The sequence below is a fragment of the Pristis pectinata genome, chromosome 1, assembly GCF_009764475.1.
Source record: "Pristis pectinata isolate sPriPec2 chromosome 1, sPriPec2.1.pri, whole genome shotgun sequence".
In the NCBI taxonomy this organism is placed as follows: domain Eukaryota; kingdom Metazoa; phylum Chordata; class Chondrichthyes; order Rhinopristiformes; family Pristidae; genus Pristis; species Pristis pectinata.
Window position 1 is genome coordinate 84,370,751 of NC_067405.1, and position 219,476 is coordinate 84,590,226.

Genomic DNA, 219,476 nt, shown 5'->3' on the forward strand with positions numbered 1-219,476 from the left:
TGCCTACACTTCTCGCTGCCTCGGGAAAGCAGCCAACATAATCAAAGACCCCACCCACCCAGGTCATTCTCTCTTCTTGTGCGTCTGATACCATGTGCCTGTGGTGCTGCTGCAAGTAAATTTATTACTACATCTGTACATATTTGTGCATATGACATTTGTGCATATACACTTGTGCATATGACAATAAACTTGATTTTGCCTTTGACTTTTCTCCTCTCCTCCATTGGGCAGAAGATACAAAAGCCTGAAAGCACGCACCACCAGGCTCAAGGACAGCTTCTATCCCGCTGTTATAAGACCCTTGAATGATAAACTGCTGATCTCACAATCAACCTCATCATGGCCCTTGCACCTTATTGTCTGCCTGCACTGCACTTTCTCTGTAACTGCAACACTTTTATTCTGCATTGTTATTGCTTTTTTCTCGTACTGCCTCAATGTACTTATATTTTGGAATGATCTGCATGGATGGCATGCAAAACAAAGTTTTTCACTGTATCTCGGTACATGTGACATATAAGTGTGCTGGGAGATCTAACAGCTCCTCCTTTTCAATGCTAATTTGTTCTAGAATTCCATCACTCCCCCCTCCCTGAATTCTCCCGCTACAATGCACTTCTCCTCAGTGATTGCAGATGAGAAGTATCCATCTCAGACCTCACCTGCATTCCCTGGCCCCACTCACGGATTGCTCCTTCAGTCCCTAATAGCCCCCCCTCTTTCCCTGGTTACACTCTTGCCTTTAATAAGAAAATGGATTTCCCTTGATCTTGTTCACCAGTGGTATTTTGTGCCCCCTCCTCACCCTCCCAAATACTTTGTTAAGTACACATTCCTTGCCCCCCCCCCCATGCAGTCCATACACCCATACGGCTTTCTCCCTTCAGTTCTCTAAACCTGCCATGACCCTTTTTTCTGTGTCCAATCCTCAGTATCCCTTGACCAACAGGGTTGCTTGGACTCACCCCTCACCATTACAGGAACACCGCTGGCCCTAAGCTCTCACTCTTTGAATAACTCCCAAAAGACTTGCTGCAAGTAGCTGCCCCCAGTTCACTTTTGCCAGGTCCTGCCTCAAACGTGAAGTCACCCTTCCCCCAAGTCAGGACCTTCATTTCCGGCTGATTCTTGTCCCTCTCCATAGTAACAAACCATATGGAGATTCACAATCCCATCCTGCACGGTCACGGGCCAGGGGTTCCCAGGAGTCCGTGGGGATGATGCATTTCTTCAAGGAGGCTCTGAGCATGTCTTTGAATCTTTTCCTCTGGTAATCTCTTTCCAGAATATTACTCAGAATTGGAGCTCTCTTTCACGATCTGTGTGTAACTGGGGTACACACACACACACACACACACACACACACAGGCTCACACGCACGCGCGCACACGCACACACACACACACACACACACACACACACACACACAGGCTCACATGCGCAACACACACACAGACAGGCTCACATGCCCACACAGGCTCACATGCACACACACACAGACTCGCACGCACACACACACACACACACAAATCTCTGTCTGGATTCATTGGAGAGGGTGTGTTCAGTCACTTGATCCCTTGTGGTGCTACTGGGGGAGTTCAAAGGTTTGTGTTTACTGAGCTTGTTCCCATTTAACTTGGATGAGATCAGACTTCCTAACTATATCAGCCAAGGACTGAATAATGTTTAACAGATTTATGTTCCCAGACTGACTGATGTGGAACAGAAAGGCTTCACGTTGCTCTTCTTCAGTCAGTATTCTTGGAGCTGCTTCCAGTAGCTGTCAGGAAATTGTCTGTTCCCCAGCGAGCATTTGGCAGACTGTGTTTGGGAGCTTGATGTAATTACAGTGGCTGCAGGAAGAGCTGTTCCTCCATGTCGCTGTGTGGATGCTGCCAAAACCCCAGCACCAACAGATCTCCGTCCACAGACAGAGGCAGGACGTCCGGTCCCTGGTTCACCTGTGAAGACCCCGTCCCTGAGTGCGGAGTCCAATAATTGACTCAACACAGGCATGTACTTACACTGACATTCCTTCATCCCTTTTCAAACAACTGCATAATGGCAGCCGTCCTCCAATCCTCTGGCACCACGGCTGCAGTCAGTGAGGACTGAAGCTGTAGTCAGAGCCTCTACAGTTTCAGCCCTTGCTTTGTTTAACACCCTGGGATGTATTTTAGCCTGACAGGTGGAGGCAGGTACAATAGAGGCATTTAAGAGGCTGTTAGATAGGCGCACGAATGTGCAGAGAATAGAGGGATATGGACATTGTGTAGGTAGAAGGGATTAGTCTAATTAGGCGTTTAATTACTAGTTTAATTAGTTTGGCACATCATCGGCCAAAGAGCCTTTTCAGAATCAGAATCAGGTTTATTATCACTGACTTATATGACATGAAATTTGTTGTTTTGCGGCAGCAGCACAGTGCAAAGACATAAAATTACCATAAATTATTAAAATAAATAAATAGTGCAAAAAAGGAATAACAAGGTAGTATTCATGGCTTCATGGGCCATTCAGAAATCTGATAGCGGAGGGGAAGAAGCTGTTCCTAAATCATTGAGTGTGGGTCTTCAGGCTCCTGTACCTCCTCCCCGATGGTAGTAATGAGATGAGGACATGTCCCGGGTGGTGAGGGTCCCTAGTGATGGATGCCACCTTCTTGAGGCGCCACCTCTTGAAGATGTCCTTGATGGTGGCGAGGGCTGTGCCCGTGATGGAGCTGGCTGAGTCTACAACCCTCTGCAGCATCTTGCCATCCTGTGCTTTGGAGCATCCATACAAGGCTGTGATGCAACCAGTCAGAATGCTCTCCACCGTACATCTATAGAAACTTGTAATAGTCTTTGGTGACATATTGAATCTCTTCAAACTCCTAACATGCCTTCTTTGTGATTGCATAAATCTATTGGGCCCAGGTTAGATTCTCCAAGACACAAGAAGGACTGTAGATGTTGGAAATCTGGAGCAACACAAGATGTTGATGCCCAGGAACTTGAAGCTGCTCACCCTTTCCACAGCTGGCCCCTCAATGAGGACTGGTGTGTGTCCTCCCGACTTCCCCTTCCTGAAGTCCACAATTAATTCCTTGATCTTGAATCAATTCCTGTGCTGTACTGTTCTATGTTCTATTTCCTATGTTCTAATTAATCCACTTTCAAATATGCCAGACCTCTAACTCAAGAACATGAGAATTCGGAGCAGGGGTCAACCCCTTGAGCCTACTCCAACATTCATCAAGGTCACGGTCGATCTTCTACCTCAGCCCCATCTCCCTGCTTTACCCTCGGATCCCTCAGTTCCCTTCAGATCCAGAAATCTTGATCTCTACTCCAAATGAACTCAGTGACAGAGCCTCCACGTTCCTCCGGGGCAGAGAATTCCAAGGATCCACTCCCTCCTGGGTGAACAAATTTCTTCCCATCTCAGCCCTAAGCAGCCTTTCCCTATCCTGATTCTGTGACCCTGGTCCTTGGCTCCTCAGCCAAGGAAAGCACCCTCCCTGCATCCACCCTGCTGCGCTTATCTGTAAGAGTTTCGTAAGTTTCAATGAGATCATCTCCCACTTCCTCTTTCATTAGGTTTATCTCATCCAATGCTCCACACTCATTCGCCTTCCCTACCATGTTTCACCATGCCTCTCTTTTGTGAAGACATTGAGAAAATATTCATTAAAACCTCCCCCCGCATCCTCCACCTCCACACACAGATTAATTCAAGTCCCTAACAGACCCTCCTTATTTATGGATTCCGAAAAATATTTGGATCTTCCCAGCTGGTATTTTCTGCAGCCTCCCTTGCTGACTTAATTTCCCCCTCTAATTTCCCCTCTTCACCCTCTGAAGTCTCCCAGGATTTCTGCTGTATTAAGCTCTCAGTGTCTGACGTACACTTTGCCCTATTTGCTTCTACCCTCCGTGCACCTGGTCATCCAGGGGTTCCAGATGTGACAGTCCTGCCCTTTTTTGTGAGAGTGTGTTTACCCTGAACACCTTGAATTTCCTTCTTAAATACCTCCAGTTGTTCTGATGTCCCTTCCAGTGTCTGTTCACCCTCCACCTTTGCTAAATCACTTTTATAGAGTCATACAGCTCAGAAACAGGCCCTTTGGCCCAACGAGTCCATGCCGACTAAGATTCCCCATCCAAGCTAGTCCCATTTGCCAGCGTTTGGCACATAACCTTCTAAACCTTTCCTATCCATGTATCTGTTCGACTGTCTTTTAAAAGCTGGTATAGTACCTGTCTCAACCACTTCCTCTGACAGCTCATTCCACACACATACCACCCTTTGTATAAAAAAAGTTGTCCCTCAAGTTCTTATTAACTCTCTCCTCTCTCACCTTAAACCTATGTCCTCTAGTTCTTGATTCCCCAACCCTGGGAAAAAGACTGAGTGCATTCACCTTATCTATGCCCCTCATGGTTTTATACACCTCTGTAAGGTCAGATCTCAATCTTCTACGCTTCAAGGAATAAAGTTCTAGCCTGTCCAACCTCTCCCTATAACTCAGTCCCTCAAGTCCTAGCAACATCTTTGTGAATCTTTTCTGCACTCTTTCCAGTTTAATAACATCTTTCCTAGCAGGGCGACCAAAACTGAACACAATACTCCAAGTGCAGCCTCACCAGCGTCCTGTACAACTGCACTATGATCTCCCAACTTTTATACTCAATGCCCTGACTGATGAAAGCCAGTGCGCCAAAAGCCGCCTTCACCACCCTGTCTACCTGTGACTCCACTTTCAGGGAACCGTGTGCTTGAACTCCAAGGTTTCTCTGTTCTACACCACTCCGTACTGTTCACTGTGAAAGTCCTACCTGGATTTGACCTTCCAAAATACAGCACCTCACACTTATCCAAATTAACCTCCATTTGCCATTCCTCGGCCAACTTCCTCAGTGATCAAGATCCCCCTGTAATTTTTTAAGTGTAGTGAAGTCTCCTTCTCCTAACTAAACACCTTTCCTCCTACTTTTCCATTCTCCTTTTCCATCTCTGTGCCAGATCTAACTGCATCACTGTCACGGTGCTCTCCCACTGATACCCCTTCCTCTTGCCCAGCTTCATTACCCAGAACTGAATCTGTAACCGTCCCTTGTTCTTCCTGCAAACTGGAGGGGAACGTTCTCCTGACTGTAGTTCAGGAGTTCTGTATGCTACATATTAATAGGGATTGGGTGTATCCCTGTTAATGTTTGGGTAAATGAAATCCCCACTATTCCTGCCCTGGTGCTTCTATATCAGAGATACAGCAGAGGCCCTTCGGCCCACCGAGTCTGCACTGACCATCAACCACCCATTTACACTAATGCCACACTGATCCCAGTTTTAATTCTCCACACATTCTCAACAACTCCCCCCACTGTCCCCCCCCCAAGATTTTTGGCACCTGCCCATACACTAGGGTCAATTTAAAGTGGACAATTAACCCACCAACCCGCATGTCTTTGGGATGTGGGAGGAAACCGGAGCACTCAGGGGGAAACCCACACAGTCACAGGGAGAATGTGCAAACTCCATGCGTGTGCGCGCGCACGCACACACGTGCACACACACACACACACACACACACAGAGTGTCCCGAGGTCAGGATCGAACCTGGATATCTGGAGCTGTGAGGCAGCAGATCTACTAGCTGCGCCACTGGTCAGACGTTAGTTCACAAGTTGGTTTTTCTGAGGAATCATAAGGAATCTAGGATTCCTTAAAGGGATCCTAGTAAGGTCAATATTCCCTAGGCCCTGGTGTATGTCCTAGCCTCATCAGTACTCTCAAGAGTCCTCCTTATTTTCTGTAAAATCAGTGGTGGGAGAGACAGGGTCTATGAGCATTTGGAAAGACAAAGACTGATTAACAGCAGCCAGCATGGTGTTGTACATGGGAAACCATATCTCATAAGTTTGAATGATTTTTTTTGAAGAGGCAACCAAGAGGATTGACAAGAGCAGGTTGGTAGATGTCATCTACAGGGACTTTGGCTAAGCCTTTGACAAGGTCCCACTTGGTAGGCTGGTCCAGAAGGTTAGATTACATGGGATCCAGGGTGAACTAGCCAATTGGATACAAAATTGTCTTGGTGGTAGGGGTCAGAGGGTGGTAGTGGAGGGTTGTTTTTCACATTGGAGGCCTGTGACCAGTGGTGCACCACAGGGATTGGTGCTGGGTCCACTGTTGTTTGTCATCTATATTATTGAATTGAATTAGAATGCACTTGGCACAGTTAGTAAGTTTGTGGATGACACCAAAATTGGTGGTGTGGTGGACAGTGAAGAAGGTTGTCTAAGAGAACAACAGGGTCTAGGTCAACTGGGGAAGGGGGCCAAGGAATGGCAGATGGAATATAACTCTGACAAGTGCAAAGTGCTGCATTTTGGGAAGTTCAAGCAGGGCAGGACATACACAGTAAACGGCAGGGCTCTGGAGAGTGTTGTAGAACAGAGAGACCTCGGGGTACAAGTACATAGTTCCTTGAAAGTGGCAACACAGATAGATAGGATGGTGAAGGTGTACGGCATTCTTGCCTTCATCGATTGGGACACTGAGCACAAGAGTTGGAGCATCATGTTGCAACTGTACAAGACATTGGTGAGACCATATTTGGAGTATTGTTTGCAGTTCTGGACACTCAGCTATCGGAAGGATGAGACTAAGCTGGAGAGGCTGCAGAAAAGATTCACAAGGATTCACTGGGACTGGAGGGCTTGAGTTATAAGGAACTATATATATATATATATATATATATATATATATATATATATATATATATATATATATATATATGTATGTATGTATGTATGTATGTATGTATATATAAAATACATACATACATACATACATACACACATATTTATTTATTTATATGTTTATATATATAGTTCCTTATAGCTAACTATAAGCTATAAGGGACTGGATAGGCTGGGACTATTTTCCCTGGAGTGAAGGAAGCTGAAGAGTAACATTATAGAGATTTATAAAAAAATCATGGGGGTCATAGATAAGGTCACAGTCCTTTTCCCAGGGAAGGGGAGTCTAAAACTAGAGGGCACAAGTTTAAGGTGAGAGGGGAAAGATTTAAAGGGGACCTTGTGATCTTTTGACCTGAGGGGCAACTTTTTCACACAAAGTGTGGTGGGTGTGTGGAACGAGCTGTCAGAGGAAGTGGTAGAGCTGGGTGCAGTTACAACAATTAAAATACACTCGGACAGGTACATGGATAGGAAAGGTTTAGAGGGATATGGGCCAAATGCAAGCAAATGGGAACTGGCTCAGGTTGGCACCTTGATCAGCATGGACAAGTTGGGCTGAAGGGCCCATTTCGGTGCCTTATAACTCTGTGACTCATTACCATAGTATAACCTTGATGAAGTAATGTTTAATCTCTGACCTCAACAGTTACACTGCCCAGTGGTAATGAAGCAGGAAGATCTGTCTCCTCAAGGCCTGTGTTAAGAGTTCTCCCCTCTCATTGCCATGTCAGTTCTGGCCTTAGCATTGTTTTCCCCTTTTCCAGATAGTTTTTCCATTACATTGTGGTGGCGCTGCACACTCTGTCTGCTCTGACATTGCTTCAATAAACAGTTAAATACTCTGTAGTAAACAGACACTTAGGGCAATAAAAGGCAATACATGTTCCGGAGCTCTCACACTATATCAGGGTTAATATCGCAACCTGCTTTGTCAATCACTTTGTTTTTCAGAGAAGAGAAAACTTCTTCTGACCTTTGTGATGTACAGGACAAGAAGGTTTGTACCTACATGGCGCCTTTCTCATTTCAGAAAAAAAGAGGAAGAGGGTGGTCTTTTTCAAACGGTGCAACATGGTATTTTAGACCTAGGGACCTGGGGTATTTTAGAGTATGAACTAGCCTTTGTCTCTCTTTCAAAAGGTGGGGCCTCAGGACTGCCTCCAAGCAGCAGTGAAGGGTAACGCTGGAAGCCTCAGCCATTGGACTCGGAGCACAGCGTGTGCGAGACACTGGACAGACGGGGTCGCACTGACCTTACCTCTTGCCCTATGTGATCACTACACTTTTATTGAGTCTCAGCTGGAGCCACTCCAGCTGACCCCAAGTCAAACCTGGCCACACACTGCCACACCTGCACCCCTGTTGTTGTGCTGTAGACTTGTGACAGCCTTGCTATTGTCCAACCGTCACTTCGACTGACTCCATCTACACTTCCCGCTGCTTCGGGAAAGCAGCCAACATAATCGGGACCCCTCCCACCCCGGTATTCTCTCTTCTCTCCCCTCCTGACAGGCAAAATTGTGCCACCAGGCTCAAGGACAGCTTCTATCCCACTGTTATAAGACTCTTGAACAGACTTCTAATACGCTAAAAGATCTCCCAATCTACTTCATCATGGTTCTTGCACCTTATTGTCTACTTGTACTGCACTTTCTCTGTACCTGCAACACTATGTTCTGCACTCTGTTTTGTTTTTACTACCTTGATGTACTTAGGTATAAGATATTTATTTATTTATTAGTCACATGTACATCGAAACACACAGTGAAATGCGTCTTTTTGCGTTACTGAGAATGTGCTGGGGGCAGCCCGCAAGTGTCGCCACTCTTCCGGTGCCAACATAGCATGCCTGCAGCTCCTAACCTGTATGTCTTTTGGAATGTGGGAGGAAACTGGAGCACCCGGAGGAAACCCACGCAGACACAGGGAGAATATAAAAACTCCTTACAGACAGTGGCGGGAATTGAACCTGGTTCGCTGGCGCTGTAATAGCGTTATGATAACCGCTACACTACCGTGCCGCATCGTACAGCACGATGTGTCTGGATGGCAAGCAAACAAAAGCTTTTCACTGTATCTTGGTACATGCGACGGTAATAAATCATTCCAATAAAGCAATCCAACCCATGACTGCACCCACCATCCCACAGCCAGGACAATGGTTGTGTTTGGCAACTATCGGGAAGTTGGGGGTGCGAGTGAGGTCACAGAGAAGAGGTACCATCACAATACCAAGGGTAACCGAGGTTCCCCCATGCACTGCTGCTTACCTCTGGTATCTACAGACCGACTCTACAGAGGTCTCTGCACCACTTACATCATAGTAATTACTTATCAGAACCAGGCAGCATTTATTGCCCATCTCTAACTACCCTTGAGAAGCTGGGGGTGAGCCGCCTTCTCTAACCACTGCAGTCCTGGTTAAGGTACTCCCAACAGTTCCAGGATTCAGATCGAGTGGTAATGTCTCAGGAAGGTGACATCCATCATCAGGGACCCCCACCACCCGGGCCATGCCCTCTTCTTGATGTTCCCATCAGGCAGAAGGTACAGGAGCCTGAAGACCCTCACCTCAAGGTTCAACAACAGCTTCTTCCCCACTGCCATGAGGTTCTTGGGAGCGTAAATTGGGAACAGTTGTTCTTGGGGAAGTGCACAATGGAAATGTGGAGATTGTTTGGGGAGTACTCGATAGGTTTGTCCCACTGAGGCAGAGTAAGGATGGCAGGGTGAAGGAACCATGGTTGACAAGAGATGTGGAATATCTAGTGAAGAGGAAGAAAGAAGCTTACTAAGGTTTAGGAAGCAAGAATCAGACAGGTCTCTAGAGAGTTACAAGGTAGCCAGGAAGGAGCTTAAGAATGGACTTAGGAGAGCTAGAAGGGGGCATGAGAAGGCCTTGGTGAGTAGGAATAAGGAAAACCCCAAGACATTTTACACGTATGTGATGAACAGGAGGATGACTAGAGTGAGGGTAGGACTGATTAGGGATAGAGGAGGAAACATATGCCTGGAGTGGGAGGAGGTAGGGGAGGTCCTTAATGAATACTTTGCTTCAGTGTTCACCCGTGGGAGAAAACTTGACATTTGTGAGGACAGTGTAAAATAGACTGATAAGCTAGAACTTGTCGATGTTAAGAAGGAGGATGTGCTGGAAATTTTGAAAAACATTAGGATAGGTAAGTCACCGGGGCCAGACGGGATATATTCCAGGATACTACGGGAAGCGAGGGAAGAGATTTCTGAGCCTTTGGCAATGATCTTTGTGTCCTCGCTGGCCACAGTAGTAGTATCAGATGATTGGAGGGTGGAAAATGTTATTCCTTTGATCAAGAAAGGGAGTAGGGATAACCCTGGGAATTATAAACCAGTGAGTCTTACTTCAGTGGTGGGAAAATTACTGGAAAAGATTCTTAGGGACAGGATGTATGAGCATTTGGAGAATCATAGTTGTTTTAAGGATAGGTAGCATGGCTTTGTGAGGGGCAGGTCATCTATGTTCTATATTTAAAACAAGACATTAGTGCAAAAAAAGCACATCCCTGATAGTACAAGAGGTTATTCCTTAGCGTTCCATTGCTGAGGTAGGGTTAGGGTTGTGCAGGTCGGTTCAAGAACCTGATGGTTGTAGGAAAGTAGCTGTTCCTGAACCTGGTGGTGTGGGACTTTAGGCTTCTGTACCTCCTGCCCAACAGTGGCAGCGAGAAGAGGACATGACCCTTAGGTGTGGCCTGGAGGTTATTCCCAATATAAAACTCTTCCCATCTCATAGAAGCCTTTCCATTGTTTTTCTATTTCCCACTCTATTGTGGACTCATCCAATTTCTTCTCCAAAGCATCCAGACCGTGGGTCTAAACCACTTCCCATGGTGGAATAGCCCCCCTCCTACCACTCTCTGGGTAAAGAACTTCCCCCTGAATTCCCTACTGGATTCATTGGTGACTGGCTTTTGTTGAAGGCACCAAGCTTGTCAGGAGCATTGTCTCATGTCACCTTATATTACCAAAAGGGAGTGCCAGTTTATCAGTCCATGCTCCCGGATGGTGCCCTCATCCCACAACCTTCCACTGAGCCACCAGTGATCTTGGGGGATCTGAAGGGGACACTAGGAACAAAGCAGAGGAGTGGCTGGAATCTCTAGGCCCTAGTGACTGTCACAGTCATGGAGTCATAGAGCGATACAGCATGCAATCAAAGCTGGATCCGTGCCAACCATCAAACACCCACTCACACTAATCCCACACCAATCCCATTTTATTCTCCCCACATCCCCCTCAACTCCTCCCAGGTTCTATCACTCATCCACACACTAGGGGCAATTTACAGCGACTAATTAACCCACTAACCCACACATTTTTGGGATGTGGGAGGAAACTGGAGCACACGGGAGAAACCCAGCAGTCACAGGGAGAACTCTGGTCTCCGGAGCTGTGAGGCAGCAGCTCTACCAGCTGCACCGCTGTGGTCAGACATAATCTCAAAACGCCACACCCCAGCCAAGAAATTTAAACTCAAACAATTAAACAAATCTGGAATAAACAGTTAGCATGTGTGAAGTAGTGGATGGTGCTAGAGTACATGTGGGTCTGAGCAAAGGTGAACTGCCATCAATAGCAGGTTAACTAAACTGACCACTGCAGTGGCCCAGCCAATGGCTCCATCCAAAACTATCAGCGTTGGGCAGTAAATGCAGCTCACCACACCCCCCCTAACAATGAACAGCGCGCTCCACTGTTGAAGGGGTATGGTGCAGGTCAGACTGCTGCAGCTAGCATACTTGCCAGGCATCTGTCTCCAATTAGGTGAATCAAAACTCATGCTCTTTACATCTCTGAGCTGATCCTTCCCAAACTGTTTGAAATGCACGCACACTTCTCTCAGGATGCCCGGTGTTTTGTTGCCATGGTAACCAAACAAGGCACAAACAACTTACTTCAGATGTTTATTTTGGGTGGGAGTCTTGGGAAAGCAGCCACTGGGGCACCAGGCCATAAACAAACTGCTGCTTTAACCCTGCAAGGAACCTTAAGCAGCAGACGACCTCGGAGAAAATATTGGAATGGCTGAAATGCTGTATTTTCTCCCCAAAAAATGCCAGGGATTTAAATTCTGCAAGTGGCATGATGGGATTTGAACTCCCACCTGTTCCAGGCACTGAGCCAGAATTTGAGCTCGGGACCCGAGGTCAAGATCCCTGAGGAGGAGGGCCATGTGACAGGGCCAGCCCAGTGTGGGGATCAGAGCCCAGAGGCCTGGGGGGGTGGGGTGGGCATCCTGACAGATGGAGGGCCCTCTGAACCCCAGCATCTCCCAGCCCAATCCATCACACTCCTACAGCTGCTTTGTCGCCCCGGGTTTATCCAGCTCCTTCCCCAAAGTGTCACTGAATCCATGCCCAGCACCTTCTTGGACAGTGCCCTCCTAAGTAGCACAAGGTCTTGTGCTCCGCCTGTCGCATCTAACCTTTCCGCCACAGATCTTCAGCCATCTGTGGTAGAAAGTCCCAAGGACTAGAACTGGGAGAGACTGGAGAGGCTGGGTCTGTTCTCCATGGAGTGGAGGAGGCGAAGAGGGGACATGACTAAGGTGTATAAAATTATAAGGGGTATAGACAGGGTAGACTGCATGACACCTTTCCCCATATCAGAGGTAGATAAAACTGGAGGACATGGATTTAGGTAAGGGGTAAGAGACAGAGAGGATCTGAGGGGGACCTTTTTCACCAAGAGAGTGGTGAATACCTGGAACACACTGCCTGGGAGGTGAAGTGGTGGAAGCAGAGAACCTGACCGCACTTAAGAAGCGTCTCGATGAGCCCTTGAATCACCTGGGCATAGAAGGCTATGGGCCAACTGTTGGATTAATACGGATGGGTGTCCACGAGTCAATATGGAGGTGGTGGGCTGAAGGGCCTGTTTCCATGCTGTGTGGCTCTATGACACAATGACTCATAATCCTAGGAGGAAAGAAACAGTCGGCATCTCAGTTGCCAATCCCGTATGCTGACCGTGTACCCCTAGTGCAGACTCTGTATCCAGGGGAAACCATAAAGAGATCCATGACCCCACCCACCCAACTATGCAGCAATGGGCAGCAAGGTCTCCAGGGCTGGCTTGTTGACTTAAATTTTTCAGAAGGTCCTGGGGTGTGTCTCTATGAAAGCAGCAAGCAAGGAGGTCAGTAAGATGCTGTCTTTCTAGTATTATGTCATTACTTAAAATAAAATTGATTCCTTTTTGTAACAAATCTCAGTACACTTATTATGAAAGAGGAACTCAGAAACCACTGCTCAACATCTGCTCTGCCTTTTCCTCTCTGAAACCTATCCTTCAATGAGGTCACATTTAATTCTTCTCAATCCCACCCCATCTTAATCGCTCCTTCCTGATCGGGCAATCCTCATGCCCTCGGAGTCAGCTGGGTGAATCTAACTAGTGCTGTAAATGTCTGATTCTGCACCATGTCCATGGGGACCCTACACTGTCTTAGGTACAGACAGGTACAGGTCCTCTGGATGTGACCTCACACAAGTCTTGTCCGGCTGTAGCAAGATGTTACAACAGTAAATCCATCTCCCTCACAATGAAGATTAATGATCTGTTGACCTTCTTAAGCACTTGGCAGCCCTACAATAGCAACAGGAAATGCCAGAAACACTTGGCGGGTCAGGCAGCATCTGTGGAGAAAGGAACAGTCAATGTTTCAGGTCAGCAACCTTTCATCGGAACTGGGAAATTGGGAAAACTAGTTGCAGGGAAGGTGGAGAGATGGATAGGACAAAGGGAATATCTCTAATAGGGTGAGGCCAGGGTTGCCATGGGGATAAATTGAAGTTATCCAGTCAATGGATGAATGGGACAGTTAGGGATTGGGAATACAGCCAAAGGAACATAAAATGGTGTAACATGTAGGGTTGTGGGGCATTTTTTCCAGGGTAGAAATGTCAAATACCAGAGGGTGTAGCTTTAAGGTGAGAGGAGGAAAGTTTAAAGGAGATGTACAGGGTAAATTTTATTACACAGAGAGTAACAAGCTGCCAGGGGTGGTGATGGAGGCAGATATGATAGAAATATGTTTAAGAGGCATTTAGACAGGCACAAGAACAGGCAGGGAATGGAGGGATATAGACTGCATACAGATGAATGGGATTATTTAAGTGGTCATCATGGTCGGCACGGACATGGTGGGTTGAAGAGTCTATCCTTGTGTTGCTCTATGTTCTATGTTCATTCCAGTGAATCTCTCGCCCCTCTGACATCATTCCAACCCAGTACCCAGCTGAGGTGTGACCAGTGCTCCATAGCCTGAAATCCTCGTTCTCATTCCACCTCTGCGTAAATCCATCCACAAACAAGCTCAACAGAAAACAACGCCGCTCTCACAACAGTTCCGTTAATCATAGTCCCCATTTCGGAATAATCCATTCTCTCTCACATTCCCATCAACTCCCCCCTCCCCCCAGATTCTACTCCTCACCCACACACTGCGGGTAATTCACAGCGCCCGATTAACTCACCAACGCACACGTCTTTGGGATGTGGGAGGAAACCAGAGCAAGCAGGGGAAACCGGAGCACCTGGTGGAAACCCACACCATCACAGGGAGAATAAGCAAACCTCACAGCACCTGAGGTCAGGACTGAATGTCTAATAATTAGAAGATAGGGGCTCAGATAAGCAAATTACAAGAAAATTCAAAAACAGAACGGAAGTAAGAACTTTTTGCAAATGAGTTCAGGGTGGCAATGGTCTCCCGAAGTTTGTTTCTGTATTTAAGATTCCTCTCAGTCATCGCAACCACAGCCTGGCGTGACTGGAAATGTGCCAGAGAAGCTTTGATCACACAAACCTGTGCGAGTTCACTGATTCAAGAGCAGAAAGTGTTGTGGAGCTCAGAGCTCTCTCCCGGGGAAGCAGGGGCAGTTGGAATTTATCACCAGATTGATGAAGCATTGTTAGACAATGTTATAAGCACAGGTTTATAACATTGAATGGTGAACAATATCGAGGGGCTGCAAGGCCTCTACCTCACCATCTGTAATACCCAGTCTGGATCAAACCTGACTGATCAACGTGAATATGGCTGAGGTTTTGTTCAGCACCCAGCTTTCTGTAACTCTTCTGTTAATTAGCGGGAGTGAAGAAGGGCAGCACTGTGGCACAGTGGGGTCCAGTTGCTATTTCATGACGCCAGAGATCTAGGTTCGATCCTAACCTCGGGTGCTGTCAGTGTGGAGTTTGCTTGTTCTCCCTGTGAATGCGTGGGTTTCCCCGGGTGCTCCAGTTTCCTCCCACATCCCACAGAGGTGAAGGTCAGTGGGTTAATTGGTTGCTGTAAATTGCCCCCAGTGTGTGGGTGAGGGGTAGGATCTGGGGGGAGTTGATAGGGGGAATAGGTCATGGGGGAATGGGATTAGTCTAAGGGTCAGTGTAGACTGAACGGCCCCCTGTGAAGTACAACTATGGGCTCCAATGTTAAGGCAGTGTTCCTGGTGTTATCAGGGAGTTGGGGTGATTTCCTTTGGGATTCTGGCCCAAGTCACCACATTGTCCTGGACAGCACCAACCAGAAGGAGTAACAAACAATCTGCTGGAATCGAGTAGCATCTGTGGGAGGAAAGGAATTGTCAAGGCTTAACTATCTCCCCTTGCCCACTAGGTCTCTGTGTGAGTGCTTACACGTGGTCACCCAGGGATGGACTTGCCTGGGCTGGGCTCCAGTATGAGCAGGTTTCATTCACACGTAACCAGTGACAGGGGCAGTCAGAAGGACAGGGTAGGACAGAACAGGACAGGGTAGGACAGGGCAGGGTAGGACAGGGTAGGATAGGACAGGGCAGGATGGGACGGGACAGGGTGGGGTAGGGTAAGACGGGATGGGACAGGACTGGATGGGATGGGGTAGGGTAGGGCAGGGTAGGACGGGATGGGACAGGGTGGGACAGGACAGATCAGCCATGATCATGTGGAATGGTGGGATAGATTTGAAGGGCCGAGTGGCCGCCTCCTGCTCCTGTTTTCTGGTCTCCTTGTGTTGCCATGAGTTTAAGTCCCACTAATGGTTTCAGCACGTAATCTGACCTTACCTTTTATATTTGGCTGTGGATTTCTATTTCCATTTCCTTTGCATTTTACTTTCCATTCAAATTGACTTCCCCGTGCACCAAAGCATTGTGCTACATGTTCAGACAAAGGGAGCAGTGTGAACGGAGTTTACTGTCGCAGTCTGCTGGAATCTAACCTGCTGCTCACCCTGTGTGTGGGTCATTGGCTGTCGTTCTCTCCGCCAAACTGGCTGCTGCAGTTCCCGATCTCACTTCACACACAGGAGCTGAGACTGCGGTGGAGCGCTGAGCAAGTGCTGCACTGTCGGAGGGGCAGTCTTTTGGGCAACGGCAGATGTAAGGATCAAACGGGAGGAGGTCAAAGAGGGGAAGATGTTCCCTGCGTTCCGTCCAATACTTATCTTCCAACCAACAGCTTTACTGGCTCCTGTCCGTGCCCTTTGTGGGGTTTATCTACCAAAACATAATAAGAGCAGGAACAACCTTGTCTGTCCTCTGCCATACACCTCAACACTACCTTCATGCACTAACTTTTGATTCCCTGCATACAAGTCCTCTGCGGGTTACGAACACCCAATTTATGGACACCCCGAGCATCCGGGAGACTGACGGGATGGATGGGGATGGATTTGCCGGCTGCTGCGGGGCTGCAGGCATCTTCTGCCGGGTGGGAACGGGGCATTTCCGTGTGCCTTCTCTCCCCTACCCCAAGCCGCAGCAATCGGGGGCTGAGTGCAACCGAGCAGAGCTGGGAGCGCTGAGCAGAATCACTTGCTCACTCACTGAGTCAGTGAGGCCGGCTGGCAGCAGCTCTTCCTGTGCCTGCTCGCTCTCCCGTCACAGCTGTTTCTGTGATCCTCTCCCACACACCGTTTCTGCTCATTTCCGACTTAACGAACAGTTCTCAGGAACGGAACCCTGTTGTAACCTGGGGACTATCCGTACTCAAATATTTATCAGCCTCTGTCTTGAATGTACTCTGTGCCTCCACAGCCTTCTGGGGTAGAAAATCCACCACCTAATTTCTTATCAGTCCCTTATTGTGAGATAGTGACGTCTGGCTCTAAACAGCCCACTTAGCAAGAAACATCATCTTTCTATCTGCGGTTTAATCATTTTATCTGTAAGATCACCTGTTTTCTAGCGAGTACAGGCCCAGCCTGCTTAATGTCTCCTACAACCAACAGCCATTCCAGCAACCAATCATTACACCATCCTCTGGGTTAAAATATTTACTCATATCCCCTCTAATCCTTCTAGCAGTTACTTTAACTCCCTGCCACCTGCTTTCTGCCAAGGGAAAAAGAACCTTCCTTCCAGTGAAGTCTCCCCTCAGTCTCCTCTGCTCCACGGAAGAAATTTCTAAATGATAATCCTTTCTCACACCTACAGTTTGCAACACCCTCGTAAATCTCTTCTGTACAGGTGACCCCTGTGTTATGGCCCTTTGGGTAACGGCAATTAGCCCTTGCATAATGCACAAATCACTACTCAAAAAAATCTAAGATATGGAATAAAAAAATCACTCTCACAACATTTACGTGAACAATAAAGCAAATAAATAAACACAAAGTTTTTTTTATCAATTTGCGTTTCATGACGCAAGTGCAGATGATGTGGCTTCATAATACCGAAAATCGCCACCGCTCCCCTCCCATAACACGGGGGTTGCCTGCACCCTCTCCAGTGCGATCCCATCTTCTCTTCATGTGGTGACTGGAACAGTTCACAGTACTCAGGATGCAGTCTAACTAGTGTTATGTACAGTTCCAGTATAATCTCCTCTATCTCTCCACACCACTCAATATCCTGCACTTTTTTTGGACATTCTCTTGCCTGGTTGAAACAGCTCCCCTCATGAACACTGTCTACACCTCTCGCTGCCTTGGTAAAGCAGCCAACATTATCAAAGACCCCACCCACCCCAGACATTCTCTCCTCTCCCCTCCCATCAGGCAGAAGATACAAAAGCCTGAAAGCACTTACCACCAGACTCAAGGACAGCTTCTATCCCACTGTTATAAGACTATTGAACAGTTCCCTAGTACGATAAAATGGACTCTTAACCTCACAATCTACCTCGTTATGGCCCTTGCACCTTATTGTCTGCCTGCACTGCACTTTCTCTGTAACTGTAACACTTTATTCTGCACTCTGTTATTGTTTTCCCTTGTACTGCCTCAATGCACTGACGTGATGAAATGATCTGTATTGATGTCATGCAAAACAAAGTTTTTCGCTGTACCTTGGTACATCTGACAATAAAAAAACAATTTACCTCCTCAGATGCATTACCTCACACTTTACATTCCATTTGCTACTATTTACCCAACTAATCAGACTACCAATAATCAGTATCTTCCTGCAGTCCAAAACTTCACTCCTCTCAATCACCTGGACTTACTCTCCATTATTTCTCGCAGTCCTCTGCATCTTCTTTTGTGAAGTATTTGTTTAAATTTCTGCCATTTCTTTGTACTCCAATATAATTTCTCCTGCTTCACTCTGTCAAGGATCCACATTTAGAGTCATACAGCATGGAAGCAGGTCCTTCAGCCCAACTCGTGGATGCCTACCTGAGCTAGTCCCATTTACCTGTGTTAGGCCCATTTTCCTCTAAACCTTTCCTATCCATTTACCTGTCCAAGTGTCTTTTAAATGTTGTTATTGTACCTGCCTCAACTAGTTCCTCTGGCAGCTTGTTCCATGTACACACCAATTTCTGTGTAAAGTTATTCCTCAGGTCCCCTTTAAGTCTTTCCCCTCTCCTCTTAAACCTATGCCCTCTAGTTGTGCATTCCCTTCCCTGGGAAAAAGACTGTGCATTCACCATATCTATGCCCCTTATGATTTTATACTCTTCTATAAGGTTGCCCCTCATATCTCCTGTGCTCCAAGGAATAAAGTCCTAGCCTGCCCAACCTCTCCCTATAACTCAAGCCCTCGAGTCCTGGCAACATTCTCATAAATCTTCTTTGCACTTTTTCCAGCTTCATCAAGTTTGGCTAATCCTTTTCCTTTTACCTATCTTCAGAAGCATTTACAATCTATCTTTATGCCCCTCACTAGACCACTCTCATGTACTCCTTTCTTGGTCCTTTTTCAGCTGGATTCTGAAACTTCCTAAATCTTCAGGGTTACCGCTCCTTCTGGCAACATCTCCTTTGATCCTACATGACTCTTCTTAGCCTCATTCGGACCTTTTCCCTGTTGGGATTGGTGCGTTAAAAGGATGTCTATTTGCTGCAATCTACAGTATGTATTAATTCCACAAATGTTAGCCATTGCTTGTGTGTCACCCATTAATGAGGTTTCCCAACATACCCTCACCAACATGGCTCATACCTTTGTAGTTTGCTTTGTTTAGATTTAGGATTGAAACAAAGTTATTATCAATCTTTACACAGGGGTCCATCTTATAAGCTAGGAGGAGGCCAATTCCACTCGCCATCACTGCCGACTCTCAGAGCAACCCATCAGTTCCCTTCCCCCACTTGTTTCCCTGTATTTGCTTTCACATGCTCCTCGACTCTCTCCTCCCACCACCCACCTACATTGGGGGTAATCTACAGAAGTCACTAAACCTAGCAGCAGGTCTCTGGGTTGAGAGAGGAAACTGGAGCACCCGGGGGAAACCCACGCACTCACAGGGAGAACGTGCAAACTCCACACCGACAGTACCCAAGGTCAGGATTGAACTTCGGTTGCTGTAGCTGTGAGACAGCAGCACAGTCGCACAACAATATTATGATCACTCCTCCCTGAAGGCCTCTAAATACCAGATTATTAATTAACCCATTCTCATTACACAGTATTAGATTAAAATAATGCTTCACTGGTTGCTTACTCAAGTTTCAGGTTTAAAGTTTATTGTCATGGGCATACATACCCAGGGTATAAATGCCATGAAAATTAGCTTTTCGTACCAGCAACACAATTCATTACAAACTTAAATTGACATAAATTATACATAATTTACGCGACACGATAAACAAAAATAAACATAACTACATTCATGCAAGTTGAGCGAAACATAGCCCGAGGTAGAATTAGGGTTTTTCAGGTTGGTTGAAGAACCTGATGGCAGTGGGGAAGAAGCTGTTGTTGAACCTTGAAGTGTGGGTCGTCAGGCTGCTGTACCTCTTGCCCAATGGCAGCATCGAGAAGAGGGCATGGCCTGGGTGTTGGGGGTCCCTGATGATGGATGTTGCCTTCCTGAGACATCACCTCTTGTAGATGTCCTCGATGGTGGGGAGAGCTGTACCCACGATGGAACTGGCTGAGTTCACCACTCTCTGTAGCCTCTTGTGTTTCTGTGAATTGGAGTTCCCATGCTCCTCATGATTTTACACACCTCTATAAGGTCACCACTCAGCCTCGGATGCTCCAAGGCCTACCCAGCCTCCCCTTATAACACAAGCCCTCCAGTCCCAGTAACATCCTCATGAAGCTTTTCTGCACCCACTCCGGCTTAATCACATCCTTCCTGTAGCCGGGTGACTAGAACTACACACAATACTCCAAGTGTGGTCTCACTAACCACTTGTACACTTGGAGCATGATGTCCCAACCCCTGTACTCATGTGTGCCAGATGCTTTCTTCACCCCCGTCTACCTGTTCTGCCACCTTCAGGGATCTATGTACCTGTATATCTTGGTGCCATACTCCATGAGACGTTACCATGCCAACGGCAGTCACTCTCACCTCACCAATGGAACCGAGCTCTGCTCCATGATTAGCCCAAGGCTATGATGAGGTCTGACATAATGGTCCTGGTGTGTCAGTGAGACGTGATTGGTCAGGACAGTCTGACAGCACTTACAACACACCCCGCATCACTGATGATAGAGGATCACTGGGTGGGTCAGTGATTGGCCAGACTGGATTTCTCCTGCTCTTTGAGGACAAGACATTCCTGGTAATTTTCCATATTGGTAAATTGGTTTATTATTGCCACATGTACTGAGGTACAGTGAAAAACTTTGTTTTGCATGCCACCCATACAGATAATTTCATCACATCGGTGCATTGAGGTAGTTCAAGGGAAAACGATAACAGAATGCAGAATAAAGTGTTACAGTTACAGAGAAAGTGCAGTGCAGGCAGACAATAATGTGCAAGGCCATAACAAGGTAGATTGTCAGGTCAAGAGTCCATCTTATTGTACTAGCTGACCTTTCAATACTCATAACAGCAGGATAGAAGCTGTCCTTGAGCCTGGTGGTACATAATTTCGGGCTTTTGTATCTTCTGCTCAATGGGAGGGGGAAGAAGAGAGAATGTCTGGGATAGGTGGGGTCTTTGATTATACTGGCTGCTTTACCGAGGCAGTGAGAAGTGCAGACAGAGTCCATGGAGGGGAGGTTGGTTTTGGTGATGTGCTGAGCTGTGTCCACAACTCTCTGCAGTTTCTTGCAGTCACAGGCGGTGCAGTTGCCATACCAAACCGTGATGCATCCGGATAGGATGCTTTCTGTGGTGCATCGATAAAAGTTGGTGAGGGTCAACAGGACAGCTGGATTTTTAGTCTCATGAGGAGGTAGAGGTGCTGGTGCACTTTTTTGACCACGGTGTCTTCGTGGTTGGGCCAGGACAGGTTATTATTCACTCCTAGGAAGCTTTCAACCCTCTCAACCTCACCACCATTGAAGTAAACAGGAGTGTTTGCACCACTCCTTTCCTGAAGTCAATGACCAGCTCTTTTCTTTGCTGACATTGTCGAGCAGAGTTGTCGCAGAATGGAACGGGTTGGCCAGAGGTGCAGATGGATCTGAAGCACAAGATTTCAGATTACAGAGCTGAGTCAGCTTCCTCTTTTTTCAGTACATCTGAGATGTCCTCTTTTTTCAGTAACCGGAGTTTCCCTTCCACCACCGTCAAGCAGCCCTCACCTGCATCTCCTCCATTTCCCACATGTCTGCCCTCACCGCCCTGCCCCTCTTCCCAGCATAACAGGTATAGGGTTCCCCTTATCCTCACCTAGCACCCCACGAGCCTCCACATCCAACACATCACTCTCTGTGACTTCTGCCACTTCCAACAGGATCCCATCACCAGGCACATCTTCCCCTCCACCCCCTTTCAGCAGGGATCACTCTCTCTGTGACTCCCTTGTCCCTCCCCACTGATGACCCTCCCAGCACTTATTCCTGCAACCGTGCAAAGTGTTACACCTGCCCCTACACCTCCTCCCTCACCACCACTCAGGGCCCTAGACAGTCCTTCCACGTGAATGCTTCACCTGTGAATCTGAGGGTGTCATTTATTGCATCTGGTGCTCCCTGTGTGGCCTCCTCTAAATCGGTGAGACCCGACGAAGATTGGGGGAAATCGCTTTGTTGAGCACCTTAGGTCCGTCTGCCGCAACAGCCAGGATCTCCCGGTGGCCACCCACTTCAATTCCACTTCCCATTCCCATACTGACATGTCTATCCACGGCCTCCTCTACTGCCACATTGAGGCCAGACACAGGTTGGAGGAACAACACCTCATATTCCGCCTTGGTAGTCTCCAACCTGACGGCATCAACATCAATTTCTCTAACTTCTGGTAACCCCGTCCCCTCTTCCCCCCCCCCCCCCCACTTTGTCTTCCCTCATTCTTGTGGCCCCCCCGTCCCTTCTCTTTCCCCCGCCCTCAGGACCTGCCCATCTATTCCCCACCTCCTTCCCTTTATTCCATGGTCTACTGTCCTCTCCTATTGGATTCCTTCTTCTTCAGCCCTTTGCCTCTTCCACCAATCACCTCCCAGCTTCTCACATCACTCCCTTTCATCCCCCCTCCCCCACCCACCTACCTTCCCCCCCCCCTCACCTGGACTCACCTATTACCTGCCAGCTTGTGCTCCTCCCCCTCCCCTTTTAATCTGGCTGCTGCCCTCATCCTTTCCAGTCCTGATGAAGGGTCTTGGCCCAAAATGTCGCCTGTTTATTTCCCTCCATGGATGCTGCCTGACCTGCTGAGTTTTTCCAGCGTTTTGTGTGTGTGTTGCTCCAGATTCCAGTATCTGCAGAATCTGTGTCAGCTTCTTTTGCCGCCCTTGATGTCATGAGGGGTTCATCAACATGTTGTGTGAGCTAATTGTTCTCTTCCTGTTCCCAGGCAACAGAAGCAAAGCATTATGTAGTATATACAGTGAAAGAACAGGCCACTCTGCCCAACCAGTCTATGCTATGCTCCAGTCTTTCCTCCTCCACCTCTGTGAAACCCTCCAATGCCTTCTCTCACTTCTGTCTCCCCGTAAACCCATCTGTACTTTTCACCTCACACACTCCCTCTGAAAAACAAAGTGATTGACAAAGCAGGTTCCAAAGTTAACCCTTGTACAGTGTGAGAGCTCCAAAAATGTTATCGCCTTTTATTGCCCTAAGTGTCTGTTTACTACAGAGCATTTAACTGTTTATTGAAGCAAAAATCAGAACAGAGTGTGCAGCCCCACCACAACGTAACAGAAAACCTACCCAGAATAGAGGAAAACACAATGTTAAGGCCAGAATTGACCTGGCAATAAGAGGGGAGAACTTGAGAAGACAGATCTTCCTGAAAAAAATCAGAGATTAGACATTACTTCAAAGTTATTCTGTGTCATCAGGTCATAGAGTTATATAGCACAGAAACAGGCCCTTCAGCCCAACTCATCCATGCTGACCAAGGTACCTACCTGAGCTAGTTCACATTTGTTTGCATTTGACCCATATCCCTCTAAACCTTTTCTATCAGTGTACCTGTCCAAATATCTTCCAAACATTGTTATTGTTCCTGCCTCAACCACTTCCTCTGGCAGCTCATTCCATGTACCCACCACCTTCTGTGGGAATAAGTTGCCCCACAGATCCCTTTAAATCTTTCCCCCCTTCAACTTAAATCTACACCCTCTACCCTGGGGAAAAGACTGACCACCTTACTTCTGCCTCTCATGATGTTATGGATCTAAGGTCACCCCTCAGCCTCCTACCCTCTGGGTAAAGTCCCAGGCCATCCAACCTCTCCTTACAACCCAAGCCCTCCGGTCCCAGTGACATTCTTGTGAATCTTTTCTGCAGCACTTCCAGCTTAATGACACCCTTCCTATCGGTGGGCGACCTGAACTGCGCCCAATACGCCAAGTGTGGTCTCGGCAACGTCTTGTACAGTTGTAACATTTTGTATCGGCCAAGGATTCAGCAGGTGGGACGGGCACCATTCACCTTTGCGTAAAGGAGTTTCCCCTTGCCTCAGTCCCCTCCTTGTTCTGAGACCCTCAGCCTTCCTCTCCCTGTAGGACTTGTGGGTGGAGGAAACCACCTCTCACTCTGCTAAACTCGGAAAGAGAGAGACTCGCCGCTCTCTTTCTCTCTCTCTTGTTTGCAAAAGAAGTCAACAATCATCTGGTAAACAGCTTCCAACGCTCCAATGCATGCCGAAGCACTACAAACCACTTCCCCCCGACAACGCCCCAAGGCGTGGGCCGGGCTGCGAAGCCCCGGCGGCTGCTCCGTGCGCACTTCGGACTAGCCCCGTTCACCGTGTGCAGAGCTCCTATATAAACTGGGAGCCCAGCCCGCAGGTGCCTTGGTGAGCGAGGGTTCCTGCTATTGGACAGAGCGGTTCCTGAACCAAACATGCCTAAGTGTCCCAAGTGTAACAAAGAGGTGTATTTCGGTAAGCAAGCCCACATTCCCTGTAACATTGCAGCACAGGTAGCAGGAGGGCGCCGTACGTAGGAGTCAAACTCGTTACTTAAAGTAAAGTTTTCAGAGCTTCTGACATTCTCCGCCTATCTCAGATGTTATCGCATCTCTTCCGCGGTATCGGTTTATTGCCTGTTAAATGTTTTTGTTTAAAATTACCCCTCTTTGCCTTAAGTACCCAGCCTAGTTTTCTGATCTTTGATGCCAGGATCTTGCATTTTTATTTAGTGCAGTTTGGGGAAGCAGTTGTTTCTCTATAAGTTCAAATGGTGGGGCGTGTTCTTGAATTGCTTGAATTGCTACTTGCTGATTAAGATTTAGTCACAACGGTCTCGTATTGAATGTGAGAGCTGGTGCTTTTTTTCAGTTAGTGCTGTAGATTCTTATTCTGATAATAAAAGTGCAAAAATGAGTGACAGAAAGTTAGACAGAAAAAGAGTGACTGAAAGTGCAACAAGAAAGATCAGCCAGATATGTAGAGACAAGAGTTTTTATGGATATCTTTTTTTAAAAAGTAAGTTAATAAAGTCAATGTAGAGAAATGAGTCTGGGGAATTAATAATGGAAAACAAGTCTGTGGATGAATTAACAGGCAACATACAAGCAAAGAATTAGTTTGAAATAAGTTTGTAAGGGAGGGCAAATTTGGAGAAATTGTGATCACTGGGGCAATGGTACTGAACAATCTAATGGAGGCACAGGTGGACAAATCACCAGGTCCTGAAGGAATTCACCCGAGGATCTTAAAAGTGGCGGCGAGCGAGATAGACGATGCGTTTTAATTTCCCAAAATTCGCTGGATTCAGGGAAGCTTCCATTGTGCTGGAAAATAGCTAATGTAACTCTTTTATTCAAAATGGGAGGGAGGCAGAAAGCAGGAAACCACAGGCCAGTTAGCTTCACATCTGTCATAGGGGAAATGTTAGAAGCTGCCATTGAAGACATTGTAGCAGTGCAGTTTGCAAAAAAAAATCAAAGTAACCAGGTAAAGACAATATGGTTTTGTGAAAATGAAATCAAGTTTAACCAATGTATTGGTTCTTTGGAGGACTAAGATTTCCAGAAAGCGTTTGATAAGGTGTCACATCAAAGGGATGAGAAAAGCCCAGGGTGTAGGAGATAACACACTGTCATGCACTGGCTATCAGGAAGTCCAGGCATAAATGAGTCTTTTTCTGTTTGGTAACATGTAATGATTTGTGCTGAGGCCTTAAGTCTTTGACAACTTATGTAAATGACTTGGTTGAAGGCACCAAGTGTTTCGTCTTGTTGGAGAATCTAGAACGAGGGGCTCATCGTTTAAAAATACAGGGTTGGAGCAGAGATGAGGTGAATTATTTTTCTGAGGGTGTGGTTGCTTATGTTTGCTGTTGCCACAATAAGATTGGAAGTTGTGTAGAGAAAAGGAGGCTACAAAGGAGTGGGCAAAGAACAGGCAAATGGAGTGTAAGGTGGGAAAATGTGAAATTGTGTGTTTAGGCAGGAAACATTTAAAATAAAAAGCATACTATCTGAATGTTGAGAGATTGCAGAGTTCTGAGATGTGGGTGGCTTACTGTGCAATTTGCGAAGAGCTGGCTGTGGACACAGCAAGTAATTAGGAAAGCTGGTGGAATGTTGTAGTTTATTGCTGGGGAAACTGAATACAGTAGGACGGAGGTTCTGCATCACTACAGACCACTGGCGAGACCCCAGCTGGAGTATGCTGTACAGTACTGGTCTCCTTAATTAGGGAAGGATATTAATGTGTTGGAAGGAGTACAGAGGCACTTGGAACGAACAGGCTGTTTTATAAGAAAAGGGTGGACAGGATAGACTTGTGTCATTGGTATTTAGAAGAATGTCAAGTTGACTTTACTGAGATGTGCACAAGTACGGAGAAGTATGGGTACAATGAAAAACTTGCTTGCAGCAGCATCACAGTCATGTAGGTGAAAATTGGTTTACTATTGTCACCTGTACCAAGGTACAGTGAAAAACTTTGTTTTGCATGCCATCTGTACAGATCATTTCATCACATCAGTACAAGGGAAAATCAATTTTTAAAAAATGCAGAATAAAGTGTTACAGTTACAGAGAAAGTGCGGTGCAGGCAGACAATAGGGTCCAAGGCCATAATGAGGTAGATTTTGAGGTCAAGAGTCTATCTTTTCGTACTAGGGAACTATTCAGTAGTGTTGTAACAGTGGGATAGAAGCTGTCCTTGAGCCTGGTGGTACGTGCTTTTGGGCTTTTGTATCTTCTGCCCGATGGGATGGAAGAGAAGACAGAATGTCTGGGGTGGGTGGGGCCTTTGATTATGTTGGCTGCTTTACCGAGGCAGCGACAAGTGTAGACAGAGTCAGTGGAGGGGAGGCTGGTTTCTGTGATTTGCTAAGCATCAGAAGAATGAAAGGAGATTTAAATGAAACCTAAAATCCTGAGGAGACTCGACAGGTGGATGTGGAGAGAATGTTTCGTCTTGTTGGAGAATCTAGAACTAGGGGCTCACTGTTTAAAAAATACGGGGTTGTCCAGTTCAGGCAGAGATGGGGTGAAATTTTTTCTGAGGCTGGTAGAGTCTTTGGAACTCTCTCGAAGGGGAGTAGAAGCAGGGTCTCTGAATATTCTGAAGGCGGAGGTCAATGGAATCTTGATTAGCGAGGGGGAGACAGGCTGATGCAGGCAAGTTGTAGCAAAGGTTTGAGGTTGCAATCAGATCAGCTGTGGAGTTATTAAACAGCAGAGTGGAATAGAGGGACTGCGGCCTTCTCCTGCTCCCGATCCACGTGTCTACATTACAAACTACAGCAGGGGCCTCGGGGAAGGTGTACTGCCGGAAGAATGTCCTGTGCTCAGACAGCTCTTGTACCTGGCAGGAGTAGGCAGTAACAGTGTGCTGTTAGACTAGTCTTGCAACCCACAACTCGCGAATCTTTTGTCCTGGAACTTGTTGCGCCTGTCAGACCTTAACGGCCTGCAGCCCATCCCCTCAAGGACTGAGGAAGAACCTGGCGGTGGGGAAAGAGGGAAAATTCAGTTTAATGGGGAGGGGGGAGAAAATCCTGCAGATGCTGGAAATCTGAAATAAATGCAGAAAATGCCAGAAGACAAAATTTATGAAGACACAAGAAATTCTGCAGATGCTGGAATCTGGAGCAATACACAAAAAGTGCTGGAGGAACTCAGCAGGTCAGGCAGCATCCATGGAGGGAAATAAACAGCCGATGTTTCAGGCCAAGACCCTTCATCAGGACTGGAAAGGAAGAGGGCAGAAGCCAGAATAAGGTGGTGGAGGAGGAGGAGGGGGAGGGGCACACGCAGGCAGGTGATAGATGAGTTCAGGTGAGACAAAATTTATCTATTGTTAAGTTCAAGTCAGGTTGAGAAAGAGGAAACAGATGGAAGGAGGACTGGATTCAGAGTGGGATTTTTAAAATGTTAAATTTTGTGCCTAAATAACCTGGACAGCTGGGCACCTCGCACACAGTTGTTACTCAGATGTACAAACTGTGAGAATGCACACTTGTGCCCACACATGTGTTTACTATGGCTGCCCTGCTACTATTCAACAGCTGTTGGAATCTTGGTGGGACCACCGACATCAGCCAGGAAATCTGTCCCACTCATGACCTGCAGATTCCTCACCCTCCCATTTCTCTCTAATCTTCTCTAGCCCTGCAATCATTGACTCCTCCTTATCTACAAGGGATAGGGCAGGGACTTCCTGCAAGAAACAAAAGGACAGATACCACTAAGGCCCTCTCCTTACTCAAGACAACCTCAACAAAACCTCAAATATATCCTATAGTGTTCTAAAAGCATTAATACAGATATTGATTTGTATCTGGGCAGGCACGGTAGTGTAGCTGTTAGCATAACGCTATTACAGCGCCAGTGACTCGGGTTCAATTCCTGCCACTGTCTGTAAGGAGTTTGTACGTTCTCCCTGTGTCTGCATTGGTTTCCTCCAGGTGCATCGATTTCGTCCCATATTCCAAAGACGTATGGGTTAGGAAGTTACGAGCATGTTATGTTGGCGCTGGAAGAGTGGCGACACTTGTGGGCTGCCCCCAGAACACTCTACACAAAAGATGCATTTCACTGTGTGTTTCGATGTACATGTGACTAATAAAGAAATCTTCTTATCTTCTATTAAAATATTTAAATACCAAATGATCTGACTTAACAAACTACTTCCGGTGAAACTTGCAAGCAGTGATGGGTCTTGAAATCACAAGATGTGGCTGTGTGTAGGAGACCACTCTCCACTGGAACATCCCAGTGTAGGGAGCCACTTGACACAAGTGGTCTGGAAACTGTTCTCTATTTATATGGGCAATGATTGGTTCCTCAGTGTGTAGGTATATTCCAAAAAAAATCAATAGGGCCTGGGGCTAATCTTGTGAGATCACGGATCAGTGGATAATAAGGGCAGGCGTATTCCTGATCCATTCTCCCGGGTTATCCCAGTTTTTGTTTGCTGACCTGTTGCTGAACACGCTGTCGGCAGTTAAGGTCCTGAGCTCTGCGACTGCCTCTCCACCTTTAAGACGCACCTTCTACCCTCCCTCTTTGACCATGCTTCTGGGCATTTGTCCTGGTGTCTCAGCAGGTCAGGCAGCATCTGTGGACACACAGTTGTGGCATCAGCCCAGAGACCCTTCGCTAGAATTGAACTTTGATCAACCTGAAAAATTAACTCTGTTTGTCTCTCCGCAGATGCTGCCTGACTTGCCGAGAGCTTCCAGCATTTCCTGTTTTTGTTTTTATTTCAGTATTCCTGCTGTTTTTGTTTTTCTGCCCCAATATCTCTCTCTCTGGCTCAGCATTAAATTGTTTTCGTCCAATAATGTTCTGTGAAGCACAATGATCTATGTTAAAGATGTTATGTAAATGGTGTTTTTGAGAGCGAGACAGACAGATGGGGGAGAGGGGGAAGAGAGAGAGAGACGGGGAGTAGGATGGGAAAAGAGAGAGATGGCGGGAGGCAGAGAGACAGATGGGGAGAGGCAGATATGGACAGAGAGAGACAGATAGACAGTGAGAGGGGGAGAGAGACAGACAGAAGTACAGACAGAAGTGCAGAGAGGGGATCTAATCCAATCCCTGACACAAGAAGCATCACCTGCATTTCCCACACATCTGCCCTCACCCCATCCCCCTGTCATAACAGGGACAGGGTTCCCCTTGTCCTCACCACCACCCCATGAGCCTCCGCATCCAACACATCATTCTCCGCAACCTCCACCATCTCCAATGGGATCCCACCACCAGGCAGATCTTCCCCTTACCCGCTTCGCCCCCCCCCCCCCCCCCCCCCGTCCCTCGCTTCCCACAGGGATTGCTATCTCTGCAACTCCCTTGTCCACTTGTCCCTCCCCACTGATCAACCTCCCGGCACTTATCCCTGCAACTGTGCAAAGTGCTACACCTGTCCCTACACCTCCTCCCTCACCACCATTCAGGGCCCTAGACAGTCCTTCCAGGTGAGGCAGTGCTTCACCTGTGAATCTGAGGGTGTCATTTATTGCATCTGGTGCTCCCAGTGCGGCCGCCTCTACATCGGTGAGACCCGACACAGATTGGGTGATCACTTCATCGAGCACCTTCACTCCATCCACCACAACAGCCAGGATGTCCCAGTGGCCACCCACTTCAATTCCACTTCCCATTCCCATACTGACATGTCTATCCACAGCCTCCTCTGCTGCCACTTTGAGGCCAGATGCAGGTTGGTGGAGTAACACCTCATATTCCATCTTGGTAGTCTCCAACCTGACGGCATCAACATCTATTTCTCTAACTTCCGGTAACACCTCCCCTCTGTTTTCCCCTTCTTCCTGCCCCCCCCCCCCGTTTTCCCTCATTCCCGTGTCCCCCTCACCTTCTCTTTCGCCTCTCCCAACCTCACGACCTGCCCATCACCTCCCTCTGGTTCCCCACCTCCTTCCCTTTATTCCATGGTCTACTGCCCTCTCCTATTGGATTCCTCCTTCTTCAGCCATTTGCCTCTTCCACCAATCACCTCCCAGCTTCTCACATCACCCCCTTTCATCCCTCCTCTCCCACCCACCTACCTTCCCACCTCCCTAACTTCCCCCCCCCCCCCGCCCTCACCTGGACTCGCTTCTCACCTGCCAGCTTGTGCTCCTCCCCCCACTTTTTTATTCTGGCTTCTGCCCTCTTCCATTCCAGTCCTGATGAAGGGTCTCGACTGGAAACGTCGACTGTTTATTTCCCTCCATGGATGCTGCCTGACCCGCTGAGTTCCTCCAGTGTGTGTTGCTCTAATCTAATCCCTGATTCTCAATTTTTGGGCAATGCCCAGAACTTGCTGGGAACCAGTCTGGGTCAGTGTGATCCCGTCCACAGTTGAATAGCCTGACTGTCCTTGCACTTGAAAGCCCAGAAACAAGGTGGGGGTGTTTGTGACCACCAAAGATCAGGAGAGGAGGAAACACGTTAAACAAACCACTCAGCTGGTCAGGCAAGTTGGCAATGGGGCACAAGGTTTTGTTTCCCGGCAGCAGGTTAGGTGAGAGTGACACCAACCCCCCAGCTTCCCGTCGGACCCCTGAAGCATCTCCCTCGGACACAGGTGCTGGGGGAGGTATCAGAAGCTCCCGATGCTCTCCGAGAGGCGCTGACCGTGGTCGATAACTCCGATCTTGTTGTGCCGGGCTGGCGGGTCCTGTTCTGAAGGGCGACCATAGTCTTGTGCAGAGTGTTTCATTGCAGTCATCTTTTGCAGCTGAGAGGGTAACAGCCCTGGGCAAGGATTGGCACAAACCCTGCCTGAAGTGTACAAAATGCAGCAAAACACTGGATGCCGGTGCCATCTCGGAGGTGAGCTGGTTTTACTCATCGCCCATATTTTACATCTTCTTTCTTTCTGTACTTGCGACATTCAAAGAGACCATCCAGCCCATTGAGTCTATGCTGGCTCTCAAAGCAATCCCATCAATTACATTCCCATTGACTCCCCCCAAGATTCTACCCCTCATCCACACACCAGGAGCAAGTCACAGCGGCCAATTAACCAACCAACCCATGAGATAGACCATAAGATATAAGAGCAGAATTAGGCCATTCGGCCCATCGAGTCTGCTCCGTCATTCAATCATGGCCGATTTTTTTTTTCAACCCTATTCTCCCCCCTTCTCCATGTAACCATTAACCCCCCCCCCCCCCCCCCCCCCACCAGTCAAGAACCTATCAATCTCTGCCTTAAATACACTCAATGACTTGGCATCCACAGCCCTCTGTGGCAACAAATTCCACAGATTCACCACCTTCTGGCTGAAGAAATTCCTCCTCATCTCAGTTTTAAAGGGGTCTCTTTATTCTGAGGCTGTGCCCTCTGATCCGAGACTCTCCTACTAATGGAAGCATCCTCTTCACGTCCACTCTATCCAGGCCTTGCAGTATCTGGTAGGTTTCAGTGAGTTCCTTCCCCATTCTCCCCCTCATCTTTCTCCATTGAGTACAGGCCCAGAGCCATCAAACACTCCCAAAGACCTGCACATTTGGGATGTGGGAGGAAAGTGGGACACCCAGGGGAAACCCATGTGGTCACAGGGAGAACATGCAAACTCCGCACACAGACAGCACCCAAGGTCAGGATCAAACCCAAGTCACCGGGACTGTGAGGCAGCAGCTCTACCAGCTGCGCCACTATGCCGGCATCATGTTTTCTGCACCTCCGTCAGAGGTGATGGGCTGGCAGCTCAGTCGCACTGTGCAGTCTGTCTACACCCAGGGACCAACCCTGCCCATGGGAGCTGCAGCCCTCGCAGCTCGCGAGCTTCAGGGAGTTACAGCGGGAGTGCGGGCTTCGAGCTGTTACTGTTCCTGCCTCCACCACCTCCTCTGGCAGCTAATTCCAGATACCAACTGCGCTCTGTGTGGGGAGAAATTTACCCCTCAGACCCCCACCTTTAAACCTCCTCCCTCTCACATTAAACCTGTGCCCTCTGATGTTAGACATCCACTACCATGGGGAACAGACACTGGCCGTCTACCCTGTCTATGCCTCTCATAATTTTATACACCACTATTGCGTCACCTCTCGGCCTCCTTCGCTGCAGAGGAAACAGAGCCAGCCTGCCCGATCCCTCCTGGGAGTGTGGCAGAATGCCGTGGGATTGATGTAAACAAGTGGGATTGGCTCAGTGGGCCGAAGGGCCTGTTTCCGTGCTGCCTGAGTCCATCCGCCTCTTGGGGAGAGGGTGGAGGAACCTTTCTGTGAAGCCCCTGTGGTAAGACTGGCGGGGAAAGCCCCCAGGAGAGCACATGGGGAATCGCCCCTTCCCACCCGGGTTTGGCTCGGACTGATTACCCACAAGTCCTGTGCAGCGTGCACGGCGTGCAGGTTAGACCATCGCCCCTGCCCCTGGGCCTCAGCGGCGGCAGTTGTGGGAGCCCTGTGTCCCACCGCAGGCTTTCTCACATGGGGAGATGCTTGCAGCTGACTTCTCCTGTTCTTCTCGCAGCATGACGGGTTGCCGTACTGTACCAGACCCTGCCACGCATCCCTCTTTGGACCCAAAGGTAAGCCCTCTGCTCAAAGTCCCAACCTGGGGCTAACTGTGGGTTAGGCTGCAGGGGCAGGTGGGGCAAGCTTTAACCACCCTGACATGCTGCAGCTGGGACACCCCACGTGCACCAGCACAGAGAGGGTTAAATCTCCTGGACACTCTTCCTTGTGCCACTCGGATGTAGGAAGTGGGGGCAGGGGAGGGGCGCGGGGTGAAGGGAAAAGTCTTCCTGCTCTCCGGTGATCCGGAGAGGAAGGGTGCAGTAGGGTCACAGACGGTGGGGTTACGGAGCTGGGATCCTCGGAGAGCTGGGCCGCAGTCGGGCCTGTGTAGGCCGTGGTCAAGGAATTGAGTGCCTTTCGCTACCAGCACCCCTTGTCTTGCTCCAGGAATGGATGGGTGCCCAGCAATTCTCCCTCCCCATCCCAAGCGAGGGTCAAGGAAGAACACAGAACAGTGTTTATACGGCTTTCTTTTTCCCCCAAAGTGCTTCACAGCCGGTGGTGGACTGTTGTAGTGGAGGAAGCACGGCAGCCAGTCTCTGCACAGCAAGATCCCTCAAGCAGCAGGGGTGGTGGGCGAGAGGGGGCAAATATTCTCTGGGGTACCGGGGAGGGATCCCATCCAGTGGGTGCAGCGAGACGCCTGTGCTGTGTCTCAGGCCCCGGTCTTGGCACAGGGAACCCCCCACCCCCAAAGTCCCCACAGATCCTGGTCATTGGATGCCTGGCTCTGCCTGTGGGTGAAGTGTTTGGGGGGGGAAAGGGGGGGAGGGGGGGTGGGGGAATACCCCAGGGTAGATCAACCCCAGACTCCCTGACTCCTGAATGACTCATCCTCTGTCGTTGCAGGATTCGGACGCGGTGGGGTTGAGAGCCACACCTACAAATAAAGCCAGGTATGTGGAGCCAAACCTGCCTTGCACCACTCCTTGTCCGCGATCCTTGCGATTTTCAAACCGTCCCTCGGACCAAGGTGCAGGGAGCTGTGGGCTCAGGAAGTGGCCCATTGTCTCACCAATCAGAGGCCTGGGAGAGGAGGCCGCGGCTGGGAGCTGTACTCCAGTGAGATCAGGGAAGGAGGATTTGAGTTATGGAGGGGCTGGGGTGGCCTTCCTCCGGACTACACTGGGCTGTGTGACTCCTGAGGGTTTCAACAAGGAGGCAGGAATGGATGAGTCCCATTGGCCGCTGGGTCGGTAGCAGGAGGTCTCAAACTTCACTGTTGGCAGAAGAGGGGTGGGGGAGGAGGACAAGAGGGGGGAGGAGGAGGAGGGGGGAAAGGAAGTGAGTTTAGGGGAAGGATGGAGAGGAAGGGCAGGAGGTATGGGAGAAGGAAAGAGAGGGGTAGAGAGGAGAGGGAGTGGAAAGGAGCAATAGGGAAAGGAATGGAGAGGGAGGGGGAGAGGGAGACGGAGCGGGAGTTGAAAAGTTTCCAACATTCAGGGGAACTCTAATGCACAATAATGGTGCCTCCAGAATGTAGGGTGGCAGAGGCTGAGGTCTGTGCGTCTTCGGGTCAACTTCCACCTGATAGCATGACGTGGCTGGTTCATACTCCCTGGGGTTGTGGGGTACCAGGCGGGGGATGGCATTTACCAGGACTTGGTACCCCTTTTGTGTACAGTTCTGGTCACCCTGTTATAGGAAAAACATCATTAAACTGGAAAGAGTGCAGAGGTTTACGAGAATGTTGCCAGGACTCGAGGACATAGGGAGAGGTTGGATTGTATTCCTTAGCGCATAGGAGCTTAGAGGTGATCTTATAGAGATGTAAAAATCATGAGGGTCATAGATAGGGTGAACGCACTCTGTCTTTTCTCCAGGGTTGGAGAATCAAGAACGAGAGAGTATGGGTTTAAGGTGAGAGGGGAAAGATTTGACAGGGACCTGAGGGGCAACTTTTTCATCCAGAGGGTGGTGCATGCATGGAATGAGCTGCCAGAGGAAGTGGTTGGGGCAGGTACATTGACAACATTTAAAAGACATTTGGACAGGTCACGTGGATTGGAAAGGTTTAGAGGGATATGGGCCAAAATGGGACTAGCTTGGGGGAATCTTGGTCGACATGGACCACTTGGGTCTGTTTCTGTGCTGTATAGCTCCCTCCAGGGGTGTCATTACTGCCATCAACAGATTCTGATACAGAGCACAGAACAAAACCACATACAGTCCAGTGTGATGATGGAGCAGGAGGCTCCATCCAGTGATCCCCAGTTGCTGGATAATGCCCCTAATCTCCCCCAGCACTGTGGCAGTACCTTCACTGCGTGGGCTGCAGTGTTAGGAATAGCAACCCTGGGGTAGTTAGAGACAGACAGCAAATGCCAGCCCTGTCGGCAGTGCCTCAGCCTGTGAATGAAAAGCCACTCTGTGTAAGATCCTACTGTAGCATTAGCGTAGATGGAGAGTACACTAGCTTGAAGAGTACCAGCCTGCACTGAACTGCAGATGTACAGATGGAAATTGGACCAGGCCATGCAGAGCAATCTCCTTCACACAGATGCTGCAGAAACCAGGAGTTCCTTCCCTCCATTCCTCCTCCTCCCTTTGTGGGTTTCGGAATTGGTAGGAAGGTGGCAGAGGGTCAGTGGAACATTTCTAAATCAGGACTGTTAGATATTTAATGAAAACAGAAAATACAGGAAACACTTAGCAGGTCAGGCAGCATCTGTAGGGAGAAGAACAGTTGATGTTTAAGGTCATCAAGGTTTTCTGTTTTTATCTAGGATTTCTAACAGCTGTGGGATTTTGATTTTGGAGGGTTAGATGTTTGCAAGATGGAAATATGAATGCAGTGGGGAGATATGAGACAGGGCGGGGCAGATCTAAGGAGCAGGATGGGCTTTGGATCTTGTGTTCTACAATATTCATTTCTGAGGACACATTAATGAGGGCCCCCACTGCATTTCCAAAACTCCCCAGGCACTTTTGCTAACTCAGTGCTGGCTCAGGAGATCATTGCTGTCTTTGCATTGTCTTCATTGTTCTCACAGCAGAAGGTTAACCAAACCCCTCTCCTCCCCAGGTTTACGCTGAGGTCGGGGATGCGGAGGGAAGCGCATTTACAAACGATGAACTGGATTTGAGTGTCTCCCAGACCCTGGCGCGGTGATGAGTGAACAACCTGTCCCAATGATCCCAAGCCCCACTGAGTACCAGTTAGTGTCGAAGACTCAGCAGTTTGACTTCCTGTGGGAGGTCTGAGAGGAGGGCTAATTTTGCCTGTTCAGTAAGCCATGGTTGTAGTGGACCTGGTAGAAGTTGGCCCTCTTCTCCCACCCTCCCCCCTTCCCCTCTGGAGTTAACTGGGCAGCCTGGAGCTACTGAAAGCACTTGTTTTGATCTTAATGTCTTCAAACTAACTTGTAAGATAAACTTCCTGTAATTTGCTTGTTTCCAAATTAAAAAATAAACTCCTGGTTAAATCTGGTGGATGTCCTGCTTGTGATCCCTCTGATCAATAGATCCTGCTGGTATTAACTTGTTTGCAGCTTTGAGAGGCGCAATTTATCCATCGATGTTATCTAACACTCCTTCCACTAATGGGTTTGACTGCTGAGCATTTTCTAATGATCTCGAAAGTTTCAGGCAGAATATAAAAAGAAAATAATTTCTATTCCTATGGTGCCTTACACAACCTCGATGTATTTGGAAGTGGTTCCCTAACAGGGAACTGGTTTTGAGGTGCATTGGGAGCTGTATCAGCCAGTTCATGCACAAATGTAATGTGGCAAAGGGTCAGATGGTCTCCATTTGTATTCAAAACAGTCCACTTGGCTCTCTTCCATCTACCTGAGAAGGCAGACAACATCGCAGTTTAATATCTCAACCAGAGAACGCTATCCCCAAAGGGTATACACCCTGAGTATGGTGTGCGGCGTTGGCAGGGATTTTAGAACCTAGAGCAGTACAGCACAGGAACAGGCCCTTTGGCCCACCATGTCTGTGTCAGGCATGATGGCAAATTAAACGAAATCCCTTCTGCTTACACATGATCCACATCCTCCATTCTCTGCATATTCATAAAAGAATATTTTATGCGGAAGACTCCAGAAGGAGGCACACGAGACTGCAGATGCTGAAAACCGGAGTAACACAGGAAGCGCTGGAGGAACTCGTCAGGTCAAGCGGCATCTATGGAGGGAAATGGACAGTCGACATTTCACGTTGAAGGAGGGGGGGATGGCCAGTACAAAGAGGTGAGGGGAAGGGGTGGAGCAAGAGCTGGCAGGTGATGGGTGGATCCGGGTGAGGAGGGGTGATGGGCAGATTGAGGAGGGGGGAGTGGGAATAGCGACAGAGGCTGGGAGGTGGAGGTGACAAAGGGCTGCAGGTAATGGAATCTGATTGGAGAGGAAGGCTGTATGTGGTCAGCTCTGATACAGTGGTTTAACTTCCAGCTACAGCAAACACTGTACATTTATAAGCAGCTTACATCTCAGATTTGCCTACAAGGGGGCCATTCAGCCTACCAAGTCTATGCTGGCTCAAGGAGAAATCCCATCATGTCCCCTTGATTCTCCACCCTCACAGAGTGGGCCCAGGGATTCCTCCTGGTCATGCAACCCCACAACACAGACACCATCCACACTGCCTAGAGCATGAGACCTACCGGGGGGGTGAAATCTGTGCATTTGATCCCTAGTTCCCCTGTGATATCAAAGGCAGCCTCAGAGATTATTACTGGAGAAAATCCCAAAGGATATGATTTGTGTACATTTGGAAAGGCGGGGACTGATCAGGAAGAATCAGCATGGCTTTGTGTGGGGAAATCCTGCCTCATTAATTTGATTGAGATGTTTGAGGAGGCAGCTCAGGAGATGATGAAGGCAGGGCAACAGATGTTGTCCATATTGGAGATACGGGAAACTGCAGATGCTGGAATCCAGCACAAAAACCGAGCTGCTGGAGGAACTCAGTAGGTCAGGCAGCAGGACAGTCGACATTTTGGGTTGAGACCCTTCATCCATATCGATTGCCTACATGGACTTCAGCAGGGCTTTTGACGAGGTCCCACATAGCAGTTGGGCTAATTGGATTCAAAATTATCTTGATGATAGGAAGCAGGGGGTAGTGGTGGAAGGGTGATCTTCTGATTGGCAATCTGTGACCAGTGGTGTACCGCAGGGATCAGTGCTGGGACTTTTGGTGTTCATGACATTTATTAAGGTCTTTATTAGTCACACTTACATGGAAACAGTGAAATAATGTGCTGGGGGCAGCCAGCAAGTGTAGCCACGCTTCTGGCGCCAACATAGCATGCCCACAACTTCCTAACCCATACGTCTTTGGAATGTGGGAGGAAACCAGAGCACCCAAAGGAAACCCACACTGTCACGGGGAAAACGTACAAAGTCCTTACAGACAGCAACCAGAATTGAACCTGGGTCACTGACGCTGTAATAGTGTTACGCTAATCACTACACTATGCCTAATGACTTGGATGTGAATGTAGGAGGGGTGATTAAGTGTGTGGATGACACAGAAGTTGGTGGTCTTGTGGATAGTGAGGAAGGTTGTCTAAGGATACAGCAGGATACAGATCAGCTGGAAAGTCAGGCAGGGCATTGGCAGATGGTATTTAACCCCGATCAGCGCGAGGTGATGCATTTTGGGAAGTCAAATTGTGATAGGAGATGCTGTCTCATCCTTGCACCACCTGAACCTTGAGGAGTTCTGGTTCTTCCTGCCTATCAGGGGAACAGAGATTCTCTTACTGGTTGAGCCCCTGTATCACCCAACATGTGGAGGTCAAAACCCTCACCGTATCAGATCATACAATCATAAGAAATAGCTTCAAGAGAAAGCCATTTGGCCCTTCCACCCCACTCTGCATCATGGTACGCAGCTGCTCTGCCCAGGACCACAAGAAACTGCAGAGAGTTGTGGACACAGCTCAGCACATCATGGAAACTAGCTTCCCTTCCATGGATTCTGTCTATACCTCTCACCGCCTCAGTAAACAGTCAACATAATCAAAGACCCCAGCCACCCCAGACATTCTCTCTTCTCTCCTCTCCCATCAAGCAGGAGATACAAAAGCCTGAAAGCACGTACCACCAGGCTCAAGGACAGCTTCTATCCCGCTGTTGTAAGGCTATTGAACAGTCCCCTAGTACGATAACGTGGACTCTTGACATCACAATCTACCTCATTATGGCCTTGCACCTTATTGTCTGCCTGCACTGCACTTTCTCTGTAAATGTGACACTTTATTCTGTATTCTGTTATTGTTTTTCCTTGTACTACCTCAATGCACTGATGTGATTAAATGATCTGCATGCATGGCACACAAAACAAAGTTTTTCACTGTATCTTGGTACATGTGACAACGATAAACCAATTTACGGATTTAACAAGATCATGGCCTGTCTTCCACCTAAGAAGCATCTAGACGAGCACTTGAATCGCCCAGGCACTGAAGACCAAGAGCCAAGTGCTGGACAATGGGATTGATATGGATGGGTGCCCACTGGTTGGCGTGCAAGCGCTGGGCTGAATGCTCTGGTTCTATGACTCGATGACTCTAACCCCTTTTCTGCCGTCTCCCCATATCCCTCGATTCCCTTTAATTTCCTGAAACCTATCGACCTCTGTTCAGAATGAGAGCCTCCACAGCCCTCCAGAGTAGAGAATTCCAAAGATTCACCACCCTCTGAGTGAAGAAGTTCCTCTCCATCTCAGTCCTGAATGGCCGATCCCGTATTCTGAGACTGACCCAGGTCCTAGACTCCCCAGCCAGGGGAAACACCCTCCGTGTCCATCCACCTTGTCGAGCTCCATTAGAATTTTGTAAGTTTCGATGAAATCTGCTCTCCTTTTAACCTCTAGAGATCACAGTCCCTGTCTACTCACACACTCCTCATACAGCAAACCTACCATCCCTGGAACCAGGCTGGTGAATCTTTGCTGCACTCCCTCTATGTCGTTTCAACAAGGCCATATATAACTGCAGTAAGGCATCATTACTTCTGCACTTAAACCTTCTTGTTATAAAGGCCAACACACCATTTACCTTCCTGTCTGCTTGCTGCTTCAGTCTTAGTATCTCTTTGAACCTCAACACAACTGAATCTTTTCTGTTAATAACACCATAGTAGATAACTTCACATTATATTCCATCTGCCATGTTCTTGCCCACTCACTCAGTTTGTCTACAAGCCTGTGAAACTTTTTATGCCCTCCTCCCTACTCACAGTTTTGTATCATCAAGGAACTTGGTAATGTGACAATTGGTTCCCCATAGCCAGATCAGACCAAGCCCGACAATCTGTGAAAGATACATTTATTGTCATATGCAGCAGCGTCACAGGCACATAGCATTAGAGACACAACATTAAAAAGATAATCTGAAATTATACAAAATTATACAAGAATGTACACAATTAGAACAAAAAAAAATCAAAGTCAATTTTAGTGCAAAGTGATCAAAGTGGTGTTATGAGACAAGTTCGAGGTCTTGAAAGTAATGGACTCTGAACACAGTCTGGCAAGGAAGGATTTTATTTACAAAGACAAATGCGGGAAACGGTAATGAGGGCAACACACGCACACACACACCAGTGATAGCATGCGTGAGAAAAGCGCAACAGGGGTAAAATGCACACACACACACACACACACACACACACACACACACACACACACACACAACGAACTGGGTACAAGCAATCAAAGAAAAGCACTACGCTACCCGCCACCCCTTGACTCAGTGCAAGCATGGCTCCACGCCCCCGGGAAGCCTAACTTAAGATGCTTCTAAACCTGTCGAGGTGCACAACTTACCGATGTCTCTCCAGCGTTGTTGCACGATTCCTCCAGGGCAACAAAGAGACAGAACCAACACATGGAGCACTCTTTATAGTGCTGGAGGGCTGGGGATGGCCCAGCCCAGGTATTTCGAACAGGCCAATGACCTGGGCCCAGGCACAAAGGTGTTTGCCGAAGCTAATCATCAGGTGTGCCCTGATGGGTGGGGGTGGAACCAGGCCTTGATTGACAGCGGTGTGGCTTTCGAACAGGTGCCAGGCCATTCCATCACGTGACAGCCTTGGCCCTCCACATAGTGTTGCTAAACTGTAGTGATTAGGGTTGTGCTGGTCGGTTCAAGAACTGAATGGTTGAAGGGAAGAAGCTGTTCTTGAACCTGGTGGTGTGGGACTTCAGGTTTCTGTACCCTCTGCCCGATGGTAGCTGTGAGAAGATGGCATGGCTCGGATGGTGGGGATCCTTGCTTTTTATCAGATAAAAATTTTCAATCCATGTCCGTATTGTGTCCACAGTTCCATGTGCTCTAACCTTGTTCACAGTCTGTGGGACCTTATCAAAAGCCTTCTGAAAATGTAAATGCACCACATTGACTGGTTCCACTGTATCTACTCCACCTAGTAATATCCTCAAAGAACTCCAGTAATCGAACCGATCATTATTCCAATCAGACTCTGCTCAATCCTATTATCCTTTTCAAGGTGTTCTGTGATTATATCCTTCATTTTAAGTTCCAGCATTTTGCCTACTACTGATATTCTAACCAAGGTAAGTTTTGGCAGGGGATAATTGTGATTGCATTGCAAGCCCCTCTTCACATTAATAATAACAATATAGAATGTTGGAGATATTCAGCAGATCAGGCAGCATCCGTGGAGGGAGAAACCCGTTCACTGTTAGGAAAATGTAAGACTGTCAGCAAAAAAAAATCAAACGTGGGTTTAGGAGTAACCTCTTTAACTAGAGTGTGGTGTGAGTGTGGGACTGGTCACAACAGGGAGAGGTTGGAGGAATAGAAAAGATGTATTTCAGAGGAAGTGCTTCAAAGGATGTATTGATTGGGTGGGTGGGAGAGGAGTGATCCCACCTTAGAGGGGTGGGCCTGTTGGTGTACTGAACATTTTAGTCATAGAGTAATACAGCTCCAAAACCCGCCCATGCCAACCAAGGTGCCAATCTAAGCTGGTCCCATTTGCCTTTATTTGGCCCATATCCCTCCAAACCTTTCCTATCCATGTACCTGTCCAAATGTCTTTTAAATGTTGTTATTATACCTGCCTCAACCCCTTCCTCTGGCAGCTTGCTCCATATACACACCACCCTCTGCATGAAGAAGTTGCCCCTCAGGTCCCTTTTAAATCTTTCCCCTCTCACCTTAAACCTATGCACTCTATATTTTGGATCCTTTTCCCTGGGAAAAAGACTGTGCGTATTTCCCTCTCTACGACCCTCATGACTTTATACACCTCTAGCAGGTCACCCCTCAGCCTCCTATGCTCCAAGGAATAAAGTCCCAGCCTGCCCAACCTCTCCCTATAACTCAGGCCCTTGAGTCCTGGCAACATTCTCATAAATCTTTTCTGCACTCCTTCTAGCTTATGTGGTGTCACACGGGAGTTGTGGGCTAATGATACAGGAGACATGTTGTCCACCCATCTCACCAGAAAGTGCAGCAGGAGACACATTGAGAAGGTTAAAGTTGTGGGATTCTGTATTGGGTGATGTCTCAGAGGCAAGTCTACAAGGAATTCATTATAATCCCTCTGCGGGTTAGATTCAGGGGACTTACTTTTATCATTAGTCATTTTTCAGGGTGTCACTGATGGTGTCAGCATTTACTGCCCATCCCTAGTGGGCCTTCAGAAGGTGGTGGTGAGCTGCCTTCTTGAACCACTGCAGTCCTGGTGAAGGTGCTCCCACAGTGCTGTTGGGGAGGGAGTTGCAGGATTTTGACCCAGTGACGACGAAGGACCAACAATATATCTCCAAGTCAGGGTGGTAGGAAAGCTGCAGGTGGTGGTGGTTACCACTTGCTTCTTCTTGTTGGGGAGGTCAGAGGTTTGGGAGGTGCTGTCGGAGTAGCCTGGGTGAGTAACTGCAGTGCACTGTGTGGATGGTTCACACTGCAGCCACTGTGCACTGGCGGTGGAGGGAATGAATGTCTAGGGAGGGAGGGAGGCAGAGAGAGAGAGAGGGAGAGAGGGGGGGGAGAGAGATAGAGAGATAAGATATCTTTAGTAGTCACATGTACATTGAAACACACAATGAAATGCATATTTTGCGCAGAATGTCCTGGGGCAGCCCACAAGTGCTGCCACACTTCGGGCGCCAACACAGCATGCCCACAACTTCCTAAGTTGTACGTCTTTGGAATGTGGGAGGAAACCGGAGCACCCGGAGGAAACCCATGCATTCATGGGGAGAATGTACAAACTCCTTACAGACAGTGGCCGGAATTGAACTCCAGTTGCTGGTGCTGTAATAGCATCACGCTAACAGCTACAGTACCGTGCCTGAGGTCTCATTGATGGAGAGTGTAGAGGAACCAGGGGAAGTGGAATGAAGGGAATTGGCAATAGAAATGAAAGTGAGGGGAGACACAAGAGACTGCAGATGCTGGAATTTGGAGCAACACACAATCTGCTGGAGCAACTCAGCAGGTCAGGCAGCAAGGGAAAAGGAACTGTCGACATTTTGGGTGGAAATGCTGCATCGGGACCGAGAGTGGAGAGGGGAGACGGCTGGTATAGAGGGGAGGGGGAGTGGTGGGAAGGATGATGGTGAACTGAGCAGAGGTGAAAGATGAAGGGCAGGTTGCACCAGGTAGGGGGCTGTGCTCAACACACAAGCGCTGGAGCAACTCAGCTGGTCAGGCAGCATCTGTGGAGGGAAACGGACAGTCGATACTTTGGGTTGAAACCTGATGCAAGGTCTTGGCCAGAATTGTGGACAATTCCTTTCCCCCCTACAGATGCTGCTTGACCCGCTGAGTTCCTCCTGCGGGTCGTGCCAGAGGAAAGCTTCTTTTCTTGTGGAGTGGTTGGCGGGGGGGGGGGGGGGGGGGTTGGGGGTGGGAATGCACTTCCCAGGGAAGCAGTGGACACAGTTTCAATGGTGGCATTCAGAAGGGAGCTGGATAACTACTGGAAGGACTGTGGTGATGAAGGCAGGGCAGCAGATGTTGTCCATATGGAGATACTGGAATCTGGAGCAAAACTGAGCTGCTGGAGGAACTCAGTAGGTCAGGCAGCATCTGTGGATGGTTGACATTTTGGGTCGAGACCCTTCATCTGCCCCACCAGGGGCAATTACTGGCAAACAGTGAGGTCCAGGTCTAGTAATGAGAGGGTGAAGGATCTCTGAGGGGAGTTTGCTGCTGTCCGACTTATCCTGGAGGTGAGACGCCAGTCTCCATCCAGGCTCGGGGGAGGGTCCTGAGAGGGAAGTCTTCTGGAGAGTGGGGTGTCAGTGAGTGGACTCCACTTCCTCCCACCTACAGGGTGGTTAAATAAAGTATCCCGCATCCCAAAGTCGAAGGACACCACCAACACATCTTTACAATAAGAGGATGCGAGTGTAGGAGTCGTGGAGTAATGGCCCAGAGGGAGTGCAGCAAAGATTCACCAGACCGGGATGACAGGTTAACACACAAGATGCTGGAGGAACTCAGCGGGTCAGGCACCGTCTGTGAAAGGGAATGGACAGTCAAGGTTTTGGGTCAAGACCCTTTATCTGAAAGATAGAGGGGAGATCGCTGGTATAAAGAGGTGAGGGGAAGGGGTGTAGCAAGGGCTGGCGGGTGATAGGTGGATGCGGGTGAGGAGGGGTGATGGGCAGATGGGGGGGGGAGTGGGAATAGCGACAGAGGCTGGGAGGTGATGGGTGGAGGCGACAAAGGGCTGCAGGTGATGGAATCTGACAGGAGAGGAAGGTGGAGCCTGGGATCGAGTGAGGGAGGTGGGGGGGGCAGATGGGAACGGGGGGGGGGGGGGGGGGGGGGGAGGGGACCCAGTGGGAGGAGCGTGTGGGTGATGGGCAGATGGAGTGGGAGGAGGGGAAAGAAACTGGGTGATGGGGGCTGGGGTGGGTGCAGGAGGAACTGGGTAGGTCAGAGGGAGAGAGAAAAGGGACAGAAGGCGAGCAGTTACTAGAAGCTGGAGAATTCAATGTTCATGCTGCTGGTTGCAGACTGCCCAGGTAGAACACAAGGGGCTCTTCCTCTAGTTTGTGTTTAGCCTCACCCTGGTGGTGGAGGAGGCCATGGGTGGTGGGTCTGTTGTATGAGGAGAGAGTGAGTAGACTGGGCTTGTGTTCTCTAGAATTCAGAAGAACGAGAGGAGATCTCCTCAAAACTTACAAAATTCTGACAGAGTTTGATGGGGTGGATGGACAGGGAAGGTGTTTCCCCTGGCTGGGGATTCCGGCATCCAGGTCACAGTCTCAGAATAAGGGGTTGGCCGTTCAGGATTGAGATCTCCCCTCTGGTGATGGTGAATCTTCGAGATTCTTTCCCCGAGAGGACTGTGGAGGTTTAGTCACTGGGTTCATTCAAAGCAGAGGTCGATAGGTTTCTGGATATTCAAGGAATGAGGGGATGTGGGGAGAGGAGAATGGCAGTGAGGTCAAAGATTAGCCATGATCCTGATGCCTTGTGGGACAGGTTCGAGGGGCTGAGTGGCCTCTTCCAGCTCCTGTTTCTTGATCTTCTTTGTTCTATTCAGAGGCTGTGAAATACTGAACCCATGACCGCAACATCCTGCAGCTATCTGGGTGAGTGTTTCTGTTCTGGTGAAGTGCCACAGGAAAAAGCTAGAGTGACTTCAGTGGTATCACAGCAACCACTTCCTGTTTGAAGATAACTTTTTTTTTAAAAATCCTCATTTGGACGGAAAGTGACAGAAAAAGTTGGAGAGGGTGAAAATGGAAGGGTTAAACCACGGGCCCTGGGCACTGGGTTGTGACCACTGGGCACTGGGCATTGAGTCCTGTGTCCTAGGCACAGGGTCCAGAGGACCCAATCCTGGGCACTGGGCACTAGTTCCTGGGTCTTGATCACTGGTCCTGGGCACTGGATCCTGGGCACTGGGTCCTGTGTCCTGGGCACTGGGCACTGGGTCCTGGGTGCTGGGTCCTGTGTCCCGGGCACTGGGCACTGGGTCCTGGGCACTGGGTCCTGGGTGCTGGTGCTCCTGCCCTGGGTGTTAGGAACTCCCATCTGTCTTTCCCAAATCGCTTGCATGGAATCCAGAGAGGGTGAACTCAGACAGGTGGGCTACCACATCTGGAACAGCAGCAGCCTCCACCAGCTGTTACCCCAGATGATTCGCTAATGTCAGTGATGCGGCTCTTTCGTTATTTGGATCCCAAATTCCACACAACCTCCCCCCTCCTCTGCCTCTCCCGCCTCTCTGTAAAACTGGATCCACCTGCAAAAACACGTCCGTTCCCTGTGGGTGAAAGCCCTTCCTGCATCTCCCACACCCCTCCCACTGACTGGTTTCCCCATACCCTCCCTCTTCACAGGGGATTCAATGATGCCACTAATTCTATCAGTCCATCTACTGATGATAGAGCTGGACACCTTCTTCAGTACCCCCACCCAAAACTACCATCCGTCCCACAGCTGCTGTACACTCTGTGAACCACGCTCGTGCATCCGTTCCTCCCAGTCCCCACCATTACCTCAGTACCAATAGACAATGGTTGTAGCCTGTTAACATTTATTTTACTGACTGTGTTTCATGCACCATTGAAACCAAGGTAAAAATAAAATTGGTAACTTTGTTTATTATTGCCACATGTACTGAGGTGCAGTGAAAAACTTTGTTTTGCATGCCATCCATACAGAGCATTTCATTACAACAGTGCACTGAGGTGGTACAAGGAAAAAGCAATAACAGAATGCAGAATAAAGTGTTACAGTTACAGAGAAAGTGCCGTGCAGGCAGACAATAAGGTGCAAGGCCCTGACAAGGCAGATAGTGAGGTCAAGAGTCCATCTTATCATACAAGGGGACTTTTCAATAGGCTTATAACAGCGGGATAGAAGCTGTCCTCGAGCCTGGTGGTACGTGCTTTCAGGCTTTCGTACCTTCTGCCTCATCTGCAAAATACAAGAGAAAATGCACCTCTGCCATGGCTAAACCTCTCCTCTAACTCCTCAACAAACGCACCGTCTCCAAAGTTAACAGCTCTACCTTCACTAATTTCTTCATTGACAGCCACCCCTCTTCCACACTATCATGACCCATATTCTGAATCCTTATTTTCTGCGTTCTAATAAACCCAGCTGTCCTAGGTTGATCAGAGATCTGCTTGACTACACACACCAATCCTTTCTCAGGCACTTAAAGAGTCAATAGAGCAAAAAAAAACAGGCCCTTCAGCCCATCGAGTCCATGCCAACCATCAACCACCCATTTACACTAATCCCATTTCACTCCCACCACATTCCCCTCAACTCCCCCCAGATTCTTCCACTCACCCACACACTAGGGACAATTTACACGGCCAATTAAACCTACCAACCCCCCACGCCTTTGGCATACAGGAGGAAACCAGAGCACCTGGAAGAACCCAAGCATTCACAGGGAGGAACGCACAAACTCCACACACTCAGCAACCGAGGTCAGGATTGGACCCGGGTCTCTGGTGCTACGAGACGATGGCTTTACTAGCTGTGCCACTGTGTCACTCGAGTGTCCTCCTGACCACCATTACGTTGTACCTTTCTGGGCAAGACAGCTAACCTTCGAACCTGCCTCAGCAAATCCTTGAAGAACCTTTTGGATTCCCATTCAGTTAACTTCTCTATATCCTTACCCTTATATCACTCGGTTACCACCACCCAACCTCCCACTGCAACACTCAGATCACTCACTCTCACATTGACTCTCTGGGTGGATAACAGTGATTCCAGGGGGACTGCTGATCCAATGAGTCACATAATGAGAGGTTGAGGCTACGGGTCCTCCCTGTGTTACCAACGCCTGACCGATGGACACCCCATACACACGGTCAAGCATTTGGGGGACTGGTGGGTTGGATGGGAATGGATTTGCCGAATGCTGCGGGGCTGCAGGCACCTTTTAACAGATGGGAATGGGACAGTTCCGGGTGCCTTCTCTCCCCTACTCTGAGCCACCACAATCGGGGGCTGGGTGAAGCCGAGCAGAGCTGGGAACGCTGAGCAGACTCACTCACTCAGGGACTGTTGGCTGGCAGCCGCTCTTCCTGTGCCTGCTCGCTCTCCCGTCACAGCCGTTTCTGTGATCCTCCCCCACACACTGTTTCTGTTCCTTTCTGACTTACAAAAAAGTCCAGTTATGAATGGTTCTTAGAAACGGAACTGCCTGCAGTGACACAGGTACTGTAATGCGGGATTAAGGCAGTGATCTGAGTAACATTAATGTAACCTGTTACATTCCTCAATCTCCAGCCCATCATGGACATCCCCTTGTGTTCTGTCCTCACTCCCCCCTTTTCTCTGCAACACCCTTCTGTCTTCTCTAAGTTTCCCCAGTTTTCCATCTGCACTTTCCATGGGCTTAGGAAAGCAGCCAACGTCATCAAAGACCCTTTCCAGCCTGGTCATTCTCTCTTCTCCCTCCTTCCATCTGGGAGAAGATACAAAAGCTTGAGAACATGCACCACCAGGCTCAAGGACAGCTGCCATTATAAGACTCTTGAATGGATCTCTTGTGCGATAATGATGAACTCTTAATCTCTCAATCTACCTTGTCATGGCCTTGTACTTTATTGTCTGCCTGAACTGCACTTCCTCTGTAATACTATATTCTGCATTCTGTTATTGCTTTTCCCTTTGTACTGCCTCGTGCTTATGTTTGGAATGATCCGTCTGGATGGCACGTAAAACAAAAGCTTTCTGCTGTATCTCAGCACATGTGATAATAATAAACCAGTTACCAATTACAAATTAATCATGGCTCTGAAACATTATCTCTGTTTCTCTCTGCACTGATGCTGAGTGTTTCTGGCTTTCTGGGAGTCTGATGCAGTTCACACCGATTTTAGGAAGATGTTTGAGAATGTCACATGTACCCAAGCAGTGAGTATAGACGAGGACCACAGGATCCAAGGAGAGGGACAATTTGGATCCAGAGTTGGCTCTTTGGCCACAAACACACGTTAATGTTGGTGGGTTTAGTTGCATAGCTAGAAGGTGATGCCAGAGGCCTTCTTCAGGCTCAGTGCTCATCCCTGATGTGTACGGGCCATGATTAATAAGTTTACAGTTGATACAAAAATTGACCATGTGGTTGCTGGTGAGGTTGTAGACTGCAGGAGTGCAACAGTGGACAAGTCAGGTCAATGGAAACCCACAGGGAACCGCGAAGTTGTGCAATCAGTGGGGCCAACAAGACAAGAGAAATGAGACGCATGGAGGAGCAGAGGGAGCTGGGGGTACCCCGCAGAAACCTACAGGCAGCAGGGCAGGTGGGTAAGGTTTTTGGGAAATTCCCCTTTCTTAGTTAAAGCACAGAGTGCAAGATATTCAATAGCCAGGCCAACAGAACACCGTGCACTGTCCTGGGCACATTACAGGGGGAGTATAAGGCTGGTGTCGGTTGCAGTAAGGACAGGCTGCGTGGTTTCCTGGGAACTGATGACTTAATTAAGATGCACCAAGTAACAAAGAACTTGGAGAAGTGGATTGGAAAGACCTGGGCCCCTTGGTGGAGAAGTCAGTATGAGGGAGATTTTAAAGTAACCGGCCAAAATATCAACCAATGGGGATCTGGGAACCAGTGTCTGAAGGGCTGGTGGAGCATGTGAACTGCTGTTATGAGCAAGACTATTGGACGAAGAGCTGGTAGTAGGCTCATGGGCCAAAACAGGCACAACGCCCTCCTTCAGCAGACAGGATCAACCCCTCAGCCTTTCACCTTTTCTCTCAGCTGTACTGCAATAACCAGCGAATCTTGCACTTGGCTGCTCAGCTCACCTGAGGTCAGACTCTTGCCCCACAACTCAGTGGCTTTGCAGTACAGGTCCTTACCCTCTACAGCTTAGATGATCAGCACCTCGATCTTTAAATCTGTAGCTCAGCAGATCAATGGACCAGGATTAGATGCCCCAAGAAACACAGTTCCAGAGTGTAATGTGGGGCCAGGGTACAGTGTCAAAGCATGTCTCATTGAAGAATGTCTTCTGGTGCAGTCCTGTACTCAGGGTGTTCTCTGAGTGACAAGGGTACATTTTTCTTAATGTGGGCGTTGCTGGCATCTCTTTTGTCCCGGAGGAGGTGGTGGTGAACTGCCTTTATGAGTCCTTCTGGTGAAGGTGCTCCCACAGTGCCACAGGGGAGGGAGCTCATGGATACTGGTCATAGAGTCACAGCACGGAAACAGGCCCTTCAACCCAACCCATTTATACTAACCAAGGTGGCCTAGCTGAGCCAGTCCCATTTGTCTGCACTTGGCCCACATCCCTCTAAACCTCTTCTATCCATGTACCTGTCCAAATGTCTTTTAAACACTGTACCACTACCACTTCCTCTGCTTGCTTGTTGCATAAACCTATCACCTTCTGTGTGAAAACCTTGCCCCTCAGGTCTCTTTTAAATGTTTGCCCTTCTCACCTTAAATCTACGCACTCTGCCCTGAGAAAACGACTGTGACCATTTACCTTATCTGTGCCCCTCATGATTTTATAAATCTCCATAACACCACCCCTCAGCCTCCTACGCTCCAGGGAAAACAGACCCAGCCTATCCAGTCTCCCCTTATAACACAAGCCCTCCAGTCCCAGCAACATCCTTGTGAATCTTTTCTGCACCCTCTCCGGCTTAATCACATCCTTCCTATAGCTGGGCGACCAGAACTTCACACAATACTCCAAGTGTGATCTCACTAACCACTTGTACACTTGGAGCATGATGTCCCAACTCCTGTACTCAGTGCCCTCACCCCTGAAGGCATGTGTGCCAGAAGCCTCCTTCACCACTCTGTCTATCTGTGTCTCCACTTTCAGGGAACTTGTATGCCTGTACCCCAACACTGTTCTACAACACTCCCCAGGGCCCTGCCAAGTCCTGCCCTGGTTTAACTTACCAAAGTGCAACACCTTGCACTTAGAACATAGAACAGTACAGCACAGGAACAGGCCCTTCAGCCCACAAGGTTGTGCCAAGATAAATTAGTAATTCAACACCTAACTAAACTAATCCTTTTGCCTACACACAAATGTGTAGGCAGAAGGGATTAGTCATCCTAACTTGTCTAAATTAAACTCCATCTGCCATTCCTCAGCCCACTGTCCCAGTTGATGAAAATCCTGTTGTAATCCTAGATTTAAATTCTTTACTGTCCACCACATCACCAATTTTGGTGTCATCCACAAATTTACTAACCGTGCAGCAACATTCTCATCCAAATCATTAACAATAGATGAAAAACAACAGTGGACCCAGCACCAATCCCTGCAGGACACCACTGGTCACAAGCCTCCAATCTGAAAAACAACCCTCCACTACCATCCTCTGACCCCTACCACCAAGACAGTTTTGTATCCAGTTGGCTAGCTCACCCTGGATCCCACGTGATTTAACCTTCCGGGATAGCCTACCATGTGGTATATTATCAAAGGCCTTGCCAAAGTCCACTTGTGAAATCGCAGAATGTGGAGTGAGACCTGACTAAGATTAGACCCCAAGATAGTTGATGTGCTACAAAACCCCAGAGTACAATGGAAGGCGCCAGGGACTAGCAGAGGGTTCAGCTGGATCACAGTTACCCTCAGGGTCAGGATGTGGGGATAGTGAGATGGTCTAGGAGTGAAACCCGAGAGTGGGAGCTGGGGGAAAGTGTGAGACACCGGGTACACTGTGAGGAAGCTGCATATAGTTTAACACCCTATGGTATGAGGTGAAGTTAAGTATGCAATGTTCTGGGTTCAGTCTCACCAGTCCCCAATATAACTGCATTAAGACATCTTACACACTCAACTTTATAGGGGATCTGATGTTAAGTACGTTACACAGGGAGTGGTTGACATCTGTAATGTGCTACCAGGGGAGGTGGTGGAGTCAGATACAATCACTACATTTAAGACGCATTTAGACAGACACTTAAGTAGGCAACAACAGGAGGGGGGAGGGGGAGAGTCAGGTACTAGAGAGTACCCCTGTGGCTGTACCCCTTGACAGTAAGTTCTCCTGCTTGAGTACTGTTGGGGGAGACAGCCGACCTGGGGGAAGCAACAGTGGCAGTGTCTCTGGTGCAGAGTCCGGCCCTGTGGCTCAGAAGGGTAGGGAAGGAGAGAGGAGGGCAGTAGTGATAGGGGCCTCAGGCAGGCGATTCTGTGGACGCAGGAAGGAAACTCGGATGGTAGTTTGCCTCCCAGGTGCCAGGGTCCAGGACGTTTCAGATCGCGTCCAAAATATCCTGCAGAGGGAGGGAGAACAGCCAGAGGTCGTGGTACCTATTGGTACCAACAACATAGGTAGGAAAAGGGAGGAGGTCCTGAAAAAAGACTATATGGAGTTAGGAAGGAAGTTGAGAAGCAGGACCTCAAAGGTAGTAATTTCAGGATTACTGCCTGTGCTAAGCGACAGTGGGTATTGGAACAGAATGAGGAGGAGGTTAAATGCGTGGTTGAGGGATTGGAGTAAGGAGCAGGGATTCAGATTTCTGGATCACTGGGGCCTCTTTTGGGGCAGGTATGACCTGTTCAAAGAGGACAGGTTGCACTTGAGTCCCAAGGGGACCAATATCCTGGCAGGGAGGTTTGCTAAGGCTACTGGGGAGGGTTTAAACTAGAATTGTTGGGGGGTGGGATCCAAACTGGAGAGACTGAGGAAGAGGTGTTTGGCTCTCAAATAGAGAAAGCTTGTAGACAGTACGAAGGGGAGGACAGGCAGGTGATAGAGAAGGGACGTGCTCAAACCAATGGTTTGAGATGTGTCTATTTTAATGCAAGGAGTATTGTGAACAAGGCGGATGAGCTTAGAGCTTGGATAAATACTTGGAGCTACAATGTGGTGGCCATTACAGAGACTTGGATGGCTCAGGGACAGGAATGGTTTCTTCAAGTGTTGGGTTTTAGATGTTTCAGAAAGGACAGGGAGGGAGGCAAAAGAGGTGGGGGAGCGGCACTGTTGATCAGAGATAGTGTCATGGCTGCAGAAAAGGTGGACGTCATGGAGGGACTGTCTATGGAGTCTCTGTGGGTGGAGGTTAGGAACAGGAAGGGGTCAGTAACTTTACTGGGTGTATTTTATAGGCCGCCCAATAGTAACGGGGATATTGAGGAGCAGATAGGGAAGCAGATCCTAGAAAGGTGTGAGAATAACAGAGTTGTTGTGATGGGAGATTTTAATTTCCCAAATATCGATTGGCATCTCCATACAGCAAGGGGTTTAGATGGGGTGGAGTTTGTTAAGTGTGTTCAGGAAGGGTTCTTGACACAATATGTAGATAGGCCTACAAGAGGAGAGGCTGTGCTTGATTTGGTATTGGGAAATGAACCTGGTCAGGTGTCAGATCTCTCAGTGGAAGAGCATTTCGGAGATAGTGATCATAGTTCTATCTCTTTTACAATAGCGTTGGAGAGAGATAGGAACAGACAGACTAGAAAGGCGTTTAGTTGGAGTAAAGAGAATTCTGAGGCTCTCAGGCAGGAAACTGGAAGATTAAATTGGGAACAGATGTTCTCAGGGGAAAGTACGGAAGATATGTGGCAAACATTCAGGGGATATTTGTGTGGAGTTTTGCATAGGCATGTTCCAATGAGACGGGGGGGGGGGGTGGGTGGTTACGATAGGATGCAGGAACCGTGGTGTACAAAGGCTGTAATAAATCTAGTCAAAAGGAAAAGAAAAACTTTCAGAAGGTTCCAAGAGCTAGGGAATGTTAGAGATCTGGAAGAGTATAAAGCTAACAGGAAGGAGCTTAAGAAGGAAATTAGGAGAGCCAGAAGGGGCCATGAGAAGGCCTTGGCAAGCAGGATTAAGGAAAACCCCAAGGCATTCTACAAATATGTGAAGAGCAAAAGGATAAGACACAAAAGAATAGGACCTATCAAGTGCAACAGTGGGAAAGTGTGTATGGATCTGGAGGAAATAGCAGAGGTACTTAATAAATACTTTACATCAGTATTCACTACAGAAAAAGATCTGGGTGATTGTAGTGAGGACTTGCAGCAGGCTGAAAAGGAAAGAGGAGGTGCTGGAACTTTTGGAAAGCATCAAGTTGGATAAGTCGCCGGGACAAGATGAGATGTACCCCAGGCTATTGTGGGAGGCGAGGGAGGAGATTGTGGAGCCTCTAACGATGATCTTTGCATCATCAATGGAGACGGGAGAGGTTCCAGAGGATTGGAGAGTTGTGGATGTTGTTCCTTTATTCAAGAAAGGGAGTAGAGATAGCCCAGGAAATTATAGACCGGTGAGTCTTACTTCAGTGGTTGGTAGGTTGATGGAGAAAATCCTGAGAGGCAGGATTTATGAACATTTGGAGAGGTATAATATGATTAGGAATAGTCAGCATGGCTTTGTCAAGGGCAGGTCCTGCCTTACGAGCCTGATTGAATTTTTTGAGGATGTGGCTAAACACATCGATGAAGGGAGAGCAGTAGATGTAGTGTATATGGATTTCAGCAAGGCATTTGATAAGGTACCCCATGCAAGGCTTATTGAGAAAGTAAGGAGGCATGGGATCCAAGGGGACATTTCATTGTGGATCCAGAACTGGCTGGCCCAAGAAGGCAAAGAGTGGTTGTTGATGGGTCATATTCGGTGACCAGTGGTGAACATTAGGGATCTGTTCTGGGACCCTTAGTCTTTGTGATTTTTATAAACGACCTGGATGAGGAAGTGGAGGGATGGGTTACTAAGTTTGCGGATGACACAAAGGTTGGGGGTGTTGTGGATAGTTTGGAGGGCTGTCAGAGGTTACAGCGGGACATAGGATACAAAACTGGGCTGAGAAGTGGCAGATGGAGTTCAACACAGATAAGTGTGAAGTGGTTCATTTTGGTAGGTCAAATATGATGGCAGAGTATACTATTAATGGTAGGATTCTTGGCAGTGTAGAGGATCAGAGGGATCTTGGGGTCTGAGTCCTTAGGATGCTCAAAGCAGCTGCACAGGTTGACTCTGTGGTTAAGAAAGCATATGGTGTATTGTCCTTCATCAATCGTGGAATTGAATTTAGGAGCTGAGAGGTAATGTTGCAGCTATATAGTCCCTGGTCAGACCCCACTTGGAGTACTGTGCTCAGTTCTGGTCACTTCACTACAGGAAAGATGTGGAAGCCATAGAAAGGGTGCAGAGGAGATTTACAAGGATGCTGCCTGGAATGCGGAGCATGCCTTATGAAAGTAGGTTGAGGGAACTCGGCCTTTTCTCCTTGGAGTGACGGAGGATGAGGGGGGATCTCATAGAGATGTATAAGATGATGAGAGGCATTGATCGTGTAGATAGTCAGAGGCTTTTTCCCAGGGCTGAAATGGTGGCCACAAGAGGACACAGGTTTAAAGTGCTTGAGAGTAGGTATAGGGCAGATATCAGGGGTAAGTTTTTTACTCAGAGAGTGGTAAGTGTGTGTAATGGGCTGCCGGCAATGGTGGTGGGGGTGGATACAATAGGGTCTTTTAAGAGACTGTTGGATAGGTACATGGAGCTGAGAAAAATAGAGGGCTATGGGTAAGCCTAGTAACTTCTAAGGTAGGGACATGTTTGGCACAGCTTTGTGGGCTGAAGGGCCTGAATTGTGCTGTAGGTTTTCTATGAACAGGATGCGGTCCTAATGTGGGCAAATGGCATTAGTGTAGATGAGCAAAAAGGTCGGCATGGATGTGGTGGGCTGAAGGGCCTGTTTCTGGGCTGTACAGCTCTACGACTCCAAATCCACTTGCGACGAAAAACAAATTCCAAGTTATGGCGTCAAAGTCCTGAACATCCTTGTCCGTGCTGTACAAGGGTACAGAAAGAGACCCCAAGATACATTGTGCAGATGGAGGTTAGAGTGAGATTGCGTGGGTTTCCTCCGGGTGCTCCGGTTTCCTCCCACATTCCAAAGATGTACGGGTTAGGAAGTTGTGGACATGCTGTGTTGGCTCCGGAAGTGTGGCGACACTTGCGGGTTGTCCCCAGAACACTCTACACAAAGATGCATTTCACTGTGTGTTTCGATGTACATGTGAATAGTAAAGATATCTTATTTTGGAGTACAGTGAGTAACCTCCAGTGAGCTACCTCATCAGTCCTATTCCCACAGTTATTGCAACCTATTATCTCACACATTCCCATCAACTCCCCCAATTCTTCTGACACCCGTCTATACCAGGAGTAATTTACAGCAACCAATTAACCTACCAACCTGCACATCTTTGGGATATGGGAGAAAACCGGAGCAGCCGGAGGAAGCCCACGCAGTCACAGGGAGAACATGGCAACTCCACACAGAAGCACCCAAGGTCAGGATCGAACCCGGAGCTCTTGAGCTGGGAAGCAGTGGAGTTTCAACTCAAAATGTCGACAATTCCTTTCCCCTTACAGATGCTGCTCGACCCACTGAGCTCTTCCAGTGGATTGTTTGTCGCTCCAGCTTCCAGCATCTGCAGCCTCTTGTGTCTTCAGAACCCATCGGACTGAAGTGGACGCAAGTCATCCTCAGTCTGAGGAAATGCCTAACAGCCAGGCGGCACGGTAGCGCAGCGGTTAGAGTGACACTATTACAGCACCAGCAATCAGGGTTCAATTCCCATCGCTGTCTGTAAGGAGGTTGTACGTTCTCCGTGTCTGTCTGGGTTTCCTCCCACATTCCAAAGATGTATGGGTAGGTTGACATGGGTTTAAAATGGGCGGCGCGGGCTCATTGCGCCAGAAGGTCCTGTTACTGTGCTGTATAAATGAAGATTTAAATAACATTTTAATTCTAATCACCAGAGTTTAACAACACTATGACAGCCTTGCACTAAAATGGACTTTTTTTTCGTTCTAATTGTGTTCTTCCTTGTAAAAAATGTGTTTACTTTACGCTTCTCTTGTGAATGCTGTTTATCTGATTCTATGTGCCTGTGATGCTGCTGCAAGTAAGTTTTTCATTGCATCTGTGCAATAAACTCAACTTTGAAAATCTTATTTTCAAAAGAACTATTGTTAAAATAATCTTGCACCAACCTAGGAGATTCTACAATTCTAACTCTGATTTGTATTACAATTGATCATTTCCAAACTGTGGGTTTACTGTTTTTAAAAGAAATGGTGCCCCCTGGGCTAAGAACAGGCACACTACAAGTATGCAAACTCCAACACCACCAACTCTGTCTCTTTTATTCCATTGGATATGTTGGTTACAAATGTGAAGCTATACAAAATAGTAAATGTACAAAAAAAACATACAAATGGAAACTTGTCACAGAATTCAGAAAAACGAAACGTCTTAAGTTATGCTTTTAGTTCAGTTTTGAGGCAACTCTATATTGGCAAATTGTCCCCTTAGTTACAGAGTCTCTGAGCAGCAATCATAGGGACAGCAGCATTAATGTTTATTTTGGAAATCAAATGCTAGTGAGGCCAACTAAGACCTTATATAAAGTGTAGTGTGATGTACTGCACACACATCAAACCATTTATGGAGATGGGCCTGGCCAGCCACTGTAGTGATCAGGCAGGGAGCAGCATCACCACCTCTGCAGCTGTATAAGCTTGTGGCACTAATGTCCTCGTCACCATGAGCCATCTCAGCCACACTGCTCAACCCTTCCTGCTCTGCAGCAATGCTTCAGTAACGATTTGACACACGGTGCACTCAGCAGTCCGGCAGTGGGGGCTTCCCACAGCACCAGGCAGCTGCCGAGGTTTGAGACCAGAGGCCTGGCATTGTCTATCACTGCTGGGTGAAGGCAGGACAGCAGGGGCAGGCTCTGTTACTGGGGTGGGTGTCTGACCAAGGGGAGGGTATCTGTCTGCCCCGCTGGTGGGTGTCTGACCCAGGAGAGAGTATCTGACCAAAGGGTGGGTATCTGACCCTGGAGTGGGAATCTGCCCCGCTGGTGCGTGTGTGATCGGGGAGTGGGTATCTGTCTGCCCTGGTGCTGGGTGTCTGCCCCTGGGAGAGTATCTGACCCAGCAGAGGGTATCTGTCTGCCTTAAGTGTGGGTGTCTAACCCAGGCGAGAGTGTCTGAACCGGGGGGAGGGCAGGCACAGTAGTGTAGTGGTTAGCGTGACGCTATTACAGCGCCAGCGACCCGGGTTCAATTCCGGCCACTGTCTGTAAGGAGTTTGTACGTTCTCCCCATGTCTGCGTGGGTTTCCTCCGGGTGCTCCGGTTTCCTCCCACATTCCAAAGACGGACGGGTTAGAAAGTTGTGGGCATGCTATGTTAATGCCAGAAATGTGGCAACACTTGCGGGCTGCCCCCAGAGCAGTCTATGCAAAAGATGTATTTCACTGTGTGTTTCGATGTACACATGACTAATAAAGATCTCTAACTGCCCCGCTGGTGGGTGTCTGTCCCAGGGCAGGGTATCTGTCTGCTCCGGTGGTGGGTGTCTGACCCATTGGAGGGTATCTGTCTGCCCCAGGTGTGGGTGTCTGACCCAAGGAAGGGTGTGCCAGCCCTTGGTGGGTGGGCCTGCTTCCCCGGATGGATGTTTGCCTCCGAGGGAGTGGGATCTGACTGCCCCTGGGGTCCTGGTGTAATCAGGAAGACCCAGACCCCTGCCCCTCAGCACAGGGCTGCAGTGCTGGAGCATCCCCACCCAGTCCAACAGTCGGTGAGGGGGCAATTATCACCGGGACCAAAATATCTGAACCACTGTGTGCTCAGTCTGATCCACAGTGACGGGAGAACTTGGCAAACCTCATCCAGGGGAGCAAGTTGTAGTTTGGATGGGAATAAATTGAAAATGGCATTTGTGTGGCACAAGATCTGTGGGAGTTTTCCCCCTTACAATCCACTGGTTCTCCAGTGATAAACCCTGTGCAATGGCAGGTTGTTGTGTCTGTAACCTGCACAAGGGGCAGGAGAAAGATGGTCAGCCCTCCCTCCAGTCTGTTTGCCTCCTCACTCGTCATTCACCTAAGAACTTACAAACCCCCTCTGCCCCCCCACCCGCCCAAGAGAAATGTAAACCATTATCGAAGGCAACTTCTATACTTCCAAACATAACTCCTAAGAAACTAGGAAATTCCCTTTCACCTTTCCTCTCTCAGAACACCATCCAATCAGGATACGTGTCGTACCCAGCCAATGAGGGTAAATATCACAAACAAAATGTACAACCCTATGATTCACAACGCCTCATTGATCAATCACATGATCAATCATCCTAACTCAGTGCTTTCTTCTCTCTTTCCTCTCCCCAGAAAAATAAAGCAAACTCCCAAAAGTTTGATCTAACACAAAACCCCGTTGATTATTAAATGAGTGGTTCTGCGAAAATCTGTAAGTAAATATAACTAACAGATTGAAAATGTTTCTACAAGCACGTCCCAAACCTTTCACTCTTGTTTTTTGCCAAGGCAGAATTCTGCAGTAGGAGCAGTTAAATTCTACAAGATACAGTTTAACAGTATTACCTATCTACACTGTCTATTGAGTATAAGATATACAGTTTCTTTTACCATTACTAAGCTGGAGAATTAGTGCATCCAGTACTACAAGAAAGTGGTAAGTATAGTCTATGTGATATGGTTTAAAGCTGAAAGTTTCCTTTACTTAAGAACGTGGCTGCAAGGTGACAGCAGAGGTGCATCTGTAACAACCACTAATATACCAACCATCCTTTCAGTAAAAGCAGAAAGAACTCTTTTCAACTGTGGCATTGAGAGGGCTCTTATGAAACCTCTCCTGTACCTCCTAACGTGAAATGAGCTGACAATTTCTCTGACACACCAGGTATGTGGGGGGGTGGGTGGTGGTAGGTGGGGAGGGGGTGATGGCCTGCTGGGTCCCTACAATAATCATTCCAGCATGCTAAGAATGTGTGTGTTTAGCCAAACCTCTCCAAAGGTAGTCCATTTCAAATTCCTGTGCACTAGGCTAACTTGGGGTAACAGAGATCTCATGAATCTGTTTACAATGTATAATGATCCCACCTGTATGATACACTTACTAAGGGCTCAGCAGGCAGGAGGAACCCAGGGAACGTGGCAGCACAGGGAGAAGTTTCAGACTTGTACGTCCCACATCAGGTAATCCTGGGCATATCAACACACAACTGGATTAACAACTGGGCTGCCTACAGTCAGTCTAGTTCAACATTGCCTGAAGAGGAGACAGTGTCAGGGTTTATACATGAGTATTTCAGGCAGAAAGTAGGTGTGTCCAATTACTTCCATCGAGGTGTTGTTCCTGTAGGTCCAGTTTTAATTACACCTGTGAAGCTTGTCGAGATGTTTCCCTGTACTATAGGATGTGTATTATGCTATCTGATGGTATGTGCCTGTGATGCTGCTGCAAGTAAGTTTTTCATTGCATACATGTATGTGTGCATATGACAATAAACTTGACTTTGATTCTGACTATTAAAGGATCTGGAAACTGTACTTGATTACACATTGAATCTGTAAATGGCTACCGGGTAAGTTGTATCATGAGAAGAGCTTAATCACTGTCAAATTTGCCCAATTGTTAGTCCCTGGAAAAGCTGTGACATCAAAGATTACTGATGAATAGATGACATGTCACCAGGTCTCCAATGATACATGAAAAATATCAGATAATGTTGGTGTGCTGGGTTTGTTTAGCTGGCTCATTTCCTTCTGTTCGAAGGGCTGAATGAATCTAGTGAGGTTAGCTGTGATTCTTTCTGTGCTTCATATCCTGTCTGAAGGTGTTTGTCCACACCCCTCTGGGCTGGGACCCACTGCACTGCTTGCAGACAAAGAAAGTGGGTGCTTTCTCCAGTCCCCCAGAAGATCTGGCTGCAAGGTGAGGGGGTTGGTGTTGGGAGTGGCAGCTTGGACTGATGGAGACGGGGAAGGAAATGCATCAGCAGTTAAACAAAACCTTATCTGCAAGATAAGATGGCATGAATTCTTGTGAGCATGTCACACTGAAGACAAAAGATAATGGAGATGTTTCTGAATTAACAGACACGATAACATCCCTGCCCCAGCAGGAGGTGTGCATTTATATATAAACTTGTCGACACAAGAAGGGGCTTGTGGTAGGTTGGGGAGAAGTGGACAAAACCCTGAAGCCTGATTGCCAGACTAACTCCAGAATACGGGGCGTTCCTGTGCAGCAAATTCAGAAATAAACAAAAAACAAAACCCAGTCTGCTTTTCTTCTGTAGTGTCATTGACAATCTCAGTGCCTCAAAGTGCTCCTGGTTTGAGAACTACTGGAAGCCACAGTTGTAACTCAGAAATACACTGAGTAATTTATATAAATCAAGATCCTAAACAGATGTTTAGTTGGTGAAAGGTTAAATATTGGCCAGTTAACCCTGCCCCCTCCCCAACTTCTCACTCAAAATACTGCCTCAGGGTCCTTTGCCCAAGGAGGTTGATGGGTTTGATATAATATTTCACGCAAAAGATAGCACATCTCTGACAGTGCAGCATTTAACATACCACAATAATTCCCAGTTCCTGGGTTACAGTAACAAGAAAGAACGTTAAAAGACTACCTTGAGGATCTGAACTGTAAACAGATTTAAGCACATACAATTTCTACACTGGTATTAGATGATGAGCTCTATAAAATACTGATACAGGCATGCTAATATCCTTGATTATTAACATCACATAACCACAAAAGCATCGATATTCCCACTAAAGTCTAATATAATGGAATTATCTTTCAGGTTATCATAGAATATTCTGGCATCTTATTTTGGAACATGTGAAGTTACGTAGGAATGCAACAGCAAAGTAACAGAACAGAGTAGATCCTGTGATTTGCATTACAGACCTTCTCTGAAGCCATTATTCTCTATAACAAGTGTTTAAATAAAAAACACAAACTGATAGACAGCTAATAAAGAAAATCTTGCCAATTTGTTTAGATTCATAATGAAGTTATGTAAAAAGCAATAATGCCGTTGAAATGTAAAGCTTTCAAGTTTAAACTAACGCTGGCTATTTCTGTAGTGTACGGTGTTAAAAACAGTGTTGATGATTGGCTGTTTGGTCTTTGACAACACTCCCTGGGGACATGTTAGCTGAGGGTCAAGTGTTCAACAGAGCTAGGGAATGGGACTGGGGTAATATTCCAATTGGAAAGGTCCTGCGAGTTATCTGTTATACTTTTGTTTAATAGGACATTATATTTTAAAATAAATTAACATTTAGTTTTCTGTTTTTTCAATCCTCTTGTGAATCCACAACCTTAGGATAAATAGGAACTCAGGATATTTAGGAACTGTAGAGGCAATTCCAGTTATTAATGGGATCATGGGACTTTTCATGCGACTTTTCAAAGTAAGTGGAATGGTAATCTGGGAGCTGAATGATTAAAGGTGACTTGAACTGTAGCCACAGCCAAATTCAACAGTGAGGATTCTAATGACACTGCTGCAACACTGTCATACACAGGGAGATCACAATGATCAAACTTAGGTTGACTGAAATATTGAACTACAGGCTAAATGTAGTAACATTTTGCTTAATTTCACACTTTGTATTTTAGCCTGAATGTGCAAATACTGACCACAGGCATCTAAATTAAACTGATTTAAAAATATATAAAAATTGAAGACACTGAACTAGGGTTTGTTTGCACAAGCAGAAGCCTTTTCCTTCAGTTGCTCCAGGCACAAGTGGCAACTCCAGCTTCCTGTAGATGAGAAAGAATGTAATGTTTACAAGACAAATTCCCAGCACATTTCTTAGTAAGCACAGACCATTCAGAAATTCTTCTAAATCTTGCACCAAAGACATTGTTACCCTGCCGTACATTTCTTCCTTCAACCCCTCTCATTTTGCACATTTCTGATTTTTTTTTACATCACAGGCAAGGTCAATACTTACGGACTGTTCCTAACCTCTCTGAAAATGGCCTGTCAGGTCTTTCAGGCCTAGAAATTTTTTTGAGCGCATGCAAGGTGTCCCAGATGTAGGTAGGAAGGGACTGCACAAGGAGTGGGGGGGTGGGGGGGCATGGAAATGACAAGATAGAGTCAAGGTATGAGAAGAGCAGGCAGAAACAATGGGCTACGCACAAAGCACTGGAAGAACACAGCAGGTCAGGCAGCATCTATAGAGAGAAATGGACAGTCCATTTTTCAGGTCGAGACCCTTCATCTGGACACTTCCCTCCATAGAAGCTGCTTGACCTTGCTGAGTTCCTCTAGTGCTTTGTGCATTGCTCCAGATTCCAGCATCTGCAGTCTCTTCTGCCTCCAGAAACAGTGGGCAGTCCTGCTTGTGAAAGGAGATAGAAGCAGGCAGTAAGAGGAAATCATGTACGTGTCATTATGCCCACCAGTAGGTCAGTTGCTTTGCTTCCCTGATGGATAGTGATGAGATGGATGATTTTACAGTAATCTGTGCTGTGCTACATTTTTAAATAATTAAACAAATCCACAATTTCAGTTCTCCAGTTGCCGTGAGTGGATTCAAATTCTTACCCCTGAATGCCTTTGGATAATAGCCTGGTAACCTAAGAGTTCCGTGTAAGTGTGGTAGGGCCAGGGTTGCCACCCTGAGAGAGGGCAGTAGACGAGCTCCGTGGATTCTGGGATGGTAACAGGGCATCCATGTAAAGAACCTACTGCAGGAATGCCAGAACTTGCTAAATCCCATTGAGCACATCACATTGTCACCAAGGGCTGCAGGCGGAACTTTTCAGTGGCAGGGCACCACTGTTGGACACACCTCCCACTGTCAGTGACACTGCAACAGGGTACCCTGGCATATTCTCCCCTACTCTCCCTAACACTGAATGATGACTGGGTCAGCACCTGTTGAAATAGAGTCACATGGTTATACAGCATGGAAACAGGCACTACGGCTCAACTTGTCCACGCCGACCAAGGTGCCTACCTGAGCTAGTTCCATTTGCCTGCATTTGGCCTATATCCCTCTAAACCTTTCCTATCCATGTACCCGTCCAAATGTCTTTTAAACATTGTAATTGTACCCGCCTCTACAGCTTCCTCTGACAGCTCGTTCCATATACCCACCTGAAAAAAGTTGCCCCTCAGGTGTCCTTTAAACCTTTCCCCTCTCACCTTAAACCTATGCTTTTTGCTTTTAGACTCCCTCCCTTGGGAATAAGACCTCCATATCTACACCTCTCATGATTTTATAAACATTTCTGAGGCCTCCTCCGCTGCAGGGAAAAAAGACCCAGCCTGTCCACTCTCCCTGTAGCTCAAGCCCTCCAGTCCTTGTGAACCTTTTCCGCACCATTTCCAGTTTAATGACCACCTTCCCATAGCTGGGCAACCAGAACTGAAGTGGAGCTGGCTCCCACTGACACCAGCAGGGAATGTGTCCGAGCTCGGCCCAGAGTCACAAGCCAGCTGGGCTCCAAGATGCTGCGCCCCAGGCAGCTCCCTCAGCGCCCCTCTGCATTCTCCAGCCTGCTTGAGTGGAGTTGCCTGCAGGACGAACCACTGTCCCCTCCCCTTCAGGGAGCTGGCACTTGGACAGTGCTTCCCACCAGACCTGGCAGTGGGGGAGTTGTTTCCAGGACGCACCAGGTGCCAACCCCATCTTGCTACTTCCCCCCCTTCCCTTCCCTTTCCTGGTTACGCGGCCTGAGATGGTGACTGTGGGGGTCAACGCAGAGTAAAACACCTCCTTCATCTGTTGCTTTCACTGCTGCCTGGATGGCTGGCCCTCAGAGAGGAAAGGGGCACAAGAGGAGGGCCATGGTGTGGAGAGAGTGGACGTAAGACGGATGTACATACATTGGCTGCAGCTTGTATTGGGATTGTGGGAAGTGGGACAGAGCATTGGGTACGGACAGCTTCTATCCTGCTGTTGTTAGAATCTTGAATGGACTTCATACGATAAAGATGAACTTTTGACCTCCCAATCTACCTCGTTGTGGCCCTTGCACTTTATTTGTCTACCTGCACTGCACCTTCTTGTAACTGTAACACTATATATATTGTTTTCCTTTTTACGATCTTGATGCACTTACGTGTGGCATGATCTGTCTGGATGGCATGCAAACAAAAGCACTTCACTGTATCTCGGTACACATCTCATAATAAACCAATTACACCAATGACACGTCACCTACAGTGGGAGTGAGAGGAGAGAGGGCCACACATACCTCACTGTAATGGACCACTAACTAACTGCATCACCGCGCACCTTGATTGTGGGATTTGTAGCCGAGGTTGGATAGCTAGCAGTGGGCATGTTGAGCTGTGTGTTGGGGGGGGTGGTGGAGCAGACCAATGCTGTGTCTGAGCTCCTCCTATTGTGCTGGGAATCCAGTGATGGGGACATGCACCACTGAACAGCAGCAGGGGTGAGCGGTGTGCTAGGGTGGAGATATTTCTGAGTTTCCTTACAACATAGGACAACACTCGGCCCATCCAGTCGATGTTGGCATTCCCCCACTAATTTTTCCCATAACCTATTCTCCCCACGTTCCCATCAACTCCCCCCAGGTTACATCACTCACCCACCAACCAGGGCAATTTACAGCAACCAATTGACCCATCGACCCGCACGTCTTTGGGATGTGGGAGGAAACCGGAGCACCCGGGGGAAACCCACGCGGTCACAGGGCAAACATGCAAACTCCACACAGACAGCACCTGAGGTCAGGATCGAACCTGGTTCTCTGCCGCTGTGAGGCAGTGACTCTACCCGCTGCACCACTGTTCCACTCAAAGATTACTGAACTTGTGGAGTCATTGAACTTACCGCAGTCTGCATCCATGCTCTTGAGCCGTGACCACCTGCACAGACCGGGCGTGGAAAAAATGGAGGGTCGACATTTTCGGGCCAAGACCCTTCATCTGGGCTCCAGATGTGGACCTGATGCTGGCACACGGATCCAGAGTCATGGAGAGCTGGGAGGTCATTGGATCAGGGTTCTCTGCTGCAGAAGTGTCCACAGCATGGCCTGCCTTAATGTCCTACAGCTGTCGGCCCTTCTGCAGTCGCTGTCCAGCAGACATCAGGGAGTGACTGGATCAAGCCCTGTCGCCTGATCCTCTCAGTCACAGAGAGGGGTGGAATTAGGGCCACACCAACAACCTCAGCCCTTCATCATTCTGCAGGCTGTGACTTTAGAATTCTATCCACCTGACAACCACTAGTTACAGAGAGATACAATGCAGAAACAGGCCCTTCGGCCCACCAAGTCCGTGCCGACCATCAATCACCCATTTACACAAATCCTACACTGATCCCATTTTTTATTCTCCCCAGCAGTCCCATCAGCTTCCCCCAGATTCTTCCACTCATCCACACACTAGGGGCAACTTACAAACCAGTACGCCTTTTGGCTGTGGGAGGAAACCAGAGCACCCGGTTGAAACACAAACTGTCATAGGGAGAACATGCAAACTCCACACAGACAATACCGGAGGTCAGGATTGAACCCGGGTCTCTGGCACCATGAGACTGCGGCTTGACCAGCTGTGCCACTGTTCAGCCCCTGAAACACCCCCCTAAAATTTCTCTGCCTCTTGTGGCACTCCTTCCCTTAGCTGAGGCCATGGTAACTATGTAAGTGCAGAAGAGGTTGAAATATGAATCAGGAGATTGTAACCCACCTCAGACAGGGAGACCGACACCATCATTGCCACAACAACACATCAGCTGTGGCGTAATATTTCCCCATTGTGTGCTCTGCTACAATGAGGCTGTAATTCTGAAGACTAACATTTTGGATTGTGAATGGGATGTGTACACTGCACAGGGCGCACACTGATGGTTCACAGGAGCTCTTTCATGTGCATTAATAAAATCCATCCGGATTGGGGTGACAAAATTCAAACAAAACAAAAATGAAGCGTTGAGAGCAAGTTTCCTGGGATTCAGAAAGTTTCAATTAAACAACACCACGTCTGCTAGTGAATACTGTACCTTCAGGAGGCTGAACCATTGGTGGGTTTAAACAGTACATGTGGTAACCCCGGTCACAGTCATCACAAAACAACAACTGGTCCTAGAAAATAAAGAGAGTTCCATTTACAAAAGCACCAAGATGTCACCAAGGAACTCTAGCACACATCTTCAAAATAAAACTGTCTGTTGAAGATTGACACAAAATACTATTTACCAAGACAGTTGTTCAAAGTACAGCTGGCATAGTGCAGCACCAGACTGTTGAGGAGAAGGCGGGGAGGAAAATGCAAAGAGGAAGCAATACAAAGGGCGCTGGAGGAACTCAGTGGGTCGGGCAGCATCTGTGGAGGGAAATGGACAGTCGACATTTTGGGTCGAGACCCTTATCTGGACTGATGCAAAGGGAGATGTAGCTTGGATGAAAAGGAAAAATAATTTGGAAATGCACGCTGAAAGAGTGAGTAATTTTCATCTATGACATCACCTCTAATTTACCTTCATCGGTTTTGTCACAACGTGCCTTAGGAAGGTAAGATAGAGAAGCAGGGGCAGGCCATTCAACCCCTCGTGGTTGTTCTACTATTTAATACAATCATGGCTGGTCTCACATTTATATGCCGCTCTCCTGCATCTCCCTTAAATTACAAAGATCTATTGACTTATGACTCAAATAGGTGACTGAGCCTCCACAGCCCTCTGTAGAGAATTCCAAAGATTCACCACCCTCTGGGTGAAGAAATTTTGTTGAAACTCAGCCCTGAATGTCCGACCCCTTATTCTGACACTGTTGACCTGGTTCCAGACTCCCCAGCCAGGGGAAACATGATCCCTGCATCCAGTCTGTCAGTGAGATCACCTCTTATTCTTCTGCTTAATCTCTCCTCATAGGACAAACCTGCTGTCCCAGGAACTAGTCTGGGTGAACCTTCACTGCACTCCCTCTGTCCTTCATTAGGTAAGGACAAAATTGTATGTAATACTACAGGCAGGGTCTCACCGAGGCCCTGTATGGTTCATGTAGCAGGGAAACAGGCCCTTTGGCCCAACTTGTCCATGCCAAGCAAGTTGCCTAATTGAGCTAGTCCCATTTGCCTGCATTTAACCCATATCCCTCTAAATATTTCCTATCCATGTACTTGTCCAAATTTCTTTTAAACATTGTAATTGTACCCATCTCTACCACTTCCTCTGGCAGTTCATTCCACATACCCATCAACCCGTGTGTGAAAAACCTGCCCCTTTATATCTTACCCCTCTCACCTTAAACCTATGCCTTCTAGTTCTAGACTCCCCTACCAAGGGAAAACGACTGTGATCATCCACCTTATCTATATCCCTCATGATTTCATATACCTCTATGATTATTGTGAGACATCTTTACTCTCTTGCAATGAAGACCAACACACCATTCATCTTTTAACTGTCTGCCGCACCTGCCTTTCAGTGTAACTTGTACAATCACACTCGGGGCACTGTTGAGATAACACTGAGAGTATTGTGTACAACTTTGGTCTCCTTATCTAACAGAGGATGTAGTTGCCCCAGAGAGACTTCAGCGAAGATTCACTGGACCTGTTCCTGGGGTGGCAGATCTGTCATAGGAGGAGAGGTTGACTAGGCAAGGAGTTTAGAAGCATGAGAAGTGACTTCATGGAAACATCCAACATTTCCTGGTGGCTATGGGGTGGATGTTTTTCCTGGCTGAGGAGTCTAGAACTAAGGTTCAGAGTCTCAGAGTTGCAGGTAGTACTGGGAGCTCCAGAGACCCGGGTTCAATCCTGATCTTGGGTGCTGTCTGCATGGAGTTTGCACATTCTCCCTGTGACCACGTTAGGTCCTCTGGTTCCCCTCCACCCGCGTCCCAAAGATGTGTGGGTTGGCGGGCGAACTGGCCACTGTAAATTGCCCCCAGAGTGTAGGTGGTAGAATCTGGAGGGGAGTTGATGGGAATGTGGGGAGAATGGGTTACAGGGAAATAAATGGGGGAATGAGACTGATGGGGTTGGCCTGAGAGCTGGCGTAGACTCGAAGGGCTGAATGGACTCCTTCTTTGTATCAAGGAAATATAGGCAGCCCATTTAGGAGACAATCTTTATTCAGAGGACGATGGAGACTCAATCATTGCTGCACTCAAAAGATTGATAGACCTGTTTATTAAGGGAATTAAAGGGGATAGGGCAGAAAATGGTACTAAGAGAGTATTGTTGCAATCACGGTTGAGACCTTGTTGAATGACCTATTCCTGCTCCTGTTTCTTAAGCACTAGGTCCCTAACACTAACAGTTTTTAGTCTCTTACCGTTTAAAAATTAAGTGAAGGATTTTTTCTACAAAAACAAATGAACAGATTCTTTTTCACACAATATTCCAAAAGCTCCCCCCCCCATTCACCCATCCTGTCTATATCCCCTGAACTTCTCTCCATCCTTCTCACAGACTATACTGCCACCAAGTGTTGTATCATCAGCAGACTTGGATATAATACACTTGGTCCCCTCATCCAATCATTGATACATATTATGGGAGCCAGTACCAATCCCAGTAGCACCGTGAGTTACAACACAATGTTATCTGCCCTGTGCAGGGTCTACACTACAGCATTTTGCAGTCCTCTAAAGACAGCAGGCAAGACTACCCAGGGAAGCCCACACTATGGGTTGGAATGAAACTATCTCGCTATGATCAGAAGTCAATAATTAATTACCTGGAGGTACACACCTTGGTTGCTCAGGCAAACAATGAGCACAGGATTAAAAATCCCAACAACATGTCAAGGTGTACTGGGCACTGAGATAATTTCTTTGTTTATGAACAACAGTGATTGAAAACATCGGAGATTATTGATTTAGGATTGAAGCCAAATTGGCAGTAAGATGTGAAACTATTCTCAACATCTTTTCTGCATCGCAAGAACAGGAAGACTACACAAACTGCAGATATTGCAGATTCAAAAACAGAGAAGGCTGGAGAGAGTGTGGAGAGACAAACAGAACAAACGTTTCAGGCTGTTGATCGTTCACCAGAAGTGGGAAGCACGTTGCAGAGAAGTGGGTGAGGTGGAGAGAACAGAGAGGATGCCTGTGATTGGAAGAAGACCGAGACAGGCTGGGTGACACCAGTGGTGGTGGCACTGGCTGAGAGAATGTGAAGGCTGGGGAACTGCAGAGCTATCGGATGCGAGAAGGAAATGAATGACGACAGACGAGACAGAGAAACAGTGCTAGAGCTCTGGGATAGAGATCAGAGCAGTTGCTGGAAATCTAAAATCAAACTGAATGCTAGAAATACCCAGCGGTTTAGGCAGCATCTATAGAGAGAGAAATGTAATTACAGTCGTCAGACCTTTCATCATAATTGGCCAACTCTGATACAAAACTAAAAGGCTGATGTGTTGGATTCACTGTTGGATTCTGAGGGTGGTGGAGTGCCTGGTTGTAAGGGTGACTCTGAGCTTCCATTTGCCAGTCACTTCATCATGCTCTGGTCCCTGTGCCTCCTGCACTGTTCCAACAAAGCTCAACCACAACACCTAGGCAGCCTGCAGCCCTCAGGATTCAGCACCGAGTTCAACAAAACGAAACCCGGCACAAAACTCATGGCCTACTGGGCAGCAGTGGTCTCTGCTCTCCTGTTCAGAGGAATGACCACCTCTAGCAGGCACCTCCAGACACTCGTGAGGGACATCAACCCTGCTCCTTCAAATTCCTCTCCAAGCGAAAGCCAACAGCAGTCACCCCTCCCATCCCCAATACAGGATCTAATTGTACCATATTAGCTCCAATGGGCAGGTCTTGTCATTAACCAGACTCCTGAAACAGACAGCTGTAGCAGCAAGGGCTTTAGCAGGTGAGTAGGGGCAGATGATTTGAGGACGTTCTCAATGCCTCCTTGAAAAGGTGTAACATTCCCATCTGGCTTATAGCAATTCCTGATGCGGTGGATGCTCGAAACAGAGAGTGTTCAGGGCTGACGAGACTGATAACCACGAGTCCGTTCCCTGGTGCCTTGCAGAAGCCCCGGCATAACCAGCAGGGGAACAGATCGCATTGTCCCACACTTCTGCCCCACCTGTGGCAAGATCTGTGGGGTCCCACGGTGGGATTGTCAAGCACTGTAGAACCCACCGATTCAGAGTAGAGCAAGGCACACTCACCCAGGAGGGGACCCCTGAGACTGAAGTATCAGTGCTCTGCAATCTGCACAAGGACCCAAACCAATGACCATCTGACCCAGAGGCACGAGATGGGGCAAAGGCACAAGAAGGGACATGATTTCCCCATGGCTCTGCCTGTGGTACAGCTTCACTTAAGATCTTCCCCTCCAAATACCCCCACTATGATGCTCCAATTTAGTTCTCCAGGTCAAGTCAAGCCAAGTTTATTGTCACATGCACATGTTCAGTGAGGTAGAGTACTACGAAAGACTTGCTTGCAGCAGCATCACAGGCATGCAAACTCTCATCTCTGATCTCATCTCACATGCTCCCCCTCTGCACAATGTTTCTCACTCCTTCTGCCCTCCTTAGCTGCAGGGTTCACATTCACTTGCCCCACAACCTTCTCACAGAGTCATACAACAAAGAAACAGGCCCTTCGGCCCACCATGTCCATGCGAACCATCAAGTACCTGTCTATACTAATCCCATTTACCAGCACTTGGTCTGTAGCCTTCTATCCTTGACAATCCGGGTGCTCGTTTAGACTTCTTAAACCTTGTGAGAGTCTCTGCCTCCACCACCCCCTCAGGCAGTGCGTTCCAGATTTCAACCACCCTCGGGATGAAGAAATTCTTCCTCAGGTCCCATTTAAAGCTCTAATCCACTTAACCTAAAACTGTGCCCTCTAGTTTTAAATATTCTCTGCTGTGGGGAAGTTTCCTACTCTCTAACCCACATAATTTCAGGAACACCCCCCCAACCCCACCAGCCTCCTCTGCTCCAGGCAAAACAAACCCAGCCTATCCAGTCTCCTGATTATTGAAACACTCCACCCCAAACAACATGGTGAATCTCCTCTGCACCCTCTCCAGTGTAATCATGTCCTTTCCTTAGTGTGGCAACCAGAACAGTACACGTAACTATGGCTTAACCAATGTTTTGTAACAGTGTACTATAACCTCCTTGCTCTTCTCTCTGTAAACCTATACCCCTCTTCAAAAGGCTTCATAAAACAAGCCTCATTGGCTACTTTACAATTCCCCTTTTCCTGTTTCTGTTGATTACACATCTGCAAAGCTGCTTTTGACAATACCATGTTACATGAATAGAGCAATTGAAAATTTAGGATTATAAAAATATTTGGACACTCCAAGGTAACTATAACTAATTAGGTTCACAAAATTACATGAAAACATGTATTGGCAATTAAACTTACTATAGAGTAGTGGGGGTCTGGAGCTCATTGTTTGAGAGCTGGTAAGAGCTACCATCACTGTTTACACAGTGTCTGGATGAGATCTTGAAATACCAGAACCCACAGTGCTTGGAGACTGAGAGCTGAGAGGTGGGATTGGTCTCAGCTAGAAATTCTCAGCAGGTCAAGTTGCGACAGCAGAGAGAGAGAGAAAAGCAGGCTTAACATTTCAAATCAACATAACCTTCCCTCAGCCCGGAAGCATTGACTCTGTTTCACTCCCCACAGATGCTGCCTGACCTGCTGAGTGCTTACAACATTCTGCTTTTATTTCAGATTTCCAGCAGCTGCAGCATTTTGGTTTTAATATTAAATAGCTCCAATCTATGTGGCCAAGGGCTGAATGCCTGAAAGGGTGCTGATGGTAGAAACCCTCAACATATTGGGTGTGTACTTGAAGACCTGCAGGCCATGGACCCAGTGCTGCAGAGCACTAATTCAGTCAGGACTGCACAGCTCAATGATTAATACTTCTCGAGCCAAAGTAGCTTGACTTTTGGTTGTGATAAAGAGCAATATTGCATTTCAATCCATCTGTTCTCTAAATGAATGATCTTAAAAGAAAGAATCAGAGAAAATTGATGACAATCCTGACTGGAATAGAGTTCTTCAGCCCAACCCCACCTTCCAGCACTGGGCCTGTGGTCCAAGTCCACATCCAAGTACTGTTTCCGCCTCCACTACCCTTTCAGAGTTTCAGATCCCCGCCACCCTCTGGATGAAAACACTTTTCCTCATCCTCCTTCTGACTCTTTCACTAGTTTCTTTAAATCTCTGTCTGCCCCCTGGTTCTGACTCTCTGCTGAGAGAAACAGCCCCCTTCCTATTTACTAAATCTAGGCCCCCCTATCACTTTGATCAGGACTCCTCTGTTCCAAAGAAGACAACCCCAACCTATTCGATCTTTCCTCACAGCTACAATCTTCCAGTCCTGGCAGCATCCTCGTAAATCTCCCCTAAAACCTCTCCAGTGCAATCACAGCTTTCTTGTAATGTGGTGACCAGAACTGTATGCAGTACATGAGCTATGGCTTAACCAGTGTATACATTTCCAGTATAATTCCGTACCTTCTGTTTTTTAGATTTCCAGCATCTGCAGTTATTTTTATTTTCAATAGAACACCAACAATAATAACAACATTTAAAAGATATTTGGACAGGTACATGGATAGGAATGGTTTAGATGATATTGGCAAATGGGACTAGCTTAGGTGGGCACCTTGATTGGCATGGACGAGTTGGGCCGAAGGGCCTGTTTTTGTGCTGTGTAACTGTATGGCTCTATGATGACATAGAAGGAGGTCATTTGGACCACTGAGTCAGTGCTAGCTCACAGAGCAATCCCATCTCCACAATAATATTCCATGATCTATTCTCCCCACAATCCCCTCAACTTTCCCCAGATTCTACTACTCACTTACACACCCTTCCAACCTTCACATTTTGGGGATGTGGAAGGAAACTGGAGCACTAGGGGGAAACCCACTGTCACGGGGAGAACATGCAAACTCCACACAAATAGCACCCAGAGTCAGGATTGAACCCAGGTCTCTGGAGCTGTGAGGCAGCGGCTCTACCCACTGTGCCACTGTGCCACCCCTTGGCTAATGTAGGAAAGCATCCCATATGCCCAAGGAGGGTCAATAATGTCAGTCAGACACAACCTCCCCTGAACAAATCTGTGCTGATTGTTGCTGATTAGCCTGTACATCTTTCAGTGAAGGTTTATACTGTCCCTTAGAACAGAGTCCAATAATTGACCCAACACAGGCATGTACTTAAAATGTTATTCCTTTCTCTTTAAACAACTGTACAACGGCAGCAGTCCTCCAATCGTCTGGCACTACTGCTGCAGTCAGTGCCTCTGCAATCTCCTTCCCTTGCTTCTTTTAACACCCTAGGATATATTTCATCCAGGCCTGGCAAATTTATCCATTTTTGAATATACCAGATCCTTAAAACTTGCTGCCTTAATTTTGTCTATGCCATCCAGTATTACACATACTTCCTTCCTTAACCACAGCACCAACATCGCCCCTTCTATTGGGAAGATATCTAAAAGATATTATTAAAACCTTAAGCACACTCTCCCCTACTTTTTCCTTCGTTTTCTCTTTATGTACAAAATTTTTCAGATTTTCTTTGATGTTACCAGCCAGTATCTTTCCATATCTTCTCCTTGCTTCCCTATTTCCCCCTTCTACACTGTCTATACTGGACTAAGTTCTCAGTGTCTGATACAAGCATCCTTTTTGTGACACCTCTATGATTCTCGTCATCTGAGGCTTTAAATTTATCAATTCCACTCTCTACTCTTAACTCTGAATGTCTTGAATCTGCTTCTGAAACACCTCCCATTGCTCTGTGACTTACTGTCATGCAGCTGTTTCCTGTCCACTTTCTGCATTAGACCAGTATCCCTCCATACTTATCCTATCCAAGGACCTTGCATCTGCCTCTACCACCTCCTCTGACAGCTCATTCCAGATAACTACCTCACTCTGTGTGAAAAACCTACCATTCAGATCTCCTCTAAATTTCTCCCCTCTCCCCTTAAACCTGTGCGCTCTAATTCTCGACTCCCCCATTGGGAAGAAGACTCTTTCTATCCTATCCATGCGCATCAAATTTTATACATCTCCATAAAGTCACCCCTCAGCCTCCTACATTCCAATGAGAATTAACCCACCTATACAATCTCTCCTTGTAACCACAGCCCTCCATTCCAGGCAACATACTGGTGAATCTCTTCTGCACTCTCTTTATTGCTACCACATCCTTCCTGTAGTATGGTGACCAGAAATGTACACAATGCTCCAAATGTGGTCTAACCAATGTTTTGTACAGCTGCTAACATGACTCAATGCCTTGACCTTTGAAGGCTAGCATACCAAATGCCTTCTTCACTACCCTGTCACCTGTGTCCACTTACTACATCAATGGTAAACCTAACAAATATAATCATTACCACAGTGCTCTCCCACCTGCCCAGCTTCATTTCCCCAAGTTAAGTCCAGAATTTTAGTTTGCCTTGGCAAATCCAGATCCTCTCTTGTGCATTGAACACCTAGTAAAGCATGGAATCACTGCCAGCACTGTTAAAGCAATTTGACGTTTGAAGGAATAAAGCAATTACCCTTAAAAATAACCAAATGAAAATGTGAAGGGTCCTGCGCTAAAAATGTAAACTGTTTCCCTTTCCATAGATACTGCCTGACCTGCTACATGTTTCCAGTATTTTCTGGTTTTACTGTTAACCTTAAAAAATATTGTGGGACTTTTTTGGAGGTATTTCCTTTCCTTTTCCCTCTTTGCACAGAAAAATTGAAAACAGAGCTGCAAGAACAAGACAAATAAAAACAGTTGCAGGAGCCATCTACTGCCCCTGCAAACCTACTCTGCTGTTCAACATGGTCATGGCTGATCTACCCCAGGTCTTAACTCTTGCCAAATCCCCATAGCCCTCAATTCCCCAACCTTTCAAAACAGCATCTAAATGCTCCTAATGAGCGAGCCTCCATAAATCTCAGTTGAGAACTCCAGAAACTAGGTGAGAAGAAAGGTTTTAAATGACTGAGCTCTGACCCTGAAACTATGCCCATTCGTTTGAGACTCTCCCAGTAGTGAAATTATCTCAACATCTACCCTGTCGTGCCCCCTTAGGATCTTAAATAAGGTCACCACACATAACCTTGCAATGCCCTACAAAGGAAACAGGTGACCTTATTCTGGTTGAGATTACCTGATTTTCAAAAGCACTGCATTTCTATAGCACCTGGCCTTGGGTTGGTAACTTAAGCTGGCGAGAGGTTGTACAGCAGGAGTCAATGTGTGCGAATGGTTGGCTAAGAGTCTCCCATTCCTTTCAGCTGTAGACAACTGGCCAGAGACCATGCAAGACGTCAGGCAACAAGACCAGCTTCAGTTCTCACACAATGCAACAAGCAGCTAGCACCCAGCACCATCAGTTCAAATAAAGGGATGGGCACAGTCAGAGTTACGCAGACCTCCTGCTTCCATTTGTGAACATAATTTAAGAAATAGGAGCAGGAGAGGGCCATTTGGCTCTTCAAGCCTGCTCCACCACGAGGTTTCTCAACGTGTTTTGATTATCATGATGTTTAGATACATTGGATGAGAAAGCTTAGGTGCTTGAAATAAAACAGATGCTGCCTGACCTGCTGAGAGTCCTTTCCTTCCAAATGCCCTCACTAGCCTATTAATAGGTGACTTCATTTACAGCTTATTTCCATTGCAACCCTGGCCCCACCCTATTAGAGATTTTCCCTTTACTCTCTCTACCCTGCCCTCAACCTCCCTGCAGCTTATCCCCTACTTGTGTTCTCTTTATCCCAATTCTGTCAAAGGATTTTCAACCTAAAATGACAGTCTGTTTCCTTCTCCACAGATCCTGCTCAACCCGCTGAATATTTCCATCCTTTTCACCTTTCATTCCAAATTCTCAGCCTCAGCAGTTGTTTTGAATTTCAAGCTTGGGTGATTGGTGGTCAGGAGAAAATTAAGGTCCAATCAGTCAACAATCTGGGACAAACAAGTGCTGTGAGTTTACTTGCTCCACCCCAACCCCCCAATCAACAAAAAAAATGAACACACTCAGATACAATTACTGCCTTTGCTATTTAACAAGGTTCGGTTTTAATTATTTTCAAAGACTGACTCAACAATGCTCCAACGTAAACCTGGAAAACATCAGTTTTAAAGTTCATATTGTCACCTTGTACTGACTCAACATTTTTAAAGATATTGAACACCCTCACTGCAAGGGAAGCAGTTAGCAGAATCACCACACACTTGTGCCAGAATCAAAGCTACCTCCATGTAACTCCTGCTTATCATTGACATTAAGACTTATATTGCAAGAACTATGCAGCGTGTGAAGTAGGTACATCGATTATATACTTTCGAGTGACCTCAACAGTCAAATTCTCGACCCCTGAAGAGCCGTGGAGTGCTTCTCCACAGCGCAACGCTGTTAGAGACAGTTAGAAAGGGTTGGGTACTGTTATCTTTGCAACAATGCGTTGATCTTTCTAGTGAGCCTTCACTCATCTCCTAACCACATGGGGGTTAAGGGGAGAATCATGTGGTTCTAACCATGCACAGAAGAGTAATTACTTCAGAGTCCACGCTGACTGCCGACAAGACACACTCCACCTTAAGAAGAAAGGCAAGGCAGCAAACATGTTGAGGCAGGATGTTACACTGCTGACCGCATAATGCTTTTGGATTGCGAGAGAGCAGGGCGCTTCACGCCTGCACTTAAAGATCAGAGATGCTTCGCTCACTGATGCCCAAGGGTCTGTAACGGTTGAAGAGAAGGTTGACCTGTTGGGTCACCTGGTGATTCACAGAGCTGCTGTGAAGCAAAAAGCAGCTCGAAGATTCAAACCTGAATGCAGAACAGGCTGGGTTTAGCTATGCCAAACATTTTCAATTGCTGCAAAAGCAAAATTAATTGTGATTTAAGGCAGGGAAAACAATTATTCTTCCAGTCTAGTCTCTTCCTTAACCTAGGGTATGGCATCCCAACCACTCCTGAGCAAACACAGCATGGAACAGGGACAACAGTCTAATCGATAATTAAACTCATGGGGCACAACCACAAGAGAAATGGATTCCAACCAAAATGTGTTTTGTTCAAAAAGTGTTATAGATGATGGACAGGTAAAACAAACTTACGTCATTCTCAGATGTCCCGCACAGGCTACAGGATTTGCACTCAATACACTGCCAGTGATAGGTTTTCACAGCTGCAGTCATATTTATTGTGAACTGCAAACAGGTGGGGTGACCTGAAGGGATGCAACAAACAGGAGACGTTTACACACCATATCCTGAGTCGCAGAGAGGGGGGGGGGGGGGGGGGGGGGAGGGGAGGGGGAGCAGAGAGAGAGAGAGAGAGAGAGAGAGAGAGAGAGGTGGGAAGGGAGGGGAGATAGCAGAGAAGGGGGAAGGAAAGGAGGGGAGAGAAAGGGAGGAAAGAGAGGGAAGGGGTGAAAGAGAGGGGGAAAGGAAAGGGGGAAGGAGAGGGGGAAAGCAGGGAGAGAAGTGAAAAGGGGAGAGGAGGGAAGGAGATAAATGGAAATAGATGGGGGTAGAGGGGGACAGTAGGGGGAGTGGGAGAGGGGAAAGAACTGGAGAGAGAAGGGAGAGAGAGAACGTAGGGGAGATGGAGGGGAAGTGAGATGGGGAGGAGAGAGAGGGGAAGAGAAATGGAGAGGGTGAGAGGGTGGAGAGAGATGGGGGAGTGAGGGGGAAGAAAAGGATGAGAGGGGAAAAGAGAGGTGGAGGAGGGGAGGGAGAGAAGTACAGAAGAGGAAGGGGAGAGAGCAGGGAGGGGTAAAGGTAAGAGATTGGGGGAGAGACAGGGGAGGAAGAAAAAGTGGGAGGGGGAGAAAGAGTGGGGGAGGGGAGAGGGAGAGGGGGCATGAGAGAGATGGGGGAGAAAGAGAGGATGTGAGAGTGAGTTAAGGCAGACAGGACGGGGAGAGAAAGGGGAGAGAGTTAGAGGGAAAGAGAATGGGAGAGAGGGGGCAAGATGGAGAGAGAGGGAGGAAAGAGATGGGAAAGCGAGAAAGGTGGAGGGAGGGAGAAGGGGAAAGGAGATGGATGGGAAAGAGGGGGGAGAGAGGGTGGGGCGGAGAGAGTGTGGGGGGGAGAGAGTGTGGGGGAGAGAGGGTGGGGGAGAGAGAGTGTGGGGGAGAGAGGGTGGGGGGAGAGAGTGTGGGGGAGAGAGGGTGGGGGGGAGAGAGGGTGGGGGAGAGAGAGTGTGGGGGAGAGAGGGTGGGGGGAGATAGTGTGGGGGAGAGAGGGTGGGGGGGAGATAGTGTGGGGGAGAGAGGGTGGGGGGGAGAGAGTGTGGGGGAGAGAGGGTGGGGGGGGAGAGAGTGTGGGGGAGAGATAGTGTGGGGGAGAGTGTTGGGGGGAGAGAGGGTGGGGCGGAGAGAGTGTGGGGGAGAGAGGGTGGGGGGAGATAGTGTGGGGGAGAGTGTTGGGGGGAGAGAGGGTGGGGGAGAGAGAGTGTGGGGGAGAGAGGGTGGGGGGGAGAGAGTGTGGGGGAGAGAGGGTGGGGGGAGATAGTGTGGGGGAGAGAGGGTGGGGCAGAGAGAGTGTGGGGGAGAGAGGGTGGGGGGGAGATAGTGTGGGGGAGAGTGTTGGGGGGAGAGAGGGTGGGGCGGAGAGAGTGTGGGGGAGAGAGGGTGGGGGGAGATAGTGTGGGGGAGAGTGTTGGGGGGAGAGAGGGTGGGGGAGAGAGAGTGTGGGGGAGAGAGGGTGGGGGGAGATAGTGTGGGGGAGAGTGTGGGGGAGAGAGGGTGGGGGAGAGAGAGTGTGGGGGAGAGAGGGTGGGGCGGAGAGAGGGTGGGGGGGAGATAGTGTGGGGGAGAGAGTGTGGGGGAGAGAGGGTGGGGGAGAGAGAGGGTGGGGGGGAGATAGTGTGGGGGAGAGTGTGGGGGAGAGAGGGTAGGGGGAGAGTGTTGGGGGAGAGAGAGTGGGGAGGAGAGAGTGTGGGGAGGAGAGAGTGTGGGGGAGAGAGAGGGGAAAGGTGGAGATAGAGAGAAGGAGAGAGGGGCATGAGGTTTGCGAGGTGTGAGGGAGAGGGGAAGGGTGAGAGAGAATGGGGAGACAGTCGAGGAAAGAGAGAGGTTGGAGAGTGTGGGGGACAGAGAGGGGGAAAGAGAGGTTGGGGAGTGTGTAGAGTGAGAGATGGAGAGGTAGGATGGGGAAGAGAGAGAGTTGGGGGGAGATGGAGGGGTAGAGACGGGAGACGAGAGAGCAGAGAATGTAGGGGAGAGGGATGATGTGGGATGGAGAGGAAAGAGAGAAGGGAGTCTGGGAATAGAAAGTGGGTGAGAGAGGGTGGAGTGAGGGGGGCAGGGGAGGGTGAAGGAGGGGGAGAGGAGGAGAGGAGAGTGAACGGAGGAAGGGGACAGAGCGGCGGAGACAGAGGGCTGAGTGGAGAGTGAGGGGAGTGAGAGTTGAAGGGAGAGAGGAGGAGAGGGTGGGGAAAGAGGTGAAAAGGAGTGAATGAGGAAAGAGAATGGGGAGAGAAGGGAGAGAGTTGAAGGGAGAGAGATGGGGAGAGAATAAGGCAGACAGTAGGGGAGAGGTGTTGAGAGAGGGGGCGAAAGAGAGAGGGTAGATGGAAGGGCATGGATAGAGAGGTGGGGAGAGAGATGATGTGAGAGAAAAGCGAGAGAGAGGGAGAGGGTGGGGAAAGAGGGAGGGGGAAAGGGTGGGGAGGAGGAGAGGGTGGGGAGGGAGAGGGTGGGGAGGGGGAGAGGGTGGGGAGAGGGAGGGTGGGGAGGGAGAGGGTGGGGAGAGGGAGATGATGTGAGAAGGAGCAAAGCAGGGAAGAGGTTTGGGAGAGGGGGGAGACTGGAGACTGAGTGGGGGAGAGGGTGTGGGGGACAGAGAGGGGGAAAGAGAGGTTGGTAGAGGTACAAGAGAGAGGGAGGAGGGAGACAGAAGGGAGAGGGGGAAAGAGGAGGCAGAGAGGAGGAAGTGGAGAGGGGGACAAAAAGAGAGTAGAGGAGAGTGGGTAGAGAGAGGGGGAGAGGTTGGGTATCGTAGGGGTAGAGAGTGGGGAAGAGAGTGGGGGGAGAAAAGGGGAGAGAAGGGAAGGGAGAAAGAGGAGGGAGAAGGGTGGAGAGAGGGTGTGGGGATAGACGAACGAGAGGTTAGGGAAAGAGGAGGAGAGGGAGAGAGAGAGTGTGGAAGAGAGAAAGGGGGAAGGGAGGGGGTAGTGGAACTGTAAGTGGAGGAGGAAGTGGAGGGGGGGGAAGGGGTGGGGGGGATGAAGGGAGAGTGAAAGTGAGTGGTGGAAGTACGGGGGGGGCAAATGGGATGGGGGAGGGGGACGTGGTCGGGAATACGAGCGGCAGTGCAGAGAGGAACGGGTGAGAAATAAGGTCAGGGAAGAGATAGGGTTGGGGGGACAGAGGGTCAGGGGAGAGAGGTCGAGAAGGTCAGGGGAGATCAGGGGAAAATAAGTTCAGAGGGAGAGGGCCGGGGGAGAGGGTGTCGGGGAGAGGGAGGGTCAGGGTGAGAGTCAGGGGGAGATAGGGTCGGGGAGATGGTCAGGGAGAGAGAGGGTCACGGAGAGGTCAATGGGGAGAGAGGGTCAGGGGAGGGTTGGGGGAGAGGGTCTGAGGGAGGGTCAGGGAGAGAGGGTCAAGGGGAGAGAGGGCCAGAGGAAGGGTCGGAGGAGAGGGTCGGGGAGAACGGGTCAGGAAGAGAAGATCAAGGGGAGAGAGGGTCAGGGGGAGAGTCAGGGGAGAGGGTCGGGGGGAGAGAGAGAAATTGGAAGAAAAGAATGAGTGGTAGGCAATGCAGAAGTGAGAGAGGTGGGAAGAGCTGGGGATGTGGAGAGAGAGTAGGAGCAGTCAAGAATTGAGAGCAAGTGTGTATGAGGAATCAGATGAGGCTGGAGGAGAACCCCCCCCCCCCCCCAACCCCCACATCAAAAGGAGACAGAAGTGGTCAAACCATGACAGAGAGGCAGAGTCAGAGTGAAGGAGAGAGCGTGAAGATGAGATAGAAAAGGAGAAAAAAGAAAAAAAGTCAAAGACTGAGAGACAAAAACTATATTTAATTGCATAATTAACCCTTTCGCTGCTGGGCAGGGCTGCTGTGTAGAAAGCATTGTCTGCTGTTACAATATTTTAACAATCTATAGCTAGGTAATTAAAATAACCAGTTCTACAACACTGTCCAACCCAACATTAATTGCAAATACAAATTAAATACAGTGAACTATCAAAAATTTTTAAAAAGCCACAACAAAGAAATTGGACACAATGTGAGACCATTAGGCAATTTATTTTTCTAACAAATAAAAATTTCATAAGCTCAGCAGCATTTTAATCCACTTTATAAAGAACTTTTTTTTTACATTTAACATTGTACAACAAACAATACCATCCACTTGATGGTGACAATACCATAACTTCATCACAAAGGGGTGAGGAGAGGAGTTACAGCAAAATTACGGTTGAACTAATTAATAAATAGAAAGTGAGACTATACTTCCAGACAGGCAATAGACACACCTGACACTTACCACATCCACTTGCAGCACTCCTACTGAGATTCAATAAATGGCTTTGACAACATAACTGAGCAGAGTTGATCTGTTTTTTTTAAGAGTTCAGCAGGCAAACGAGCCATCATATGCATCATTAAAAATGATGCCATTGCTTTGCAAAGAAAGTAAAGTATCTACATAAAAAGTTTCTGCTAAATTATCAAACATTGCCGAATATAATTTATTTCCACACAATTAGCCCCTCCCAATGCCACAGAAATCTTAATACTAGCCCCACAGTGGCTTTGATTAAGTTTCAAACTCTAATTCACAATGCAGTCTTCCTTCACATTGCACTTGCTCAGTGGATTCCCGAGGCTGGGTCCCATTAATGAGGAGCTGGGAGGCAATATCCCAGTGGTAACGTGGTCACAACTCTTTCCTTCCTTCTCTCCTCTTAGGACTGGCTTGCATGGTAACCACTGTCATCTGGGAAACTCTGCTGAAGAAGGGTAGAGGAGAGCTGTTTGTTTAGAAGACTGAACAACTGTTAAAGAAACTCTTTTTACAGGTCAAAATTTGGTGCATTAATTAATTTTAAAACAATCCTGCTGCAAATTTATTACATATACCACCAGCTGAGCTCTCAACAATTGCTCCAAAAGGGCAAAAACTTATTAGTCCTAATCATGCAAATTGAGGCAACAAATATTTAATTAAAAGCAAGTTAAAACAAAACCGTGGTCACATACCTTGCAGGGTTATTGATGACTTCTTTTCAAATTAACAGGATGAAAAGTTGGTGCTGACATTATATTTCTCCAGGCAGAATATGTGCCCAATGGTTGTGGTTCTTTCACCAGGCACAACTACAGGGCTCAAGCACTGAACAACACCACGGCAATTCAGCCAAATGAAACGGTCAACAGAAGGGGCTGCCCCTGAAGAGGGGCTATGTTCTCCTTCACAGTAAAAATTAAAACTTTTTGTTTAAAACTCTGGGCACTGCAGGTACAAGAGATGTAGAGTGGAGGCCACATTTCCACTGGCGAAGAGGTCCAATCTCATCTGCATTATCAAACGTGGGTTAAGAGAACTGCCCACACACGAGGGAAGGAGCTAACTCAAAGCCTTTGCACTGTGCAAGGATAAAGGCAGTCAGCTCCTCGTGTCCCTCTGTTCCCCCACTGATTCTCTCATTTAACGTCAATCCAATATCTCTTTGTTAAAAAAAATCCCAAGTCAAAAGTAATCCTGATCATCTTCAGAGTGACAGATTCTGTTGTTTACTGATGAACAATTAAAAGCATCGACTCTGCTCAGTTTCACAAAGGGTCTAGAATTCAGCAGGAACTCTTTTTGGCTACAAATGCCTTCCACTGTTGTCAACACCATTCATTAAATCTTGCCCGAATTAATTTGTTTGTTTGTGTGTGCTAGCAGGTATTCCCCACAATCGCTTTATTTAGCCGCTGCACTTGTGATTTGCATCATCACTAGCAGGTGAATGAGTACTGTCGTTTGATAGCAGTTCGTCCATATCATCGTCGTCAAAGCCATGAAACGTGGACGCGTCACTTTCAGATGATGCAGCAAACAAGTCCTCTGCACTGCGCAAGTCCAGCTCCTTAACGGCTCCTTGTCCAAAATAAGCTAACATGTATGATGATGTACATATCAGCACATGGGTTCAGCAATACACACGCACACACACATACACGCGCACACACACATAACATGAAAAATATAAAAAAATCAATCACAGATCCCACCTCTAAAAATATAATACCTAAGCTAGCAAAATCCTCAAACTCTTAACCTGAAACCCTGCTATGTGCGTTTACTTATCAGTCAGCGAAAGGGTTAAAATCTAACCATGAGATATTAAAACAAACACATATAGAACATCCCATTCATTGCTGGTTTGCAATCAACTGGAAAACTCTAACACTTCTGTGCAAATAAGTCAAACATTTTTTTAAACACACACATATTTCAAACCACAGACAGTTTGTTGTATAAACCTTACAGATACAAACTAACCATCTTTTTTTTATTAACTGTATTTGGAGAAAGGGATGGTAAGTTTTCACAATAGCCCAATGATATTAAAACGTTTCATAATACTAGGATAACTCAGTCTGCTCAAATATTCATGTTTCTTTTTATATAAAGGCTTCTACCATTAAAATTAATTTAAACAGAGCTGGTAATACACAGAGCGACAGATGTCCAAACAAAAAGAATCTCTTTTGATATAAGCCTATGTACTGAAAGTTGCCGAATCTCCCTCTCCCTCCCTGCCCCCCTCGCTCGCTCGCGTGCTCTCTCTCTCTCTCTCTCTCTCTCTCTCTCTCTCTCTCTCTCTCTCTCGCTCTCTCTCTCTCTCTCTCTCTCTCTCTCTCTCTCTCTCTCTCTCTCTGGCTAATTAGCCTAGTAGACCTTTGACATTTTCCAAGTTTACGACAGGTCTTTGGCTGTGTTACTTTTCTATCCCCTCTTCCACAGCAGAAGTATGATAACCAAAGGTCAAAATTCACACTCATCTAAGAGTAGTTACAAAATCTGACATACATGTTCCCAGTAGGGATTTGGAGAGGGAAGTGGTAGGAGATAAAATCTTGCATGTATATGGTGCCCCTTTAAGGCCCTTTACAGATACTCTTACAATCTAGGAAACACAGCAGCTAGGTTACAAGCTGCCAATTCCCACAAACAATGGGATGATGATCAGATAGCGTGTTTCAGAAATGCTGATTCAGAAATAAGCACTGGCCAGACAGAGCAATAACTTCTCCACTCTCAGTTCAAAATTGTGCCACAAAATCTCTTGCATCCACCCAAGGGCAGGCAGGGTCTTAGCCAGCGCTCTCATCCGCAGAAGACAGCTAGTCTGACAGCCCAGCACTCCCTCTGTACCAGGATACAGCATTCACCTGGGTTTCTGGACACAAGTCTCTGCAGTTGAACTTGAATGTGAAGTATTCCTTCTCGAGGCAAGAAGGCTCCCCATCCCCACATCCCAAGCCACAGCTGACACAGGCATCCAGAGGACAAGGTGTGAGAATCAACTGAAGGGGATTGCTTTTAGTTTTAACACTGTACAGAATAGGCGGGAGGTGGGGGTAGGAGGTTTAGACCAATTAAAAAATAATTGCTCACTTTTTATCACAGGCTTTGGTGCAATATAAATTTATCAATCTCATGATTTTCATGGATGCTTAGTCTAATCAAGAAACAGGGTGAGGAATAGTAAACAAGAATTCTGTTAGGACTGCGCCTTAAACTAAGGTGAGGCTTGATGTACTTTGTCTGGCACTCCACCCAGTCCCACTAGAGAGGTACGTAGGTGCTACCAACTGTTCACCACTCATTAACCACTAAATTCATGTTAAGTCTGAAACACCATGCTGGCTATCTGTTTAAATTGAACTAATGTTTTTTTAAATGCACAGTTTTTAAAGATGCATTAAAAAGATTTTAAGAAGTCTAATTATTTTAAAGTTTAATGTCCAGACTCTAATACTTTCTCAGTTTAACGCCTTGTGTTTGCTCTCTGGTCTAAGGTTACACTCATTATTAGCATCAGTGCAGCTGAGATACAGATCTTGTACAGCATGGCACGTCAGTTTAAAGATAGCTCCACACACCCTGCCCTCAGGGTGCTAGTTTTGTTCTGAGAATTCATCCGCACTACTACACGCCTCCCAGATCCCTGGGTTATCAAGTGTATAGAGAGAGCGCCAAGAACTGATCTAATTGGTTGCTGTTTCGGGTCAAGTTAATGGGTTCAGGTTAACGTTCGTCTGATAATATTCCATGCGTGCACCTACCAGAGCGTCCGCAATCAGAGCACGAGACCAGCTCCTCAGCCCTGCCCGTCTTCTTGTTCATGTTCGACCCACCCAGACAGAAGTCACAGTAGTTGTTGGAGATGATCACCCCATCTGGGCCTTTCCGAGCTGGGTAGATATAGACACCGGATTAGAATGGGACTCCACAAGTAAGCAAATATGACACAAGCAGTTATAAGCTTGGACCTGAAGAAACTGTTATCTTTATTCTTGCCTCAAGCTTTTGCATCCTGCAGTATGCTTGTGGAAAATTAGAAAGCAAGGGGAGCAGAAGGGGGCTTTGAATGCTACTAATTTAATACTTCTATTAAGGTGCACTACTGCCGCAATCAGCAGTCTCTGTTTCAGGTCATAATTCCCACAGATGAGGGCAGCTCTCCAAGGCTTGCTCTGGTGGCCTTCTTCTTGGGGATGGGTGTGATGGTGTTTTGATCGCAGGGCCCGAGCACAGCTGAGGACAAAATCTGCCCAGTAGTCCGCACCAGGATCAGGAACCCGAGCCAGATTTGCCCCCATCCCCAGGGTGAGCTGCGAGGTCTCTGCTGTTAGCCCATCTCAGGTTAGCGCCCAGCACAGACTGAGATTCCAATCTGCCCTGTATAGTTTACCCACGTGGATTAACAATGAGAGCTTAATCCGATATTACCTCTGGAGTCCTCCAAGGTTCTATTCTTGCCCCTGCTTCTATTCCGCACAGATACGCTGCCCCCTGGTAATCCAAAAACATAGCATCAGTTTCCTGGTGTATGCAGTTGACCTTCCTCACCCCTCCACTGGTCTGCCAGATACTTTATCTGGTGGTCGATCTCCACTGGGAAGATCAAACCCCATTTTCCTCAGCTCCCGCCACTCCATTCCCTCGATATCAATAACAACAGCCGCAGTTGACGTAACACCTACAACATAACAGAACCATCATGGGAACAGGGGCAATGATGGATGCTGACCCCCAGATCAGTGCAGGCAACCAAAAGCTTGGTCGAAGAGGTGGGAGCACCTTGAGGAGCATCTGCGGGGAGAAAAGCGAAGGGGAGGGATGATAGGAAGGGAATTCCAGGGACGGCAGTGTCCAAGGTGAAGCCTTGACAGTATTCAAGAGGTCAGAACTGGAGGAGGGCCAGGGGAAAAGGGTTGTAGGGCTGGAGGGAAAATAAACTGAAACTGGTGCGGCAAGAGAGAAATTTGGGAATATGTGTGCTCAGGTCTTTTTAAGTGGTAGGTCAATTTGGCTAGGCTATTGCAAAGGGATGCAGGGCAGCTGACTTCGTTAATGGTGGTCAACATGCCACTCACAGCACTAGTTTTATAGCGCTGTCTAAATATCCCAATTAGAGGTTCCGATGACCATGCCAGTTCCATACCATATCCCTCTAAACCTTTCCTATTCATGTACCTGTCCAAATGCCTTTTAAACATTGTAATTGCAGCTGCCTCTACCACTTCCTCTGGCAGCTCGTTCCACATACCCACCTCCCTCTGTGTGAAAAATTTGCCCTCAGGTCCCCTTTAAATCTTTCCTTTCTCACCTTAAACCTGCGCCTTCCAGTTTTAGACTCCCCTACCCTGCAAATAAAAACACTTTATTTACCCCTCTCATGATATTATATACCTCTCTAAGGTAACCCCTTAGCCTCCTACACTCCAGGGAAAAAAGGGCCAGCCTATCCAGTCTTTCCTTGCTGTGGATCTGTGGCCTTGCTGTGGATCATGATGGGGGCAAAGATCAGCGGAGGGGCAAGTTGAAGGGCGTTTGCCTTCCAGATAGGATCTCAGTCTCTGAGTCTGCTCATTCATAAGGATGGTCTGCATAACATGGCTCAGGGACTGAAACTGGAATGGTTTTGGTTAGAAATATAGAAAGTAGAAGGAGTAGACATCTCAACCCTTCAAGCCTGCACCGATGTTCAAAATTATCACAGTTGATCATCCAGATTCAGTCCCCTGTTCCGGCTTTCTCCCCATTTCGCTCAATCCTCCTAGCCCTCAGAAAAATATCCAACTCCTTCTCCAATCTACTTAATGATTTGGCCTCAACTGCTTTCTGCAGTCACGAATTCCACAGATGCTCCACTGGCCATTTGCCTCACCTCAGGCTTAACTGGCCTGCCTTTTATCCGAAGACTGTAACCCTGGAACAACGTTCCTGCATCCAATTTGTCCAGATCCGCTAGAATTTTGTGGGATCCCGTCATTCCTCTAAACTCTGGAGAATACGAGCCTAACTGACCCGGTCTCTCTTCAAACACCAGTCCTGCCATCCCTGGAATCAGGCTGGTGAACCTTTGCTGAACTCCATCCACAGCAAGAAGACCCCTTCTCAGATAAGGGACCTAAACTGCACACAAGATGGTGTGGTCTCACTGAAGCCCTGTACACTTGCAGCACAACATCTTGCTTTTGCACTCAAATCCTCTCACTATGACGGCCAGCATACAATTTGACTGCTTAACCACCTGCTGTACCAGCATGCTTCAGTGGCTGGTGCACAAGGATACCCAGGTCTCGTTGCACCTCCCCTTTTCCCAACAAAATGTAGAACAGTGCAGCACAGGAACAGGCCCTTCAGCCCATGACTCTGTGCTGAGCATGATACCAAATTAAAGCAACCCCTACTGCCTGCACATGATCCATATCCCTCCATTCCCTGCATATTCGAATGTCTATCGAAAAGCCTCTTGAATGCCACTATTGTATCTGCTTCCACTACCACTTTTGGTAATGCGTTCCAGGCACCCACCACGCTCTAGTGTAAAAAAACTTGCCCTGCACATCCCTTTAAACTTTCCCCTTCTCACCTTAAACCTATGCCCTCCAGTATTCAACATTTCTACCCTGGGAAAAAGATTCTGACTGCCTACACTCCCAATGCCTCTCATCATTTTTTAAACTTCTTTCGGGGCTCCCCTCAGCCTCTGGTGCTCCAGAGAAAACAATCCAAGTTTGTCCAACCTCTCCTTACAGGCAATACCCTCTAATCTAGGCAGCATCCTGATAAGTCTCTTCTGAACCCTCTCCAAAGCCTCCACACCCTTCTTGTATTGGGGTGACCAGCACAGTACACAATACTCCAAATCTGGCTTTACACAATTGCAATGTGACTTCCTGACTCTTATACTCTACGCCCTGACCAATGAAGGCAAGCATGCCATACCCCTTCTTTACCACCCTATCTACTTGCGGAGCCACTATCGGGGCATACGGACTTGGACCCCAAGATCCCTCTCTACATCAATGCTGTCAAGGCCCTGCCATTAACTGTACATTTTCCCCTTACACTTAAGCTCCCAGAGTGCAACACTTTACACTTGCCCGGATTAAACTCCATCTGCCATTTCTCTGCCGACAACTGTAACTGATCTATATCTTACCACCATTCAGATAATAATCTGACTTCCTGTTATTGTCACCAAATTAGACAACCTCACATTTATCCATATTATACTGCATCTGCCATGGAACCACCAACTCCCTCAACCAGTCCAAATCTTCCCTGCATCCTCCTCATTGCTCAGTTTGCCACCCAGCTTGGTGTCAACCACAGACTTGGAGATATTATATTTTGTTTTCTCACCCATTGCCTTGTCTTGAGTTGGCCAAGGATGGTCCTTCTCATCAAGTCCCACTCAAGGCCAACAGGGTCAGTGAGAAAGTGTCTGCGTTCTCGAGCTATGATAGTGGAACAAATGTCAGGCCTGTTGCTGTTGGAGCTGTCCGTGGACATCCTGATATTCCAGGTCCCGAGCTTCATTTTGAGGAGTGGAAGTAACATGGGGTGGCCCTTGTATATCAGGACTGGATGGGCTTGACAGAGAGAGGTCCAAGGTTACTGGTGACCAGGTTCCACCGCATGGACCACACACACACACACACACACACACACTTTTCAGCCTCAGCCCCACTTCAGGAACAAAATCCAGTGGAGCTTCATTCCACTGTTGTGATCTTTCTTTAACCATACTCAGCACTCCAGTGTGGTTCCATCAAAGCCCTGTAAGATGCATCGACACCTCCTTACTTTTGTACCGCATCCCCTTTCAAAAGAGGCCAAATTATTTGCTGTACCTGCATGCTTGTTTTATGTTTCTTGTAGGGGAATCCCAGATTTCTCTGAACATCCACATTTGAGCTGACAGAGGAAGCTGTAGAGGCGGGTACAATTACAACGCCTAAAAGGCATTCAACAGGTACATGGTTAGGAAAGGTTTAGATGGATATGGAGCAAATGGAACTAGGTCAGGTAGACATCTAGGTCGGCATGTTTCTGTGCTATGTAACTTTATGACTCTATTACCCCACACCATTTAGATATCTGCTCTGCCTTTCTATTGTTTCTGCAATGTGGATAACCTTACCCCTCCTCAGAGTATACAACACCTGCCACCTTTCTGCCCACTCCCTTAATTGATCCGCTCCCCTCTGCAGACACTTTGCAGCCTCCCAACTTCCAGTCCTACCTAACAGCACCAGCCTTGGATACACTACACCCAGTTCCTCTATATCACATCATATGTCAATAATACAAATGGTAAATAGTTGAGGACCCAGCAGCCGTGAATGGCACCCCATTCATACAGCTTGCCTACCTGAAAATGACCCATTCACTCCTACTCTTAGCCTTCTATATGCTAAACAATCCTCCGTCCATGCTAATATATTATCCAAAACACTATAAGCCACCCAGTGGAGGAACATTCCAAGAGATAAGTCATCTATTGCCTTTTGGAAATCAAATACACTGCATCTCCTGGCTCCACTTGACCCTCCATCACAGTTATGATCTAAAAAAGTACTCAAGTACATAAAACATAGAACAGCACAGGAACAGGCCCTTCGGCCCATGATGTCTGTGCTGACCATGATGCCAGATTAAACTAATCCCACCTGCCTGCACATGTTCCATATCCCACCACTCCCCACCTGTTCATGTGTCTGTCCAAATGCCTCTTAAACACCACTATCGTGTCTGCTTCCACCACCACTTCTGGCAGTGCTTTCCACTCGCTGTATAAAAAAAACTCACCCCGCACATCTCCTTAAAACCATCCCCCTCTCACCTTAAAGCTATGCCCTCTGGTATTTGACATTACTACCCTGGGGACAAAACTCTGACTACCTACCTTATCTATGGCTCTCATAATCTCATAAACTTCTATCAGGTCTCCCCTCAGCCTTCCTGAGAAAACAATCCAAGTTTGTCCAACGTCTCCTTATAGCTTATACCCTCTAATCCATGCAGCATCCTGGTGAACAACTTCTGCACCCTCTACAAAGCCTCCACTTCCTTCCTGTAACTTTGCTAAATGTGGTTTTTCTCTCATTAAATCTTGTTAACACTGCCTTAGCACATTGCGCTTTGTGCTCTACCTTCCTTAATACACTAGCAGCCCGTTTAAAGCTATATCCCAGAACACTGATTCTCATGATGTTTTTAGTACGACACTCCAAACATTCGTGGGCAAGTACCCGGTTATACTTCAAAGAAAGATTTCCACTCTGCACAGCTGTGCTGGGAACCTGACACAAACCCATCTCTGTTGCTCTGTTGGGAACCTGGCATGAATCCCCACCTTGCACCAGCTCTCCCACAGCTCGGATCCTAGATTCTCTCTCATCATCCACTGACTACCATTAAGCTTGTTACCATGGAAAAAAGTCTGGGGTGAAGAGAGCTGGGCAGCCAAATAAACAGAGGGTGAGCTGGCACCTCCCATTTCATCCAACAGGTGGTGATGACAGAGATTCATCAAATGTGCAGGAATGCATGAAGCTGCAGCGAGTAGTGGACTCAGTCCAACACATCATGGGGACATCCCTTCCCACCATTGGTAGTATCTACAGGAGGCGCTTCCTCAAGAAGGCAACATCCATCATCAAAGCTCCCCACCACCGGGTCACGCCCTCTCCTCAAAGCTACCATCGGGCAGGAGGTACAGAAGCCTGAAGTCCCACACCACCAGGTTCAGGAACAGTTACTTCCCTTCAACCACTCGGTTCTTGAACAAACTGGCACAACCCTAATCACTACCTCAGTATAGCAACACTAAGACCACTTGGCACTACAATGGAATTTTCTTTTGTCCTAATTGTGTTCCTTCTTAACTAATTGTGTTTATTTTATGTTTTTCTTGTGAATGTTGTGTCTCTGATGTTATGTGCCTGTGATGCTGCTGCAAGTAAGTTTTTCCTTGCACTTGTGCATACATGTACTCGTACATATGACAATAAACACAAAACATTGGAGGAACTCAGTGGGTCAGGCAGCATCTATGGAGGGAAATGAACAGTCTATATTTCAGGCCGAGACCCTTCACCAGGACTCAAATGACAATAAACTCGACTTTGACTTTGATGGGCAGTCTGCCAACACACGGCGCAGGTGCTGCCAGCCACCAGTAATGGTCCACGCTGAGCCAGCTGGGGTGCGGTCCTGAGCCCCACATTTTGGTGCTGAGTAGTCACACCACTCGCTCCTGCCTTCACAGGAGGCCTCTCCAGACCGAGCCATGGGGCGATTAATTGTTGAGGCACTGTCAGTAATACACTCCTCTGAATACAATGCTCTAATGACCCTGTTTAGCACTGGATACATTAGCGTTCTTGGGACTGCATGTGCACCAAGCCAGGTACCAGTAAAGGATTCCTGAACTCTCCTGACAACTGTGATCAGGCTAGCTGGTCTACAATCCCCTGCTTTCTCTCTCCCTCCCTTTACTGAACAGCAAATTTGTGGTTTTTCCAATCTGCTGAGATCTATGCAGAATGTAGGGAATTACGGAAACATCATTCCAATTACTATGGAACCCTAAGATGCCAGCCATTAGCTTCAGGGGATGTGTGATGTCCTAGCCACTGTTTGCGTTGTACTTTCTCTAAGGTGATATTATGGTAAAGGCTCAGTTATCTGGCATGACAGTGTCAGATAGTCAAGGGTTGTCCTGGCTCTTCTATCAGTCCACCAGTCTGAGAAAGACCTGTATATTATTGCTACTCTTTTTTTCTCTATCTATTCACCAACTCTAATCTATTACAGGTCCTTCCCACGTTACAAGTTACCATTCCTGACAACCATTTGTATGCCTAGCTGTTTGTAAGTCGGGAATGCTGCTGCACAGCAATGTAGTTAAATAGAAACACAGGCCAACCAAGGGCAATGTTAGTTAAACCGGGGCATTTAACTCAACCATTCAGATGTAAACCAAGTTCCCACATTGTAGCCCCGAGGCAGCCGGCAAATCCATCCCACCTGTCTCCGAAACATTCGTTCGTATGTATGGGCTGTACGCAAGTCAGACGTTCGTAACCTGGGACCTGTACTACCAATTCCATATCCCCACAAACCTCCTGTGTATGACCCTGTTGAAAGCCTTCTGAATATTCAATGCATCAGATCCACCGGTTTCCCCCTCATCTACTCTACCAAGTACATCCTCAAAGGGTTCCAATGGATTAGCCAAACATGATTTCTCTTTCAGAAATCTAGGTTAACTCTGTTCAACCATATCATTACCTTTTAAGTGTCTTGATCTTGCATCTTTTGGTATAGATTCCAGTATTTTCCCTGTAACCAATTCAGGCTAACAGGCTTTCATGAACTTTTTTTTCTTTCTTTCTTCTTTCTTTCATAAAGTGGGGTCACCTTTGCTACCTCAACATCTGCAGGAACAACTCCAGAACCTTGGAATGTTGGAAGATTATAACCAGAGCACCCACTCTACAGTCTCCCCTTCCAAACTCTGGAATGTAAATCATCAGGTCCTTGGGATTTATCAACATTCAGGTTCACTACCTTCTATAGAAACACACAAAATGCTGGAGGAACTCAGCAGGTCAGGCAGTATCTGTGGAGGGAAATGGACAGTCGATGTTTTGGGTTGAGACCCTTCATCTGGCGGCCTCCAGGCCGAGATCCCCAACGCTGTCACTGGGTCCTACTGCTCCTCCACCACCACATCCCACCCACCCCTGGTCTCTCATGCCTCCCCCTACCCCTCGTCTTCCCCTCACTCCTCCAAGTCCTCCTTTTCCCACCACTTCACCTCCCTTGAACCCTCCAACCCACTACCCTCCTCTGATCTCATGCCTGACCTCAGCTCCAACCCCTGCCATGTCTTCATCACCCCCTCTGTACTCTCCCTCTCCCTCTCTGAGGTGGAACGTTTTGTCATCTTCCTTCCCGTGCACCCGCCATGACGCTGAGCTCTTCTTCCGTCACCTCCACCTCCGTTCATACTTCTTCGGTAAGGACTTCCCCAGCCCCCACTGGTGACCCCTTCTCCCACCTCAAGCACTCCTCCTCTTCTTGAACACCCCCTCAGGCCTTCTGCCTTCTCTGGATCTTTTCATCTTCTAACTGCCAACGGGACATTAACATCTTGACGTCACCACTCCAACCTCACCCACTCCGAACGCACTGCTCTCCACTCTCTCCGCCAGTCCAGATGAAGGGTCTCGACCCGAAATGTTGACCATCCATTTCCCTCCATAAATGCTGCCTGACCCACTGAGTTCCTCCAGCATCTCGTGCGTTGCTCCAGATTCCAGCATCTGCAGTCTCTTGTGTCTCACTACCTTCTAAGGTAACTTTTTTTACTAATTCCTTCAATTTCTTCACATTCTGGAAGCTTGCTTCTCCAGTGTTTCTGGGAGATTTTGTATCTGCTTTCACAGAAGATAAAGAGTATTTGTTTAATTCCTTTACCACTTCCATGCTCCCCATTACAAATTCTCCTGTCTCTGTTGTAAAGGATCAACATTTGCCCTCGTAGTCCTTTCCTTTTTAAATATTTATAGAAGCTCTTACGGTATGTTTTTATGCTTCTCACTAGTGTCCATTGACTATTTTCTTTCCCTTTATTAATTTCTTGGTCATCATTTGATGAATTCTAAAGCACTCGCAATCCTTACTGCTTTTGCTTGCAGTTTTATAAGCTTTTTACATCCTTGTACAAACCCCTGCAAACAGGCTTTACAATTCTTGTTAAATTACTTGACTTTAAATAGCAATTAGACTTTATGATGAGATAACTTAGTACAGGCTGTCCCCAGGTTATGAACACTCAACTGTATATGTGAAGGAGCTCCCATAATATTATTAAATTCAAAAGTCCGATGTATGTACATTTGCTCCTTCCCACAAACAGCAGAACTAGTTTACTCTCTCTCTCTCTCTCTCTCTCTCCACTTTTAGTAATTGTTCTTCCTTATCAGTTTTATGTGCTTTTGATGTATTCGTTACAATACTGTCGAGGAATGGTTACCATATCGAGTGATTTCTGTGTATTTTCCAACTTACGGACAAAATCGACTTAAGGATGCCTGTAAAGGCAGAACCCGTTGATTACCCAGGGACAGTCTATACCTCTTCAGACAGCAAATGGAGTCACAAACCATTGACAAGGTCAGATCAAAGCGCCACCCGGCACCCCGACAGCTGAAAACACCATCAACTGATTGATGGGGTGCCTGAGAACCTGGGAAATTAACAGTCCACAACCATAAATGGACACACTGAAATCATAAGGGATGTATTGAAGTGGATGAGTGTACAGTATGTGACTACACATACTAAATGAAGAGGCAGGGTCAGTTTTAGGGGAGGTGGGGTTGGGAATTGCAAAGGAACTGTGGACAGGGCTGATCACCTGTACACATGCAAGCCTAGCTCACACGGCTGATTACACATTGGTAGAACTTATGTACAGGTAGCCAAGTATGATAACCTGTATGATTTGTAGTGCGTATTATTGTGAATAAATCATAGGGTTTGAATAAACCACGGTATAATGTTATCGTGCAAATTTGATGTGCTGAAATGAATGAGTATACAGTACGTGATGGCAAGCTGAGATGGGGCCAGTTTTAGGGGGAGAAGGGTGTCCAGTTGCAAGGGAATTGTAGACAGGAAAGGCACCTTGTACACTTGTTAAGCCCAGCTCACATGACTGATCACTGGTAATCGGTAATTGGTTTATTATTATCACATGTACTGAGATACAGTGAAAAGCTTTATTTGCACGCCATCCAGTCAGATCATTCCATACATAAGTGCATCGAGGTAGTACAAAAGGAAAAATAATTAATAGAGTGCAGAATACAGTGTTACAGAGAAAGTGCAGTGCAGGTGGACAAATAAGGTGTGAGGGCCATGACGAGGTAGATTAAAAGAACAGAAGTTCTTTACCATACTAAGGTCCGGTCAAGAGTCTTATAACAGCGGAATAGAAGCTATCATTAAGCCTGGTGGTACGTGTTCTCAGGCTTTTGTATCTTCTGCTTGATGAGAGGGGGGAGAAGAGAGAATGATCGGGATGGGAGGTGTCTTTGATTATGTTGGCTGCTTTCTCGAGGGAGTGAGAAGTGTAGACAGGGTTAGTGGTGGGGAGGCTGGTTTTTGTGGTAGACTGGGTGTGTAGGGCTAAGTATTCTAACCTTTGCTATGTGTAATTTGCATTGTTGAGAAGAAATCAGAGGGATATTTAACTAATTTATTGTGCACAGTTATCGGGCTTCGAAAGCTGTAATTGACCTGGAGATACTGCATAGGAGATTAGCAAATGTGTTACCAGGAATGGAAAATCGTAGATCTGAGAAGGATTGGATGGCTGAGGTGGTTTTCTTTGGAACAGAGGAGGCTGACAGAAGATTTGATGGGTATAAAATGGTGAGCACTCTGGATAGGTCCTTCTTATTTCACTTAAATTTATGTCCTTTGATATTTAATTAGTTGATGTAAAGATTTGAGGGGGGGGGAATGAGAAAAATGCTTTCACCCAGAGGATGATGGGGGTCTGGAACTCACTCCTGAAAGAGCAGAGGAGGCAGAAACTCTCATCACATTTACACAGTACTTGGATGTGGACTTGCCGTGCCATGATCTGCAGGGCGAGGGACCCAGTGATGGAAGGGGGGGTTAGGTTGGAGAGTTATTTTGTGACCAGCACAGATGTGATGAACTGAATTGCCTTTGTGTGTGTTGTAAATATGCACTGGTTTCGCAAAGTGATAAGGTCAGACCTATGCTAGACTTGGGTAGATACTACAAGGCAGGCCTAACAAATAAGAGCAGGACTGTGGTGCAGCATGTAGAGCTGCTGCTTCACAGCTCCAGAGACCCAGGTTCAATCCTGACCTCAGGTCCTATCTATGTGGAGTATTCCCGTCCTCCCTGTAACCTTGTAGGTTTCCCCTGGGTGCTCCAGTTTCCACCATCATCCCAAAGACGTGCGGGTTGGTACATAGAACATAGAGCGGTACAGCACAGGATCAGGCCTTTCAGCCTGCCATGTCTGTACCAAACACCATGTCAAATTAAATTAAATCTCTTCTGCTTACACATGATCCACATCCCTTCATTCCCTGCATATTCACACGGCTATCTAAAAGCCTCTTAAATGACACTATCACATCTACCTCCACCACCACCCCTGGCAGCGCATTCCAGGCACCCACCACACTCTGTGTAAAAAAAGTTGCCCTGCACATCTCCTTTAAACTTTCCTCTTTTCACTAAATGCATGTCCTCTAGTATTTGACATATCTACCCTTGGTAAAAGACTCTGGCTGTCTACCCTATCTATGACTCTCATAATTTTATAAACTTCTATCAGTTCTCCCCTCAGCCTCTGATGCTCCAAAGAAAACAATCCGAGTTTGTCCAACCTTTCCTTATAGTTAATACTCTCTAATCCTGGCAGCATCCTGGTAAACCTCTTCTGTACCCTGTCCAAAGCCTCCATATCCTTCCCGTAAAGGGGTGTCAATACTCCAAGTACGGCCTAACCAAAGTTTTACACACCTGCAACGTGACTTCCTTACTCTTATATTTGATGCCCTGACCAATGAAGGCAAGCATACCATACACCTTCTTTACCACACTATCTGCTGGCATGGTAGGTTAGTTGGCTGCAGTAAATTGACCCTAGTGTGCAGGTGAGTGGTAGAATGGCCATGTGAGAGAGAATGAATTACAGAGAAATAAATGGGACTGATGGGATTGCTCTGAGATTTGGCATAGACTCAATGGGCCAAATGGCCTCCTTCTATATCATCAGAAAAATATTAAAAATAACCATTACTTCATAAGCCCTTGCCAAAGTACCTTTGACCATCAAGAGCCAGTAGAAGTTCTGATTCTGTCAAATATATTGCGTGCGTTCAGAGCTCCCATAGTGTTATGAATCCACTAAGACACACAAACATTTACAACTCTCTAACAATATCCCTGCCATATATAATATGCACATCTTTATAAACTTTATAAAAATGTTATTTTTACATCACAGTAACAGGCCCTTCCGGCCCAACAAGCCACCCATTTTAAACCCATGTTAACCTATCTGTACGTCTTTAGAATGTAGGAGGAAACTCAGGCAGACACAGGGAGAACGTACAAACTCCTTACAGACAACGACAGGAATTGAACCTCCATCGCTGGCATTGTAATAGCTTCGCGCTCACCGCTACACCACCGTGCCGTATACTCCTTAATACTTCTCCTTAACTTCCTGCACACTACTGTTCAACACAAATTTTCTGCTCACATCTGATGAGGTAGTCTGCAGGCTTGGTTAGATGTTGCTATGGGGTGTATAATTGTCAACAAATCCTGCCACACAAGGCAACTCCCCAAGCTTCAGCTTTTAGTGGAGTCCTCATTCCCCCTTCCACTAATTGATAAAATGAGTCAGTTTCTCACCTGCACCCTTTCTGTTGCTTCCCTCGAGGACTAGTAGACACTATAACTGTACAGAATAGAAGCTACACAGACCAAAAGCCCGCAGGTCTAACCCACCAGTTTAAGGCAATCCTGACATCTGTAAGAGCTGTCAGATGACCCCTGCCTACGTGGATGTGTTTAGGCTCCAGCTGTGGTGTGAAGGGTGAAAGGTGGGGTGAGACACAACTGACTTTGAGAATCCTAATCCACTGCAAGGAGAGAGGATCCATGAGCTGAGACAGCTGCTGCCCTCGGTAGTCCATGTTAGCCTTGAGCTGATTGCGGGGGTGGGGGGGGGGGGATGTTGAAGACAGCACTGGCATTAATCTGACCTATCAAGGGCTGCAGGTAACGGACCCACATCTCTAACGCTGCTGCCATGCAAACCACAGCAAGTGTCCCAAGGAGGAGGGGTGGAGCGAGGGACAGGGTGAACAAGAGAATAGACAGTGTATGGGGGGGGGGGGGGTAGAGACAGAGAGAGAAAGAAGGGGAGAAGGAGAAGATGCAGCAAAACTGTGAACTCTCCTGGACACAAGAGTCCAGATCAGACAAGGAAGCTTCCCTTGGAGACACAAGGGACATCCTGATGCAGGGTTTCGACTTAAAATATCGACAATTCCTTTCCTTCCACAGATGCTGCTTGAACTGCTGAGTTCCTCCAGAAGATTGTTTGTTGGAGGAAGCTTCCCTTGCTGACCTGCTTTATAACTACAGCAATAGTTGGGAACAGGCGCCACCAGTCTTTAGCAAGCTCAATCACCAGTGTCCCAGATGGCTGGGGATCCCATATCAGATCCTAATCTAATGACCCCTGTGGATACTACCAGATGGGTTTGGGCTCCTGTTTTGATGCATAGGCCTTTTATTGAGATCCAGGGCCATGTTTTATTTGCTGCACCTTGTCAGGCCATTGGCTCAGAGCATGTCAGGTTAGGGCAATCACAGCACCATGATCAATGGGAAATCTCTCTATGTCTTTGCAGAGTGCAAACACTAATAAATCTGACGATGAGCCATATCATTGCCAATGCAAGAGGGAGGGATAATAAAGATATAGTGAAAGAAATTGGGAATGCACAAGAGTCTGGAATTGCAGATATCGGAGAGTTATAGGTGGTGGCAGAGTGGGGACAAGTCCACAGAGGAGATGTGATCTCCCTGGCACAAAGCCATGCTGACTATCCCTAATGACTCTATGCTTTGGGCTAGGACACTTTGTTGATGCAAATTAATTGTGGTTTTATTTGAAATGCTAAACAATAGTAGGATACTAAACAAAAACCAGAAAGTGCGAACTTTAAATTTTATCATTTCAGTTTGTAAAGGCAAAGTATTCTCCGTGGAACCATCTACAAGTATTGGTCATAGAGCCATAGAGTTATACAGCACAGAAGCAGGCCCTTTGGCCCAACTCGTCCAGGCTGACCAAAGTGCTCACCTAAGCTGGCTCCATTTGCCTGCATTTGGCCCACCCTTTCCTATCAATGTACCTGTCCAAATGTCTTTTAAAGGTTATTATTGTTGGTATTCTATTGAAAACAAGAAGAAACTGCAGATGCTGGAAATCTAAAAGAAACAGAAAATGCTAGAGACACTCAGCAAGTCAGGCAGCATCTGTGGAAAGAGAAGGGTTTGACAAAGAGTCACAGCCCCAAAACACCGACTATTTCTATTTCCACAGATGCTGCCTGATTTGCTGAGTTTTTCCAGCATTTTCTGGTTTTTGTTTGGTGTTCTATTGTTGTTCAACATTTCAATGAAAAGCCCAAGTAATTTGCATCAACTGAATATCCTACCCTAATCTAAGATTTTGTACCAATCTAATTTGGATTCTGCCAACCACGTTTGTAAACACACTTTTCCCAGCACAGAAGATCCCAGTCTTAGTTCACATCAAAATACTCACACATCATTTAAAGAAATTATACTACCAGTCACGTAGCCTTGTCAAGGTTACAATAAGCCATATGTTTCCAGACAGCTCAATATTTCTCAGTCTCTGTGTCCTCTCGATGCATGGGTCTTACTGTATCTCTGTATGCAGTAAATTAAGGTAATAAGCAAACTGTGGCTTGTAGAAGTGCATAGATCTTCAATTTCCGCAGCTGCAAGACCTTTTGAGCGGTATTTGATTCCCACCAGTAGACTGCTAGTGTGCCCCTAGGTAGGTGAGACTAATCAGCATAACAGACAAGCAATTCTGATCAAATTACACAATGAGGTACGAAAAAGTAAAAGAATTTCTTGGGATAAGTACGATGACAATTGGGACATATGGCTCCTTACACGTCAAGGGAACTGTTGAACATGTGGTCAGCACAATTGCTCCCAATGTTATCCAATGAGGCCTAAATGGGCTGCTTTCAGCAATTGGATTGGGATCACAGGACCTGAAGAATTCCAGGAGGTCTGCAAGTCTCCCTACATTTTAAACATCTGTTCCTGCAGCAATACCAAAATTGTTCCACTGACTTAGTTGGGAAAGGCAGTGCTCCGATATGGAACTGAGGTGCGCAGACAATCCCCAAGCTCCAATAAACATAAGGCAGAGTCCAACTAGTTATCAAACATCACAGAAGGGATCTTTTTGTCTCATAACTTCAGAATAATATGGTTGCAGAATATGGCCCAGCATATAGATGCAACCATGAAGGCACACCGGCATCTCTACTTTCTTAGAAGTTTAAGGAGATTCGGCATGTCATCGAAGACTCTGACAAACTTCAAAGACTCTGAAAGCCAGTTTCATCTCGGGTACAGCTCTCCCTCCTATCGAGGACATCTACAAGTGGCGATGTCTCAGGAAGGCGACATCCATCATTGGGGACCCCCTCCAACCGGGCCATGCCCTCTTCCCAATGCTGCCATCAGGCAGGAGGTACAGGAACCTGAAGACCCTCACCTCAAGGTTCAACAACAGCTTCTTCCCCACAGACAGCAGGTTCTTGAAACCAACCTGAAAAAACTGAACACTACCACAGATGATATTTTGTTTTCCCTCTCTCTCTCTCAATCTTGCACTTATGCCATTACGTTTACTTTTTTTGTTTATTTTGCACACATGTAAATTATGTATGACTTATGTTAATTTAAGTTTATGCTAACTTAGGTTTGTCCTTGTCTTGTAATGTACTGTGCTCCTGCTGTGAACAGTTAATTTTCATGGCATTTATACCCTGTGTATGTATGCCTGTGACAATAAACTTGAACTTGAATGATAAGACACCCAATAATAAACACTTCTTTTTTCAACCCAGTAAAGCGGTAATTAGAATAATGTACAATGCGGAACTGGCCAGAAATTGCAGGGAACTGACGAACTAGCCAAGAATGTCCATACCATCCTACAATATAACTGTTTAGACTACTTTGCATCAGATGATTTCATTATGTACCCAGAAGAATAGGCTGGATTTATTAAATGATGCAGCTTGCTCATTAGCAGCACAAGAAAAGGAGCAAGGAGTCAGAAGAGGTAAACAAAGTCAATTCACACTTGTGACTGCTGTTCTGCAGCTGGGGAATTGTGGCTCAGTTCACCCACTCACATCTCCCACAGCAACATGTCCCACTACTTAGCTCTCACAGATTTACCCAGCTGGGCCAGTGTTGAGTAATGAGTGATCTTGCTAACAGGAGCACAATCAAGTGAATAGCAGAATGAAGGATGGCACACTAAATTAAGAACCTTTAAACTAGGCTCTACACATCACTTGAGGGAAATGAGGGGGATGGGGGGGGAAGTGGGAAACCCACATTTTTCTCTTCATCAGTGACGGACCTCAACTCCAACCTACTGCCTCTGAATTGAGAGCCTCAGGTTAAAGGGAAGTCAGCCTGCCAGAAGTGCCCACCTCCCTCCCTGGCCACCATCTCACAGTTCTGTTCTCGCTGCTAACTGAACACCAGGACACACGAGATGGCTGGAGGTGAGGGTCAGCAGTCAGTGCTCTAACTCAGCACGAGACGGCTGGAGGTGAGGGTCAGCAGTCAGTGCTCTAACTCAGCAACTCAGCAGGGGGAGCAGCAGAGGCTGCGTATGCAAGCCCTCTGTGGAACATGACATAAGATACTGGAGCAGAAGTTTGTCTCCTTGAGCCAGCTCTGCCATACAACCACAGCATAGCTGGTTCTCTTCCTCACTGTCAGTTTACCGCCCTCTCCCAACATCACTTGATTCCCTTTATATCCAGAAATCTGCAGATTTTAGTTTTGACTAGTCAGTGACAGCCCTCAGGGTAGGGAGTTCCAAAGTCTCACCTCCAAGTAGAGAGGCTTCTCCTCAAATTAGTCCTAAATAGTGTCCTCCATATTCTCAAACTGTAATCCTAGTTCCAGCAAGGGGAAACATCCTCCTCATATCTACGCTGTCTAACAATTTTGTTTGTCTCCATGAGGTCTAAACTCTTGAGAATACATACCAGGTCTATCCAATCCCTCCTCATATTTTGGACCTGCCTTCCCAGGAACCAGTCTGGTGAACCTCCGCTGCATTGCTTCTACCACAAGAATATCCTTCTTTAGGTAACAAAACCAAAACTATAGTGTTCCCGGGCGTGGTCTCGCCCTGGCCCTATATAATTGCAGTAAGATGTCTTTACTCTTGTACTCAGATTCTCTCGTAATAAAGGCCAAGATCTCATTTGCCTTCCTAATCGCCTGTTACCTTTCAAGTGACTCATGTACAAAGGACTCCCAGGCCCCTTTGAACATCATTACTTCCCAATCTCTCCCCAGTTAAAAAATACTCAGTGTTTCTGTTTTTCCTACCAAAATGATATTGCATTTTTCCCATGATGGCAAAATAACATGCATTAAAACAAACTCTTTGCAAAGGGAAAAAGTTCCACCACAAATACAAGTAAGTGCTGACACAAGAAAAGTGTGCATTTTTGAGGCAAAAGCAAAAGTTTTTAAGGATGTGAATTGAAGAAATATAAAGTATAATATATACAAAGAATACAAATACAGTGAATATAAAGTAAATAAACGCAGTGAGTGATTAGGGTCTAGAAAGACCTGTCAGGGGACTGGTGGAGGCAGATTTAAGCTCGACATACAAAGCAAACTGGATAAGTAACTGAAAGCAATGAACAAAGGGCAGTGAGGAGATGGTGAGCAAGTGGGACTGGCTGGATTGTTCTCGCTTACAGCTGGCATAGATTCTGTGGCCAAACATCCTCCTTCTGTGCTGCAACCTGTGATTCTGTAAAAAACGGATACAATTGACCGCACAGAAGCGAAACAAAAGGAGGAAGAAGTCTGTCAGAGGGGCAAAATTCAAAAGCAGCCACCAACAGGGAGCACATTACTCGGGGGAATCCAATGTAAATTGAAGGAGTTCAAAAAAGAAACAAATGAAAAATAAGTTAGCAGTTCTTGATTAGCTGCATCGTGTTATTGTGTAGAAATTCAACTTCCTCCAGATGTGAATAACAGTTCAAGGCAGCAATATGATGTGCTGCATTTATCTGTAAATAGAGGGCGAGGGCGATCATTTTTTTGCATGTAAGGCTGGTGTCAACATTCACCCTTTGGAATCATCCAATTCCTGGCTGTCACACCCGACTGACTGCCTTCTCCTTGTCAGGCACCTATCAGCAAATGTAAGCTTTACAACACCAACAGACATGGGCAAGAAAAGAATCAGTTCCGTCAGAATGAGGTTCGCACCCTTCCCTCTGTGCTTTGTAACCGCCAACCAGTTTTACATGCAGAATTATTGCAAAGTAGTTATTGCTGATAGCTGACACAGCGAGCTATCAAAACAAGGTTTCTAAGAAAGGATGCAGCTAAGCAAAATAAATTATTTTTAGCTGCTGCTATACAGTACTACATTCAAGTCTGTGTGGTTTCTATAGCAACGAGCTAATCAGGACAATCATCACACCTAGCCCTCAACTTCCTTCATTCATTTCGATGGTGCAAGTAATCAGTCCATGACCTTGCTTACTTGAGCAAAAACTGATCAATATTCAGCTGTCTGCTGCTCCCAGGACAATTCCTCAGACTCTCCCTTACCTAACCACTTCTCCTTAATCCTCCTCAACTCAATCTGTGCTGTCACTGCAAAACTGTCAAACGTTGCATCTTCCAGTCAGACCTCATTAAATGACTTCTGCTCAGGGCAGCAAGGGTTTCTCCAGCCCTCAAAAGCTTCCAGCAATCACTCCTGTGTGCTGCGCAGCACCACTTCAATTTACATTTAACAAACATTCATGGTTTAATCTTATAATTCTTTGTGCTTTGTTTACAGGAAATGTTATCTGATGAGATTACTTTCATCACAAACAAGTCAAACTATGTAGAGCTGCAATTATAGGTGGCAGAAGAAGAGTATGTAAAGATTAACCGTTTCTAAATTGAACCATTGATACCTAAATACCCCACTTCTACTGACCTCACTTAGTAACTATTGTATGTTGCCTTAGTGCATTTCTGCAAGCAATGTTTTACTCTAATGTTGTTAATTTTATCCATATTTCAGGATGTGGGAGTCATGGGCATTTATTGCCCTTGAGAAGGTGGTGGATCGCTGCCCACAACTGAAAGGCTTGCCGGGCCATTTTAAAGGGCATCTACACCTCACTATAGGAAGGATGTCGAGGCTTTAGAGAGGGTGCAGAGGACGTTTACTGGGATGGTGCCTGGATTAGAGGGCATGTGCTATCAGGAGAGGCTGGACAAACTTGGGGTCTTTTCTCTGAAGCGGCGGAGGCTGAGGGGTGATCTGTTGGAGGTGTATAAAATTACGAGGGGCACAGATAGAATGGACAAGCAATATCTTTTTCCCATTATTGAGCGATCCAATACCACAGGGCATGCATTTAAGGTGAGAGGGGATAGGTTCAGAACAGATGTGAGGGGTACATTTTTTTTACTGAGAGAGTGGTGGATGCCTGGAATGCATTGCCTGATAGGGTGGTGGAGGCAAATTCATTAGGGGCTTTTAAGAAGGGCCTGGATGGGCACATGAATGAGAGGAAAACAGAGGGATATGGGCATTCTGTAGGTAAGAGGGATTTGCTATGTCGGCACAACATTGTGGGCCGAAGTGCCTGTTCTGTGCTGTACTGTTCTATGTTCTATGTACACTTCCCACAGTTATGGAAAGCAGCCACATAATCAAAGACCCTCTCACCCCAATCACTCTTTCTTCTCCCTGCTTCCATCGGGCAGAACATTCTTCCCCACTGCCATCAGGTTCTTGAACCAACATGAAATACCCGAACACTACCTTGGACGATATTTCTTCTCTCTCTCCTTCTCTCTCTCTCTCTCTCTCTCTCTCTCAACTTGCACTAATGTCATTATGTTTATTTTGTCATGTAAGTTATGTAAAATTTACATTAATATAATGTTACATTAACTTATGTTTGTACTGTACTGTGCTGCTGCTGCAAAAAGCTAATTTTCATGGCATTTATACCCTGGGTATGTATGCCCATGACAATAAAGTTGAACCTGAAAATAAGATACAAAAGCTTGAGAACATGTACCACCAGGCTCAAGGACAGTTCTATCCCACTGTTATCAGACTCATCACTGTCCTCATACGCTAAAGATGAACTCTCCGTCTCCCAATCTACCTCGTTGTGGCCCTTGCACTTTATTTGTCTGCCTGCACTGCACTTTCTCTGTAACTGTAACACTATATTCTGCATTCTGCTTTTCTTTTTACCACCTCGATGCACTTATGTACAGCATGGTCTGTCTGGATGGCAAGCAAACAAAAGCTTTTTACTGTATCTCAGTACATGTGACAGTAATAAACCAATACCAAAACCAAGTTTAACAGTTGATCTTGCAGCATGGGTCTGGAGTTACATACAACCCAAAGCCGGAAAGGGTGGTGGATTTCCTCCCTTGAAGGACATTAGTGAACCAGATGGATTTTTAACAGCAATTGGGTAGCTTTTGTGATGAAAAGACTCATAGTTCTTTCACTAAATTCCAGGTTATTAAAGGAATGACATTGCTCTCCCTGGTGGGATTTGAACTTGGGTTTGAAGATTGTTAGTCCAATAAGTTAACTGCTGTGCCATCACTGTAAAGCACCAAGACTCCCTCTGCTCAGTATTTATGGCAAATAGCAGAAAAAACATTTTAACTTTAGCCAGAAGCTCAAGAGTAAAATCAGGAACTGGTTTACAATGCGGGGAGAGAAACTTTGACAATCCAAACACTGGTATGGCTTAGGAATTGGGCTCATCTTACATTTATGCCCTTCGCTTTTCAGGACAGGTGGTGAACAAGGCTCCAAATCTTGGTCATCGTCTCCTTCCTCGTCAGCTAAATGTGTATGAGCATAGTGATAACTAAGGCCAGGCCGATTCTTGTATCGCTTGCCACAGACTGGAAACAAAGGGGAGACCAAACAGTGGCACATTAGTCATGTAAAATTATACTGAGATACTATATATACATACTTTTTTCAAAACTGCTGATTGTTTTAGTAGAGTGAAGTATTCAAGGATATATTATGAATAAAAAGAGTACACAAAAAGGTAAATTAAAAATAGCCAAGAAGCAAAACACCACAGCTGCAGTCTATGCACAGTTACTCATAGACTAGATCGGCAACTGCATAGTACCTTTTTCAGATGTTTTTGAGTTATGCTTTTGTTTGAAACTATCTGAAACAGAGAAGAAGAAACAAGAGAAAAAGGAGTGAATTTCACAGAAGACAGAGCAGAGAGGAGATGAGACGGTTTTCACACATGCAAGAGAAAGGGAGCAGAAGCAGCTGGAAGTTCACACCTGTAAACGCCACAACAAGCTACTTACTATCGCACACATACGGCTTATCGTGGTCTTCCTGGGAAGAGGAGTCTGCTTTTCTTTTCCCTCCTACACCACGTGTCTGTATTTAAAGAAAGGGGAATACACATTTAGAAAAGGGCACACCCTGTTAACTTTGCAATAAACGTCTACAGCATGGAACAAATTAATTTCGCAAAGACTGTAACAGTACCACTAGAATTTCAGTGATGCATAGGTTCACCTCAATTGTGAAATGGACCCAGCTGCTAAGCTTGTGCATACAGATTTAAACTGAACTGCTGATGCAGGGGCATATATTACACACACACACACACGCACACACACGCACACACACACGTGCACACACGCACACACACGCACGCACACACACACGCACGCACACACACACGCACACACACGCACACACGCACACACACGCGCGCACAAACGCACGCACGCACGCATGCACACACACACACACACACACACACACACACACACACACACACACACACACACACACACACACACACACACACATTCAACATGGTTAATTATTTTGGGGGGTGCCTGCTGGTTCAGCCTGTAAAGCTCACACCCTTTGAATGAATATTTTTTAAAAAGCAGCAAACTTACAGATTAGTGTACCCAAATTTAATTTATAGAGTGGATTTTGAACTGTACACCTGAAGTGTCAGTGGATACAGGCATGGCAGCAGTGGAAGGAGAGACAAAAGACACTGAGTCATAGAGTCATAGAGCAATATAGCACGGATACAGGCCCTTTGGCCCAACCAGTCCGTGCCGACCACGGTGCCCACCCAGTTAGTCCCAATTTCCTGCATTCGGCCCACATCCCTCTAAGCCCCGCCCCTTCATCTACCTATCCAAGTGCTTCTTAAATGATACTATTGTGCCTGCCTCAACCACTTCCTCTGGCAGCTCCTTCCATATACTCACCACCCTCTGTATGAAAAAGATGCCCCTCAGGTCCCCTTTAAATCTTTCCCCTCTCACCTTAAACCTGTGTCTTCTAATTTAGTCTATGCCCTCTAGTCCTGGTAATAATGCTTAAAATGGTTTAGGCTTTTGATAATTTTGGCCGAAGTCTATAATATTTTCACTGTTAGGTAAAAGGTAGACTGGCTGGTTGAGTAGTGTTGCAACAACAACCTCGCACTCAACGTCAGCAAGACCAAGGAATTGATTGTGGAATTCAGGAAGGGGATGTCAGGAGAACACACACCAGTCCTCATTGACGGGTCAAAGCAGTGGAAAGGGTGAGCAGCATCAAGTTCCTGGGCGTCAATATCTTGGAGGATCTATCCTGGGCCCAACACATGATACAATCATGAAGAAGGCACGCCAGCAGGTCTACTTCATTAGGAGTTTGAGGAGATTCGGTACGTCACCAAAGACTTACAAATTTCTATAGATGTATGGTGGAGATCATTCTGACTGGTTGCGTCGCTGCCTGGAATAGAGGCTCCAATGCGTAGGATTGCAAGAGGCTGCAGAGGGTTGTAGACTCAGCCAGCTCCATCACAGGCACAACCCTCCCCACCATTGAGGACATCTTCAAGAGGCGGTGACTCAAGAAGGCAGCATCCATCAGTAAGGACCCTCACCATCCGGGACATGCCCTCTTCTTGTTACTCCCATCGGGGAGGAGGTACAGGAGCCTGAAGACCCACATTCAGCGATTCAGAAACAGCTTCTTCCCCTCCACCATCAGATTTCTGAACGGTCCATGAACCCATGAACATTACCTCATTATTCCCTTTTTTTTTGCACATTTATTTATTTTTGTGATTTACAGTAACCTTATGTCTTTGCACAGTACTGCTGCCACAAAACAACAAATTTCATGTCATTTAAATCAGTGATAATAAATCTGATTCTCATTCCGATTCTGATGCTGTTGTTGATTCCATGTTCATTTAGATGTGAACGCAATAAGGTTTTCCCTTCAATTTGGAAATTTTAGTTAAACCGTTCCACTGCACTGTCTGTCAATTTTAAAACAAGTTAAAAACAAAACCAACCAACCTTTCAATGATCCCTTGCAACTATTGTACAATATTAAGAGCCTGGGAAACATGGTCTTCAAGGCCAAAGGAACAAACAAAAATTCACATTAGCTCACTATAATAACCACTGTCATCTGTATTTACAAGTTAGGGGGAAATGAAGATAAAAACATACTGTACTATGAGCATAAAAACAGTGATGTGGCGTTCCCCTTGCTCTTCCTCCTACCCTATAGAGGAGGATAAGGAAGGAAAGGCAGATTCATTTACAGCCTCTGTCACTTAAGAACTAATATCAATTTCTAAAATGCCCTTTGCAACTTCAGCACACCCCAAAGTGCTTCATACTTCAGGAAGAATTTTCAAGGGTAGTCACCCTTATATTGAAGGGGAGGAGGGAAAATGGCTTCTGCACAGTGAACTCCCACATAATAACAGCCAGTTAATTCTCCCTCACACCAAAAATATCAGCTGAGGGATCAGCAATGGTCTTGCACACCAAACTGCGTTCTACAAACTAACTTATAGAGTCATACAGCACAGGAAGCCCATCGCGCCCTTTTTTGCCCATCTACACTGATCCCATTTACCCATATTAGGTCCACATCCTTCTATGCTTTTAAGTATCTGTTTAAGTACCTCTTAACTGGAGTGATTGTATTTGATTCCACCACCGCCTCTGGCAGCATGAACCAGATATCAACTCTGTGTAAAAAAAACTGTGCAAAAAATATCCCCTTAAAAAAACTCCTTCCTCTCACATTAAACCTATCCCCTCTTGTTTTGATATCTCTACCATGGGGAAGAAAGATTCTGACCATCTACCCTATCTATGCCTATAAACTGACACGCCTCAGCCTCCTCCACTCCAGGAAAAACAAGCCCAGCCTATCCAATCTCTCCCCATAACTAAATCCAAGCAGCATCCTGGTGGACCTCCTCCGCACTCTCTCCTGTGTAATTATATCCTTCCTATGGCTACACACATGCTGGCGGAACTCAGTGGGTACTACTTGTTCCCTTCCTCCACCCACTCCATCTGCCCATTACTCTTCCCACTGGGTCCCCTCCCCCTCAGTTCCCATCTGCCCCCCCCACCTCCCTCACTCGATTCCAGGCTCCACCTTCCTCTCCTGTCAGATTCCATCACCTGCAGCCCTTTGTCACCCCCACCCGTCACCTCCCAGCCTCTGTCGCTATTCCCACTCCCCCCTCCCCCATCTGCCCATCACCCCTCCTCGCCCGCATCCACCTATCACCCGCCAGCTCTTGCTCCACCCCTTCCCCTCACCTTTTTATACCAGCGATCTCCCCTCTATCTTTCAGTCCAGATTAAGGGTTTCAACCCGAAATGTCGACTGACCATTTTGCCCCACAGATGCTGCCAGCATCTCGTGTGTTGCTCCAGATTCCAGCATCTGCAATCTCTTATATCCTTCCTATAGTGTGGGCACTATTCAAAGGAAGTCAAGAATTCTTCCAATGGTCAGCAACTGAGTTGCAACCATTACCTACAAGTATATCAAAGTTTGATTGGCTAATTATTTCACAATAGACCATCACTTCATGAGAACTTCCACAATAAAAAGTACCCTTATGAATTGTGACTTGTTCTTTGCTGTGCATTTTAACTGTCTGTATTTTATATAACCAGACAGAGATGCAAATTCTGCTGTTTTAATCCAAACAAATTTGGTTCATTGCTTCACATTATTTGATTTTCAGACTAAGGAAAGATAAAGTGAGAATCCAATACAAGTTCTGACATGCAAAGTATTACCACCAATTAGGGTCCCGGATTACACCAACACTGTATTCACAGGGTGAAAGGGGCAAGTTTCAGATCATTAACAAACACTTGTAGAAAACATCACCAGTCTAAAATTAAAATGACTCATGCCTATAAACTGGACCTCGCACCACCGTGCTTTTACCACAGACAGTTGATATGTGAGTGTGCAACAACGCAGCCATTATATAGAATGGAGCAGTTTGTGAAATTTGACCACAACACAAGATTTGATTCACGAATGCTTGCTAACCAACTTCCACAGGAGCATGGAGCACTCATCGGTCTCTCATGCAGTGGCGACAAGCCTAAAAGAACTTACGACCATTTTATTACCATCCATTCAATTAACATTCTCAGTGCAGGTCACACCTTGAGGGCCAAGTCTGGGACTCTCCCAGCAAGGTTACAGCCTAGAGCACTGAATGCAGAGCAATCTCTTTCTTGAGGGACCAGTTGGGTGTGAGACTTTGTGCCTCGACTGATAAATACTGCCTTATTTCACGCTGTCATTAAAACAAAATCTTGGGTAGAGAAGGGGTTGGCTAACAACTTGACCTTCAGTGAGACAATGAAGATCGGGAGCCACTTGACACATGCTACAGTCAGCCTTCCAAATGCGGGATAATGACTACAAATTGCCACCGTCCATATCATTACATGCAAACAGTCTGAGAAGGAATCAAAGCATATATTTCCATACAACATGCAGGGAAGCCATCTCGACCCATCGAGGCCATACCAGCTCACAGAGCAAGCTCATTCTCTCACTAATTTTCCCTGCAACCTGTTCTCTCAACAGTCCCATCAACTCCCCCACACCCCCCCCCAGGTTCTACCACTCTAGGGGCAATTTACAGCGGCCAATTAACCCGCCAGCCCGCACTTCTTTGGGATGTGGGAGGAAACTGGAGCTCCCGGAGGAAGCCCATGGGGTCAGGGTTGCACTCCAGTTGCTGCAGTTGTGCGGCAGTAGCTCCACCAGCTGCAGCACCGTGGTGCCCATTGGAACACATCACATCCCAGCTGAGGAATCTATAATTCAGTTACATGCACAATGTGAAGAGTTGACCTTTCACTGATTTTTCCCCAGTCTCAGAATAGAGCGGTCTCATGACCAATTAGTCGGATTCTCTGGAATAAGCAAGGGCACTGACATTACCCTCAGATACCTTCACCCCCAAACCTCTGTGCAAGGAGTCAAGTGCTGAAAGTTATCCAGCAGCTGAATTAACCAAGTGATAGCAGGGACAAGGACGAACCTCATAGGAAACCATCAGAACTGACTGACTGCCACAGTAACTACCTTTGTGCCCACCACTTTATTGGTATTGGTTTATTATTGCCATATGTACCGAAATACAGTGAAATAACCTTGTTTGCATGTCATCCAGACAGATCATTCTATACAAAAGTAAACTGAAGTAGTAAAAAGGGAAAAACAATAACAGAATGCAGAATATAGTATTACAGTTACAGAGTAAGGGCAGTGCAGGTAGACAAATAAAGTGCTAGGGCCAGGAAGAGGAAGACTAAGAGATCAAGAGTTTATCTTTATTGTACAAGGGGACCAGTCAATAGTCTTATAACAGAAGCTGTCCTTGAGCCTGGTGGTATCTGCTTTCAGGCTCTTGCATCTTTTATCCGATTGAAGGGGGGGGAGTAGAGAGAATGACCAAGGTGGGAGGGCTCTTTGATTATGTCGGCTGCTTTCCCGAGGCAGTCAGATGTGTAGACGGAGTCATTCGCCTGAACTGGGAAAAGTTAAAGAAAGCAAAAGCATGTTGCAGCAAAAAGGGAGGAGTAGGGAGAGAACATAAGAGGTCTGTTCAAGAGTCAAATAACGGCGGGATAGAAGCTGTCCTTGAGCCTGGTATGTGTTCTTCTGCCCAATGGAAGGGAGGGAGAAGAGAGAATGACCGGGGTGGAAGTGGTCCTTGATTATGTTGGCTGCTTTCCCGAGGCAGTGGGACGTGTAGACAGAGTGATGGACTGGGCTGCGTTCACAAATTTCTTGAGGTCTTAGGCAGAGTGGTTGCCTTACCAAGCTGTGATGCATCCAGATAGGATGCTTTCTGTGGGGCATCTGTAAAATTGGTGAGGGTCATGAATCACCCTTGTGTTTTCCCTTTGTGATATATCCATCAACCTTGCTGGACCTTCTCTTAGTACGCAATAATATAGCTGTAGCTTCAACAAGGGTGACAGAAAGGCTTCCTCTACAGATTGTCCTGCTAGTACCTCTGGTCATGGAAGAGGTAGGTGATGACTGCAGTGTCTCAGGTCAAGAGCATAAGCAGAAGATGAAGCAGGTCATCTCTCCCTTTGAGACTGGTCCATCTTTCAATATTATGGATCAACTGATATTCAGCTTCACTTTCCTGTCCATTCATCATTATGCTTGACTCCATTCTATTCCAAAAATCCCTCTCTACTTTTGTAGCCAAACCAGCAGCAAGAAACACATTGCACTTCAGTGGAAAGCTGCTATAACTGGAAATGTCAATGTGAAATCAGCTTTGACACAACTGCGTGAGTAATTAGCCACAGGGCTGAGATTCTAAAAGCATTCGAGCGTGAGAATGCAGAGCCCTCCCACAAAGTCTTGCTGGCTTCACAAGGAATTAAGTTCAACAATTTTAATTTGCTGAAGATACTTACTGTTTTCTACAGATAAGAAATGAGAAAGAGCTGGTTGTGACAAAGAACAGCTGCGCACAGCTGTTACACTCTTCAAAGACGTGACACTTGGCTCATTTGCTACTTCAGCCACTGAATGGAGTCACAAACCATTGACAAGGTCAGATCAAAGCACCACCTGGCACCCCGACAGCAGAGAACCCCGGCGTCTGATTGATGGGGTGCCCAAGAACCCAGGAAATGACAGCCCGTAACCATGAATGGACACAATGGAACTGTAAGTGATGTGTTGAAGTGGAGGAGTATACAGTATATGACTGCACAAGGAAATGAGGAGGCAGTATCAGTTTTAGGGAAGACAGGATTGGGAGTTGCAAGGGAACTGTGGACAGGGCTGATCACCTGTACACATGCAAGCCTAGCTCACACAGCTGATCACGTGTCGGGAAAGTTCGAGTTCAGAAAGCCAAGTATGATAACCTTCACGATTTGTAGTGTGCATCACTGTGAATAAAGCATAGGGCTTGATTTACCTACAGTATAATTCTGTTGCGTAGATTTGATTCCACCTCAAGTTAATAGGGTCAGAATTTGACTATGAGGCACCTTGAATAGATCAGGTAAAACTGAAGTCAGTGAGCATCAAGTGGAAGACGCTCCAGTGGTTGGAGTCAGACCTCACGCAATGGAGGATGGTTCTGGTTGTTGGAAGTCAATCATCCCGGCCCCAGGACATCACTGCAGGAGTTCCTCAGGACAGTTCCCAGACCCAACCATCTTCAGCTGCTTCATCACTGACCTCCCTTCCATCACAAGGTCAGAAGTGGAGACGTTCACTGATGACTGCACAATGTTCAATTCTGTTCACACCTCCTCAGCAAGTGAAGCAGCCCATGAGGTTTAGACAACAATCAGGCATGGGGTGATAAGTGGTAAGTAACAGTCTTGCCACGGAAGTGCCAGGCAACCACTTACCCTTGACATTCAATTGTGTTACCATTGCCAGTTACCCCTGCATCCACATGAAGAAGAGCAGGTCAGAGACTGGGTATCCTGTGGTGAATGGCTTACTTCCCAACACTCAAACCCATCTCCAAGACACAAGGTAGGAGTGTGATGGACCACTCCCTCCTGTCTGGGAGAGTGCAGCTCCAACAACTCTAAAGAAGCTTGACCCCATCCAGGGCAAAGCAGCCCGCTTGATGAGCTCCCCATCCACCACCCTAAACATTCATTCCCTCCTCCACCACTACACTGTGGCTACAGAGTTTACCATCAAGGTTACTCCAACAGCATCTCTCAAAAGCGCAGCCTCTATCATCAAGGGTAGCAGATGTGTGCTGCTGTAGGTTCTATGCCGTCCCAAAGTATCGCTATTCTTAGAGATCACAAGAGACTTCATCTGGTCTCGATCCGAAACATTGACTATCCATCTCCCTCCACAGATGCTGCCTGACCCGCTGAGTTCCTCTAGTGCCTTTTGTATTGCCATTCTTTCACTGTTGATGAGTCTAAACCCTAGAGTTCCCTCCCCGACAGCACTGAGGGAGCTCCTTCACCTTCTCGGGGGCAATTAGGGATGGGCAATAAATGCTGGCTTTGTCAGCACTGCCCATATCATGAAAATTTTAACAAATAAAAGAGAGGAGTCTTTTGGGTTGGGAATGTCCAAGGACTCACAACCCTGAGAGAGAAGATTAGATGGGACAAGGAGAGAGCATGAGCTACTTAAGAGGGCTCAGAGTATTACAGGAGAAGTAGCTGCCATGGTGGGAATGGCATGGAAGTGGCAAGGGATGTGCATCTTGCAGGTGGTTGCTTTGAAAGCAGCATTATTGAGGGGCAGTGAGAGCACGTCCCTGGACATAATCTTGTCAAGTAATGGATCATTTGCTCAGCACTGCTCCCGGCTGAGGAGAAACTCACCTGGAGGTTAGCTCTGCAGCTCTTCCCCGCCGTCTCCCTTTCAGTTCTGCCTTGGAGGGGCACCTCTGGCGTGGGTGGTGCACAAGTCTCCTCGTCCTCCCTTATCCACAAGCGTCGTGAGTTGTGGGGTGGAGGCACATCCCCGCCCCTGCTGTGTCCCTCTTGCAGCCACTCCAAAACACCAGAAAATACAGGAGCAGAATCAGGCCATTTGGCCCATCAAGTCTGCTCCGCCATTCAATCATGGCTGATTTTTTTCAACCTTCTCCCCATAACCCTTAACCCCCCTTACCAATCAAGAACCTGTCAATCTCTGACTGAAATACACCCAAATACATGGCCTCCACAGCCCTCTGGCAATGAATTCCACAGATTCGCCACCCTCTGGCTGAAGAAATTCCTCCTCAGCTCAGTTTTAAAGGGACGTTCCTTTATTCTGAGGCTGTGCCCTCGGATCCTAGACTCTCCTACTAATGGAAACATCCTCTCCACATCCGCTCTATCCAGGTCTTGCAGAATCCAGTAGGTTTCAATAAGATCCCCCCTCATCCTTCTGAACTCCATCGAGTACAGGCCCAGAGACATCATATGGTCTGCCTGCACTGCACTTTCTCTGTACCTGTAACATTATATTCTGTTTTGGCTTTTCCCTTGTACTACCTCGACGTACTGTTGTTGTGAAATGATCTGTCTGGATGAGATGCAAAACAAAGCTTTTCACTGTGTTTCGGTACATGTGAGAATAATGAACCAATTACCAAATTACATTTCAATCCAGATAGCAACACACATTTCCAGCACTGTCAATTAGCCCAGGAAAGGACTAGTTGAGCAGTGTGGAAGGCACTAATCACCTGAACCTGAGCTTAAAGGGGCACAGTAGTGTAGTGGTTAGCATAACGCTAATACAACACCAGCGACCTGGGTTCAATTCCCACCTCTGTCTGTAAGGAATTTGTACATTCTCCCTGTGTGTCTGTGTGGGTTTCCTCCGGGTGCTCCTGTTTCCTCCACATTCCAAAGACGTACGGGTTAGGAGCTGCGGGCATGCTTAGTTGGCGCCAAAAGCGTGGCGACACTTGTGGGCTGTCCCCAGAACACTCTCAGTAACGCAAAAAGACGCATTTCACTGTGTGTTTTGATGTACATGTGACTAATAAATAAATATCTTATCTTATCTTACTCAAGGGACACAGGCAAATCTCACTTCCAAGCAGCACAATAAACCACCTAACCTCCTCCCCTTTCTGCATTCCAAAGGGGTCATTCCCTTCACAACTCCCAGGTTTGCTTTTCCGTCCCCACCATCACTCCCACTTTTCCTTGCCACTGCAGAAGATGCTGCACTTGTCCTTTCACCCTCTTCCCTTCCCACCATCCAGAGACCCAAACAGTCTTTCCAGCTGAAGCAACTAATCGCTTGCACGTCTCCCATTTGTACTCTACGCAACGACCACAATGTGGCCCCTTCTGCACTGGGGAAAGCAAACACAGATCGGATGATTGCTTTGCAGTCCACCTGCGCTCAATCTGCAGGGGTGACCATGATCTTTCTGCCACTTTAATTCTCCATCCCACTTTGACCCATCCATCAGTCACCTCCTGCACTGTTATATAGTGGCCCAACGTACACCTGAGGAGGAGGAACACCTCTCCTGTCCGGACATGTTGCAGCTTTCTGAACTCGGTATCAAGTTTTACAAGTTCTCCGTCTATATCAGAGCTGGCCAGTCCACCTCAACTTTTCTCTCTCCATTAGAGTCATAGAATTATACAGCACGGAAACAGGCCCATTGCCCAACTAATCCATGCTGACCAAGCAGCTTACCTGAGCTAGTCCAACTTCTCTGCATTTGGCCCAAATCCCTCTAAACTTTAGCACAGCCTGATCTGCTGGGCATGCCCTAGAGCTCTGCATTTTGCAACTTTTACATCCCTTTGTGTTCTCACTCTCTAACTGCCCTCGTTTTGAAGCTTTTATGTTCCTTTGTTCAGGTTCTCTCTCTCTCTCTATTAACCCACTGACCAAATGACCTTGTTTACACTTGCCTCAGCCAATTGAAAACACTCGCTTTGTCCTATGCACTGCTCCTCCAACCTCTCTGAAAGGTTAAAGCAACTTGATTTCTCTTTCCCAGTTCTTAGGAAGGGTCTTCAACCTGAAACATTGACTGTTTTTCTCTCTCCACAGATGCTGCCTGACCTGCTGAGTGTTTCCGGCATTTTCTGTTTTTACTTCAGATTTCTAGCACCTGCTTTTTTTTAATTTTCCAGGTAAATGTTCCTTGGGTGGCACCTTCACCCAAGGAGCAAGGACCAGCAGCAATTTTATTTTTATTTTGAGCATAATATAAATTAAGGATATTTTGAAAGTGTATATCTCTCCTCGCTTTTGCAAAAGAGTTAACGCAGAATGGGATCAACCGTACCAGAAATTTTAGTTTATTCCTCTATCATAAATATGCCAAGAATCAAGCAATAATTCTGCACCATGATGTACAAGCATAAAACTCTTATCTGAGTAAAACCTTTGCATTATATACAACGTTCAGCTTATTTTAAATTTCTATCAAATGATTTTACAGGAAAAGACAGAACTTTTCTCAAATGTTTATTTTAAGAATGATCTGTTTTCTGTACTTGATTTTCTGCATTGTGCTTACCCGTCCTCGGGGTTTGTTTTTGCGCTTTGGCACTTCATCTTCCACATCCTCCTCCAAGTCTTCGACATTCTCCTCGTTGTTTAAAACTCTCTGCAGTCAACAGAAGATATAATTATTCGAAACACCTCCAGTCCCACTGCATTACCGCAGTTTTTCTCCTCTCCTTGTCTCTTCCACTTTCAGGATCACACTCTCTACCATTCAGGAAGGTGGGTGAAGGGTAAAAACTTACATTAAAAGGAGACAAGACTGTAGGCACCCTGGTCTTGCATCCCCAAAGGGATCAACCACTGAAACTTCCTGATCTCTGTAACTACATCTACTTTCGCTGCAACAGAACAACATGGAGCAGTACAGCATAAAACAGGTCCTTCGGCCCATGATGGCTGAGTTGAACATGGTGCCGAATTCAACTAAGTCTCTTCTGCCTGTACATGATCCATATCGCTCCACTCCCTGCTTATCAATGTGTCTACCTAAAAGTCTCTTAAATACCACTATTGTATCTCCTTCCCCAATCTCTGTGTAAAAAGCTTGCCCCACACATTTCCTTTAAACTTCCCCCTGTCACCTTAAATGCATGTTCTCTAGTTCCTGACATTTCTACCCTGGGGAAAAGATTCTGACTGTCCACCCTGTCTATGCATCTCATAATTTCATAAACTTCCATCAAGTCTCCCCTCAGCCTCTACAACACTCCAGAGAAAACAAACCAAGTTTGTCCAATCCCCACTTATAGCTCATACCCTCTAATCCTAATAAACATCTTCTGCAGGCCAGAGGTAAGGAAAAAAAGGGGTATAAAAAAGAGAGATAGGCTAGGAAAGGGAAGAAAAGAAGAAGTATGGTTGTGGGGGGAGGGTGGGGAAGGGGGGTGGAGATTACTTAAAGTGGGAGGATTCAATGTTCATGTCGTTAGGCTGCAAGGTTCCAAGACAGAAAATGAGGTGCAGTTCCTCCAGTTTGTGCTTGGAATTCTCCTGGCAGTGGAGGAGGCTGAAGACTGACATATTTGTGATCATGTGGGAGGGGGAGTTGAAGTGACTGGCAACAGGAAGATGCAGATTGCGGTTACGGACAGAGTGCAGGTGTTCTGCGAAACGGTCACCTAGACTGTGTTTGGTCTCGCCAATGTAGAGGAGGCCACACTTGGAGGACCGAATGCAGTAGATGATATTAAGGGAGGTGCAAGTGAATCTCTGTCTCACTGAAAGGACTGTTTGGGTCCCTGGATGGAGGTGGTGTAGGGGCAGGTGTTACACCTATGGCAGGGGCAGTGGAAAGTTCCCGGGGTGGGATGGGTGGGGGGATCCCACAGGATGGGTGGGGGTGAGACCAAACTCCGACTAGGTGACCGTTTTGCAGAACACCTGCACTCTGTCCGTAAGCGCGATCTGCACCTCCCCGTTGCCAGTCACCGCAACTCCCCCTCCCACACTATCACAGTCAGTGCTCGGCCTCCTCCACTGCCAGGAGAATTCCAAGTGCAAGCTGGAGGAACAGCACCTCATTTTCCGTTTTGGAACCTTGCAGGCTAACGGCATGAACATTGAATTCTCCCACTTTAAGTAATCCCCACCCCCCTTCCCCACAACCCCCCCCCCCCCCAACCATGCTTCTTCTTTTCTTCCCTTTTCAGGCCTATCTCTCTTTTTCCTACCCCCCTTTTCTCCTCCTTACCTTTGACCCATCCCTGGTGGATCTGCTCTCCCCCCCTCCCTTGCACCTGCCTATCACTATCTCTTACCTGCATCTACCTAGCACTATCTTGTGCCCACCCCGCCTCCCCTCTTTTGTCCACCTATCACTGCTCTGGTTGTCCCTCCTATATATATTGGGCTTCCCCTTTTCCTATCTTCAGTCCTGAAGAAGACTGCCTGCTTTTCTCCAAGGATGCTGCCTGGCCTGCTGAGTTCCTCCAGCATCATGGTGCTTTTCATCTAGATTCCAGCATCTGCAGTCCTTTATTTCTCTAAACCTCTTCTGCACCCTTTCCAAAGCCTCCACACCCTTCCTGTAACAGGGCAGACAGAACTGCATGTAATGGTATCTTTTGTTTTAAGAACACCAGCTCAGCAGACATGAATGCTAATATCAAACCTTGGCTTGCTAAACTAAAAGGGTGCCTCATAGATAATATTTGCTGGTTGGTCAGGGTGTCTGTCTGCTGGGAGAGACTCTAGGGAACAGTTCATTGATGTGATCACACTAGACAAGGCAATATGCAGGAAATGTCTCATGACCTATTCTCTCGTCTGGGTCAAATTGGCTACATTTTGAGAATATAAATGTCAAGGTTTTTTGTTTGAGTGAAACCATTCATTTGCTATTGAAATGTCAATAGGTCAGAAACCACACCAAGAGCCATGACCCCTGTGGAGCCTATTCATTCTTCTTTGAGGTAACAATGGCCCATTCTGTGAAGGAGGCAACAATGTCATGACCTCAATCCCTCCACATGAGGGAGGGTGTTACCAGATCTTTGTTGCATCTGGCAGTGAAATAAGAAGGTAATCGTGTAAGTATCTGCAGGATGAATGGGACAGTGTTTGGTCCAATCAAAGGAAAGAAATAAGGAGGTACACAGGCACAGGCAAGAAAGATTGTAGGAGCAATTCAGGAAACAAAAGCCAAAATGAGCCAGGGACAGAGAGGAGGAGGAACCACGCAAAGTGCCCCACTTGTTCCGGCTGGGAGCAGAGACAGTGGTGGGGAATTTCTCACGGAATAGCAAGCCCACCACGCAAGTGCAGTGCTCTGTCAGCCCTGGACAAGGGCACAGCCACACACTCTTTACTGACCACCTTGAAATATAGTGCTGAGGTGGGTCGACTGTGAAAGGTTTCAATTGGGTATATAGAACATAGAACAGTACAGTGGAGACACAAGAGACTGCAGATGCTGGAATCTGGAGCAACATACAAAAAACTGGAGGAACTCAGCAGGTCAGGTAGTATCTGTGGAGGGAGATGGACAGTCAACATTTTGGGTCAAGACCCTTCATCTCGACTGAAAGATAGAGGGGAGGTAGCCAGAGTAAAGAGGTGAGGGGAAGGGGTGTAGCAAGGGCTGGCAGGTGATAGGTGGATGCGGGTGAGGAGGGGTGATGGGCAGATGGGGGAGGGGGGAGTGGGAATAGCGACAGAGGCTGGGAGGTGATGGGTGGGGGTGACAAAGGGCTGCAGGTGATGGAATCTGACAGGAGAGGAAGGCGGAGCCTGGAATCGAGTGAGGGAGGTGGGGGGGGGGCAGATGGGAACCGGGGGGGGGGGGAGGGGACCCAGTGGGAGGAGTGTGTGGGTGATGGGCAGATGGAGTGGGAGGAGGGGAAAGAAACTGGGTGATGGGGGCTGGGGTGGGTGCAGGAGGAACTGGGTAGGTCAGGAAGAGAGAGAAAAGGGACAGAGGGGGAGCAGATTACTGGAAGTTGGAGAATTCAGTGTTCATGCCATTGGGTTGTAGACTGCCCAGGCAGAATATGAGGTGCACAGGAACGGGCCCTTCAGCCCACAATGTCTGTGCTGACCAGGATGCTAATTTAAACTAATCCCATCTGCCTTCACATGGTCTATAGCACGGTAGTGTAGCGGTTAGCATAACGCTATTACAGCACCAGCAACCGGGGTCCAATTCCTGCCGCTGTCTGTAAAGAGTTTGTACGTTCTCTCTGTGTCTGCGTGGGTTTCCTCCGGGTGCTCCGGTTTTCTCCCACATTCCAAAGATGTACGGGTTAGGAAGTTGTGGGTATGCTATGTTGGCCGGAAGCGTGGCGACACTTGCGGGCTGCCCTCAGAACATTTGATGCAAAAGATGCATTTCACTGTGTGTTTCGATGTACATGTGACTAATAGAGAAACCTTATCTTATCTTATTCCCTGCCTGTTCATGTATCTCTCTAAATGCCTCTTAAACATGGGTATCATATCTGCTTCCACCACCTCCCCTGGCAGTGCGTTCTAGGCACCCACCACTCTCTGTGTAAGACTCTCCTTTATACGTTCCCGCTCTCACCTTAAAGCTACACCCTGCAGTATCTGACATTTCTACCCTAAGAAAAAGACACTGACTGTCCACCCTATCTATATCTCTCAAGTTTATAAACTTCTATGAGGTCTCCCCTTGGCCTTCGTCACTCCAGAGAAAACAACCCAAGTTTGTCCAACCTCTCCTCATAGCTAATACGCTCCAATCTAGACAACATCCTGGTGAACCTCTTATGCTCCCGTCCAGAGCCTCCACATCCTTCCTATAGTGTGGCAATCAGAACTGAACACAATGCTGTAAATGTGGCCTAACCAAAGTTTTATACAATTGCAACATGACTTGCTAATTTTTATACTAATTTCCCTGACCGATGAATGCAAGCATGCTGCATGCCTTCTTTATTATCCTATCCACTTGTGTTGTCACTTTCAGGAAGCTATGAACTTGCACCCCAAGATCCCTCTGTACATCATTGCTCCTAGGAGTACTGCCATTTACTGTATACTTTCCTTTTGCATTTGACCTCCCAAAATTTATCACCTCACACTTGTTCGGATTAAACTCCATCTGCCATTTCTCTGCCCATATTTCCAATTGATCTACATCCTGCTGTGCCCTTTGAGAACCTTCCTCACTATCCACAACCCCACCAATTTTTGTGTGATCTGCAAATTTACCAATCAGACCACCTACATTTTCATCCAAATCAATTATATCACAAACTATAGAGCTCCCAGCACCGACCTTTGTGGAACACCACTGGCCATAAACCTCCAGTCAGAATAACACCTCTCCACCACTGCTCCTTCTATCACCAAGCCATTTTTGGATGCAATTTACCAACTCATCACGAATCCCTTGTGCCCTAATCTTCTGGATCAGCCTACCCTGAGGGACCTTGTCAAATGCTTTACTAAATTCCATGTAAACAACATCCACTGCCCAACTCTCTTCAATCATCTTCATCACTTCCTCAAAAAACTCAAATCAAATTTGTGAGACAGGACGTCCCCCACACAAAGCCATGCTGACTTTCCCTAATAACACCACGCTTTTCCAAATACGAGTAAATTCTGTCCCTGAGAATCTTCTCCAATGATTTCCCCACCACTGATGTAAAATTCACCAACCTAAACTTGAGGAACAAGTTTAAAAAGGTGGTGCAAGGTAAGGTAAAGTGTTTTTATTTCCAACCGACAGGCCTGGCAATGAGGAACAGCATATAAAAGGGAGGCAAGCTCTTGTGGGCATGCTGTGTTGGCGCCAGAAGCGTGGCGACACTTGCGGGCTGCCCCCAGAACACTCTATGCAAAAAATGCATTTCACAGTGTGTTTCATTGTACATGTGACTAATAAAGAAACCTTATCTATTTTGAAAAAGGCTGTTTTGAGATCAAAGTGCTGAGGCTTTGACAAGGGAGGCTTCAGTGAGACGGCTGAGCGGTGACAAGGTAAGTTAAGGTGGTTCCTCTTCTTTTAACCCAGTTGTTACTGGAGTGTTAGCAATGGCAGTCAGTGGAGTGGTCTGCTCCTTCTGTGAGATGTAGGAGATCAGGGAGAGGTCAAGTCTCCCTGACAACAATGTCTGCAGAAAGTGTGTTCGGCTGCAGCTCCTCTCAGACCACATGGATCAGTTGGAGGAGCAGTCGGACTCACTGAGGAGCACACAGGATGCAGAGAGTATCAGAGACAGGAGTTTCAGGGAGTTGGTCACACCAAAGGTTCAGTCAGATAGATAGATGACCACCAGGAGGGGCAGGCAGGTAGTGCAGGAGTCCCCTGTGGCTACTCCCATTCTATAACAGATATACCAATTTGGAGACACAAGAGATTCTGCAGATGCTGGAATCTGGAGCAACACGCACAAGATGCTGGAGAAACTCAGCAGGACAGGCAGCATCTGTTGGTCGACGTTTCAGGTCAAGACTCTTCATCAGGACTGGAAAGGAAGAGGGCAGAAGCCAGAATAAAAGGGGAGGAGCACAAGCTGACAGGTTATAAATTGAGAACAGGTGAGGGGGGAGGGGGGAGGAAAGGCAATGATGTGAGAAGCTGGGAAGAGATAGATGGAAGAGACAAAGGGCTGAAGAAGGAGAAATCCAATGGGAGAGAACAGTAGACCATGGAATAAAGGGAAGGAGGTGGGGAATGAGAGGGATGTGGGGAACGAGAGGGACGTGGTGAGGGCACGTCGTGAGGTTGGGGGAGGGGAAAGAGAAGGGATGAGGGGGACACAGGAATGAGGAAAAACAAAGGGGAGGAGGAGAAACAGAGGGGAGTGGTTACCAGAAATTAGAAAAATCGACATTGATGCCATCAGGTTGGAGATTACCGAGATGGAATATGAGGTGCTGTTCCTCCAACCTGCGCCTGGCCTCAAATTGGCAGTAGAAGAGGTCTAGGATAGACCTGTCAGTATGGGAATGGGAAGTGGAATTGAAGTGGGTGCCCACCAGGAGATCCTGGCTGTTGCGGCGGATGGACCCAAGGTGCTCAATGAAATGGTCACCCAATCTGTGTCGGGTCTCACCAATGTAGAGGAGGCCGCACCGGGAGCACCGGATGCAATAAATGACACCCTCAGGTTCACAGGTGAAGCGCTGCCTCACCTGGAAGGACTGTCTAGGGCCCTGAATGGTGGTGAGGGAGGAGGTGTAGGGACAGGTGTAGTACTTTGCATGGTTGCAGGGATAAGTGCTGGGAGGGTCATCAGTGGGGAGGGATGAGTGGACAAGGGGGTAGCAGAGAGAGCAATCCCTGCAGAATGCGGAGAGGGGGTGGGAGGGGAAGATGTGCCTGGTGGTGGGATCCCGTTGGAGATGGTGGAAGTTGCGGAGAATGATGTGTTGGATGCGGAGGCTCATGGGGTGGTAGGTGAGGACAAGGGGAACCCTGTCCCTGTTATGTCGGCGGGGGGATGGCTGAGAGCAGACGTGTGAGAAATGCAGGAGATGCGGTTGAGGGCTGCATTGATGGTGGTGGAAGGGAAACCTCGTTTACCGAAAAAGGAGGATATCTCTGATGTCCTGGAATGGAAAGCCTCATCACGAGAACAGATGCGGCGGAGGCGGAGAAACTGAGAGAAGGGAATAGCATCCTTGCAAGTGACAGGGTGGGAAGAGGTGTAGTCAAGGTAACCATGGGAGTCAGTGGGTTTGTAAAAGATGTCAGTGGTTAATCTGTCCCCAGAGATGGAGACAGAGAGATCAAGAAAGGGGTGAGAGGTGTCAGAGATGGACCAAGTAAATTTGAGGGCACTTACCCCTGCAACCGTGCAAAGCGGTACACCTGTCCCTACACCTCCTCCCTCACCACCATTCAGGGCCCTAGACAGTCCTTCCAGGTGAGGCAGCGCTTCACCCGTGAACCTAAGGGTGTCATTTATTGCATCCGGTGCTCCCGATGCGGCTTCCTCTACATCGGTGAGACCCAACACAGATCGGGTGACCGCTTCATCGAGCACCTTCGGTCCGTCCGCTGCAACAGCCAGGATCTGCCGGTGGCCACCCACTTCAATTCCACTTCCCATTCCCATACTGACATGTCTAGCCACGGCCTCCTCTACTGCCACTTTGAGGCCAGATGCAGGTTGGAGGAGCAACACCTCATATTCTGCCTTGGTAGTCTCCAACCTGACGGCATTAACATCGATTTCTCTAACTTCAGGTAACCCCGTCCCCTCTTCCCCCCCTTTTTGATTTCCCTCATTCCTGTGATCCCCTCAGCCCTTCTCTTTCCCCTCCCCCACCCTCACGACCTGCCCATCACCTCTCTCTGGTTCCCCACCTCCTTCCCTTTATTCCATGGTCTACTGTCCTCTCTTATTGGTTTCCTTCTTCTTCAGCCATTTGCCTCTTCCACCAATCACCTCCCAGCTTCTCACATCACTCCCTTTCATCCCCCCCTCCCCCACCCACTTACCTTCCCCCTCTCACCTGGACTCGCCTCTCACCTGCCAGCTTGTGCTCCTCCCCCCACCTTTTTATTCTGGCTTCTGCCCTCTTCCATTCCAGTCCTGATGAAGAGTCTGGACCCGAAACGTCGACTGTTTATTTCCCTCTGTAGATGCTGCCTGACCTGCTGAGATCCTCCAGCATTTTGTGTGTGTTGTGTCATTTTGAATACTGATGGCCTCTCTCGGAATAGCAACAGTCGCACCACTACTGGCTCTGTTGTACAGCAGGGTAGATCAAGGTGTGGTAGTGATGGGGGACTCTTTAGTCAGGAGCACAGTTTCTGTGGCCGCATGCAAGGCCCCAGGGTGGTGTGTTTCCTCGCTGGTCCCAGAGTCAAGGATGTCTCTGAATGGGAACAGGACATTCTGCAAGAGGAGGGTGAGCAGCCAGAGGCCATGGTCCAACATCTAACAGAGGTCAAGGTCTAACAACATCGGCAGGAAGGGAGGTGACATCCTGCAAAGAGAATTTAGGAAGTCAGGTAGAAAATTAAAAAACAGGACCTCTAGGGTTGTAATCTCAGGATTACTCCCTGTGCCTTAAAAGAAATAGGAACACAGTAAGGTTGAATGTGTGGTTAAAGAGCTGCTGTAGGAGGGAGGGCTTCAGGTACCTATATCATTGGGCTCACTTCCAGGACAGGTGGGACCTGTACAAGAAGGATAGGTTACACTTCAACGGGAGGGGCACCACTGTTCTTACAAGGAGGTTTTCTATTGCTGCTTGGGTGGATTTAAACTGGTGTCCGGGGGTGGGGGGGTGGGGGAGTGGGAACTGGAACAGTATGTCAACAGGTGGGGAGATTGAGGAGGTTAGGTCAAGTAAGTCTAAAGGGGAAAACAGGCAGGGCCAGGATAACGAACACAGCAGGAATTTATTTTAATGAAAGGAGTTTAATGGGCAAAGCAGATGAGTTTAGAGCCTGGATTAGTACATAGAACTACAATATTGTAGTCATTACGGAAACTTGGTTGAGAGAAGGGTAGGACTGGCAGCTGTTTTAGATGTGACAGAGAGGGATGTAAAAGAGTTGGGGAGCTGCACTACTGATTAGGGAGAACGTCACAGCAACACTTAGAGAGGACATCTTGGAGGGCTTATCTAGTGAGGCCACATGGGTAGAGCTCAGGAATAGAAAGGTGTAAACACTATGACGGGGCTATATTATAGGCCTTCCAACATCCAACAGAAGCTAGAGGAACAAATGTTCAAGCAGATCATGGAAAGATATAAAAACAGGGTTATTGTAGTGGGTGATTTTAACTTCCCCAATATTAACTGGGACTCCCTTGGTGCCAGGGGTTTAGATGGGGCAGAATTTGTTAGGTGCATCCAGGAAAGTTCTTGAAACAATATGTAGACAGTCCAACCAGGGAAGGGCTGTACTAGACCTTGTATTGGGGAATGAGTCTGGCCTGGTGATTGAAGTTTCAGTGGGAGAGCATTTTGGGAACCATTACCATAATTCTGTTGGTTCTCAGGTAGTTATGAATAAGACTGGTCCTCGGGTGAAAGTGCTAAATTGGAGGAAGGCTAATCACAACAGTGTTAGGCAGGAACTGAAATAGATTGGGAGTGGCTGTTTGAGGGAAAATTCACACTCGACATGTGGGAGTCATTTAAAGGCCAGTTGACCAGATTTCAAGACGAGCATGTGCCTGTGAGGATGAGAGACAAGGATGGAAAGATTCAGCAACCTTGGATGACAAGGGGTATTGTAAATTTAGTCAAAAAGGAAAAGGAAAGTTTAGGAAGCTGAAATCAGGCAATATTCTTGAAGAATATAAAGGAAACTGGAAAGACAACAAATTAGGAAGGTTAAAAGGGGTCATGAAACGTCCTTAGCAAGTAGGATTGGCAAGTAGGATCAAGAGTATCTGAACAGACACAAAGTCAGCGGGATCGACAGTAGAGGACATAGGTGGGACAAGGCTTCAAGGAGTAGGAGGTGTGTTTCTGTCTGCAAAAGAATGAGGGTTGGGAAAGCCTGCTCTCTTTCTTTCTCTTCACTCCCCTGGTTAAAATGAGCACACCGGAAGACAGACATCTCAGTGCATGTGTTTTATTTGTTGGTGAGGGTTTTCATCATGAGCAAAGTCCAAATTGGAAATGAATTTCACACCCCTCTCGGGACATCCCAAAGCATTTTACTGCCAGTAAAGTATTTTTGCCGGCATTAATCTAATGTAGAGACCAGGTCTTTTCATAACCAACATCCGGTTGTCAGAGGGACAAGTTCCCCAGTCCAGGCATTGGAACCTGTTAGATTATGTCCTCATCCAAGTAATCTCCACATCATCCCTGCCATGACAGGCACAGTGATTGTTGGGATTGATCATCACCTAATTTTTTCCTTTATCTCCATCAGCCTGGCAGCAAAACAACAGCAGAAATGCTGCCATCATTTGACAGTATGCCTTATCAGCACAAGTCTCAAAAAAGGACCAAGACTCGCTCGGCTGGTGGTGAGGAGGACCTTCCCAATCAGCCCTTTCTTGCTCTGACCACCGTGGCCTTTGAGGTGGCTATAGCGTTCATGAGGTGGTTATCCACCTTGTAGACTGTGTGTTTGCCAAGGATGTCTGGACAGGGATGGCATGGTCTTTGTCAAGGTTCATCCCAAGCAGCTGCCTAACACGGGACTCTGTGCTCTATGGACTGTTAACAGGGAGACATACGTGAGACAGAAATGGACAGATGCAGGAACACAAGAAAATAGCAGAAGTAGGCCACTCAGCCCCTCAAGCCTGCCCCACCATTCAATGTGATCACGGATGAACTATGCTGGCCTCAACTCCTCTTCTATGCCAGTTCCCCATAACTTTTTTTTATTTAGTAATTGGTTTATTATTGTCACATGTACTGAGATACAGTCAAAAGCTTTTGTTCGCATGCCAGACAGATCATTCCATACCCAACTGCATTGAGGTAGTACAAAAGGTAAAGCAATAACAGAATGCAGAATCTAGTGCAATATTTATTTATTTTTGTAATTTATAGATTTTTATGTCTTTGCACGGTACTGCTGCTGCAAAACAACAAGTTTCACATCATATGTCAGTGATAAATCTGATCCTGAGATACAGAGAAAGTGCAGGTAGACAATAAGGTGCAAGGGCCATGATGAGATGGATTGAGAGATCAAGAGTTCATTTTTATTGTATAAGAGGTCCATTCAAGAGTCTGATAACAGTGGGATAGAAGCTGTCCTTGAGCCTGGTGATACATGTTCTCAGTTCTCAACTCTCATAACTTTCTATTCCTCAATCTTCAAATATTTATCTATCTCCATTGTAAATATATCTAATGATCTGGCCTGCACCTCCCTTGGGGGCAGAGAGTTCCAGAGATTCACTACCCTCTGAAGGAAAGAATTCCTACATACCTCGATTTTAAATGACCAGCCCTTTATTTCATAGTTATGTCCCCCTACCTCTGTGAAAGACTCACTGAAACCTGTGGTCTTCCAGTGTAAAGAGACGTCCACAAGTAAATGCTGCTGACTGCCATACTCCAAGATGCAGTGACACATGCTAAGGGACCCAATGAAGCTCAGTGCAGCCTCTGCAGACACTCTGAGGAGAAGGATCACAGGCTAAAGTGCTAGTGCCACTGGACACTTAGAGGCTGGATCCTGTGTTACAGTTTCCCAACAGTTTTACTGAAGGGGATGAAACAATAGTGACATATTGTAAAGTATTAGCATAAGTTTATTGTTGTCATGGGCACACATACCCAGGGTATAAATGCCATGAAAATTAGCTTTTTGCAGCAGCAGCACAGCAAATCACAAGACAAGTTAACATAATCTTCAATTAACATAAAATATACATCAGTTACACTGTGCAAAATAAACAAAGCAAACATAACGGCATTAGTGCAAGATTGAGAGAGAGGGAAATAGTCCGAAGAAGGGTTAGGGGTTTTCAGGTGGGTTCAAGAACCTGATGGCAGTGGGGAAGAAGCTGTTGTTGAAACTTGAGGTGTGGGTCTTCAGGCTCCTGTACCTGCTGCCTAATGGCAGCAATGAGAAGAGGACATGGCCTGGATGGCGGGGGTCCTTAATGATGGATTGATGGATGTCACCTCCTTAAGACATCACCTCTTGTAGATGTCCTCAATGGTGGGGAGAGCTGTACCAGTGATGGAACTGGCAGGTCTTGTCCCATTCCCATTCCCCTGACCTGGAATATCTGACAGTGAAGTGCTGACCGAACTACCAACCACGGGAGTTCTCCACCGTCATCCTGACTGCAGTCTACCTCTCACCTCAGGCTGACATCAAGCTAGCACTTGAGCAACTAATTAATCAATAGAGCAAAGCAGTGTACCCTGACACCTATCACATCGTGGCGGGAGACTTTAATCAAACTAACTTGAAGAAGTCTCTGTCTAACTACTCTCAGCACATCACCTGCAACACTACAGGACCCAACACACTCGAACACTGCTATACCTCCATCCCTCGCCCGCACTTTGGTAAACCTGACCACCTGGCTGTGCTTCTTCTGCCTGCGTACAGACAGAGACTGAAGAGCGCGGCACAGATGAAGAGGACTAAGAAGAGCTAGGTAGAAGGAGGAGCAAATTCAGGATTGTTTGAGTCGGTGGACTGGACCATGTTCAAGGATTCGTTAGTGGACCTAAATGAATATGCCACAGTCATCACTAACTTCATAAGAACATGCGTGGACGAGTGTGTACCCACAAAAACATTCCGAGTCTTCCCCAACCAGAAACCCTGGATGAACCAGGAGATTCATAACCTGCTGAGGGCTAGTGGTATTTAGGGCTGGTGACCCAGAGTAATATAAGTAGTCCAGGTACGACCTCCAGAAGGTTATTGAGAGTGCAAAGAGGCAATTTCGAACTAAACTGGAATCACAGATGGATGCTCGACACCTATGGCAGGACTTGCACAATATAACTTCCTACAAGGCGAGATCGGGTAGCATAAGTGGCAGCAACCCATCACTCCCGCATGAGCTCAATGCCTTTTATGCACGCTTTGATAGAGAGAACTATGACACACCCACACGAGCCTCCACATCTCCTGACAACCCTGTAATTTCAGTCTCTGAGGCTGACATCTCAGCATCCTTCAAGAGGGTGAATCAATGAAAGGCATCTGGTCCAGACAGTGTACCTGGTTGAGACTAAAGATCTGTGCGGACCAACTGGCTGGAGTATTTACGGACATATTAAATCTCTCGATGCTGCAGTCTGAGGTTCCCAATTGTTTCAAAAATGCATCCATTGTACCAGTGCCGAAGGAGAGTGTGGTGACCTGACTCAATGACTACCGTCCAGTAGCACTTACATGAACTGTAATAAAGTGCTTCGAGAGGTTGGTTACGGTGCAAATCAACTCCTGCCTCAGAGATGACCAGGATTCACTTCAATTTGCCTACTGTCACAACAGGTTAGCAGCAGATGCGATTTTTCTGGCTCTTCACTCTGCTTTGGACCATCAGGACAGGAGGATCTGATACATCAGGTCACTGTTCATCGACTACAGTTCAGCGTTCAACACAATCATCCCATCCAAACTCATCATCAGGCTTCAAGACCTGGGCCTCTGTATCTCCCTCTGCTACTGGATCCTTGACTTCCTCATCAGCAGACCCCAGACAGTGAGGATTGGTAACAACATCTCCTCCTCGCTGATCATCAACACAGGTGCACCTCAAGGCTGCGTGCTTAGCCCCCTGCTCTACTCTATATACACACACGACTGTGTGGCTAAGCACAGCTCCAACGCCATGTACAAATTCACTGACGATACCACTATTGTTGGACAAATCAAGTCAGTGTACAGGAGTAAGACAGGACACCTGGTTGAGTGGTGCTACAACAACAACTTCTCGCTCTATGTCAACAAAACTAAAGAGCTGATTGTTGACTTCAAGAAGGGGAAGGAGGGCGAACATATGCCAGTGTACATTGGGGGAATCAGCGGTGGAGGGGGTCAGCAGCTTTAAATTCCTGGGTGTTAACATATCAGATGGCCTGTCCTGGGCCCAGCACATGGATGCAATCACGAGGAAGGAATGCCAGTGTCCTTACTTTCTTAGGAGGTTAAGGAGGTTCGGCTTATCACCGAACACTCTAACAAGCTTCTACAGAAGTACTGTTGAACATATCCTGACTGGTTGGTCTGGTATGGGAATTCAAATGTGGAGGAACATAAGCAGCTGCTGAGAGTAGTGGACTCTGCCCAATACAACACGGGTACATCCCTCTCCACCATCAGTAGTACCTACATGAGGCGCTGTCTCAAGAAGGCAACATCAATCATCAAAGATCCCCACCATGCAGGCCACGCCATCTTCTTATAGCTACCATCAGGCAGGAGGTACGGAAGCTGGAAGTCCCACACCAACAGGTTCAAGAACAGCTAGTTCCCTCCAACCATTCAGTTCTTGAACCAACTAGCACAACCCTAATTACTACAGTTTAGCAGCACTGTGACCACACTGATCACTTTGCACTAAAATGGACTGTGTTTTTTGTTCTGTGTTCTTCCTCATAAAAATTGTGTTAATTTATGCTTTTCTTGTGAATGTTGTGCTTTTGATGCTATGTGTCTGTGATACTGCTGCAGTAAGTTTTTTGTTGCACCTGTGCACACATCCACTTGTGCAAATGACAATAAACTCAACTTTGACTTTGAGTCCACCACTCTCTGTTGCCTCGTGTCCCTGTGTATTGGAGTTTCCATACCAGGCCATATAGGATGTGCTTCATAAAGTGACTCAAGAATATGTCCCCATTGTATAAATGCATATTTCATGAATAAAGTGCCTTTTTTGGATAAAAAGAACAGGAATGCTGCTGATGTGAGGTTCTCTGTGTTACTGTACACAACCTACCCCTGCATTGTATCAACTGGAGATCTAAAATGGAGCCTACTCAAACAGATGTGATATACACACCTGCAGAAAAAGAGGGAGAAAATATATACCCAACATAGCCCTCATCCTGTTGTCTACTGTTATGCATCGAACTATGCACAGACCCTAGTTTATGCATACACAAACACCAAGTGTCACTATCTGCCGAGGATCTGTGGCCATGATGCAGGAAAAATGTGTCTGGCCATCTTACGGCAGAAAAAGGTTCCATGTAGTCGTACCATGAGATTCCACTAGAAAATTTTGTGCAGAAGAACATCTTGACCACAAGTCAATCAGGCAGTGGTCTGCACAGAACGTCTTCGAGGCTCTGCAGGAACAGGAGATGCTGGATTCTGTAGAATGGCTTCCCAAGCAGATTGCAAAACCATTTGGCAGAATGCTTTACTGATAGAACTTTTAAACAAGCACCAAGACTTCACTTGGTTGGTGGTGTTAATGGCCCTCCCAATCAGATCCTTCTTCCATAGTCAGAGTCTCAACACCACAGCACTCTGCCCTCAAGGTGCACTGGGGGTGGTGGTGGGGATTGTTATTTATCTTCTGGAATGTGCATTTGCCTAACAGGTCTGGAAAGGGATGCTATAGTCTCTATCCAGGTGTATCCAAAAAACCGGAATGATTCAGCAGGATGTTCCCAGGATACACACTGAGGCAAAAACCAACTGGTGCTGGAAGATCATCAAATCGGTGAAAGGCATCCTTTGGTTTTCTGAACCTTGCTGGTCTTCCAGAGGAGGGATATGTTCAACACAGTGCCCTGGCACATTCCAAAGTGGCTGAACGTATGCTGAGGGATGCACTGAAGCCAGGTGTACCCACCACAATGGGGAAAAGCCATGGCTTAAGGCCATCCCACCACTGCACACTAAGGGTCTTACACCCCCGCACAAACCTCCCTGACCATTACCTCCAGAAAAGTACATCAAGGAAAGTTGATGTCACTTTGATGTAATATATATGGAATGGTCCCTCTTAATGAGAATGGAGACTTATAAACATACTGTATTATATATTTGCAAAGTTTATTCATAAAGTAACATTTTTGAAAATAAATGCAGAAACATTGCCACAGGAGAACCAACGCTGAAGCTCTCAAGGACCCTACAAAGACAGCTGCCCTCAGATAGTGCCTGGCATGACGCAATTGGGAGCAGCAGAGTGTCCGATCTGCCCTGGAGTCCATCCGTTAGCATCTGTGAACAGACTTTCAGCTTCTCCACCACAAACACCAGGGCTGGTGTGATGAGAATGATCTGGAACTCCAGGAGCTAACTAAACATAAGCACCAGGCCTTCCTGGATTGGGCACTTCACTATGGCTCAAGAGAAAAGAAACAGCTCACCCGAAGGCCATGGTTCGAAGGGAAACTGTGAACGCACAGAAATAATCAGTAGGTAGAAAGAGTATGGGAAGCTTGGCAGCCTACTGATGACCATGACGTGCATGGACCCTCCAGCACTGTCAAGATCATGTATGGTCCAAATACCCAAGGACCCATGCCACTGAGAGCCAAGAACAACTTATCAAGGACACAGAGGCAGACAGAACCTGCTGGAAGGAGCAGACTGACCATGACCATGTCCAGATAGTGGTGTCCTCAGCTCCATTCTATAATGAGTTATCCAGTCCAGCTTTGCTGCTGCGCCAGACTGACAGATCTCTAACTAACCACTACAGATGCACTGTGGAAAGTATCCTGACTGGTTGCATCATGACCTGGAACGGCAATTCCAACATACAAGAATGCAAGAGGTTGCAGAGAGTTGTGGACTCAGCCCAGTCCATGGTGGACACAGCCTTTCCCACCACTGACAGCATCTACAGGAGGTGCTGCCTCAAGAAGGCAGCATCTATCATCAAGGATCCCCACCATCCGGGTCATGCCCTCTTCTCGCTGCTACCGTCAGGCAGCAGGTACAGAAGCCTGAAGCCCCACACCACCAGGTTCAGGAACAGCTACCTTTCTACAACCATCAGGTTCTTGAACCGACCTGCACAACCCTAACCCTACCTCAGCAACAGAACACTACGACCACCTCTTGCACTACATTGGACTTGTATCTGATTGTGCTTTTTGCACTAATGTCTTGTTTTGCACGGTCTTTTTTTCTTCACTAATATAATTTATGTATAAATTATGTATAATCTGTATTGTGTGTTGTCAATGTGCCAATGCTGCTGCTGCAATTTTTCATTGTACCTGTACCTCCCTGTACTTGTGCGGATGACAATAAACTTGACTTGACAAATCAAAAAGGCCATTTATCAACTGAAAAGCAAGGACACAGGAGCAGATGGCATTCATGACGAAGTTCTGAAACTTGGAGAGGGATTTTAGTCATTAATTCACAGCTTCGTACCTTACATCTGGTAGTGGAGGACATGCCAAGGAAGCTCAGAGGCTCAGATGAAAATCATGACCACCTTCAAGAAAGAAGACATGTCTGACTATGGTAGTTACGGAGGGGTCTCACTGCTGTTCACCACAGGGAAAGTCATTGCCAGAGTCCTCCTCAACCTTCTCCTCTCAATGACCAAAGAGCTGCCCCCCTGAATTACAGTTTGCATCTAGTCTATCTAGGAGCACAGCGGACATTAACTTTACTGTGTGACAATTGCATGAGAAGTGCAGGGAGCAGCTGCAGCAGCCACTAGATATGGCCTTCTTCCACCTCATAAAAGCCTTGAAGAAGTGAGTGGAGATGAAGGAGAAATTGTTCAGTGTGAGAACAAGTTCAGCTAGGCGAATGAGTGTGGTGGTGGGCAGGGGGGCTGGTTGGACAGGTACCTCTGCTCAAGGAAGAAGTGAAAGGCCTTCATCCCACATCTGCCTCATCAGCCACCTCAGAACTGAAGTGGAAGAATGCAGGGCAAGCAATTTTTATAAAGCAAATTCCTCAGGTGAGTGTAATCATGGAGGATAAAAAAAAACGTTCAACCGTGGATGGATTTAGAATCATTTAATGATGTTTACTTCATGCTTGTACTTATGTGTAAAAAAAAATAAATTATTAGATATTTAAGAAAGATGGAAAGTGTCTAAAGTCTGGTAGTTGTCCTTATTTAGAGAAATGCAATGTTAAGAAATGCCACTTAATTTTTCCCAACAGGAATTGTTTTATGAGAAACAATAATCCTTTGTCAGGCACAAAGATTCTTTCTAGGATAAGCGTGGTGGAACAAAAAGCCAGTCAGGAATAGTCAGTTCCAAACGGCTCCTTGCAACTTTGCCAGGTGTTGATACTGTCTGCAGTACTTCACGTCTGTCATCATTCTGTCGTTGTGTCCCTGTACAGAAACTAACAAGGAAGGGCTGTTTAGTATCACAATGCCAACCAGGTGGCATTGGGGGGGGGGAGAGGGGGTTTGGGGTTGAGAGACTTGCCTCACCCAGTTCTAGGGTGATGGAGGACAGAGGAACTTTGGCTGCATGGTCCAGTTTGGCAGTGGCAACCATCAAGCCAAAGAAAGCACTGATCAACGTCATGGAATTGACTGCTCACATTCTCAGTTGAAGGTGACTGGGAAACATACCAAATAATTCTGCCAAGGGAAAAAAAAACATGATTAAACCAATCCAAATGAAAATAAAGAAAACTGCAGGTGTCAGACATCTGAAATAAGAATATAAAATGCTGGAAGCACTCAGCTGGTCAGCCAGTGTCTATGGAAAGAAAAATACTGACGCTGCCTGACCTGCTGAAAAGTCTCCAGCGTTTTTTGTTTTTAAACCAATCCAAAACGTTTTGTAAATGAAAAACAGAAAATGTTGTAAACACTCAGCAGGTCAGGCAGCATCTGTGGAGAGAGGAACAGAGTCAATGCTTCAATTCAATGACCATTCATCAGAATGGATTTAATGAAAGATCATTGACTTGAAATGTTAACTCTGCTCATTTCTTTACAGATGCTGCCCGACCAGCTGAGTATCTTCAATATTCCCTTTTTATATTTCATATTTCCCATTTCAGCAGTTTTTCAATTGATATTCATGGTAATTGGCTTGATGATAGAAAGTTTGCTTAGATGTAATAATCCCGATAACTACAGATCCTCCGCAGTTTACGAACGCTCGACTTATGTACAGCCCGTACGTACAAATGAGGGTTTGGGAGACCAGCGGGATGGATTTGCCGGCTGCTGCGGGGCTGCAGGCATCTTCTGTCGGGTGGGAACTCAGTGCAAATTCAAAGTCAAATTTATTGTCATATGCACAAGTACATGCATGCACAGGTGTAATGAAAAACTTACTTCCAGCAGCATTGCAGGCACATAGCATCATATAAGCAGCTTTCACAAGAAAAGCAAATTAAACATAAATTAAACACAATTTTTACAAGAAAGAACACAAAATAAAACAAAGTCTATTTTAGTGCAAAGTGATCAAAGCGGTCATAGTGTTGCTAAACTCTAGTGATTAGGGTTGTACTGGTTGGTTCAAGAACCGAATGGTTGAAGGGAAGAGTTGTTCTTGAACCTGGTGGTGTGGGACTTCAGGCTTCTGTTTGTGACCGTATTTCTGACGCGAAGTGTTTGGGTTACGAACAGTTCAAAGATACATGACCCTGCTGTAACCTGGGGCGACCTATATTAACATGTAACCCTTAGTGTAGTGGATCAAAAGGTGAAAAAAGGTGAAAAGGAAGCAATTCTCTCGAGATAAAAGTGACTGACCTGAATTTCACTGAGCGTTTCATCTTCTTTAGAATCATTCCTTTTCTCCAGAGCCTCGCCACGTAACAGGGCTTCCAAAGTGGTCCCTTCAGCTGACACACCGTCTCTTTTTAAGGTGATCTCTCCCTCTGTAAAGCGAACATAAACATATTCCTATCAGGGTTTCAAACATGGAGTTCTGAAGAAGACAGACATGGATTTGGGAGGCAATTACTCTTCCAAGGACTTGCATGGAGAGTGGAGCTTGCAAGAACATAAAGGTCAAGGCTAGGGTATTTTTGAGGATGGTACTTCAAGTTTTGAAAGTCAGGGGAAAATACCCAAAAAAAATTTAACAGTGTTGATGTACAGAGTGATCTAAGGGCCCAAGTCCATAGCTCCCTGAAAGTGGCTACACAGGTTGATAGGGTGGTAAAGACGGCCAATGGCATGCTTGCCTCTATTAGTGAGGCATTGAGTTCAAGAATCAGGAAGTTGTGTTGCAACTTTATAAAACTCTGGTTAGGCCACATCTGGAGTATTGCATTCAGTTCTGATTGCCCCATTCTAGGAAGGATGTGGAGGATTTGGAAAGAGTGCAGAAGAGGCTTACCAGGATGGTGCCTAGATTAGAAAGAATGTGCTATAAGGAGAGGTTGGACAAATTTGGATTGTTTTCCCTGGAGCAGCGGAGGCTGAAGGGAGACCTGATAGAAGTTTATAAGATTATGAGAGGCATAGATGAGTAGACAACTGGTATCTTTTTCCCAGGGTCAAAATGTCTAATACTGGAGAGAATGCAGTTAAGGTGAGAGGGGGTAAGTTCTGAGAAGATGAGCATGGCAAGTGTTTTTTCCACACAGAGAGTGGTGGGTGCCTGGAATGCACTGCCAGGGGTGGTGGTGGAGGCAAATACAATAGAGGTGTTTAAGAGGCTGTTAGATAGGCACATGAATGTGCAGAGAATGGAGGGATATGAACATTGTGTAGGTAGAAGGGATTAGTTTAGTTAGGCATTTAATTACTAGTTTAATTAGTTCGACACAACATTGTGGGTTGAAGGGCCTGTTCCTGTGCTGTTCTGTTCTGTTCTGTTCTATGAAACTTCTGCCAACATAAGGGCTCAAATTAGGAAGTTTGATGCATAATGATTCTTGGGACCAAGAGGTAGGATTCATCATACTCAGAGAGGAAGGGTAGGAGAGAAAGTTCCACAGGACTGTGAGAAGCATACCCATCCTGTGGCTGAGAAACAACACAAAACTTATCTTGTGGTAATTTTGTAACTTGACTGATGACGGCACAGAAATCGGCCATTTGGCCCATCAAGTTTGTGCCAGTCTGAACAATATTAGGCACCATGGAAAGCACTGATTGATGCCATGCAATAGATTGCTCACAATCTCAGTCAAAGGCTACTGGGAAACATACCAATTAATCTGCCAAGGGAAAATCGTAATGAAGCAAAAATAAACTCCCATAATTAAACTGATAAAGTTAATTGTGTGCAGTTTGATGTTGAGAGGCTGATTTCACTAAGATGTAGTAATTTCTGAGACCAGACAAGTATTCCCCATGGTGTGGATGTACAGGTATCACCTGCAAACTGCCACAAATGGTCACCACTGAAGAGATAGAAAAGCTGATCTGAATGCCACAGGTAAGTGTCTCCACACCCTTCACCTAACCCAACCAACACTCCCTCTCCCTCATGTGCTTGTTTTAGCTTCCTTTGGCTCATCAAGAATCTGTGCCATAACAACTACCTCCCACAATGAGTTCCACACTCTTAACTCCATTTGGTTTTGTTCTAATTGGGTTCTTTCTTGTAAAAATTGTGTATAATTATATTTATGCTTTTCTTGTGAATGCTGCTTATCTGATGCTATGTGCCTGTGATGCTGCAAGTAAGGTTCTCATTGCACCTGTGCGTACATGTACTTTGCATATGACAATAAACCCAACTTTGACTTTGAACTAATTGTTCACTGGGTAAAGAGGGTTCTGCTGAATTACCTGCTTGAATTCATTAGCCCTAACTCTGAGCTCCTCTGCAAATGGAAAGCATTTCACTACCTCCCTTTCAATATCTGAGAGCTTGAACAGGTCACCCCTCAGCCTTCTTGATCCAGAAGGAAAACTGTTGTGACAGGTATCACCACTTAACAGTATCCTTCCCCAGCTAGTGTACATCCTTCCCAGAGACCGTTGGACAGTTACAGTCACTGACATTTTCAGGAACCCCAGAGGGAACAAAGGGCATTTCTACTGGTTGTGGAATCCAGGACTAAGGGGACTTAGTCTGAAAGTTTGAACCAGAGCTTTCAGGAGGGAAGTTAGGAAGCACTTTGAGATGCCAAAGGCATGCAGTTTAGGACTTTCATCCCCAAGAAGCAATTGATGCTCAGTCATTTTAGGGGATATAGGGGAAATGGGGGAGGTACATTACATGAATTAGTCTGTGGACCAACCTTCAGCTTATTTAGTAACAGATAACCTCTACCGTTTTACACATTTTCATGTTTCGGAGCTGCATGTCATATGGTCTAACCAAGATTCTGTTCGTATATAACATAACTTCCCTCCTTTTCAATCCTATCGCTGTAGAAATGAATCCCAGTATATTACCCTTATTAAATGTCTTACAATAACTGTATATGGGTAGTTTTAGCAATTTACATCATTGGTTCCCTCAATTCCTCTACCCAGTTCACAATGGCAGTGATCTAAATTGCAAAAGGCTGGGGAAGGGGCATGGCATCATGACATTATGGGATTTATCCACTCCCTTTGACCTACCCTTCCCTGGCCATTCACTTTTCTCGTTTCTACCTTCATGGACAAGATACAGGAGCTTGAAAGCCAGGATGACCAGCCTCAAGAACAGCTTCTTCTCCACTGCTAATCAGACTTCTGAACCAATCACCTCTTTCACATCCCCTTCCCGGTGGTGCTACCACATTCCCGGATCTTAATTCTACTTCTTCCATTATTATCAATTTATCATTTCATTTTGCACTACTCCAGATTGCACTACAATCTTTGCACCATTCTGCTGTTCTGTGCTCATCACTGTATTTATTAATGTATTATTACCACCTGTATATGCAAGCAAGGAATTTCATTGCACCCTAGTGTATATGACAATAACCCAATCTAATCTGCAGGATGTAGGCTGTGCCCATTACCAATGACCAGCTGGTGCTGGTTGTGTCATTAGGCCACAATCACAAGGTTTAATTTCACGAGTGCCTCGCACCCCTTTGAGTTGGTCAACAGCGCTTAAAACTGCAAGCTGGGAAGTGTTTTGTGGGGGTAGCTGGCATTGCATATCGTTCCATCAAGGTCATCAGCAACTGCTTACAGATGAGGACACATGTGAGTGAGAGAAGACATGAAGTGTAGGAATTTACCCCCCCCCCCCCCCAAATCAACAGCACTAAACATGCTCAATGTACGTGCCAGTGCATTGTACACTAGCTCTGAACTTCAGTCCACTGACCAGGGATGACTTTTTCAGCAATGGCTTTTCTGGTGTGGGTTTCCAGTTCTTAGTGTGTCAGATGGCGTAGCAGTGTGATTCTCATTGACAAGAGGTCTGAAAGTATGGACCCCACCCCCGCCAAGCACTCAGTGAGGTAGACGGGGAGCTGGCAAGTCAATGGAATGCAGGGAGTCAAGCCCTAAGGATATGGATACTAAACAAGTTTAAACAGCCTCGCAAGCTCAAGATTATTGGAAGGAATATACTAGCTGTACAGTCACCACAACCCCATCACACAGCTACCGACAATTGCCAGTCAGGGCCAGGACCTAATATACATCCGCCAAAACAGTGACATATTTCTCGCTACTCCAAGCCTCATAAGCTCAGCGCACAATGTGCATACACTGCCGGACATTCATACACTGCAAGCACATACTGTACAGCACGCACTAGCACACTACTCCCCCTCTTGCAGGACAAGGCGGGAAACATTCAGTGTCATCAGCCACAAAACAATTGGTGGACAAGGGTTGTGCCAAGGGTTTTTGAACAACCGAGTGCGAGAGCAGCTGTCAGAGTCCATGGGCAGTGGTAGAACAAAGGCAATGGAAGATAATGATTTGCTCATACCCAATTCTCCTACTACATGATTTCTTCAATTTACCAGCCACAGGGAAGGTTAGCACTCACAACCTAAGCACCCCAGTCCTCTCACTATCAGGTAATTGGCAATAGTAGAGGGAGCTGAAGACATTTCTTCTCTCAAACTCATTCCCCGAAAAGAGTAGTGGAGGTGCTTAAGACCCTTCAGACCTCCCATTAACGAGGATCACACTGCTACTCCATCTGACACACCAAGAACTGGAAACCCACACCAAAGTCATTGTGCATGGGTCTGGTCTCCCAAGTTAAGGATACTCTTGCAAGAGGGAGTGCAGCAAAGGTTCACCAGATTGATTCCTGGGATGGTGGGTTTGTCGTACAAGGAGAGAATAAGCAGATTGGGTCTTAGATCAGTGATTTAAACATTTTTTCTGATGGCTCACTTTAACCAAATGGTTAACTCATGCAACCCAGTAATAATAACACATTCGCAGGTCTGTAGATGATGTTTATTCAAAGAAGTGGACAATAGCAACCCACTCAAGGATCTTAGGCCTGCTTAAATGGTTTAACCAATGGTTTAACCAATGGTTTAGATAAATGGGAGGTGATCTTATTGAAACAGCAGCAGGAATGCTCCTGTTCTGCATTTCACAAGTCCTACATTCTTTTGTCTAGATTCTGTTGCTTATGTTCTCCCTCTCTAACTGCTCCCATTCACTCACTGATCAGATAACTTTGTTTACAGTTTATCCCCATGGTTACCCTGGTTTCACCATATCTGAGACTTTATACACCCTCTTTTTACACCCTCTCTGTAGCCTGTACTCCAGTCACAGTCCTGCTCCATATTAAGTACATCACATAGACACACAATTTAGAGTCCTCCACACATCTGCAAATTGTACCACCAATTCCTCCAAAGTGATCCCATCACTGATCCTTGCAGAACATTGCCTCACTACTTCTTGCCAATTGACTAACCACCTTTAGCCCTCCCTCTCTGATTTACCTTTAACAGTTAAGCATGATAAAATAATGAGCAGTGGAGGGCAGAATGGATTTAAAAGCTTGAAGACTGCAGTGGGAGAGAACTGAGAAATTTGCAGCTCCAGTATTTTAGGCAGAAGTTGAGTATTCTGTGGCTGAGATAGAACTCAGGGGTAGGGTAGAGGAAGGAGGGTTTTGAACTACACTCTTGGGTTTTGAAGGAAGCCAAGATCAAGAGAGCAATAAAACCTGAAGCCAACACTCTGGAAAGGAAAACAGCAAAAACTGAATTTTTTTTCTAAAATACACACATTACAGGTTCATTCTTATTCAGAGCAAGCCATTATAGAAAGAAAAACAATACAAATCTAAACACAGGTTCTGTGCAGGAGCTCATGTGCAGATTAATGCTGCAGGAAAGGGTTAAAAAAATGTAAATACAAAACCTTCTTCCCCTCAAGGCAATAATTTTTCAATTTATACAATAAAAAGAAATCCCTGACTTCCATACTATAACTTCCTCATGCAGTTTGGCATTATGACCCATGCATTTTTAAGCATTAGATATGTATACATAAGTATGTAGCTTCCTTGGAGAGTTTGCTCAGCAAATTGTAACATAAAATGTTTGGGGGGGGGGAGAAAGGGGGAATGACAAAATCCTAGTGTCAGACGAGAGTGAATTTGTTTCAAGATGTGCTGTCCACTTTCAGGCTGATGTGCTCTCTCCTGCCTTCTTCCGAGCAGCTCCCGACAAATCTCTTTCTCCCTGGGGTCTCAGTACTGGAATAACCCAGCTGTAACAGACCGATCTGTCTTCTGTTCACAGCATGGATTTTCTCAGAGTACAAAGCAAATTGGCCATGCACAACAAAAGGTAAAGTGGCGAGACAAAAGCAGCTAATAAAATAACACAGCAGTGGAAACCAGAGATAGCAAAATTATTACTTCATAGATCATTAACACAGACACTTTATTCAGTTAATTATAATAACCATGGATTCCATCAGAGATACCAACATGCAGTATGATCTGCAGGCATTGAGTTGAAATACAAATACTTCAGTCTGCAAGTGACAAAGTGACCTTCAAAATGGGATGGTGGATATGAGTGGGCAGTCACAACACACACACACCACCTCCTTCCCCAGCAAGATACAAATCCAGACTGCCTTCAACAGTTGACTTTGTGCACTGCCGACCGTCTGTCTCTTGCTCTGCGGTACATTTGGCCCTAAGAGAATGATACAGCTGAGGAGGTAATCCAGCCACTGCTGAGTTGTCTAATGAGTCCCAGTTTGCTGCTCCTTCCCAGAGCCCTGCAAATGCTTTCCTTTACATTGCAAGAAAGCTCTACACCCAACTTAATAATAGCACAGCAATTTACTCCCTTTCCAATGCCACAAATTATTAAAATCTGCACAACTAAAATGCAGCAGTGTTTGCAGTTGGGCTGGGCTGGGTTGGGGAACTATTGAGCCAGATCTTGCTAGTCCCCATAGTTGCAATTCCATCGTGCTAAATGGGACAGATGCAGAACAGATCTAGCAGGATGTTGCCTGCACTTGGAGGCCTGGGTTATGAGGAGAGATTTCATAGACTGGGACTTTATTCCTTGGAACATAGGAGATTGAGGGGTGACCTGATGGAAGTATATAACATCACAAAGGGCATAGGCATAGACAGGGTGAAAGCAAGTAGTCTTATTCCTGGGCCGGGGGGGGGGGGGGGGGGGGGGGGGGGGGGGGTGGGTGGTGCTAAAAACAAGAGGGCATAGGTTTAAAATCAGAGGCAAGAGATTTAAAGGGACATCAGGAGCAGCCTCCACACACAAAGAGTGGTGTGTATTTGGAATGAGCTGCCAGAAATAATGGTTGAGGCAGGCACATTAGCAGCGTTTAAAAGCCATCTAGATAAGTACATGCATAGGTACATGCATAGGAGGGGTTTAGATGGGACTAGCTTACTGAGCAACACAGTTGGCATGGACAAGTTGGGCCGAAGGGCCTGTTTCCATGCTGTAAGTCTCTATGACAACTAAACAGCTCGTGGGAGGTGCTGATTCCAGGAACATCTTCATTCTCAACGATGGCAGGGCCCAGAACGCGAGTGCTAGAGAGAAGGCGGAAGCACTCCTAACTACATTCAGGCAGAAGGGCCAAGTGGATGGTCCATTTTAACTTCCTCCCAAGATCCCCATTGTCACAGGAGTCCGTCTTCAGCCAATTCAATTCACTCCATGCTAACAACACTGGGTACAACAATTGCTACAGAACCAGAATGTAGTGCCAAGGACCTTCACCACAGAGCTAGCTGCACCTCTGGCCAAGTTGTTCCAGTACAGTTACAACCATTGACCCAATGATGTGGAAAATTGCCCAGGCATACCCCATCGATGAAAAATAGGACAATTCCAGTCCAATGACCACCCAATCAATCTACTATCATTAGCAAAGTGTTGGAAGGTTTCGTTGACAGCGCTGTCAAGCAGCCATACCACTTACTTGCTCATCGGTCCCAGGACCACTCATCTATAGACATCATCACAGCCTTGGTCCAAACATAGACAAGAGCTGAATTCTAGAGGTGATGTGATAGTGATTGCCCTTGACACCAAGGCAGCATTTGACAGAGTGTAGCATCAAGAACCAGCAAAACTGAAGGCAGCGGGCAAAGGGAAAACACTCCAGTCATAACTTGCACAAAGGAAGATGGTTGTGATTGTTAGAGGTCAATCATCCCAGGACATCACTGCAGGAGTTCCCCATAACAGTGTCCTAGGTCCAACCATTGTCATCTGGCTTCATCAATGACCTTCCTTTCATCATAAAGTCAGAAGTGGAGATGTTCACTGATGATTGCCCAATGTTCAATAACAATTGCAACTCGTTGGGAAATGAAGCAACTCATACTTGCACGGAGCAAGACTTAGATGACATTCAGAAACAGGTTGATAAGTGGCAACTAACATTCATGTTGCAGGAGTGCCAGATAAAGAGCATCTTCAACAAGTGAGACCACAGTCACCTACCATTCATATCCAATGGCATTACCATCACCAAGTTTTTTTACCGCCCCCAATGAATATCCTGTGGTCACCACTAACCAGAAACTCAATTAAATCACCCAGATAAATATGGAAGCAAAAAAAATCTGCTGGAGGAACTCAGCAGGTCAGGCAGAGAAACAGTCAACATTTTTGGTCGACAGTCCTGATATAGGGTCGCAACCCGCATCATTGACTGTCCCTCTGCCTCCACAGATGCTGCCTGACCTGCTGAATTCCTCCAATGGTTTGTTTCTTTTTTGCTCCATATTACGTCATCTGCAGTCTCATATCTCCAGATAAATACAACAGGTCAGAGGCTGGGTACCTGCAGAGAGTGAGTCACCTCCTGATACCCCCAAATCCTTTCCACCATCAACAAGAGCCGAGTCAGGAGCACAATGGAATACTCTTCATTTGCCTGGATGAGCACAGTACGAACTCTCAACACCACCCAGGAACACTCGACTAGCAGCCCTTTTAGAGACATTCCCTTTGTTCCCACCCTATCTTCTACTTAACACCAATTTGCTTTCTCTTTCCCAGTTGCAACGAAGGGTCTTTGAACTGAAAACACCAACTTTTAATCTTTCTACATACATTGCCTGACCTGCTGAATGTCACTAGCATTTCCTGTTTCTGTTTGTGGGCAGCCAGCAACAGTGATAATAAATCTCGGTCAGTGATAATCAGTGATCTCAGTCAATGTTATCAGTCAGTGATAATAAATGTGATTCTGAACAACTTCAACAGAACACAAACAATATCTAAGAGGGCACAACTGGGTAATGGCTAAGTCACTGAGCCAGCATGAATCCAGAGGCCAGAGTTCAAATCCCACCAAGGTAGTTGGGAAATAAATAACTCTGGAATTTTTTTTAAAAAAGCTGGTCTGGAGAATAGGAAGAGAACATTTTCCATTTTTACCCAGACCCACCAACATGGTCAACCCTTAGTTTCCTCGTCTGAGGCGCAATCAGGGATGGACAATAGATGCCAGCAATAAATAAAACAAATTGTCCATTCAAGTGACCATAACCCGATTCATTTGGTGTGAGGAGCACCAATGACACATCAGTGTCAGAGGGGTTCCATTACAACACCAGCACTGACCGGGTGAAAACTCCTGAAGTGAAGGCAGAAGAACAGGAGCATGAGGGACTGGACAGAGTTGCCTTCAGAAGCTTGAAAGCCCAGACAACTGGTCTCAAGAACAGTTTCTTCCCTACTGCTATCAGACTTCTGAACCAATCACTCCTTTCACATCCCATTCCCAGTGGAATGCTTAATTCTACCTCTTCCGTTACTGTCACTTTAGCTTTTCTTTTTGCTCTACTTCAGATTGCACTACAATCTTTGCACCATTCTGCTGCTGTGTGCTCATTATTGTATTTATTATTACCACATACACTGTTTACTCTGTGAGCTTCACACGAGCAAGGAACTTCATTGCGCCCTGGTGTCCATGACAATAAACTAATCTGAATCAAAGGCTGATGCCTTGGAATATTGAATGCTTGGTTGTCATGAAGAAATAAATTCTAAGTTTTCAAACATGCTACTCAACTTCAGCAAAAATAACCACATGAAACTATGGAAAATAAAAGGAAATGACAAATTGCCAAACTATGTTCTGAAGTTTTTGTTTCCACCCTACAGAGTAGAATAATCTTTCCAGCTACTGCTGTACACAACATTTTTCAAGTTTCAGATTAGTAATGCTCTTCCTTCAATAAACAATATCCTGAAGTACATTTTCTTAACTATCAACTTTGAATTCAACTGTGAAAGTGGATCTAGGGATTCTAAAGGTCACCATACTACCTTCTACCTTTGCTGTGCACAGGAGCCCCTACAAATAGAAGCTGGAAGACCAGAACACACTAAGCAAAGTGTCTGAACTATCAAAGACATTGCTGTATTTGAACGTCATTGTTGACATAATAGGGAACAGTTATACTCTCAAATGGCATAACCACATCAAGTATATTTCTACATCAAATTCCGACTGTGGCCAACAATAAACCCTTCTGCCAGTAGAGTTTGAAAAAAGTACTGTTGGCAATTAGTCTCAAAATTGTCAATTTCTTGCCAGAGGCAATTTGTTCTACAGAACTTCCCCATAACATTATATTCTAAAAGGGGATTATTAGCAACTGTAAAACGATAGTGACTATTTCAAGTGAGCGATGAATTAACCCTGCAGCAGCAGCTATTGTCTGCACGTCCTCTCCCCCATAACAGCAGGGGATCCAGAGATGTCAATGTCAGCTCAGTGACTGTAGGCATGGTACCATGCAGTAACATTCCCACACCAATTACTGCTCTCAGGCTAGGTCTAAAATTATGCTCCTCCACGATGGCTCTGGCAGTTTAAATGAGCATAAACTAAAAGGCAATGTACGATCGGATGGGGACAGGAGGGGTTGCTTCACACCATAATACTGATTTGAAACACTTGAGATTCTCAGGGATCTTGACAGGATGGAAGTGGGAGAATTTAGAATTCGGGTTCACTGTTTACAGAATAAAAGGTCGCCAATTTGAGACCACGATGAGCTGGATTTTTTCCCCTAGGAGGGCTGTCAGTCTTTGGAACTCTGTTTTCACTGAAAGAGCGAATCATTGAATATTCTTAAAGCAGAGGTGGTTAATAAGCAAAGGGAGCGAAAGGTTATCGTGGGTAGACAGGAATGTGGAGTGGAAGTTACAATCAGATCACTCATGACCTAATTGAACAATGCAACTGTTTGTGCCTGCTCCTAATTCTTCGTATGTTCATATTTCCAATAATAAGTAAAAAGAAAATGCAGAAGAGTGTCTGTGAAAAGAAAAAAAAGACAGGTTGATGACCTTTCATACCTTTATCCAGAAAAGTACCCTGACTGGGTGCATCATGGCCTGGTACGGCAATTCCAACATACAGGAACACCAAGGCTGCAGAGAGTAGTTGACACAGCCCAGTCCATCACAGGCACAGCCCTCCCCACCACTGACAACACCTACAGGAGGCACTGCCTCAAGAAGGCAGCATCTGTCATCAAGGATCCCCACCATCCGGATCATGCCCTCTTCTCGCAGCTACCGTCAGGCAGGAGGTACAGAAGCCTGAAGTCCCACACCACCAGGTTCAGGAACAGCTACTTTCCTACAACCATCAGGTTCTTGAACCGACCTGCACAACCCTAACCCTACCTCAGCAACAGAACACTACGACCACCTCTTGCTCTACCATGGACTTGTCTCTGCTTGTGTTTTTTGTTTGCACTAATGTCTTGTTTTGCAGTCATTTTTCTTCACTAATATAATTTATGTATAATTTATGTTTTGTGTTGTCTGTACCTACATGCCTGTGATGCTGCTGCAAGCAAGATTTTCATTGTGCCTGTACCTCACTGTACTCGTGCACATGACAATAAACTCGACTTGATGTTCACCGAGACGGCAACTTTGAAGTTGGGGAAGGAGTGGAAAAACTAAAGTTTGCAGCAGCTGTAAGTAGATATCCCTTAAAGACAAACAAAACTGGGTAAATGGGACCTTTGAGAATAAAATGATATTTTTTTTGTTTTACAGCAGAGGTGGACGGATTTGGTCCATTAAATGTATGCAAACAAAATTGGATCTATTCAGGAGAATCCCATTCCCCAGCTCTTGATCCACAGTCCTGTGGGCTACAGCTCTTCAACTGCTCAAAAAAGATTATTTTTAAACATGAAGGTTTTTCCTCATCCACCATTCCGTGCAGAAAGGTTCAGGCTTCCACTACTCTTTGGACAATTTCCCCATCCTCTCCTCTCACCCCCACAAATCCTTTTAGTTTAAATTTCCTCCTAAATTATTAGCCTGTCAAAGGCAAATGGCTCCAGCATGCCTCCCTCTCAATTTTGACTGGTATCAAAATACAAGGTACTATATTTTGACAGGAAGGACAAAAAGAGGCCATACTGTATATGAAAAAAAAGAATGCAATTCTGAAAGGGCAATAGAAACAGAGAGATTTTGGGATGTATGCGTGTCATTTGTTGAATGTGGCGGGGCAGAAGAGTAGTTATAAAAGGTATATGGGGTCCTGGGCTTTATAACTAGATGCAGAGAGTACAAGGCTAGGAAAATATGACAAACTTTTTACAAAACAACTGGAGTATTGCATTCAGTTCTGGAGGCCACACTTCGGGAAATATGCAAAGCCTTTGGAGAGGGTGCAGAGGAGATTAACCGAAATGATTGCAGGGATGAGGGATAGTTATTTGGATAGACTGGAGCTGGGGCATACAGGAGGTTGCAAGGGGATCCAATAGAGGTTTTTAAAGAATCATGAAGGGTATAGACAGAGTTGATGGAGAGAAGCTGTTCCTATTTTTAAGCAGCAAGTAGTTGTGGTCTGGGATGGACTGTCGGGCGAGTTGTGCAAGCCATTCAATTGTCATGTTCAAAAGGGAACTGGATAAGTACCTGAATTTGCAGATGGGAGGAGATAAGGAAGTGGGACAGGTTGGATCGCTCTTACAAAAGAGCCAGCATAGACCCGAGGAGCTGAATGGCTATAACCATTCTGTGAATTAAACCTTCCCTCAGGACTCCTTAGTTCCAAAGAGAAAACACTCAACTGGATAGTCCCTTACCACAACTCAAACTTTCATGCTCTGCAAAGTCATCCCGATTCTCCTCTGCAGTGTTATCATATCCTTCCTGTAGGCAGAACTCTGCTTCTGACCCGACTTCCCACTGCCTCCATAAAGCAGCCTCCCACCCTGATCACTCTCTCTTCTCCCCCCTCCCATCGGGCAGAAGGTACAAAAGCTTGAGAACACTCAGCACCAGGTTCAAGGACAGCTTCTATCCCGCTGCTATAAGACTCTTGCATGAACCTCTTGTACAATAAAGACAAACTCTTGGCCTCGTATGATAAAGATGAACTCTTGATCTCTCAATCTACCTCATTATGGCCTTTGCACTCTTTGTCCATCTTCACTGTGCTTTCTCTAACTGTAACACTATATTCTGCATTCTGTTATTCCTTTTCCCTTGTACTACCTCAGAGCATTTATGTTTTGAAATGATCTGTATGGATGGCATGCAAAGAAAAGCTTTTCACTGCATCTCAGTACATGTGACAATAATATACCAACTCCAATTTATCTACCATCTCAGCATGACCTCACTGGTCTTGTATTCATGATTCTGACAACAATGGATAGCAACCTGCATCTCTCCGTCACCACCTTATTTACTTTCACAGATTTGTGGACACACCTGCCAAAACCCTCTGTTCCTTTTCCATCTGTTATGCATTTCTTTGCCCTGTTTGTCTTACCCAAGCACACTGCCGCTTTTGACATCTGCAAACTTTGTGAAAATCATTGCTATATTTACGCACAATGTAGAAGGTAAGCAGCTGAGCACTGAGCTCTGCAGCACCCACTACACAACCCTCCAAACAACAAGTCTCGTTCAACTCTTTGCTTTTGCCCCCAAGCCAATCTTTAACCCAACTTTCCCTTGGATCCATGTATTCTATTGTCCTGATCCATGTGAGACTTTGTCAAAGGCCTTGCTAAAATTTACATACACTGCATTAAAAGTTCCACCCTCATCCACATTACCTCCTCAAACAAAAAAGATTAACCAACTTCGTCAGACACAACCTTCCTTTAACAAATCCATCTGAACATCTTTCATTAACCTGCACCCCTCTGAAAGCTCGTTTATACTGTCCCTTAAACAAGTTTCTCCAGAAACTTGAAGTTACACTGACTGGTTTGTGCTTACTTAAGCAATCATTTTTTTAAAAAAAACAAGAGAACACAATAGCAACCTTCCAGTCCTCTGGCATCAAACCTATGACCATACAGGATTGGAAAACAAAAATCATACCCTGCACTATTTCCTACCTTGCTTTTTTCTTTAAAAAATATCCTGGATCAGTTTTTCCCAGACATTGAAACTCACCTTTAAGGTTGTCAGCCCTCTAATTACCTCTTCTCTCCCAACATTTAAGGTCATTAAACTGGAAAGGGTGCAGAAAAGATTCACGAGGATGTCACCACAACTGGAGGGCTTAAGTTGTAAGGAGGGACTGGATAGGCTGGGACTGTTACGTTAAATTAAGTTTATGTTAATTTTTGTCATGTTTGTAATATACTGTGCTGCTGCTGCAAAAAGCTAATTTTCATGGCATTTATAGCCCGTGCATGTATACCTGTGACATAAGTATACATACCTACACATACCTTTGACAATAAGCAAGCCTTTTTTCCCTGCAGCATAGGAGGCTGAGGGGTGACCTTATAGGGGTATACTCTTCCTTGAATACCTTTCACATTTCTGATACGGATTTATATTCAAGCCGTTTCTTGTTCAATTTTGCTACACCACATCTCAAGCTGGAAAAATGGGTTTCACCTGAATTTAGAACTTTCATTTAATGAGAGTAATACAGCACAGAACAGGCCCTTCAGCCCACCTAGTCCGTGCTGACAATCAACCACCATCTACACTAATCTCATTTTATTCTCCCCACATTCCCATCAACTTCCTGCCAGATTCTACCACTCACCTACACACTAACAACCAGCGCATCTTTGGGTTGCGAGGGGAAACCAGAACATCCGGGGGAAACCCAGGCAATCAATCACAGGGAGAATGTGCAAACCCCACACAGACAGCACCCAAGGTCAGGACTGAACTAGGGTCTCTGGGGCTGTGATGCAGTGGCTCTACCAGCTGTGCCACCCCATAACCAGTCTGGTCTAAATTCGTCCTCTTCTAGAAGCATGACCACTGCCTACAAAAGTGCCCTTTCCTCTTGTCCAGTGACAACCCCCAACTCTTGCTGGGCTTGCTACATATCAACTTGTAAACTTCTCGTGCCATGTACGTGAGGACGGTCAAGCGAAGGATTGAGATAAACTAGGGAAGACCTTGTACCCGACGGCAGGCACTAATGCCAGGACTTGCCCAGGCATCCCAGTGGTCCCAGCTTCCAGTGCTGACAACAGTCCAAGCTGGTAGTGGAACCTTACACCCTGCTGCCCCTGGCTACCTCTATGGACACAAGGTCCATGGAGCACAGAAGGCATCATATTAGCACAAAATTTCCATTAAAGCAACCAAGTTGCAAACCTTTGTTCTGTGATTCACTTTCATTATTCATTCACTAATTAAATCTAAGTTTTACCTGGTGCATGACCAGCACCCATTCCAGTGAACATGAGCTACTGGACAAAGGTGGGAAGTTAGTTTTTTTCTTAAACTGTTTAGGCTAGCTTAATGATTTAAATTGATGTTTTAGTATGTGGGTGTGCATTTTTTAGTTTGTTTAAATATAAAGAAATATTTCCAACTTAACAATCCTTTTTGTTTTGGAATGTATTGCTGAGTGTGGACATCACAAATGTTCCCAAGTACAGCCCCACTCCCAGCAGAAGGACATAGTCCAGGGATAGGCAGCCAGTGGCTTCAGGGTGAAGGGAGATCTGGGGAATACCTGCTCTAGTACTGCAGCACCAACCAGGAAGCCAGGATTCCTCGACACGTCAGTCCTCATGGTTTTATCAAGCAATGAACTGGAAGATTTTAAAAGCTTTGACTGCAATTTGTGTAGGTTTATCTCAATTCAAAACTGTAGCAGCCCCAATATTGGATAGGTCTATTGTTCAAAGAGGCCATTGTAAACAGAATGTATCATCTTGATAACAAGGAATGTATAGGAAGACGTGCTGATTGTATTGTAGCTCCTGTATATATTATGAAGAATAGTGTTTATTGTTGAAATAAAAAAAAAATTCAAAATGTAGCACTTTGGAAAACGTTCCAGCAGAAACAGAGTGCACATTTTTACCACAGGCAATCAGCACACCAAGAATTCTGGGCTCCAAGTATCTCAGTACAATCTAGTTCCCCTTTCTGATGGAAGTGCCTCACCCCATCGCTTTCAGAGGCACGAATGGGAGGGCAACAGCTCAAAATCTGAATTGGGATTCTAGCCTGTCTTGATCCCAGACTATTCTGAGTTTAGTGTGGGGCAGGAGGGTGGTGGGGAAGAGCAGTAGGTGGGAAAGAGGGGGTAGGTGGAGTGCAGGGAATGGGGCAGCAGTGGCGGCCAACAGTCAGAGGGAGGAAAGCCATGCGTTTCTAATTTACTAGAACCTGACAGGTAGGAGGCATAAAGGACCAAATCTATCATTCTGGTCCAGTGGGAGTGTTTCGCTGAGGCTCGACAAGCCTCTCCTGCCGACTACATCTCCTGACTACTCCACTACCTTCTGCAAATCCCAAAGCACCTGAAACTCCAACACTCACCCTCACACAAAATTTCACTCCACTCCTTGCAACACGTCCGCCACATCTCCAGCATCCTCTCCCCCGCCCTCAGTGACCCTCTCAATGACATCCTGGCCCTTGCAATGGCAACGCCTCTCCTGGGGATCTATGCACTAAGAGGCAAAAACTCCATCGTCAAATCCCAGGAATCAGTTTGAAAACTTCATGATGTATGGGAAAACTTGCCCCTCCCACCAAACCAGAGTAAAACCTCAAAAAAAAACTTAAAACTTTTAAGACCTTTAAAACTTTGCACGGCATGGTAGTGTAGCAGTTAGCATAACGCTATTACAATGCCAGCAATCGGGGTTCAATTCCTGTCGCTGTCTGTAAGAAGTTGGTACGTTCTCCCCATGACTGCATGGGTTTCCTCCGGGTGCTCTGGTTTCCTCCCACATTCCAATGACGTACAGGTTAGTAGGTTAACATGGGTGTAATGGAGTGGTGCGGGCTCCTTGGGCTGGAAGGACCTGTTACCGTGCTGTATAAATAAAGTTTTAAAGTATGTACAGGTCTTTTTCCTATGGAAAAATAACCAAAAACTACAGGGCATAGGTTTAAAGGTGAGAGGGGAAAAATTTAAAAGGGAGCTGAGGGGCAACCTTTTCCACACAGAGGGTGGCGTGTATATGGAACAATCTGCCAATGGAAGTACTTGAGGCAGGTACAATAACAATATTTAAAAGACATTTCGACAGGTACATGGATAGGAAAGGTTTAGAGGGATATAGGCCAAACATGGGCAAATGGGACTAGCTGAGATGGGCAACTTGGTCAGCATGGATGAGTTGGGCCGAAGGGCCTGTTTCTGTGCTCTAACTCCACTGTCCCACCCATCTCCAAAAGGCTATCCCTGGGTCTTGGTTCCTCTCTCCACAGCAGCTGTCCAACTGCTCCCAGAACTTCCCTCCTCCCGTTTCTGGGTTCAAGCTTTAGACTGGCAGATTCCAATGACGCAGGTCTGATGAGAAGTCCACAACGTGGAGAAAGGCGGGAGACAGAATCATCCAAAATCCCTCAAAACAAGGGCCACCAATGAACACAGCATTATGCTTCAAGGTAGGCTTCATATACCCATATTTCCTTTGGGCCCAGTCAGGAATTAAGTTCTAGCTTTGTAAAACATTGCATAAATCTGCCATGATTGGATCTTGCTTGGGGATATTTAAATGTACATCTCAATTCAAAAATCATGGCAGACGAAAGCGCCTAACTGCCCTAAAATAGAACTATAGTTAATAGCTCTAAGTTACACAAGAAAAGTCAGTGTTCTGAGGGATGCCAGAAGGTGATCCATGTTTAAAGATACAAAAGAAATGCTAGTCACTATGATTGCTGATATCCAAGGCCCTGCAATCACAGTGGTCCCTATCCCAGCTCTTATTATTTCAAAAATAAACTTCATAATAAAAATATATACAAAAGAATAAACAGGGCAAAACATTTTACATTCCTAGTGTCATATCAATACATTCAGTAGTGTTAATTTATTTTACTGGGGAGAGTTTAAACTAGAATAGTTGGGGGTTGGGATCTGTACTGGAGAGACTGGGGAAGAGGTGTTTGGCTCTCAAATAGAGGAAGCTAGGAGTAAGTACCATAGGCAAGTGATAGAGAAGGGACGTGTTCAGACAGGCTTGATAATGTGTCTATTTTAACGCAAGGAGTGTTGTGAACAAGGCGGATGAGCTTAGAGCTTGGATCGATACTTGGAGCTATGATGTGGTGGCTATTACAGAGACTTGGATGGCTCTGGGACTGGAATGGTTGATTCAAGTGCTGGGTTTTAGATGTTTCAGGAAGGACGGGGGTGGGGGAGTGGCACTGTTGATCAGAGATAGTGTCACGGCTGCAGAAAAGGTGGATGTTGTGGAGGGATTGTCTACAGAGTCTCTGTGGGTGGAGGTTAGGAACAGGAAGTGGTTGATAACGGTGCTGGGTATTTTTTTTATATAGGCCGTCCAATAGTGACAGGGTTATTGTGGAGCAGATAGGGAAGCAGATCCTAGAAAGGTGTGAGAATAACAGAGTTGTTGTGATGGGGGATTTTAATTTCCCAAACATCAATTGGCATCTCCAGACAATGAGGGGTTTAGATGGGGTGGAGTTTGTTAGGTGTATTCAGGAAGGATTCTTGACACAATATGTAGATAGGCCTACAAGAGGAGAGGCTGTGCTTGATTGATATTGGGTAATGAACCTGGTCAGGTATCAGATCTCTCAGTCAGTGAACACTTTGGTGATAGAATTATAATCATTATCTCCTTTACATTAGCACTCAAGAGGGATAGGAACAGACAGGCTAGAAAGGTGTTTACTTGAAGTAAAGGGAATTATGAGGCTCTCAGGCAGGAAATTGGAAGATTAAATTGTGAACAGATGTTCTCTGGGAAAAGTTCGGAAGAAATGTGGCAAATATTCAGGGGATATTTGTGTGGAGCTCTGCACAGACATGTTCCAATGAGACAGGGGAGTCATGACAGGATACAGGAACCGTGGTGTACGAAGGCTATAATAAATCTAGTCAAAAGGAAAAGAAAAGCATACAAAAGGTACAGAGAGCTAGGTAATGTTAGAGATCTGGAGGAGTACAAGGCTAAAAGGGAGGAACTTAAGAAAGAGATTAGGAGAGCCAGAAGGGGACATGAGAAGGCCTTGGCGGGCAGGATTAAGGAAAACCCCAAGGCGTTCTACAAGTATGTGAAGAGTAAGAGGATGAAATGCAAAAGGATAGGGCCTATCAAGTGCAGCAGTGGGAAAGTATGCATGGATCCAGAAGTAATAGCGGAGGTATTTAATGAATACTTTACGTCAGTATTCACCACGGAAAAAGATCTGGGGGATTGTAGCGGGGACTTGCAGTGGCCTGAAAAGCTTGAGCATGTAGATATTAGAAAAGGGGTGGTGCTGAAACCTTTGGAAAGCATCAAGTTAGATAAGTCGCCAGGACTGGATGAGATGTACCCTAGGCTGCTGTGGGAGGCAAGGGAGGAGATTGCGGAGCCTCTGACGATGATCTTTGTGTTGTCCATGGAGACGGGAGAGGTTCTGGAAGATTGGAGGGTTGCGGATGTTGTTCCCTTATTCAAGGAGGGGAGTAGGGATAGCCCAGGAAATTATAGACCAGTGAGTCTTACTTCAGTGGTTGGTAAGATGATGGAGAAGATCCTGAGAGGCAGGATTTATGAACATTTGGAGAGGTATAATATGATTAGGAATAGTCAGCATGGCTTTGTCAAGGGCAGGTCCTGCCTTACGAGCCTGATTGAATTTTTTGAGGATGTGACTAAGCACATCGATGAAGGGAGAGCAGTAGATGTAGTGTATATGGATTTTAGCAAGGCGTTTGATAAGGTACCCCATGTGAGGCTTATGGAGAAGGTGAGGAGACATGGGATCCAAGGGGGCATTGCAGTGTGGATCCAGAACTGGCTGGCCCACAGAAGGCAAAGAGTGGTTGTTGAGGGATTGTATTCTGAGTGGAGGTCGGTGACCAGTGGTGTACCTCAGGGTTCTGTACTGGGACCCTTACTATTTGTGATTTTTATAAACAACCTGGATGAGGAAGTGGAGGGGTGGGTTAGTAAGTTTGCAGATGACACGAAGGTTGGGGGTATTGTGGATAGTTTGGAGGGCTGTCAGAGGTTACAGAGGGACATAGATAGGATGCAGAGTTGGGCTAAGAAGTGGCAGATGCAGTTCAACCCAGATAAGTGTGAAGTGGTTCATTTTGGTAGGTCAAATATGTTGGCGGAATATAGTATTAATGGTAGGACTCTCGGCAGTGTGGAGAATCAGAGGGATCTTGGGGTCCGAGTCCAGAGGACGCTCAAAGCGGCTGCACAGGTTCACTCTATGGTTAAGAAGGCATATGATGTATTGTCCTTCATCAATCGGGGAATTGAATATAGGAGCCGTGAGGTATTGTTGCAGCTATATAGGTCCCTGGTCAGACCCCACTTGGAGTATTGTGCTTAGTTCTGATCGCCTCACTACAGGAAAGATGTGGAAGCCATAGAGAGGGTGCAGAGGAGATTTACAAGGATGTTGCCTGGAATGTGGAGCATGCCTTATGAAAGTAGGTTGAGGGAACTCAGCCTTTCCTCCTTGGAGCGACGGAGGATGAGGGGGGACCTGATTGAGATGTATAAGATGATGAGAGGAATTGATCGGGTAGATAGTCCGAGGCTTTTCCCCAGGGCTGAATTGGTGGCCACAAGAGGACATAGGTTTAAGGTGCTGGGGAGTAGATATAGAGGAGATGTCAGGGGTAAGTTTTTTTTTACTCAGAGAGTGGTGAGTGCGTGGAATGGGCTGCCGGAAACAGTGGTGGAGGCTGATACGATAGGGTCTTCCAAGAGACTGTTAGATAGGTACATGAAGCTGAGTAAAATAGAGGGCTATGGGTAAGCCTAGTAATTTCTAGGGTAGGGACATGGTCAGCACAGCTTTGTGGGCCGAAGGGCCTGAATTGTGCTGTAATTGTTCTATATTAAAACCATAGCACCTTGCCACTCATGTGGCCCCCTGGGGTGATACACTATTTCAGTGCTTGAGGGGCTTCCTCACCTGACTCACCCCTTTCATGTGCGGTAGTGGAAGGAGCCTGGACTGTGCTCCTTCCCCACAGAGCCTTTGTATTGGCTGCACCGAGCTTCAGTGCATCTCTCAGCACGTACTCCTGTAGCCTGGAATGTGCTAGTCGGCAGCATTCCCTTATGGGCATCTTGCTCTGCAGAAAGACCAACAAGTTTCAGATAGACCAAAAGGCATCTTTCACCAAGCTGATGATCTTTCAGCAGCACTTGATGACTGTCCTATGCCAGCTCTTTCACACAAGGCCCCTACAGCCATACAAGTTTTTCCCTGTCTGGTATTTGAACAGTGATGTTGTATCATAGTGTCCCAGACCATCACATCTCCCACCTTGCCAGTGAATCTTTTTACCTAACCCTTGTTGGTCACAAACCCTTTCCCCCAACTCCAACTTCCCAACCCAGGGGCAACAGTTTTTCCTCTCTATTCAATCCATCAGTAGCCATCCATGATTTGGAACAAATGCATCTCCTCTTAAGCCTCAGAGGGCAGTTAACTGGGCATGTACGAGAAAGAATTAGCAGTAGGCCTGCAGGGAAATGAGAGGGAGGAATGGCACCAATGGGATTGCTGTGTTGGCAGCCAGCACAATCTAATAGGCTAAAGGGCCACCTTATGTGAAGCAATAAGCAAGCTACTCTGCCCCCAGGAATCAGTGGTACACTTTGGACACACCAACAAGTATTGCATGCCCATTACATCCTGCAGACAGCTAAGAGCTCTGATCAGGAAAAAACAGTGCAATTTTAAAAGACCTGACAAAGTATTGGAAATAAAGCAGGGGGTGGGGGGGGGGGGGGGGTGGGGTGGGAGGGGGAGGCCTTTTAGGACTGAACTGGGAGAAATTTCTTCACTCAGAGTGGTGAATCTTTGGAATTCTCCTCCCCGAAGGCTCAGTCATGGAGTTCAGAAAAGGGATTGATGGATATCTGCACATTAAGAGGAATCAAAGGGGATATAGCATGAACATGGTGTTGAGGTAGAAGACCTTCAGTCTTGTTAACATAGAATAGTACAGCACAGGCCCTTCAGCTCACAATGTTGTGCCGAACTAATTAAACTAGTAATTAAAAGCCTGCTAAGCTAGTCCTTTCAGCCTACACAACTCCATATCCCTCCATTCTCTGCATATTCATGTTCCTATCTAAGAGCCTCTTAAACACCTCTACTGTATTTGCCTCCACCACCACCCCTGGCAGCACATTCCAGGCACCCAGCACTTCGTGTAAAAATAACTTGTCCCGCACATCTCTTTTGAATTTACCCCCTCACCTTAAATGCATTTTTATATCTAATACTAGAGATATTGATTTTGGAGCAGCCATTGTCAGAGTGGACAGAGTCAGAGTGAGTGGCTTTGCCACAACGGGCTTCAGCATCAAGAGGTGGAGGCCATTTGCAACAACACTGGTGAGTAGCTGGTAAGGGAAGGTTTACTGTTATTGTTATAACTTTTAAGTAGACTACAGCTAGGTAAGAAAAAAATAGTCAGATGGAGGGCAAGGTGATGTGCTGCAGCTGCATGATGTGGGTGCTAGTGGACCCTGCTGTGGTGCACGGTGACCACATCTGCAGTAACAGGCTGGAGGAACTTCGGCTCAGAATTGATGAGCTGGAGTCACAGCTTCAAACACTGTGAAGCATCAGGGAGGGAGAGAGTTATGTAGATGCTGTGCATTGGGAGGCAGTCACCCCCCCTTAGAAAAGGTACTTCTAAGGTCCAGGAGACTGACAGATGGGTGACTGTCAGGGGAGAGAAAGAGAAAGGGAACAGGCAGACAGTGCAGAGGACCCCACAGGCTGTTCCCCTCAGTAACAGGTATCCCTGTAGGTCATCCCCCTCAACGGCATCCGTTGAGGGGGATAACCTACAGGGATCAAGCGGCAGCAGCCAGGTCTCTGGCACTGGGACAGGTCCTGCTGCTCAGAAGGGAAGGGAGGAGAAGAGGAGGGCAATAATAATAAGGGACTCGATAGTCAGAGGAACAGACAGGAGGTTCTGTGGACATGAGCGAGAATCCCGGATGGTATGTTGTCTCCCAGGTGCCAGGGTCCAGGATGTCTCTGATTGGGTCCACAGCATTCTTGAGCGGGAGGGAAAGCAGCCAGGAGTTGTGGTACATGTTGGTACCAATGACATAGGTAGGAAGGGGGATGAGGTCCTGAAAAGTGAGTTTAGGGAGCTAGGCAGAAGGCTGAAGAACAGGACCTCAGGGGTAGCAATCTCAGGATTGCTAACAGTGCCACATGATAGTGAAGGTAAGAATAGGAGGAGATGGCAGATGAATGCGTGGCTGAGAAGTTGGTGCAGTGAGCAAGGTTTTAGATTTTTGGATCATTGGGATCTCTTCTGGGAAAGGTGGGACCTGTACAGAGTGGATGGGTTACACCTGAACTCAAGGGGGACCAATATCCTTGCAGGCGGGTTTGCTAGTGTGGTTCAGGAAGGTTTAAACTATTTACAAGGGGGACAGGAACCGGAGGGATAGGTCAGTGGAAGAAGTGCATGGAGTAAAGTCGGATCTAACATAGGCTTTGAGGAAGGAGAAGCAGAGTATAGGGTATAAAAGTAGTAAGTTGGATGGGCTAAAGTGTATTTACTTAAATGCAAGAGGTATCAGGAATAAAGGTGATGAACTGAGAGCTTGGATAAATACATGGAACTATGATATTGTGGCTCTCGCAGAGACTTAGCTGTCACCAAGGCAGGAATGGATACTGAATATTCCCAGATTTCAGTGTTTTAAGAGGGATTGGGGGGTGGGGGGTGGGGTAGGAGAGGGAAGAGGAGGAGGGGTGGCATTACTGGTCAGGGACACTATTACAGTTGCAGAAAGGGTGGATAATATAGAAGGATCCTCTCTAGAGTCAGTATGGGAGGAAGTTAGGAACAGTTACTCTACTGGGAGTATTCTATAGGCCCCCTGCCGTAGCAGCAAGGATACGGAAGAGCAGATTGGGAGGCAGATTTTGGAAAGGTGCAAAAATAACAGGGTTGTTATCATGGGAGACTTCAACTTCCCAAATACTGATTGGCACCTGCTTAGTGCCAAAGGCTTAGACGGGGCAGAGTTTGTTAAATGTGTCCAGGACGGATTCCCATCACAGTATGTTGACAGGCCAACTAGAGGGAATGCCATATTAGATCTAGTATTAGGTAATGAACCGGGTCAGGTGACAGATCTATCGGTGGGTGAGCATTTGGGGGACAGTGACCACCGTTCCCTAACCTTTAGCATTGTCATGGACAAGGATAGGAGCAAAGAGGACAGGAAAATATTTAATTGGGGAAGGGCAAATTATGAGGCTATAAGGCTAGAACTTGCGAGTGTAAATTGGGATGACATTTTTGAAGGAGATGTAGAAGTACTATGGAGATGTGGTCATTGTTCAGGGATCTCTTGCAGGATGTTAGGGATAAATTTGTCCTGGTGAGGCAGAGAAAGAATGGCATGGTGAAGGAACCATGGTTGACAAGAGAGGTGGAACATCTAGTTAGGAGGAAGAAGGCAGCATACATAAGGTGTAGGCAGCAAGGATCAGATAGGTCTCTTGAGGAATATAGGGTAGCAAGGAAGGAACTTAAGGGGCTGAGGAGAGCAAGAAGGGGACATGAAAAGGCCTTGGCAAGTCGGGTTAAGGAAAGCCCCAAGGCATTTTTCACTTATGTGAAGAGCAGAAGGGTGACGAGAGTAAAGGTAGGACCGATTAGAGACAAAGGTGGGAAGATGTGCCTGGAAGCTGTGGAAGTGGGTGAGGTCCTCAATGAATACTTCCCTTCAGTATTCACCAAGGAGAGGGGCCTTGATGACGCTGAGGACAGTGTTGGTAAGGTAAATGTTCTAGAGCATGTTGATATCAAGAGAGGATGTGTTGGAGCTGTTAGAAAATATTAAGACAGATAAGTCCCCAGGGCCTGACAGAATATTCCCCAGGCTGCTCCACAAGGTAAGGGAGGAAACTGCTGAACCGTTGGCTAGGATCTTTGAGTCCTCATTGTCCATAGGAATGATAACAGAGGATTGGAGGGTGGCAAATGTTGTCCCCTTATTCAAAAAAGGTAGTAGGGGTAGTCCAGGGAATTATAGACCAGTGAGCCTTACATCTGTGGTGGGTAAGTTGTTGGAAAGGATTCTTAGAGATAGGATCTATGGGCATTTAGAGAATCATGATCTGATCAGGGACAGCCAGCATGGCTTTGTGAAGCGCAGATCATGTCTCACAAGCCTGATAGTGTTCTTTGAGGAGGTAACCAGGCAGATTGATGAGGGTAGTGCAGTAGATGTGGTCTATATGGATTTTAGTAAGGCATTTGATAAGGTTCCACATGGTAGGCTTCTTCAGAAGGTCAGAGGGCATGGGATCCAGGGAGGCTTGGCCATGTGGATTCAGAATTGGCTTGCCTTTAGAAAGCAAAGGGTTGTGGTGGAGGGAGTGCATTTATATTGGAGGGCTATGACTAGTGGTGTCCTACAAGGATCAGTTCTGGGACCTCTGCTTTTTGTGATTTTTATTAATGACTTGGATGAGTGGGTAGAGGGTGGGTTGGCAAGTTTGCAGATGACACAAAGGTTGATGCTGTTGTGGATACTGTGGAGGATCGTCAAAGATTGCAAAGGAACATTGATAAGATGCAGAGCTGGGCTGAGAAGTGGCAGATTGAGTTCAATCCGGAGAAGTGAGAGGTGGTACACTTTGGAAGGACAAACTCCAAGGCAGAGTACAAAGTTAATGGCAGGATTCTTGGTAGTGTGGAGGAGCAGCGGGATCTGGGGGTTCATATCCATGGATCACTGAAAGTTACCTCACAGGTGGATAGGGTAGTTAAGAAAGCTTATGGGATGTTAACATTCATAAGTCGTGGGATCGAGTTTAAGAGCCACAAGGTAATGATGCAGCTCTACAAAACTCTGGTTAGGCCACACTTAGAGTACTGTGTCCAGTTCTTTCTGCCTCATTATAGGAAGGATGTGAAAGCTTTGGAAAGGGTGCAGAGGAGATTTACCAGGATGCTGCCTGGTTTAGAGAGTATGCATTATGAGGAGAGACTAAGGGAGCTAGGGCTTTATTCTTTGGAGAGGAGGAGGATGAGAGGAGACATGATAGAGGTGTACAAGATATTAAGAGGAATAGATAGGGTAGACAGCACCTTTTTCCCAGGGCACCAATGCTCAATACAACAGGCTTTAAAGTAATGGGTGGGAAGTTCAAGGGAGATTTCAGAGGGAGGTTTTTTTTACCCAGAGAGTGGTTGGGGCGTGGAATGCGCTGCCTGGGGTGGTGGTGGAGGCAGGTACATTGGTCAAATTCAAAAGATTGCTAGATAAGCATATGGAGGAATTTAAAATAGAGGGATATGTGGGAGGAAGGGATTAGATAGTATTAGGCGAGGTTTAAAGGTCGGCACAACATTGTGGGCCAAAGGGCCTGTATTGTGCTGTACTGTTCTATGATTTTGACCCCAAGTCTGCTCTGCCATTATTGAATGGGATGGAATGGGTCCAACTGCGATTTCTCAAGATCTAATATCAGGGTGAAGAAGTTACAACCAAACCACTGATTTAATGCAAATTTACCAGCCCTCCCTACCCTTTCCTCCTCTGCCAAAGTTAACTGAGCAATCCATTCCTAAAAGTACAAGTTACATTTTGAAACACTTCATAGCTCATTTTTGAAGTGTGTAAAGGAAACCTCTAATTACTTTAAGCTACCAGAACCACACGTCTATATTAAAAAACACTCACCGAGTTTTATTTCACACAGTCTCAGCCTGGGGTCTTCAGGGGGATGTAGACGCCTCTTCTTACGCCAGCAGCGAGCAGGATAAGTGTACAGCTGACCAGGAGCCAAGCCTACAAGATACAGTCCCCAATTAGAGTAGAGCGCCTTGTAGGCAATCCATTACAAACTCATTCAGTATAATGCAGACTTTTCTTTGAGGCTGGGAGATTTTGTACTGAGCTGTCCAGCTAGAAAAGACACACCTGATACATAAGAGTGACACAAACTTGCAAACCTAGTTTCACAAAATACATCCGGCAGTTCAGAGTCAGAGAGATACAGGCCTTTGGGCCCACAGAGTCTTCTACACTAGGGATAATTTACAGCAGCCAATTAGCCCACCAATCCGCTTATATTTGGGATGTGGTAGGAAAGCGGAGCAGCCGGATAAAACCCATGCAGTCAGAGGGAGAACGTGCAAACTCCACACAGACAGCACCAGAGATCAGGATAGAACCTGGGTCTCTGGAGCTGTGAGGCAGCAGTTCTACTGGATGCACCACTATGCCACTGAAGGAGAAATACCTCTTCCAAAATGTTTGGAATTGCAGGGAATTCTGAGCCACCACCACCCTCCCCAACCCATTGCCTCCCTGGATGTGCCAGAGAATAATATTCCCAGTTTTTTTTTCCCTCTTTGTTTAAAACTTTTTTTTTAACCTATCCCAAGTAGTAATACGAGGAGGAAGTGATAGCCTATTTTGTGGAAATAGTAGTATGATTAGGAACTACTTATGATGTATTATGCACACGCCTTCCTACATTAGAAACAACACCCGCAACCTCCAGTTTAACAAAGAGCATCACCTGGGCCCCTGTGCCTCTTCTCCATCCAGATGTAGCAGTTGTTTTGAGCGACACCAGTTTGCGAGTCCAGGAACGGGAGACGAACACTGCGTTCTGCACACAGTCGGGCATTGTAGTTACGGCAATGTTCAATGGCTTCCTTGTAGAACTGTTCCCCCAGTCTGCAGAAACACAGGAGAAATTCATGCAGTGGAGAAAGTCTCTCACACACACGGCAATCATACGGCATCAAACAAATCATTATAATATAATCTTCTTGTATAATGTACAATTTATATATAATTTATGTTCTGTGTGTTGTCTGTACCCACTTCCTGCAAGCGAGTTTTTGTGCACATGACAATAAACTCTACTTGAGACAGGTTAAGACCATCCACTAACCAAAAGGAAAAGTGGGAAGGAGCTGACAGTGGCAAGAGAAGATTAACCACAGAAAGCATCTTTTCCAGCTGCATCACAGCTTGGTATGGCAACTGCTCTGGCTGAGACTGGTGGGGGGGCATCTGTATTATGGGAGTAGATTCTGTGCTATAATTCAGGCAAAATGTAGTCATACAAAGAGCAGGAGAACCTTCAACAGTCTCTTGTGCTTTATCATGCCATATACAAGGTCCACATTATCTCTTAGAGAAGACACTAAACCGAGATTATATGGACTCAGCGTGCTTACGGCTGAGTCTCAAGTTATACCATGACATTATTCAAGAGGAGAAAGAGGGAGTGCTCACAGACTCCAGATTTCAAATCCCACAAAGAGCATCATTGAAAAAGTTTAACATCAGGCATGGATGTATTCATGGGAATCTCAGTACACACAATATACTGTAATTGATGCTTTGAAAGGATAAGCAGCTAGAAAACAGAGATGGGGTAGCTCTGCTGAAGGGTGACATCAGAGAGAAACTAGCTGGGTACAGAAAACCAAGATACAAAACCAGGAGGAGACACAAGAGACTGCAAATGCTGGAATTTAGAGCAAAAAAAAATCTGCTGGAGAACTCAGTGGATCAGGCAGAATCGATGGAGTGAAATGGATAGTGGACATTTCGGGTCGAGACCCTTCATCTGGACTGAGATGCAGAGTCTTGACCCGAAACGTCGACTGCCCATTTCCCTCCACAGATGTCGCCTGGCCCACTGCATTCCACCAGCAGCTCGTTTTTTTGTTCAGGATGCAAAACCAGTTTGGATGAGAAAGAACAAGGGAGAGAAATTATTGGTGGGAGATTTCTAACAGCAGCTGCACTCCAAGGCAGAGAACAAACTAAAGAAATAACAATGGCTTGCAAGAAATGTATTGCAATAATCGTACATGACTGTAATTTTTCTATAGCTGAAACATTTGCATAGATAGGCATAAGGACAAATTCACTGTGTATTCAGGTCAGCCTCTTGGAACAATACATCACAGAACCAAATAAGAAACAGGCCATTTAAAAAGTGGGCAAGTGTAATGAGGCAGGACAACTTAGTGATGTCTTAGTAAAAAATCTTCAGGGGAACAGCGATCCTATCACGATACAATTTCGTATTCAGTTTAAAAGTGAGAAACTGGGCCAATGTCTTAAAATAAAGGAAATTACAAAGATGTGAAGGCACACTTGGCTAAAGTGGACCAGAAAAATAGAACAAAAAGGGAAGATGTTCAATAAGGAATGGCAGACATTAAGGAAATATATCTTAATTCTCAACAAAAATGTATTCCACTGAGAAATAAATATTCCACAAAAGAAAAACCATTTGTGGCCAAGGGAATGAAGGATGGTATTAAACTGAAAGAACGTTAAGAAGATTAAGTGGTAGGCCAGAAGGAGTTTTAGATGCCAATAAAGAATGACTAAAATGACAATAGAGGGAGAAAATAAATTGAGAGAGTAATTTTGTAAGAAACAAAAACAAACCAAGAGTTTCTACACTGGGAGATTAATAAAGGAAAATAAGAAAATGGCAGAGATTTTCAACAAATATTTTGCAACCATTTTTATAGCTGAAGGCATTACAATAAAAGTAAAAATCCGTGAGCAAAAGGGATGGAAGAACATAAAATTATAAGTAGAGAGAATGTACTAGGTAAACTAATGGGACCAAAGGTTGACAAGTCCTCTGAACACAACGGCCGGCATCCTGGCGTCTTGAAAATAGCAGCAGAGATGGTGGATGCATTAATTGTAATCTTCCAAAATTTGCCAGATTCTGGAAAAGCCTCAGAGGATTGAAAGTTGCTGGAATCAATTATTAAGGATATTCAAAACAAAAATCATAATTCAGCAGAATTCACATGGTTTCATAAAAGGAAAATCATGCTTGACAGATATATTACAGTGTTTCCAGGATGTAACTGGCAGAGTAGATTAAGAGGAAATGTATATACAGCATATTTGAATTTTCAAAAGGCATTTTATAAATTGTCACTCTAAAAGATAAGAGCTCATGGAGTTGGGGTAATGGATTGAGGAATGGCTAAAGAGATGAGAACAAAAAAGGCTGCAGCTGGTTGGAGCAGCACAAAGGATGCTGGGGGAACTCAGCGGGTCAGGCAGCATCTACAGAGGGAAATGGACAGTCAACATTTTCGGGTCGAGACCCTTCATCTGGACTCCAGCATCTTGTGTGTTGCTCCAGATTCCAGCATCTGCAGTCACTTGTGTCTGCAGCTGGTTGGATGCCACTTTGATCAGTGCCAGGGTCTCAACAGCTTACAATGTACGTTAATAACAGATGCAGAGGTTACCAAGTTTGCTGATGATACAAAGATTGATGGCAAGTTGTGAGGAGGATGCAGAGGGATTAAGTGGGCAAAGGAGTAGAACATGGGGAAATGTGAGGTCATCCATTTTAATAGCAAGAATGGGAAAATGTTGTTTAACTGATCAAATAATGCTGCAGTATCTAGGCACATGGATGCTCTTTTGTACAGGAAACACTAGGTTTGCAAGTAGGTACAGCAAGTCACAGAAAGATACAGTTTGTAAATGAGCCCTTCAGCTCATCAAACCTGCACTGAACGTCAACCACCCACTTACACCAATCCTTTTTTATTAAAATTCTCCCCACATTCTCATCAACTCCCCTAAATACTAGGAGCAATATACAGCAGCCAATCAACTCACCAACCCACACGTCTTTGGGATGCAGGAGGAAACTGGAGCACCTGGAGGAAACCTTTGTGGTCACAGAGACTAGAAAGTCTCACTTCCAGTGGTCCAACAGGTCTTAAAATGTTTCGGGCCATTCTCCAACACATAACATTTCAAAAAGGAATTGGCATTCTTTCTGAGCAATTGCTTGAAACTGTTCCACACTGCACTTTGCACTGTGTTGAAAAGTTTTCTCCGTGTTCGATCCCCAGTTTCGTCAGCTATTACCCCATGCTGAATCTGTGAGTATGTGCAGCACAACTATGGGCCCCGAGAACCCCAGGATGCGAGGTTATAGATCAAGACTAAATAATGCAACAGTATTTTCTGTTCCAAGTGAGATCCAAATCCCCCATAGTTAAAGCATGCCAGGCATAGTAAACCCTTCCATTGTACCTGTTGTAAGTACGCCCATCATTTGGCCTCTGCAAAACTACTCAAATTTTATACATGAAACATCCAGAAGACACCATTTTCTTCCAGTTTATGGAGTCACTGAATGAAGTTGCTGCCATTCAGTGCATCCTGCATGGGTGCCATTCTAAAGGAGACATCTAGTTAATCCCACTCCCTCCCCCCCCCCCTTTATTACCATCATTATTTTGAAAGTATTCACCTAATGAAAGTTAATGTGGAATCTGCTTTATCAAAAGTCTTCAACAAATCCCAAAAATAAGGGACAGCCTTGACTTGTGCATCATGTCACTCAAGCATTTCGAAGGGATTGCATCTGATTCAAGAGCAATACCTTGGGAGCAAAGGACATCTAATAAACACCTGGTTCTCTACAAAGCCAACACACACAAGGAGGTGGTGTTCGTAAGAGATGCACCATCAACTACAACATTATACGACAAACTCAAAGCACAAGCAAAAAAAACTCTAAATCAGAAATAAAAAACGGAAGTGCTGGAAATACTCAGCATGTCAGGCAGTGTCCATAGAGTTAATTGCTGCAATTGCTGGACACCATATTAATTGGCAATTGGTTTATTATTGTCACATGTACAAAGATAAGTGAAAAAACTGTTTTGCATGCCATCTAGACAGATCATTCTAAACATATACATATCGTAGTACAAGGGGAAAATCAATAACAGAATGCAGAATATAGTGTTACAGTTAGAGAAAGTACAGTGCAGGTAGACAAATAAGGTACAAGGGCCACAACGAGGTAGATTGAGAGATCAAGGGTTCATCTTTATTGTACAGGAGATCCATTCAAGAGTCTTACAACAGCAAGATAGAAGCTATTTTTGAGCCTGGTGGTACATGTTCTCAAACTTTTGTATCTTCTGTCCGATGGAAGAGGGGACAAGGGAGAGTGACTGGGGTGGGAGGGGTCTTTGATTATGTTGGCTGCTTTCCCAAGGTAGCGGGAAGTGTAGACAGAGTTGATGGAGGGGAGGCTGATTCTCATGATAAACTGAGCTGTATCCACAACTCTCTGCAGTTTGTGGTCACGGGCAGGTGAGAGCACGCTTTTAGAGTCCACATGAAGTTATTCTGTGGCCTGGATGTATAAGTTTGAGAATTCATTGTTACCTGGCACAATGTGGGCTCTGCCCTTGCCAGGATCTGGGTAACAGGAGGAGAAAGGGAAAGGGGCACTCTCTGTTCCAGCAGGAAGAGAGTGCGAGTCTGCATCGCCCTCGGAGAACCATTGCTTCCCTGACAAAGCAGCTGTGCCCACTTGCAGCTGGACAATGATGGGCACAGTGGGCACTGAAATGTGACTTTTGTACCACACACATGCTGGACAGTGGTCATGTCCCACAAGTGTGCCTAATCATACCCATGACATTCAATAAAATTATTGTTGCCAAACCTATGACTAACACATTGCGGATCACCACTGATCAAAACCTTAACTGGACCAGCTATATAAATAGCCAGCTACAAGGACAGGCTGTGATGAGCAAGTTACCACCCAACTTACCCCACATCACCTCATATTTGTTGGGATTAACTTCCATCCCCCCAACTTTCCATCTGATCTAGGTCTTGCTGTAGCCTTGGATAACCTTCCTTACCATCAACAAAACCACCAAATTTTCTGCTAATCATTCCTCTACGTTCATATCCAAGTCAGTTAAGTACATCACAAAGAACAAGGGTCCCACCACAGATCTCAAATCAGAAAAGCATCCTTCCACTAGTCTCTGCCTCCTATCATCCAAACCAATTTTGGATCCAATTAGCTGGCTCTACCTGGACCCCAGTGCCTTGACCTTCTGGATCAGCCTACCATGCAGGAACTTGTCAAATGCCTTACTAAAGTCTATATAGACAACATCTACTGCCCTGCCTTCATCAATCTTCTGAATTACCTCCTCCTACAATGCAATCAAATTGCTGAGGCAGGATTTTCCCCACACAAAGCCAGGCTGACTATCCCTACTCAATCCCTGCCTTTCCAAATGAACAGAAATCCTATCCCAGGACCTTCTCCAGTAATTCCCCTACTACTGATGCAAGGCTCACCTGTCTGCAGTTACCTGGGTTATTCCTGTTCCCTTTCTTAAATAAAAGGAACAACATTAGCCTGTGGCTAACAAAATTGCAAAAATCTCCATCAGAGCCCCCAGTTATCTCCTTCTTTGCTTCCTACAGCAACCTGGGATAGATCTCATGAGGCCTTTGGGATTTATCCATCCAACACCTCCACTTTCTTAATGCTGAAATGCTCCGGACTATCAACATATCCCTCCCTGAACTTACTATCCTCCATTTCCTTCTCTTTGATGAAGATGGACAAGAAGTATTCATTTAGGATCCTGTCCACATCCCCTGGCTCCACACACAGATTACTCCTTTGGTCCCTAAGGAGTCTCACTCTTTCCTGGCTGTGCTCTTGGTCCTGATATACTTATAGAATAGAGTTATGCAGCGTGAAAACAGGCCATTCGTCCCAACTCAACCATGCCAACCAAGTTTTCTATCCAAACTATTCCCATTTGCCTGAATTTGGCCATATCCCTCTAAACCTGTTAAACCTTTTCTATCCATGTAAAAATTTCACGTCTTGGGATTCTCCTTAACCTTAGTTACCAAGGATATTTCATGGCCCTTAATTTCTTTCTTAAGTTCTCTTCAACACCCTCACTTGATTCCAGTTGCCCATACCTGCCACGTGCTGCTATTTTTGTCTGCTGATCGATATCTGTGTCATCCAAGGTTCCCTATTCATGCCTTTCACCCTTACCACAACATGCTGGCTCTGAACTATTACTAACTCTTTGAAAAGTCTTCCGCTTTACCTTTCATAACTATGTCAACTTGGTTTGATTATATTCAACTTTCCTAAATGATTAGTTATTTCCTCTTTGAAAAGGAGAGCTATCCTCTCTCAACCAAATATGGACTAGAATTGGGTGCTAACAAGGTGGAGAATCATAACCTACACACAATGTATGGGTACCAAGAAAAACTGCATCATCTTCATCATAACTGTTTTAAGTTGACACAGGATCAGTCATTGAGCATTGATCCTGATTATATTTTTCATTTCCAATCACCAGATAAATCTCCCCTTGGGCGAGTTAAACAAAGGTACCCATTCGTTCATACCACTAGACATTTGCCAATAAGGAAACAGGAAAGTAGGCTGGATTGTGGCTCTCCTATTATTAGCAGAAGGAAATCAAACTAAACAAAGCCAGAACAAGAAAGGTGAAGCAGAGAGAGCTGCCAGAGCATACAAGCTTCAATGGGCATACTTTACTCAATGTCAGCAACCTTGGATGTTTGGTTTAGGTCAATCTTCAACAGTTATTACTCAATAGCTTAGGTTCTCATTGACTAATGTAGTGAGATAATTGCACATTTGATTGCTCCTTGCATGAATAGCAAATCCTGATGTGCAACACAACACAGTTTCTCCCGAGAACCCCACCATCACAAAAGTCAACCATTTCGATTCATCCCATGTGATATCAAGACACAGCTGAGGACATTGGATACAGCAAAGGCAACATCCCAGCAGTGGTACTGAGGACCTCTGCACTATTAACCACATGGCCAACATTTGTGTCATCTGTTATCTTCTTTATTAAGGTCAAAACCATTATATACTACAAAACTCAAAGAACCAAGCACGGAGTACTGTGGAAAACAAAAACACCCACCAACCATTGTGTAGCCTCTAATCAAGCTATTCCAGTAAAATTACAAAACTCACAAGAACTGACATGAGGAATATAAAGAAGCCATAAAAGAACTCAAGGTGGCAATTAGGTGAGCCAGGAAGGGCCATGGAGAGTCCTTGGCAAGTAGGATTAAAGTTTAAAATGCACCTCCTTCACTACCACTAGTCTCCTCTCAGTTTCCCGTTTCAAAGAAAATAACTCCAACCTGTCCAATCTTTACTCAAAGTTACAGTTTTCCATTCCTGGCAACAACCAAATTAATATCCTCTGCACCTTCTCCAATGGAATCACATCTTTCCTGAAATATAGTCACCAGAATTGTAGACAATACTCAAGACTAACGGATGTTGTATGTCGTATTAGTATAACCTCCTTGTTCTTATATTCCTTTCGGGCTAATTGAAGGACAGTCATTGGTTTATTATTGTCATATGTAACGAGATACCATGAAAAGCTTTTGTTTGCATGCCATCCAGATAGACTATTCCATGAATGAGTACATTAAGGTACTAAAAAGAATAGAATGCAGAAAATAGAGTTACAGTTACAGAGAAAGTACAGTGCAGGTAGACAAATAAAGTGCAAGGGCCATGACAAGGTAGATTGGGAGATCAAAGTTCAACTTTTAGCCTATGAGAGTCTGATAACAACAGGATAGAAGCTGCCCTCGAGCCTGGTGGTACACACTCTCAAGCTTTTATATCTTCTGCCCAATGAGAGAGGGGAGAAGAGAGAATAACTGGGATAGGAGGGGTCTTTGATTATGTTGGCTGTTTTCCCGAAGCAGCAAGGAGAGTAGAGGGGATCAATGGAGGGGAGACTGGTTTGCGTGATGGACTGGGCTGCATTCACAACTTATTGACCTGCCCTGCCACATTTAAGGACCTACAGACATACACTTCAAGGTCCCTCTGTTGCACCAAACCTTTTCCCATATATCGTACATTCCCGTGCCTTGTTGCACCTCCCCAAATTCATGATTTCACACTTCTTTGGATTAAATTCTATTTAGCACTTCTCTAGCCAACTGACTGGGCCATCAGCCTTCCTGCAATCTAAAGCTTTCCTCTGCACTATTAACCACATGGCCAACGTTTGTCTCATCTGTTATCTTCTTTATCAAGGTCAAAACCATTAAGTATATACTAAAAGCTCAAGGAACCAAGCACAAAGCACTGTGGAAAACAAAAACACCCACCAACCATTGCCCTTTGATTTCTACTGCCGAGCCGATTTTGGATCCAATGGGTTTTTACTTTTTTGACCATCCTACTATGTCGAAAGACTTGCTGAAATCCTTAGACTACATGAAACACAATGCTCTCATTGGCTCTCCTTGTTATCTCAAGGAATTCAATCAATAGTCAGGCACAAACTTCCCTTAAAGAAAAATTATGGAAACCATGAATGATGCTTCCAGGGTGTTGGATCAGCTTTGCTAGAAACATAGAACAATACAGCACAATACAGGCCCTTCGGCCCACCATGTTGTGCTGCCCTTCAAACCACACCTAAGACTATCTAACCCCTTCCTCCCACATATCCCTCTACCTTAAATTCCTCCATATGCTGATCTAACAATCTCTTGAACTTGTCCAATGTATCAGTCTCCACCACCACCCCAGGCAGCGCATTCCATGCACCAACCACTCTCTGGGTGAAAAACCTCCCTCTGACATCTCCCTTGAACTTCCCACCCAATACCTTAAAGCCATGTCCTCTTGTTTTAAGCACTGACGCCCTGGGAAACATGTTGTGTCTAATTAAAATCAAATCCCACAATGTTTTATTGAGAACAATCAGGTAGTTTCACAATACATGAAGATGATTTCATTTGGGGTAATATTCAGAATTTAAGAAATTCCTAATTGAAAGAGGTTAGAGTAGAATTTCAAGTTGCAAACACATGGGGCATTTGATTAGTTAAAGTTAAAGAAATAATGGTATTAACTAAAAGCAACATTCCTATTTAGAGGTTCTTAACTTGCATTCCAATTAATCTTACTAAGCTATTACAAAAAGATGTTAAATCTAAAAAGAGCGAATGTGAAGTTTGATTAGCCAGCTGAGCTGGATGTACATTTAGATTAGGCTGGTTGTTAGTTTTGATGTGTTAGAGGCAAGTCCTTCCACAGTGGGGAATGTTTTAAGGGAATAAACAAATCAATGAAATTTAAAATGAGATAAATGCTTGCTTATGCGAACCAAGGAAAATTAAGCTAGTTACCTTTAGTGATGCTTCACATGCTACGCTTCCTGATGAATATTCTAGTACAGTTGGTTTCATAGTGTTTCTTATGGGCGAGAATGGGAAATGTTGTCCTCTAGCTTGGGAAGCTAAGAAAATAAAAATGTTTGTTAAATACTCTAGCTGCTGAAGTACTGGCTCTTGTAGACATGGTGGATATGGGATTTTATTTGGACAAATTGCTCGCTGTGGGATACTGCACGCTTGTGAAATATGTGAGTGAGATTATAGAATGACCCAACTCTAACTATTGTAATTATTGGAGAGAATACAATCTAAAATTAACTATCAGATTGTTTCACTGAAAGAAATACTCGTTAAGTGAAATATTGAGTGGGGGAGGGCTGTTGAGGAATGGGGCATTAAACTGAAGGGCTCTGGAGGTTTCCTCCATCTGCATTAGAGCAAAGCAGCTCAACAGAGAGTGGGGATTAAACACTCATTTCTTTCCAAAGACACACGCACTCACTCTTCCATGCATGCGTTTAGATATTCACCTATACCTTTGTCCTTGGTCACACTCGCTCACTTTTGCACAGTGTAGGGGATGGAGAGAAATAGACTATGTGCAGTTTAAATTGACATCATGGTCAGCACAGACATTGTGGCCTAAGGGCCTGTTCTGAGGCTGTACTGGTCTACGTTATATCCCAGAGAGGCATTGTCCTTGAATGAAATACATTCAATAGTGCAAGTTGTACAGTCTTCAATAGTCTTCAGTTCAAGAAAAAGAAAGCAATGTGCACTTTAAGGGAGAAGGGAATCCGGTTTTTTTGCATCCAAGTGAATTAATCTGTATATTCAGCTGGTGCAGACTTGCAGCAGAGGGGAAGCTCAATCTTATTGAGCAGGTGAATCCTCCACTGCCAGGAGAATTCCAAGCACAAACTGGAGGAACAGCACCTCATTTTCCATCTTGGAACCTTGCAGCCTATCGGCATGAATAGCGAATTCTCCCACTTTAGGTAATCCCCACCCCCCTTCCCCACAACTCCCCTCCTCCCCCCACCATGCTTCTTCCCTTACCTAGCCCCTTTTTCACCCTCGCTTCTTACCTTTGACCCATCCCCTGGTGGATCTGCTCTCCCCTTTCCCACACCTGTCTATCGTCTCTTACCTGCATCTACCCATCACCACCTTGTGCCCACCCCACCTCCCCTCTTTTGTCCACCTATCACTGCTCTGCTTTTCCCTCCTATATATTGGGCTTCCCTTTTCCTATCTTCAGTCCTGAAGAAGAGTCCTGACCAGAAACATTGACTGCCTGCTTTTCTCCACAGATACTGCCTGGCCTGCTGAGTTCCTCCAGCAGCATTGTGTTTTTCACCTTATTGAGCAGGTGCCCAACAGGCAGTCTGTGCATTTCTTTGAAGGGCTTATGGCCAATGAGCGAAGCGCCATTCTATCCTCCACTACCTGGCTAAACACCTGCAATACAACCAAAGTGCTGATGGAACACTATTCATGGGGAAGTCGGCAATCCACGCAAAGTCACATCACACCGCTTGCCTCTGGAAAGGGGCCTGATGTGCCATCACCTCCTCGAAGTGGAGAGGTCCAGCAGGCAACAGGACATGGCAAACCATAATACGTTTTGGATATTTCCAGGATAAGTATAGAATGGGCTAAATATCTAAAATTTAATAGCCAGCCATCTCAGACTGGTCCTCACTAGTTTCTAAAGTTGGGGAGAAACTCGCTTATGTCCACAAGGGCCATCTTAACCAAGTACATGTGCTTCACTCATTCTTCCTCATGAAGGCTCAGGTATCATAATTGCAGTCTGACAACCTCAGGTGGATATATCCTTTAGCTGGGAGCCCGTCCTCTTGTAATAGTCTGCCCCACTCACTCTCCACAGTCATACTGAACTCCTGTAGGAAAGAGGTAGTCAGAAGCTATGAGCATGGGATAAACTCAATCAGCTCCCGGGAAACTTTAGCATCCTTGGGGAAAAAATTCCAGAATCAAAAATTGCTGGTGGAATCAATCAACATTCATGCACTCAGATCAATTGTTGGAGTAGGGGGAGGAGTAAAGGGGAGAAATTATTTCCTGTTGTTCATACCTTGAAAATGCATGACTTTGGTTCCAATGTTAGAAGATAGAACAGTACAGTACGGGAACCAGCCCTTGGCCCATGATGCCTGTGCTGAGCACGATGCCAAATAAAACTGAACCTATCTGCCAGCACATGATCCATATCCCTCCATTCCCTGCATGTTCACGTGCCTGTCTGAATGCCTCTTAAATGCCACTACTGTGTTTTCACAGAAAAAAAAAATTAGAGTCACTTCACTCTGCATATTTCTAACTGGTGTAAATATTACTCATGCCAGTGTTTTCCCATTACAGTAGCTAGGGCAACTTGTGCTACACACCAGAAGCCAAATTGGAACCAACAATCATTAACCATAGCTGCCAAACAGCACTCACTATTCAGCCAGTGATCATCCCAACAGCTGCACTAATGGTAAAGCTAGAGATATGATATAGAAGCCATTCCAGGTCACCACCATCTTTCCCACAAGTGCAAAAATTCAACTACAATTGGTTCAAAACACTCTCCCTCAGCTCTGCTTCAATTATGAAAACAAATGTCACATCACAAGACAAATGAGATAATGTTAAAGAATATTTGCCATGGAATGGCACTCAAGTACAGCAAGTCTGACTTGGATGGTCATCCACTCTCTTCCACCCCTTTAGGTATTCCAGATAGTTTCTTCTGTGGGTACTTCAGAAGGAACTGTGCCAAAGGCAACTTAAGACCGATAGAGCCACTGACAAAGCTGCTGAACAAGCAACTGACACAAATTGTGATAACTTCTGAAAAGGAGTTTTATTAATTACAAAGTTATAAACGCATCCTAAATAACTTTCAGGGAAGGTTTAACAATCTGATGTCATCAGGTCATTATTTTTTTCTTTATCATCTGTCCGGACAGGTCAGGAATTTACAAGCAGCTGCCAAACTAGAGAGCTTGCTTCAACAACTAACCTTCAATTAATCTCATCAACGCCATAGGCGATCACTGCAGATCCACAAATCTCTACCTCAGCAGTTAAATGCCTATCCAAATCCCATTGTACCCATGGACAGTGCCAAGGCGATCAATTAGAATAGTAAAAACTGCTGTCTTCACACACAATGCAAATTCAAAGCAGTAAAATCTATAATTGAACTACCAAGTCTTTCAGCCCAAATAAATATGGATATCGACAATGTCAAATGCTAATATTATGCTTTACCAAAAAACTATTCACAGATTGTATTTTCCAGTCATTGGTCCAGCAGGTGGACAATGAGAAAAAGGGATATGAGCTGAATTCTTCACATTTTTCCAAATTCTCCAGCTAATACACAACTCAAAACATATGATATCTGATGCTTGAAAGCCCAATATTTGTATATGCAATGGTGAATTCTTACAAAAAGTTCATTATTATGGAGATACAGGAAAGGGCTCTTCATCCCATTAGGTCTTTGCTGAACATGATTCCAAGTTACACTGAACCTATCTGCCTGCACTCGATCCATATCCCGCCATTCCCTGTATGTTCATGCGCCCGTCTGAATGCTTCTTAAATGCCACTATGGTGACTTTAGAGAGAAAATTTAGAGTCACTCCATGCTGCATTTTTTTTTAAAAAAGGTGACAGTATTACTCATGTCAGCGCATGGTGTCCTGATGCAGGGTTCCGACAAGTCCTTTCCTCCTACAGATGTTGCTCGACCCGCTGAGTTCTTCCAGCGGGTTGTTTGACGTTATTATGCTTCGCTAAAAATTCCAATAATTATGAGCTGTCAAAACAAAAAATGGCTGCAGACTAATCACAAACACTCATCCTAATGTGTTACCAAAAGCTCAGTTTCTATTATTCAAAAATCAGGCCCATGTAACACAGCCAGACTGAGACTTACATTGGGATTGACAGAGGCAAGACGTTGTAAAGAGGTGAGAGATTTATAGCGGAGTTACAAACTTGTCACCAGCATCTTCCCGACTTCAATACTCTATTCCCAAACAGGGACACAAGTACAAGACATAGTGTACAAGTGCTCTTCTAGAGACAGTAATGCAAATCACCCCATGGCCCTAGACCTACATGACTTGCATATGAAACAGGAGTTAAGCCATCAAAACTCTACATTAAAAGCCCACAAGTCAATAAAGTCAGAGTTACACAGCACAGAAACAGGCCTTTCAGCCCAACTTATCCGTGCCAACCACGTTGCCTAACTGAGCTAGTCCCATTTGCCTGTGTATGTCCCATATCCCTCTAAACCTTTCCTATCCATCCAACTGTCCAAATGCCTTTTAAATGTTGTAATTTGACCACTTCCTCTGACAGCTTGTTCCATAAACCCACCATCCTCTGCATGGAAAAAAAAAGTTGCTCCTCAGGTCAATTTTAAATCTTTTCCCTCTCACTTTAAACTTATGCCCTCTAGTTTTGGGGTCCCCTACCCTGGGGAAAAGACCGTGACTATTTACCTTATCCATGCCCCTCATGATTTTATAAACCTCTGTATATGTCACCCCTCAGCATCCTATACTTCAGGGAAAAAGGTTGTAGCCTGTCCGGCCTCTCCTTATAACTCAAGCTCTCCAGTCCCAGTAACATCCTTGTAAACTTTTCTGCACCCTCTCCAGTTTAATGACATCCTTCCTACAGGAGGGCGAGCAGAACTGCACGCAGTACTCCAAATGTGGCTTTACCAATGCCTTGCATAACTGTAATATGACGTCCTGATGCATATAAAAAGGATTTAAAAGAGTGATCACAAGTGAACAAAGTCAATCCGTTTCTTTATATACAAAACCTTGGACCATTTAAACAAATGCATAGAGCAACTAAAAATAACACAAAATGCCTAGTTTATGAAAACTGCACAGTTTACTTTGTCATTGTTAGGTTATGCTCTCCAGAATAGAGACACTCTCAAAGAACGTACCTAAAGATTCACAATTTCAGGCAGTAATTCATTCCTTTAAAAGGGGTCTTCTCACCTACCAATAAAACCCTTGTAATTGCTTTCCTGAATTCACTTCTTCAAACTGAATTTTGGAAAAACAAAGTCTCAAAATGCAATCAAGGCCCCTGGAAGATACAATTTCATTGTCTTGCAGAAACAGGTCAGTCCTTTGTTCATTTTATTCTAAAACAAAACATTACTGTCGAAGACTTCCTTTTCAGTAACATGATCAAAAGTTGCAATCAAACTATAAAAACCTACATGCTGTTCCATACATCATTGGGAATATTATTTACATAGTTAGTTTGCACGGAGATGCACAAAATCTATTTACAGTTCAATGTTAGGTGTTACAACTAGATTCAGATACAATTATTTGATTTAAATCCATTGTTCCACTTATCACTCAGGAAAATTTGCAATGCTTGGTAGAGTTCAAATTAGAAACTAGCTTCAAGAAGCAACACACAGGAGAGACAGTCTAAGTGTCAGACCCAATGTCATCCAATGCTCCATGGGGAGACCATCTCACATTGCACAAGTTCAATGTCTCATCCACAATAACTCCAGTGCAAAATGATTCTAAAGTCAGGCAGAACTCCCAGCGCCACCTGGGCACTTGACTACTTTTTGAGAATACTGTCAACTGCTATCACAAAGCATTGATGGATTTACTGGAGAGAGGGATCAGTGCAAGTGTTTCAGCCCATGTTATTAGCATGGCTGGCAGCCTGAAACAATTGCGTCAGCTGAGAAACCGTTCTGCAGCTACTGGTCTTTTGGCTTATGATAATGGATAATACAAATGGTCAGCAGCAACCCATCTTAATTTAATACATTTCGCAATGTTAAACAAAATACAACCCTCCATGGTGCTCACAAGCTAAAATGAACATCCGTATTTTCCAAAAAAATAAAACTGTCAAACAGGAGAACAAACAAACATGAGGAGCAATGGACTAAATCAGCCCCTTCAGCCTGCTCCATCATTCAATAAGATCATTGCTTATCTGATTGCAACATCAGCTCTGCATTTCTATCTACTCCCAGTAACCTTCCTTCCCCATGTTTAAGAATCTGTCAACCTTTGCCTTAAAAGCACTCTACTTCCACCATCCTTTGAGAGAAGGAGTTCCAAAGATTCACAACCCTTTGAAAGAAAAAAATAATCACCTTAGTTTTGTCTTAATTGGGCAGCCTCTTATTTTTAAACAGTGACCCCGGTTCTAGATTCTTCCACGGGAGGCAGCATCCTCTCCACACCTACCCTGTCAAGACCCATCACCTGGAACTGACGACAGGTCCTCCCCAGATTATGACAACATTCCTTTCCTGAGAACTATTCATAACCTGAACTGCTCACAAGTCAAAAACAATGCATGGAGAGGATCACAAAAACAGCTGTGACGGGAGAGCCAGCAGACACAGGAAGAGTGGCCGCCAGCCGGCCTCACTGACTCAGTGAGTGAGTGAGTCTGCTCAGCGCTCCCAGCTCTGCTCGGCTCCACCCAGCCCGATTGTTGTGGCTCGAGTAGGGTAGGGAAGGCACACGGAAATGCCCCATTCCCAACCGGCAGAAGACACCTGCAGCTAGACAGTAAATCCATCCCCATTGGTATTGGTTTATTATTGTCACTTGTACCGAGGTACAGTGAAAAACTTGTCTTGCATATCAATCGAACAGATCAATTCATTACACAGTGCAGTTACATTGGGTTGGTACAGAGTGCATTGATGTTGTACAGGTAGAAACAATAACAGTAGAGTATAGTGTCACAGCTACAGAGAAAGTGCAGTGCAATAAGGTGCAAGGTCACAACAAGGTGGATCGTGAAGTTAGAGTCCATCTCATCGTATAAGGGAACTGTTCAATAGTCTTATCACAGTGGGGTAGAAGCTGTCCTTAAGTCTGGTGGTACATGCCCTCAGGCTCCTGTATCTTCTACCCAATGGAAGAGGAGAGAAGAGAGAATGACCTGGGTAGGTGGGGTCTTTGATTATGCTGGCTGCTTCATCAAGACAGCGAGAGGTCCAAGGAGGAGAGGCTGGTGTCCATGATGCACTGGGCTGTGTCCACAACTGTCTGCAGTTTCTTGCAGTCCTGGGCAGAGCAGTTGCTCTACCAAGCCGTGATACATCCAGATAGGATGCTTTCTATGGTGCATCGATAAAAGTTGGAGAGAGTCAAAGGGAACAAACCAAACTTCTTTAGCCTCCTGAGGAAGTAGAGGCGCTGGTGAGCTGTCTTGACTGTGGCATGTGTGTGATTTGACCAGGACAGGCTGTTGGTGATGTTCACTCCCAGGAACTTGAAGCTCTCAACCCTCTCGACCTCAGCACCATTGATGTAGACAGGTGCATGTACACTGCCCCCTTTCCTGAAGTCAATGACCAGCTCCTTTGTTTTGTTGACATTGAGGGAAAGGTTGTTGTCATGACACCATTCCACTAAGCTCACTATCTCCTTCCTGTACTCCGACACATCACTGCTTGAGATACGGCCTATAATGGTGGTATCATCTGCAAACATGTAAATGGAGTTAGAGCAGAATCTGGCCACAGTCAAGAGTGTATAGGAAGTAGAGTAGGGGGCTGAGAACACAGCCTTGTGAGGCACCAGTGTTGAGAATAATCGTGCCAGAGGTATTGCTGCCTATCCTCACTGATTGCGGTCTGTTGGTTAGAAAGTCAAGGATCCAGTTACAGAGGGAGGTGTTGAGTCCTAGGTCTCAAAGTTTGGTGACAAGTTTGCTTGGGATTATTGTATTGAAGGCAGAGCTGTAGTCAATAAACAATAGTCTAACGTACGTGTCTTTGCTGTCCAGGTGCTCCAGAGCTGAGTGTAGGGCCAGGGAGATGGCATCCACTGTGGACCTGTTTTGGCGATAGGCAAATTGCAGCGGGTCAAGATTGTCTGGGAGGCTGTGGAGTTGGTACGTGCCATGACCAACCTCTCAAAGCACTTCATGATGGTGGATGTCAGAGCCAATGGTCTCCCAAATACTCATTAGTATATATGGGGTATCCAGAAATTGGACATTGGTAACCCAGGGAGGACCTGTAGTGCCACTATTGGTTTGAAGACATGATCAAAACTGTCCAGCAAAGATGGGGGTTTGGGAAAATAAATCACTAATCAAGAAATCCACATCCTACATTAGTCTAACCACCATAGCTGGAAGATCACATTTGTCTGACATATCCGTCTCCTCCACCTTTTGACCTTCTGTCTAGGATGGTGACTTAATGCTACCATTTCATCAAAGACCTATCAATACAGAGTCCATACCAGCAAAGTGTCTTAATATGGTATAGAGCCATCAGTATGGTTCTGCCACAGACTAGATCCAGCTGCATAGAGCATTGACTGCACAGCAGCCTACAAATAAATCAAGGAGTCTCTTTCCATAAACATCATGCAATTTGAAAATCAGTAGTAGACAATTGAAGGGGCAAATAGATTTCAATCTCAGATAGGCAAATACCTGTCACCAGGCCCAGATGGAATGCATCCTAGGTTGTTGAAGCAATTAAAGGTGAAAACAGTCTGGTTCCAATCTTCCTCGATGGGCAAGGGGTGCCAGATGACTGCAGGATTGCAAATATTAAAACCACATTGATAAAGGGGAGAGGGAATGGGAACTAAAGCAGGCAATGTATATGGCTTTTCAAAAGGCATTCGAAATATGCCACCACAGACATTGCACAAATAAGAGCTTGTGGAAAAATTAACTGCAGATGCTGGAAATCTCAGATTAAAAAAAGATCAGAAAACGCTGGAAATACTCAGGTCAAGCAGCATCTGTGGAGAGAGAAACTGTTAATGCTTCAGGTGAACATTCATAAAAACAAGTTGTGGTGATGAGTTAATAGCCTGAAACATGAACTCTGTTCCTCTCTCCACAGATGCTGCCTTGCCTGCTGAGTACCTCCAACATTTTCTGTCTTTATTTGAGATCTTGCGGAGTTATGGGTAATGTATTAACAAGGATAAGCAAGCAAAGGTCAGAAAGGAATGGAAAGAGTAGGAATAAGCAGATTTTCAGGTTGGCAGGCTGAAGGACCAGTGGTGGGATCTCAGCTATTTTACAGTCAGTGAACTGGACAAGGGTCTAAGTTCTGTACATCCAACCTTACTGGCAATAATAAAGCCAGAAAAACCAGCGTTGAAGAGGATGCAGGTTCCAAAGGGATGTGGTCTGGTCTCACTGGCTTTGCGATATCCAGCTCTTGGCCATTTCACATGGAGTGAATCAAACTGGCTGAGGGATGGCTTCTTTGATGGTGGGGAGTTCAGAAGGAAGCCGATGTAGATTAAACACTTGGCCCTCTGGCTGACGATGGTTTCAAATGTCTTCAGCATTCACAAGAGAATGGACTTGGGACATTTCAACTGTCTTAATTGCCCAGTGCTCATCATGACCATATATAGCACCACAGCACAGCTTTGAACTAATCCACGACTTTTACTTGCTTATAACAACTCAAGAGGCCCAACCATCCTCAGCTGCTTCATCAATGACCTTCCTTCAGTCATAAGGTCAGAAGTAGGAATGTTCGCTGCTGATTACACAATGTGCAGCACCGTTCACGACTCCCGAGATAGTGAAGCAGTTCACAACCAAATGCAGCAAGACCTGGACAATATCCAGGCCTGGGCTGATAGGTGGCAAGTAATATTGGCAGCACACACGTGCCAGACAATGGTGGTATCCAACAAGAGAAAATCCATCTATCATCCCCTGAAATTCAATGGCATTACCATCACTGAATCTCCCACTATCAACATCCTTGGGGTTACTACTGACCAGAAACTGAACTGGTGGGAGGCAGCACAAAGGCAATTACAGACATATTAGTCTGACGTCAGTGGTGGGAAAATTATTGGAGTCTATCCTCAAGGAGGAGGTTACCGAATACCTAGAGGCGCAAGGCAAGATAGGACCTAGTCAACATGGTTTTGTGAAGGGGAGGTCCTGTCTGACCAACCTATTGGAGTTTTTTGAAGAAATCACAGGTAGGGTGGATAAGGGAGAGGCGGTAGATGTTGTGTATTTAGACTTTCAAAAGGCCTTTGATAAGGTGCCTCACAAGAGACTGATTAATAAGATGAGAGGTCATGGAATTATGGGCAGGGTAGCAAAATGGGTGGAGAATTGGCTGGTTGGCAGGAAGCAAAGGGTGGAAATAAAAGGATCTCGTTCTGGTTGGTTACCGGTTACTAGTGGTGTGCCGCAAGGGTCGGTGTTGGGGCCTCTCCTTTTTACCTTGTACATCAATGATTTGGATGATGGAATAAATGGTTGTGTGGCTAAGTTTGCGGATGACACCAAGATAAGTGGAGGAGTAGGGAGCATAGAGGAAATAGAAAGAATGCAGAGGGACCTAGACAGTTTAGGAGAATGGGCAAGAAAATGGCAGATGAGATTCAATGTTGAGAAATGTGCAGTTGTACACTTTGGAAGTAGAAATAAGCGGGTAGATTATTATCTAGAAGGAGAGAAGATTGATAGTGCGGTAGTACAAAGGGACTTGGGGGTACTTATACAAGATACCTTAAAAGTTAACCACCAGGTTGGATCGGTGGTTAAGAAAGCGAATGCTATGTTGGCATTCATCTCGAGAGGTATAGTGTATAAAAGTAAGGAAGTGTTGATGAGGCTCTACGGGGCGCTAGTGAGGCCTCATTTGGAATACTGTGCGCAGTTTTGGGCCCCGCATCTTAGGAAGGATGTGCTGACGTTGGAGAGGGTTCAGAGGAGATTTACGAGAATGATTCCAGGAATGAAAGGGCTTAAGTACGATGAGCGTTTGTCGGCTCTTGGACTGTACTCGCTGGAGTACAGAAGGATGAGAGGGGACCTCGTAGCGACATTTAAAATGTTGACAGGTAAGGATAGAGTAGATGTGGCTAGGCTGTTTCCCTTGGTGGGCGTGTCCAGGACCAGAGGGCACAATCTTAGAATTAGAGGGTACAGTTTCAAGACAGAGATGAGGAGAAGTTTCTTTACCCAGAGGGTGGTGAAATTGTGGAACTCCTTGCCACGCACAGCAGTGGAGGCCAGATCAGTGGGGGTGTTCAAGGAGGAGATAGACAGATATCTAAATAGTCAGGGTATCAAGGGATATGGGGATAAGGCTGGCAAATGGGATTAGAATAGTTTTTTTTTCTCTCTCTTTTTTTCCCACCCCATTTCTTTTTCCCTTTTCCTTGGAGCAGACTCGATGGGCCGAATGGCCTGCTTCTGCTCCCTTATCTTGTGATCTTGTGATATACACAATGTGGCTACAAGACCAGGTCAAAGGCTAGGAATGCTGTGGTGAGTAACTCACCTCCTAACTCCCCAAAGCCTGTCCACCATCTTCAAGGCTCGTCAGGAGTGTGATGGAATACCCTCCATTTGCCTGGGTGAGTGCAGCTTCAACAACACTCAAGAAGCTTGACGGCATGCAGGACATAGCAGTCTGGTTGATAGGTACCTCATCCACTCGTGGCACCACTGACACACAATAGCAGCAGTTTGTACCATCCACAGGATGCACTACATCAACTCACCTTCCAAACCCACCACCTCTACCAGCTAGAAGCACAAGGGCAGCAAAAGCATGGGGACACCACCATCAGGAAGTTGCCCTCCAATCCACACCCCATCCTGACTTACAAATATCACCGTTCCTTCAGCATCACTGGGTCAAATTCCTGGAGTTCTCTCCCCAATAGCATTGTGTTTGTACCCACACCTCAAGGACTGCAGCAGTTCAAGAAGGCAGCTCACCACCACCTTCAAGGGCAACCTAAGGATGGGCAATTAAATGCTGGTTTGACCTGCAAAGCCCACATCCCTTGAATGAAAAATAAAACATTCAGCCCATTGGGTCCATGCTGGCTCCCAGCAGAGCAATCCCTTCAATCCCATTCCCCCTTCATTTCCCTGTAGCCCTTTAACTTATTCCCCTCTCACATGCCCATCAACTGCCTTTTGATCCTTTTACAGTACGAACTCAAGATGAGCTCTTGATTTCTCAATCCATCTCATCATGGCCTTGCACTCTATGTCTATCTGCACTTTCTCTGTAACTGTAACACGATTCTTTTTTCCCCTTTTGTACTACCTTGATGTATGGAATGATCGGACTGGATGGCACACAAACAAAGCGCTTTTCACTGTATCTCAGTACATAAGATAAGGTTTCTTTATTAGTCACATGTACATCGAAACACAGTGAAAAGCATCTTTTGCATAGAGTGGTCTGAGGCAGCCCACAAGTATCGCCACACTTCCGGCACCAACATAGCATGCCCACAACTTCCTAACCCATACGTCTTTGGAATGTGGGAGGAAACCAGAGCACCCGGAAGAAACCCACGCAGACACGGGGAGAATATACAAACTCCTTACAGACAATGGCCAGAATTGAACCCGAGTCTTTGCCGCTGCAACAGCGTTATTCTAACTGCTACACTACCATACCTACATGTGACAATAATAAACCAATTACCAGCAAGCAATCAACCAAAACTCTAGGACATGGAAGGAATTCACAGCACTTAGCTGTGTCCTGGATATATTTGCCTTTTGAAGTAGTGCAACATCGGTTCAATGATTGACCCCCGGCTTGATTCATGAGACGAGTGAATTATTCTGTCAAATGGAGAGAAATTCTTGCACTCTATGTTGTAACTCTTTGGAATTCCCTACTAGAGGCTGTGGGTGCTCTGTTGCCGAAACATATTCCAGGCTGAATCAATGTTTTTGTTTTGAGAGTCAAGGAATGTGGGAATCAAGCATGAAAAGTGGGCGAGGTGCATCTACAACCATTGAGTGGCAGCACAAGGCACCCCTATGTAATCATCACTACACAGGAGGAACCAAATGCAAACTAGGTGACTGCTTTGCAGAGAACCTGCATTCAATCCATAGGGTGACCCAGAGTTTTCTGTTGCCTGCCCCCACACTCTCCATCTACTCCTACTCTTACCTGTGTGTCTGTGGCCCCTTGAACTGTTAAATAAAAGTCCAACTTAAGCTCAAGGAACAGCACCTCATCTTCAGTCTGGGCACGCTGCAGCCTTCTGGATTTAACTTCAAATTCAACATTTTCCAGTAACTTACTTTGTGTTTGTATCAGAACTGGCCAGTTCTGCTGCACATCATTCATTTGCAAGTCTAACTGTTTTTGTCTCTCCTGACCAGTCCTGCACTCCCTATAGCCCTGCACTTCACAGACTTTACATACTCCTTTGTGTTCCCTCTTAATTTTCCACATTAACCTATCAACCAGGTCGCAGTTTTTTTTAAAAAAAGTTTTCACCCACTGGGTTTGGATCCTGGAGGGCCAATAGCAGCATGGGAGCACCTTCACCAGAAGGGTTGCAGCAGTTCACCACTACCTTCTGTAGAGCAATTCAGGATAGTCAATAAATGCTGGCCATCCATCAGTGCTGAAAAATGAATAGAACGTAGATAAGGAGGGATGCTGAAACATCAGAGGTGACAAAATGAGGATGATGGACAAAGGAACAAGCAGGGAATTAAGGAAACTTTTTCTTTTAAAAAAAAGATTAAATTGTGATCTGGAAGGCACTAGCTGATGTGGAGATGGATGCAGATTCAATGGTAACTTAAGGAAAATGGGACAAATATCTGAAAAGAAAAATTGGCTCCACAAAAGGTAAAAGGAGCCAAGAGAGCAGGACAAGTTGGTTTGCTTCTGCTGTAAGACTGAAAAGTGTCAAGTGGGTAAAATTCCATGCTAACCCAACCACAACCAATGAACAAACCCAAATGACAGCAGATCAGTCTGACCCATGTAAACCAATGCTTGCTCAAGGTTGACAGCAGCAGTCAGTGAAGGATAAGGGCTATGTACTAGTACAGGAAAGCAAACCAGGTTTGAAAATTGAAGAATGATTAGTGACCATCAACCATATAGAATGAGAAAAAGGAAATTCTTTGACCCTAACTATATAGTGACCCCTTCTAACAGTAGGCATCATGAACGCACAACACTTGACCTTGGAAGTTCTCTCAATAGTTCAACAGCCTTCCAGCACTATTACACCAGAACTATATACTGCAGCAAAAACCTGTATCCCACAGCAACATCAAACATTTGCATGAATGGAGAGAGAAGAATAGGAAGATCTGGTTCTTTTTAATCAATGCAAATTTTAAGGTATTATTAATGCATGTAATGAATATCTTTCCCAAGAACCTGGGACAGAACATTAGTACCCTGAAATATCACAAACATCATAGAAACAATGAAAATTGAACCAGTGCATACTTTTATTGGAATTTTTTTTTAACCTAAATAGTAACTTGTGTTGAAACCATAAGCATTTACACTTAAGAGTTTAACAGGACAGTGGAATGTTACTGTTGGTAGGGTACATTGAGAGGAATTGTGCCAAACGTAACATGCCTTTATGACTAGTGCCCAGTGGCTCTGACATTCACCATCATGAAGTCCTACGAGAGGCTGATCATGGCACACATCAACTCCAACCTCCCAAACAACCTTGACAGGTCCACAGCAGACACTATCTCCCTGGACCTACACTCATCTCTAGAGCATCTGGACAGTGAAGGCACCTACATTAGACTATTGTTTATTGACTACAGTTCCACCTTCAGCACTATAATCCCAAATAAACTCATCTCCAAACTTCTGGACCTGGGACTCCACACCTCCCTTTGGAACTGGATCCTAGACTTCCTGACCAACAGACCACAATCAGTAAGGATAAGCAGCAACACCTTCACCACGATTACCCTCACTGGTGCCACATAAGGCTGCGTCCTCAGCCTTATGTGGCACCAGTGAGGATACTCTACTCCTTATACACTCACGACTGCGTGGCCAGATTCTGCTCTAATTCCATCTATATCTTTGCAAATGACACCACCGTAGCGGGCTGAATCTCAAATAACAATGAGTTGGAGTACATGGTGGCATGACAACAACCTTTCCCTCAAAATCAGCAAAAAAGAGCTGCTCACTGACTTCAGGAAGGGGGGGGAGCAGTGCACAAGCACCTGTATACATCAACAGTGCTGAGTGGAGAGGGTTGAGAGCTTGAAGCTCCAAGGAGTAAACATCATCAATAGCCTGCCCTGGCCCAACCACGTGGTTACCAGGGCCAAGAAAGCTCACCAGCACCTCTATTTCCTCAGAAGGCTAAAGAAATTTGCCATGTCCTCTTTGACCCTCACCAAATTTTTTAGATGCACCATAGAAAGCATCCTATCTGGATGCATCACTGCTTGGTATAGCAACTGCTCTGCCCGAGACCACAACAAACTGCAGAGCATTGTGGACACAGTTCAGCACATTACGGAAACCAGCCTCCCCTCCATGGACTGTCTGCACTTTTCACTGCCTCAGTAAAGCAGCAAACATGATCAAAGACCCCACCCACCACAGACATTCTTTCTTCTCTCCTCTCCCATCAGGCAGAAGATACAAAAGCCTGAAAGCACGTACCACCAGGCTCAAGGACAGCATCTATTCCGCTGCTATGAAACAATGGAACAGTCCCCTAGTACAATAACATGGACTATTGACCTCACAATCTACCTCATTATGGCCTTGCACCTTATTGTCTACCTGCACTGCACTTTCTCAGTAACTGTAATATTTTATTCTGCATTGTTATTGATTTTCCTTGTACTACTTCAATGCACTGATGTGATGAAATGATCTGTATAGATGGTATGCAAAAAAAAGTTTTTCACTGTACCTTGGTGCATGTGACAATAATAAACCAATTTACCAAATGTGAAACACCATGTGGGCAAGCAAGTCCAAGCTTTGCTGGTAGAAACAGAATATATTTGATTAAAATGAATGTACAATTATATCTTTAAACCTTAATGAAAAATAATTCATTGATTAGTTTACTACTGAAAACACTCAGATCACAAACAGAGAAGCTGCTTTTGTTTAAATGATTAATATTCAACTGAAACTTATCACATCCCTGTTTCTGAACATGTCACACTGCACTGGCAAGAAATAAAAAGACCGTAAAAGCTGCCATAGATAAATAAAAAGACTAGCAAAAATGTGGGGCCCTTACAGGAGAAATTATCCGGGGATGAAGGGAATGGCAAAGAAATTAAACAAATCCACCTTCATAGAACACATAAAAACCCTCCCAGAAATAGTACAGAACTGTAGATAAAATGAAGATCTATATTACCATGAGTTAAAATAAAAACAAAGAAATTAATGGGACTGATAAATCGCCAGGCCCTGATGGGCTACATCCCAAGGTTTTTAAAGAAATAGCTATTAATGCACTTGTCAACTTTCATAAATTTCATAAATTCTAGAGCAATTCCCAAGATTTGTGAATTAGCAAATGGTACCCCACTATTTAAAGGAAAGAGGAGAGAAAACAGTTAACTGGATATCAGTTGCAGAGTAAATGGTAGAATCCTTTTAGAAGTGGTAATAGGGAGCTCAGAAAATAACAATATGATTGGGCAGAGTCAATGTGGATTTACGAAAAGGAAATCAGGTAAACAAATCAGTTTCTTGAATTTGTAACGAGGAGGACAGTTAGGGGTGAACCACTTGATGTACTGTATTTGGACTTCCAGAATTCCTTTAATAATGTGCCATGCGGGAGGTCATTTAACAAGGTTAGAGAACAAAGGATTGGGGATAATATTAACAGATTTAACAGGGTTCTTACTCTCAAGTTTAGAAGACAGATGATTTAATTGAAACATACAAAATCCTTGACAGGGTAGACACAGGGAAGATGTTTCTCCAGGTTAGGGTATTGAGAACCAGCAGTCACAGAAAATACAGTAGTCGGCCATTCAACGTCGAGGTTTGAATAAATTTCTTCACACAGAGAATAGTGAATGCTTGGAATTCTCTACCCATGAGGGCTGTGGAGACTCATTGCTGAGTATATTCAAGACATATAGATATTCATTTATTAAGTGAATTATGGAGTTAGTCCAAGGAAGTGCTGCTGGGGCTTTATCTTACTGAATGGCAAAAGCAGGCATTTTTATGTTCCAGTTAACTCTAATCTGTCACCCTTCTCCCACCCTCAAAAACTATAAATTTTACCTGAACCAACTCCTACAAATAGATCAGCCATCACAGTATGAAAAGATTTTTACCAAGTAATAACTAGCTCAGAGAAATGGAACAGTAAAGTCCCATCTCCAAATTGGTGAGGTAGAACTGAAATAACTTTCGTTTTACAAGTGGCTAATTCCATTTAAGCTAAATATTTGTCAACAACAAATAAAACTTGCACATTTCAAAATTCTGTTTGGATTTGCAGCTGAGTTTTAATGCTTACTTTTGAGACATTTCCAATCTCAATTCAGAAGCAAAAGTATTCAGGCTCCCCTCCCCCTTGGCCCAGCCTTCTCTCCAGAACGTAACAAGCCTTGTATGGATACGGTCCAAAAAAAAATCAGCTGATACTGCACCTCTGCCAAATGGGAACTCCACATACATGGTACACAACACCCAGCCCATGGATGTGCCTGACCCAGCCACACTTGCCATCCTTGTAGACCAACCTCTATATCACCTGGCAGCTCACCATGTTACTGCCCCGAATATGTGCCAACAGAAATCCTCAGGAGAGCCTCAACTCCTGGAAAAGGGGTTTTCATCAGGAGAAGCTCACAGAGAAACCAGGATTAGCACTGCAGAGGCCTTGGCTGAGGAACAAAGGTAGGACAGGAGTAAACCACTCAGCCCCTCAATTCTTTCCCATCATTCAGTATGATCACGACTGATCTACAATGGCCTCATATCCTCCTTTGTGCCAGTTTCCCATAACCCTCAATTCACAGATCTTTCAAAAAAAATGTACAACATCACTATTGCTGGATGAATCACAGGTGATCAGTCAGCTTACAGGAAGAAGACAGGAGTGGTGCCGCAATAACCACCTCTCGCTCAATGTCAGTAAAAGTAAAGAGCTGTTTGTTGACTTCAGGAAGGGGAAGGTGAACATGTGCCAGTCCACATTAGTGGGGTGGGGAGAGATCAGAGGTGGAAAGAGTCAGCAACTTTAAATTCCTGGGTGTTAATCTGTCCTGGCCCCAGCACATAGATACAATCACAAGAAAGGCATGCCAGCGTCTTTACTTTCTTTGGAGGTTGAGGAGGTTCGGCTTGTCACCGAACACTCTAACAAACTTCTACATATGTACAGTTGAAAGTATCCTGACTGGTTGCATCAAGGTCTGGTATGGCAATTCAAATGCGCAGGAACGCAAGCAGCTGCAGAGAATACTGGACTCAGCTCAATACAGCATGGGCACATCCCTCCCCACTATTGGTAGTACAGGAGGCGCCATCTCAGGAAGGCAACAACCAAAGATCCGCACCATACCATCTTCTCGCAGCTACCGTCAGCAGGAGGTACAGAAGCCTGAAGCCCCACACTACTAGGTTCAAAAACACCTACTCCCCTTCAGCCATTGGGTTCTTGAACCAACCAGCACAACCCTAATCACTACAGTTTAGCAACAATATGACAACTTTGATCACTTTGCAATACAATGGACTTGGTAATTTTTTGTTCTAATTGTGTTCTTTCTTGTAAAATGTGTGTATAATTTATATTTATGCTTTTCTTGTGAATGCTGCTTATCTGCTGCTACGTGCCTGTGATGCTGCTGCAAGGTTTTCATTGCACCTGTGCATACCTGTACTTGTGCACATAAACTCGACTTTGACTTTAAATACCCATAAATGTTCTAGCCTCTACAATCCTCGAGTAGAGAATTCAGGAAATTCACCACCCTTTTTTCTGATGCACCTCAACTTTAAATGACTCTAATCTTTTAATTATGTCCTCTTTCAAGATTCTCCCTCTAGCAGAAGTAGCTCCTGTCAAGGCACATTAGGATCTTGTTTCTTTCAATAAGATCACCCTCATTCTTCTACACCAAAGAATATGGATCTAATTTCTTTAGCTGCTCATGCTAGGGCAACCCTCTCATTCCATTAGATTGCAAGTCTGTTCCTCCCCACAAAACAATTGTGTGCTACTGCGCTACATGCTTAAATTGCCAGAGAACAGATCTATTGGCACTCTTATAATCATGCATCCTAGCTTGTTAATGGTCTGAATATCATACAATACAGATTAATTCTAAATTCAATATCATTTGCATTCAGGTTGAGTGGCAGTACTTTAAGGGTGTCATTAAAAATCTTTATTAGAAAGAATTTATACAATTGTATTGACTTTAATCTCTCAGTACAGAGCAAAAGCAATTAGTATTGACATTAGCCTCTCCCTCCCCCCCAAAGGACAACAATAACATTTTTGCTTAAAAACTAAACTGCATAACAATTTCACACTTCAAATACAACCAAAAATTATTGCAACCAGTCTTTAACCAATTTGATTCACTCCACATGCTGTGAGCAATGGATACAGGAAATTAACACATATATTCATTCTTCAAAGTGTAGGACAAACCCATCCCAATCACCACCCTGTCTCTTATCAATCATCACCTGCAACAGAGAGGAAGGCATCTTTGTCATGCTATAAATAGCACTTGCTCATTAATAACCTGGACACAAGTGTGAACAAATAAGCCAAATTCTAGTGCAAAGGCAAGGATGAGCAGCACTAATGAAAACTGAATCACAGGGCAGAAGAGTCACTGGCTGGAAAAATACATCACACATTTTGGGAGGTCAATCATCTCAGCCCCAGGACACCACCGGAATCTCTCAGGTTAGTGTCCTATACTTGTCCATCTTCACCTGCCTCACCAATAACCCTCCATCACCAGTTTAGGAGTGCAGACCTTCACTGGATTGTTATTGCCTACTTTATTAGCCAAGAACCTGCCAAACCACACTACTTGTCAAACAAAGCAGTTACTTGGAAAAGTAGCAGAAAATCTGTGGAAGTGCATCCCTGCACTATTTGCAGTTGTGGAGCAAAAAATAATGAAACTTGCAATGACTTTGACAAGGCATATTTAGCATTAGGTGGGCCCAGCATGTGGGATTTCCCCATATCTGAAAGACTGCTTTCACCCTGTCTATGCCCCTCATGATCTTATACACCTCTATCAGGTCACCCCTCAATCTCCTACATCGGTGGTAGGTAAATTGCTGGAGGGGATTTGGGGAAAAGGATATACCAACATTTGGAAAGACAGGGTCTGATTCAGGACAGTCAGCATGGCTTTGTGCATGGGAAGTTGTGTCTGATCAATCTCTTGGAGTTCTTCAAGGAGGTAACAAAGAGGATAGATGAGGGTAAGGCAGTGGATGTTGTCTATGTGGACTTTAGCAAGGCCTTTGATAAGTTCCCTCATGGCAGGCTGGTCTGAAAAGTTAGATCGCATGGAATCCAGGGGGAGATAGCGGATTGGATTCATAATTGGCTCAGTGGTAGGAAGCGATGGTTGAGGGTGGTTTCTTGTGGTATACCATTGGCCTGTGTCCAATGGTATACCACAGGGTCAATGCTGGGACCTTTGTTTGTAATTTATAAAAATTATTTGGATGTAAATGTATAAGGCATGGTCAGTAAGTTTGCGGATGATACTAAAATAGCTGGTGTTGTAGACAGTATAGAAGGTTATGAAAAGTTACAGGGGGATCTTGATCAGCTAGGTATGTGGGCTGAGGATTGGCAAATGGCTTTCAATGCAGATAAATGTGAGGTATTGGATTACGGGAAATCAAACAGGGTAGAACTTGTGCAATGGATGGTAGGGTCCTGGGAGTGTTATGGAACAGAGGAACCAAGGACTGCAAGTGCATAGTTCACTGAAAGCAGTGTCTCCGGTAGATAGAGTAGTGAGGAAGGCATTTGGCACACTGGCCTTCATCAGTTAGGGCACTGAATATAGGAGCTGGGAAGTTATGTTGCAGTTATAAAAGATGTTGATGAGGCCTCACTTGGAGTATTGTGTACGATTTTGGTCACCCTGTTATAGGAAACATGTTATTAAACTAAAAAAGTAGAGTGCAGAAATATTTACCAGGATGTTTCCTGGACTTGGGGCCTGACTTACAAGGAGATGTTGCATAGACTAGGATTACATTCTGTGACTTACTGGCCTATAGTTGCCTTGCTTGTTTTTGCTACCCTTTTTAAACACTGGTACCACATTAGCCACTCTCCAGTCCTCCAGAACCTCACCTATGGCCAGAGATGAAGCAAAAATCTCTGCAAGGGTCTCCACAATTTCTCCTCCAGCTTCGAAGGTCCCAGAATGCACCAGGTCAGGCCCTGGGGATTTATCCACCTTGATGCACTTCAAGGCCTCCAGTACCTCCTCCCTGCTAATTCATATGTGCTCCAAGACACCACCACTCATTTTCCCTATTCTGTTAGCAGCCTCCATCATTTTCTCCATATTAAAGACTGAAGAGAAATATTAATTTAAAATCTCTCCCATTTCCTTTAGTTCCACACACAGACGGCCATGGTGATCTTTAAGGGGGCCTATTCTCTCCCTAACTACCCTTTTACTCTTAATATACTTATAAGAACCTCATGAGATTTCACTTCACCTCACCTACCAGATCCTTTTCGTATCGTCTTTTTACCCTCCTAATATCTCTATTGTACTCCTACACTTCTTGTAGTCATCAAGAGATTCACTAGTTCCCAATTGCTTATGTGCAGTGTATGCCTCCCTCTTTTCCTTAACCAGGGCCTCAATATCTCTCATCGACCAGGGTTACCGAAACCTACCAGCCTTGCCCTTCCCCTTACAGGAAGGTGCAGGCCCTGAACTCTTGTCATCACACTTTAAGGCCTCCCACTTGGCAGACGCTCCTTTCCCTGCAAACAATCTCACCCAGTCAACCTCTGCAAGATCCTGCCTAATGGCACCAAAATTTACTCTACCCCAGTTCAGGACCCTAACCTGTGAACCAGCCGTATCCTATTTTAAAACTAATAGAATCATGGTCACTGGACCCAAAGTGCTCACCGACAGACACTTCCGCTCCTTACACTACCTCATTCCCCAGGAAGAGGTCCAGTGTCATACCGTCTAGTAGATCCCTTTACATATTGAGAAAAGAAGTTTTCTTGGACACATTTCACAAATTCCACTCTGTCTAAACCTTTTAAACTATGGTTGGTCTATATTAGGGAAGTTAAAATCTCCCACTAAAACTGCCCTATTGGGTCAACAGCTAGCTGCAATCTCTCTACATATCTGCTCCTCCAATTCTCATTGACTATTGAGGGAGTGGGGGCTGGGCTATAATACAATCCCATCAGAGTGACCATTCCCTTGTTTTTAAGTTCTACCCATATGGCCTGCCTCACTGGATGATCCCCCAAGAACATCCTCTCCAAGGACCGTTATTACGTCCTCTTTCATCAAGGTGGCAATTCCCTTCCTCTCTTACCTGCACCTCTGTCACACCTGTAGCATGTTTCCTGGAACATTGAGCTGCCAGTCCAGCCCTTCCCTCAGCTACGTTTCTGTTATGGCTATGACATCCCAGTTCTCAGAGCCAATCCACACCCAGAGTTCATCCACCTTACCTGTCAAGCCTCTTGCATTGAAATAAATGCAGTTTAAACCAATGGTCTTTCCTCTCCCTTTACTCTGCTCCTGTCTATCCTGACAATGCTCAGTGGCTACTGTCTAATGCCAGATCCCGACTTTTCCACAAAACCAACAGAAGTTGTTCAAGACGAGGAATCCCCAAGGTAGGTACAATTGTTTGAACGGAGTGGCCATTGACATCAGATTGCAGTAAAATGGGCACAGGGACAAGAGGAGCACAGTGAAGGCTGCAGCCAAAGCCTTTAGGAGGGCAAGTCTGCCTGGTGTCGAGCCAGACAAGGGGGAAAGGTGCCAAAGACCAGAGATCCAGGAGCAACAGGATGCTGGAGATGCCCAGGATGGGGAGCATCTGTGGACAGAGAAACAGTTAATGTTTCAGGTCAAAGACCTTTCTAATGAAAAGTCATAGGGTTGATAATTTAGGACAGTCTCTCTTGCCACACGTGCTGACTAACCTGAGTATTACAGCATTTACTGCTTTTATTTCAGGTTTCCAGTGGCTGCAGTATTTTCCTTTGGACTAGACAACCAGAGACCACATCAAAACCAGTCTGAACATCTGGGTCTGAATGCAGATCCAAGATCATATGCAGCCCTAGACCCCTGGTACTTTAATAGCTGCCACTGGTTTAGTACTGTAAAATCGGGGGGTACAGTACTGGTGAGGCAGCTGTCACTGTGTAACGATGAGGTACTGTACAGTGTGGCATAATGCAACTATATAACCTGCCGGTACAGTACCGATGGGCACAGATCTGTCGCTGTACAACACTGGTGCAGAGATCCGTCTCTGTGCAATACCAGGGTACAATAATACTAGGCATAGATTTCTCTGTACACCACTACAGGACAGTAATAATGGAATTAGTTCTGCCACTGTAACACTGCAGGGCAGTACTGGTAGAGAGGTCTATTACTAGGATGTGCTTACATCACAGTATGTTCAGTACATAGTACTGATGGACACAGGTTTGTATTGTATAATACAATGGATAATAATGATGAGTGCAGGTTTGTACCCTGTTACACTGGGTAAAATGCTGATGGGTACACGTCTGTCCCTGTGTAACACCGGGGTATGGTTCTGACGGGGACAGGTCTGTCACTGTATGACACTGGAGTACATTACCAGTAGGGACAGGTCTATCACTGTACAACACTGGGGACAGGTCCATCCCTGTATAACACCAGGGTATAGTACTGGTGAACAGCTGTGTGTGTGACACTAGGGGGGCACAAGTTCATCACTAAGGTATTGTACAGACAAACCCTGCATTACAGGGAGGTTGCGATCCCAGAAAACTGTATTGTGATGTCACATCTGTACATCTGTAAATGCAAGCTGAAAATAAAATAAAAATTAACAAATTCCGTGAGAGTGAATTTTAAAACGTCTCAGATTTTTGGATAGAGATTTGCAAATTCTGTAAAGGCGAGTTTCTTTTACTCAAATGCCTATAATGGGGTGGGGGATCACTTGTACTGGTGGGTTCAGGTCTTGTTAACACTACCTGCAATTTCAAAGAGCTCTCTTAAAGAGCTGGTGCATAATGGGCTGTTTAACCCAACACTGTGGAATGTTTAGTGACAGCAGAGAGTTTGCCCCATTGAGTTGATGCCACTCTTGGGCATCTTCTATTGTACAGTAGGCTTTAGTATGGACCTGCCCACAATTCTGCTTTATTGTTAGAACGCAACATTGGCATTGGGTGAGACTGTGGTTGTAGCCATACAGTACCCAAATCAACTGGACATTCAATATATTCAGCACTAGGCAGGGAGCATCCTCCAACATCACAGAGGAGCCTTTTCCCATTTGCAGAACCACTCAACCCCTTACCACACCCCACAAGTGCACAGAAGGATTTGATTCATGCATTTAAGAGCCCATCCCACTGCTTTGAGAGCCTTCAACATTATTCTGCCTAGAAACCCACTGCTTGTTTCATTAAACTTCCCAAAATTCACTCATATTAAACTAGCTATAATTAGGACCAATACTCCAATTTTACCTTCTCCTACATTATCCTTCTAAAAACTCACCTCTCAAATATTTTGTGGATGATACCCCCAAAACCATTCCTGAAACAAAGTAAACCCAGAAAATGCTGGAGACACTCAGCAGGCCAGGCCACATCTGGACCAAGAGAAACAGAGTTAAGGTTTCAGCTCCAGTTCAGATGAAGGTTCATTGTCCTGAAATTAACTGTTTCTCTTCTCCATAGATGCAGCCTGACCTTCTGTTTTACTTTACGTTTCCAGCACCTGCAATTTTTATTTCGATTTTGCCAGAAGCACACATCTCTTTTCCACAGCTACCCTGCACCTCACTGTCCAGAAATGGACACAGAACTTGCCAAATGACTAAATCAACTGCTTGGTTTTGCAGTTCAACATTTCTCTTGTATCGATCACTGTTCCACAAGACCAGACAGATGAACAAATTTCAGATGTTTTCAGGTTTATCTCTGGTTATTTCAACATCACATTGTACTACCTTGGCCTCCTGTGTGCACTTTCCAACAGAAAGTTGTTACATCCTGAACAGGAGTGAAAAGATTAGCTGTTTTATTTCCATCTCCTTTGGCTTCCTATCCAGGGGCTTATTAGTCCATGCAGTCACTGCAAAGATGCTGTGTACATAACAATGTCTCAGTAGGCATACTTAGTCACATGTGCAAGTCCATCAGGTGTATTCAGTCACACTAAAACACACATTACAAAAAACATGCTTGTGTTATTAAATTTCTTGATCTCCGTCTATGCACTCAGTGAAATAAGGCATGACAGCCTGTCAATCTCTACACAGTTAATTAGCTTTTACTAGTTCACTGCAGAAAACTTCATAGCTTCTTGCTTGATACCAAGACCATCCTCTACCAAAAATATATATCAGTCCATTAGAAGTAATGGGAGTTAATTATACAAGTGTATAAGGCAGCTCAACCACAAGATAGAAGCTTCCAAATTTTTCTGTTAACTGCATCCAACAAGTCAACAGCCATGGTTCTCAGGGTAGAAGGAAGACAACTTGGAGCTGGGATACTGGAAACAGTTAGAGGTGTACAGTCCAGAATAAGCAGTGATACTGGAATGTCACTGTAACTCAAACAACACTGACCTACATTTCCAGGCGTACATACAAAATGCAACAGAAGTGCATTTTGTTTAGCATGCCCACAAATATACTGGTGCACTGGCAACAGTTCAGATGATGAGGCAGTCCATGCATGCTTTCAAGATCTGGACAACAACCAGGCAAGAACCAATGAGTAACAAGCTATAAGCATCTCCAATAAGAGCTAGTCTGAACATCTTCCCTGGACGTTCAATGGCATTAGTTACCCAGTATTCAACAACATTTGTTGCCAGGTTAGGCAGGGTAATGGCAGATGGAATTTAATCCTGATCACTGTGAGGTGATGCATTTTTGGAGGTTGAATAAAGTTAGGACTTACACAATGAATGTTAGGACCCCAGGGAGTATTGAGGAACAAAGGAACCTTGGTATACAAGTCCAAAGATTCCTGAAGATGGCACTATGGGTAGGTGGGCTGGCAAGGGGGGCATATGGGATGTTTGCCTTCATTAGCTGGGGCACAGAATGCAAGTCTTGGTACAACTTTATAAAACATCAATTATGCCACAGCTGGAGCACAGTGCACAGTTCTGGTTGCCACACAATAGGAAGGATATGATTGCAGTGGATAAGATAGAGGAGATTCACGTTGCCTGGGATGGAATGCTTCAGTTACAAAAGACTAGTTAGGTTAGGTTTGTTTTCCTCAGAGCAGAAGCAGCTAAGGGAGGCGCTGTTAGAGGTTTACAGAATTATCAGGGCCATAAACAAGGTAGACAGCAGGAAACCTTTCCCTGTGGCAGAGGTGTACAAGACCAGAGGACAGAGTTTCAAGACAAGGAAAGAGATTCAGACGGTATCTGTGGAAGGATTTTTTCATCTAGAGCATGGTTGGAATCTGGAATGTACTGCCTGAGGTGGTGGTGGTGGAGGCAGCTACTTCCACAACATTTAATAAGCATCCAGGTGAGCACTTGAATTGTCAAGGCAAAGGTCAAGGATCAAGTGCTGGTAAATGGAATTAATGTAGATAAATACTTGATGGTCAGCATGGACATGGTGGGCCAAAGGGCCTGTTTCTAATGCTGTACGACTGACTGATACTGAATCATCCATGCTCCTAGGAATCACTATTGACCAATAACCTAACTGGAGCAGCTACCCAAATATCGTAAGAACAAGACAGAAGTTCTAGTGCACACTGACTAGTCGAACTCTCAATTTACCAAAGCACATCAGGAATGTGATGAGTATCCTCCACTAGCCTGGATAAATGCCACACCCTACCCCATCCATGCAGCTCAACAGTATCTACTGGACTGGCACCACATCCATCACTTCAAACATCCACTCCCCCTACCACTAACATACTGTAACTACAGTGTGTACCATCTACAAAATACTCCGTAGCATCCTTCCACAGCACTGCCTCCAAAACCCAAAAGATCAAGGGCAGCAGGTGCACAAAAAAAAATTACCTAGAAACTGTCCTTCAATACTATCCTAACTTGGAAATATATCATTGTTACGTTAAGTATTGCTGGGTCTAAATCATTTGCCCTTACAAATCATGGAACTCCCCATCTAATTGCTCAGAGAGCATCTCCACCAGAAGGACAGCAAGCAGTCCAACAAGGCAGTTTACCAACATCTTCCCAAGGGCAACCATATCTGGAGAAGTAAATGCCAGCCTTGCCCACATCCTGAGAATATTTTTCCAACACAAAATGAAACAAAGTTATGAAATTCTTTAAGTATTAAAACTGTTCCAACCATATTGTATGACACTCAAGTGCATGCAGAAGTTCTGTGAATGACAGACTGCTCAAGGATTGTGATGTAAACCAGAAAAAGCATGACCATTTCTGCAAAGTTCTTGCAACAGTTTACAGACCACCAATTCCTCACAGAGATAAGTCAATAAGTTTCTGCAGTGATCAAACCAAGTCCTCTTCCCTAATCTACAATGTGCTTACTTTATAAAATGTGAGCAGGAAAACCAGCTGGTCCTTCAAGCTGGAGATATGAATAGTGAGGGGAAACAGGCAAGTTTTGTGCACCTGATCATCGTCCTATGAGACTGCACCCTCCCACAAATGCTTCTCTGTGACATCAACAGGAACAGAATGGAATCAAACAACCCATGAAAACAATAATGGCCACGAGGCAGAAGGCACCAAGCCATGTCAAGAGAGTGGAACATCAGTTAAATAAAGTATACAACCTCCATTCAAGTGGCAAGCCAAAAATCAAATTTAAGTGTGGTAGCACGCAGACTTTACGTTTTTCAAGTCCCTCCTCCATTAGAGGCCACAGGGATCCTTGAACAAACATTGCCAACCCAACTCCCATTTACATACAGAAACGAAAAAAACTAGGTTTCATACAGGATATCAAACTCAGCCTTTGTGCTGCTGATGCAACCATACTGACAATTCATTTACTTCAAGGTAGGAGCACAGCTGTATAAAGAAATGTTTGGTAATGCAATTCATTGGAAAAGGCGTTTCACTGAAAAAAATATACCTACATTTCCTCCCGTGACCCTTAACAGGAAAATCTATCCTCTAAAATCGTACAAATGTCAGAATCTAACACCAGTAAAACCAAAACTTCTTGACAACTCATTAAAGTAATCCCAAAGAACAGTCACTCCCCCAGGAAAGTGCCCATGCCCAGGGTTTGCTATAGTGGGGCATTCCACCGCGGGACTTGGCCTTCTGCATTCTACAGATCAAAATTTGTGTAGGGGGAGAAGTGGGAGGGAGAAGAGAGAAAGATCAATCAAATACTGAAAGAAATGAGAGAATGGACTGAAAAGAAAAGACTAAAAGGTAGAAAGACAATTCAAAAATCTTAACATCAGACATATCCAATGACAATTTAATATTTATGCAAGCAAGACCATTTAAGCTATAATATTTCTAGTCTAGAAAATTTGAAGAATTTTAAATGACTCAGCTCCATGGTAATGGCTCACTGGTGCAAATGAAGCAATTCCTCACACCTCATCACATGATTGTGGGCGAGCTCCGATTTTTGAGAGGTCAACAGATTGCAGGATTTATTTCAAAAATCTTACTTCATTCATAAAATTTGCAGAGATACAATTCCGTATTCATGTCACCAACCTCAGGAGAAGCATCATCCATTCCATTTACATTATGCCAGCATGACCTCTACTTGCCTTCATGTACATTCTGTGAGGTAACAGTCCCCTGGTGTGCAGTGGTGAGAGGGCCCTAAACTGTACCTTTTCCCCACAGAGCCTTTGTGGCAGCTGCATCAAGCTTCAGTGTGCCCCCGAGCACATAGTTTGCAGTCCACAGCATTCAGATGCGAACAACTCCTCCCACTGGAAGACCAGCAATATTTGGGCAGGCTAGCAAATGTCTTTCAATAAATTGATGGCATTCCAGCAATACTTGCTGTTTTCTCAGCAGGTACCCCAGGGAACCACAAATGGAGTAGAGTCCAATGTTAGGTAGTGGGATGAACCTTTTCCAGGCCTGATACAGGCAGTCCAGAAAATTGACAAGGGCAGTTTCATCCCCACAAGGGCAGTATCTGGTGGCGCTGAGACTCCAGTAATGCACAAAGAATCCAACAGAGGGCTCTGCTCGCTGCCATCCAGGCAAGATATTTGTCTTCTTTTTGCCAGTTATGGTGAGGAGGCATTCTACCTAAATGACTGACAGTCTGCCCAGGGAACGACCTGACAGAATCCACTGTCTCTTTTTCACCCACAAGGCCCTGCAGATCACCACTTGATTAGCTTATGAACACAAGAGACAGAAGCCAGAGGCACCTTGGGGTCACTCACTGAATAGCAAGGAACAGGCAGAAGATCATGGCTGATCTTTTACCTTAGTGCTACCTTCTTGCACTGACTCCATCTCTCTCGATTCCCTTGTTATCCAAAATGCCATCAATCTGTCCTGAATATACTCAACCACTGAGCATCTGCAGGCCTCCTGGATAGAGAATTCCAAACAGTTACTACTCAAATGAAGAAGTTTCTTCCCACCTCTGTCCAGAATTGCTGACTCCTTATTCTGAGATGACCCTGCTGGTGCTAGATACCCTAAGCAGAGGAAACATCATTCTCACATCTATCCGATCAATTCCCCTAATAATTTAGTATATTTTGATGGGATTAACATTTACTATTACATATTCCAGATATGATAGGTTCTGCCTACCTAATCTCCCTTCATTAGGTGACACTAGGGTTCTCATAGACATAGATGTCATAGAGTTATACAGCACAGAAACACGCTCTTCAGCCCATTGAGTCCATGCTGACCGTCAAGCACCGATTTACACTAAATCTAAACTAATCTTACTTATTCTCCTCCCCATTCCCATCGTCCCCCCAGATTCTACCACTCACCCACACGAGGGGCAATTTATATTCGTCAATTAACTTACCAATCTGCACATCCTTGTAAAGTGGGAGGAAACCATAGCACCCAAGGAAACCCATGTGGTCACAGGGAGAACGTGCCAGTGTGCTGGGTTTCAAGGAAGATACAGAAAAGGTTCATAGATACTGTGCTGCACTCACCCACCCCCTCCCCACCTCAACACCCCAGGAATCAACTAAGTGAACCTTTGCTACACTCCCTTTATCCTTCTGAGTGGGGAGAGCAGACCTGTAGTGGTCTCACCAGGAACCTACATGAAGGCTTCTTCACTCTTATACTCAAATGCTCTTGCAATAAAAGCCAACAATCTTCCAAACTGCTTGCTGAATCTGCATGCTAACTTTCAGATATTTGGATACAAGGACACAAAACACCTTTCAACTGCACACTTTTAAAATACACTGCCTTCTTAGTTTTTTTTAATGCAGCAAACTGGATGACCTCATTTATTCCATCTGCTACATTTTTCCTCAGTCCCTTAGCCTGCCTGTATTCTCCTGAATCCTTTAACTTCCTCAAACTCCAGCACAGTGACACAGCTGGTAGAGCCACTGCCTCACAGCTCCTGTGACCCAAGTTTGACCATGACCTTCAGCATTGTCTGTGTGGAGTTTGTACGCTCTCCCTGTGATTATGTGGGTTTCCTCCAAGTGCCCTGGTTTCCTCCCACAATCCAGAGATGTGTGGGTTGGTCAGTCAATTGGCCACTGTAAATTGCCCTAAGCGTAGGTGAGTGGTAGACTCTGGGGGAGCTTGATGGGAATGGAGAGAATAAACAGATTAGTTTAGGATTAGAATAATTGAGTGCTTGATGGTCAGCATGAACTCAGTGGGCCAAATGGCCCGTTCCCTTGCTGTACGACTCTAAGACATCCAAGTCTGTGACAACTGCACTGTCACCACCCATCGTCAACAAACCTGGATATATTACACTTGATTCCTCATTCAAATCATTGATCTGACTTGTGAAGAGTTCTGGACTAGTACCAATACCTGTAGCACCCAGGAGGTCACAACCTCCCAATACAAAAATAACCCATTTATTCCTATAATTTTCTATCCATTATCCAGTCCTTGATCTATGCTGGTACACTAAACCCAGTACTAACCTATGCATCCTATCTCTTGTGGAGTACCTATGCAGAGGTCTACTGACAGTCTGAGTGGACCATGTTAACCAGTTAAACTTTATCTATTCTGCTGGTTGCAATCTGGGAAAAAAAAATTCCAATAGTTTTGTCAAGTATGACTTCTCTCATAAACCCATGTTGGCTCTGCCCTGTCCTATTACTATTTTCAAGTGCCCCATTACCACTTTCTTAATAGATTCCAGCATTTTCCCTACTACTGATGTCAGGCTAATTGTTCTGTAATTCCTCATCTCTCCTTCTGAAATAGTGAAGTTACATTTGCCACGTTCCAATCTATGAATAATGTAAGTTTAGAAGGTGACAACAGCACATCCACCAACACATAGCCATCTCCTTCAAACCCAAGTAGACAGGTCACCTGGTTCTGGGGACTTAATGGCTTTTAGTACTATTGACCTCCAATTCTTTTTTCTTCATTAATGTTAATTTCTTTGAGTGACTTAGTCACACCAGGTCTGTTTTACACTATTTCTGGGAGGTTTTCTACCTATGTGAAGACAGAAACAAAATGTTTACTTTTGCTGCCACTTCCCCTCCCTCCCACATTGTGATTTGTCCTATCTTGTTCAGTAAGGGACTCATTAACTGTAACTAATCTTTTCCTTTTTACCCATCTAAGGAAGTCCTTTCAGTCTGTTTTTATGTCTTGAAGTAGGCTGTCCTTGCATCCTACTTTCCCCATCCTTGACAAGGTCTTGTCCCTCCTCTGCTGAATTCTGAAATTTCATAATCTTCAGGTTTACTGCTCTTCCTAGCAATATAATCCTTCCATTTGATCCAAGACAATCCTCAACTTCTCAATAGCCACAGCTAAACCACTATTCCTGTTGGGGTTTTTCCCCTTAAAATTGATTCTACATAAACAATGTATTAATTCTTTAAAATGTTAACCATCGCTCATTTATTGTTCCCCTATTGTCTTCCAATCTACCCTATTCATCTTGCACCTCATTCCATCATAGATTGCTTCATTCAAATATAAGACCCTAGCTTCATACTAAACTAAATGAGTTTGAATCTTTATCTTACTTCTATCATGTGTTGCTCTGTTTCCTAAAGGACCCATTAATTACCAGATCACTTATCCCCTTTTCATTAAGCAATACCAAGACCTAAACAGCCTGTGCACTTAAGCAAAAAAAAATGCTGGAAGAACTCAACAGGTCAGGTACCATCCATGGAGAGGAATGAACAGTCGATGTTTTGGGTCAAGACCCTTCATCTAGACTGACAGATGTACGTATCCATTTCCCTCCGCAAATGCTACCTGACCAGCTGAGTCCTTCCAGTATTTTGTTTGTTCTCCATATTCCAGAATCTGCAGTCTCTTGCATCTCCTAGCCTGTTCACTGCTGGGCTCCTCAATTTACTAATCTCTTACACACTCCATAAATTCATCCACCACACCTATATGTAGATTAAAATCCCCCAGGATTATTGCATTACCCCTGTTGCACGTTCCTCTAATTTCCCAATTGATATTGTGCCCTACATTACCATACTATTTGGGGTCCTATATTGAATTACAACCAATGTTTTCTGCCCTTTGCCACTTCTTAGCTCCACCCAAACAGATTCTACTTCTCAATCTGAAAATGAAAGTCAGCATGGCCTTTGACCTGAAATATAAACTGTTTCTCTCACCACAGATCCTTCCTGACCTGCTGAGGTTTTCCAGCATTTTCTGTTTCAACTAATTGATTTCCAGAACTAAGATCCATCTTTGCTACTGTCTTCATCCTATTCCTCATCAGGAATACACCACCTCCTTCTCCATTTTGCCTACTCCAAGTGTCCTGGAATATTTAATTTGTAGCATTGTTCACTTTGCAATCATATCTGTCATGGATATTAGACTGTACCCATTTATCTGCATCTTTAATCAATCTATCTTGTAATTTCAAAGAAAGAGCCATCAACTTTGTCTTTTTACTATTTTTCACTGCAGACTAAGTGGAGATATACTATGTCTGTATGCAAGATTTCTTCCTAACTGGTTACTGTTTTGTCGAAGTTTTGGCAAAGGACCTCAGATGCGAAACAATAACTATTTCTTTCCACAGAAGCTGCCCAACTTGTTGAGTATTTACAGTATTTCCTGCTTTTATTTCTGGTTATCTTTAGCCATTTTGTTACCCCGCCCTGTCACTTTGTCCTTTCTCCAACTTTCTAATTTTGTCCTCTTGGGAGACAGCTTGCAAACTTTGACATCAACATTGTTGCATTGAGTGAGACACATTGGGCAGAGGATGGCCAGTTTAAAGAACAAAGCAGTTGGTACATGATGATGATGATGGATATCTTTATTAGTCACATGTACATTGAAACAGTGAAATGCATCTTTTGTGTAGTGTTCTGGGGGCAGCCCGCAGGTGTTACCATGCTTCTGGCACCAACATAGCATGCCCACAACTTCCTAACCTGTATGTCTTTGGAATGTGGGATAAAACCAGACTACCCAGAGGAAACCCACACAGACACGGGGAGAACATACAAACTTCTTACAGACAGTGGCTGGAATTGAACATGGGTCGCTGGACTACCATGCCTGCCCTTCAGGAGGGTAAACCATAAGAGGAAGACTGTCTTCATGAAGTGAACTTCACCACCACAACTGATTTAGTTTGGTGTCTCAGTGACTTCCCTTGCAGAATTGGCGAATGCCTTATGACCCATCCACTCACACCAAGACAGAATCAACATATGATCATCCAGGCATACATCTCAACACTGGAAGTTTCTGATGAGGTCAAGAGTTACTTCTTTCCCCAATCTGGAAGAAACCCTGGTCTACATCCCAAAGGGAAACAAACTGATCCAACTGGATAACTTGAACACAGAATGAAAGGGATTCAATCTTTGGCAAGGTGCAATTGGTAAGGAAGTAATAAAGGCAGCTAACTCCCAGTGGGATTCTTCTCACCGTTTCAACATAGGGTGAAGCACAAGACATCATGGCAACACCCCACCCACCTCCCAGTCCAAGCACCAGCACCTGTTCTATCACTGCCCAAGCAAGGGACTGCAAAGACATCTGCAGCACCCTCCGCAAGGCAGGCACAAATGATTGCTGGTCCAACCACCATCAAGTTCACTATTTGCACCAAACTAGCACCAAAACATCAACAGAAGTATTGCTGCAGAAAGATCAATGTCGAAGCTCTCAAGGATCTAAAAGGCAGCTCTCAGTCTACAGGAGCTGCAGAGTGTCCACAGCTTGTCGAATGCCCGGAAGTCAACCATAATTTGTACCAGTAAAGAAATTCTTGCTTTCACTGCCAAGGACCAGGGCAGGTTTGATGAGAAAGACCAAAGTATCAGGGAATTAATTAACCATGAACACAAGGCCTTCCTAGTTTGGAAGCCCAAATCTTCCAAGGGAAAAGAAATAAGTTTACAGACTCCTGAAGGCAGAGGTCCAGCAGAAAAGCTGGGACCTAAAGAACAGAGCCCAGGAGGCTCAGCATTACATTCACAGGTTCAGTGCTCTACAGACATCTATAATCCAGGACCCTAGCCAGGCATGGGGGTGAATTCATCAGGGACAGAAAAATGTTCAACACAGCATAGGACCTGCTTAACTGTGACTTGTCCTTGACACAAGCATTCTTGACTGCACTCCAGAGGAGCATGTCCAGGCCAGGCTTGCTGCCATTCCTGACCAACAGGAAGTTGAGAAGCCCATATACAAATAACAAGATTCTGGGAGCAGATGACATTACTGCCCAAATCCTAAACCTTAGCAAAGAGCTTCAGGCACAAAGCTGCAGCCTCATCATCCATAGCTGGAATGGGGAGGGCATTACAGGGGACATCAAAGATGCCATAACCATCTTCAGGGACACAAATCCAAGTGTGGTAACTACAGCAAGGTCTCCCTGTCTTGTGCTGCAGGGAAAGTCACCAAGGTCCTTTCCAACTCCTAGTGGTGAAGAGCTGCTCTCAAAAATGGCATGCATTCTGTCCAGAGGCATGGTGAAACAATCTTCACCACATGACATCTCCAAAAAAAAAAATTCTGCAGGGAGTAATGCCAACTACTATACATGGCTTCCCCCCCCACCCCCACCTCAAAACCATCAATGGGGAGGAACTGTGGAACACCCTCCTCAAATTCAGCTGCCCACAGAAATTCAGCTCCAGCTTATGTGTGCTTCACGACAGCATATAAGCCACAACCCTAGCAATGGGTGTGCAATGGAACTATTGCCATGAAGACAATGTCAAAAAGTTGAAAGTCAAAGTCGAGTTTATTGTCATATGCACAAGTACATGTATGCACAGGTTCAATGAAAATCTTGCATGCAACAGCATCACAGGCACATAGCCTCAGAGATGCAACATTCACTAGAAAGACCAGTCTCAAACAAGGCTGTGTCATTGCTCCAACAATTTTCCCCAACTGTTCTTGCCTCAATATTTCATCTCAGCTCCAACAAAACTCCTGTGGGAGTGGAGCCAATTTTCAGAATTAAGCCATACAACCTACAGGGGCAACACTCCCTACCTCAGTGGTCCAACAGTATGCCAACTCTGCTTGTGGCTGAGCTCCATGGCACCATCAATGCTTTTACTGAAGGGTATTGAGACAACTGCAACATCATCTAAGATTTGCCCTGACGTATTCAACAGATAACAAGCTGAGTATTTCTGGAAAAAGCTGTTTAAGTCAAAGAAAAATACAGAAGGTAAAAATCAATTTCCCATGAACGGACAGTTGTAGACTCAACCAGCTCCATCACAGGCAAAACCCTCCCCACCATTGAGGACATCTTCAAAAGGCAGTGCCTCAAGAAGGGGGTATCTATCACTAAGGACCCTCACCACCCAGGACATGACCTCTTCTCGTTACAACTATCAGGGAGGTGGTACAGGAGCCCGAAGACCCACACACAACATTTTAGGAACAGCTTGTTCCCCTCCGCCATCAGATTTCTGAATGGTCCATGAACACTACCTCGTTATTCCTTTTGTTTTGCATTATCTTTATAATAATTTCATGTCTTTGCACTGTACTGCTGCCGCAAAACAACAAATATCACATCATATGTCAATGATAAAGCTGATTCTGAATGAGGCCTCCCTCAAATATAAACAAAGCTATCCCATCAACATGGTTTACTAGATCTTTTCTGCCCAAGCACAGGTTGCACAACCATTTTCTTAAAAATTAAAAATGACCTTGAAAAATTAGAATTGATATTGTGATATTGCACATCCTAAATTAGATTGCAAACAAAATATGTTTAAGACATTCCACTGCAGTATATTAGCAACTTACTAAAACACACTATTCTGATGAAAGGTCATAGACTGAGATGGTAATGGTATTTCCTCATTCACAAATACTAAGAATTTCCAGCAATTACTGTTGAAAAAAAAATCAGATAATAAAGGCTGATATTTCACATACAGACAGGCAGGCTTTATTCATGTTAGACATTAAAATTTTAAGAAATTTGAACCCCAACAAGTCTACAAGCTGAACAACCAAGGGGCAGTCTAGCTATTCAAGCTTCTGATATAATCTGCTTTTCTGGTCCTACAGTGGCCAGCTGGATATCACATCCTCTAGAAACTTTGTAAGCTGCAATGAGGCAAGGAGAGCTATTAAGGAGAAAGGTCTTAATATGCAAAATAAATTAACTACTGGAGGAACTCAGCAGGTCAGACACCGTCTGTGAAGACAAAGGGATGTCCAACATTTCCAGTCAAGACCCTGAATCAAGAATCAGAAAGATCTTAATGGTGGTTTCTGCGGGCTAGAAGCAGCTGAAATACTTTCACCACCAGCCTTTCAAACTCCCCCTATTGACAGTCCCACCCCAAAGCTTGAGGAGTCAGACTATAATTGGCCACCCCAGAATCCCAGGCTGTGGATCAGAGCCACTTGATCCTGTGCTTTGCTCAGAGGTGCTTCCCGCTATTCTAGATGCTACGCCTGCCAATCAGTCTCCCTACCAAGTTGAGAAGCTGGACTCCCCAAGCAATACTCCTTGATAGCCTGACCTGCTCAGTTAACCTGTCTCAGTAAATACATCACACCCCACACCGCCCAGCAGGTCCCCTCCCCACCTCTTTCCCTTTATTCCACGGTCCTCTCCCATGAAATTCCTCCTCCTTCAGCCCCTTGTCACTTTCACCTATCAGCTCCCAGCTTTTTACATCACTCCCATTCACCTCCCTCCCTCCCTCACCTACCCATCACCCCACCCCCGGATCCACCTGTCACCAGCCAGGACTTGCTCCAACGCTTCCCCCACCTTTTTATACCGGCTATCTCCCCTTTCTTTCCAATCCCGATGAAGGGTCTCGACCCGAAACGTCGACTGTCCATTTTCCCTCCACAGATGCTGCCTGACCCGCTGAGTTCCTCAACGGAGCATCATTACTCCACACGTTGGATTAAGAGCATCATCAGCCCACACGACAGGCTGAGCGCCTTGTCACATACACAGCTGCAGTCCTGGCGATAAACACGTCTACCAAGACACTTTAAAACACCAACTGTGAATACAACATAATAATATGAAGAAAAACCCAGAAAACAAATGTTTTTTTATCGTGGTTGCAACAAGCTTATAAAAAAAACACTGACATATTTGAAGTTGGAAGTTACTTCAGTGTTGTATCGGCATCCATTAATCTCTTCAAACAACATAAGCATTCAAAGGACAGTCAAACAATGAATCAGCATTTCAGTAACCTGAGGGCTCTGGATTCAACAACAATTTAAGCGTACGCCGGATACGTCACTGCATCAGGGGGTGCTAAGTCAAATGTCACAGCCCAATTAAAAAAGAAACAAACATTAACTCCAAACCATCATAATGAGGCAGGAAATTAAAAGCTTGGACAAAGAAACAGGCTTTAAAAAATGTCTCATAGGGAAGGCAGGGAGCCTTAGTGCTAGCAACCCCCGTTCAATCCTGTTCTCCCGGTGACAGTGTGGGTTTCCTCCCACATCCGAAATACATGTGGGTGGATAGGTTGATTAGCCACTGTAGATTGCCCCTCGAATGTAGGCGAATGGTAGAATCTGGGGAGTTGATGAGAAGGGGCCATTTCTGTGATGCGTGACTCGACGAAAGGGTCTCCAGAGCTTGGGAGCTGGCAGCTGAGGGCATAACCATCAATGAAAATAAGAGATGCTCAGGTGGCCTGAACTCGAAGTGGGTAGTGCTCCAAATAGCACTGCAAGGCTAGATAAAAGGGAAGGGCGAAGAGATGCATGGATTTTAAGACGAGAATTTTAAAAAGCGAATTATTGCTGTCCTACAGGTGCCACCCCCTGAACACCGGGGCAATGGGCAAATAGACTCGGATGCCAATCTGGACAGGGGCCGAGTTTTGGACGAGCGAGCTGGTGTTCATAGAATCCTTGCAGGGGTGATGTCCCTCAGAGTAACAGAGTGACTGAGAGTTCCGCTAGTGGTGGCCAGAAACGTAGAGCGGACCGAAATTAGAAGTCTTAGGACACGAGAGGATTCCGGCTGGGCAGTTCCACTCCGGTATCGTGGGAAGGCAGCTGTGAATAATCAAATTTAACTGAGGTAGAGATCTGGTAGGGCGGTTAGAAAGGCGACTTGCAGCAAGTCAATAAATTAGTAATGCATTAATAAAACAGAAGAGTAGGATATTAAAACACCCTAGGAACATGCAACTACAACAACGAGGACAATTTTTCAGAATGTACGATAAAAATAAATTATTAGTGCTCAAAATAAAATGAACCACAATTCACACTGCTGGTGTTTTTATATATAAAAGAGCTGCTACTATCTAGTATAAAAATAATACGCACCGTTAGAAAAACATATGCACGTGGGTTTGCAGGTTTAACAGTAAACGATACATATGAAATTAAATCAAGAGCAGAGTCCCATTTGAAAGGCAGCTTTAGAATTCTTGTGTTTGGAGGCAGCACACCTGGAATATGAACTGCCCGTACACGGGTAATGACAGCAGGCGTGCAAAACCCAATCCTTCAAAAGTTTGCAGCAAAATGACAAGAGTCATTCAAACTTTGTTTTTAAAAGTACACCTCATCGCGTGAGAAATATAAGTGCAGGAAATATAAGCAGTTATAGTAAAGCGGGTGCCGCCTCGCACACTCGTTGTTATTTGCTTCAAATTAAGACGAAGGAGAATAATTCCACGTGCGTTCAATTGACCGCAAGGAAATTTGCTCTTTCGGGTTTGGACAGCAGCAACGCTGCGTCTGCAGCAGGTGAACAGCAAGCGCCGAGGGTTGGAAATGGCCACTGCTCCCGGGAGGGAGGCCGGCCGACTGGCCGGCGGTGAGCCAGTTTACAGGAGTCGTCGCCCGGTGCATCAACCCGCAGGCGGCGGAAGTACGTCTGTCACCGCGGACTATCCATCTGTCAAGACGGGGCCCGGCAGGGCGGACAGAGACACTCCATCCCTGACCAGAGCCTGCAAACAACACACCACCGCCCAGGCATCCGCGCTCCCGGGGCTGGCCGGCGGCTCACCCCTTCCCTTCCCTTCCCCTCCCCGGGCCGGGGTCCGGAGCAGTGCGGACCGCAGGTCGCCACAACCGGAGGGGATGGGTGCAAGGGGAGGAAGGCTGCGTCTGTCTGCCGGGCGGGAGGGTGGGCGAGCCGGAGCGGAGGGCTGGCGGCCGCACAGCTGGCCAGCGCCGCAACAGCTGCTGCTGCTTACTTACGATTTGAGGGGGTTGTGAATGACGGCCGCCATTCCGCTACAATGTAGCCACCTCCGGCCGGAGCTGCCGAGATACACGGCGTCCGCCAATCGGCGCGAAGCCGGCCGCGGGGGCGGGGCCAGCCGTCCGATTGGCCCGGCTGCCCGGGAGCCCTGCCACGCCCACCGTCCCGTCCGGGGCTGCCAACCACGTGCTGGCCTCCGCGCTGTTTACCCAGTGCTGAGGGATTTCACAACAGCTGCCTTCCCAGTTTCCAATTACGCCTCCCCCGAGTCATCACCCCCCCCCCCACCCCACCCGCCCCTTCCACCTCCACCCTACGCCGGGCATCAGCTAGAGTTCTCAGGGCAAAGCACAGATCTCTGACATCCACGTTTTGCAGCAGGAGTCGCTGGGTAACAATTAAAAGCAGCCACCAACGGGTGTATGGAGCGGCCAGGCAGGCGACTGGCTATTTACCAAGGCTTTATGTTTATATATGCCATCCATTACACGAACACACGTCTGGATGCTCTGCTAATTTATAAGCATAGCCAGGTTAAAAGGGCCGAACATGAATCATGGCACAAAGAAAGCCTGTCCTGTTTGACATTGGTTTTCTTCCTCTGCTGATTGTGCTAACTCTTGCTGAGAAGTCATTCGGCAGGCTCTGGCAGCCTTCCAGTATTCATCTTCATTGGTGGGTCTGGACATGCCGGTGAACAGTGAGTGATTCACAGCCAAGCTGTCTTTGCTCTCACCTCATGTCCACGCACATTTTTGTCGGCGGCGCTGACCAGAGTGTTCAAGAATGAAAGCTAGGCTGATTTTGTTTTATTGCCTTCCCCACTGCTACTCCCCCAGCTTCATTTTCTTTTCGCTATTTGCATTATAAAATTTGTCTTTAAGTGATGACAACAATGTAAACAACATGTTTCAAGCCATGTCACGGCTCTTCCAGACTTCATTTATCCAATTTTAAATTAAAATAAATAGTTCATTCAACAAATCGCGCCTTATGAAACTTACAATACGTGACAACATAGTAAGAAATATATCGGTAATATTGTGAAATTGCAACACCCTGCATTTATTTCCTGCCCGTTATAGTACTTTCTTGTGAAACCGCACAGTTGTCAGCCCAGGTGCTGCTGATTCAACCTTTCACGTTCTGACAATGAGAGTCTTCAAAAATTATAATTCAATTTTTTTCCCTCCCCCAACATAGTTGCCAGTTACATCAGGAAAACGTCTGTCGCCTCCTATCCCTGTGTAGATCTGAAGTCCAAGCTGAAATCGTCCGCGGCAGCCCCTGTACCATTTGCAGCACCTCAGTCTGCAGGGCTTCCTTTAACCACCGTTTCCACGTAAACCTAACCTCCATCCCCCCACCTGCAGCCCCGCTTTCAAAGGTCGGTAAAGGAAACACGTTGCAGGTGCTTAGCAAGCAGCGTTTAGCAGGGTTCCAGGAATTAGACCCACCGATGATGAAAGACCAGCAATTTATGCCCCAATAAAGACAGTGGTATTCTCAAGCACCTGGTGTTGTTTCAGTCTAATAATGGATGCCACACTTTAGTTCAAGCTGCCTTGCTGAGGGTACTGCAGCAACGGCAGGATGGAAGGAGTAGAATAAAATGCTCGTCTGCCATGGAGACACAAGGGACTGCAGGCGCTGGGATCCGGAGCAACACACAAGCTGTTGGGGGAACTCAGCGGGTCAGGCAGCATCTGTGCGGAGGGAAAGGGACAGACGACGTTTCGGGTCGAGACCCTTCATCTGGACAGAGTGTAGAGGGGATAAAGAGGCGAGGGGGAGGGGTGGAGATTGGAGAACTCAGTGTTCATGCGGTTGTGTTGTAGACTGCCCAGGTGGAATATGAGGTGATGTTCCTCCAGCTTCCCTCACGGTGGCAGTGGAGAAGGCCGAGGATGCACAGGTCAGTTTGGGAACAGGGAGGGGAGTTGGAATGGCTTGCAACCAGCAGCTCAAGATGGCCTTTGTGGACATTGTCCTCCACTACCAGGGTGAGGCTAAACACAAACCAGAGGAACAGAACCTCATTGTTCCATCTACAACCCAACAGCATGAATATTGAATTCTCCAGTTTCAGGTACATGTACCCCTTTTATTCCTTTCTCTATCCTGATCCACCCAGGTCCTCTCACACACTCCCTTCTTTCCAACTACCCCCACCCAGCACAGCCCCCTGTTACCTGTTTCTTTCCTCTTCCCCCACCTAGTTCTATCTGCCCATCACCACACACTCTACCCACAGGGTTGGCTCCCACCCCCCAATTCCCACCCCACCCATCATCCCTTATCTGGTTCCATTCATCACCTTCCTTATCGATCAGATTCCATAATCCGCAGCCCTCTGTTGTCTCCACTGATCACCTCCCAGCCTCTGTCACTATCTCCACCCTTTTCTCCCCCACCATCTGTCCATCATCTATCTCCTCGCCTGGATCCACCTATCGCCTGCCAGCTCCTGCCTCATTCCCCCCCCCTACCTCTTTATACCGATTATCTCCCCTCTACACTCTCAGTCCTGATGCAGGGTCTCGACCCAAAACATTGACCATCCCTCTGCATCCACAGATGCTGCCTGACCCACTCAATTCCTCCAGCAGTTTGCTTTTTTTGCAGCAGACCTACAATACTTGAAAATGCAGATATATATGACTGCATTAATAATTTTAAAAGAATGAGGAAGTTAAAGGACTTTGGGTTGAAGCAGTGGCATTTACTGAAGTTGGACTGCTCCTTCCAGCAAAGTCACAAAGAGCTGAACAACACTGTACTTTCCTGTAAGTCTTTATGAAACACTCTGAGGAGATTAATTCATCAATCAACCTTGGAGGTGTTGTTTGGATTACCCTCTCACTGTTAGAGCTGGATTATGGAGTATGTGGTGGAGACAGAGAGCCTAGTGGCATGGTGTCAAGAGAACAACCTTTTCCTCACTATTAGCAAAACAAAGGAGATGGTCATTGACTTCAGGAAGCGGGTTGAAGTATATGTCCCTGTCTGTATAAGTAGTGCTGAGGTGGAGATGGTTGAGAGCTTCAATTTCCTAGGTGTAAATATTACCAATAACTTGACCTGGTTCAGACACATGGACGCTATGGCCAAGAAACACACCTATGCCTCTACTTCCTCAGGAGGCTGGGAAATTCAGTATGTCCCTGATGACCCTCTCCAATTTTTACAGATGCACTATAGAAAGTATCCTATCTGGATGCATCATAGCTTGGTGTGACAGCTGCTTTGCCCATGACTGCAAAGTTGTAAACCACCAACACTACCTCTGCAAAATCCTCCAAATCCACAGGCAGGATAGACAAAATAACTTCAGCTTCCTCTTTCAAGCCAAAATCACCAGTCTCGAGGCTCTGATCACCTTGAACAGGATTCAATGAGCAGACCAGATCACCCACATCAGATTTCTGAGTCAATCACTCTAATCTGCCCAGTCCATCGCGCAACCAGCCTCTCCTCATTTGATTCCCTCTATACTTCCCACTGCTTCAAGAAAGCAGCCAACATAATCAGGTACCTCCTCTACCCCAGTCATTCTCTCTTCTCTTCCCTCCTATTGGGCAGAAGAACTCAAGCTTGAGAACATGAACCACTAGGCTCAAGGACAGCTTCTGTCCCTCTGTTATAAGACTCGAATGGACCTCTTGTACAAGATGAACTCTTGATCTCCCAATATACCTCATCATGGCCCTTGCAACCTATTTGTCTACCTGCACTGCACTTTCTCTGTAACTGTAACACTATATTCTCCATTCTGTTATTGCTTTTCTCCTTGTACTACCTTGATGTATTTATGAGTGGAATAGTCTGTCTGGATGGCATGCAAGCAAAAGCTTTTCACTGTATCTCAGTACATACGACAATAATAAACCAATTACCCTCTCACCATTGGAGCTGCAGATTAGATTACCCCTCTAACTACTGGAGGTGGTGTTTGGATTACCCTCCCACCATTGGAGGTGGCGTTTGGATTACTCCTACTACTGTTGTTGATGATTGAATTATCATCTTGAACCCGGTGCCGTTGTTTTGTTTACACCTCCCTCTCCAAAGTTCCCAGATGCATGCTATTAACTGAGAGGTGTTTTTTTTCTAATTGTTATACTTAATTTGTATGTTCATTCTGTGTTAACTTGTGTGATCCATGTGGAACCATGGGGGTGGCTAGCAATGACCCAGTGCTGTCTATCGCTCCCTGGACTTTCAGGGAACCTTGACCTCACAAGCACACAAGCCAGATTAGCCTCACTGTTTCTGCTCAGGGAAATGGAGACAATATCCCTTTTCCTTGAGTGGAAAGTATCAGTCAACTTCCTCATT

The 219,476-nt window shown here is 45.9% G+C and overlaps 2 protein-coding genes and 1 long non-coding RNA gene across 11 annotated transcripts; 1 reads left to right on the forward strand and 2 right to left on the reverse strand.

Annotated features, from left to right (window-relative positions):
• Nucleotides 1-22,833: 22,833 nt before the first annotated feature.
• LOC127583874 (uncharacterized) lies at nucleotides 22,834-24,139 on the reverse strand. Its single transcript, XR_007958344.1, has 3 exons — nucleotides 24,005-24,139; nucleotides 23,279-23,357; nucleotides 22,834-22,909 (listed from the first exon to the last, which is right to left on the reverse strand). It is a non-coding gene; the product is annotated as an uncharacterized LOC127583874 (long non-coding RNA).
• Nucleotides 24,140-24,295: 156 nt separating this feature from the next.
• Nucleotides 24,296-36,437, forward strand: crip1 (cysteine-rich protein 1). The gene is made up of 5 exons (XM_052017238.1): nucleotides 24,296-24,458; nucleotides 31,221-31,315; nucleotides 32,962-33,019; nucleotides 33,858-33,904; nucleotides 36,034-36,437. The coding sequence occupies exons 1-4, from the start codon at nucleotides 24,419-24,421 to the stop codon at nucleotides 33,896-33,898; spliced, it is 234 nt and encodes a 77-aa protein (XP_051873198.1). The 5' UTR covers nucleotides 24,296-24,418; the 3' UTR covers nucleotides 33,899-33,904; nucleotides 36,034-36,437.
• A 20,635-nt stretch (nucleotides 36,438-57,072) lies between these two features.
• dpf3 (double PHD fingers 3) lies at nucleotides 57,073-215,232 on the reverse strand. 9 transcript variants are annotated; one of them, XM_052021308.1, is made up of 14 exons: nucleotides 215,135-215,179; nucleotides 175,229-175,338; nucleotides 165,717-165,877; nucleotides 164,873-164,980; nucleotides 138,103-138,230; nucleotides 118,572-118,661; nucleotides 107,548-107,623; nucleotides 107,355-107,396; nucleotides 106,978-107,115; nucleotides 86,689-86,751; nucleotides 86,022-86,150; nucleotides 77,844-77,956; nucleotides 66,752-66,833; nucleotides 57,073-62,528 (listed from the first exon to the last, which is right to left on the reverse strand). In XM_052021308.1, the coding sequence occupies exons 3-14, from the start codon at nucleotides 165,739-165,741 to the stop codon at nucleotides 62,458-62,460; spliced, it is 1,065 nt and encodes a 354-aa protein (XP_051877268.1). In that variant the 5' UTR covers nucleotides 165,742-165,877; nucleotides 175,229-175,338; nucleotides 215,135-215,179; the 3' UTR covers nucleotides 57,073-62,457. The 9 variants fall into 9 exon arrangements, 7 of the variants coding, with proteins under 7 accessions (XP_051877268.1, XP_051877225.1, XP_051877275.1 ...); XM_052021265.1 differs by lacking the exon at nucleotides 175,229-175,338 and having other exon boundaries at nucleotides 215,135-215,232; XM_052021315.1 differs by lacking the exon at nucleotides 175,229-175,338 and having other exon boundaries at nucleotides 215,131-215,138.
• Between the last annotated feature and the right edge of the window lie 4,244 nt (nucleotides 215,233-219,476).

Excerpts from the sequence above, each read along its gene's own strand:
- crip1 (XM_052017238.1), top strand. The coding sequence starts at position 24,419 with ATGCCTAAGTGTCCCAAGTGTAACAAAGAGGTGTATTTCG. Across the intron at positions 24,459-31,220 it reads TAACAAAGAGGTGTATTTCG|CTGAGAGGGTAACAGCCCTG; the intron begins GTAAGCAAGCCC and ends CATCTTTTGCAG. Across the intron at positions 31,316-32,961 it reads ATGCCGGTGCCATCTCGGAG|CATGACGGGTTGCCGTACTG; the intron begins GTGAGCTGGTTT and ends TTCTTCTCGCAG.
- dpf3 (XM_052021265.1), bottom strand. The coding sequence starts at position 215,166 with ATGGCGGCCGTCATTCACAACCCCCTCAAATC. Across the intron at positions 107,397-107,547 it reads TAAGCCGTATGTGTGCGATA|ATAGTTTCAAACAAAAGCAT; the intron begins GTAAGTAGCTTG and ends TCTCTGTTTCAG. Across the intron at positions 66,834-77,843 it reads GCGGGACATCTGAGAATGAC|GACCAGTTGTTGTTTTGTGA; the intron begins GTAAGTTTGTTT and ends TTTATTTTCTAG.